This window comes from Pan troglodytes, chromosome X (genome assembly GCF_028858775.2).
Source record: "Pan troglodytes isolate AG18354 chromosome X, NHGRI_mPanTro3-v2.0_pri, whole genome shotgun sequence".
Classification (NCBI taxonomy): Eukaryota; Metazoa; Chordata; class Mammalia; order Primates; family Hominidae; genus Pan; species Pan troglodytes.
In genome coordinates, this window is record NC_072421.2 from 10,114,128 (window position 1) to 10,368,155 (window position 254,028).

At 45.3% G+C, this 254,028-nt stretch overlaps 2 protein-coding genes across 6 annotated transcripts; one reads left to right on the forward strand and one right to left on the reverse strand.

Annotated features, from left to right (window-relative positions):
- The first annotated feature begins 117,892 nt into the window (after nt 1–117,892).
- Nucleotides 117,893–197,324, forward strand: TBL1X (transducin beta like 1 X-linked). 3 transcript variants are annotated; one of them, XM_054676427.2, is made up of 16 exons: nt 117,893–117,982; nt 131,144–131,288; nt 131,812–131,919; nt 161,580–161,725; nt 165,549–165,807; nt 169,176–169,308; nt 169,710–169,851; nt 170,744–170,807; nt 170,917–171,014; nt 174,956–175,016; nt 182,198–182,319; nt 186,453–186,527; nt 186,838–186,965; nt 188,803–188,968; nt 192,081–192,182; nt 197,150–197,324. In XM_054676427.2, exons 2-16 carry the CDS (start codon nt 131,186–131,188, stop codon nt 197,240–197,242), a joined length of 1,800 nt encoding a protein of 599 aa, XP_054532402.1. In that variant the 5' UTR covers nt 117,893–117,982; nt 131,144–131,185; the 3' UTR covers nt 197,243–197,324. The 3 variants fall into 3 exon arrangements, with proteins under 3 accessions (XP_054532402.1, XP_054532404.1, XP_054532405.1); XM_054676429.2 differs by lacking the exon at nt 197,150–197,324 and adding an exon at nt 193,398–196,896; XM_054676430.2 differs by lacking the exon at nt 131,144–131,288 and having other exon boundaries at nt 117,895–117,982.
- Nucleotides 197,325–198,382: 1,058 nt separating this feature from the next.
- Nucleotides 198,383–243,107, reverse strand: GPR143 (G protein-coupled receptor 143). 3 transcript variants are annotated; one of them, XM_016942804.4, is made up of 9 exons: nt 242,716–243,052; nt 237,868–237,977; nt 236,483–236,577; nt 225,726–225,818; nt 223,235–223,344; nt 220,755–220,863; nt 218,531–218,648; nt 216,681–216,915; nt 198,383–198,471 (listed from the first exon to the last, which is right to left on the reverse strand). In XM_016942804.4, the coding sequence occupies exons 1-9, from the start codon at nt 242,963–242,965 to the stop codon at nt 198,467–198,469; spliced, it is 1,125 nt and encodes a 374-aa protein (XP_016798293.1). In that variant the 5' UTR covers nt 242,966–243,052; the 3' UTR covers nt 198,383–198,466. The 3 variants fall into 3 exon arrangements, with proteins under 3 accessions (XP_016798293.1, XP_016798292.1, XP_016798294.1); XM_016942803.3 differs by lacking the exon at nt 198,383–198,471 and adding an exon at nt 202,584–203,012 and having other exon boundaries at nt 242,716–243,107; XM_016942805.3 differs by lacking the exons at nt 198,383–198,471; nt 225,726–225,818 and adding an exon at nt 202,797–203,012 and having other exon boundaries at nt 242,716–243,050.
- Nucleotides 243,108–254,028: the final 10,921 nt, after the last annotated feature.

Sequence of the window (254,028 nt, forward strand, 5' to 3'; positions counted from 1 at the left end):
CTGAAATGTGGCTCATGCAACAGAGGAATTGAATTTTAAATTTTATTCCTTTTAAATATATATTTTTGTCTTTCTTCTTTTCTTTTTTTTTTTTTTTCCCTGAGATGGGGTCTCGCTTTGTCACCCAGGCTGAAGTGCAGGGTCGCGATCACGGCTCACTGCAGCAGCCTTGACCTCTTGGGCTCAAGCGATCCTCCCACTTCAGCCTCCCAAGTAGCTGGGGCCACAGGCATGAGCTACTTTGCCCGGCTAATTTTTTAACTTTTGTAGAGATGGGGGTCTCGCCATGTTGCCCAGGCTGGTCTCAAACTCTTGGTCTCAAGCAATGCTTCCACCTCGGCCTCCCAAAGTGCTAGGATTACAGGTGTTGAGCCACAATGCCCAGCCTAAATATGTATTTCAGTAGCTCCATATGGGGAGATGTCTTGGACAGAGCAGGTTAGCCCGTGAGACTCTCTGGTCCTTGAGTGAGAGAGAAGGATGAGGGCTTGCAGATGATCCCAGTGGGCTGGTTCTGGAAGCGAAACCTGCAGGCCCCATGGCTTGGGGAAGGCTGACCATAGCAGGTGGGAGGAGCTCTCTGAAGGCCAGGGCTGAGCACTGGTGGAGAACAGGGCCTGTGCTCACGTATCCCACACCCCAGAACTTGGTGTGCTGGATTCCAGCCTTGTGTGCTTCTCATTATGACTATGTATATGCCAGGAGGGTTGGGACTGTGTGATTTTTCTTCTTGCTTGGATGCTCGAGAGTTCTTCATTAATTAGTGAAGGAAAGCTGGCTCTAAGGAGAAGCAGTTGAAGTGGAGTTCATTGCCCCCACTTCTCTGCAGCAGGAATGCCTTGTCCCTCCTGCCTCGGTTGAACTCACTTTCTCAGGCTCCCACCTTTGAATGGAGGCTCTTGTCAGGCTCTCCATCCCCAGCGACTCTGTTGACATTTCCCCATGGGAAAGGAAAAGACCATCTGAAAGTTTCCATCTGTGCGCAAGGTTTTCTGAACATGTTGACAACATGGGTTTAATTTTGTGAGGTCAGCAAGAGTTCTTGTGGTTTGGGATTTAGTAAAAACTGTAGGCTTTGTATGGGAAGAAAATCTCTCTCACCTCTGTCTTCTATTCTTCATTCTCTACACAGACTCTCCACTTGTCTTTAGCACTAAAAACACAAACTAAGCATTATGTTTTAAAAAAAACCCAAACCCCAAGTCCAGTAGCTGATTGCCCTGCTTTAGCTTTTCTCCCTCGTTGTCATTCTTCAAAGAAAGACTCCACTCCTTTCAGCTGTCACCCTTTCACCCTGATCACCGCATGCCGTCTGGCCTCTGCCCCACTTGAAAGAAGCACTCTTCCCAGGGCACCCGGGAACTCGGAACTGTGAACCCCCAGAGTCTGCCCAGCCCCTCTGTCCCTGCCTTTTGAGCAACAGCGACTGGTGCCACAACCTGGGGTGCCCCTTTCCCTGGGCAGCATTACCCACACTGGGCCACAGTGGGCCAAGTCACCCACACTGGGCCAGGTCACCCACACTGGACCATATGAGGCCACGCCACTCACACTGGGTCATGTCACCCACCCCAGGCCACACTGGGCCATGTCACCCACACTTGGCAGGGTCCTGTCTTTCTCCAGTCTGGTGTCTCCTTTATCTTGATGCTCAAGACTCTCTCAAAACACCAGTGGTTCAGCACAGTGTGGGGACAGAGACTTCAGCGAGGCGCCCCCAGCCCCACCCTTGACGGGAAATAAGCGCAAACTCCTTGTGCCTGAGACTCAAAGGGTCGTGTGCCTTTATTGGCCCCCTTGCCTTACACCAGTGTTCTTAACCTTTCTGTGTGTGTGCGTGGCTCTCTGTAGTCATCGAGTGAAGCCGCAGAGGTCTCAGAATCACATTCTAAAATAAAAGTAGAATCATAAAGGAAGCGATTAAAAGTGCAATTGTCAAAATATCAAAAACATGATTTGTTGAATAGTGCTTTTTTCTTTTCTTTTTATTGGTAAAATACATGTAATATAAAATTTAGTCATTTTAACCTTTTTTTTTTTTTTTTTTTTTTTTTTAAGACAGAGTCTCCCTCTGTTGCCCAGGCTGGAGTGCAGTGGCACGATCTTCACTCACTGCAACCTCCACCTCCCAGGTTCAAGCAATTCTCCTGCCTCAGCCTCCTGAGTAGCTGGGATTACAGGCACACGCCACCACACCCAGCTAATTTTTGTATTTTTAGTAGAGACAGGGTTTCACCATGTTGGCCAGGCTGGTCTCAAACTCCTGACCTCAGGTGATCCACCCGCCTTGGCCTCCCGAAGTGCTGGGATTACAGGCGTGAGCCAGTGTGCCCGGCCTATTTTAACCATTTTTAAGTGTACAGTTCAGTAACAGCAACTACATTCACACTCTTGCGCAGCCAACCTCCAGAACTCCTTTTGTCTCGTAGTCCTGAAACTCCATACATAACTACCCACTCATTTCCCCATTCCCAGCCCCAGCACCCACCCAACTTTCTGTTTCTGTGTGCTTCACAGCTCTGGGACCTCAGATACGTGGAATCCTACACTATGTGTCTTTTTGTGACTGGCTTATTTCACTCAGCGTACTGTCCTCCAGGTTCGTCCACATGGTAGCATGTGTCAGAATGTCTTTCCTTTTTAAGGCTGAGTGCTGTTCCATTGTATGGATAGGTCACTTTATTCCTGTAACTGTAGATGGATACCTGGGTTGCTTCCACCTTTTGACTGTTGTGAATAATGCTGCTACAAACTTGCCTGCACAAATATTTCCTTAAGATCCTGCTTTCAGTTCTTTGATGTGTGCTTTCTAAACCTTTTTTATTTTTTCCTTTTGTTTTGAGACAGGGTTTCACTCTGTCCCCCAGGCTGGAGTGCAGTGGCACGATCGTGACTCAGTGTAGCCTCGATCTCCTGGGCTCAAGCGATCCTCCTGCCTCAGTCTATCAAGTAGCTTGGACTATAGGCACATGCCACCATGCCCAGCTAATTTTTGTATTTTTGGTGGAGATGAGGTCTCGGTATGTTGCTCAGGTTGGTCTTGAACTCCTGGGCTCCAGCAATCACCTGTCCTTGGAGGGAGTTGGCAATGGAAGTGGGTTGGCTGTTGGAGCCCATTAGAATATTCCAGAGGGATGATGGTTCCTTGGACCAGGGTGTGGTCAAGGAGCTGGAGAGATGGGAGTCAATTACAGACAAGACAGTGGGATTTATTGGGATTCTTGATTTCTCTCAGTGGTGAGAAATTTCGTCTTTCCACACACCTTCCATGGAAACCCGGAACACCATGGGTCCCCCGTAGGCAGTCTTAAGAGGATAGCTGTTTTTGTTCTCCTTCCAAATTCCCATTAGACTTGAGGTCAGAGTCACACTTTACTTGTTTTGAATATTTAAAGTAGTATACCTAATAGCTCAATAGACTGTATGCTTTTATTTTTATTTTTTGAGCCTGCCTTCCTAGGTATTTGGACAAATTTCTCCATAAGAGAAGTGAACACGTAACTCTAACTTGTAATAGCAAATACCGCAGGAACACTGGGAGCCACATATTAAGATGTTATTAGACCTTCCCTGGAGTATCCAAATGGTCTATAATTGCTTAATAAGGAGACGTTTTTGCTGAGATTTACATGATAGAGATTTGCTTTTTAAAAAGAAATTATCCAGATTTGAATGGAAAAATTGCGTAGTCTCCTGAGTGTTGTTTTGCCTTTGACTTTGTACTGTTTAAGAACTGATTATGAGCAGGAGGAAATAACTCACTTCAGCTGTAATATAAATGTGCATTGGTATTTAAGCATATGTGACACATAAAACAATACCAACTTGGCCAGCATTTAAATGTTTATGTAAATTACATTTTTGGACAGGCACTTTCCTCTATTTTGCAGAGAAAATAATTTTTTCCCAAAGAGATTTTGTGTTTAAAAAAAAACCCCTAATACTACTATTAGGAGTGTTAGATGCCTTCGATGTGGTTTTCTTTCCTCTTTTTGCCTGAAAGGCTTGAGTGCTGAAGCATCTAGCGCTATTCTTGTGTCCGGGAACGTTCCTGCCTCATTTTTGTTTCTAGTCCTGTTTCTTTCTGTGTCAGAAATAAGACTAATGCGTGCAGCTGCACCTATAGTTCAAGATGAAGGGGTCTGTGTGAGAGAGAGAACGTCTGTGCATGTGTGTATGTGTGTGAGTGTGTGTGTGAGAGAGAGGAGAGACGGGCGGGGGAGGGGAGAGAGAGAAAAGAGAGAGAGAGAAAAAAAAACACAGCCTCTTTGTAATACCTGGTTGACTCAGTGAAGTCTGGCTCTCTGAGCTTTACTGAATTCCTCCTTACTTATTTTGGGGCCGGAGGTGGAGATGAGTTCAAAAGTAGATAAAATTTGCCTGTCACCTAAATGAGCAGAATAGATTGCGCATAATCTTTTCTAGATGAAGCCTGTGTTTTTGGCATTCTGCTCTCAAGTCCTCTGAGCTGATCTGAGAGTGAACTGGAGTGTTAAGTTGAGAGAGATGTTGATGACTCTGGTGTGGTCTTTTCCTTTCGGAGAAGTGGAGGTGAAATGACTTGCCCGGGGTCCCTGGGAAGCAGAGCTTGTGCCAAGATGTAATTTTTCGGTTCTAAGCCCTGTGGTTTTTCTTCTACAGCAAGGTGGGTACCCTTTTTCTGTAAGGGACCAGAGAGTATGGATTTTAGGATTTTGGGGCCAGTCTTGGCAACTATTCACCTCTGCAACTCAGCCACATTGTGAGAAGGCAGCCCTGCACATTGCATAAACAAACAAATGTGGCTGTATTCCAATAAAACTCCATTTATGGCCACTGACTTTTGAATTTCATAGAATATTCTGTAAGCATGTGTCGGCAGCTTCCCCTGTGCAGGTCCATGCTCAGAGGTAGTCGCGTTGGGGAAAGTTGCTTTCTGCCCTCCTGGAGTTGATAGACTTGTGGGGAGGCAGATACTGGAAAGCAGCCGCAGACACCCAAAGGGGGTAGTCAGTCCCCTGTCATGGGAATTGTGATGGGGAGCGCCCTCCCCTGTGCATTTAGAAAGGCCCCGCCACACAGAACCATTGGGAAGCTGAGGCTTGGAGATTGCGTGGGATTTGAGATGAGCCAGGCATGGGCAGGGAGATCGCACAGGGGAAAGGAGGATCGCCGTGGATCACACAGGACAAAGGAGGTCCTGACCTGTCCACCCCCAAAGCCCTTTGCTTCCCTTGCCCACGTTGGTGTAGGGTGGGCCGAGAGGGGGCGCAGTGTGAGGAGTGACTGTAGCTGCAGCTCAGCAGCGTCTCAGGAGAAGCCAGCTGTCTCTACTCACCACGGGAGTTTATTTCCAGTGTGGGAGAGGGACTCTTGAGAGAGAAGGACAAGATGCCCGTTTGCCCTACAGATTCCTTTGAGGAAAATTACTATAGGGGTCTCGTCTCTGTTGTATTTATTGTAGTACGACCTTTTTTTAAGTGATTCACTATAATCTCTCTAGGCCGTATTTAGGCACTGACCCTTAATGTGCGTTAAAAAAAAAGTTTTGGGATATTTTGGTTTATTTATTTGTGTGTATGTATATAGTTGTTAAATTGGTGTCCTTGGGGTGGGGGTCGATCGGTGGAACCTTATCTTCTCTGCTTTCTTGCTCCACCCCATATTTTGGTTTGTTTTTGTTAGAGGTCAGCAAACCTTTTGTTGTCAATGGCCAGATAATAAATATTTTGTGCTTTTTAAACCCTGTAGTCTCTGGGTGTTATATGGCAAAAGCAGCCATTGACAACATGTGAGTGACTGAGTGTGTTTATTTATGGGCACTGAGGTGCTGGGATCCCATATTCACACTGTTCCGCCACCATCACCGCCATTCATAACTCCCAACCTTTTTCTTTTTCTTGGCGGAGGAGTGGAGCAGGGTCTTGCTCTGTTGCTCAGGCTGGAATGCATCACGGCTCCCTACAGCCTTAACGATCCTCCTATGTCAGCCTCCCGAGTAGCTGGGACCACAGGTGCGCATCACCACGCCAGGCTGATTTTTTAACTTTTCTGTAGAGACGTGGTCTCCTTAGGTTGCCCAGGCTGGCAGCAAACTCCTGGCCTCAAGCATTCCACCCACTCCTGCCTCCCAAAGTGTTGGGATTACAGGTGGGAGCCACCGTGCCCAGCCTCAGAACTTTTTCATTATCCCAACCCGAAACCTGGTCCCCATGAAACAGTAACTCCCCATTCTCCCTTCCCCCGCAGCCCCTGGCACCCACCGTTCTATTTTCTGTGTCTGTGGATTTGACTAGTCTGAGGTGCCTCATGTCAGTGGAGTCATGCTGTGTTTGTCCTTTTGTGTCTGGCTTTTTTCACTTAGCATAATGTCCTTGAGGTTCTCCCATGTTGTAGCCTGTGTCAGGACATTTGCAGCTCAGTTCATTTCCGAGGAATTGTCCTATATGCAGGGGGTCTTAGGAACACAGGTAACTTCACTTCCCATTTGAAGAGCGAGGAGTTCTCCCGAGGCCCTGAACAGGAATAGAGACTGTGAGGCATTGGCGTTTGGAAGGAAGTGTCTCTGAAATAGAAACGACTGTCAGATGAAGAGGGACAGTTCAGTATGGTACCCGGGCCTGCCTTTCCAGACATCCCCAGCCTCTTTGCTTAGTTCCCACTCTGGGCCCCTGGGCAGGTGACCCGCAGCTGCACATGGGTTTCCTGGGAAGCCACAGTGCTGAGGATCTTGGGAGAGAGGCTCAGGATCAGAGCCTGGGGAGTGCAGGAGCTTGGGGGAGTGGGGGGGGTCGGTGGGGGAGGGGGGGGTCGGTGGGGGCGGGGGGTGCTGCTTTGGGGATTGGGAGGAGTGGACTGGGGCGGGGTCACAGAGTCTTTAGCTGAACCCATGGGTGCTCTGGGTCTCGGCTTGTCCTGACTCAAGTCAAGGGGCCCAGGCCTTTGTAAAGGTCCACATTGCCTATTCACTGGGGCCTGGCTTTGGGTGAGGGTGGCAACTGGAGATGGGGGGAAGCCCTGAACGGGAATCTTGGCCACACACTGCTATATCCGCGACACCAAATTCTATCCCACCTGTTGTTGGCTGTTCTGGAAACCAGCACTGAAAAATACGGAGTGGAAAAGTTTTCTGATTTTTTTTTTCCTGCTTTGTTTGGGTTTTTTGGAAAACAATTTCAAAATTAGCATATGGCTTGTTAAAATTAAATCACAAAGGAAGTGCCTATGGTAACGTTTTGATCAGGCTCTAGGTCTGTGTGAACCACGGCCCATATTTGAAAATCCAGCTTTATTGGGACATAGCCATGCCCATTGCTTTCTGTGTCCTCTGTGGCTGCTTTAGTGTGCCACCAGGGCAGACTTGGGTGGGTTGCAGCAGAGATGGCATGGCCCTCAAGGTCCAAGATGTTTACTCTCTTGCCGGTCCTCTGTTATCTCTGGTCTTTGTGGTTGCCACAGTTTTCTTGGATCCAGGAGTTAAAGGCAGTCCTGAGGGGTGATGGCTTCATCTCCGCAGTTGCCTGGAATGCTGAATTTCAGACGTGCTAAAGGAGGGGTTCAGACATTGTGTGGAATGCATTCAGACCCCAGATGTGGGTGCAGGAAGGCAGGCATGGCACAGCCAGGTAGAGACTGGTTTCCAGGCCCAAGCAGCCTTCAGCAGCTGTGCGCCTTGTTTCTGATGTCGTTTGGGAGTAAGAATAATGTAGACATGGGGGGTCATGAGGCTCAGGGTAAAAACTTCAAGGAAACCTCCATGGCATGGTCGGGCGCAGTGACTCATGCCTGTAACCCCAGCACTGTGGAATGCCAAGGTGGAAGGATCGCTTGAGGCCAAGAGTTGGAGACCAGCCTGGGCAACATAAGGAGACCCTGTCTCTACCAAAAAAAAAAAAAAATGACCAGGTATGGTGGCGCACACCTGTGGTCCCAGCTACTCAGAAGGCTGAGGCGGGAGCCTGGGAGGTTGAGGCTGCAGTGAGTTGTGATTGCACCATGGCACTCCAGCCTGGACCACAGAGCAAGACCCTGTCTCAAAGAAAGAAAGAGAGAGATAGAAAGAGAGAAAGAAACCTCCATGGCAGATGCATGGAGGAATGGGTTAATATCTAGAAATACGCTGAGTGGTGGAGTAAAGAAAACCCACAATAGAATACCTGATGAATGTGGGGAAAGCACTTCTGAGCTCCTCTAGTTTTAGAAGACCTAAAAAGACGATTTAAAAAAACGAACAGGAGAGCCCTATTATTGTTGATGTCTTCCAAAACGAACGTGCATTTATAAGCCAGGTGGCATTTTAATGTCACGAGGGGGTCCATTCTCCCATCCGTCTCCTTTGCTTTTGTTAGAGTCAGTAGCTTCTAGGTCTGCTTGATATTGGAGAGGATACTGAATGCAGAAAATTTTGTTTAATTATAATGATTTGATTTTTTCCTTCTGTATTCAAGTTTGCCTGCTTCTAATGAATTGGCAGAAATGAAGAGCTTGCTCAGATTTTGCCAGGACCATTTAAAAGCAATTAAAATCAATTTAGTTATTAAATTTGAAATTATTGTCTGGCTAAATGATAGTTTAAAATTCAATGTATACTGGCACTTACTTTTTAATGAACAGGCCACATCACACATTTTTATGTTCTCAAATTATCTGTGGCTTTAAAGCTGTAAAAAAAGGTGCTCTTTTAAAAAAGCCCTGCATGTTTCCTTTTTCCTCTCTACTTCCGCTAAAATATTTACATGTTTCTTTTAAAATAAGGTGAGAAAATCCCCTTGACTTCTCAATTTTAAGAAACTATACTTATCTTTTCATCACAAATGTTCATTTATCTGTGTTGAAGTCAACCCAAGAAATCTTAAAATACAACGGAAAGAAAATGTTTCTGGATTTTTTCCCTAGAATACATATACTTTTAAATGGCACGTTTTACCCATTGACCTTAATTCCTCCCTCCCTCCATTACATTTTTAGATGTGTTCAATGAAACGTAGTCCTCCCCCTTTAAAAAAATGGACCGAGCATCACGTGTGAGGCTGCAAAGAGGCTCCCTGCCAAAGCATCTTATCTGCCGCTGGTAAAGCCCCGCCCCTCCGTCAGCAGCTAACCCTTGAGCGGGATGTGTGCTTGTGCCGGGTGCATTGCATTAAGAGAATGCAACTGAATAGAGAAGGATCAGGACCTTTTGTGCAGAGGTGGGGAGTGTTAAAAAGGGGGAGGCCTGGGTGGGAGGGTGGAGTTAGTGGGAGATGGGTATGCTTAGTGCTTAAATTCCCTGCATTTCCTAACATGAATTTAAGAAACTCACACAGTAAATGAGTCAGGGAGAGGGAGAGACAGGGAGAGAGGGAGGGGAGAGGGAGAGTTCCTTTCATTCATGACAGGATGAACTTTGCATGCTTCAGAACAATTTACATTTTTCCTTATTTCTAGGTACTTTTTTGAACTAAGAACCTGGAGGGTGTGTGTGTGTGTGTGTGTGTGTGTGTGTTGGTGTGTGTTGGTGGTGGGGTTTTTTTGCCTTATATTTCATAAATATTTCTTGGTTGATTAAATGTCAATAATCGCTCATTTCTGGTTTGTAAAGCTGTTACCTGATCCTTGAATACCACGAATATTTTGTACATTCAAAATAATTGAGAGAAAATAACAACGACAACAAAAAGACACAAATAAAAAGCATCTCCGCTTATTTAAGCAGAGTAGATCTGTGCAGGGCGCTGTGGCTCATGTCTGTAATACCAGCACTTTGGGAGGCCAAGGCGGGAGGATCCCTTGAGTCCAGGAGTTCGAGACCAGCCTGGGCAACATAATGAGAGGCTCTTTTTTTTTTTCTTTTTGAGACACGGTCTCATTCTGTCGCCCAGACTGGAGTACAGTGGCACTATCTCAGCTCACCGCAACCTCCACCTCCTGGGTTCAAGTGATTCTTCTGCCTCAGTCCCCCTAGTAGCTGGGATTATGGGCGCGCACCACTACCACCCGGCTAATTTTTGTATTTTTAGTAGAGGTGGGGTTTCACCATGTTGGCCAGGCTGGTCTCGAATTCCTGACCTTAAATGATCCACACCCTTCTTGGCCTCCCAAAGTGCTGGGATTACAGGTGTGAGCCACCACACTGGGGCGCAAGAGCACGTCTTTTAAAATCAGTGCTGTCTGTGGGGTGGGAGGGGAGGAGAAGTAGATCTGGCCATGCTGAAAGGTTCGTGCAGTGGCCTCCTGAGCTGCGCACATGCTTCTGGAGCTTTGGGTGGACATTTAGTCTGCATGTGGATCTCTGTCCAAGCCTGCACTGGGAGCCCCTGCCCCAGGAAGCGAAGGCTGCATTTCTTTTATGTCAATTAACAGATTTCTGCCCCACCCTGGACATCTGAGCGTTAACTGATTTGTAAGGGAGGGGTGAGGGAGGGTAAAATTACAATTCTATATCTTAACATTGGGGGTGAAGCATTTTTACCCTAGAGGAATTCTATCCAAACACATTAAACACTTTTAATAAGGGACAAAGGGTTGGGACTTAGCGGTTAGGGGGCAAGCCCATGAGCCTCACTCCTTGTGCTCTCTCTCCAGGAATTGGAGAGGGAATCCTTTTGCCACGCCTCCCACGGGCCTGGCACTGGGCCCGCGGGCTTGCCTTAGTCTCCTGGGCTGCCCTAACGCAGCACCACGTGCCGGGCGGCTGTAACAGCAGCCAGTAATTCTCCCACAGTCCTGGAGGTTCTAAGTCCCAGATCGAGGGGTCGGCACGGTTGGTTCCTCCCTAGGCCTCTCTCCTGGGCTTGTAGATACTGTCTTCTCCCTGGGTCCTAACAAGGTCATCCCTCTATGTGTGTCTGTGTCCCCTCATCTCTAGTCCTGTTGGATTAGGGCCCGTCCTAATGACCTCCTTTTACCTTAGTCACCTCTTGAATGGCCCTAACTCCAAATGAACAGTCACATTCTGAGGTCCTGGGGCTTAAGGCTTCAGCATATGAGTTGGGAGTAGGGATGTAACATGCCTAATGTCCAAAACAGGAAAATCCATAGAGGCAGAAAGTGGGTTCCTGCTTGCCAGGGCTGGGGACGGGCAGTGTGGGGTGACTGCTAGCCAGCACAGGGTTTCTTCTGGAAGTGATGAAAGTGTTCTGGAATTAGACAGCGGTTGCAAAATTCTGAATGTATTAAAAACCACTGAAATGTACATTTTGAAAGAGTGAATTTCATGGTATGTGAATTATATCTCAGTAAAGTTGTTATAAACAAAAACTGTGAGGGTAAGAGGTAAAAGGAAGGGAGTTGAAAGCAGCATCAGGTGTGAACAGCCCATAATTCAGCCCATAGACGAGCGCGAACTCCTAGCACAGCTGTCTGTTGAAGATGTGCGTGAATGCTTGCTTTCCGCAACCTTCGGCCTGCTTTTCTCTACTCTCCAATTTCATCATACATTCTCTTCCTTCCTCCCCCTCCCCACTTTTTCAAAACGTTTCTTCTAGTCCTTACTTGTGGCTACACAAAATTCCATAAACATAATGCTGCAGTTCAAAGAAGTGTTCTGATGGTAGGGAGATAACTTAGGAAAATATTTTACCTTTGGGGAAGTTTTGGTTTCCTTCTGAGTGAAAACCCTCCATGAAAGAGAAACTTAAATGCAGTTTTCAAATGCTCCTGAGACATTCCCAGCCTTTTCTTTGTGGAGAAGTGAAGGCAGGACAATTTCCAAGGCAAAGAGGGACCTATCGCAGACAGCAGACCCCAAGTAAAGAAAGGCACAGTGATGGTGGGTATTCGTGCAGTGTTTTGAAAATGTGGAGGTCAGGGATGCTAGCTTACCAGGCCAGCATGATCAAGTTACGAGAAATGGAGACCAGGACACTACCTCTGCTGGGTGTGCTGCTCCGGGCTCCTTCGAAAGGGGAAGCAGCTGGTGGACTTCCTTGGGCTGTGGTTAAATGGGGCTCCCATAGGTGCCATGAAGGCTCTGCAGAGCCAGGGATGCTTGCACCCTGGAGAGACCTTGCTCCAGGAGCTCAGGAGCTGGTAGGGGTGGTGACAGTGAAGCACTGGCTTGCCGTGCCCGGTGCTTGGGCAGTGCTGAGCTCCGAGGGAGGAACCCAGAACCATGCGGGAGCAAGGGAGGGAGGCAGGTGAGGAGAAGGGTTGCCCAGGAGCCTGCAGGTCGGGTCGGTGTTGTATCAAATTGTCTTTTCCTGCTTTGCTGTCTGATCCCACTAAAGACTAGCCAGAGAGATGTGGAGGTGAAAAATGGTGGACAGCCATTTTTCTCCCTTTCACTGTGTCTACAATGTCTGTTTCATATCAACAGCAACATCTGTGCAGGCATCCTAATGAGTATAAATAATGTCTTCAGAAAACTGGGTTTGTGAGGCTCCTGTCATCTGAATTTCTTTCATCATTTAAGTGATGATTTTTTACTCATTGACATACAGTTGTTATTTAGTGGCCACGTATTATTCGTATAGGGTTCTTTATGTGCTTTCTGTGTACATTTGTTTTCGTGCTCATCGTATTTCAGTGTGGCTTATATATAATAAGATGCACCTATTCTTAGCTATTGTGGACTTTTTTTAAAAAAAGGTTTATAGAGATATGATTCACATACCAAACACCCATTTAAGTGCCTAATTCAACAGTTCTTAATACCCTAATTTAAAAAAAAAAAATACAGTGTTGAGTATTTTCCTTTTCTCGTTTTTCGCTAAAGTAGACTCAGGACTGGGGGTATCTGTCAGTCCCTTGGTTTGATTCTTGGCTGCCAGTGTTTACTGGGGACGGATGTTGGTACCTCCCTTAATAGGATATTGTTACAGCATTTTACAAATTCTGGTTAAAAAAAGTCCCACATGAGATCTCCCCTCTTCCCCCCTCTCTGAGTGTAGGCATTGTCAGCTGCAGTTGTCCAGCATCTCCAGGACTCTTTTCATTTGCGGGATGGAAACAATGTACCCTCTGAACAACTCCTCCCTGTTTCTCCTCCCTCCAGCTCCTGGCAACCACTATTCCACTCCCTGCTTCTTTGAATTTCACAACTTGAGGTAGCTTGTGTAAGTGGAATTCTTTTAAAAGCTGGTTCATGTTAAAGTGCTTAGAACAGAGCTTGGTGAGCATCCGGTCAACAGTAAGTACTTTTATTATTCTTTTTATATTACTCTTTTTTTTTAAAGAGGCCAGACACATGGGCTTCTGTCTTTTCACAGCTTGGGATCTATGCAGACCCAGGCTTCCAGAAGCCATCCCACTTGAATTCTTACTCCCTTTTCCCCTAAAAAGAAGCTCTGAAATCCTAATTGTCAAGAAGGCTTTGCCTGCTGTGCATGCCTGAGTAATGTTATTTTTGTCATTATTTGAGAGACGGAGAGGAAGCTTCCAGTCCCCTGTAAGGAAACGAAATCATCGTGCACAGATGTGGTTCTGTTTATAGAGGGAAGGAAATGGAGGTGAAGAGTGTGTGTGGCTTGCAGCCAGGCTTGCGAGTGTGCAGAGAAATAAACGTTTTTGCCTCCAGAGTTTTAACTGGAAATGTGTCTGAATTCTACCTCCTGGGCACACTGGCCTGAGGTCTCCCCTGCATACCTGATCGTGAAAGTCTTCGGGTGTGTTTGTAAACACGCAGCCCCCCTTATGTGAGAGTCAGCACAAACTTCTAAAGATGCGATGATGAATTCTATCAGAGAAGTCTTTCTGGTTTTGTGAAAATAACCTTGCACTCTTTAATTATATCCAAATGATCAAATCTGGCTCTGATGTCTTGTCAAAATTAATGTTAAAGGACAGTGCCCTTTATATTTTACTTGTCTGGGTATAAACATCCTAGTCTTTAAAGTTGAGTCCGTAGGACTACCTCTCTACTTGATTACTCTGAAAAGAGTGTATAGAGTGAGTTTTTTAAATGGAATTAGTGTGCATACGAGGAACAGAGTGACATTTAACAAATCCTTCAATAGATAGTGCTGGTATGAGGATTGGTGAAACTAGAGGTAGGGAAAGCATTTTTGGTTCTGTATCATATTCCCAAGACATTTTCGAATGATTCACCCTTTGCCATCAGAATGGTTTGAAATCGATCAGCCTGAATCCACTAATGTGGGCTGCGGCACATGAATTTTAACACTAGAAGCACACGGTTGTGCTGTGTTTCAAATGAACTCTGGCCATTTGAAGTGAGCAGGCATAGGCAGTCTTCTGTCCTGTGATAACCTCAGTACATATCCTTTCTGTTTTTTAAAGTACCTTACAAGCTGCTGCATTACAGTCGTTATTATTGGGCCATTACAGAAAGCTGTCCAATTTTAAGTGTCTTGGATAAATCTTGTTTGCCCCAGCATCAGAATTGAGCATTTTTTTTTTTTTTTAGATGGAGTCTTGTTCTGTCACCAGGCTGGAGTGCAGTGGCGTGATCTCGGCTCACTGCAACCTCCACCTCCCGGGTTCAAGCGATTCTTCTGCCTCAGCCTCCGGAGTAGCTGGGACTACAGGCGTGCACCACGATGCCCAGCTAATTTTTGTATTTTTTAGTAGAGGTGAGGTTTCACCATGTGGGCCAGCATGGTCTCGATCTCTTGACCTTGTGATCTGCCTGCCTTGGCCTCCGAAAGTGCTGGGATTACAGGAGTGAGCCATTGTGCCTGGCCAAAATTGAGCACTTTTATCATGTAGTATTCATGTCTTACTGGCAATGCCCTGTAAAGTTAAATAAGTTACATTTGTCTTGCACAGGTAATAATTATGAGGTAATTTCCACAGAATCCAAGGGCCTCATTGACTTTGCTATAAAATCAAAACAGCGAATTCTGATAAGACTAGACGCATGTTACTATTAAATTGGGCTGTCTCCTGGCCACTGTTGTGCCTTTAACCTCAGCAGAAGGGGAGCTGGGCTGCAGAGTGAAATTACCCGGAGGTCAAATATTGCTAATTTGACTTTTATCATAGAGACATTTTCTCCTCTCGCACCAAGGCAGTGGCTTTAATTCCTCTTTCAGTGGTGAGACAGGTGCAAAGCGTTTACAAAAGGCTTTCTCTTGTTTTGAATGCGCCAAGAAAGATTTCCAGGCCGTTAAGTTACCAATCCTTCTTTTTAAGTCTTGAAGCAATTACTGTAAGGTCAATCCACTAATTTCCTTTCAGAGTTACCAAAGACCTCTCATGTAATCATTTGGTACTTGTTGCCATGTAGCCAGTATCACTGAGTGCTTTTACTGTGAGCAAAGCACAATGCATCGGGCAGGGAGGGATCCAAAGGGATCTTGATTTTTACCTTTGAGCCATCTGTGGTCTTGAGTGATCTACATGCATTAGCAATTAAAAGGTCCTGATATTCTTGTTTGGGCATATTGAAAAATGTGCTCTTACAGATAGGTTTCCTCTCTCTACTGCCCCCCACCCCCCAATTTTTTTTATTGTGGTAAAATACATAAAACAGAATTTACCATCATAACCATTTCTAAGTACACTGTTCAACAGCATTAAATATTCATAACATTGTGCAATCCTCACCACGATCCATCTGCAGAACTTTTTCATCATACCAAACAGAAAACTGCCCCATTAAACACAAACTCCCTATTCTTCCCTCCCCACAGCCCCAGCAACCACCGTTCTACTTTCTCTCTCTATGATTTTGACACTCTAGGGACCTTTTATATGTGGGATCATATGGTATTTGTCCTTTTGCGTCTGGCTTAGCACAACGTCCTCAAGTTTCATCCATGTCATAGCATGCGTCAGAATTTCCTTCCTTTTTAAGGCTGTATAATATTCCAGTGTATGGATGGACTACACTCTGTTTATCCATTCATCTGTCAGAGGACACATGGGTGGCTTTCACCTTTTGGCTGTTGTGGATAATGCTGCTATGAGCATTGGCATATGTTTACTTCTCATTGATTTAAGTTTACATAGTCATGTGTGGCTAGTGGCTGCTGTATTAGACAGGACAACCCTAGGCCTGATAGCCCTGAGGACCCAGTTTGGGTGGGAAGACAGGGGTGACCTGCAGCGAGTTGTCGGCTGGGGGCCTTGGTGAGAGCCAGATCTGGGTTGTGAGGCCACTCGAGGCAGGGGGAATGGTGTGGCGGGAAGTGAGGCCCAAAATGAGAATTTCAGAGTTGAAAGCTTTGGAAGTAACATGATGCTCTATGACTGTGACCAGACTCAACTGCACCAATGTGCATCTGAGATCAGGTCATTGGCGTTGAAATCGTGAAATGCTCACTGCTTGGGACGTTTGCACTGTGCTTGATGTCTGGAGGTTCCGTTAATGTTAAAATAGCAATTATGGGACTGGAGATTAGGTTTAATGTCTGGGTTTTTTCCACTGTCTTCAAAAGCCCGGGTCTTAGTAGTAACCATGCTGCTCCCCATTTTAGTAATTTCAGCCTGGTTTATGTTGCTCAATAGCAGAAAAGCGGTTCAGATTTCCTTTGGCTATCATGGACCATATGTTTGCCCAGGTATCCTTTCTTATTGGGAACTATCAAATAGTTAACACAGATTTCTCCAAGGGCACCGACTGGGAAATTAGTTTACCAAAGATAAATTTGGTAAAAGGAAAGTTTTTATGTGCGCTATCCTTAAACTAAGACACATCTGTCGAAATATTAGGACGTGCCCAGTCTCCCATCCTCTGCTGAAACTTTAGACTGTACGTCCTTCAGATATCTTCTCTTTGGTGCTTTGTTTGGGAACAGATTAGCCTCATACTTCCTCGCTTGTAAAACTGCTATCCTATCTCTTGCTCAATGCTTTTCTTGTACCGAAGGGTGAGGGGGAGGTTCCAGCTCTGTTTTCTGTATCAGTTTCCTGGGTGATGTTTGTTTGAGGGTGCCTTGTGTCCAGAGCCCCAGAAGGTGTTTCCGTTCACTGATGAGCCTGAAGTCTGCATGCTTCGCCTTTGGTAGGGAAAGGCAGCTGGGGAAAGGTTGCATGGCCCAGTGCCAGGGTGCCAGAGTGCGTGTGCACCTGCTGGGGAGAAGCCCGCTGGGGCCCCTCCTCTCAGCACAAGATAAGGCCTCAGGGCAGTGCAGCAGATGGAGGGCTTAGCTGTCCTTGCCAGCAAAAGCTGCTGGGAACGTGGCGCTCAGATAACAGGACGGTTGAGAAGCGGTGAGTTAGGGTTACTCTGATGGGGAGATACTGAGAGGAGGGGATGACAATCTTGATTTCTGTTCCCTTTGTGAATCTTTTGGTGGCCAAAATGAGGAAAAGGATACATTGTGTTTGAGGACAACAAGGAACATCTAGGCACATTGCATACTTGATTAAATGCACAAAGAGCTTCTTGTGACCTTTATCACAAGAGTGTGGTTCTATGAAGGTCGTAGGTACAATAGAAATTGTGTTGGTCTGAGAGTTACTCAGATTAGGGTGCATTGTGTCACCACCATTTTGCATAGCTGTGGCACCTTGTCAAGTTAACCTTTTCCTGCTTGCTTTTCCTAATCAGAAGAATGAAGTTGACCGTATGTACTCTATAAGGTGGTTGTGTGAGGTCAATGAGATTACATAGGCAAAATCTTGGTGCAGGGGCACTTGGTAAAGGTTAGTTTCTGTTATAAATTTGGGGTATTCTGTGATGATTCCTACTCCCCTCTTCTCCTCATGGCTAAGTTCTACTTATTCTTTGACGTGGCTCTGATATCACTTTCCTCAGGAAGCCCGGTTTCCCACCCAGATGGCTTTGGGCTACTCATCAGTATTCTGTAAAATGCTGAGAATATTGTTTATAGCACTTCTGGGTTGTTTTGTGATAGTCTTTTGAGATATCTGTCTCCTCACCAAACTGTTCTTTGTGTCATGGGCAGGCCCACGTCATCCTCGTCTTTGTAGTCCTGCACCTGGCACAGAGCCTGGCACATAGCTCAGTCAAACAGGTGAAGACTGGGTTATTACATCTTCCCACTCCACCCCCTTCATTATCAAGTCGTGGTCAGGGCATGCCCCACCAAATGCAAACCCTACTAGGCAGTACAGCTGAGACTTGGAACTAGACTAACCCAGTGACTCAGAAATGTGCCACAGGACTTATTTGGCTCTAGATGGGGTCTTAAAAGACATTCATAGTTGCAGGCAGAACAGAATATCCAGAACAGGTGCAGAATAACCTGTGTGTACACAGTAGGTGGTAGTTATAATGCAGGAAGAATTTGGCACAAGAAGTGTTACAGTTTAAAATGAAGTCGTGGGCCCTATCCACACTGGGGACAGAGATAATAGTAACTAATCATCATCACTGTCATCACTAGCCCATTGTCAGAGGTAGCACTGAACACTTATGCATTAGCCAGGATTTGGGTTCTAGAGGGTCTAGTGTACTAGTTGGGTTACCAAGACAAAGATGCAGGCATGGGGCGCAAGTTAACAAAGGTTATACACTAGGTGGCAACTGACTCACAGGAGCCTGGTTATTGCAGCGGTTGTGGCCAGAGCCATGCAAGTGTTCTGATGCCCCTCAACTGTGTTGAAATTTGTTTGAGGCCAACCAAGTCAGCTGGCGAGGGGGAAGGCAAGCCAGAGAGAAATTGTGAACCAGAAAGGCCCCACCTCTGGCAGTGGCTCTTCCATTGGAGATGAAGTCTTCTTGCCCTGTTTTTCTCTTTAAAAAAGTGAGCCATTTCACAAGGGAAGTTAAATTAAAAACTGTGCTTGTTAGCGCGGAGCTGGGACAACCGAGGGAAGTGATGCCAAAGGCAATTGTTGGTCTTTCCTTCAAATATGTGCTGACTTAGGAAGAGCAAAATGTTTTATATTAACAATTAACAAAAGACTAAGTCTTTCATCACAAACAAGTCTAAATTCAGTGGTTAGGTCAGTATTATATTTTCCTATAGTTTTAAATAAGATGCTTATGTATTCACTAGTGCTTTGGATGTTCTTTGGAAAAATCTCCGATTTAGTGACAAGCCCCAGGAAATATTACTGTTAGTTGGTCCAGCATCCTATATTGTTTGTGAAATCCCTCTTTTATTGTCTTTTAAAGGTTGTAAAATGCTTTTTCTGTCAATAATCAGAGAAGGATGCCGCATTCATATTACCCCAGTTTCCAACTCAACCTCTCCTTTCCAATTGAAAACAAAAGTCAGAATTCACTTTTTGTTATGGGGCGTTAAGTAGTGAACAAAGAGATTTCACTCGCCAGGGAAAAGAAGGAGCCTGCAAATCAGACAATATCAAAACATAACCAAACCATATAAAAACACAAAAATGTTGCTTGGCAGAATTTAACTATAATTAATTGTACTAATTTAATATTGTAGACACAAATGATCATAAAGCCATATGGTACAATCCTTTTGTTCATGAATTTCTTATTCATCAAATGTTAGGTATGTGATGTGGGAAAGCCAGTATGTTGGGCTTCATGCTACCAGGGCTAGAGTTGACCAGTTCAGCTTTGTTTCTCCAGTGACCAAAAAAAAAAAAAGGTATCTGCCTTGCACATGAAAACACTGGATGGTTAGATTGGATTTAGCCAACAACAAACTGCAAAAATCGGTTCTGGCTAACTGAAGCTCATAGGGTTTATTAGAGTTGTTGGAGCCCATGGGAACTGATGGAGGGCTAGGAGGCTTGTCGTGCAGGAGCAGCAGGAACCAAGGAAGCTTTGCAGAGATGAGAAACAAAAAACAGGGAACACAGCAACATTTGCTGTGGCAGGAACGACTGCCACTGGTGGCCTGGACACCATCACAGCCGCAGAAGATACTTAAGACACATTTCTGTTCTAGTGTTGGTAGTTCAAGATTCAAAGTATGTGTGAAAGTGAGTGTGTGTGCATAGGCAGAGTAGCTAATTGGTTGAGTTGGGGTCCATGTGCCCACCTCCAGGTTGGACCAGGGGACAAGCCATGCAGCGTTTTGGTCACCCCTCACTTGGCAGTATTCCCACCAGGAATGACCCTCGCTAGGATTTGAGGGGCCTGGAGTCACTACTTACTAATTTTCTTAAAGTTGACAACGATCACAAACTTCGTGGTCTGGGAAAATGTGAATTAATTGCCTGATCCACCTTCATATCTTTTTTCTTTTCTTTCTTTTTTTTTTTTTTAACAAAAATCTGTATATTCATAGATTGTCTCTTCCTCTGCTAGTGGTTTTGCAGTAGCATTTTCAGGTGAGGAAGCAACAACAGAGTTTAGGGTCCAGTTCTGTCATTGCCATTGTTGTAGCGATTTACAAGTTGTTAACTGCTAGTATGAACTTTTGCCTAGTTAAATTTTGGAAACTTGCCTGTAATTGCATTTGATGGATGATAAAAATTGATAAATGACTTGATAAGTGATAAAAATTCTACGGAAGAATTTTCCATGGACTGGCTTCTGGCTTTGATCCTTTCCAACTGTGCTTCTCCTACCCTCAGGCCGCCCCTATCATGCTGTGCTTGTCTGGCCCCACTCACCCTGTCCTGACACTGGATGATTTATTTCCAAATGAATTGCTCCTGGAAGCCATTCCAACACCATTACAACTGGCGGCAACACAGCTGTCTTGGATACTCCTGGACCATATAGATAGATGTAACCACAGCATTCCGGTAGCTCCCACTTCCCCAGCATTTTCTTTTAGAATGGGGGCATCAGAGTTGAAGGAGGTAACTGTGGGTAGTGTGTCTTGTCTTTGGAAATTTTCATCATGACCTGAGCTTGTGAACACTCTGCCTTGGCCCCGCCTCGCACTTTGGAAGAGACTGGAGCAGGAGCGGGCAGCGTTGCCTTCGCAGCATGGTAACTTCTCTCCTCTCAGCGCTGTTTGTAAAGCAGAATGGGAGAGGAAACTCCCCAGAGGGAAACTGGGACCCTGTTAGGTAGGGCTAGCAAGAGGTGGTTAAAACGTAAGCATCCGCTGCACCAGACTGTATTCTCCACGACTGTATATTTTTTGTTGTTCATAAGAGCCCCGAATTGCAATGAGTACGATTTTCCCTGGACGCTGCAGTGTATGGAGAAGCTGTCACTTGTCACATGACAGCTCAGTCATTCGATCCCTGGGTGCTGCAGAGAGGGAAGAATTGGCCTCGCAGGGGGGAGTGAGTGCCAGCCCGTGGCCTGTCCCCTGCCACGTGTCACCATACTGAACGTTTGTGTGTGCTCTGTGTGTTTTCAAAACACCTTCATGTCACCTGCCCTGGACTCCTCCCTGTGAGCAAGGCAGGGTGGGCGTTACCATCCCTCTGGACCAACAAGGACAGAACAGCTTGAGACGCACAGGGTGGCTTCCCCATGGCTGCGGAGGCATAGAAAGTGAGGGCACGGGACGTGAATCCGTGTGCTGGGATTCTGGCCGCCTGTGCCTGCCGATCACCCTCAGTGCCTCCCTGGATTTGATTTTGTGGCTCTTCTGGGTGTGCGTGTGAGTGTGTTGTGGGTAAGTCTGTTGTCTAGGGGAAGGAACGGGAAATCATCCGGCCAGGAATCTCTGTGGGGTGGTCGGCTTGAGTTGGCCATATCCAAGCTCTGCGTGTGTCTCACTTTTCAGAGTAGCAGGAAGGCCGGGTGACTTTGAAATCAGATGGGTATTTTCCTGATTCGAAGAGACTTGGCTTCTTCCCCCGCCCCTCCTTCTCCCTCCTCCCCCCTCCTCCCTCTTGCTGGCTCACAAACTCAATGGGGCATCCCAGCCCACCCATGGGAGGCCAGGAGAAAGAGGAGGCAGAGCTGTCAGAGTGTGGCCCTTCGTCTTGGGGGGTGTGCAAGCGACCGCTCCTGCCCCTTGATGGCTCTCCTGTTTCGGGTATAAGAGATGTTGTCCAAACCATGTGTGGGACTCTCTGTTGACAGTTGTTTTTAAATTGCCTGTTTAATTGAGCTTCTCTAAAGTCTTCTTTGTGCCAAGTATCGGGACAGGTGATAGAAATAGAAAATTAGACACAAATAGAAAATTCCAGTATCAAAAATGACAGCAATGTACCCTTGCCCCTTAACGCAGCCAAGAAACAGGGGTGAAGGGCTACTCTCCACATATGGAGCAGGCCACCACCCTTGAGTGACAGTAGCCGAACACAGAACATTCTCTGCAGATGTCACTGAGGCTTAAACTCATTATGTTTTAAAGGGATAATCTGCTATTCTTAAGAAAACAAAAAACAATCACAAATCTCCCTGCCCTCCCCACCCCTGCCCCCACTTAGATCCTGGTAGGGTCTGGCAGGGGGAGTTTTGCAAGGAGTTGGGGCAAATTACTCCAGCAGATACTTCCACCCCGTATCCCAAGAAATGTGTGTAAATGCTGTTATGAATTAATTTAAAGGTATTCCAAACTCCTACTAATTATTACGTGTTTGCTCAAGTCAAGATCAGGAGAAGTACAGGCATTGCTATCCCATGGGGCCTGTGAAACTCTGGTGAGGTGTCCTAGTGGAAGAGCTTGGGGCCCCATGGTGTCTGGAAAGCGGGCTCCACTGGAGATTCTGGCTGTTTTCAGCTTGATGCACACGGGGTCCCCTGGAGAATGCCAGGCCTGCCTGAGTGTGCAGAGGTGAGGGATCCTCACACTGCCCAGCATGTACGTGTCTGGGAGACTCCAGAGAGACATGCAAAAGTGCTGTTAACTGGACGGCGTGGTACAAATGCAAAGTGAGTGGGTTTTTTTTTTTTCCTTAAACGACAGTGAACATTTATTTCAATATTTATTTTGCTTATTTTAATATTTTATTCAATGTTTATTTATTTTTATGTTTTTGAGACAGAGTTTCACTCTTGTTGCCCAGGCTGAAGTGCAATGGTGCGATCTCTGCTCACTGCAACCTCCGCCTCCCAAGTTCAAGCGATTCTCCTGCCTCTGCCTCCCGAGTAGCTGGGATTATAGGCATGCACCACCACGCCCAGCTAATTTTTTTGTAATTTTTTGTACAGACAGGGTTTCTCCATGTTGGTCAGGCTGGTCTTGAACCCTTGACCTCAGGTGATCCACCTGCCTTGACCTCCCAAAGTGCTGGAATTACAGGCGTGAGCCACTGCACCCGGCCTCAATATTTATTTCAATACAGAAATGGACTTAATTGGGTATTTTGTTGAAGGCAAATAGTAGCAAAGTGGGACTGGTGTGAGGCAGTGGAATAACTTAGTGAAATCCAAGGTTTATGTAGTTATTTTCCCCCCACTTTTTTTTTTTTTTTTGAAATGGAGTCTCACTCTCTTGCCCAGGCTGCAATGCAGTGGCATGATATCAGCTCACTGCAGCCTCTGCCTCCTGGGTTCAAGCAATTCTCCTGCCTCAGCCTCCTGAGTAGCTGGGATTACAGGTACCCGCCACCATGCCCAGCTAATTTTTGTATTTTTAGTAGAGATGGGGTTTCGCCATGCTGGCCAGGCTGGTCCCCCATTTTTATGGTTTGAAAATTTTCAAACCCTGGCTGGGTGTGGTGGCTCATGCCTATAATCCCAGCACTTTGCGGGGCTGAGGCAGAAGGATCATTTGAAGCCAGGAGTTCGAGACCAGCCTGGACAAATAGCAAAATCCCATCTCTGCAAAAAATAAAAAAATGAAAAATTAGCCAGGTGTGGTGGTGCGCATCTGTAGTCCTACTGCTTGAGAGGCTGAGGTGGGAGGATTGCTTGAGCCCAGGAGTTCAAGGCTTGTGAGCCTTGATTGCACCACTGCACTCCATCCTGGGTGACAAAGCAAAACTCCATCTCAAGGAAAAAAAAAAAAAAATTCAAACCCTCAGAAAAGCTTACAGAATAGATTCATGGATCGTTAAACATTTTTATCAAATGTATGTTTTCTCTCATTACTCTAAGGTTGCTCCCTTTCCCCCCTCACTCTTCTCTTCTCCTTCCCTTCACTCCATGGATGTGTAGGACATTCTCCTACAAAACCATAGTACTTACATTCTTGGGGTTGTCACACCTCATAATTAAACATATGATGGTTTTATTAAGTATGCTGTCACATGTAAATTTCTCCAGTTGTTTGATCCAAGTTGTACTCATGGATAGTGTATTGTATTTTACGTCTCTTTAGTCTTCTGTATTCTAGAGGAGTCCCCCAACCTTCTTCTGTGACATAGGAGTTTGGGGATTTGTCTGTTTCCCGATGTGATTAGAGTGATGTTGAACAGTTTTGGCAGGAACGCTGCACAGCTGATGATTATATTTCCCATTGCATCCCCTCAGGAACTCAGAATCTCCTTCTCCATCCTTGGTGAAGGTGTATCCACCAGATGGCTCCCTGTTGAAGCTCCCTTCTCTCTGTTACCAATGAGTAATCTGTGTTATGATACAGTGAGATGGTGTGATTATTCTGTTCCTCACAATGGTTTTCCTTTGGTGGTTTTAGCATCCATTGATTACCATAAATTAATTAGTCCAGCTTTGGCAAACTATGGCTTACCGTGGTGGCTCACGCCTGTAATACCAACACTTTGGGAGGCCGAGGCGGGCGGATCACAAGGTCAGGAGATCGAGACCCATCCTGGCTAACACGGTGAAACCCCATTTCTACTAAAAGTACAAAAAATTAGCTGGGCGTGGTGGCGGGCGCCTGTAGTCCCAGCTACTGGGGAGGCTAAGGCAGGACAGTAGCCTGAACCCGGGAGGTGGAGCTTACAGGGAGCCGAGATTGCGCCACTGCACTCCAGCCTGGGTGACAGAGCAAGACTCCGTCTCAGAAAAAACAAACAAACAAAAAAACCCCCAAAAAACTCCACCAAGTCTATTTACTTATGTGTTGTCTGTTAACAGTTGCTTTTGCACTACAACAGCAGAATTGAGTTGGGACAGAGACCAGATAGCCAAAAATATTTTCTATTTAGCTGAATCCTGATCTAGTACATTTTTGGTCAAAAAATGATGCATTTCTAATTCTTCTATTCATTTTTCATTTATTAGTTGGCATTCTTAAAGAAGAGCTTTCTGTTTTGACCTTTAAAAATCACTATGGATTCATTTATTCTTAATTTTTAAAAGTGTGTTATACGTTGTTGTCATTACATTATTCTTTTAGATACACAATGTTGCCCTAAATTTGCCCAGTGGGAACCCCTTCAGGCTGGGCACTGTGTTCTTCTGTCATGCCCCCTTCAGGATGGGGCCTGGGTTCTTTTGTTATGCTCCTCTAAGGCCCTTTAATCTATGTCGTTTCATTTTTTTGTTGTTGTTTTTGTTTTGAGACAGGGTCTCAACTCTATCACCTAGGCTGGAGTGCAATGGCGCGATCTCGACTCACTGCAACCTCCACCTCCTGGGTTCAAGCCATTCTCCTGCCTCAGCCTCCCAAGTAGCTGGGACTACAGATGTGTGCTACCACGCCCAGCTAATTTTTGTATTTTTGGTAGAGACAGGGTTTCACCATGTTGGCCAGGCTGGTCTGAAACTCTTGACCTCAAGTTATCCACCCGTCTTGGCCTCCCGAAGTGCTGGGATTATGAGCATGAACCACTGCGCCCAGCCTCATATCTGTGTCCTTTCCTTCTGGGACCGGAAGAGGTTTCAGGTTCCCAGTGGAAATTCCCTGCCCCTCACCTTGAATCAGCCTTTGGCCAAAGAGCCTTGGAGAATGATATTTAATATTTAAAAACCAGGAACTGAGAACTGAGTGTGCTCATTACTATGGGGATATCATTGCTCCTGGGCTCCTTGGGTGCAGAGACCCAGGGAAATAGATGTTTCTTTGTATGCTTTCACACTGTCCCTCCCTCTCAAGCCCAACTCCACAGGATGCTTCCTCACCTTCCTCTTGCCATCTAGTATCACGCTTCTGTAGTGAGAATCTGCTGCCTACAGCAACAACATATTGACACATCCGTTCTCTTCTATAAGACACAAAAAAAGGTTTCAGAAATTTTTACGTTGGTGCTGCCACCACCACCGCTACCAAAGCAATGAAATAAAGTTCAAGATTCCTTGAGATTTTCTTGTCGTTAGGACGTATCTCACTGTGGGTGTACAGACAATATACAAAAGTTACTTAATTTTTCTCCGATGTTTATAGTACCAATTTGATAATGTAAGTTAAATTATTCATCTTTATTGAATTTTAAGATATGCATATTTTATCCTCTTTGAGTTAAGTATTTTTCAAATATAGAAAACGTTTACGTGGTCCAAAGTCAAAACTCTGTTAATAGGTTTGCTCAGAGTTCTCAGCTCCCATCCTTATCCCACCACCCCATTTTTACTCACCTCTTCAGTTCATTGCCGTTACTTTTTGCCTTATCTTTTTTGTGTGTTTCTTTTTGCATCTACTTAGTGCTTTTAAGCCCCCCATTTAAAGGCCTAATGCTAAGTCTTACATGTATACCAGCAAAAATGTCACCTTTTTAAGTAGACTTTTGTGACCAAAACCTTATTATCAAAGCGTGAAAGTTGAGACCGTCTAGGGAGTTTTCATCATGGTGGTTAGACAGTGTGTGGAATTGAAATGTACAGCGTTTGTAAGTGCAGGTCCGTTATTGAGAGAACTGATCCAAAACCGTGACGACTGCCAATAAAATGTACTTTACCAAATATCTGCTCAAAATGCCCATGTCTCCTTAATGTCAATACCCAACACATGGGTACATCCAGTTTTAGTCTCAAATGTTTTAAGATTTATTAAGCTTGGTTTGTAGGAGTTTAGTGTTCTTGGAATTAGAAGGATTTCTCTAGTGATGTGGTGAGAAGAGATAAACCTGGGACCTTTTGTGTTTTCTTGATACACACATTTATGTTGTGTGCAACACGGGAATTGTCAGGAACCTGCAATGCAATCTTTCTTGATTTATAATCATGCAAAATGTGGAATAAAAAGTAAAGTGCAAAGTTTAAGTGGTAAGCGTTACAATTCATGTGAACAATATGATGCTTTTTCTCATGCTTACTTGAAGACAGCAGCTGGCCCTTGAGTTCAGTCTCAGTGCAAACAGCCTCCAAAGAAAGTGCATTGCACTAAGGAAGCCCTTTTCATCTCACAAAGGGCAAAGTCTGGATTGCCCCTCCTTTCTCTGTTGTCTTTGCCTGTTGCTCCCTGGACCCCAGCCAGTCTCCCCAGGCCTGGAGCTGGGTCAGCTAGGTCTGTGGCCAGGAGGTGGGGGTCCACGTCCACTGTGCTCCTCAGCGGCAGGTTCTGCAAACTGCAGCTCGTGGGGCAGACTCCACCTCCAGCCTGAGTGAGGCCATCCCGCTAAGAATGGCTTTGACATTTTTAAATGGCCAGGGTGAAAAAACTAAAAGAGGATTTTGTCATGACACATGAAAATGATATAAAATGAAAGTTTCAACTGTCATACATTTTTATTTTTGTCAGTTTCAGAGAAATTTATTTTCTCTTTTTATTAAATGTCACTACATAATATACTTGATTTTGCCTTTCTGCTCACTGAAGCTAAAATATTTACTGTCTGGCCCTTTCCGGAAAGAGTCCGCCGACCCCCTCTCTGTGGAATGAGAGCTTCCAAAAAGATGCAGAAGACCGTGCATCCCAAGCGGTTGTAAAAGCCACTTACTTTCGTAGGTTTAATGACTCAAAAGAAAGGGTGCTTGTTCCCTCCCTTCCTTCCTGGGCAGGCCCCTTTTTGGAATGGAGTTTCGTTATATAGAAAGTTGTTCTCGCTGTGCAGAATTCTGCGATGCCTTCACTTGATGGCTGTTTCTTCGGGGATGGGAGGGCTGGGGGTCAGGATCTGATCTCACACGAACGGTTCAGAGTCTGGACTTAGTAGCTCAGAGCAGTTCACTGATTTGGGATCTCTGGAGGAAAAGGGTACTGAGTCACTGGCGCCTTCTGCTCAGCTCCTGACAGCAGTGTAAAGGATGCTTTCGTGACACCCAGCCTTCAGCCCAGGAGGATGGTGGCAGATCGGACAGCTCTGGAAATGCAGGGCACAATGCGCAGAGGGTTGCACCACAACAGCAGTCACTCGGTGCCCGCCTGGAGCACTGCTCTCATTTCCAGAGTCCCTGTATTTCTGATCTTGGCTGCTTTAAAAAGGAGGTGTGGGCCTGGGATCCCAGAAGTATTCCTCTGTGATTCTGTACCACAGCTTTACCTTAATTGGGGGTGTAGGGGGTGGGGAGAAAGAGGCAGACAGATGAAAGCAGGGAAATCCTTCTTGGAGTCATAGTTAAAAGGATAAAATAAGAGCTTTAGTGTAGCCTCCGTTTCCAGCAATCCATTTTATTCTTTGTCCACAAACTGAATGAAAATAAGCAGTCATTCAAAAATGATATTTACGTAACCTACAAAAATCTCAATCAACCAAGGAAAAGGTGGAATGGGGCTTAATACAATACAGGGCTGTCTCCGGAGTTCCCTCCCTTGATTTCAGGCTTTTGGTGTAAAGCTCCCGAAAGAAAGCAACTTTGATTTTTATTAGACTCTTCAAAATCATCTTGGTAGAATATTGACCTTTTTTGTGTGTGGAAAAATGACTTCTACGAATTCTCTTGTGAGAGTGTACATTTTGGTCATTTTTATGGAATGTAGGAAAAAAATGTGGGGTACCCTTTATTGCATTTTCAAGACCTTCCAAAGAAGATAATTCTGATTGTAACTCATTATAATCTGGGAAAGTAGATTGTTCTGGTTTCAAGGACTGCGTGTGCTTTAAATAATCACAGGCTGCTCTCAGACTTGGGAACTTTTGGTAGAATACAGCAGTGATTCTCAACCAGGGCAGTTGTGTTCCTTGGGGGACATTTGGCAGCGTCTGGAGACATTTTTGGTTGTCATGTTTTGGGGAAATGGGTGGTGTTCCTGGCATCTAATGGGTAGAGGCCCAGGATGCTGCCAAACATCCTACAGTGTGCAGGACAGCCCCCCCCAACCAAGAATGATTTAGCCCCAGATGTTCATAGCGCCAGAGGTGGAGGAACTGCCTCGGGGGATGTGTAGGAGCTTTACTTTATGGGTTTTTAATGGAAAATGTATGTATAGACACATACATATAGATACGTGTACATACACACGTAGATGACTCTGCTCAGCGCACGCATGAAGTATGCAGTGCACCTGTCCCCTGGGATCTGGTTATACGATGGGTGTCCAGCCTGTGCCCAGGGGATCAGTTTCCTTTGTGCTGCTGCAGTACCTTGTCAGCATGGGGAGGGGGAGGTCAGTTATGAGGAGGCCCTTTTGGGGTAGAGTGGAGGAATGGTGCCGCCTGGTCAAGGCCTCGCATGGGGTAGTGTTCTTTGTACAGTTCTAGGTGAGGCGGCGAACACATTCCCATGCATTCTTCATGGTGGTGGTGATGCTGATGTTAAGACCAACGGGCCTCTGTTGTTCTGCTCAAGGTTCCAAGTAGAGTAGGTTTTCTGTTTTCAAAATGTAGTTCACGGTGTCCCAATTTTTAGTGCAGCGTATTTCAACAAAATGTCCTTTTACACATATAAATGGCTTATGTTGCAAGGTCCCCCTCAGCTTCCTGGTGTGGAATCAGTGATGGATAAAGGCAGAGAGGCTCTCAGGCTGACATATACTCCCTATGAAGAGGGGGGAAGAACTGTGTTGGCCCATGGGTGTTTGGGGAAACACTTGTATTCCAAGGTATTTGTGGAGAAGCTATGGGATGTTTTTCCATGTTGGGCTTCAGATATGAAGTTTAAGGAAGGAGAATGGAGTCCTGGTGCACACCTCTCATAAGCACACGCACGCTGGCCACTCTGCTGGCTCCAGAGTCATCCAGAGCATCGAGCATAGTTTCTCCCCCGGAGACCCTCCAATCTGATCCGATAGGGAGGCTGCGAGTCTGGTGACCCCCACTGCAGGGGGCAGAGCTAGTGCAGGTGGTGCTGAGCTGACTGGGAGAAGAAGGGCCTGCAGGACCGGCTGCAAAGCCCTTAGGGGAGGGAGGAAGTGAGGAGTTTGGTTTCCTAAATGGGTGGTCCAAGAGAGGCCGGGTTCATCGCTGTGCAGTGAGGTGGCACTGGAAGGAGGGAGTCCTCAGATGGGCCACCCTTTGGGGCTATAAGTCTCATGGTTTGTTTCTCTTGGCTTCAAGATAACATATCTAGTTTGGGTGTTTGGGGATGATGAGGTTGGGGTGTTTGGGAATTGAGGTGGCCGCGTAGGCATTGAGGAAGATACTGGTGTTTTGTGCGGTCAAAGGGCAATGGTGTGGAACTCAGATCCCAGCTCTGACCCTGTGTGGTCTTGGGGGATCATCCACCATCAGTCTATTTCTCTGTGACTTGGGGATAACAGTACATGTGAGCGTGAAATAAGAGTATAAATTGCATCAATGTCTGTGTGTCAAGGTTGCCTGAGGAGGAGTTGGCTGGGCTTGCACTGACGCTTCATTCTTTGTATCACTCCAACCTAAACCACGACACTTCCAAGGCAGAGTCTAAAGCCTGTCCTCTCACAATCTTCTACAGATGAGTAGGAGGCCATAGACCTTGTGAGTACAGAGTCCTAAAAGAAGGCAGAAATGTGTGAATCTGCCGAAAGTAAAGAAAGGGTGTTACTACTGGTCAAAGTCGTTGCAAGAATGCTGGCTTTTACAACTCCTGTTTCTGCTGCTATCACCTGCTGCCTGTGTCTTGTTTCCTGGGTTCCAGATCATTTTCACATTTCTCAAAATGGTCCTTGGTAGCTGTGGTAGATGGAATAATGGCCCTCAAGGTGTATCTCCATCCTAATGCTGGAACCTGTGAATAGGTAATTCTACATAGCAAAGTGGACTTTGTGGACGTGGTTTAAGGATCTCAAGGCCTGGTGCAGGGGCTCATGCCTGTAATCCCAGCACTTGAGGAGGCTGAGGTGGAAGGGTTATTTGAGCCCAGGAGTTCAAGGCCAGCCTGGGCAACAGAGAGAGACCCTGTCTCTAGAAAAAAACTAAAAATTAGCTGGGCATGGTGGCACGTGCCTGTAGTCCCAGCTACTCAGGATGCTGAGGTGGGAGGATTACTGAAGTCCAGGAGGTTTAGGCTGTAGTGAGCCATGTTGGCGCCACTGCACTCCAGCCTGGGCAACAGAGCAAGACACTGTCCCAAAAAAACAACAAAAACAAAAGGATATGGAGATGAGGTTGGGGAGGTTGTCTGGGTGGGCCCAGAGCAATCACAGAGGTGCTTCTGAGTGGAATAGGGAAGCCAGGGGAACAGAATCCCAGAGGAGATAGGAGGATGGGCGCAGAGGCCCCAGTGATGTGGGCCCATGAGCCAAGGGATGCTGGCGGCCTCTAGAAGCTGGACAAGGCAAGGAATCGAATTCTCCCCTGAAGCCTTTAAAAAAGGACACAGCCCTGTGACCCATTTTAGACATTGCACATCGAGAACCTAAGAGAGTGTGTCTGTGTTGCTTATGGTAGCCGAGCTGGAGATTCTTTGTGACAGCAGCAACAGGAAACGCAGACAGTGGGTGAGCACCAGATGGTAGAGTCAAGTTTAATATGCTGGAGCAAGGAGGGTCAGCTAATCACTGGCAAAAGATCAGGGCCTGGGACTTTTGCTAACTGTTTCTATGGATTGCTCCTTCCTCTTGCAATGAGAAGCGACAGCCTCGTGGTGAAATTTGTTAGCTGTTTATTATTTTCGTTGATCTGATTCTACTAGTGTGATTTATGCTAAGCATAAATGACCAAAGTTGACTGTGGTTTTTTGAAGAACATTGGAAAATAAACGTACAAAATTATGTTTTTATAATAATGGTTCAGTCCAAAATAAAGGATTATATTCATAGAAATTAGCTAAAATTATAGAGGATAAGTTACATACATCTTCTTCTTAAAGATGCTGGTACCAACACTGGAAGAAGCTGTACAAGTGGGCAGGTTGTTTTTTGTTTTTGAGACTAGGTGTCACTGTCACCTCAACCTCCCCAAGCTCAGGCGATCCTCCCACCTCAGCCTCCTGAGTAGCCGCGACTACAGGTGTGCATCTCCACATCTGGCTAATTTTTGTATTTTTTGTAGAGATGGACTTTCACCATGTTGTCCAGACTGGTCTTAAATTCCTGGGTTCAGGTGATCCAGATGCCTTGGCCTCCCAAAGTGCTGGGATTAGGGGCATGAGCTACGGTGCCCGCTCTCAATTTTTAAAAATATATTTTACCATCACTTTCCAAGCTTTTTGTCCTATGTGACAACAGAAAATTGAATTTCTTAATCCACTTACATTGAATTTAAAATCCACTTAGGAAAGTGGGCTTCAGGTATTAGAATTATTAACTCCGAATAAGCAGATACTCTAGCATATTTTATCTTCCAGATTGTGTTGTGATTGTAACAAGACACATTTTATGCATTTTAGTTTTCATCACAAACTGGCTGAAAATCATGTTATGTACAAATATGACTTGATTCAATACAATTTATTGTTTGGGTATAATTTGAATTAGAAAGCCATTTGTATACCTTTTGCTCACTTACATTATGCTATTATGCTTTTGACATCAGAGGAAATACACTTACTTAAAATCCTCGCAGATCCCAGAGCAAATGAAGAGTTTTTGTTCTTTTAAAAATTGGAAGTAGTCTAGTTTTCTGGTTGTACAGTAACAATGTGATATATATTGTCTTTATCATATATACACACATACATAAATCATCTTTCCTTCAAAGATCTCAGATCACTTTTTTAAAAAACAGCTTTACTGAGATATAATTTACATACCATAAAATTCCCCTATTGTAAATGTACAGGTTCAGTGAATTTTAGTAAATTTACAGAGTTGTTCAGACATCGACACAGCACAATTTTAGAACATTGTCATCACTCCAGGAAGCGTCCCTGTAACCATTAGCAGTCATGTCCTCCCCAGCCCCTAGCGGCCACTGATCTATTTTATGTCTCTGGAATTGCATATTCTGGACATTAGATATAAATCCAATCATATAACCTGTGGTCTTTTATGTCTGGCCTCATTCATTTAGTTTTCAAGGTTCATCCATGTCATAGCATGGATTGATCCTTCACTTTTTATCTTATTTTGTGTTTTTTAGAAACAGGGTCTTGCTGTGTTGCCCAGGCTGGAATGTAGTGGTAGGATCATAGCTCGGTGCAGCCTCAAACTTCTGGGCTCAATCAGTCCTCCCACCTCAGCCTCCCAAATAGCTGGGACTACAGGCAGACAACACCACGCCTGGCTAATTTGTTTTTAGTTTTGTAGAGAGAGTGTCTTGTTATGTTGCCTAGGCTGGTCTTTTGAATTCCTGGGCTCAAGCGATCCTCCTGTTTCAGCCTCCCAAAGCCTTGGGATTACAAGTTTAAACCACCACACCTGGCCTGTTTTTTATTGTTAGATAATATTCCATTGTTATAAATATCCCACATTTTTAGATTGATTCATCAGCTTATGGACATTTGGTTGCTTCCATGTTTTTTGCTGTTATAAATAAAGCTGCTGTGAGCCCTCGTGTACAGGTGTTTACATGCACATATGCTTTTATTCCTCTGGGGTAGATTTCTAGGAGTGGAGTTGCTGAGTCATATGGCAATGCTATGTTTAACTTTTCGAGGAACTGCCAAGCTGCTTTCTATAGTGGCTGCAGCATTTCACATTCCCACCCAAATGTATGAGGGTTCCAGTTTCTCTATATCCTCGCCAACACTTGTTATTCTCTCTCAGAGAACTTTCTGAATCTCTCTTATAATGCCTAGGGGGTTCCTTGTTGAAGATGAAATTAGGGACTACCATGAACTGCTTTAGGAAACCTGGGAGAAAGGAGTCAGGCCCCTCTTTCATATCTATGCAGTGTAACCGGCCTCTCAGAAAGATTGGTTGGAGTGGATGGGAGAATAAATAAATGAATGGGTTGGGTGCAGTAGCTTACACTTGGAATCCCAGCACTTTGGGAGGCTATGAGGTGGGAGGATCACTTGATCCCAGGAGTTCGAGATCAGCCTGGGCAACATGGCAAAACCTCATCTCCACAAAAAAATACAAAAATTAGCTGGGCATGGTGGCACACACCTGTGGTCCCAGCTACTTGGGAGGCTGAGGTGGGAGGATTATTTGAGCCCAGGAGTTAGAGGCTGCAGTGAGCTATGATTGTGCCACTGTATTCCAGCCTAGGTGCCAGTGAGACTGTGTCTAAAAAAAAACAAAAAAACAAAACAAAACAAAAAAAACAGCACAAAGTGTTCAGTGCCGTCAGATGTTCTGAATATAGTATGATGAGAATGCAGTGGTGGGGGAGAAGGTGGATTAGTTTCTGTGGCTGCTATTAACAAACTACCACAAACCTAGATGCTTAAAACTACACACATTTGCTATCTTAACAGTTCTGGGCTGGGTATGGTAGCTCATGCCTGTCATCTGAACACTTTGGGAGGCTGAGGTGCAAGAATTGCTTCAGCTCAGGAGTTCGAGACCAGCCTGGGCAACATGGCAAGACCCTGTCTCTCTCTAAAAAAAAAAGCCAGGCATGGTGGTCCACACCTGTAGTCCCAGCTACTTGGAGGCTGAGGTGGGAGGATCACTTGAGTCCAGGAGGTCAAGACTGCAGTGAGCCATGCGAGTGCTCCAGCTTGGATGACAGAACAAAATCTTGTCTCTATAAAAAGAAACTGGAAAAAAAAAAAAAGTAGTTCTAGAGGTCATAAGTTCCAAATGGGTCTTATTCTGCTGAAATCGAGGCATCTACAGGGTGGTGGTATTTTCTGAAGGCTCGAGGGTTAAGTTTCTGGTTTTTTGTTTTGTTTTGTGTTTGTTTTTTGTTTTTGTTTTTGTTTTTTTTTGCTTTCTCAGTTTCTAGAGGCTGCCCATATTCCTTAGCTCATGGCCCCTTCCTCCATCTTTAAAGCCAGCACTGCTTGTTCGAGTCTTTTTCACATTGCATTTCCCCTTTCACATTGAAAGCACTCTTCTGATGAACCACTTCTGTTAAAACCACTCTTATGATCCAAGATAATTTACTTTTTTAAAAGATGAACTGATTAGCAGCCTGAATTCCACCTGTAGCCTTCATTCCTCCCTGCCATGCAACTTAAGTTGTTCATGGTTTCTGGGAATCAGGATGTGGACACCTTGGGTGGGGATGGACCTTAACTGTGGCTGCCACCAATGGCGCCTGGTCAAAGTATCCTATAGGATTTATTCTTGGAAACGGCGTTAGCCCCAAGACCCTACTTTGCTGGCTGTGTAAGAAACACGAGGTCAGTCAGGCAGTAAGAGGAGCATGGACTTGTTTTCTGAAACAGCGACACAATCCATTACATATTTTCGAATGACGAGATGAGATCAGACTTCTGCTTTAGGAAGAGTCACAGGGTTTTGTGGATTTGCAGGGGAGACAGGCAGTCAGAGGGAGTTCTATGTTATCGTCCAGAGGCTAGGGTGCCAAGGAGGGCAGTGGCAGTGGGCTTGAAGAGATGCAATGGGGCTGCTTTGGGGCTGAGGCGACTGGACTGGCATCTGATTGATGGAATACAAGGAGAGGGATGGGAGAGGGAAAGAGATGAGTCCAGGATGACAGTTGGAAAGTCCTGGACTTCGGAGTAAAGGGTAGCGATTGAGGAGTTAAAGGGTAGAATCAGGCTGGGGAGAGCAAATTTACTTTTGAAATAGTGACCTTTGGATGCTGGACAGGGAGATATGAAGCAGGCAGAGGAAATATGGGCATGAAATAGAGCTTCAGCATTTTCTGCAAAGAAGCCACCACATTCGGTGACATGACAAGGGAGTGATGCCAGAGGGAAGAGAGGTACAAGGGCAGAATGCTGGGGAAATGCCTGTGTTTAATGGGCGTGGAGAACCCGCTTAATAAATAATCGGAATATATTGCTGGACTGAAACAAAAGTCCTCATTAGCTCATTAAATGTTTCCTGGAATTCCCAATCAAATCTGTGAAACAATTTTAATGCTAGATGTTTTGTAAGTATTTCTCCGGAAATCTGGAAATTTGTCCACAGACACACCAGACATTGTTTATAAACTGAAGTCAGTTGACTCAAGTATTTTGCAAATGTCTATGGACCCTAGTGTGATTAATAGAAACACAAATTATTTTAAAGGTGTCACTCAATTTACAGTCATTCTGTATTTTTGCCATTTGGTATTTTTTCCTGAAACATTACATAATAAGAATGCAGCATGCTTTCTTTATGTAGGTGATCTGTGAAACTTTTTGACAATTAAAAATTGGTTTTTGGCCAGGCACAGTGGCTCACACCTGTAATCCCAGCACTTCGGGAGGCCGAGGAGGGCAGATCACCCAAGGTCAGGAGTTAGAGACTAGCCTGGCCAAGATGGCGAAACCCTGCCTCTACTAAAAATACAAAATTAGCCGGGTGTAGTGGTGCACGCCTGTAATCCCAGCTACTTGGGAAGGTGAGGCAGGAGAATTGCTTGAACCTGGGAGGTGGAGGCTGCAGTGAGCCGAGATCTTGCCGTTGCACTCCAGCCTGGGCAACAAGAGCGAAACTCCATCTCAAAAAAAAAAGGAAGGAAAAAAAATATATATATATGTATATAAAAATTGGTTTTTGCTGTTTGTTGCGGCATCACTTGCAGTTACAAAGAAGTGAACATAGTGGTTACAGATTGGGTTGTAAGGCTGGACCTGGCCGTATGATGGGTTACTAGGCACCTGTTAAAAATAGTACTGTGGAAGTGGTATATTTATTGGCATGTCCATGTGTTTACAATATATTACAATGTTGTTACTGTAATCCCCAGGAGACCAGCTGGGACTCTGAGAGCTCTAAGATATGTCCTTGGAGTAAACCAAGCTGCAAGGAGGTCTGTTCACTTCTGTATTGTTTATCCACTCATAAATTTGATTTACATAGCTGGACTTTGGTGTTGTACAGTTATCTCATAATGAGGGTTATTTTAAGAAGTGTCTCAAGGAAATGTGTCGTGTGTTTACTGAGGATAGCGTTGTATGTAGTCCACAATTTCCTCTTTCTGGGAGAAATTTTGCACATGTATCAGAAGTCTAGGAGCTGTGTTTCTGATATTTGTATCTTCTTTATTGTTTAGATACTGTGAATCCAGCATCTAACTATAGTTCCTTCTTTGAGGTCTAGGAAACTTGGAATTGGATTGACAATTCCCTTCCAAGTGATTTCAGGTTGTATCCGACTGCAAACTTTGGATACCGCCTTCCTGTCTCAGCTTCGTCTCCTTTGTCCTACCATGATCTTCTCTTGGCCCCAGTTTACCCAGTGAATTACTTTATTTTTGCTATTTTGTATGTGTTTTTGGAAGCCACCCCCAGTTTTTTCTCTTCTTTTCCTGGGTGGGGAGTTAGAAGTGTTGCAGTGGATGATGGTGCTGTGGCTTTTTGGAGGTTGGTTTGCAGTAGCTTTTGAGTTCTGGTGTGTTAGTGGCATCTTATTCTAATCTAGCTGCTTCCTGTTGAAGTACATCAAGACGAAGTATATTTCTAAATTTATTACGATGAATACTCTATCAAAAGCAGCTGGTGCTTAGGCCCTAGGTAGAGCTTTAAGATAAAGTTCTTTAATATCAATTTAGAAAAAGAAAGATTCATAATGATTAATGGAGCTCCTGCATCACTGAATTTTACTGGAATAAAAAAAAATTATTGGGCTTAAAGTTACATTGAATGTAGTGGAAATTATTTTTCTTATCTCCATTACTGTTGGGAACAATTTCCTCTAAACCCCATTGAAAACTGGGCCTTATAGCCTTCAGTATACTTCATAACATTTGTTGGAAAGCAGGAAATGAAAACGAAGTATTTGAAGTAAAAGTTCTTAAATGTGTCCCAAGAAATGAGGATTACTGCAGAAAGAATGGTTAGTTATTTCTCGAATTATAAGAAGGAAATATCTGCAGCCTTTTTTGTCATCAGTGCAGCAGCCCCAGTTTTTCTGTTAATCATAGCTGGTAATAATGCCCTCCGGTTTATAGTTTTGATGAGCCGGGAGCTAGGCTGCGTGTTTTACATATAATATCTCTGTTCCATCAGCTGCATAACCTAGATATCCTTCACCCCATTTTTATGAGACTCATGGGTTCTTGTCTGGGACCATGCACCTAGTAACTGACAAGATTGCAAACTAGTTATGTCACCTGTGGAGTTCCACGACAAAGGCAATTCTAGGCGATGTTTATGTAGTGTTCCTTGCATGCCAGGGGGATTCTGTGCTCTTTCCATGTGTGAATGATAGCATCCACCTGCTAACTTTGTTGGGAGGGTTCAGTTATCCTCTCTGTACAGGTGAGAACAGGAGGTACTGAGGAAATCTGGCTCAAGGATACTACCGCTGGCACGGGGTGGATGGTGATTCGCCCTCAGTCCCTCTGGCCCAGCATCTGTGCTGTTTGCTGCCAGGCCAGCTGCATCCCAGATAGAGTGACAGGATCTGTTCGCGTCACATCCAGAAAAGGCTCTGAGGCCAAGCTCCCTGCGTTGCTTCTTACTTTCACTCTGGAATCAGAGGTGCGTGCCTGGAAGACTTACCTCTGCATGGACAGCTGGTAAGGTGTCACAGAGGGTGAGGTGGGCCATTGTAGCAGAGAGTTGTTAAGAGTTGGTTACGTGGGTTTTCTCGCAGGGTACAAGGCTGGGGAATGGGAAACCAGTTAGGAGACCTTGCTAATAGCGTGGACCAAAGATGGGGAGTAGGTCCAGACAGATTCCGCAGTGTTCATGCAGTGTTCATGAAGCGGGTGTAGACAGATTGTGGGGCCATTCATGAAGCTGATTTGCCGGGGCTTTTTACGGATGGAAAACCCCTTTTCTGTGTTCATCCCACCTCCTGTTGTCGACAGATGACACCTGCACAATCAGGTCCTCCCAACTCCTTCCACCACCCAAAGTGAAATACGCAAGTCCCAGAGAACTGTGTCATTCTTACCGAGGTGGCTGATGTAGGATGTTAGAAACATCTCCCACCCCAAGTTGTGACAACCTGAAACATCCCCAGACATTGCTAACTGCCTCTTGGAGGGGGCACAATCACCCGCTGTTGGGAACACAGGCCTAAAAGCTTGGAGCCAGGGCTGACTGTCTGTGTAGGCTAGAACAGAATTCCCAATGACCCATCACCATGACATCTGACACTGAAACCGCACCCCACCCCGACCCCCCCACAACCACCACCTTTTAAAAATTTCCATTTTTGGAAAAGGCTGGGGCTTAGAAGTCATTATGAAGGCACCCATTTCCAGAAGGGTAAGAATCAGAAAGTTGGCTAATTCGGGTCTCTGCTTTACAGGAGTTCTGCAGCGTCTTTCAGTAGAGTGAAGCTCCAGTATTTGTATGAGTGTTGGGGTTGTTTGGTGGTGTGGGGTAATGCAGGAGGAGAGAATTGGGGAACTGTTAACCACCACCCAAACAGGCTATAGAGAAGAATGCCAGGGGACTTTACTGTGATGGAGACAGGAGCACTGAGGTCAGAAGAGCGACATCTGGGTTCTCTGTAAGTTCTGATTTCTTCTGCTAGGATGAGTATAGAAACATGTTCTCTGGGGTGAAAGTGAAGCCTTGTGAAATTCATACAGGTGAAGCTGCTGATAGCAGCTCTTCCCGATGGCATGAATATGGAGGTGGCGGTTGAAGCAAGTTTGGTTTGTGAATAGAAATATACGTGTTCATATGTATGTGTGCACGTATATGTTTGTGCATGTGTATGCTTTAGGACCCAGTTCTTGGATTAGCTGATTATTTTTTTCCCTCTCTATAGACATTGGTGACCTAGGTTTTCAGATACTTATGTAAGTGAATAGTTGAATTTGTTTGAGCATATTTAATTGCTTTCCTGAAGGGATTTGCTGGCTGTTTTGTTAAATGAAATTGAAGACAGTACTGTTGACCTTTCCAGATGAGGAGGGAGTCAGATGTGTTTTGCAAATGATGGAAACTGAAACGTGAGTACCAGGACCATATGATGTTCAGAAACTTTTATCATAACTACAGTGAATAAATAAAGTGCTTGACAATTAGATTTAAAATTAAGCTTCATCCTCATTGCAAAATGTGGAGACAGTGCTTTGGGACATGAGGAAGAGATTAATTAGGATTCTTTTCTACCTCAAGATGCGCTATGTCATCTCTGAACAAAAAACTGATTGGTATTACGTGAGGATTATCTTCATAAAGTTCAGAGTTGTATCTACGGGGAGAGATTTGAATTGCTGTTAATTGACAATTTGCTGAATTGGAAAGATCATATTACCTTGATACTTTAATGTATCATCTTTAAATGTGATTCTTTTTCTTTCTCTCACTAAAGATTAGTTTCATGCCACTAAATAAAATTTAATCTTTTGCTGTAATTTAAATAATAATAAGTGCTTATAAACATATTATGCAGCTGATAGCTTGTTAAAATTTCCTGTGGGCTTGTTTTTTGTTTAGAAGTACTGATTTTGCCAGTTGTACAAGCATGAAATATTGTTTATCAAGCCTCATAAGACATTAAAGAGGAAATCAAGTTTGTGTGACTTTAATGTCTCTTTTTCTCCTTATTTCAGTGGCTCATACTTTTACCCTGAACTTGTAAAATCTACAAGCTTAATAAGATTCCATATTTTATAGGAACTAATGGATATTCAATGACTTCCCTGAAGAGTAGACTAAGAAAATGTATTTCTCCATGAATCTTTACATAGAAAAATGAAAGATTTTTCCTGAATATTTATTTCTCAATATATACAGCATTAATATGTCTGTTTTTCTTCAAAGCAGAAAAAAAAATCAGTGATTGCCTTTGGGTTTTGATCTTGCTCTGTATTTGTTTTAAGTACACACCTATTACATGCCCACTGTATTCTAGGCACTAAGCTCTAATGAAAAGTGGTTTCCAGTCATTCGAATGGAACAGGAGGCTCATGTGCTTTGAAGTGGGTATACAGAACTTTTGCACTTTGGTTTTATTCTACTTTCTGTCTATGTCCTTGGCATTAGAATGCTTGGACGACAGTTTGTTATATCTGTGGTATTTATGGAATGAGTGAAACATGCAAGGAGAATGCCCTGGCTGCCGTTCTGGCTTCTGCCCTACCCAGAGCATCCAGTATACAGAAGCAGCGTTTCTTACCACAGCGTGCGGAAAGACACGGGGAGTAGTCGGCTTGCCATATAAGGAAGTTGCCTTCAGTGGCCTTGTTCATTTTAGGTGTTTTTTAATACTTGCTTCTCTTATAATACATGTTACTGTTTCGTGAGGAACCTCAGCAGCTCCCCTAAGGGGAAAAAAGGAGGAGTACTTGAAGGAGTACTGTTTGTACTTCAGGGGCAATAAAACCCATGTTTATGCACAAAGGGACCTTTCCACTTGTGTGATAACCATTCTACAAGGCCCTTGAGTTCCTGTGAGGAAGGAAGGATGCCATAAGGAATGAAATCACAGAACCTTATTATGAAAATAGTAATGGTGGGATTTGGAAATTATACTCAATTTTTTCTTCTGAAAACAAATTGAATATCACCTGAGAGTTGGTGCTAAAGGCCCTGATTTTCGTATTTTAAAAAGTTTTTGGCATAGTCTTTGGATTTATGCTGTCCTAATATGGTAGCCACCAGCTGTACATGAGTATTTAAGCTTAACTAAGATTAAGTAAAATGTAAAATTCAGTTTGTCTCTCACACTGGCCACATTTTGAGTGCTCAGTAGCCACATGTGGCCAGTGGATACCTTATTAGACAAGGAAGATGTAGTGCAGAAAGTTTTATTGGACAGAAGAACAATGGTTATTCAGATATTTCCCTATTGGGAATTCCAGGGGAGAAAGGGAAAACTTAAATCTGAAGAAGAAAAATTTTATACCAAGGGACTAGAGGGCAATGCAGAAAAATTAACCACATCAAAACAATTTACTACATCAAAGTTCATTGTCATGACATATTAGAACATTAGGATAAAGGAAGTATCTATGCACTTTCCCGGATTTAAAAAAGAGTCACATGAAGGATCTTGGAATCAGAATGACATTGTATTTCTTAACAGCAACACGTGAAGTTAGAAAACAGACTGAACATAGACTTCTTTGAAAATAATTTTCCCTCAGAATTTTGAAGGTGTTCCTCCACTAATTATTAATTAAGGATAGAATAAAGATGTTTGGGCCGGGCGTGGTGGCTCATGCCTGTAATCCCAGCACTTTGGGAGTCTAAGGCAGGCAGATCACTTGAGGTCAGGAGTTCAAGACCAGCCTGGCCAACACGGTGAAACCTCGTCTCTACTGAAAATACTTTCACATGTCATTTCTAGGAAACTTATGGAGAATATGTCCCACCAAAGTGAGGGAGTAAACCAAGAAAGGGGGAGGTTTGGGATCTTGGAAACAGAAAGAGGCAGAAGGAATTCTCAAACAAAGGTGTTTTCAGGGCAGTGGCTCTTGTAGTACAGACTAGAGCAGGAGACAAGAAATTTTAGGAGGAGGCCAGGCGAGGTGGCTCACTCCTGTAATCCCAGCACTTTGGGGGGGCCCAGGTGGGCAGATCACAAGGTCAAGAGATTGAGACCATCCTGGCCAACATGGTGAAACCTCGTCTCTACTAAAAATAGAAAAATTAGCTGGGCGTGGTGGCGCGTGCCTGTTGTCCCAGCTACTTGGGAGGCTGAGGCAGGAGAATCGCTTGAACCCAGGAGGTGGAGCTTGCAGTGAGCCAAGATCGCACCACTGCACTCCAGCCTGGCGACAGAGCGAGACTCCATCTCAAAAAAAAAAAAAAAAAAAAAAAAGAAATTTTAGGAGAAAGTTTGGTGTTAGTGTATTGGTCGAAGGTGGGAGGGATGTGGGTGGGTGTTGCGGGAGGAAGGGCGTGGAACTGACAAATTATCCAAGAGTTTTGATCATGTAAAAAATGTAATAGATTGTTGGAGAGTGTGGGAAGGATTATCAAAGAGTACAAAGAAAACTGAAATGAAAACAGAGGCAAATAATAATTCTAGGAGAACACAAAAAGTATACTAAAAAAAAATCATAGGCTGGGTGCGGTGGCTCACGCCTGTAATCCCAGCACTTTGGGAGGCCGAGGCGGGCGGGTCATGAGGTCAGGAGATCGAGACCATCCTGGCTAACACGGTGAAACCCCGTCTCTACTAAAAATACAAAAAAAATTAGCCGGGCGTGGTGTTGGGCACCTGTAGTCCCAGCTACTCGGGAGGCTGAAGCAGGAGAATGGCTTGAACCCGGGAGATGGAGCTTGCAGTGAGCCAAGATCGCGCCACTGCACTCCAGCCTGGGTGGCAGAGCGAGACTCCGTCTCAAAAAAAAAAAAAAAAAAAAAAAAAAAATCATAATCATACTACATTGCCCACTCAGCAGTGCCCATTCCATTGTCAAAGTAATATATGTGAAATATTGATTTAGCTGAAAAAAAATGTTATATGAGCTATCGAAAACGTGGAAGGGTCAGTGTAAGATTGGTGGTGGGAATGTAAAAAACCAACAATCCTTACCTATGTGTGTGAAAATCAGTAAGTGATATCTAAACTTGATGTATTGATTAGAGTATCACAAACAGACTATTTAGAAACATGGAAGTCTGGCCAGGCAAGGTGGCTTATGCCTGTAATTGCAACACTTCGGGAGGCCGAAGCAGGAACGTCACTAGAGCCCCGGTGTTTGAGACCAGCCTGGGCAGCATAGCGTGACCCTGTCTCTACCAAAAAATTTAAAACATTAGCCAGGCATGGTGGTGTGCTCCTGTGGTCCCAGCGACTGGAGAGGCTGAGACAGGAGGATCACTTGAGTCCTGGAGGTCAAGGCTGCAGTGAGTCGTGATGGTGCCACTGCACTCCAGCCTGGGTGACAGTGAGACCCTGTCCGAAAAACAAAAAACAAAAACAACAACAAAAAAACAAACTTGGAAGTCATTATGCAGGGAACAGCACCAATAACAGAAACAGCTCCAAGAAAGTGGTTGCTTTGGGAAGTGGAATTGGGGATAGATGGTGCTAAAAGGCATGTAATTAATAAAAGGAGTCTTTTGCCTCACCTGCATTTTAAAAAAAATTTTGTACATGTATTACTTTGTAAAGACTAAAAGTGGTTTGGAAAATGAAAGTATAGGATATACTATCTGTATAATTACAGACATTTTGGCATAGTTAAAAGCAGGGTTTCACAACCTTGGCATTGATTGACGTTTGTGTCAAATAATTCTCTTTGTTAAGAGGACCTGTCCTGTGTGTTGTGGGATGTTCCGCAGCATCTCTGGCCTCCACCCACTGGATGCCAGTGGCATTCCTCCGCCAGTCCTGACAATAACAGTATCTCTAGACATTGCCCAGTGTTTCCTGGGGGTCAAAATTACCTGTGAGAACCACTGGTTTTGAAGGATTTTTAAATATGTCATTGAATAAACCTCAATATATATCCCTGCTGTTTGATATTGGTAATACAGGAAACACCAGCTTCCTTACACAGACCTTGAACCCTGGAGCAAATGAAGCGGTTTGGAATCCTCTGGCACTGGAGCACCCGCGATGCTCATGCTGGTGCATGTATTAGTCAGCGTCTGGCTCTTGGCCCGGTTAATTCAGAGCTCACTAAAAACAGAAAAGGGATCAGGAGGAAACTGCAGCTTCTCTGTCATGCTTAGTGGCTTCTGAAAACATATTTTAGATTTTTCATGTTGCTTTCATGATGGTACAACTTGAATTTCTCTGGAGTTGAAATGTTAATCATTATGGCAAAAATATTGCACCCTTTGGATGCATTCCAGTGCTCAGGTGGCTGCGGACAGATCCTCTGTCTCTCTCCTTCCCTCCACAATTCTTTTGCAAGTTCTTAGTTAAGTTATTGTCAAGTGTTTTTCCCTAGAATTGACACAGGAAGTCAACAGGAAAATGGTATCCCAGATTTTTTGATGTGGATGAAACCTCATAAATAGTTTAAAACCCTCATTTCACAGCTGAGGAAACTCTGGTGCAGAGAGGGTTTTTTACAATTAATTGGGAGCACAATGGGGCCTGGAACTCTGTTCTTCTGTTTTACTCTTTCCTTTTAAAATACAACATGTGTGCCCAGTAATGCTGGAGGAGGATGATAGAACGGGCTGGGGAAGGGCTAGGGCATCTGGCGGGTCATGGGAGTTTGTCAGGATTTTCGCACTGTTAGAAGTTCTCAGCATCCTCTGCCAGGGGCCTGTACCCTTAGTAAGCTTAGAGAAAATGGCACAGAGAGGCAGGAAGTGTAGTTTCCATGATCTTTCCAGGAGGTGCTCCTGTACCTCAGTTCCTGATGGCCCAGAACTGGGTGGGGAGTGTAGGCTGGTGCATTGGCGTGTCTGACAGGGAAGACCCTGGCCTCCTTGTCTTGCAGCTCTTGCTACCAGGGCACTCATGGAGCCAGCGTGCACCACCACTGCAGGCTGTTCTTGAAGAAGTGGCCAGAAGAGTGAAATTGGCCCGTTGTGGAAGGGTGTGGAGCTGCTTCTCTGTGGGTCCCTGCATGACTTCCCTGTTCCTTCCCCTGGGATCAACCTTCCTCACCCCACATGGTTCAGCAGGTGAGGGTTAAGTCTGCCCCAGCTTGGGGGACGCTGGTGTCCCACTCAAACCGGTTGTCCAGTATTTTGGTGCTGCACCGGGAGAGTGCCATCTGCAGTCTGCAGGGCTGTCTTGCCCAGGTGGCCCCTTCTTCCCTCGGATGGATGGGGCATACTGTTCTGACCACCATGTCTCCTTCCAGGCCACATCCTCTTTCGTGAGCACTGTGAGAGCATCACCCCACATTTTTAGAAACCTCAGCGCCCCATGTTGCCCCCATCCCTTGCCTTGGGCACCACTTAAACTACAGCCTCATTCTCTTCCTCCTCGCCTGAGTTCTCCAGCCAACTTAAGTGCCACCTCCTCCATGAAGCCCCTGTAGGTTTCCTCCACTGGGACAAGGACACGCAGAGATGAAAGGCAGAGAAGTCCAGCCCTGGGACTTCCAGGCCGTCAGTTCAATCCTTTGAGCCTCTGTCTCCTCCTCTGTGCAGTGGGGCAGTTCAGTGCTCCCCCTTAGTGCTGTGGCACGCTGCGTTGATTGGCCTGGGCGCTGTTGCGGATGCCCAGCGAGTTCTCTGTCTCCCTCCTGGTTCTTGTCCCACTCCCTGCTCCCTGTTAACAGCCTGGAAGTGGTTGGACAGTTTCCCCTGGGAGTCCTGAGAACCCCAAAGACGCCATGCATCTTCTTGTCCTCTTTTCGTGGCATGTTCTGTGTTGTGTGTGTGTGTCTGTGCAACGTGCCGTGGCATTATGTGTGTCTGTGTTTGTGGCGTGTTGTGTTGCATGTGTCTGTCTGTGTGTACTGTGTGTGTTGTGTGTGGTGTGTGTCTCTGGCGGGCTGTGTATGTTGTGTGTGTCTGTGCACGTGCTGTGCGGCATGCTGTGTATGTTGTATATGTCTCTGGTGGGCTGTGTATGTTGTGTGTGGCTGTGTGTATTTTGTGTGTCTGTGTGGCTATATGCGGTGTGCTGTGCATGTCGTGTCTATCTGCACCGTGGTTTGTGTGTTGTGTCTATCTGCGTGGTGTACTGTGTGTGTTGTGTCTATCTGTGCAGTGTGTCTGTGTGGTGTGCTCTGTAGTGTCTATCTGTGCAGTGTGCTCTGTGTGTGTGTGTGGTGTGCTGTATGTCTGTCTGTGCAAGGTGCTATGTGTATGTCGTGTCTGTGCAGTGTGCTGTGTGTGTGTCTGTGTGATGTGCTGTGTGTGTTGTGTCTATCTGCAGTGTGCTGTGTGTGTGTCTGTGTTGTGTGCTGTGTGTGTTGTCTCTATCTGTGCAGTGTGCTGTGTGTATGTCTGGTGTGCTCTTTGTATGTTGTGTCTATCTGTGCAGTGTGCTGTGTGTGGCTGTGTGGTGTGCTATGTGTGTTGTGTCTGTCTGTGCACCTTGCTGTTTGTGTTGTGTCTCTCTGCACGGTGACCTGTGTGTGTTGTGTCTATCTGTGCAGTGTGCTCTGTGTGTGTCTGTGCGGTGTGCTGTGTGTGTGTCTGTGCAGTGTGCTCTTTGTGTGTGGTGTGCTGTATGTGTGTGTCTATCTGTGCTGTGTGTGTGTCTGGTGTGCTGTGTGTGTGTCTCTGCAGTGTACTGTGTGTGTGTGGAGTGCTGTGTGCATTGTGTCTATCTGCAGTGTGCTGTGTGTGTGGTATGCTATGTGTGTTGTGTCTGTGCAGTGTACTGTGTGTGTGTGATGTGCTGTCTGTGTGGTGTCTGTGCAGTGTGCTGTGTGTGTGTGGTGTGCTGTGTGTGTATCTATCTGTGCAGTATCTGTGCAATGTGTTGTGTGTGTGGTGTGCTGTGTGTGTTGTGTCTGTGCAGTGTGCTGTGTGTGTGTGTCTGTGTGGTGTGCTGTGTGTGCACGTGTGTGGTGTGCTGTGTGTCTGTGTGGTGTACTGTGTGTGTGTCTATTTGTGTACCGTGCTGTGTGTGTGTTACATGTCCTGAGCTCATGCCTTCTGTTTTCACATTTGACTGTGATTACTGTCCTTTTTGAGATCTGAGTAACAGGGACAGGGCTGGGCCCGATGACTTAGGCCTGTAGTCCCAGCACTTGAGGATCATTTGAGCCCAGGAGTTGGAGGCTGCAGTGAGCTGTGATCGCGCCACTGCACTTCAGCCTAGGTGACAGAGTGAGACCCTGTCTCAAGAAACAAGACCAAACAAAACAGGAATGGGTGGCCAGTTCTGCCACTTCCTTTTTATTTGTGAAATCTAAGCACATACATAATCCAGGTAGTTGTCACGAAAAGGGGCTATAACTCAAGAGAAGTGGTGCCCTGGAGCCTAAAGACTTTCCCATTAGGATAAATTAGAACTGGAAATTGTCATAAAGACAATGCAGGGTTTGTGGATTTCAGCTGGATGAGTAAAGACCAGCCTGGGCGTGAAGGATTTTCATAGTCAGTTGCTAAAGGTGGTGCCCCAGGAAGGCTATTTGGCAGGCGTGGGGCGCAGTCCTGGCGTGGGGTGGGATGGGGCTGGAGGTGCTGCTAATCTATCTTATTAAAACCCAGGAAGCTTCACAGGCGCCTTCCAAACCACAGCTCGTTGATTTAAAGATGTGAATTCCACGTGTGTAAGCCAACAGAACAATTGCGTTTTGTGGTCTCTGGCTGATGAAAAGTCCCTGATGAAGTGCTGTTTGATAAAACGATTCCTCTCCATTTTCCTCCCTTCCAATCTGTGGTTCACATTTATTCAACGTTCTTTTCTTTCAAACAGCATTTGTGTGTAGCCAACACACATGTATATGGAGTGCTGCGAAGTCTCTGTGCATTATCTGGAAACCTGCTTTCTCCAGAAAAGCTGACTATCCACTTCCCGTGCTCTCAAGCCCAAGAGACAGGAATGGGACGTAGGGAGCACGTACCCTCTTCTCAACAAGCAGGTTGAAAATCCAGTGAATTTCTTTATGATGGAATTTGAATCACGTGGACATTCATTAGAATATTTGGGCAGGATTAAGCCCTTAAAACTGGCGCTAGATTATGGTTATAAAATGGCCTCAAAGGACCCTGAAACTAATGAAAGAATTCTTCCATTTCTGACATGCTTCACTCCCTCTGGCTCTGGCTCTTATCCCAAATCAAAGAATGTTGGTTTTTTTAGTGTTTCCTTTATAAACAAGGATGGTTTCCAATTTTTTTTTTCTTTTTTTTTTTTGAGATGGAGTCTCGCTCTGTCACCCAGGCTGGAGTGCAGTGGCGCCATCTCGGTTCACTGCAAGCTCTGCCTTCTGGGTTCACACCATTCTCCTGCCTCAGCCTCCCGAGTAGCTGGGACTACAGGCGCCCGCCACCATGCCCAGCTAATTTTTTGTAGTTTTAGTAGAGACGGGGTTTCACCATGTTAGCCAAGATGGTCTCGATCTCCTGACCTCGTGATCTGCCCGCCTCGGCCTCCCAAAGTGCTGGGATTACAGGCGTGAGCCACCGTGCCCGGCCCAAAGTGACTCTTATACTCCATTATAATTATGAATTTGGAAAACAATAAGGATATTATATTAGTCTGCTCAGGCTGCTGTAACCAAAGACCACAGGCTGTGTGGCTTAAACAATAGAAATTTCTTTTCTCACAATTCTGGAGGCTGGAAGTCCAAGATCAAGATGCCAGGAAACTCAGTTTCTGGGGAGGCCTCTCCTCCTGGCTTGCAGATGGCCGCCTTCTTGCTGTGTCCTCACACGGCCTTTCCTCGGAGCGTGTGTGTATGAGTGGGGTGGAGGGGCGAGCAGAGAGCTTGCACACTTTGAAAATATGACCATCTATCATAGGCATCAATTTAGTTTAACTTCATTTCATTTACAGGGTGTTAAAAAGGAAAATCATCTGCATAATTTGAGCTTTTTCATAGTGAGTTCTGAATCTAATTTATTTTGAGTTATTACAGAAGTCTGCGGATATCCCACCTTAAGATAGCCATATGCACAATTAGTCGTTTCTTAAGGGAGCCCCCAATGTGAAAAGAATTCCCTGAGAAAAGACGACCTGAAAGATCTTGGCCTTTACATAAGTGTACACAGAATTATTTTTATTGTGATAAAATATACATAACATAAAACTTACTGTCTTACACAGTTTAACTGTACAGTTTAGTGGCATTAAGTACACTCATGTTACTGTGCAGCCATCATCACCATCCTTCTCTAGAACTTTCCCAGCTTTCCAAGCTGAAACTCTGTCCTCATTAAACATGAGCTTTCCATTCCTTCTCTCCCCACCAACCACCTGGCACCCACTGTTCTAATTTCTGTCTCTGTGAACTTGATGACTCTGGATACCTCCTGTAAGTGGAATCCTACAGGATTTGTCCCTTTTGTAACTGGCTTATTTCACTTGGTAGAATGTCCTCAAGATTCATCTGTATTGTAGCATGCGACATAATTTCCTTCCTTTTTAAAGCTGAATAATATTCCCTTGTGTGTATAGACCACATTTTGTTTATCCATTCATGCATCGATGGACAGTTGGGTTGTTTACAAGGAATTATTTTAAAGCTGAATCCAGGGTGGCTGGCTTGTGACTACTATTTAGATGCAGACAGTGATTCCAGGTGGTGCGTGGTGAAATCATGTCACACCCCCGCGGAAAACTCCACAGCTTTCCTCATGTGCCCTTTCCATCACTTCTCTGCTGCTTTAGGAACTACTTTTCTTCTGAGGTGACCTCTTTCTGTTCCTTTCAGTTTTTAAAGGAAAGAATAGTAGAAGTATTAAAAGCAGCAGCAGAAGTCCACATGTTAACCCTGTGCCAGCCCACATCCCCTTGTGATCTCTGGCAGTGGGGTCTCTTCTGCTAGCTTCTCCCGAGCTTCCTGCCAAAACCCTGTAGCCTGCCTTCACCATGTCCCTGAATTTGCTTTTCTTTTTCCACCCTCTACAACCTTCCTTTCCTGCAGAAGTATAAACTTTCAATCCGTGTGTATAAACTTTGGGGACACTTCGCAATCAGCATGATGAAGTTTTATTTTTATGTGAAAACTCTTGATGATTCTGAAATTGTGGTGTCTGTAACTTAAACATCATCTACAAAATCATTGCTCTATCTTTGGATGTGAGTTTGTTCTAGCATGTTATCACAGTACCGAATTCCAAAGAAACTGCTGTTTACTTACCAAGGGTAGGCTTTCAACCCAGATGAGTTTATGACTTTATTTACATGGAATAGTCAAAATGGACTTCTGACATTTGCTGCAAAGTAGGACAACATAATTGATATTGATGGATCTACTCATTTATTCAGCAGATAACAAAGGCCTTCCGATTGCAGGTGTTGTGGAGAGAGCAGGATATTCATTTGCTAGGGTTGCCATAACAAAGTTTGATTTGATTTTTGGTTGGGGATGGAAACTGTGTAGGAGGCAAGCGTGGAGCTTGATGTGAGCTCCTTGAAATAATGAAAAACCAGTTACAAAATCTGTATTACCTGTAGCAGTACACATTCTCCCAAAGCATTCTGTTGGCATTTTAAAGTCCTTTAAAACACACAGCTGCTTTCTGTTACTTCAAACTAAGTAAGGCATTATCTTCACTTTTCCTTTTGTTAACCTAAAGGAAAACCTTCATTTGTAAAGCAAATCATCACAGCAGGAGGATTTTCTGGTTTATGCACTAGGGTGCATTTAATCTTTATTTTACACTGCTGATTAACTTTAAGTATGATTCAAATTTTAACTTATAGTTTCTTTTTAAATTAATTACATTATTGGGTGCTTTCATGTTTTTGCTAAAAACCTTCCTATTAGAAGCACTACAATTGACAGTGATGGACTGACCTTTAATATTTTTTTGCTATGTGACCAGTGTTTGGTTTATAAAAATTTTTCTCTAAAACACCAACTTTTGGTTGCAAATACCACCTTTTCACTTGGGTTCTTTTCATAGTGTTTATTTACGTGGGATATTGTCACTTTGCACCCTGTAGCTATTTGTCTTTGTCAGCAAATGTAGGTAAAATATTAATCTTGTATGAAATTCAGATAAGCAGGGAACAGATGGATTTATGGTGCTTGAAACCTCTGAACTCTGCAGCTGTGGCAAGTTGTTGAACTGTAAATAAATTCTGGACGGTGGCTAGCAGGGGCTGGCGTGACCTCATTTGCCCCACAATACCTCACCGTGCCAGGGATGCATTTCCTGCCCTGTGCCACCTGTGGTTTGGTCCTAGTGCTTTGGGGCCGCAGAGTGGAGCTGGGCTCCCTTTGAGGAAGTCATCAGTGCTGAGAGCCCTCCTCACGGGTGAGAGTCCAGTGGGATGTGTCTGAGCAGCCTACGCTGGGCATGGGCTGGGGCACGCTGTGTCCCAAGCATGCTTTAGGGGTCCCAGTGGCAAAAGCACATTTGTGGTTGTTTAATCTCTGGAGGTGGAGGATAGCCCCAGCTCCTGGGTCAGTCAGCTGGCAGAACAGGGTAGGCCAGGGGAGACAGCACTCCACCCTGCTGGGCATCTTATTAAATGCAGCCCAGTATATTCAATGCTGGCATCACTACTTCATGGGAAAGGATGCAGCGCTTACAGCAGGTAGTGGGGTAGAGTGGCTGTGTGGGGATTTTCAAAATGGAGGCTAAAGTGATGCACTTTGGACTCGCTGGAAAGTGCCTGGACCTCTGGTGAGTTCAGCCTGGGAGGTCAGAGCACCACAAAATTTGCTTGCTGTGGCTGGGTGCAGTGGCTCACATCTGTAGTCCTAGCAGGAGCTCAGTAGTCCAAGCTCAGGAGTCCGAAACCAGCCTGGGCAACATCCTGTCTCCACCAAAACAAAACCAAAAACAGAACCAAACTGGCTTGGTGTGGTAGTGTGTGCCTCTAGTCCCAGCTACTCAGGAGGCTGAGGCAGGAGGATTGCTTGAGCCTAAGAGTTCGAGGCTACAAGTGAGCCATGATCATACCACTGCACTTCAGCCTGGGTGACAGAGTGAGACCCTATCTCAAATGGAAAAAAAAAAAAAAAAAAAAAGTACTTGTTGCCTGGCCACAGGAAGGTCTGTGTGTTGGTTTGTTTACCTTCCCGAACCTTTGCTGGGGAGACTTTTTATGCCCCCATATGCCCCAGATTCACTAACAAGAAGGAAGTGTTCTGTTCTGTGTAGGATGTGCAGAAACAGCCTTGAAAATGTTACCAATCACCGACCTTCTGAAACGAACTTCTGTGGATACTGGGAAAGCACTGGGACACCATTCCCCTCACTCCTGCCTCTGCTTCCCCAGGGTGGAACTGGCCTGTGCTTGATGGTGCCAGCTGTCGTAAAGAAGTCATTGAGCATCCCTGCATTTGCACTGTGTACCCAGCACCATGGAGGGATAGCCACTTTAGCCAAAGCAGTTTTTCAGCTTTACTGAGATGTAATTTACATACCTTCAGACTCCCTCCGAGGGTGTTTTTTTGTGTATTCGCAGAGTTGTGCAATCATCACCTCTATCTGAGTTTAGAACATGTTCAGTACCCCATGCCCACTGTATTAGTCTGTTTTCATGCTGCTATAAGGAACTACCTGAGACTGGGTAATTTATAAAGAAAAGAGGTTGAATTGACTCCCAGTTCTGCATGGCTGGGGAGGCCTCAGGAAACTTGCAGTCATGGCAGAAGGCGAAGAGGAGGCAAGACACATCTTACCACACCAAGGCAGGAGAGAGAGTGAGAGGGGAAGCGCCATACTTCTTAAACCATTAGATCTCGTGAGAACTCACTCGCCATCACAAGAACAGCATGGGGGAAACCCGCCCCCATGACCCAATCACCTCCACCAGGTCCCTCCCCTGACGTGTGGGGATTACAGTTCGACATGAGATTTGGGTGGGGATTCAGAGCCAAACCATATCACCCATCAGCAGTCACTTCCCATTCTTCCCTCCCTGTCCCAACCGGTGCAACCAGCAATTTACTTTCTGCCCCTATGCATTTCCCTATTCTGACATTTCAGGTAAATACTCACAACATAGGGACTTTTGTGTTCTCATTTCACTGAGCATTGTGTTTTCAGGGTTCACTCATGTTGTCCCCTGTGTCGGTGCTTCGTTCCTTTTCATAGCCAGATTATACTATCTGTTCATCAGTTGGCGGGCATTTGGGCTGCCTCCACTGTTTGGCGATTGTGAATAGTGTTGTTGTGAACATTTAAGCACACGTTTTTGTGTGGATGTATGCAAAGTCATTTTTTTTGAAAGCCACTTACTACACGATTGGCTAACTTCCATCAGAGAAATGTTGTTTGGTGGAGTTAAAAACAGATTATCTGTGTACTATATTAAGTTGGGTGAGGAATGATGAAGTGTAAATTATACTTACATAAATATTATAATGCTGTGCAGAAACTCTTAAGCTATCATTCTTTTAGAAAATGAATTTTATGAGCTTGGGACCTTTTTGTTAACCAATCTGAGAAAAGTCTGTTGTCAGTGTGGACATATTTTACCTTTAAATGGAGGAGGGGAGAGAATCTTTCAAAAACATTAATATCAGTGAGATTAATACTAATCTGTCAAGATGACCCAGTGAACAGTTGGCTATCAAAGTATTATAAGAAGGTTTTTAAAAGGAAAATGTCTATTTTGTAAAGATCTTGAGTAAATTATGCTTTTAAGTATGTTTTGATATTCCCCCCCCCACGAAGTGTAGCATGCCTGAGCGCTGTCATGTTTAGGAGGTGATGGGTTGGGGTTAGAGGGTGATTGACTGTTAGCCAAGTGGGTTGGGATGAACAAGTGCACTTGAGTACGTGCTGCACGGTGTAGGCATCAGGCCACGTCAGTGTGTCTTCGCATTTGGGCAGATGCCAGGCCTATTGCAGGCAGCATAACGTTGAGGAACAGGTTTATGGATGAACCTGGGTAACTCTGGGAGCACAAACCCAGACCACACCCATCGGGAGAGATTGACCTGAGTGATGCGCTAACGCATATCATTGAGATGGGGCCAGATATCTTGCTTAGATGAATAATTGGAGTTCATGTCAACCATCTGTCCTTTCCCGTAATTTAAAGCCAACTTCTATATTTTCCAGGTTCATACTTTTTTTTTTCATTAATTGCATGTAAAGTTGGGGTGAACACCTTCTTTCTTGACTTCCTGTTTAAAAAAATTACAGTTCTTAAAATTATAAGCTTATTCGGGATGGAGTGGTCAGTTTGTAGAAAAACTAGCTCTTTAGATCTTTTAAAAGCACTACATTTAAAAAAAAAAAAAATGTCGGACGTGGTGGGTCACACCTGTAATCCCAGCACTTTGGGAGTCCAAGGTGGGAGGATCGCTTCAGCCCAGGAGTTTGAGACCAGCCTGGGCAACATGGTGAGGCCCCATTTCTACATAAAATTTTAAAAATTAGCCGGGAGTGGTGGAGTGCACCTGTAGTCTTAGCTACTTGGGAGGCTGAGGTGGGAGGGTTGCTTGAGCCTGGGAGTTCAAGGTTGCAGTAAGCCGTAATTGCACCATTGCACTCCATCCTGGATGACAGAGTGAGACTCTGCCTCAAAAAACAAACAAACAAAAACAAACCCAGAGAAACTCAAAAACCAAAAAAGAGGTATCCTTATTTTCCCAGGCCTCAATGATGAAATGTGCCCAGTGTTCATTTGAATCTGCCCATCAATTAGTCTTTTCCTGATGTCTCAGAGAAGCATGCATGATGTACAGAATGTCTTGGGTGACCTAGAGCGGCACCCCCAATAGGACTTCCCTGTGAACATGGCCCCACATTCGGCTCTTGGGCACTTGAAAGATGTGGCCATTGTGACTGAGAAACTGAATTGTGAATGTTATTTAATTTTCACGTGTTTAAGATGTGGCCAGAGCAGACAGATGAACAGTCTGGCTTGATGGATAACTGCAGGGAGTTTCACGATGCTGGTAGGAGGCGCAGTGAGCTTCTGGAAGAGCCGGCCCCACCTGGGCCTGATTTTGGTGGCTGCTCAACACCGCTGGTACTGAATTCCTTTAGAATAGCGCTTCTCAAAGCGGGTGACTTTGTATCCTCCCCACCCTCCAGGGGCCATCTCACAATGTCTGGAGACATTTTTGGTGGTGACAGTGGGTGCTTCTGGCATCTGGTGAGTAGAGGCCAGGGACACTGCTCAACATCCCACAGTGCACAGGACGACCTCATAACAAGGAATCATCTAGCCCCATATGCGCCACGATGGAGGAGCCCTGCTTTCTATTCCCAAGACCAGCAGTCCTAAGATACGATGTGGACAGCACAGACCCAGTTTTCTAAGTGAAGAGATAAGGCTTGAGCAGGCAGCAGCCTGGTAATGCCAAGGCCAGGACAGTTAGCCAAGTGTCTGAGTCCATGGAGCTTCTCGGGCAGTGTTCTCTTTTCTCTTCTGCTATTCCAGTTTGTATTAAGTGTAAGAATATGAAGTTGATGTTTGTCGTGAGTCAAGACGGTGACACAGAAGCAGTCTTTCGTGCTTTGGTCTAATAGCTTTATTGTTAAAGGAGAGAAACAGAAAACTCCTCTTTGCCTCTGCAGTTTTCTCTGAAATTGAATTTAGGGAAAGCTGACCCTAGACCATGCGTGCCCTTTCCACCAGCATCGCTGTGGGTTCCACTCATGGGAGATCGATAAGGAAGTGGGGATGAACACGCTGCACGGAAGTGTTCTCATCACTTTTGCGCTTGCTCATTTAACCCATGATTGTTAGAAAGCATTTAGAAAGTTGGTCTTTGCAAACCAGCCCTGTTAAGTGCTGAGATGAAATTCTTAACTTTTTTTTTCCTTCTTAGAGATAAGGCCTCACTCTGTCTCCCACGCTGGAGTGCAGTGGCGCAATCAAAGCTGACTGCAGCCTCCACCTCCTGGACTCAAGCAGTCCCCCCACCTCAGCCTCCCAAATTCTTAAAAATGCTAACAGTAACCCTCACACACAAAAAGTGCTGCTGTTAGAGATGGCACTGGTATTGAGAAGCACGTGCTGTCAGTGTTGCAATTGGTAATGCACACCACACTTGGGCATAGAAATTGGAAATCCAACTGCGCCAAGCTGGAGCCTGCAGAAAGGAGCACGAGGAGACGGGACAGCAATAGAGCTCTGTCGACAGCGCTAAGTAGAACCAGACGCTGCAATAAGACAAGCGTCCCCCTGTGCTCAGTACAAATGGGTCGCCTGTGGCAGATGCAGGGGTGGCTTTGGCAGAGAGACGGCTCCTGGCATCGTGGAATTGAATTGGCTGTTTCTTTTAAAGATACTGCAAATTGCGGCAGCATTTATCATCCTAAGGAAGCCCGCACAGCTTGCCAAACAGATAATATTGATGATGATAACAACAATGATAAAAGGAAACCATGATGCCTCTATTCAATGAAAATCATTTTTATCTTATTTGCAAAAGTCAGAGGTAGGACAGATGTGTCAGCATCTTAATAAGACAGTTATTCAAGGAGTTAAATTGAAATTATTCACATACCCAAAATAAGCTATTTGGCAAACCTGGAGACCCAGGGGCCTTTGGATCTATCTTAGTGTAAAATTTCTTGAAGCAGAGACCTAGTAGGTACTCTGTTGCTTATGGTTCCAGGCAATGTATTGTTTTTTCTTCCCCCTAAGTATCTGTGAATGTGTGAAGTACCCTGTGTGCCAAAGATGGAAAGTAAAACCACAGAAGCGGGGTGGGGGGAGATGGCAGCTAAATTCCTTTTCAGCAGAGTTGAAGCATCTTGTTGTAAGAGTCTAGCTCCACAACAATGGGATGCAGGAAACTGTAACAGCTGAAATACCCAACAGATGTATTCACCATCAGTGCATTGGGAAACCCTCTCAAAAGTGTCATCACAAATGATGATCTTAACTTTTGTATGACAGGATCTTTAGGTCACTCAACAGTAGGTGCACGGTTTCTATGATTTCAATTTTTACCACTTCTGGGGACTTGTCTTCCCATTTCTTGTATCAGTGCCTTACTGATGGAGTTGGAAATTGGAACCAAAATAATTAGATTGGCTCTCCAGATCTCTTACATGAGCCAAGAAAGGATTCAAAAGCATGCCCTGTTTCCTTCTTGACAGGCTGGGAGGGGAAGTGACCGGGAAGTGACTTGCTAAGATGTGGTTGTCATTTTCCTTTACACCACAGAGCCTCTGCGTTTGGGAACTGCAGGTTCATCCGAGTCAATGTCCGAGAAGTGCCTTGTGTCTACTGTAGTGAAGATCCTTTGTTTCCATCGGGTCCTGTGGGAAGCAGCACTGCTTATTGGGTGGTTTGAGGGTGAATGCTATTTTACAACTTGTGTCCCCCTTGACACACTACCTTTTCATTTTAGCATGGAGCACAGAGCCATTTCTCCCCTGTGCTGGATTTTGAATGTTCTTTCAACCACCGTGATAGAATGTCCAAGAAAGGAACAAAGGAAGAGGCAACTAAGGGAATCTTTCAGTGGGTTCATAAGCCATGCTGCTCCTGGCTTTGACAGGAGTTAAAATCATGGGTATCCCTAAACCACTATCATTATTGGAGTTGCTGTTACTGTCGACGTAAAGAGTCAAACTCTGTAAAATATTTGAAGAGATTTATTCTGAGCCAACTCTGAGTGGCCATGGCCTGTGACACAGCCCTCAGGAGATCCTGAGAACATGTGCCCAAGGTGGTGGGGGCGCAACTTGGTTTTATACATTTTAGGGAGAACACAGCTTGGTTTTATATGTGAACCCCCAAAATCTGAGACGGGTCTCAATCAATTTAGGAAGTTTATTTTGCCAAAGTTAAGGATGTGCACCTGTGACACAACCTCAGGAGGTCCTGACGATGTGCCCAAGGTGGTCCAAGCACAGCTTGGTTTTATACATTTTAGGGAGACATGAAACATCAATCAATATATGTAGGATGAACATTGGTTTGGTCTGGAAAGGCGGGACAACTCAAAGTGGGGAGGGGGCTCCCAGGTCATAGGTAGACAAGGGACAAATAGTTGTATTCTTACGAGTTTCTGATTAGCCTCTCCAAAAGAGGCCATCAGATATGCATCTATATCAGTGAGCAGAGGCCTGTCGTTGAATAGAAGGGGAGGCAGGTTTGCTCTGAGCAGTTCCCAGCTGGATTTTCCCTTTAACTTAGTGATTTGGGAGCCCCAAGATTTATTTTCCTTTCACATACATATTTGAGGGAGACATGAGGCATTGATCAGACACATTTAAGGCAGACATTGGTTCAGTCCAGAAAGGTGGGACAACTTGAAGCAAGGGTGCAGGGGGAAGGGGGGGTGCTTTCAGGTTATAGGTAGATTTAACATTTTTTTGATAGGCCACTGGTTCAAAGAGTCATTACCAATAGAAAGGAATGTCTGGGCTACCTTAAGAGGTTGTGGTGACCAGTGTTTTATCCTGCAGATGTAGCCTCCAGGTAGCAGGCTTCAGAGGGAACAGATTGTAAATGTTTCTTATCAGACTTGAGGTCTGTGATGATGTTCATGCTGGAGGGGCTTAATGAGGCATGCTTGACCCCCACTTCCTGGCAGTCATGGCCTGGTCCGTCTTTCAGGATAAATTTAGTTGGCCCTGGCCCAGAGGAGGAAGTCCATTCAGGTGCTTGGGGGGCTTTCGAATGTTATTGTTGGTTTACATTATGATTGTCATTGTTATTAGAAAACTAAGGGCTGTAGAGAAATGGTTGCAGCATCCATCATGTGTCCCTAGGAATTGCACATAGCTAAGTGAGAACCTCACAGAACCCTTTCACGTGCAGCCCGATGCTGTCACTGTTCATAAACAATTGTATTTTACCTTCCTGAAAGGCCATCTGAGTTCATTAAACTTGCATGCTTCCATATCTATACATTCTTTTCTCATGGCCTCTTTGTGGATGGTTTGTTTTACCATTTGTTGTCCATCAGCTTGAATGGTAGGGGGAAGAGTTCACACTGTGCCCCCTATGTAGCAGAATAGCCCACAGTTCAGGCATGGCTCTCCAGCAAGGAGCTTTCTAGGGCTCTGATGCTCACCAGGGGGGGGATTGGGCACCCCTCCGCAACTGCCAGGGGACATTGACAATGTCTGGAGACATTTTGGGTTGTCTCAGTAGGTGTGTGGGGGATGCTGTTGGCTAGTGGGTGGAGCCCAGGGATGCTGCTAACATCCCACCATGCACAGTACAGCCCCAACAGCCAAGAGTGATGGCTCACAAATGCCAACATAAGAAACCCATTCTAGGGTACCTTTCATTTGCTTAGTGCTGCGAGAAGGTTTATCTGCCAAAGATCATCATCTTGGAGAGGGCCAAGATCCTGTATCCTGTACTGGACAGATATGCAGGCATTCAAATTCTGAAACGCCGTTGGAAACATGAGGCTCGGATCACAGAAGCCTCCTGTACATAGAGCAAATGAGAGCTGGAGGCCTGCTGCCCAGCCCGGCTGAGTCCTGTTTCTTATTTCGGTTTTCCTTTAGATTCCACCGAAGTTTCTCTGAAGAATGCTGACTCAGGCTGCCCCTTTTATTCCATTTCTTTGCAGGGCAGTTTAGGTGAAGCTGGAACACAGTGTTCCCTGAGGAAGCATTAGGACAATTAGGCCCTGCCTTTGCTAAATGAATGTATCAAGAACCTTCAACGTCTTTACAAGAAGCAGGATAACCATTTTGCAGAGTACTGTGCTTAGTAGCAGAGCATGGCTTCTGTTACACAGTTTCAGTGTTGCAAAGGTCCCCAGCCAGTACAGTCCCACCCTTAATTACTGCTTCAGAGCTGCAAGTTAACGTTTAAAGTGTTTTCACAGTAGCTTGAAGTGTGATCTCCCATATTACGGTCATATCCTTGGACTTAGCCCATGTTACATAAATTAGATCTTTATAAGCAGCACACTTCTTTGCAAGCAATTTGCTTCCCTTTGGGAATCTGATTCCATAGAAAACAGTAGTATTTTAAACATGTTGATTCTAGTACTTACAGTTCTATTCACGTGCTCCTGGTATAGTACATCTAATAAGAAAGAATCCCTTATTTTTACTTTTATCCAAATGCATGTATGTTCTTTCAGCATGAGATATAATTTGTCTGATCAAGTATATAGGGAGATGAGATTAAGAATTAAGACTTGTTTCAAGATATGAGATTAAGAATTAAGATTTATTTCAAGAAACTCAATTGCATGGTTGCTCGCATAAGCCACTGTGCAGTGGCAGCTTTAATGAATGGGGTTCCAATGTTTTCCTTACTGTTTTCAAGAAGGTAGTGAATAAAATTAGATGTTAAAGCGAATTGCATTGTGTGAAGATTGGGACAGATGCCACATATATAGTTCAGATGCTTGCCTGCCAGTCCCTGAGATATACTCTTAGCTTGTTAATATGGAAATTGTCAAGCATATTCAGAAGTATACAGAATATCTTGGTATATTCCTGTGTATTCTTCACTCATCTCCAGCCACTGTTAGCGTGTCACGAGCTTGTCTCATCGTCCCCTCACTGTTTTCTCTTTAGAGTAATTTAAAGCAGATCTCAGACATCATGTGATTTTTACCTATAAACATTTCAAGTTGTATCCCTAATATAGAAAGATTTTTTTATGATACTATTATTCTGTAATTGTTTCCTGTTTGCCGTAACGAAAGACCACAGACTAGGTGGCTTAAAATAGCAGAGATGTATTGTGTCATTGTTGAGGAGGTCAGCAGGGTGGTCAGGCGGCAGCAGGGTGGCTTCCTTTTGGAGGCTCCAAGGGAGAGCCCCTTCTGTGTCTGTCCTCCAGGTTCTGGTGCCTGCAGATGCCCCTTGGCCTGTGGCTGCATAACGCCAATCTCTGTCTGTTAGGAGGACACTGTGTTTAGAGCCCATGCAATAACCCAGAATGCCTCATCTCAGGATTCTTAATTTAATCACATCTGCAGTGACCCTTTTTTTCCAAATGAGGTCACATTCAGTCTTTTACTATATAAGGTCATATTCACAGATTCCAGGGATCAGGTTGTGTACTTAATCCTGTTTCTTTCGTGCTCATGGGAATGTATGAGTTAGGGGAATACAGATTATCTTTGTGTTGTGGGGTTTTCTTAAGATTATAATGATTTATTGAAAAAGAAGGTCAATGGCTTATAAAGGAAAATGTCATTGATAAATATAAAAAGAAATGCAAGTTTTTTAGGCCAAGCAGAATGCTTATAGGAACCAGTGTCTTAGATTAAAATTATATGTGAACCTCAAGTGTTATCATCTATAAAGTGAAGGTAGCCGTGAATTACCTCTTAGATTGTTGTGAAGATAAAAATGAATACAGCATTAACACAGTATATAAATGCTAAGCATTTAGTAATTATAGTTTGCCTCTTTTTTTCTGGAGGCTCAAAGTTGGTTGTAAATGTCAAACCAAGAAATAATACTAGATACTAGCAACACATAATGCAAAGGAATGATTCCTGTGATACATGAAGAACTCCTATAAAGTACTAAGGAGGATGACCAGCAGCAGGCCATGAGAAAAATGAAAAAAGACATGAACAGTTTTCTTAAAGGGAAATAATGAATAGCTCTAAAATGTATGGAATGAAGCTCAGTCTCCCTCATGACATGGGGAATGCAGATGAAAAGTGTAAGGTACCATTTCACCTTTCCCATTAGCAGAGGTCAGAGGTGCGACTGTGTTCCGCTGGCAGGAGCTCAAATAAAAGCGGGTGTTGTTGCTGGCAGGCATTGCAAGAGGTCCAGCCTCTTTGGGGAGCAGATTGGCAAAAGATATCTGACCTAGAATTGTCACTTCTTGGGATTTAGCTCATGGACATAGTGTAAATATATGCAAAGAAGTACTCACATGATATTCACCAAAGGCATTGTAAAAGCAGAAGGATGAAAGCAACCACCCACAGTGAACTTGTTAGATTATAATAAAGGCATAGAATCTATCAAACAATAGGAAAAAAAGCATAATTCTGTATATGGAATGAACTCCACATGACGCTCTTGCACGTAAAAAGCAAGACAGATACCTGATTGTGAGTAGAGTTTAATACAAGTTCTATGTCAAAGTGGGAGGAGCTATATGGGCTGGTCTAGGTTGAATATTTCTGGAAGGAAATACCAAAAATCGGACTTTCCTGTTGGGGAGAGGTGGATTTTAGAGATAGGGTAGTAGCAGCTTCTCAAAAACCAAGAGAAAGCTTCGCATTTACAATGGGATTATTGGAAGCAATAGGAAACACCCATTTTTGTAAAATCTGTGAGAATGTGTATACTTGGTAAAAGTATAGATATTCAGCCATTAAAAGGAATGAAGTATTCATATATGCTACATTGTGAGAATTGAGGATATGCTACATTGAAAGAAACCAGCCACAAAAGACTGTATAAGGTTCCATTTGTGGAAAATACTCAGAAAACCTTGGGGGAGGAGGGGACAGGAAGTGACTGTTTAGTGGGTATTAGATCTCCTTTGGAGGAGAGGAAAATGTTTTGGAATTAGATACAGAGGTGGCGGTGATTGTATAACATTGTGAATGCCCCCAAATGCCACTAAATTGTACACTTGAAAATGGTTAATTTTATGTCGTGAATGTTACTTCAATTTTTAAGAAAATCCAACTGCAAGGAGAGAAGACTCTCTAGGGAATGGCTTGTCAAAGCATCCATGTCAAAGGGACCATTTAAAAATTTCCAGTCTGAGGTGGGTGCCTTTGTGAAAAGCAATTAAAATGTATAACTAGAAGAGCAATCATGTCTCAGACACCAACGCAAGCACAACTTGCCCTAAGTTTTCTAAGCACTTCTTACCTCATTCATTCATCACCAGAGACAGACAGTTCCCAGGCCAGAATCCGCACCTGGATGCAACTTTTAATACATGGATCTAGAGTTGTGTTCTTCCAGCTCTAGAAGAGCTCCATGCCACCCACCCCCCCCCCCGCCACAGCTTGTCAGAAATGCAGATCACAGGCCGTCTCTAGGTCTGCTGAATGAGAATTTGCATTTTAATAAGCTGCCTAGGCAGCTCAGAAGCACATTAAAGTTTGAGAGGGTAATTTGGGGACAGTAAAGTGCAGTCGGAGGAGGATGGTTTTGTGGCCCTTTGGACTGGTCACTTAATGACTGTGACCCTGGGCAAGGGACTGGGTTCGTTCCCTAGGCTCCTGTAACAGAGTGCCACAGACTGGTGGCTTACCGTATAGAAACAAATGCTCTGCAGCTCCAGAGGCCACAGGTCTGAAACTGTGGTGTTGTGGGGTTGGCACCTGTCCCAGGCCTCTCTTCTTGGCTTGTAGAAGGCTGTCTTCATGTTCACATGACCTTCTGCCTATGTGCAGTTCTGTGTCCAAATTCCCCACCTTAATGACATCATTTTCACTAATTACATGTACGGCGACCTTATGTCCAAGTCAGGTCACATTCTGAGGTACTGGGCGCTAGGACTTTAACATGTGAATTTTAGGGGAACACAGTTGAACCCGTAGCAGTACTTAACCTTTCTAATCTTCAATTTCGTCATCTTAAAAATGAGTAAACTACACATTAATGTGGGTACCATCAAAAAAACAAAAAAACCAACCCAAAAAATAGTAAGTGTTGGCAGGGATGTGGAGAAATTGGAACTCTTATGCACTATTGTAAGGATCATAAACAGGTAAACACTATAGACTATATAGTTCAGCAGTTTCTTAAAACTAGAATTATCAGATGATCCAGCAAATCCACTTTTGGGTATACATCCAAAAGAATTGAAATCAGAATCTCAAAGAGACACTTACACACTCAGGTTTAGAGCAGCGTTATTTATATTAACCAAGAGGTGGAAACAGCCCACATGTCCCTCAGCAGATGACTGGATAAACAAAATGTGGCCTGTCCACACAATGGAATAGTATTCGGCCTTGAAAAGGAAGGAAATCCTGTCACATGCCGCAATTTTGTATGAAACTTGCGGACATTATGTTAAGTGAAATAAGCCAGTCACAGAAGAGAAATACTGTATAATCCCACTTTCATGAGGTATCTAAAGTACACAAATTCGTAGAGACAGAAAGTAGAATGGCAGTTGCCAGGGGCTGGGGGAGGTGAAATGGGGAATTGTTGAATGGGCATAGAGTTTGAGTTTTGCAAGATAAAGAGAGTTCTGGAGATTGGTTGCACAGCATTGTGAATTTAACACTGTTGAACTGTGTACTTAAAAATGGTTAAGAGGCTGGATGTTTTGGGTCACACCTGTAGTTCCAGGGCTATGGGAGGCTCAGGTGGGAGGATGGCTTGAGGCCAGGAATTCAAGACCAGCCTGGGCAACATAGTGAGACCCCATCTTTTACAAAAAATTAAAATTAGCCAGGCATGGTACTGCATGCCTTTAGTCTCAGCTACTTGAGAGGCTAAGGCAGGAGGATCGTTTGAGCCCAGGAGGTCAAGGCTGCAGTGAGCTATGATCACACAGTTGCACTCCAGCCTGGGTGACAGAGCAAGATTCTATCTCAAAAAAATAAATAAATAAAAGATGGAGAGGAGCGTTACTTTTTTGTGTGCAGGAACGATTGCTGACTGCAGAGCCTGGCTGGCTAAAATTAGATTTGCCTTGTCAGTATAATAATTGTAGGTATTTTTGGAGGGAAGGATGCCTGGAGCCCGGCTGGGTTATTTCCGCCCTTGGAGTGAGCCAGGGCAGCTTAGAGGACTACCCGCGTGCAGCCCTGGAAGGTACCGAAGGAGCCCTGGAGGCACCGAGCGCTGGAGGCCTCATCCCTGAGCAGGTTGCCCTCTTTCTGGTCGGATGGCAGGGCAGAAACCCATCTGTGTCGGGAGTGAGAGCTGTCTGCTGTCCGCGGCTTGTGCTTGGAGCTTTTCCTGCAGTCCAGCGAGAGCAGAGGAGGCCAGTGACTTCCATGAAAACACCCCCAGTGGTGGGGAGGGAGGCGGCATCCCTTGGAGGTAGGGATGGGGCCCCTGCTGTGACCCATTAGAGGCAAAGAAGGGCTTGGAAGTTTCATTTTGTCTTACATGAGTGTGTGTGCCGAGTTCACATTATTTGCACATTTGTGTTTGTTTTTATATAATGATAAGGACATCAGTTTCCATTGATAAACTATAAGGAAGATGTGCCATGTTTACCAGGGCCAGAGTGAAGAGACTGAGGTGCTTGCTTTGGGAGAAAAATTTGAGGGGGTGACAAACACCACAGACATCAAGATAAATTATCTATGTGTATTTTAATAGCTTTATTGAGATACTGTGCACAGCCATACAATTCACGCATTTACAGTGCACAATTCAGAGGTTTTTACTATATCCACAGAGGCGTGCACCCGTCACCACAGCCCAGTTTAGAACATTTTCATCACCTGGGGAAGAAATACCCACCCAGTGGCAGTCACTTCCCACCCCACCCCCACCCCTGCCACCGTGCATTCCGCTTTCTGTAGATGAATGCGTTTGTCTACTCTAGGAACCTCATACAAGCAGAGTCATACAGTGTCTGTCCTTTTGTGTCTGACTTCTTTCACTCTGCGTGTGTTCCTGGTTCATTCATGTGGTAGCACGTGCCAGACATTCCTTTCTGTTACACAGTACTGTATGTATTGTATATGTACACAGCCGGCTGTTCATATCCACGAGTTCTGCTTCTATGGATTCAACCAACCGTGGATTGAAAGTATTTGGGAAAAATAATAATGCAACAATAAAAAAATACAAGTTTAAAAACAAATAGAGCATAACAGATATTTACATGACATTGACATTGTATTGGGTATGATACATAATCCAGAGGTGATTTAAAGTGTAAGGGAGGATGAGCGGTTATATGCAGATGCTACTCCCTTTTATCTAAGGGACTGGAGGATACTCGGATTTTGGTATCTGCAGGGGTCCTGGACCCATCCCCTGTGGATGCTCAGGGGCGGCTGCACCACATTTGATCTATGTGTTCATCTGTCAGTAGATGTTTGGGTTGTTTCCATTCATTTTTTGGCTAAGTGAATAATATTTTAATGCGATATTTAAAAAATTAAAATGAATGCAAAAAATTCCATGAGGAACAAAATATTAATTTTAAGTAAAGACCACAGGATCAGTATTTCTGAAGTTTCCTTTTGCCTCAGGATCCAGTATGGCTCCATACATTACTGATCCTGTCTCTCTCTCTAACATTTTGATATTTTGTCATGTACTTTTTGCATTCATTTTGATTTTTTTTTTTCTTTTTGAGACAGAGTCTCTGTTGCCCAGACTGGAGTGCAGTGATGCAATCTCGGCTCACTGCAACCACCGCTTTCCAGGTTCAAGCATTCTCCTGCCTCAGTCTCCTGAGTAGCTGGGATTACAGGCACACACCACCACGCCCGGCTAATTTTTGTATTTTTAGTAGAGACTGGGTTTTACCATGTTGGCCAGGCTGGTCCCAAACTCCTGACTTCAGGTGATCCACCTGCCTCGACCTCCCAAAGTGCTGGGATTACAGGTGTGAGCCACTGCGCCCGGCCTCATTTTGATTTTTAAAGATAATGTATTACACTATTGTTTCTTTTGATGGTTGAATTTTCTGGCATCCCCTTCAATTTTGCACCAGAGGTAAGTGATCCTAATCCCTGCCCTGACATTTTACACTGTGCTGTGAATACCCCAGGGCATGAGGAATAAAATTTGAAAGTATATTTCCGTGAGCTAACTTGGCTGCACAGAATACCCATGGGTTATCCTTACCAGTGGTGCCATATTTATGCCTTTCAGCAGTGTTGTGATTAAACTCAGGTCCAGTAAAATTATCATTATACTATATTAGTTTCGTAGAACTTCTGTAACAAATTTCCACAAACTGAATGGCTTGGCTTAAAACACCAGAAGTATATCCTCTCACGGTTCTGGAGTCCAGAAGTCCAAAGTCAAGATGGGGGCAGGGTTGTTTGCGTCTGGAGCCTCTACAGGAGGATCCTTCCTGCCTCCTCCAGCTCTTGGTGGCGCCAGGCTCCAGTTCCCTTGTAGATGCTACAAGGGAACTCTTGTTTATAGTCGGGATAGAAATTACACAAAACCCGGTCTTGATTGGGGATACCTTTTGGAGTACTGGCAAGTTGCCGCATGGACTGAGCCTTCCGATCGGAGTTGGCTGTCTTGCTGGTGATCTGCCTGGATGCCGGTGCACACACTAATCCCTGAACACACTAAGCATTGCGCTTGCTGTTGTTTAACTTTTCATCCATGATTGAATTCAGGAGTTCTTTTTTTAAAATGGCCATTTTTAAAGATTTCTAATTGGGAGTTTTTCTTCTGAAAAGAATACCCGTAAAGCAAACTATTTAAATTATACACTGAGAGACGTATGTTCATTCTTGTATCCATAACAGTTAAGAATCATTACCTATTACTAGCATAGGCACAAAGTGTCTCCTCTAAGACATTTGTTAATTACAAAAGGGACAAAAGTAGTGACATGTGGGGAAGAAACCCAGCAGATACCACCTAGGTGGTCAAGGTCATCATCATCATCACTATGAAGGCATATCGACACCCTGTGATAATCTGAGAAGGACTCAGCATCACTCCTGTGGCGTTCCTGCCAAAAATGCATAAGAGTCTAATCACGAGAAAAATTAGACAAACCCAAACTGAGAGGCATTCTGCAAAACACCTCTCCTGCTCCTCCAAAGCATTAAGAGTGACAAGGGAAGAACGAGGAACCATCACAGGTCAAAGGGGATGTGCTGACTATAGGAATGTGGGCTCCTGGGAGAGAGAAAGGGCGGAAGGAGAAACCGGTGAAATTGGGTAAGTCTGTAGTTCACTTACTTGTGCTGTGCCGGGTCTTAACTTTTTTATATTTTGCTAATTGCTATGTTTGTGTAAGATGTCAACATAAGTGGAAGCTGGGTGGCAGTTATATGCAACTCTGTGCTATTTCTGCAGCTTATTGTAAGTCTAAAAATTATTTCAAGATTAAAAGTTTTTTTTTAAAAAAAAGTCACTCAGATGAAAACACGAATAAGTAAAGGAGCCATTTATATGATTAACTTTTTGGTTGGTGTCGCCATAAGTTTTTTCAGTTCGGATTCTTAGTAAAGGATGTGGATCAAAACAAATCTTCATACTAAAATATCAGCAGAGACGTTATTTCATTTGAACAAAATATCATGAAGTCAGGATTCGTTTTGCATTTGAATCTTGAACATTTAAGTTTTTAAGGAAATTTATGGTGTTCCTGTCCTTGAAAGGAAGCCCACATATGTTCAAAATGCAGTATCTTTTAAATGCATTTGAATTTTTTAAAGTTTTGGTGTTTGTTGTTTTTGGTTGTTTATTGCTTTGATTTTTCATGAGCAGTGCTGTTCAGGGGTACTGTTATTGTCAGTTTTAAATCACTGCTGCGGCATACTTCATTTGATCTTGAGACTTGCCATGAGTCTTACTGTGGGGGTGGGGAGGAAGGGGAAAGAAACCATTGAGTATGAGTTGGCATGTCGCACAGAACAGCGGGCGGACACTTCAGGGGGCTGTGCCTTTCTCAGAGACTCGAGGGCTATGCCCAAATCGTTATGCAGTGTGTATGTGTGGGGGGGATAGTGGGGGGGACGGGTATGGGGAAAGGAGTAATCTACCAGGGACGACCCAGGACAGATCCCAGAGCCAGGAATGAGGGTTGGATCTTGGGCAAGGCCATCTCTGCCATGACTGCTTGTGGGAACTCCTGCTTACTCCCCGTGACCTTGAGCTAAACTTCCAAGTTTGAAGCCTCAATTTTATGCTCTGTCAAAGAAACTAGTTTTTTACCCTCCACCAGAGGATGGAGTATCATTCTCCACGTGAAGCACTCAGCACAGTGCCTGTCCCCTCTGCAGACATGATGCCAATCTGTGATGATGTTCTCTTCTGTCAGCATTTTACAAAGCAGATGAGATCGTTCACTTGCACAGCCTGCTGTTGACCTTTCTTCTCTCAGACGCCTTGCTGTAGATCCCAATCGACTGCTTTTCCTTGGCCAGCCGATTCATGCAGTCTCTTTTGCTTACTTAATACTGTTGATATATTTAAATTATTGTTTAATAAATACTTGTTATTCTGGAGTATATTTGTTCATCCAAGGATGGTTTACTACTGCTTGCTTTGTGCAGGTTATAACAGGTAAGGGGGTGGAGGTGTGTGCAGAGCATCAGCTGGTCATCAGCCATCTTGCGGGAGTGCCCAGAGTGGGGAAGAGCAAAGCCTACCCCTTCTACGGAGTGTGAGGGAGGCAGGCTTGGGTGGAGGCAGGACTGCACCAGCCTTCCAGAGCTCAGAGAGGTGACACCTGAGCCAAGTGACACACACATGATAAAGAGGAGGTTTCTGGAGTCCAGAGGAGGAAGGCATCCTTGGCTAAGAGGACAGAATGAACTCATAGGGTACCTCCAGGAATTATTCCCCTGGGCAGTAGGGGCAGAGAAAGGTACCCAGGGGGGCAGGGGATAAGGACTGGCATGGAGCATGGGCTCGATATCAGCCTGCTGATTTTAATGAAAGCCGTTTGGTCACCTGAAGAACAGCTTTGATTTTACTTCTGTAATCTAAACTCTTTTGAGTTGGAATATAAAACTCAATGTTCCATGTGACAAAGGGGTTTTTAAATTGGTCATTCCCTTAAACATCTTTACATTTTCGTATCTGTTGATGTCATTTTTTTCCCCATTGCTGACTCCTGTTCCTGTCTTCTATTTCTGCTCTTGACTTAATAATTCTTGGCTTCTTGACGTTTATCATTGCCGACTGCTCTGAATCCTCATCTTCCCTTCATTTATTTCCATTTGTCCACTCTGTTTACTGCCTGAGATGTTGACCTTTTTTCCAAGCATGCACTAAGCGGCATTTTAAAGAAGCAGCATCATGTCATAGCTCCTGGTAGTGGGGCTGGGCCTATTCATCTTGGGGCTTCTTTATCTACCTTGGTTGTAGGTAGTTAAGAAAATCTTAACCCTTGGGTCATTATTTCCATAGTGGGTCAAAGAGATGACCACGTTACTAAAACTTTCATGTCTAGTTGCATATTCTATTTTTTTTGTTGTGGTAAGATATACATTACATAATACATTTGTAAGTGTACAATTCAGTGGTATGAAAACATTCACAATGTTGTGTAGCCATCACCCTCTTAGACCTAAACATTTTTCCATTATCCTTCTCCAAAACTCTCTGCTCGTTATACAGTAACTGGCCCTTCCACACTCCCCTCCCCACACTCAGTCCCTGGTGACTTCTCTTTTTTCTCTTTATTTGCCTATTCTAGGTACCCCATAGAAGAGGAATCATATAACATTTATCCTTCTGCGTCTGGCTTATTTCCCTAAGCATAATGTTTTCAAAGTCCATCGTGTTATAGCATATATCAAAATGTCATCGTGTTTTTGTGGCCGAATACTAATCCGTTGTAGGGTCATTCACACGCGCACACGTAGAGTAGCTGTGAGTACAGTGCCCAGATTGGTACAGAAAGGCCACAGTGCCCATGGGTCTGTCCATTTTACATGCTGTACCATGTGCTTCATGGGAAATATATTTCTTCTGTGAGTTTTCTTGTACATGGCTTGTTTCCAGACTTCTAAAGGGGTGGTTGTGGGGATGTGGTGCTGTGTGTCAGGTATACTCTGCTTATAAAATAGCGGGTGTGATGGAAGGATGGAGAAAGGGAGTTGAGTAATAATGTTCACCTGGGGTCGGGCGCGGTGGCTCAGGCCTGTAATCCCAGCACTTTGGGAGGCCGAGGCAGGTGGATCACCTGAGGTCAGGAGTTCAAGACCAGCCTGGCCAATGTGTTGAAACTCCGTCTCTACTAAAAATACAAAAATTAGCCAGGTGTGACGGTGGGCGCCTATAATCCCAGCTACTCAGGAGGCTGAGGCAGGAGAATCGCTTGAACCCGGGAGGCAGAGGTTGCAGTGAGCTGATATCGCACCACTGCACTCCAGCCTGTGCAACAAGAGCGAGACTCCATCTTAAAAATAATAATAATAATAATAAGGTTCACCTGATTGAAATAGCCTCTGTATTGAAGAACACCAGCAGGTGAAGTTCGCTTAGCAGATCTGAGCTTCCTGTTACCCTAAACACTGCCAACCTTGACCTACCTCTGAAAGCCAGTGGGGTGAGGTCTAGGGCCAGGTGGGAACCTTGGGAAAGGCATGCCCTACTGTTTGACCAAGGGGATGAGGAGGCTGGGTACTCCAGTGATGGAGACCCTTTCCCCACCTTTTCTCTCACCTCTCCTCCACCCAGTGCCCTTTCACCTTTCCTTTCCAACCCCACACCCATCCTTCCGCCCCACTTCCCCATTTATTTCTCTCTGCTCTTTCATTTCCGTGCCCAGCCGCCTCCCAAGCCCTGCCCTCAAGCTTCCCCTCCCTTTTCTTTCATGCCCATAGCCTACCTGGATCTCCTCTCCCTCGTCGGGCCCACCTCCCTCCGCCCTTGGGATCCTGGTCACCCCCTCCACTGCAAGGGGGAGAAGGGCTGCACTGTGTGGAGGGTTCTCCCTACCTTGGCTGTGTTCTGGGGATTTCCCACCAGCCCTTGCGCTGCACTGGTGATGCCCGATGTAGCTGAAACTCTGCCCCGCTCGGGGTTACTGGCCTGGGATCAGCATAGGAGATGGGTTTAAAACAGGATGCAGGGAGGCTGCTGGCAGACAGTTATTTGAGGAAATGCATTTCTTAGGATATAGCTTTCAAGAAGGTGCTGTTATTGTGCGTCACACATAGAGTGGCTGTAATGCGCCAGGGCAAATGAAAATTATGTTTATAAAATAGGGCACCTTGTCAAGATTAACTTGTGTGAAATTCCCAAGAATGTACCTCAAACAGTTTTTTATGTCAGTGCATGATATTGTAGTAACTCTCCCAGTTCTAGATATCTTTATTTTAAAAGGAATGCTTGTGTGCAGACACATTTTTAGGTGGAGGTTAGTATGTTTTAGTTCTCAGGATTTCTAGGAGAATAAATAGCCATAACTTGATAGGATTGGTATGAATAGTACTTGGTCTTGGGAAGTTTTCTCCATGAAAATGTTTCATGTTGACGTTTTGCTCCCTCCCGTCTTGGTTTTACACTCATTCTTCACAGAACTGTCATTTATAGGAACTTATCCCCTGGCCATCTCTATAGGTGTCTTTCTTGCCCAGATAAGGTGAGAATCATTTTGGAAACCAACTTCTTGAGAATCCACAAGAAATGGGTTTTAGCCACAAGGGATCATTGCATTGCATTCTATAAGATGAGAGCTTCTACAAGAAAAAATTCTGGAGCCAGATATTTTAGGGAAGACAGGGGGCTGATAAGTGAATTGTTATTTTAAATGGTTTTCATTTCCCCTCATCCTGATTTAGAAGAGGAGAGAAAACTCTCCTTAGAATCAGTGGGTAGTCCTGACTTGAATGGGTTTATTTTCTTTTTCTCTCTTGAATTGTCGGTGTATACCCGTGTCTTTCTTGGTTTATCCTTCATCCCCATTCCTCCAGATACCCCTATTTGCATTTAATCTGTTTGGTCACATAACCTCTCAAGTAGCGATCTTGGAGGTTTCAAAACTTAACATTTCATTTTCCCCGCTGGGTCAACTACCAGTCTGGAAGCACCAGGGTTTCCAAGGTTTGGTTACAGTGAAGGCACAGGGGACATCTTCCTGTCTCCTCTGCAGAGCCAGCGCCACTGTGCAGTGGGGTGTGGACCCCGGCTCCTCCCCAGGCTCCCAGGCCTGCAGCTGGCACAGGGATCCCCAGAACCTGTGAGGGGGTCCTTCCCTCCGCCTCCCTGAGGGACTTGGTGATTCTTAGCCCTCTCTAACAGAGGGAGAAGACGCTGTCAAAAATGTGGTTTGCCCAAACCCACATAGAGCTGGGAAAGGGGCCAGGGACTCAAATAGCAGAGATTTCCTGGCCATCCATCAGTCAGGTTACATCAGTGCACTCCATGTGGATTCCACTGGGTGCCGGCCTGGTGGCTGACCCTGCCTTTAGAGGGAACTCATTATTGTGTATTTGAAGTGTAAATACCTCTTTTCCCAGATGTTAATCTTGTTTCAGATATTCGATGGAGAGGGTTCACATAATAAATAATTCCCTCCTGAGTCGGCTTGCGTGGCTCCTGAGAGCAGCTGGTCAGGGCCCTTCTTGTCGGTATCTCACTGGCTTTTAGCAAAATGGAGACGAAGATGAAAGGGAAACCTTAATTATAGCTTGAATCCTTAGGGTGGACTAAGCACTCAAAGCCTTCCATGCAAAGCAGTGTGGCTTATAAATTGGAGGTATTTTTCTTATTATTAGGACAAACCAGCACCCGAATTGGTTTGTCACCAGTAAAAGAATTTAAAACAGTGCCCGATTTGCACAGCTGAGATTTTGGCAACAGTATCTTACACATCTGAATGGGTGGAGTAAGATGGAGCATCATTCTGTGATATGGTTAAAATAATATACCATGAAATGATGCAGTAAGTGTTGGAGATATCTTCCAGAAGTCTTAGGTCATTTGTTTTCATGTTTAAATTGTTTCCGCAAAGGCATTCTCTTCAACATAAGGAGAGCTAAAAATCAAATACACAGAAATTTTGTAAGTGTGTTGTTTTTCTCTTTTCCTGTTTAGACTTTATAACATTACACTATTTACCTGGGCTAAACAAAATAAATTATTTTGTACATAAAACCACAAGGAGATGGTTTAGCCTACTTATGGGACCAAACTGTTGTCCAGTGTGGGAGAATATTGCAGAGATGTGTGGCTTCATCAATGAAGATTAGATGTAAAGTCTTTTTAAAATATATGAGAATGTTGAACTAAAGATGGTTCAGATGGGACTTTTCTCGAGTTGCTTGAGTCTAGAAGGCAAAATAAATGTTTGTAATTGTTACATAGGCCAGCCTTCCAAAATCCCAGCTATCCATAGAAAACAAGGGGTCAGCAAAATTGGCCATCTGCTTAGACTGGTAGGTTGTATGGGTCTGAACTAGAGGCAGTCTTTCCCCAGGGGACATTTGGCAATATCTAGAGACATTTTTGGTGTCACCTTGGGGGTGGGGTAGTACTGGCATCTGGTGGGTGGAGACCAGGGATGCCGCTCAACATCCTACAATGCAGCGGTCACTGATAGCCCACCCTGCCCCACCACAGCCAAGAATGATGCACCCAGTAGAAGCACCATCCCTCTTCCACTGGTGACATCCGAACATGTCTACAGACACTGCCTAATGCCTCTTGGGGGGCATAATCACCCCTAGTTGAAAACCACTGCCCTAAACTGAGACTCTGAAATCAACCACTTAATCTCCTTTCCTCTGAGCTCAGGGAAGGGACATGACTCCTGCGAGCTGCCTTGGCTTTTTGTAGGGGCACCGATAGAAGCCATCCCCTGACACGGTGCCCTGGGTTCTGTGGTGGTCTCTGAGAACCCACGAGTAAGGATCCCAGGGAAGCCTTTCTAGGTCGTGCTGCTTTAATATTATTTTAGATGCCGATTTAAAGTCATAAAGGAAGAAGAGCTAGGACTGTGCTGGAGGACCCTAAAGCCCATGGCCCATGGTTTCCTATAATGCTAACCATGCCCGGAGTATCTAGTTATAAATAATTGTGCTGAGGCCATGAATATTTGACTTTGGTTCTCAAATATTCCTAAGAAAAAAGTCATGAAAGCCCCTGGTGGTAAAAGGAAGAGAGCTGAGACCTAAGTGGATAGGAGACTCAGGAAAAAGCAAGTTAGAAATAAAGTTCAACACCCACAGGAGAGGAGAAAATGGGTCCAAAAGACTTGGGCTTTAGGCACATCTTACCTAAGGACAAAAAAGTAGAGAAAAGATTGAGCCATGCGGAGAACGGGCAGGGTGTTGAAGTACCTGATGCTCTCCTTAAACCCAGCATGCTGTTCACTGCTTTATTTTAGAGAGTGGGTGTAGTGGTCTGTTTCAGAAGACTCAAGTCTACACCGCCTCTGCCACTGAAGTTCCTTTTGACTCTGCAGAAGTCTTTACCTTTCATCTCCTTTCTGAAATGCTGTGAGCATTTTTCCTCCCAGAGACATTAATTGGGAACAGCAGTGAATGCCCAGTTCCTTGCAGTCCTTTGGCCCACACGCATTTCCAGCTGCCCACTGGCCAGACTGGATTCTAAATGCCAAAAGCTACAGGCGCTGACAGAGTGCTTTTGAAAAGAAAGAAATGCATGAAATGCCCCGAATTTATGGGAAATATTTATACCCAGCAGTCCTTGAGCCATGCGTGTCCTTTAGGAACGGTGCTACCAGACAGCCGTCGGCATGGCCTTGCTCCTGGTGGTGCAGGCTCTGATGTTCCACTGATGTGAGCCCAAGAGAGGAATGACCAGTCAGCCTGTAACCCCAGCTCCAGTGTTGTTAATGAGTGTCACCGATCAGGTTTCAGACGTTAGTCAGTGTCCCGGCTCCAGTGTTGTTAATGATGGCCACGGATTGGGCTTCATGCGTTAGTCAATGTCTCTGTTATGAGCTGAATTGTGTCCCTGCAAAGGGGATGTATTTAAGTCCCAACCCTTGCATCTCAGAATATGAGCTTATTTGGAGGTGGGATCTTAACCGAGTGTGACTGGCATCCTTAGAAAAAGAGGAAATTTGGACACACTCGTACAGGGAAAAGGCCATGTGAACAGCCACCTCCAAGCCAAGGAGACAGGCTCAGAACAGATTCTCCCTCACAGCCCTCAGAAGAAACCAACCCTACTGACGCCTTGATGTCTCTGAATTCTGCACTCCAGAACCGTGAGAGAGTCAGTTTCTGTGAAGCCAATCAGCTTGTGGTACTTTGTTATGTTGGGCCTATGAAATTCATCTACTGTTACTAGCCTTTCCCAAATATTTCAGTCCATGAAATGCACCCAGCATGGCAACTCCTCAACTTACAGAAATGGAAAAGAGAAAGAATACTGTGCTTCAGCTAGTTTTCTCATTACCCAGAAATGAAAAGGCCTGACCTCTGAAACCTTGAGGAATCTCTTTTTAAGATGCCAGAGCCTGTACTTCTGCCTGATCCATGCAGAGTTTGCTCGCTACCCCGGGCATCACTTCTCACTGCCCAGGTGGCACTGGATGATGTCCAAGACTGGCCAGATCTGGATGGATTCCATAAATAGCTCGTGCTGTTTCTGGTCAGTGAAGAAAGAGGAAGGCAAAGCCACGTGCATAAGTTTGTTGTGGATGCCATAACAAAGCGCTGCTGGAGTGGCTAAAACGACAGACATTTATTGTATCCCAGTTCTGGAGGCCAGAAGTCCAAAATCAAGATGTCAGCAGGGCTCTTCCTCCTGAGGGCTTGAGGCAGGATCTGTCCTGTGCCCATCTTCCAGCTTCTGGTGGCTGCTGGCAGTCTTTGGTGTCCCTTGGCTTGTAGCTACATCACCCAGATCTCTGCCTTCATTTGCACATGGCCTTTTCCCTGTGTCCAAATTTCCATCCCCCTACCTTTTTTTTGTTTTGTTTTGTTTTTTGTTTTTTTTTTTGAGACGGAGTCTCCCTCTGTCGCCCAGGCTGGAGTGCAGTGGCGCGATCTCGGCTCACTGCAACCCCCGCCTCCTGGGTTCAAGCGATTCTTCTGCCTCAGCCTCCCGAGTAGCTGGGATTACAAGCATGAGCCGCCACACCCGGCTAATTTTTGTATTTTTAGTAGAGACGGGGTTTCACCATGTTGGCCAGGCTGGTCTCGAACTCCTGACCTCAGGTGATCTGCCCACCTCAGACTCCCAAAGTGTTAGGATTACAAGCATGAGCCACTGCAACTGGCCAAATTTCCCCTTTTTATAAGGACTCCAGTCACATTGGCTTAGAGCTCTCTCCTAATGAGTTTACATCTGCAAAGACCCTATTTCCCAATAAGAAGTTACTCCCAGGTACTAGGTGTTAGGGCTTCAACATACGCCTTGGGATGGGCAGTCTTGAATCCATAACACCGTCAATTAAAAGGTTCTGCTTTCATTGCCGCCAGGTTGGGAAAAGTTGCCAGGGTGGGCTTGGTGGAGGAGGGTCTCTCAGCAGGGCAGGGTCATTGCAGGGAAAAGGAGAGAGAAACAGAGACACACAAAAGCAGATAGATTGCCTTGGCAGAGGTGGCCAGCCTAGAGTCTTTGAGTTTTGTAGAGAGATCAATTGATTACTTCTAGAAATGTCCTCTTCAGAGTCTCTAGTTTTCTCTCCCATTTCCTTATACAAGGCTCTGGCCATATTACTACTTCTGGCACAGTTGATTCAGTGACTTTTGCATATAGGTTTCCCCAAAGCTAAAGCTAGAAACGAACAAACAAAAAAAGATTATTCATGAATATGCCACAAACTTTGCCCATAGATAAGACTTTGTGATTACAAGCAAAATCTGATTGGAAAATAAAATACATTGTATGTTAGAATACCAGGAAACTTCTTTTTGGGGAGCGTTTTTATGAAATGAAGCCATGCTAACCTCCCTGGGACTGCTGATCAGAATGTGCTCCACCCCAAAGCCTAGGAGAGGGCAGGACAGCCAGTGACTCTCTCCTGTCGGTAGACACACTAAACCTGAATCCGGGATGGGAAATCAATGTTTGACACAGCTGTATCTCTTTCAGTTGGATCAGTAACACTCGCTCACTCACTAGGACTTCATTTGCTTTTAGCTGCCTGCAATGAAAACCTGGCAAGACGTCTTAGTCTGATCCGGCTGCTGTAACAAAATACCGTAGACTGAGTGGCTTATAAAAAATAGAAATGTATTGCTCATAGCTCTGGAGACTGGGAAGTCCAGGATCAAGGCACTGGCAGTTTTGGTGTCTGGTGAGGGCTGCTTTCTCACAGACAGCATCTTTTTGCTGTGTTCTCACATGGTGGAAGGGGTGAGAGCGCTCTCTGGGGTCCCTTTGATAAGGCACTAATCCCATTCATGAGGCCCCACCCTCATGACCGCATCACCTCCCAGAGGCTTTACCTCCCAACACCATCATATTGGAGGTTAGGTTTCAACAGAGGAATTTGGCGGGGGGGGGGGGGGTACACAAATGTCCGGACCATAGAATAGGACATTACAGCTTGAAAAAGCACTAGAGAGAATGACGTTGTTCCTTTGTAACACAGAAAAGCATTCACCTCTCAATTTAGATGAGCCTTTTTGACCCCAGTTGGTTCTGAAAATCCTTGTTGACAAACAAAATTGGAGAGGACCATAGCCTGCCTGCTTTTCCCGAGGCCCGGGGAAAGCTTTTTCATATGATGTTATTATAATGTTAGGTGTAACAATAAATGAAAGTTTTGTATGGTCTGATTGGGTAGGACAGGCCTGAACACAGCCAAACCCATCTGCACAGCGTGTTCAATTCAGTCAGTGTACAAACCCTGTGTCATGGGAGCAGAGAGAAGGGTCTGCTTCCATTCCGGAGGATGACAGAGGCTTAAGGACGGTGCTGGCGTTTCAGCTGAGCCTTTAAGAAGTGGAATTTTATCCAGAGGTGATCTTCTAGGAATAGAGAGAACAAACAGGTCAGGGCATGCAGACTTGATTACAGGTGCTCTGGGGACCACTGGAATTTTTGTTGAACAGAGGATGATGAAATAAATCAGTGTTTTAGTGTGTTACCTTTGGGCAGTGGCGAGATCCGAGTCTCCATAGTGAACAAATCAGTGCACAGACCAGGGCAGAAGTGCAGGGGAACATTCAGGGCCTGGAGGGTGGTACCCAGGCCAACACTGCCCCCTTTTTCCAGCTCCCATCTCTGTCCACATAGTTGGGCCAATGTAGACATCTGGGTCATATAGGGAGGGATTCCAGTGGCCCCATGTGGTTTCCATGGAGATCTTCAGGAAGGGGTTTTGGGGTGAGAGTTGGTATCTCGTGGCAAGGACACACTCCCTGGGCTAGGTACGTATGGGTGGTTTTCTTGTCCTACAGATTGCAAAGATACAGGGGTAGCTGTTCAGCTCTGGGCAGCTTCTGTAGAGACAGGATGTGTATTTGCTTGCCTGCTCCTGGAAGCCAGTCACTGAGGCAGACCTCTTTACTCGTCCAGAAGCATGACTTGGGGATGATTATAGTTCAAGGACATAAGGCCTAGTGGTGTCTTTCATCAGCGCCCCCCATTTTACATTTCTGGGATCCCCCTTTCTCTTTTACTCTGATCTGGCCTCCCTTCCCACCCCTCTGGCCACTCAGGTGAGGAGATGCCAGATCCCAGGTGGGCAGGAAGGAATCCCACTGAATGAGATCCTTGGAATTGCAGCGTAGCCTGGAGCTGTATGTTCATTTTAGATAGAAATATTGACACTATTGACACTATTTGGCCGGGTGCAGTGGCTCACACCTGTAGTCCCAGCACTTTGGGAGGCAAATCACTTTGAGGACAGGAGTTCAAGACCAGCCTGGCCAACATGGCGAAACCCTGTATCTACTAAAAATACAAAAAAATTAGCTGGGCATGGTGGCACACATCTGTAATCCCAGCTACTCGGGAGGCTGAGGCACAAGAATCCTTTGAACTCGGGAGGCGGAGGTTGCAGTGAGCCGAGATTGCACCACTGCACTCCAGCCTGGGCAACAGGTCGAGACTGTGTCTCGAGAAAACAAAAAGAAAGAAATATTGACACTATCTGTCCGCAAAAGGTCAATGGCATAATTACAATATGATTTTGTTTCCATTTTTCTTTTTCTTCTTATTTCATGCAAATGCTGTCTTTTTGAGAGAAGTGGTTATAAGCACAGCAATATTCTATGCTATGTACAGCTCTCATATATAGAACTCTCTAGAATGGCTCAAGTTACCATTAAGCCTCAGGTGATATCAAGGTTATAAAATGTAAAATGAATGATCATGATCATTAAGTAGAAATCCTGGCTGTGTCTTCCAAGTTCTTTTTCTTTCTTTCTTCCTTTTTTTTTTTTTTTTTTTTTTTGGAGATAGGTACTATCTATCTGCATTTCAGCTTAGCTTGCCGCCAGTGTTCTGGTTTCTTGACCCTTGACCATGCTGAGTAATTTTCAGCCACACCTTGTATCCCTTAGAAGCCCTTCTTGATTCTGAGGTACGGGGCTCAGAAAGCTTTGTCGTGGGAGGTTGTAAATTAGGAAACATGAAAATCAGATCAACAACAGTGGCTGGTCCTGGCTGCAGGGCTCATCTGCCTGGAGTAGCTTGAAGTTGAATGTTAATATATACTTTTAAATTGCAGTTGTTTAATTAGGTAAAGTGCACAGGTGACTTTCTCACACTAAATGGATGATGAGTATTGGGAAGAGTTGACTAAAATTTCTCTCTCTTTTGCCCATATCCAACTCTCATTGAATTTTAACTCTTATGAGATATGTGCTATTTAATAAATAATGAGTCTGAGTTTTCTCCCTTTTGGAAATGTCAGGAAAGTCTCAATGATTTTAAGTATCTTTTATTTTATAATAGCAATAGAATCTAGAATTTCTAAAATCAAACTGAGTTCTTGATTAAATGTTGAAATGCTTGTCTTCATCCACCTGGGAGCAGTCGTTGTGAACGAGAAGCCCCAGTGCATAAATCATTGAATGATACATTGGAGAAGTCTCAGAGTAAAGGAAGATTTGTTTACTTTTCAGACATCCTGGAAGGTGAGCATCAAAGCAGGTGAATGGCTGGCTCTTGGATTCAAGCTTCCCTGATCCTTTCCAGAAGTGTATCCTTCTCCTTTAAGAGAAGCCATGGCAGAATTTTTAATTAATTCTTCAGGAGGACTCATTACTGGGAGTGGAGAAAGAGCTCATTATAGTAATGGTTTCACATCCATTCTGTGGTTTGGTGACACAGGTCCCTCGGGTCCAGGCTAAGCCATTGTTCCGGGATCTCTTTTATTGATCTGAAACCCACCCACCACCTTTGTTTTTAGAATAATTAGCTAGTGATGTCACACACAATAACGATTGTACTGTTTTAAAAGATCTGTAAATGCATGTATGGCCGTGTGTGTATTTAGCAGTTGCATACACAGATGTACTTATTTATAGGTATACATTTGTGGACAAGAGTTGGTTATCACTAAAATATCAAGTCCATGATTTTGCATCTTGTACACTCTCACAGAACACCGAGGGACACGGTGGAGGCACGCTGGACCCGGGCTGAGCTTGGTAACCATCTGGAGGGGACTGCAGAGGTTGACACCCAGGGCTAGAGCTCAGTAGAGGGGCCGTTTCCTACCTGCAGTTTCCTTGGAAGAGAAGGGTTGAAGCTTACCATGTTGGTGGTGGTTTGTTTCCTGGGGCTGCTGTAGCAACGTGCCACCAACTGGCTGGCTTAAAACACGTATGGTCTCCCAGTTCTGGAGGCCAGAAGTGCAGAATCAAGGCGTCCGCAGGGCCCAGCTACCTCTGAGGCCTCCAGGGGAGGATGCTTCCTGCATCCCCTTGCTGCTTTTGGTGTTGCTGGCGGTCCTTGGCTTGTGGGCACAGCACTTTCCTCTCTGCCTCGGTGACTACATGGCCTCCCTGGGTGTCTCTGTCTTCTTGCAAGGACACCAGTCATGTTAGATTATGGCTCCACCCTGCTGCGATTTGACCTCATTTTACTTTAACTAACTATCTGCAATGACCCTTTTTCCAAATGAGGTTCTGAGGTGCTGCACGTTAGGACTTTAGCATGTGATTTCTGCGGACTCAGGTCACCCCATAACAGTAGTCATGCCCCACCCCATCCCACTCCACCCTTCTCCCAATTCCCCCTGGTATACTCCAGGGTGGCTCTGTGGCCACACATGACCCAGGCCCACTGGCCATTAGACACTTTGGCAGGGTGGCCAAAGAAATTCTTTGTGCTGAATAAAATTAATGTGTAAATGCGGCGGTGCTCCAAGGGCAGTGTTGCGTGAAACGGCAATAGAACCATGGCTCCTGATAAACAGAAGCCTGTTAAGCAGCAAGGTCAAAAGCCAGATGCAGAAGTCAGAATTAGCCGGGTAGACTTTTTATTTCACTTTCCCCCCCCCCCCTTTTTTTGCCAGTGGACTGCCAACTGTCCTCTTAACAGAAGGGCAGTTTTTGAGTAAATGAAGCAGGACTTGATCTGGGTTGTCATAAATTGTCTCTCCCTCAAGAGGTAACTTCTCGTGTTTGCCAGTTCAGAGGTGTAGGGAGACATCTCTGATGTGTAGATGTCCTAGTTTGGGGTGCAGGGTGGCTTTGGGTCTGAGAGCCTGCTCTTGGCCACTGGGTGCGCTTGGGCTTCTCCACGTGACAAGACGGGAATGCTGTGAAGGAGGCCGCTGTTCCGCTTGGGATGTTGGCCGAGCGCCGCTGGCCTGTGTCCCTGGAATCCTCTCTGATTCAACCATTGAACATTAACTCTGTGAGGTCACAGCCACCAGCGGGGCTTCTGAGCCCGGCCCTGTTCTGGCCATAGAGGGTCAGGAGGAGAAGACGTTTCACCCTTGGATTTTCTGTGTTTGGAATCCAAGGCCTTTCCCGTGGAGTCCTGTGAGGTTTTCTCGGGAAGAAATGATCCTCTGGGAGAGGCTTGGGCGCGAAGTGAAACATCTTTCAAGACACTGTGGCTCTTTTCAGGGAAATGCTAAGCCAAGCAAACATCCACTCAGAAATGTTCTGTATTTGGAAGCCTCAGAGTGTTAGGGGAAGCCTTGACCCTGGAATGTCATCTCCTGGTGGTGGCGGCTTCACGTGGTAAACAGGAGGTAACCTGGGTGTCATGTCACCCAGGTAACATGACACAGGGCCACACAGGATCATCTTCCAGTGGCAGTGGTGAAGATAGGGGATATGATTTCACGTCCTCATTAGAGCCCACACATGAGATCCAGCTTTATAATTGGAATCCCAGATAATGAGCATGTGAACGTCCGTCAGTTCCGCCTATTCTGGGTATGATGTCACACTCATAAACAAGCTAAGCACACAAACTGGAATTTCACTTTGGAGGAAAAAAATTTCAATTCTGTTACATGAGATACTACAAGTAGTTTAAAGCCACAGAGGGTCTCTTTCGATCAGGTAAATCTATTCTTCTGTGCTCATGCAATATGATAGAAGAGCTTCTTGCATCTTTATGTCAAGAATTTGCTAAAATAAATCAGACAAGTTTAGGATTTACCTCATAGTAAATCAAGAACTTTAAGCAGGGGCTTTTCTTCTAATTAAAAATGTCATGTATACCATTTAGACATGGAAATGCTTAGGTAAGTGGAGCAAATTATTCTCTGGGGATTTAGAAAAAAGAAAATCAGTCTGGTTTCTATGGCTGCATGAATCTGGAAGGTAAATTATTAACCCAGTAGACTAAGATTTTACTAAAAACAGACTAATTTGTTGTGGCAAGACAGATCCAGTCTGTGTGCTAGGGCTTTTGTTTGCATGCTTGCTTGAAGGAAGACAAGTCAAATTAAACAATAATTATTGGCTTGCAGGGGGAGCAGATGTATTGGATTAGTTTCTGTGCCACATTTCTCTCATTTCCACCAATGCACTCCAGTTTCAGCCCTTGTATCAGTTATCTGTTGATTGCTGTGTAACAAATGACCCCAAAACTCAGCAGGTGAAAACTACAAACGTTAATGATCTCACACAGGTTCTGAGTGTCATGAATCCAGGTGCAGCATAACCAGGTGGTTCTGGCTCAGGGTCTCTCGTGAGGTTGCAGCCTGCGCTGCAGCCTTTGAGACCTCGTGTGGGGCTGGGGGGTCAATTCCAAGCTCCCTTAGGGTGTGGCTGCAGCAGAAGTGATGCACCATGTGCAACAATTCTCTTGGTCCTGTGGATCAACCTGGTGAATGTGGGACAGGCCGGTACTGGAGTGTGAATGCCAGGGCTCACAGGGACCGACCATCTGAGAAGCTGCCTGTCACGTCTCTCTTTGTCTTTTACACCCATAAATGGGCACCTTGGTCAGAGAATAACTCCTTTTGAGTCCATAATCGTCTATCAGAAAATTCTGGGAAAATTACTTGTTGATTTAGCCACGTTCATGGCCTATCTTTGGAGCCATCAGAGCCCACAAATGGAGACTCTCAACAGCTTAGCAGTCAGTTCATTAGAAAGTAGTATTACTGCAGCCTGGGCGACACAGTGAGACTCTTTCTGTACAAAAACATTAAAAAATTAGCCAGGTGTGGTGGCGCATGGCTGTAGTTGCTGGAACTCGGGAGGCTGAGGTGGGAGGATCACTTGAGCCCAGGAGGTAGAGGCTGCAGTGAGCCATGATGGCATCACTGCACTCCAGCCTAGGTGACAGAGCAAGACCGTGTCCCAAAAATAAATAATAAAAAAAGAAAGAATGAATCACATACCAATTTTTTTGCTCTTAATTGCGTTTTTGAACAGAAAAAGTTTTCCCTGCAATCAAATGCAAACAGTTCCTGAGCCCCTAATGGACGAGCGTCCTCAGCTCCCACCTGCACTATAAATTTGCGTTAATCTTCCAGTTAACTTCAGAACTGCTGCTGTCTCTCTGTGTTCCTTCTGCCTCAAGACATATAGGAAATGTTGGCCTTTCCCTTTCAAAAGAACAAAACAATTGAATAACCTACTACAGTCTTCTGTGCAAAGTTAGCTTCAAAAATTATCAAGAATGTTTTCTCCAAACATTCACAAAGTTTACAGAGTTTTCCCTTTTACTCAGGATTTCAGCCCCTTTGTTGCTCTTGGCTCTCACAGCACCAAGATCGTCTGTCCACTCGTTCATTGGGCAGATGTTTATTGAATACCTGTGTGTGCCAGGCCCTGGGCCCTGAAGTCAGGGCCATAAAGACAGAGCACAGTCCTAAGGGCAAACGATTTTCTCAACAGGGATTTGAGGCCCGTGAGGTTTGAACAAATGAGCCTCGTGAGTGCCAGTTCTGGACACTCGGCCTGACTTATCGGACATTTCGCAGATTCCTAAGATTTTAGAATTGGGAGAGAATCTTTGAGATTTGCTTGTAGCCCTTACATTTTCTAGACAAGGCAGAAAGAAGTCCAGTGGGATGAGGCAGTGCTGGTGCTGGCACCGCCTCACCCTGGCACTTGCATCGCCTGGAAACAAGGCAGAGCCCACTGGGGCCCCCGGGGTCCAAAGCCTCCAGGTACATGTCTGAGTTCTAGCATTGGAGTTGCCGCTCTCACCCTTGCCAGTTGCTTTGGCATGAAGCTTGGTGGTACCAGTGTGTTTCTGTCTTCACAGCTTGTGGCCCTGGCCCTGAGACCTGAGGCTTGGATGGCACTCCCACTTCTTGCTTTAATTCTTCCCTGGAGAGTTCTCACCTTCCCTGCTTTCCAAGTCCAGCTGAGATGGGCAACCAAAATTTCCCAAGGGAGAAAATAGCTGAAAATAGAAGTAGAATATGAAAGAGGATGGCTTTTCTTTTTTCTTTTTTTTTCTTTGTTCCTTTTATTTTTTTAAGTTTATTTATTTATTTATTTATTTGAGATGAAGTCTTCACTCTGTCACCCAGGCTGGAGTGCAGTGGTGTGATCATAGCTCACTACAGCCTCAACCTCCTGGGCTTAAGCAATCCTCCCACCTCAGCCCCCCACAGGTGCATATCACCATGCCTGGAATTTTTTTTTTTTTTTTTTTTTTTTTTCAATTTTTGTAGAGACAGGGTGTCACTGTGTTTCCCAAGCTGTTCTCAAACTAACTGATCCTCCCGCCTTGGGCTCCCAAAGTGCTAGGATTACAGGCATGAGCCATGTGCCTGGCCGAGAATGTTTTTCAATTTGGGCTTGTTCAATGTTTTTCACATGATTAGACTGGGGTGGTAGGTGTTGAGGAACAAGACCCCAGAGGTGAAGCGCCCTTCTCACCACATCATATCAAGGGTAGGTACTGTCAACCTGACTCACCACTGTTGCTGTTGACCTTGACCACTTGGTTTAGGTCATGGGTGTTGGGTTGCAATTAATGTTTTTCCCTTTCCATGTAGTATTCTTTCAAAATCCCCACTCGGGTGGAGGAGGGGTGTTAAGCATCTCTTCCTGGAGGTTATTTCGGTTTTATGTTAAAATATATCAGTGCAGATCCATTCACCCATCTCTTGATAGAGGGAGTAGGATTTTTCTTGGGACAGGGATCCTTTATTCCTAGTTTGGAGTCAGCTTCCCCCATTCCGGATGGTGCAGCCTCTACAACGTTTGTCTCTTTGAAGCGCAGTGGGAATTGAAAGAGATTTATGAAACCATCTCGGTATAGAATCTATCTAGGATTTTATTTTCTTTTCCCAAATCCATTGAGGCAATCTGTCTTGGTTAAGTCTCTAAAAAAGCAGTCAAAGTGGTTTTTGTCGAAAAAATAATTTGGGGGTACTCCTAGTTCACCATTTTATATAATATTCAGTTACTTTTCCTAAATGCAATAACAAGGCCAACTGACATAAGCGAGTTTGAAGCAGTCAGCAGTTTGGGTGTTTCAGACCCAGGTAGGCAGCTGAGGTGGGAGATCCCAGGGGAAGCTCAGGGAGCAGCTGCCCGCCTTGGTCAGTTCAGCCAGGTTAAGTGGAGGCCTTGGGAAGAGAGTTTCTCCTCTGAGTATTTTTAGAAGCAGCAAATATCAGCCATAAATATTTAATGTTGTGTTTCTAAACTTTAGCGTCATAAAAATACAAAAAGGTGACTGGGCGGGGGTTGGTCAGTATATACCTAGGGGAGAAAAGAACTTCCTCAACACATCACACTGCATAAGGAAAACCGTCTTAAACGTTCTTAGAAGAGAAGTCAGTAGGTAAACAGCTATCGTGTAATCTGATGAATACCCACCGGAGGAAGTATTAGTAATTATTCTTTGCTTGCCAGGGTTTTCATAATTCTTTTCCAATTATAAAAATTAATATGCTGTAAGCAGTTTTTAAAAATAAAAGTAAGCATGAAAAGAAAAACATCTATAAACCCACCCCTAGAAGTTTTGCCCCAGCATTTTGGTGGTGTGTTTGCTTCCAGGTGTGTGTGTGTGTGTGTGTGTGTGTGTTGCCCCAGCATTTTGGTGTGTTTTCTTCCAGGTAGGGGTGTGTGTGTGTGTGTGTGTGTGTGTGTGTGTGTCCTGCTGTATTCTGAGCTTTGTAGTATGCCCCTTCCACTTGACCTTCCCCAGGAAGCATTTGATCATCCAGCAACATCGATTGAAAATGTTTGTATGCATCTCTTTCATCAAGTACATGTTCCATCATTTATATCACATGTGTTGCTGGAGATTTCGATTGCTTCCATTTTCCTTTAGGATAAATTGCTGGAAATAGAACTGGAGGGCTCTTGAGACCGATTACCATATTGCTTTCCTGAGAGGTTGTGCGGGTTGCGTGGCAGTGAGGAGGGATGGGGGTAAGTGGAGGGGCTGGGGCACAGGCCTCTCCAACACTTCATGTGAACATGGTCAGCTGAGCCAGGAATGCGTGACATCTTTATTTTTCCCCTTGCATTTCTTTAATTCCTAACGAGGTGGAATATTTGATCACATTTGTCAGCTATTTGCATTTCTTTTTCCATGTATTAGACCTAAGCCTCTTTTGAAAGGTGTTACCTCAGGTTCTTTCCAATATTGCACTTTCTGAGTTTCTCTTGAATCCCAGTTATTTTAAGGGTTGCAGTGTTGGAGTTTCAGCTGAAGGGGCCATTTCTGATGTTTGCTGGTCCATTAGCCTCCTGGCCTGAGCCAAACCATGCATCTTCATGTTAGAGCTGCATATGAAACAAGAGCTAAGTCCAGAAAGCAAGAAGAAGCTAGCAGATTGATTTTCCGAGGTGGGGCCTACCAGGGCACTTCTGTTGTTGACTGTGCCACTCTCTCCTGAAGGGCCCTGGTTGTGTACCACAGTTGGGACTGCTGACGTGTTGGGGTGTTAAAAGAGCATGCGGAGGCTTCTCCTCTCCTGTTTCCTGGTGTGCTGATCAAAAGACTTTTTATAGAATGACAGTTGTAGGAAAAGCACAGATTCTTATGTTAGCCAATAACGGATTATTTTTTAATGTTATTATAAATTGGCAAGCTTACTAATTTGTTTCTACTTGTCATTAGCCAAAGTTCAGTGTTTCCCAAGGATATATGTGAATGTGTGTCTGTGTGTGACATCTGTTGTATTTTTCACATGAATTAATTGAGTATCTATTATGTGGCAAGCTGTGTGCTGTCTTTGAAGCACTGAGCTGTCTTATGATACACACAGGATGAGGAGAGGATCATTTTCTATATTTCTGTGAAGTCCTTTTTCAAATTCCCATTCTTTTGCTGCTTCTGCATCTCCTTTGACTGCTTTAGGGCATCCCAGGTAGAAAGCTTACCTAATGTCAACTCCAGTTCTTTCTTTTGTAGTCTTCGTTTTAAGCATGATTTCTGTTTTTTTTTCCCCCTTTAAAGAAAGCTTCTCAAACTTTGAAATGAAAACAAATGAAAGGAGAGGGAAAAGATTCAGAAATTATTGATAGATTGCTAAAAACAAATGCTATGATAATTTTGGGTCGGAGCATCTGTCGTTTTACAGCACAACAGATTTAGCTTCTTAATGATGTTTGTATGTTTTTCCTCAAAAGTGTATTGACTAGGTAGGAGTTGAGCCAAGCCTTGAATGAATCATTTCCTGCCAAATTCAATAGACTGAGCAAATCCTCGGAGAAATGGCCATATTTCTGTAACACTGGGTTCCTTTCAGGGCTCAAGATTCCATTTTCTCTCAATACTTTGCTCCTACAGACTAGGAGTCCTCTTCATGCTACAGTATGCAGTGTGTATGGAAAACTGTGAATGGAGAAGCAGCCGTTCATGCTGCCAAGTTTCTTTCAGAAGGTGGCTCCAGGTGGATGACTTTCAGTCTGAACTCAGTGTCACCAGGCATGTGTGTGCCCACACACTGCCAGTTTAAGCTGTGGACAAACAGAACGGATATTCTCCCACCAAAATAAACATACAAGCAAAACACTCTGTCTTCATTCAGCATCATTTGCATCCTATAAAATAATGGTTTCTCCTTAATGCCCACCTTTCTTATGGGTGGTTCTTAATTAGTTCCAAACAGAACTTAACGTGGCCATGATATTCCACTTGCTAAAACAAGGGCAGTCGAGTGTTCGATTTGCCATCATTGATTAGACGCATGCAGTCACCCAGTGCTGTTTGCCCAAGCATCTGTAGGCGTGGATTCCCCAGTGCTGATTCCCCAATGCTTGTAAGGGGCAGGACTTAATTAAATCTTAAAGTGACAGCTGAAAATGTAAGGGTCAGGAAGTCATGTCTAAAAGGGGATTTAGTATAACAATAATAACAGCAGTGACTAAGACTAATCCTGGCTCAGGCATTTTGTTTGGGGTCACCTGGTCTTAATTAGCAGCACTCTGGGATTTGAGTGGCGCTGTGCTGTTGCTCACAAAGCCCATCAGTGGCACCATTGCCTGTGTCTTTCGGGGCAGTCTGTTAGGGAGGGTGGCACAGGTGTTGGCACGGCCATCCCCATTTTATATGTGAGGGAACCTCAGCCAGGCAGGATCCTTGCCTGGATGCTCTGTGGGGAGCCCTGTGAGTTTGTAATCCTCCGTGCAGCCTGCCAGGTCAGCGGCCCCAAAATGGAGAGATACAGAGGGCACCAAATTGTAAGGCAGAGCGTTGGCTAGTGACACAAGCTGCCTTTCGATCGCCTGGGCGTTCTGAAGCCCGCAAACATTCGCCTGGACCTTGGTCAGGTGTCTCACAGAACCTACAGTAATTCACTGTTAAGAATAACTTCAAACACAGAAAATCGCTTTTTGTTTCCTAGAGAAGGCTAGTCTTCAGCGAGAACAACTTGTGATTTTTAATCTGTTTCACACTGGTCGGGGAGGGGGGAAGAAAAGATGTTATGGGCATATAATTAAAAATTTGTCGGCAGATACAATTACAGGAAGAATCATGTGGCCTAAAAAACTGAAAGCCTCCATATGCCTCTTCATCTTGCCAGCTACAGTCCACAAATTGTAGAGCCTGCGGGCACTGTGGAAGCCAGCTAGATTTGCTCTATCCAGTAGCAGCAGATTGAGAGCCATACATGGAATTTATACTTTTCTAGCAGCCACAGGAAAAGAGTACAAAGAAGCAGGTAAAATTTATATTACAACATCTTTTTTACTGTGTATTAAATTATTATTGTAATACCTATTTTAATATATAATAATGCCATAATATATTTTATTTAACCCAACGTATCCAAAATAGCATCATTTCTACAAGCGATTCCTATTTTAAAAATTATCCGCAAGATATTTTATGTTCTTTCTTTTTTGTACAAAGTCTGCAAAATCCAGTGTGTTCTTTGGTCAGTGATGTCTGAGATCCCAAGTTCCAATGTCTGTCTGAAATTATGAAAATCAAGTCATGGGAGATGGATACCCTATTCCCTACGATCCACTTATTTCACATTGCATGCCTGTATCAAAACATCTCATGTACTCCATAAATATATACACTTACTATGTAACCGCAAAAATTTTAAGAATATGCAAAAAATTTTAAAAACTGAATTAAAGAGCATTGTAGATAATTGTATTTTTCAAAAAATAAGTAAAATATCTGGTATATAACAGTTAAAAAAAAACTGTATTATCAACTCTCTGACCTTAGAACTACCTTTTTATATTTTCAAAGATTAACTCTCCTTAAAAAAATAAATGTACAAATTATTACGAAAAAAAAAGAAAATCAAGTCATAATGTGAAAAATAATTTTTAAGCTGAAAGTTACACTGTTTCTAGGAGTTTTAAACTAGGATAGTTTGTGGTTATTAATCTGTTTGGAAGTAGTCCAGAAAAAAATGCTATGGGTCAATAACTTGAAAATGTGCATGTGGACTACTTAAAGAGGAATCGTGTGGCCTAAAAAGTCCCTGTTATCCCTCCACCCTGCAGACTCCAATAGGAGAATTTCCGCTGCTGCAGACTCTCCTTGGTGGCCAAGCTGCCCAGCACTCTCCCGTCCCACCAATGGTGTGACTCCTATCACTGAGAAACAGACCTTACCATTTCATTTCCTTTTAATTAATTTAAATTTAAAAATCAACACTTCCTTGGTTACTGGAATGTTGGGAACCATGTGGGTGTGTGCATCTATATTTTCCAGGGTCTATTTTATTACCTATAATACCAGTCATGTATTTCCAGTGAAAATTTAACTTGTGAATTGAGATATAGTACAAGTGTAAAATACACACACTGTGATGATTTGGGAAATTTAGTAGGAAAAAGGAATGTAAAAGATCTCAGTAATTTTTTAAATAGAATACAAGTTGAAATGATACTATTTTGGATACACTGAGTAAATTAAAATCTATCATGAAAATTAATTTAAGGCTGGGTACGGTGGCTCACACCTGTAATCCCAGCACTTTGGCAGGCCTTGGCAGGCGGATCACCTGAGGTCAGCAGTTCAAGACCAGCCTGGCCAACGTGGTGAAACCCTGTCTCTACTAAAAATACAAAAATTAGCCGGGCATGGTGGGGCATGCTTGTAGTCCCAGCTACTTGGGAGGCTGAGGCAGGAGAATAGCTTGAAACTGGGAGGCGGAGGTTGCAGTGAGCTGAGATCGCGCCACTGCACTCCAGCCTGGGCGACAGAGTGAGACTCCTTCTCAAAAAAAAAAAAAGAAAAAAGAAAAAAAAAAGAAAACTAATTTAAAATTATACGTAAGGCTTGCCTTAGATTTCTGTTGGGTTGTGCAGATCTAGACCACAGTTGTCATGTAACAAAGGAAGGAGAGTTTGAAATTACAGGCTCACAGTTAATGATAAAATTCCAACCTAAACCCAAGACCAGACATTCCAAACACTCAAGTGAGTCAATCTGATGATTTGTAAGGCTTAATGTTGAACTGTCTTCAAATGTGATGACCTCATCTTAACTCTTTCCAAGCTCCCACTTTGAGTATATCAAGAGGCTGAGTGTGGTGGCTCACATCTGTAATCTCAGCACTTTGGGAGGCTGAGTCAGGAGGATTGCTTGAGGCCAGGCATTTGAGACCAGCCTGGGCAACACAGCAAGACCCCATCTCTACAAAAAAAATTAGCCAGATGTGTTGATGCACACCTGTAGTCCTGGCTACTCATGATGCTTGGGTTGGAGGATCATTGAGTCCAGGAATTTGAGGCTGCAGCGAGCCAGGATCATGCCACTGCACTCTAGCCTGGGAGACAGAGCAAGACCTTGTCTCAAGAAAACAAAACAAAAAATGAATTGGCCAAGAGAAGTCAAGGCTCATCTGGCTTGGAAGGGAGCCAGGTTCTCAGTCTATACTGCTTTTCTCATCCTGGCAGCATCCCCATGAGATAAAAATGATTATTCCCATTGTACACTTAAGGTAAAAGGTCTCAAACAGATGAAATAATTGCACCATGACTATAGAAACTAGTAAGAGTCACACCTGAAATTAAGCCCAGGGCTGTCTCCTTTGACACTGGCCAAAAAGCAGAAACCTCTTTTGATGAAGGGGCTTACTTCAAGCTTTGTTTATGTGATGAAAACACCCCAGGGCTCCAGAAACTTAACATTTGGTTCCACATCCAGAAAAGTAAATTTACAAAATGGTACTGCAAGTGATAATTCTCGTTGACCTGGGATTGCTAGGGTATAAGCATTCTGGGAATACCTGGGTTTCTGATCAGGAAGTCATTCGCAGCTATAATGGTGATCCTCAGTCACCTGGACTCTGGGATTGCTAGGGTACAAGCACTCTGGGAGTTACCTGGGTTCCGGACCAGGACATCACTCGCAGCTATAGATGGAATGCTTTACCCCTTTTCTCCTGTGTTATATGACATCGGTTAGCACCTTTTAACCTTTTTAGAAGATAGGTTGGAAGTTGAGTTAGATAAATCAACAGATAGCTGATGGCCTAGAATATAACTTTCTGTAGCTTTCAAAGTGAGGATGAGGGGCATCTTGTTCCCTAAACTGCTGCCTCATGATGGGGAACCTCAGCATTGTCTTACCTTGTGTCTGAGTACCCATGTAAAATTCAGTATTTTGTTCTTAAAAGATAAAGGGGAAGAAGGAATAACAATAGACAAAGAGATTGCACCCTAGTCCCCATCCTCATTCTGGTGAAAAGTTGGCATTACTAAGACAATCACACACTCGATGGAGAATTGTAGGCTGTGGACAACAGAGCCATAGATGGTGTACTAATAGCTGCTACAAAGGACGCCTCTGTCCTACCTTTCATGCCCAGCTTTGAGTATATCCTGTCTCTTGCTCATTACTGATGCTGAGTTTTAGCCCTGTAACCAGAGTCCTCTTTCTTTTTCCACAGATGGGACTATGAACAGTGTTTTAATGATTAGAGGGAGTAGTGAAGATTTTCACTGTGAACATTTTCACCCCCTTTCCCATCCTTGGCCAGAGATTATCTCAGATGGTCTTGGCAGGTATCTTTTTACAGGAGTGCATGTTGTTTATCTTGGGAGCTTTTTGCACAGGGAAGGCCTTTGTCTTCCAGCTCTGTGAATCCTTCTTCACTGCGTAGCACCTTGCAGAACACTGGCACATATTAGGCTCTTGGTGAACACTTAGAATCCTCCGTCATTTGCATTCACGTCATGTTTCCATAACACATTGAATGAACCAGCAAGTATTTATTGAACATTTGCTATGTGAAACACAGGGAAGACAGCCATGAACAGACCAGACACAAATCTTACATGCTACTGGATAAAAATGTACCCCACGGATGACACTTTGGGTATTATGATGCCAACAATGAGAACATATTAAATCACTTTGGTATTTGCATTAGATTGTGTCCTGTAAGTTTCAGATTGGTGTATTTGCCAAAGAACAATTGTGTGTACCCCCCACCCACCAGAAAAGAATACAGTAAAAGTGCTAAACTATTGAATATTTTTAAATGGTATTATATTTGAAACGTGTGTTTGTAATTTTGAGCCATGTAATTAGAAATCTAGGGTTTATTTAAATTCTTGTTTGTTTTAGAGAAATATGTAAAGCCACATTTCCCTTTATATAAAGTACTTGGTTGAAAAAACAATTTTTTTCTAAAGAAAAAAAACACTCTTTAGTGTACCTTTGCCAATTAAAAGACAGTACAGAGAAATTGATTCCTCCTGGAGTTTGTGTAGAAGTTAGAAAACATAATGCTTTTCCCTAGGCATGAACTCACTTAAAACTGCTGAGAAGCTTATACTCACGCAGGTTGAATGGAGTGAATAGTGGTTTAGAGAATTGAGCTGATTAATAAGAAGTCCCTGATTTTCTTTTAATAACATGTTCTGACCCAATAAGGAAAATTTGCACTATGTTTTCCTACAGCAATGGTGCTGTTAAAACTTATGCAAATGGGACAACTTTATTATTACTAAGCCTTTTACAGTATGTTGCTTTCCAGGGAGCTTTGTAAATCATTATAATTGTGTTTCCCCAGTGTATGGGTTCTGAATGCTCCTGTTGTCCTGTGAGGTGAATTTCCATTTGGTGAAGATGATACTGTTAAATGGAGGTTTCTACCCCATAGAAATTAAGAAGAGATAAATGCAGACAGACCCAGCCCTTGGAAATTCTGCTTTGTGATGAATTATTTCCTTATACTTATGGTGAACTTTTTTACCCGTGATGTGCACAGGGGCCCAGAATCATATATGACAAGTCCTTCCATGTGGACTACATCCATATGACACCATGTTCACTAGTTGGAGCCTTGGAAATCCAGTGGGAATGGTGAGATAGTGTGAACAGCTCCAAGGCACCGTGTTTTTAATGTAACCCATTTGTTTCTGGCTGAATAGGCTAGTTGTTGATGTGGTGGGCATTATGAGATAGTGTTAATGGTTGGGCCACGGCATTTCAAAGAGATGCCTTATAAGTCCTGAGCCCATTGTGCGTCTCTGATCATTTTGGTCTTCATTTGCTCCCCTTGCCCACCATCCTTCCACAGAGCATTCTCTGGAAGCGCTCAGGGAGCAGAACAGGGCAGGCCCACGTAGAAAATGCTCTCTTGAGAGTAGAAAGTCAGGTTTGCTGAGATCTCTGACTCAGACCACCCGTACCCATGCTTTTTGTTGTGATGGAGAAGGTGCTCTCATATATACACATTTGTGTAGTAATTACTGCATATTGATAGCAATGTTACTGCACCTGTTAATTAATTAATATAACCAAATGGCATAGCTACAGTGTTTTATTCTAGTTCAATTTAGGAGAGTATATTTGTTCTCAATGGGAATTGATCTGGGGAGACCCAGAGAGTGGGGACATGAGGGTTATTTGTGGAGGGGATGACACAGTTGCTTCAGAAAACAGAAACATTAATGCATTAGACTGCTGACCTGTGGGGTCACACTTCCTTCAGTGATGCCCATAAGAGTCTTGGAGTGCCGGAAAGTATAAGCAACGCTGAGTTCCTGCCAGTATCACAAAGGTGTGTTTTGGATAAGAGAGGAGCCAGAAAGATTACACTTGTGTAGAAAGTGAAAACTGAGCTTGAGGGAACAGACACATTCTCATGGCAATAAGGTGGGTAGAATGGGCCGCTTAGCCTCTGCACTGTGGTCAGCTGGAGCTGGAAGATGGTTGTGGTGGGGCTGTCTTGTGCACTGTGGGAGGTTTAGCAGCATCCCAGGGCCCAGGAGATACCAGTAGCACCGCCTCCCCCAGTTGTGGCAACTGAAAATGTCTCCAGATATTGCCAGATGTCCCAGGATGCCATAGGGGGAGCATGCAGTATCATTGCCTGTTGAGAACCTCTGGAATAAATAGGTAAATGCATACAAATATAAGGATCTTAGTCTTGCATTGGGAGGCGGCGTCTGACATGTAAAGACACCACTAGAGCACACTGAAGTAGGTTCTTTCAGAGCATTGCATGCATGATACCCTGGAGCCCAAGGAGAAAATGATCAGGCCATGCCTCCTGGAATCAAGAAGGCTTGACTTCACCACCTGGAGGAGATAAGTTTTAAACTGATCCTTGAAGGTAGAGGTAGGTGAGGAACTAGATGAAAGGATCAGTATTAGGTGGGCTTTTAAAATATTTTCTGGCTGGGCGCGGTGGCTCACGCCTGTAATCCCAGCACTTTGGGAGGCCGAGACGGGCGGATCACATGAGGTCAGGAGTTCAAGACCAGCCTGGCCAACATGGCAAAACCCCGTCTCTACTAAAAATGCAAAAAAAATTGGCCGGGCATGGTGGCGCGCCCCTGTAATCCCAGCTACTTGGGAGGCTGAGGCAGAAGAATCGCTTGAACCTGGGAGGCAGAGGTTGCAGTGAGCCAAGATCGTGCCACTGCACTCCAGCCTGGATGACAGAGTGAGACTGTCTCAAAAAATAATAATAAATAAATAAAATAGAATTTTTCTGAGTATTTTGTATGCTGTTGAAAAATTTATCACTTCATAGATGTATCTCACTTTGTCTATATCTAAGAAAAAAACTATGTGCATAAATGAATTTTTATTAGCTAGTTAATCTAGTCAGTGGAATGGAGTATTATTTCCAGAGTTCCACTTCATATTCCTTGGTAATATTGAGACGCTGGTTGTAGTGAAAATACTCTTAATTAAGGCATGTTGTAGGTTCAGAGTTTAGATGGCTGAATTTCATGAAGGGTCTTCAAAGCATTGGGGGTGTTTGGTGTACGGTAGTGATTTTCTTGTGTTCATTTGACATTTTAAAGTGATAGACGTTTAACCTTGGGCTTTCTCAGGACTCTAGAATATGAATGATCACTGTTAACTGTTTAGAAACTCATGATGTAAGCCCATATGACTTATGGATTTATGCACATTCTAAACAGATAAGCATCATACAAATATAACTTGAGTTTTCTATGAAAGGACAGTGAGACACCCCCCCCCCAAGTCTGGCCTGAACATTGGTGGACTGGGAATCACAAAAACTGATACATACATGTCTTACTTTGTGTTTGTTTGTTTTAAGTGAAAGCATGTGAATATGCAGTCATCTGCCAATACTTTGTGGGCCAGCCCAGGCCTCTGCTCTGAGGATGGCCCACAGCCTGGAGTGCCCCAGTGATCCCAGCACTGTCCACACCCGCGGTGCATCCCTCCTGGCTTCTAGTTTCCAGTTAACTTAAGCAAAGCTGCACAGACATCTCACTGTACATCTCTCTAGATTTATACCTCCCCTCTCTACCTTCCCGGTCTTGCTGCCCACACCTGTCCTCAAGTAAAAACTGATTCACACTTACCCTGTCTCTCATACATTCAATGTTATTTTCATTTTGAAAAAAGGCTGTGACCCTGTGTGTACTCGTACTTCATCCGTCTGTGTAATATTTAAAGTTTGTAGTTACAATAGTGAGGACACTGAGTGAAATGGGGCTGGGAGCAGACTTGGATCGGCTTTGGGAGATGGTGTAGGCAGCGATGGGGACAGGTGGAGGTGCGGACCGGAGTGCCGCCTTCTAGCTGCGAGCTTACATCCTCATGCTTGGGTGTCTGTCCTTCAGTTTCTTCTCCAGTGCCACGTCACCCACCTGAGCTGCCTCAGGTTTGCTCCCTGCTGCTGTGCACACGTAAATCAGTGTCTGGCGGGAAACAGGCAGACGCCTTTACAAGAACTAGTTGCCATTTATCTTTTTATTGTTAGACCTCCCAGTAATGTGTGAAGTCTAGTAATTGCCTGTGTGTCAGACTAACTCAGTTGTAAGCTCTACATTATGGTGCTATTAATCTCTTCAATGTAGGCAAAATGGGGACAATGGCTCCCACAGCAAGCCCATCTGTTCTACCCATGTAAGTTGGGAGGGATGTGGTACCGTGTGGCTTCTACTTCTCCATCCACTTTATGGTTGATGTTCATGCTTATTGTAAAAGCCCTGCAAGACCTAGAGATGCTGTGAGTCCTCACGAAGGAAAATGCAGTGTTCCATGGGGTTGTACTGTCCACTACAGGCTCTTGACTTCTGAACTTTCTGAAGTTTGTATATTTATCCGGGAACTCATACTTACCAAGCTGTTTTTTAAGTTTCTTTCCTGAGTCAGGCACCCTCCAAGCTAAGTGCAGTGGCTGCAGATGCCCCTGCCCTGATGGAGCTTGCCTGTTACTTGGGAGACTTGTAGCAAACAGAGGAACAAAGAAACAAAATAATCTGATGACAGTAACACATCCTGTGACAGAGACGAGCAAGGTGACATGGGTTGGAGGGGATTGCACATTAGAGGTAAGAAGGCTCCTGTAAGGAAGAGATGGATGAACCGAAGTGTGTAAGATGCAGCCGGAAGAGCCAGGAGAAGAGAGTTTCAGGTGGAGAGGCCAGCACATGCGAAGGCCAGGCACCCAGGAGACTGAGGGAAAACACAGGCCAGGCCAGCATGGTGGAGCGAGTGACCAACAGAGCAGAGGTGTGCACGGTGAACAAAGCCTACAGTGCTTTGCCGGCCATAGTACTAAGAGGATGAGTGTGGACCTGAAACCCCCCAGCAGCTTCCTACCACACTAACCAGTGGCTGGCTGCTGGCTGAGGGACGGACTGTGATGACTCCCACTGGGTCCCAGGCAGGGAGATAACCTCACCTTCCACTAGCATAGCTCAGCGGAGCCAAGAAGGGGAGAGGACAGATTCAGGACACTCCAGTGCAGAATGTCAGCGGACGTGCATGTGTCCTGCCAGGGGAGTGAAGGTGTGGCATGTGAGCACGGAGTGGGAGGGAGGTGTGACTTATGGAGACTACAGGCTAGAAGAGAGACGAGATGCCATGGTTGGGTGGGTGGAGGTCTCTGCTGTGGGCGTGTCGCGTTTGAGATGCTGCTTGGACCTCCAAGTGGCCAAGTCATGCAGTCCCTGCAGGGATAGGTGAGGAGCTATAGGAGACATCTGGGATGTAGACCTGGAGACTAGATTCGTTCACTGGAGAGACAGATGGCGGTGTAGTCAGCGAGGGGCACTCAAAGGTCGGGAAGATGCCTTTCAGAAACTCAGGGTGCCCAAAGCATTTCCAAAATCATTTAACACCTCCTTGCATTTTCACAGGGACTTGGAAGCTCTTAGGAGATAAGAATATAGGGAACCAGCCATCTGGAGACTTCTGCAGAGAATATACATTAATATCACTGTCTTATTCTCACTGACTCCCCACCTTTTTAAAATAAGGGAGATGGCCTAGACTAGGAATTTTGCTTAACTTCTATCCTCCTCTCCTTTTTTTCTGACTCTGCAGTTTTCATCTGAGGTAGAGAGAAATGATGCACTCAGCTAAATTAGACCTGAATATCTGTTGTTTTTCTTAGACTTGTGAAGTTTTTACTAACAACCACAAGCACAGTCCTGAACATCGTATAACAGCATCATTTGTTAATTTTTTGAATGAATTTTGTGATTAACCTTGATTTAACAAGAACACCCAGCCCATTTCCCAACGACACAAATTAATACAAATTTAATGAACCGAAGTGTGCCCTTCTGCTGCCACGTAGCTCAGTTCTCCAGGGATGGAAGCTGGCCTGAGAATTTCTAAGTTTGACGAACATTCAGATGTTCCAGAAACTATCAAGATTCTGAGACTGTTTCTAGGAAAGGCCACAACTCTACTGGAAAGTATATCAGAATGACATTTTTGAATCTGAAAAGAAAAAAGTCCTGTACATTTTTAATTTTAGTTAAGAGTTTGAATCTGGCTTAATATATTATTAACTTGCTAGTTTGAAAACAAACTGGTCGATGCTCATTTTCACTCTCATAACCGTTTCGATATTTCTGATTTTTTTTTTCTTTAACCAACAGAGGGGTCTTTGGAAGACATATGTGCTTTTAAGTTTCAATTTTCATTGCAATTTTGTTTGTGGTAAAATGCACATAACATTACATTTACCATTTTAAGCATACAGTTCAGTGGCATTAAGTACAGTCACCATCTACCTCCAGAACTTTTTCATCTTCCTGCACTGATTCTCCATCCCCCTTCTCCACACCCCCGGAAAACCACCATCCCACTTTCTAGCTCTTGTTTTGACTACTCTGGTGACTTCACATAGTGGAATCATACATTAATTGTCCTTTCATATCGGGCATATTTCACTTAGTGTAGCGTCTTCAGGGTTCACACACCTGTGTCAGAATTTCATTCTTTTTTTTGTTTTTGAAACTAAGTCTCACTCTGTCACCCAGGCTGGAGTGCAGTGGTACAATTTCAGCTCAGTGCAACCTCTGCCTCTCAGGTTCAAGCAATTCTCCTGCCTCACTCAGCCTCCTGAGTAGCTAGGATTACAGGTGCGCGCCACCACACCCTGCTAATTTTTTTGTGTTTTTTGTTTGCTTGTTTGTTTGTTTCTTTGTTTGTTTTTTGTATTTTTAGTAGAGATGGGGTTTCGCCATGTTGGCCAGGCTGGTCTTGAACTCCTGGTCTCAAGTGATCTGCTCACCTTGGCCTCCCAAAGTGCTGGGATTACAGGCGTGTGCCACTGTGCCTGAACAGAATTTCATTCCATTTAAAGGCCAAATATGTCATTGTTTGTATAAACAGCATGTTGTTTATCCACTCATCCATTCATAGACATTTGGGTTGCTATTCCAAAATAGCTTTTGGCTATTGTGAATAATGCTGCTGTGAACATTGAGGAACAAGTGTCTGTTTGAGTCTCTGCTTCCAGTTCCTAGAAGTGGACTTGCTGGATCACGTGGTAATTCTGTTTACTCTTTTGAGGGCCTGCCATGCTGTTTTTCTGAAGGTTTAAGTTTTTGTGAGATGTGATAAAGGTAGGGTCCGACCGTGACTCCCATGATTTGATGCAAAGGTTAACCCACTATATCCTGCAGGCCAAATTTAGCCCTTGCTAATTTTGTACAGGCAACATGCTAAGGATATTTTTAATATTTTTAGATGGCTAAAAAAATTGAAGGATAATATGTCATTATCCATGAAAATTCAATGAAATTCAGATTTTACTTTACATAGTTGAAGTTTCATTGGAACACGGTTATACCCATTGTCTGTTGTCTATGGAGCAGACTTTGTATGGCCCATGGAGTGGGATTTGCTATGGCCCTTCGAGAACAAATTTGCAGGCCTGGCATGGTGGCTCATGCCTGTAATCCCAGCACTTTGGGAGGGTGAAGTGGGAGGATCATTTGAGCCCAGGAGTTCGAGACCAGCCTAGGCAACATGGAGAAATCCTGTCTCTACAAAAAGTACAAAAATTAGCGGGGCATAGTGGTGCATGCTTGTAGTCCCAGCTACTTGGGAGGTTGAGGTGGCAGGATCACTTGAGCTTGGGAGATGGAGGCTGCAGTGAGCCGTGATTGCACCACTGCACTCCAGCCTAGGCAACAGAGTGAGACCCTGTCTCAAACAAACAAACAAAACACATTTGCAAACCTGGTTAAAATGATAAGGAGTCCGACAAAGCTTACTTACGTCTGTTGACTGCTCTGCCCAACTCCGTGGGCTTTTCCAAGGGTCTGAGTAGGTGCATCAAGTTGTCCACCTAATTACTCACACCATCCTACACATTATTTGTCACTTTTTTGCATGTAAGCACCAATCCCAGTTGCTTAAGCCTGCAGGGGGCATTTCCTTCAGTAGGAGATGCAGAGTGTAAAAACTCCAACCCATTTGCATCTTGCTTATTTCAGGTACATTTCCTTTCCTGTTTATAATTCCAAAGTGTGGCTTCCTATCATGCCTTTTAAGGAACTATCTATTCCCATTGACTAGGAGATAAATCTCTGTATAGTGGAGGAACCACACTGAGGAAGACTTCTCAAAATTGTTCTTTTTATCATACACTTTTTTGGAATGAAGTTTATAGCCAACTAAGAGGCAGTCTTCTATTTTTAATCTGTGATATTTCTGTAAAGTCATGTAAATGTCATAACTGCAGTGTTTTCAAGTTGTTGTTGTTTTTGCAAAGAGCTGTTCTCTGCAGTGAGGGCTGAGTGTGACTTGTTAAAAATGAAATTCACATAGCATCCGTTTCCTCCGTTAGCTTCTTTCACTTAAAGGACATCTTCAACATATCATTTAAGGGCAACACTTGGTTCATGGTGTTTAATTTGTTGTCAGGAATGTCAGCCTCAGAACTTCTTAATATACACACCCAACTCTACTTTAGGTGCCTATATAATTTACATTTAACCTATTATTTTATTTTATTTTATTTTATTCATGAGGGTGATCTTAGGACCTGAGATAAATTTGAACAGGATCAATACAAATCAGGCTATGTTTAAACCAGGAAGCAGAATTAAATTCTATTTTTCTTGTATTTGGGTTTTGTAGGAAATGGGGCATCGTGTTTTCTCTTTTGAAATTGTGTTTGAAGTCCTATTTGCATGAAGAAGCAGCCTGTTTTCTATTAGACTGGTAAAGTGGGAATAGTAGAAAAGAGAAAGGCGGGATTTGGGAAATGTGACATGAAGATGTTGTTAAATAAGGTATGCGTATAACTAAATGTGGCAAGAACAATGCTACTTAGATACGGAAGCTGCTAAAGTATTTTAATGTTCTCTTTACAAAAAAAAATTTAAGAATTTTAACATCTGCTAGAGCTCAATCTAGTCTGAATTTTTTTCTCATGTGACCTTTTTCATTTTTCCTTTCTCAAACACACTTGCTCATTTAAAAAATTCAGTTGGAGAACCAAGTAATATGTTTCCATTTAAGAAAGCCACAGATAAATATTATGTTCCATTTGAAACTACAGCTTCACTCACTTGATACTTGTATGACTATTTTAAGTTCCTTTTAAAAAAATGGCTCAAATTTATCCTTTTGGGAGGGACTGGTGAAAACGTCTGCAGGTTCATCTTGGTTTTTAAATTTTTATGTGTTTAATTGTGGTAAAAACACATAAAAGTTTCATCTTGCTTTCATGTTTGCTTTTGAGGTCTGAGAATATTAATAGAACAAAAGGAACACAACAGCATTCCAATGACCAGTGAGTGTAGCTGTTCCCACTGTGTGGTTATATTGTTTTTTTACAAGCCTACATATATGGCTTTACCTATATTTTAATATGTGAATTCATACAGTGTAACTATAAAGCATTGTGCTCACTTAGTGGCACAGAGAGGTTAAGTTATTGACTGGGGGACATGCAGCCCTCAGCACGAAATTCTGGGATTTAGCCGAGAACAGCCTCACTCTAGGATCGTGCTGCTTCTCAGAGTTTGCTAGCTTGCATTGTTAGAGTGTAATTTCTGGAAAACAAGGCCATACTGGAATCCGGAGGAGAGAAAGATGGCTTACACTGGGTATGAGTACAGTGTAGTTGAGATGTGCAAACAAGATGTAGGTAAGATAAAAGAAAATGCAAACTAGGCCGAGTGCGGTGGCTCACGCCTGTAATCCCAGCACTTTGGGAGACTGAGGCAGGTGGATCACGAGGTCAGGAGTTCAAGACCAGCCTGGCCAAGATGGTGAAACCCCGTCTCTGCTAAAAATACAAAAAATTAGCTGGGCACGGTGGCAGGCGCCTGTAATCCCAGCTACTCGGGAGGCTGAGGCAGGAGAATCTCTTGAACCCGGGGGGGCGGAGGTTACAGTGAGCTGAGATCATGCCACTGCACTCCAGCCTGGGCGGTTACCCTTTTTTGGTTGTTTTTATTTTTTATTTTAAGATAGGTCATGTGGTGTAACGGGAAGCTGATGGGACTTAGGGTCAGACGACCTGGGATCATTCCTGGATTCCAATCTCCCTGGCAATGTAGTAAAAGGTCTCCTCGTCTTTGAGATGTCGGGACGGTGATGCAGTGAGGGGCAGGGTGTTAGGGAAGACTAAACTCATGTAACACGAAGCATGACACGTGTCGCGTGTGTCTCTTTGTACCACAATATCCTTGGACATACATATTCCTGATCTGGTAAGATGAGATTCCATATGTTTTTTGAGACCTCAGCATCCCATGCCCAGACACTAAAGTCAAAGGGGACCATCAGAGTCCCCTAGTAGTTTGGAAATTCTGATCACCAGTCAGCAAAGATATTTGACTGTTGGAAATTTTTTAAATGGTGAGCTCTCTTTTTCTGTTTCAAGGTTCGGTCATCCTTTCTAATAGTAGACACAGAAGTCTTTTTGACAAAGGTAATGCTAGGCCCTGCACTGGCTGACACTCCATGCGGTGTACTGTCCTTCCATAGCCTGTGCCGTTAGTTTACAGAGGTCAGTAGTACCTGCCCGCCCCACAGGGTTTGTGTCCAAGTGCTTCATCGTGGTAGAAGTGGGTTTTAATGAAACGATAGATTTCTTGGTCTTGCTTCAAGTGAAATCCCTGAAGTGTTTGCTTTCCCGATGATTTCATGCTGTAAACTGCCTATTTGTGGCCATGGCCCATGAGCATAAAGCAGCATCATTGCTATTCAGGCACATAAAAGCCAGATAGAAGAAAACCTCACTATTTAGCCATCGTGTCAGAGAGAGCCAAACTGCATGTCTTTCTGGGCCCTGGTTTTTAGGGGATCGAATGTCACCCAGACCTTGAGTCTTAGTTATCAGTGTCGCATAGCAAGAAAGGGCACTGAGGAATCAGAATTCTTACAAGGGTGGCAACGTTTATTTTATGAATTGAAAAATATTCCTATTCAGCAGCTGTAGTCACACAAAATTAGGCCTGATGTAAGGTTCCACACTTTTAAAAAGCATTGTATATATTTAACTAGGATTCTGTAGTCATTTATATTAGGAATATTGTTGCTAGTTGTTTTGCAAGTTTCCAGTAGCTGTAATGCAACTAGGGAAGCATTTACATATTGAAGGCAGGAGCCACCAATAATGTACGGATTTTAACAGTAATTAGGGTATCTGGGAATTGCACAGGTTTCATTCCCGAAAAGTTAACTGAATTGCACAGATCAAAAGTGAAATTCATTCACTCATCTAAACATGCACTCTGTTGCTTTCTTGGTGAGAGGAATGACCGACCTACTTGGTGTTCATGGAGCTTGGTCTCCTCATCTGTAAATAATATATTAAGTGTTGATCTAAGAATCTATGAATCTGAATTTTACATAATGAGAGAGATGTACATGTGAGTGAAAAGCAAAACCATGTGATAACTCATTTTTGTTCCAGCTACAATATTGTGGACTCTGTGGACTAACTATAGCCAAGACTTATCTGAGTCAGGAAAAAAGTATCATAGAAAATCCAAAAATTAATTGAAGGCAGTTGTTTGTAGGTACAGCCCAAGTGACTGCATAAATTTCACACCAACTAAAAGTGTTAAAGAGTAACAAGATGAAGGGGTTAGAATGATTTGTGATGGATACATTGTGCATTGGAAATTGTTTGTAAGACTCCCCCAATAATTGTGTTTCAGTTGCCCAATTCCTGTTTATTCTCATTGTGCAGAAGTAAGTTACTACTCCCTTCAATATAAATTAGTGTAAATTGTGAATTGCTTTCGTCTAAAACAATGAGAGCACCCAACATGAAGCCAGGACTTGGGGTTCAAATCCTACCACTTGTTACCTGTGAAGCCAGCCTAGATTGTTCACTTACACTCTTCAGAAAGCAGCCTCTTTATCTACAAAATGAGAATAAACAGGGCTGATGTGATGGTTCAGTTATATAATGGACATATTAAATAGACTCTTTCTTTCTGAATGGGAAAGTGAGGAGTTACTGTATTTAGAAGATGCATAACCAGCCTTGCTGTTCAAGAATGTTAGGAATGAAAACAGTTGATATGTGGTTCTCATGACTCAATTAAAAGATGCTATGTTTGTGTAAAAATTAAGAATACACTTCTGCTGAACTTGTGGAAGAAGCTTAGAGCAGAGGCTGCCTGTGCATTAAGACTGAGAGGACTTGGAAAGAGAAGATTTTTAATGTTTTCCTTTTACATTAGGGTTTCCTAACTGTGGCACTGTTGACATGTAGGGCTGGAGAACTATCTGTGGGAGGTCCTTCCTGTGCACCGTAGGAGGTTCAGCAGCATCCCTGGGTGTCCCCCGCTGGATGCCAGCAGCACCCTCTCCGTATGGTGACCACCATAAGTGTCTCCAGACATTGTCCAATGTCCCCTGGGGGGCAAAATCACGCCTGCTTGAGAACCACTGAAAATTTCCCCAATATAAACATGCATTACTTCTGTAATTTTAATAGCAACTTAAAAAAAAAGATGTCATTTCCAAACTGACAAGGCTAGTCTGTCCAGCTTCACATATTGAAGACTCAGAAGAGTTGGACTTTTTTTTTCTTTTTCTTTTTCTTTTTTTTTTTTTTTGAGACGGAGTCTTGCTCTGTTGCCCAGGCTGGAGTGCAATGGCGTGATCTCAGCTCACTAGCAACCTCTGCCTCCTGGATTCAAATAATTATCCTGCCTCAGCCTCCCAAGTAGCTGGGATTACAGGTGTGTGCCACCACGCCCAGCTAATTTTTGTATTTTTAGTAGAGACGGGGTTTCTCCGTGTTGGCCAGGCTGGTCTCAAACTCCTGACCTCAGGTGATCCTCCCACCTTGGCCTCCCAAAGTGCTGGGATTACAGGCATGAGGCACTGCGCCTGGCAGACTTGGATGTTTTTACGAGGCGTTTTGGGCTTGTGTTCTGTAAGCATCAGCTTAACAGAAAGTGATGTTGCATGACTGCCCCAAAGACTCCTGGTGGCAGCTGTGAAAGCATCCAGGGACCAAAACCTGTGCTGAGGTTGCCCTCAGGCACCTGTGGGCCTGTCAGTGGGGCCATTCTAAGTAACCAAGACAAACCTGCTCTACTTGTGGAATACGGATCTTCTTCTGCATGTTAGTTGTCTGGGGTCACCTTGATGATATTAGTAGGTTATCTATTCTACTTTAGTAGTGTGTTAGGAGTGCACAGCTTAATCAATCTAATATGATACTGCTCTAAGGTAGGGCTCAGCAAACTACTGCACACAGGCCAACTGGCTTGCAGCCTGCTTTTGTAGGTAGTTTTATTGGAACACATACACATCTGTTTGCATAAACACACCCAATTGTTTACCGATTGCCAGTGGCTTCCAGGTACACGTGACTACGATGGCTGCAAAGTCCAAGATCCTTGCTATTTGGCCCTTTAGAGAAAATGTGTGCCTACCACTGCTCCATGGTTCTGGAACTTTCTCCCCTTCTGTTGCCATATCTAGGTATATCTCCCATCTGTTAATCTCAATTTCAGAAAGGGGGAGGATAGTAAACAGCATAGCCAAACAAGACAAATTATGATAGAGAGCACTGTGAATATTTCAACTTTATTCAGTGCTTTTAGTGAGTATCCGTGTGTTTCTCTGCATATCAGATGCATGTAACGTGTACCAGAGTGTATTTATTAAAATGCCTGGCTCATGTACTTGTTCATGAAAGAAGCAAAACACCATCGTTTTCCTTGATTTAAAAAAACGGTAGCAGCATTTGTGCTGGAGAACTTTGATAGAACGTGGCAGTTGCGTGTAGGATATTGGACCAGACAGGCTGTTGGGGCCAGAGTTTTAAGAGGGTCTCTCTAGAAACAGACCATACTAGGATTACATGGGAAGTGAGTGTGGAATACTTCGGGATCACTGATCGCCGGTTGTATGGGAGTGAGGAGCAGGACGGGGCTCAGTGGGGAGCTTTCTGGAATGCCAGTCCCGCTCTTTCCTGCATGTCTACTATCCCCGTCCAAGCACTTCCTTGGCTCTAATATGTCCTCATGAGCAGGGCCCATGACTTCCCGGTGTTATCTTCTGGATAATTTAATACAGGGTTCAGGATATTCGTAAGTCCCATAAAGGTGTTTTAAGTGAACAGCTGAATGGCAACCTCAGTTTGATGATGCTCTGTCTCCTGGAGGGGCCTAATGTCTGGCTGTCTCCAGTCTCCTTCTAACAGACCAGCATCATCGTGTCGTGTTAAGTTCGCTTATTAATTCTCTACCAAAGGCATCTGCATTTAGTGTCCAGGAATCACTCGATGTTTCGTTTCTTCTTTTATGTTTTCTTTGCCTCTGAAATATCTTCCACAGATTCCCTAAGGAGGTGAGGAATGGAGGAAGTTGTGAAGGAGGAGAACTGTAAGCTGAATAGAATACAGTCATCCCTCGGTATCTGTGGGGTATTGGTTCCAGGACCCCTGTATATACCAAAATCCAGGGAGGCGCAAGTCTCTGATATAAAATAGTGTCCTATTTGCATATAAACTATGCACATCTTCCTGTAAACTTTAAATCGTAGATTACTTGGAATACCTAATACAATGTAAATACTATGTAAATAATTGTTATATTGTTTTTAAAATTGTTTTTATTGTATTGTTTTTATTTTTAAAAAATATATTTTTTCTTTCTTTTTTTGACACAGGGTCTTGTTAAGCTCACTGCAGCCCCTTCCTCCCGGGCTCAGGTGATCCTCCCACCTCAGCCTCCCAAGTAGCTGGGACTACAGGCGTGAACTACCACACCCAGCTAATTTTTGTATTTTTTGTAGAGACTGGGTTTCACCATGTTGTCCAGACTGGTCTCGAACTCCTGGCCTCAATCAGTCCTCTCGCCTTGGCCTCCCAAAGTGCCGGGATTAGAGGCGTGAGCCACCACACCTGGCCTTAAAAATATTTTCAATCCGTAGATGCAGAACTTGTGGATACAGAGGGCTGGCTGTTCATATTTTCAAAGACTATATATCAACAACATATAATCAATATATAACATATATGAGATATATGGATAATATATATATATATACACATATATTCAGTAACAGGATATACATGTATTCAAAATAGTAGGTTTGTTATAGACAGCATAGAGAAGACTCTGGCTTTTTAAATCCAGTTTCACAATCTCGGCCTCTTATTTATTTTGCTTTGATTTTTATTTTATTTTTGAACTTTTAGGTTCAGGGGTACATGTGCAGGTTTGTTACACAGGTAAACTCGTGTCATGGGGGGTTTGTTGTACAGATTATTTTGTCACCCCCAGTATTCAGCCTGGTACCCAATAGTTACCGTCTCTGTTCCTCTCCTTCCTCGCACTCTTCACCTGGCAGTAGCCCACAGTGTCTGCTGTTCGTGTCTCAGCCTTTTCGCTGGAGTGGTTATACCGTTTACCACTTGCTCTTTGTTTTCTCTTTGTACCACTTACTCTGTGTTTCCTTTTTCCTCGGTTCCTGTGTGCTTTTGCATAAATTGGGGCTTTTTTGTGACTATACTTCACAGTAAGCTTATTAGCAATAACTCATTGCTTTATTTTTTAGGGTGTTGCTCTAGTGTTGACAATTTTCATGTTTAACCTTATCACAATCTATGTTTGAAAGATATTTTACTTCACATATAAGAGCCTTACAACAATGTGCTTTCATTCTCCTTCCATTCTTAGTGCTTTGTGCTACATTTGCCGTATGTTTTACTTTTATACATGTTACAAACACCATAATACGTAGTTATTAATTTGGTACTAAGAAGTCAATTACATGGAAAAGAATTCTTTTAAAGAGAAGAAAATATTTTTATGTTTATATTTACTATTTCTGCCACTTATCATTTCTTTGTGGGAATCCACATTTTCCATCCGAAGTTTTTCTTCCCCTTCATGGACTCCCTTCAATCTGTCTTGTAATGCAGGTCTACAAGAAGTGAATTCTCTCTGCTTTTGTTTGTTTGGTAAAGTCTTTATTTTGCCATCATTCTTTGAAAGATATTTCATCTGAGTGTAGAATTTTGCATTGATACATCCTCTCAGTTCTTTAAAGATTTCATTGTCTTCTGCCTTGCATAGCTTTTGACAAGAAATTTGCAGTTTTTACTATCATTTTTCCCCTGGATATAACTTTTGGGTTGTTTTCTGGCTGCTTTTAAGAGTTTGTCACTGATTTTCAAGAAATTGATTGTGTCTTGTTGGGGTTTTCTATGCTGTTTATCCTGCTTGGAGTTTGTTTAGGGTTTTGAATCTGTTTTACTTTCCTTAACCAAGAGTTTTACAACTTTATCTGATCTTGGAATCCTTAAAATGCGTTTTTGGTTTTTGTGGTTTTTTTTGAGACAGTCTGGCTCTGTCACCCAGGCTGGAGTGCAGTGGCCGCGATCTTAGCTTACCGCAACCTCCGCCTCCCGAGTTCAAGCGATTCTCGTGCCTCAGCCTCCTGAGTAGCTGGGACTGCAGGCGCATGCCACAACACCCAGCTAACTTTTTTGTATTTTTAGTAGAGATGGGATTTCGCTATGTTCGCCAGGCTGGTCTCGGACTCCTGGCCTCAAGTAATCTACCCACCTCGGCCTCCCAAAGTGCTGGGATTACAGGTGTGAGCCACTGCGCCCAGCCAAAATGTGTTTTAAGTAACATATTTTATCATCTCAGTACTAGTGTTTTATTAATGAACACTAAAACCAGTTAGAGAAACACTGATGAAAACCAGTGTTTATTATTTTTACATATTTTTATAACTCCATATTGGCTCCTTAGACCTTTTAGAGTTGGGTTACGAGAAAGCAATTGGGCATTTGCCTGGTATTATGTAGAGGGTATGCAAACACGGTTAGCTTGTGGAAAAGATATCAGTAACAATTGCCTGTGTAACCGCCAGCTTTATGGGAGTGCTCCAGTAGTAACATTTTTGCTTGTTTCAGCTATAAAAGCTATTACCACAATCTATCTCTCTCATTTTGTACAGTAATGATCCATGAACATACTAAAGGGAAATTGATGGCATACCCAGGGTTACCATTTACAGATGGCAGTACTGAAATGTTAATTTCAAAAACATTCAAACTGTAGTTTTCTTCTGTAGACATGGGACAAGCAATTTTTATCATTTAATCATGCAGACTTGGTTTTAAAAGAAAACTCTTTTAAGATGTTCTTTGCTTTTAATTTATAGCCTTCTAGTTTGCTTATAACATATATGCTTATTTTTAAAGAACATTAAAGGTTAGGCCTAAGGAATTTGTGTGCAAAATTGGTCATTGATTATTAAGAAAATAATATAGAACTTTTTTTATGTCATAAATACAACTTTAAAAGGAAGGGGACTCTTCAGAGTTGCCTCTGAGGAGCACATATGAAAAAGAAGGGCAGAGGTTTACTACAGTGGTAAAAAAATAAAAATAATCCACCTAGATCAAGACTATTCCAAAAGTGAATTTAAAAAGAAAAAAAGATGAGATGGTAAGATATGAGGAAATAATGAATGCATTGTGACTTTCCACCTCCCCATACCCATTTTCATAGTTTGGTGAGTAGAAAGAGAAATGAGGATGCTGGCCCAATTTTGATTCCCAGTGGATGAGGCTCACACAGAACTGCCCTGCTTCTTGACACTATTATGATATTAAAAGTAACTTGTATTTTTATAAGTTATTACCATCTTGGCACACTTGCATTCATTTTAGTCAAGTACTGTCACCTTTAGATTTCAAGCTTGCAGAGTCTTAAAAAAAATACACGTTGGAGAACACATAGTCTTTTAACAGTAAAATCTCAGCTTATTAGAATGTTTAGTGACTGAGGTATTCAGAGTCAGTCAGAAAAGTATCTTTAGGATTTCAGCATGTGGAGATGTCTTTCATAGAGAAACCGGGGAGAGTCAGGCAAACCCTAGCATGTTGAGCATGGCGTATCCTCATCTGCACGGGCACTTAGACACCTGGACAAGTCCATTAGCAGTAAGGCAGGATAGAGGGGTTCACAGGATACGTGCTGCCCAGGATACGTACGTGCAGCCCAGAGCTGGGAGGAAATCACGAAGACCGACTAGACATTTATTGTACAGATGCACGACTGGCTGGTATGGCCTGGGATATGGCAGTGAAGATACACCGTGAGGTTGTGGGAGGTGGGATTCACAGTAAATCCTAAATTCTTCATCTTTGCACTCACGACGCACAATAGCTGATCAAAGCTTTTAGCAAACTGCAACAAATGAAAAGGCGGCAGAACCTCATGGTGACAAGTGCAAACCCTGGAGTCGGACTGCAAGCATTCACACCCCAGCTCCACCAGTCCCCAGCCCTGGGACCTAGACATGGAGCTGCATGTCAGTGCGTCCGTTCCCTCTGTGTGAGAACGGGATAGTAACAGCGCTCCCTCACACGCTCCTGTACACATGGAAACCACCACTGCCGTCGGACACAGTGTATGCTGTAGAAGCACTTATGGTACTAAGCACATTAAATATTTAAAATTATTAATTAGATTATTTAATCCAAGCTCAAAGCTCTCAGAACAGAGCCAGGCATGTAACAGGTACAATATACATGTTAGCTATTATTATTATTTAATAGAGATGGGGTCTTGCTATGTTGCCCAGACTGGTCCTGAACTCCTGGCCTCAAGTGATCTTCCCACCTCGGCCTCCCAAAGTGCTGCAATTACAGGCGTGAGCCACTGCGCCCAGCCTATTATTTTTTAATAACTTTATGTAACCCGGTGTTGCCAATTGTTTTGAAGTATGGAGCCGTTTTTCAGATGACACATACTAAACATCTACTAAACAGCCTGAGAAACGGCACTCTGAAGAGCACGCCTTGGCAAACACTCCCCTACTTACTCTCTAAAACTCCAGTCGATTGGCTTCCAAGTTCACTTGGTTCTCATTTTTCCAGGCAACAGCTCTGCAAATTATTACCCCCATTTGATGAGGTGCTGGCTGAGAAGGCCCCTTGCCCAGGTATGTTTCCGACCTGCCTGTGACAAAGTGTTAGATTCTGAAAGCCGGGAGTGCTGGCCTCGGTTAGCTGAGTGATACCAGCGTGGGGTCTTTCGAGGCTGCAGGCAGGATGTCCGCCCACCTAAAGGCAGGATGGGGGCTGGAGGGGCTGTGTCCCGGCGCCTCCTTCCTGTGGCTGCTGAGTTGGTATGGCTGTAGGCAGGGGGCCTCAGTGTTGTACTGTGCTGGCCTCGCCACGAGCACCCGAAGGAATTTTATCATACAAATTTGATTCTGTTTTATCAAGAGATGCCAGTAGCACCTCCACTTCCAGTTGGGACACCCCAAAATATCTCCAGACATTGCCTAATATCCCCTGGGAGATGGCGGGGGGTGTGGGGAGGGGGCGGCAGCGGGCACTGTCTCCCCTGCTCCAGAACACTGTATTGAAATACAGAAACGTGATGCCAATCCCATGCTTTTATTTGGGATTAAATGTGTAATCCATATGCTTCTGAGTGGGAAAAAAAAAAACTTGGCTCCAAGCAGAAAATGGTGCATCCTTTGTTGTCATTGGGCAAATGCTTGGTAGGGATTTGATCTGTGTAGAGGAATGCTCAGTCTGCAGTGGCAGCCAGGTAGTGAGCATGTGCGGCCCTGCACACAGCATGAGCTTGTCAGACAGACAGTGCTTGCCAAGCAGGGCTCTGGCATGCGGTTGTTGTTGGCTATGGCTCTTCCATGGGCAGGCTCCCGGCTCCTCCTTGTGCATCCATCCCCTTTGTTGGCCACCCTGCCTGCTGGCCTTAGGCCTTCTGCTCCTTTCCCCAGGTCCTGGCTCTCTCCAGCTTGGCCTCCCTCTGCCCATCTTGTGCACCTTTCATTCCTGGGGAGGAGGAGACTCAGGTAAAGAAGGATAAAGGCAGAACGATGCCAGGCAATTCCACTGCTAGCCATTGCCCCAAGGACATGAATGTTCATAGCAGCATGGTTGACCCAAGCCAGGTTCCTGTCAGCTGCTGCCTGGAAAAACGCAACGTGGTCCAGCTACGCAGTAGCATAGTATTCAGCCATAAAAGGAGTGAAGCCCTGGAACGTGCTACAACATGGATGCTCTGGGAAAACATGCTCAGTGAAAGAAGCCAGATGCAAGAGGTCACATATTGTATGATCTCATTTAGTGCCCCAAATAGGGAAATTCATAGAGCCAGAAAGCATTCTGTGGTCACCAGGCCTCGGGGAGGAGGGAATGGGAGTGACTGCTTAGTGGGCACCAGAACTCCTTTCCAAGTGATTGAAAATGGTTTGGAACTTGACATAGGTGGTGGTTGCATAACATCTGAACGTACCACTAAATTGTACACTTTAATTTGGCCAGGCTCAGTGGCTCACACCTGTAATCCCAGCACTTTGGAAGGCTGAGGCAGGAGCATCACTTGAAGCCAGGAGTTCAAGACCAGCCTGGGCAACATATCAAGACCTCCATCTCTATATTTTAAAAAAATAAGAATTTTTTTAAAAGAAAAATAATAAAATGGTTAATTTTATGTTGTTACTTTTATTCCAACTGAAAACAAAGCAAAACAACAACAACAACAACCATGTATGGTCCAGGGGAATGTCTATGTTGGGCCTGAGGTGTGCTGTTCTGGTTTTTCTTAGGTGAATGGGTTCTGAAGGCTGCACCAAAAGAGGAGTCTTTAAAGTTGCTATTTCTTTCCTGATAGGAAAAGAATATAATTTCTCAAAATGACTGCTTTCGAGGAATGCCCCTTTCTGAATTTGAAAACATAGTATTAAAAAGAAGAGTCTCTCAGTGCTTTAGATTATTATTTCTTGTATTCGATGTAAAAATCCCTTACAGTGGTTTTACAAGTCTGCAGAGGAATTCACAAAGCACGATTGAAAAGTGATGTACAGGATTTATAGTTGAATGGGAACAAACCAGCTGATCTGCATATAGGATGAAATTTAGCTGAGGGTGCTATTGAGTTTGGACAACATTTGGCTGGACCTTTGTAACTCTTCAGCTCTATGAAACAATAGTTGTGTGAAGAATTAAAAGGTGGAAAATGAACTGTAGGTGGCTGGCTCACATATGCCTAGGTCTATTTCCAGACACAGCGAACAGTGAAATGACAGTGTCGGTGAGGCACCAGTTCAAGGAAATATACAAAGACTGCCTACTCATAAATACAGACACAATGGAGTGATAACTGGTGCTTGCACTTGGAGATCTAGAATTCTAAAACATCGGAAAACAATAGCAGACCATTCTGTGTCCTTTTCTTTAAAACTATCTCTTGAAATTTTCGTGCTTCCCCCAAGAACATCCTCAAAGATGCCAGTAAAAATAACTCCACAGGAATCTTTCTGAATTCCAATATCCATGTGAAAAGGCTGCATTTTCTTCTGATTTTTCACAATAGAATTAAGGCAGACATCATGAAGAAATGAATGTGTAGAGGACTTCCGAAATCTATATTAACGTGTGTGATCAGCAACTGTAATGTTTTGATTGATTGTATATGGTACATCTTTGATTCATTAAGCTAACTTTAATCAAGTATGTGTTATGTGTCAAGCCTGGACTGTAGAAATGAACTTGAAGAAGAAAGGACTCTTCCTCCTGTTCGGGTAGAAAAGGTATAATGCGTGTTATGGATGGTGTGACCGAAGGAAACACCGGATACCATGAGGAAAATTGAGATCATCACCCAGGGATTCTGTATTCTACTTAGGGAATAGGCTAAACATCAAAATACAGCAATTTGAGACAAAGGCAGGCGGTAGTCCCAGAAGGGTAGGTGTCAAATCCCCAAGAGCATCGGCGGATCTAGGTTCCTGTTGTGTTACTATCCTGCCTTCCTAAGGGTCAGACAGGCTCTCAAGCAACCCCCATGACCACAAGTTGTGCACATCCTTTCCCAGCTCCTCTCACCTACCATTGGCAAGAACTCAGTAGTGGAACACCTGGGGTCTCTTAATGAGGTGTGCTTGTGTGACTAAAAGAAAAAGAGAAATTTTGGGGGAGGAGCAGGCTGGTGGATTTGCAGTTCCTAAATTATCTTGTATTTTATTTGATTACAGTGTTTGAATTCAGTGTTTTGAAGAAATGTATGTAGCACTGCAAGCTCTATTCTAACCTACTTTCTTTGGAGAAGCAGGTACATGCTGTGTTGTGTCAGCTTAGAGAGCCCCTTCAAAACCTCTCCATGTTCAATGTGGAGGGACTGTCACTATACATGCATGGCACACCACACCAAGAACAGAGGACTACCAGAAAATTAGAATCCCTTTTATATTTGTCACGTATCAGCATTTATTTAGTTGTAAAAATAAAGAGCATATGGCATTTGTTAAAATCGTTTGTATTTCACACAAATATTTGGCAATATGTGAACTTTCTTGCCAGGGCTGTTTATTGTGGTCCTATTTGCGTACTAATAATGGGGAAATCAGTAATGACCAGGTGTTGGAAGGTCTGATTTCTCATTTAAATGTATTGTTTCTAGCAATAAACTAATTATTTTTGACATGTTTCATAACCAGAAGAATGTTATTAACCAAAGTCATAATTCCTATTTTTGTGTTGATCACACACAGATGATAAGTTAATTATACTTATTGAATTTAACAACATATATAAGAGATAATCTCAAATTTCAAGACTCTCATTTGTGGGTTACCATCTGTTTTGGACCAAAGAATAGGAATTTGATTGCAAGCTTTCTTCTGAACAGCTTGTAATAAGAGCTGTTTGTATATTAATTACTTATTGAATTATTGTGGGTTTTAATGTTTTAATTTACAAGCAATTTGGAACTTATTGTGGTGACAGCTGCTCATAGTTTGATACTTTATGGTATTTAGCAATTTCATCATAAGGCTATTTTTTCCCCTGGTAATTTATAACCCAATCCTGAAAACAGTAATTTGGTCTCTCCAGCTCACTATAAGGAGTATTGTCCTGTTTCATCTCCACTGCAGATTTTTTTCATAGTTAAAAGTATATTTTATAAGCAAAATCAAGATTCCTTTGTGCCTGCTTCCCTGGTGCCCTTTCATTTCTATCAGAGTTACAGATGAATTTAGTTTCACTCTCATTATTTTACTTCAGTGGTAGATTTTTTACAAATTGCCCTGGTTATTACTTTCATCTTGAATATCCTTATGGTTTTTGTTTTCAATGTACTGTAATGCAATTCAGGGGCCTGTGAACCTGCTTGTAGATTTTTTTTAATCTCCTTCCTTTAAACAACATAACTATAAACATGACTCAGTGGGAATAATTTGCTTGAATTTCCTTAAAACACTTGAGTTTCTATATAAACTCCTTAATAAGAAACACCTTCACTCATAGCTTCACTTGTGGACTTCAATTATATTAAACCTGGTACCTTTTTATTATCACTGAAGACTATTAAATAAGAATTTAGAGAAAATGGTGGACATTTAATTTCCTTAGTTCTTGAATTTGTAGATGATAGAGGATAATTTATACTCTCTAGGAGGCAGGAATCATTCACAACCAAAGAAATTTTATAAGGTAAATATCATTAGGTAAATGGTTTACTGATTAGTATTTATAGTGACTGAGAAATAAAAACAATTTTTGATATAAAGGATTATCATTTTATGAGCCATAAACCTGGCTTCCTCATAAATCAGTGCAAATGGAACCCTTGTGAAACAGAAATGTCTGAAGAGTAAATGAAAAGTTGAGACGTTAGTGGGTGCCTTTGGTTTTCTTGATTTTAGGGGAGCCGGAGGAGAAAGGATTCTGACCCGTTTGTGTGTTTTTATGAGCACAGTACATGAGGATGCATATATGCACACAAATGTGCCTGGTAGAGTTATTGGAAAGCTAGCCCAAGCGATGGGGAATGTTTAGCTAAAGTGTGTTGTCTTCTCCCGAGGGTGTGCACAGGTTCATGTATCAGCTGAATAAGGCCCTGTTCCAAAAACTGATATTTCAAGGGAACCTTAATTTATCTTTAAATTTAATGTAATTTAAAATTAATTTAAATCTTTAAATTATCTTTAAATAATAGCACTAGCCATAGCTGAGCTAACATTAATTTTATCTATTTTGAGACTCTTTTATTTCAGAACTTCTACATGCATAATGCCTGACTGGCCACTTTTAATTTCTCCTTTTTTTCACTTTGCAAACAAAACCTTACAATCTGTGCTATGGACTAAGACAGAAATTAAGAACCAATAAAATGTGTTAAGTTTTAATTAGGAAGAAGAAAAAACCTAAAGGAACGGGATGGTTGAGAGGTAAACACACCCCAATGATTTTTAAGTCTTTTGTTTCAAACCTTTCCCTTTCTCCCTAGGCTGGTCCCTGCAGACGGCTTCCCATTTTTATGACCGGATGCTGGGAAGCCTGCTGGTCCACAGGTCCATACATGAAGTCACCATAAGGTAAGCAGCCCAGCATGCCATTGGATCCTTGCCCTTGTACCTGAAATCCGTTTGAGGAGCAGAACTGCATTTTCCCAAAATGGAACCCCTTCTGTTTTAAATGATGTTGTCAGGGGAAGTGCCCGGTCTTTCTCCTTACTGAAGGTTGAAGGTAGTAGACAGACAATCATTAAATCATTGCGAGCTGCATAGTCAATTCCAAATGAGAAATTTGCCTTTTTGCTGACTTCTGAGAATTTTGGGTTGTGTTTTTGTTTTGTTTTGTTTTTGTTTGTTTTGAGACAGAGTCTTTGCTCTGTCACCCAGGCTGGAGTGCAGTGGTGCGATCTCGGCTCACTGCAACCCACGCCTCCCGGGTTCAAGCGATTCTCCTGCCTCAGCCTCTCAAGTAGCTGGGATTACAGGCACCTGCCACCACACCTGGCTAATTTTTAAAATAGTTTCAGTAGAGACAGGGTTTCACCATGTTGTCCAGGCTGGTCTGGAACTGAGCTCAAGTGATCCGCCCACCTCGGCTTCCCAAAGTGCTGGGATTACAAGTGTGAGCCATTGCATCTGGCCTGCCTTCTGAGAATTTTGGATCCTGAAGGAGCTATAACAAATTTTTCTGGGTCTTACCAGGCGAGGATGACACCTTCTAAAATCAATTACAATTATGCAGACAAGTTCATTATAATTGGGTGCATGAGTATAGATTTTATTTGGCTCCTATATCTTAATTCTATGCTTTATCAGTTTCTTAATATGATTTGTGTCTGTCTCCAAATTGATTTGCTAGTTAACTTTGAAACTTATTAGAAAATCATGGAGATTACTATGTGTAAATCTGGTGAGATGCTAAGGTTTCCTGACTAGCACACCAAACAATTGTATGTGCACAGGTGTCAAGAGTTGAGAAGCCCGTAGCCCAAACTAAAACTGAGACCCATGCCCCAAAAGTTCTGTAAAAGTTATCTTATTACCTTTCGGTACGTGTGATTTTAATTTCATTTTACTTAATTGTTATTTAATTTTCTGTTTCTTTCTCTAATGCCTTTTTAGTTAAAAAAACAAACAAACAAACAAACAAACCTGTAGAACTTGGGCAGTTTTAAAGTGTAAAGATAGAATTTTGAGGAAGCTTTTTGATTTACTATTTTAAGAGAACCAACTAGAACTAAAATGATAGACTTAAATTTAATTAAAATAAGCAGCTTACTGTTTGAGGTACTTTTGTTTAAAGCCAGACATATGCATATGTAGATTGTTTTAACAAGTTAAACACGTATAAGTATTTTAATGAAAGGTGTAGTCTGTTTATAAAAACAAAATTTGTAATGTATTAGTGAATTTGAATTTTCTGACTGGCTTTTTCACTCAGTATAATGTTTTCAAGGTTCATGTGCATTGTGGCATGTGTCATTTCTTTTTATGTCAGAATATTCCATTGTGTGGCTAGACCATGGATAGAACATATTTGATTCATGCATCAGTTGATGGAAATTGGAGTTGTATTTCCCTTTTGGTTGTTATTAAAAATGATGTCATGAACACACATATACAGGTTTTTTTGTGTGGACATATGTTTCATTTCTCTGTGGCATTTACTTAGGAGTGGGTCATATGGTACCTCTGTTGAACATTTTGAGGAACTGAATTTTTCCAAAGTGGCTGTTACACCAGTCAATATTTTTCGAAATGCCATTGAACCATATTTTAAATGTCAGAGGGAAGCAGGGAGGGGATCTTTCTCTCATCAATGTTTTGAGTGGGTATTAGTTCAGTACTTTGGGAACATAAGCTTCCATTTCATTGAATCCAGCACACATTGAATTTCTCCTCTGCGTGAGGTATCTGTGTTTGGCTTTATACCTCAGTCATTTATACATGACTGAGTGTTTTTGTAGCCTTTGATAACTTGTGTGGTTTATACATGCAGATAGTCATTTGGCATTATCCTCAAAAATGGTACTCTATTGCTGTAGATCATTAGTAAGGTTGGGAATAACCTACATAACATACTCTTTCTGCCTATGCTGCGTGCCGCATCTCAGAAAGTGAGGGCTTCTAACAGTTTCCTTGAGGTGTGTGTGGTTTCAACACATGTCCTCCTTTCAAAGGCATCCATCGCAGACCCTGGTGATAGTGTTTTTTGTATCTCAGTCTTAAAGGGGTTGGTATGGTTATGAGGAATGTTCACATTCAGGGGCGTTCACTGTTGAAGTTCTCAGGCAGGAAGATTCCAAGCCGAGAAGGGACTAGGCAGTCGTTCTCGGATGTAGAGGTGGGAAAATCTGTGGTAGAGCAGGAAGGACTGAAAGCAGGCTCAGCAAGCATGTTCTGTGATGGGCCCGATAGTTAGGGGCTTAGGCTTCGCGGGCCAGGCGGTCTGTGCTGCAGCTGCTGTGCTCTGCCATTGCAGTGTGAAAGCAGTGTAGGCCCTACAGAAATGTATGAACATGGCTGAGTGCCAAGAAAACCCTATTTATAGACACTGATACGGGGTTGCAGTTTGCTGACCCTAACCTAGAGGAACACAACTGTTTTCTTTCCACCTTTTCTAATTGTGGCCTTTTGAGTTGGAGGCCACCTGGAGGTGAGGCTCCGAGAGGCCCACCCAAGGGCCATGATGTGATGAAGACAGAATCTAAATTGTGATTACGTAGCGAAGGCACTGCAGATATTTGGGGGTCAGGACTTTTACGTAAGGAATTTGAGGGCCTTTCTGCCACATAAGAGGGAGTGGCTCTGGGCCTGTGTAACTACCCTAACTTGGGTTCTCACCCTGGGGGAGTCTCCACCCCCAAGATAACCTGGGAATGTGTGGAGACATGTCTGGTTGTCACCACTGGGGGAGTGGGTGCTACTGGCATCTAGTGGGTAGAGGCCCGGGATGCTGTCAAATGTCCCGCAGTTCACAGGACATCCTCCCCAACCCCTAAATGTCAAACGTGAGGAGATTGAGGAGTCCTGCTCACCGCTGCTTCTGTCAGCCCTTTATTTTGTACTTGTTGTCAGTCATATGCCTGTGGAATTATAGGCTATGGGGCATTAAATTACAAAATTTAGTACCTGTGTTTGCTGACATAAATATGAGGATGGTTGGACTCTGATGTAATATTTGGGTTCATGATGCTTTTAGTTTTTTCCTTTTTTAAAAACGTCTTTGTCATTCATTTAAATATAAGCCTCCAAAATTGATATAGGCCAGGCACGGTGGCTCACACTTTGTACTCCCTGCACTTTAGAAGGCCAAAGCAGGAGGATCACTTGAGGCCGAAAGTTTGAGACCATCCTGGGCAACATAGTGACACCCCCATCTTTACAAAAAAAGGAAAAACATAATAATTAGCCAGAGGTGGTAACACATACCTGTAGTCCCAACTGCTCAAGAGGTTGAGGCAGGAGAATCACTTGAGCCTGGGAGGTTGAGCCTTCAGCGAGCTATGATTGCACCACTGCACTCCAGCCTTGGCAACACAGCGAGACCCTGTCACTAAAACAAAACAAAATGCTGATATAACAGTAAGATTTATATGAGATCCAGGCCACATTGGGGGATGGGGCACCGCCTGCCTTTCGAACTGTAGGGTACGCTTCAGAGTTTATTTTTCACAACTTCACAGGCCACATCATACGTGTAGGTGAACCCACTGCTGACTCCATCTACTGCCAGAAAGAGACTCATCATGGTCAAATTAAATTCTTCATATGTCAGTGAAAAATCAGTGTCTGAGAGATATCATGACCAGAGTGCATGTATTCCTGAAATTTGTTTGAAGGCCCGGTGCACATTGTGTAGAAACTGTGTTCAATCTATCTTAAAGATAATTAAAATCCATAAATTAATTTCTGGCTGGAAAATAGGTCATAATGGATCTGGATATCAGAAGTGCTAGGTTAAAGACCACGGTCATCAGGAAAATAGGATGAGCTCCTGCTCCGTGGAAGCAGTAGCGTCAGTGCCTTCCAAGGCAGTCTGCTCTGAAATCTTGGGCACGTGCATCTGTGTTGAACTGTGGCCAGAGGAGGAGAGGATGAAAGGGAGGCAGTGCTCTTTTTCTTACATGCATCGTCCAGCTCATGTGATATGGATTTCCCTGGTAGTGGCTTGCTCTTGCTAGGTGGAGCATTTTCAAGAGGGCTTCCTTCCTGTCACCATAGCATCTGCCGTTGACGTGCATGTGGGCTTTGGATGAAAGCCCCAGCCAGCCACTAATTAACCCAGAAGGGTGGCGGGGCACAGAAAGGACCTTTTCTGAATGCCTCATCATGGGGATTTTTTCTTTTCTTTTCTTTTCTTTCTTTTTTTTTTTTTAGATGGAGGCTCGCTCTGTCGTCCTGGCTGCAGTGCAGTGGCACAATCTTGGGTCACTGCAACCTCCGTTTCCCAGGTTCAAGTGATTCTCCTGCTTCAGCCTCCTGAGTAGCTGGGATTACAGGCGTGCGCCACAACACCCAGTTAATTTTTTTGTATTTTCAGTAGACATGGGGTTTTGCTATGTTGGCCAGTCTGGTCTCAAACTCCTGGCCTCAAGTAATCTGCCCGCCTCAGCCTCCCAAAGTGCTGGGATTAACAGGCGTGAGCCACCATGTCCCGCCAGGGATGATTTTATTCTGTGAAAAGCGGCATTCCTTTTCTAACACAAAACCTCTCCTCTGCTCTGCCCTCCCAACCCTGTAGCCTCATTTCCTATATAGTTGTTTTCATACTGATGATCTCTGAAGACATTGCCAGGTCGTTTTTGTTTGTTTTGAGACAAGGTCTTGCTCTGTTACCCAGGCTGGAGTACAGTGGCGCGATCTCCGCTCACTGCAGCCTCCACCTCCCAGGGTCAAGCGATTGTCGTGCCTCAGACTCCCAAATAGCTGGGAATACAGGGGCATGCCTCCACACCTAGCTAATTTTTGTATTTTTTGTAGAGATGAGTTTCACTGTGTTGCCCAGTCTGGTCTCAAACTCCTGGACTCAAGTGAGCCACCACGCCCAGCCGACATTCCCAGGTTTTCCTTACGTTTTAATAAATATAAGAAGTCCATGTTCAGAGTAGAAACTACACAACGTGTAGAAAGATACACATGCAATTGGGAGCCGTGCTTTTCCCACACAGCCCCCTGTCATGGACATTGCCCCTGCCTGAAATGCTGTTTTCCTGGCCGCATCTTACGCCACTAGTTTATTCCATATTTAAATGGAGGCGTCACTGCTCGGCATTGGAACTCTAGTAACGAAGAAATAATTCTTTGATTATATTTACCATTTCAGACCATTGACTCCAAGTAAATAAATATAACCGTAAAACTAATGGGAAATTTTTCTTTGCGGGGAATATTTTCTTACTGAAAGTATTGTATATCTGATTGTGGGTAAATGGAGAGAAGTGTATGAAAGAAAGCAAGCAACATAAAATATTTTTATGCATTTCTCCCCAAACTTTTCCTCTGTATGTGTTTTCCTACAGGCTTGGGTCAAACTGTAACCTTGTTGGCCCTCTTTTCTGTTTTGTTGTCGCCCCCTGCCACCCAATTTGGGACATATCATAAATATCTTTCCATTAACCTAGCTTTGAAATTTTTAACTTGCACTGGAAGACCACAGCGTTTAATGTCAAACAACGTAACTTTAAATCCTAGCTTCGCTGGGATTTAAGTTGGTTATCTTCCCTAAGCCTTTATTTGTTAAACCTATAAAATGGTAATAAGAGTAATGGTCATATTTATCTCTTGGAGTTATGACTGGTGAGATCGATCGTATCGTGCACATAGCACTCACACCTGATAGCTAGCATACAATCCATGCCGTGTATTGGTTTCTAAAATCATCTTCATGGCGGCCTGATAGTTCCCATATGTGTTCACTGCAATTTATTTCATCGTTCTGTCACTGGACAATGAGATTGTTTCAAGAACCACACATTGCCTTCTTTACAATTACATAGGATGAAAAGATGTGCAAAGTGGTAAAACAAGCCTGTGTCAGCCCCCAAATAAGCTGCTCCCCAGGCAGATGTTAGAAAAGGTGTATTGGGATTTATATGTAAACTTTATACATACATTTAAAATTCTGTCTTAAGCTGGTTACTGATTGTGAAATGAAAATAAACTCAGTTTACATCTGAGCAGAGAAAAGAGCCGCTGCCTCCAAATGGGCAGAGTTTGCTCGTTTCCATGAAGCAACTTGGAGAAAGAGGTGCCCTTTAGAGGCTGAGGTCAGTCCAAGCAGATCTTCCAGTGACCCTGGCTCGGTCCAGTCTGCATGGAGACAAGCCCCAAAGACCTGAGCCTTGTCCAGGCCATCCCTCCAAGCAATGGATTCTTCCAGCACAGACGCCAACAGCCTAACTAATAGCAGCCTAACTAATGACACTCACTTTCTCAGGTGCCTTCAGAAACCAAGGGCTGCTTTAGAAGATCTTTAAGATGTTTACATAACAGGGCAAATGGCTGAAAGATAAAGCTTCCCCTCCAGTGATGTCAGAGGAGCTCTGTGCGCTGCCCTTCCTACAATACACGCCCCCTTCATCAGCTCGTGCTTCCTTCGCTGTTTCAGAACACGGCTGGCCTCTTGGCAAGAAACGAACTTGCCCTTTCTGTCCTTAACTACCAGCACCAGCTCTCCAGCAGGCCCCATGTGATTCTACTTTTTAAGATAATTAAAACAGCAATTAAGATTTTGTTGTTTGGGGCCAGTGTTCTCCCACAGAATGATGGCATATTGAGTGCTCTAACTACATACTCAATGAAATGAAACTCTTAAACAGCCATTTCTCCTGGGACCGAATGCTGAACTGTTTTGTGAAGGGAACTGCGAATTAATAGGACTTCTGGCCACCTTGAAACCAAGGCTTAAAAAAAAATACTATAAATAATCTCCCCTTCAGCTTCTTGACGGCTGTAAACCCCAAATTATCACTTATATTGAATTACTTATCTTTAGCAGAGAAACTTCAAAAATGCCATCAGCCCATGCTCGTTTGTTCTTCTTTGCCTTCTTTAAGCAGCACAGTGAGAGAATGTTGTGGCTTTAACCCAAAGTGGAAGGTGGTTATTTCGTTTTTGCGCAATCACAACTCCAAACACCTCAAATCAACCTAATTGAAGGTGTCTTTAATCAAAGCTGGGTCAGGCAAGAAAATAAACACAGTTGCTCTAATTAAGACTCCCCTCTCATCCCCCTCCTGTTTGGGGCCAAGGAGGAGCTGTGAGTGCTGCCAAAACTCTCCTTTATTTTAGAACTGGAGAAATTGGAAAACATCCACAGGAGTTCTCAGAACTCGAAGGCTGGAAGCGGATGCTGTTCGGGAAACCGGTTAGGTGTTAGAATGCGGCTTGTGTCTCCAGCTGTACATACTAGAAAAGAATGCCCAAACACAGGCCTCTGGTGGTAGTTCTTTTTGGTTGGGCTTTATGTGTGCCACCTTGCCTGCTTGACATTGCTGATGAGCCAGGACGAGGAGTCGAGCCCTGAGTGGTCATGGGCGAGGCAGGTGTGTGTTGCCCTGATCCTCTCCTACTGACCTTTCAGGTCTCTCTTGGGGAAGAGCTCTATGGGGAGCTCAAATACCAGCTCCCACATACTGGATATTTTCTGTGCATCGGGCTCTGCATAAAAGCATTGACTCCTCACACTCTCCCCTTTACATAGGGGCTATTTGATACTCAGTTTAGAGATAAGGAAACAGCCATATAACTGACCCTCCAATCCCAGGGCTAGATAGTGGTGCAGCTGCCCCTAGAAGTCAGGGTCTCTGGCGCTTGGCCAAAGGCTCCCTGAATCCCACATCTTTACCTGTTCTCTGTGGCTCTCAGGACGTGAGCTACCTTATCTCTAGCCAATAAGCCTATACGGATGGGGACTCTCACCCTGATTTACCCTAACTTTATTGTAATAAAGTCATAACTGTCATAAGAAGTAATAGTTGCAATAAAAAGTAGTAATTGTAATAAAGCATGAACATTCCAAACTCCATGTTATTTGTCCACAAAAATAGTTCTTGGCACAGAAGACAAAGGCGGACTTTTTCCCACAGAATACATAGCTGTCGATGGCACTTTGCTTTGAACCTTGGTGTAGAGGGCAGTCCTCATGCCCTGGGCTGAGGGGTGCATGTGACACATCATTAAAAGTCAAAAATCATTTTCATAGGGCAGGTCCTCGCCACATGTACACCCAGAGCTCCTGTGCTTCTCTCCTCTTTCTCTGACTTCTTCCAAAATCGTGGGTCTTGTCTCCATCAGTCAAGAATTTAACTTTTCTTCCAAAACATCCCCCTCCTCTTCCGTGAAGGAAGGTGCTTGTGGACTGGCCTTAGGAAATGTCGCCCAGACAGGAACGGCACACCAGTGTGCCATCACTCAAGCCAAAAATGAGGTTTGCAGTGACCTTCTCTGTGCTTGAGAGTTCTGCTACACTACGAATACCACTATAATAACAGCACATTTATTTGTGGGAAATTAAACAGCAAAGCCCTGGGTGGGAGATCCATAATTTACCATCTTCCTGTGAAATTTAGTTCTGGTCTTAGAAAAAAGAGGAGGAGGAGGAATTTTTATTCCCAGCCTTGTGTGTGGTGAGGTTTGTCTGGAACAGTGGTTCTTGCAGAGGAATACTGGCCAGGAGACTCACTTGAGTCAAAAAACTGAAGAAGATCCATGAAAACAACCACCACCTTCAAGTGAGCCACTTAGAGATAAGCGCAGCTAAACGCCGGGACACCCAGCTGATGGATGGTTTCTCTTGATTTTGGTGTGATGAAGCCCACAGAGCTGAAGGGCATTAAATACAGCTGTTAGGGTTAGGAGTCCATTCAGAGAATATTCTCATGCTTGTATCTAATAATCTAAGAATATATTTGTAGATTCTACAATTTTTGGAATTAGGTTTTAAAAGAAAAATAATCATTTAAAAGCTAGCAAAGTAAGTGTTTGTTGGGGGAGAAAAGTTTGATCCAAATATTAAATCAGTCTTAAAAAATTAAAATATGTACTTGAGATGGAGCAGTCAGTCTTACCAAACATTACATCCTGGCTCGATTGCAGGCCATGGATAGTTTTTGTTTTGTTTTCTCTTCTGCTTAGAAATCAAAACCCTTTAGAAAGTTAACAATGTATTGGGGAAAGCATTCCAATCCTTGGACCCTAACTTATACATTTAAAAACAATGAATCTGTGATCAGAAAGCAGAAAGCCAGAGCTGAAGCAGAAGTTTTTCTAGTTGGAAGAAAGAAAGATGCATAATGCAAATTAGAGGAACGGATAATTAAAAATGGCCCGTACTCCCCATCTCCTCAGGATCTTATATTCTCATTCTCCATAGTTCTATATAAACACATGCAGAGACACCTGTATTTATCACAGATGCTCCTGGGGTGGGGAATATTAACCAGGCTGTGTATACAGGTGTTTCGTCTCCACGAATCAGAGTATCTGCTCTTTATTTTGAGGCAAGATCTCACTCTGTCACCCAAGATCTCACTCCACTCACTGGAGTGCAGTGGCATAATCATGGCTCACTGCAGCCTCAGCCTCCTGGGCTCAAGCAAACCTCTTGCCTTAGCCTCCTGAGTAGCTAAGACCACAGGCATGTGCTACCATACTTTGCTAATTTTTAAAATTTTTTTGTAGAGAGGGCATCTCCCTATGTTGCCAAGGCTGGCCTCTAACTCCTAAGCTGAAGCAATCCTCCCATCTCAGCCTCTTAGAGTGCTGGGATTACAGGCATGAGCCATTGCGCCCAGCTGGTACATTTTCAGTGGTCAGGTCACCAAGCAGCGTCTGAGCCTGCACCAGTTGCCTTACTTTTTAAATGGAGTTCATTTCAAACACAAAATGCTTATTTTTCCTCTAAAGAGCAGTGGTTCTCGGCCAGCTGCAGTTTTGCAATGTGGGACATTTGGCAATGTGTGCAGGCATTTTTGGTTGTCACCACTGCAAGGAGGTTGGGGGAGTCCAAGGATGCTGCAGAACATCGTGCTGTGCCTGGAACAGGCTTGCTTTTTTTTTTTCCCCCAGAGTAAAAGAGGAAAGGAGCTAGGCATGGCAAACAAGAAGGGCAGCTGGGAAGCTGGGGTGTTTGCCAGGTCCTGCCAGACATAGTTTCCTCTCTGTGCCTCAGTTTCCTCATCTGTAACATGCAGAGATGAGATGAGATGCCCTCCAAGATTGGTCCTTTCCAGCTGCCCTCACTGGGAGGGGGCACCGTGCCCTGCCTCCCAGGCTGACTCGTCCTTTGTAATTCTCTTCCTTTCCACGGGACTCCAGATTCATGCCGGTCCCACTAGCCCTGTTGCCCTGTTCCTACGCCTGTCCAGAAATCCTTGGGACTAAGTGAGGCTGAAGCTATAGCGCTCTGCTCTTCCTACCTTTTTAAGAGGTCTTACATTGTAAAACTTCAATTTTTCAAACACTCACTGGCTCACAGAAGAAAATAAAATAAAAAGCTGCAGTTGTGAAAATGTAATTGCTCAACTTCAGCTCATGCTCCAAATCAGTGATTTTCTCTTTTAGCCAAACTTCTTTATAATTATTTCCTTTATTTTTATAATAGATTCTTCAAAATTAATTTCAAAATTCCTTATTTACCGTCTTTCACAAATGTATGTATAGCCTAGAGAATTTTGGTAATAATTTTGTGATACATTTATATTGGGATTTGTAGCTGCCAGCCTTTTTTTTTTTTTTTTTTTTGAGAAAGGGTCTCACTTCCGTTGCCCAGGCTGGAGTGCAGTGGTGATCGCGGCTCACTGCAGCCTCGACTTCCCAGGCTCAGATGATTCTCCCACCTCAGTCTCCTGAGTAGCTGGGACTACAGGCGTGCACCACCACACTCAGCTAGTTTTTTCGTTTGTTTGTTTTGTTTTGTTTTTGTAGAGACAGAGTTTTGCTGTGTTGCCCAGGCAGATCTCAAACTCCTGGGCTCAAGCGATCCGCCTGCCTCGGCCTCCCAAATTGCTGGGATGATAGGTGTGCGCCACTGTGCCCGGCCCAAGCCATTTTTTCAGTCCATTCTTTTTTGCTCCTCCTAGTAACCCTTCGTAGCAACCAGCCTTCCATTGTTCAGCCACCAGAAGTTAATGATAGAAAACCAGAGGTTTCTAGCTGTGCAAGATGTAGAGAGAAACCTAAACTCTATACATTTGCTATTGGCACTGTGTTGCCATAGTCACTGCAGCACTCAGCATCACCAAAAGCCTGCCCAGTGCTGCAACATTCTTTAGATAGATTTTTGTTGTTTTAGTTTGTCTCCTTAAATAATATTTAATTTTTCATTAGGTCATGCTATGATTTCATAGCTTATTTTGTCTCTAATATTTTCTTCTGCATGCTGTCTTTTGAGAGACCTCTCCAGAGTTCAAGCACAAATCCTAGGACAGACTTGTATTTTGACTGTCAAATTTTCATTGCAGTATGTGCAAAAGTACAGAAATGTCATCAAATTAAGCAAAGAAGATAAGAATTTTTGAATGGCAGTGTTCTGGCAACTATAAAATAAAGTCTATTAAGAGTGCAAAGTGAGAGGTGGAATGACGCCAGGGCAGCTGCATTCATTATCTCTTGCTGGATAACAGACGACCACACGTTTAGCAGCTTGAAACAACACACATTCATTCTCTCACCGTGGCTGCGGGTCACGGGTCCAGGCACAGCACAGCTGGGGCCAGTGCTCAGCGTCCCACAAGGCTTGGTCCGGGTGTCAGCCAGGCTGCGCTCTCCTTTAAGCTCAGGGGTTTTCTTCCAAGCACAGGTTGTTGGTAGAATTCAGTTCCTGTGGCTGCAGGACTGAGACCCTCAGCTCCCTGCAGGCTGCCTGCCATTGCCTGGACAGATCATGCAATGTGGTGTTAATAATCACAGGAGAGAAATGTGGTCAACCTTGCCATGTAATGTAACCTAACCTAGGGAGTGGTGCCCCATCTCCTTGACGCATTCTGGAAGCAAGTGACAGATCTTGCCCATACTCGAGGGTCGGGAGTATACCAGGGCAGGACTTTGTGGGGGTAAGGTATGTCCCTGGCAGTAACCATTACTTTGAATCCTCCTATTAAATGTAAAATATCTTCCAACTTGAACATATACTTTGTACTTTTCTCCCCCTAAACAAACAAAAACTCAATCCTCATTCAACAATGAAAGTTTTGCTGCCTGTAAAGATACTTGCAAATGTGTGATATAGACACCGAAGACAGTTCCCAAACAGCCTAAAGATGTTTAGTGCTGGCCGGGCTTGGCGGCTCACGCCTGAAATCCCACCACTTTGGAAGTCTGAGGCAGGTGGATCGCTTGAGTTCAGAAGCTGAACACCAGCCTGGGTGAAACCTTGTCTCTACAAAAAGAACCAAAAAATTAGCTGGGCGTGCTGATGCTCACCTTTGGTCACAGCTACCCGGGAGGCTGAGGTGAGAGGATTGCTTGAGCCCGGGAGGTGGAGGTTGCAGTAAGCCCAGATCATGCCACTGCTCTCCAGCCTGGGCAACACTGCAAGACTCTGTCTCAAAAAAAAAAAAAAAAAAAAAAAAAAAATAGGCCAGGTGTGGTGGCTCATGCCCGTAATCCCAGCACTTTGGGAGGCTGAGGCGGGTGGGTCACGAGGTCAGGAGATCGAGACCATCCTGGCCAACATGGTGAAACCCCCATCTCTACAAAAAATACAAAAATTAGCCGGGCGTGTTGGTGGGCGCCTGTAGTCCCAGCTACTCGGGAGGCCGAGGCAGGAGAATCCCTTGAACCCAGGAGGCGGAGGATGCAGTGAGCTGAGATCGCACCACTGCACTCCAGCCTGGCAACAGAGCGAGACTCCGTCTCAAAAGAAAAAAGATGTTTAGTGTTGGTGACATCATTGACGTTAGTTGCAGCCTTTCTGGGGCTGCCCAGCTGTTTGGAGTGAGCAGCTCTTACTGATGTATGAATTCTGGTTTGTTCATGGACAACAGAGTTCTTTCCTTGCTTGTTCCCTTTGGGCTGGTTTGCTCTTGTGTCTAACCGGGTGGTGTCTAAGAAAACCAGACTCTGTCTTGGCTGTCTCACACAGAAGCCCCTGAACGTTTTCCTGCCCATCCTCCCTCCCCAGATTTCTGCCTGCCTTCTGGGCACCAGAAGTCTTAGCCAGACGGATGCAGTGGATTCTGTGGTGAAACACAAATGACAGAGGTGCTCCCTGCCTTCTGTGTTCTGGTTTTCCACCAGGAGCCCTGGCCTCCTTGCAGAAACATCGAGGTGACATGTAGCATGACCGAGCTCGCTGGCGCCTCTTCATCGTGCTGCCACCGCCCTGCAGGAAGAGGGGCCATGCAGTCAGTCTTGCACCACTTTCAACGTTTGCGAGGGAGAGGTACTGCGGTTCCTCATGTGGCCAGGACCGTGTGGTCACTCTTTGGGGGTGTTGACATGGCCGCGGGTGTACTCGGTCACCTCTCCATGTGTCCAGAAAAGTGCTCAGTGTTGAATCCAGCCACGTCTGCCTGAGTGCACTTTGGGATTCCATTCCTGCCGCTTATGGGGCGCGCTGCGGATCCCTGCATGCACAGAGCTTTATTGAACGCAAAGTCAGTTGTTTGTTGTCGTGCTCTGTTGCCCCTGCTTCTGGCTTCATTCATGTGGTTTTTGCTCAATTCTTCCCTGGCCTTAGGAAATAGGCCAACTCTTGTTTTTTTGGAAAACATTTCACCTGGGCATATTTTTCTATCTATAATTATGGAATTTTTATGTAATCACATAATTATAAAATATAACACAATCAGATATTAATTACCTTCATGTGTATAATAGCATGGATATTATTTTCTTTAATCATCTCAAAAAAAAAAGAGAAGAATACAAGCAGTGTTTCAAAACTCTCTTCTCTTTTTGAACAGAGGGTGGTTCCCACTTCATCAACACCTCATCGCCGCGAGGTGAGGCTAAGATGAGCATAACCAGTGACGAGGTGAACTTTCTGGTGTATCGGTATCTCCAGGAGTCAGGTAAGAGGCTTGGTTTTCTGTCGGTAGGAAATTCATCTATAGCATCTTACAAGCAGAAGGATCAACGCTTAATTCAAAACCAGGCTGTAGAAGAAGAAGAAGAGCTAAGAAGGTTCTTAGTGCTGATGGGGAGAAGAGAAGGTTCTGGAGCTGTGCCATCCCCGGGTGGAAAGAGGGAATGTGTTCTTTCTTCCCTTGACACTTCTGTGCAGATGAATCAGGCAGGAATCAAGAGCGGTTGTGGTGAATGTGGAAAGGACGGAAGCAGTGCGGGCCTCTTGGCCTCCACCTCGGCGAGGGCATGCATGAGCTGGTGTGTGTGTTTGAACCTCTTCGATTTTGCTCCAGAGATTTATTCAGCTCCCCAGCCTCCCCTACTCCCTGCCCCCTAAATGGGCTGCTAGGCAATTTTCTAAAACTTAGGAATCGTCGTAGCATCTTCCAACATTTTTGATTACCACTGAGACATTACTTTATGGTTAGTAAGTAAACAGCCAATCACATGTGTTCGTTGTTGACAAGACAGACTTTGAGCTGAGCAGCTGCCCTCCTCCGCCAGCAGGGAAGTAGTGGGAAGAAGCCACGGAGCCCAGGGCTTGGGTTCTAACTTAGAAGATATGTAATTTAAGACCTACAAAATGATATTGGTGAAAAACATCCTGGTACCCACCTACCTGTTCAACTTAAACAAACCTCTCAGGTGCATTGGAAACCCCGCCCATGTTTGCCTCCCCGCCTTCCTCGATGATAATGACCCTGGTGGACTTGCTGTTTGTTATCTCCACGTGTTTATTACACACAGCCGTTTTCCTAAGCAACATACAGTGCAGGTGGATTCGTTTCCTAGGGCTGCTAAAATGACGTACTGCAAACTGGGGTGGCTTAAAAAGAAATATGTTGTCTCCTAGTTCCTGAGGACAGAAATCCAAGATGAAGGTGTAGGCGGGTTGGTTCCTTCTGAGGGGAAGTCTCTCCTGTGCCCCTGCCTGGCTCCTGGGGCCTTGCTGCAGTCTTTGAACTCCTTGGCTCGTAGGCACATCACCCTCATCTCTGTGTTCAGATTTGTCCACATTTCCCCGCGGTAAAGACAGATTGGATTCGGAATTTATCCTCCTCCAAGACAATCTCATTTTAACTATTGTTTTTGAATACAGCAATAATTACATCTGCAGTGACCCTGTTTCTAAATAGTGTCACATTCTGAGGTGCGCTGTTGGTGAACACTGCAACCTGTGAATTTGTGGAGGAGGGGGCACACTTCAACTCATAACAGTCGGTTTGGGATTTTAAGTTGGGTTTTAAGCTTCGTGCCCTTGATATCAGATTGTATATATTCTGGAACTTGATTATTTGAAAAGGAAACCCCAGTTCCTAGGCCTCCTCCTCCCAGAGATGCATGTATTCGATTTGAGGGAAAACCAGTCTACGATCCTCTAGGCTTGGGCTCTCTCACAGCTGGCCTGGTAGGGTAGAATGTAGGCATTGGAGCCACACAGAATGGCTCGAGCTCTGATCCTCGAACAAGTCTGAGTGAGGCCTGTTCATTTGAGCCTGGGTTTCCTTGCCCAGGCAAATGTGCTCAAATACGTCAGGCACGTAGCACATTGTAAGTGCGTGCCTTCCCCATCCAAGCCTGGGTCTCTGTCCCTTGCGCTCCCAGCTAGTGTTATTCATGGAAAGTACACATTCTTTCTGCATATATATTAGATGCCTGTGATTGGCTGTTGCCAGAACATAGTATAAGAAATTGGTATACAAAACAAAATATGTACTGCCTCACTCTGGAAATCAGGGAAATGATAACCACTCTGCTGATACCTCAACCTCGGCTCTTAGAGGAGCACAGGTGATCTCCTGCCTCAGAGCCCATAGCTTTCCAGAGGTGCCTGCAAATGGAAATCCATGTACCAAACCCTGCTTCCCTGTCGACTTGTGGCATGGAATTTGAGATTCTTTCCATTTAGCAACACCTCTGCACAAGGACACGATGAAGGCCAAAGAGACTCACAGCTCTTGTGTAAACAAGTCCCAGGCTGGAACTGTCGGGTGTGAAGGACCACGTGCTCCGTAACCTGGAGACAGAGCCATGCTGCTGGCTGGTCCCCAGGGGGCCACGGAGCATGAGCTTTGCTGGCTTCTTGAAATAAACACAGAAACCCCCATCCCTCCCCAGAAAGGTCGGCTTCCTTATTCAGTGTTTGTTTATGAAGCTTCTGTAACCAGGCAGCTGAGAGGGAGAGTTGGAGCACAACAATGCATAGACCTTGGCAAATGTCAACTTTGTGTAACATCTGTGAGCTCCATTCCTGATTCATCAGTGTCACTGAAGTATAATAACACTTCTTAGGCAGAGTTGATATTGAAGAGAGAGACTATTACACTTTCTTCAGCTCACTGTGTGTATTGTGGAACTTTTTAGAGCACCCTACAAGGTTGTATTCAAAGGAAGAAGGGAGCAAAGAAATACTTAATGTTGAAATGTTCATTCTGGGGTTATTTTCTATGTTTGTCTCAAGTCCTAAAGTTTTGGTTAGGTCAATAGTCATTGAGCCCCCATCAAGAAAGCACACCTTCTCAGCCTATCGCTGTCTCCCTTCTACCTTAAATAAAAAGGAAAACATTTCCCTGATCATGCTTCCTCCTCAAGCACCTGTACTCTTACTCCTGCACCCCACCAAACTCATTAAAAACAGGTTCTGCATCTCAGAAGATGATTCATTCCTCAGCTCCCTCCACTCTGGCTTTCTCCACTAGAAGTTGTCAGTAAATTCTGGGTTCCCAGATCCACTGATCTTACTGCAACTGGCATTCCTCCTTCCCTGGTCATCCCTCCTTACCTGTGTGTGGCAGGAAGTGGGTGGGGGTGGGCAATGAGGCAGGGAGTAGGTGTTTCCCTGCAGTGCGGCAGGACAGCTGCTTCCCTGGAAGGTCTGCTGGAACACTCAACCCCACCTTCCAGGTACAATGACGGACAAGTTTTCCAGAGTCACCAAGCATGTGGCCTGAGCCCTGCTTCTCTGCCCTGGACCCAGCAGACCAGGTTGCCGCTCCTGTCCATCCATTCATCTCCTTCACCAGTGCCTCTCTTCCTCCCCTCTGCCAGTATCCATGGTGTCAGTTAGGATGTATTAGGCTGCAAGGAGGAATCTTCAGTGGAGCACTGATGGCCTCAGACAGCAGGGAAGCAGGGTGTTGAAGAAGGATCCAAGACACATCTCTTCAAAACTCGGAAAAGAACCTCAAAAACAGATGTGTTTTGTTCCTCTGCCCACAACAGGCAGAAGTCAGGTCATCTGGCTTTTAGCAAACCACATATATTTCCCTACCTGTGTCGATTAGTGGATTTTCATTGTTGCCCTTGTTACTTGTCCAAAGCAAGGGCTTTGCCCATCAGAAGCACTCAATAGCTGTTACCCACAGGCGACATCTCATAGCAGCAGACTCATGGCAGTCTGAAAGAGGAAACTGGTTAAAGCAAGAAGGTTAAGTAGTAGGGAACTTTTGCATTACCAAGCTCTAGTGCCAAAATGGATTTGTTGGTTTTTGCATGAGTTCAGCAGTCTGGCTTTGACGAGTGATATGGTTTGGCCATATCTCATCTTGAATTGTAGCTCCTCGTAATTCCCACATGTCATGGGGAGGAACCCAGTGGGAAGTAAATGAATCATGGGAGCAGGTTTTCCTGTGCTGTTCTCGTGAAAAGTGAATAGGTCTCACGAGACCTGATGGTTGTATAAAGGGGAGTTCCCTTGCACACCTTCTCTTTCCTGCAGCCATGTAAGATGTGACTTTGTTCCTCATTCACCTTCTGCCATGATTGTGAGGCCTCCCCAGCCATGTGGAACTGTGAGTCCATTAAACCTCTTTCCTTTGTAAATTACCCAGTCTCAGGTATGTCTGTATTAGCAGCATGATAATGGACTAATACAGTGTGTGAGTCCATTGGCCTCTGTCTTACGGGATCCATTGCCTGGTCACTTGTGCTATCTGGGCAGTTTTTAAGAATCACATGGTGGCCATGTGCCTTTCCCATGAGCTCGTGTTACCATCCCAGGAGGAGAGAAGCAAGGGAGCGAGCCCCTAGAAATGCGCACAGCCTGCACTTGCTGTAGTGAGCAGCTCCCCCAAATGCTGAGGGAGTCGTGAGTTGTGTGCCCCCACATATTTCTGAATACAGCCAGGGAAGTGGAAGTCCATTTTCCACTTAGTATGGAAAGAGAGAAAATTTGGCAAGTGAGTCCCTGTAAACATATTATTTCCTCTGGGACTTCATCCCAAAATCCAAACTATAAAGAAAACATGTTCTCCCAGACCCACATTTTTGGCATAAATTAAATAATTCACAGGAACTTGCAAAACGGTATGAGGAATACAGGGGTACAGAACCACAGATTCAAACTGAATTTAACTGAGAAAGAGCTGCCTGCAAGATAATCGGGTGATACATTCAGGGGAAAGGGAGGTACTATGAAAAATTTTGTTTTTTGAGACTCACTCATGCTGAGGGTCTCACTCTGTTGCCCAGGCTGGAGTGCAGTGGCACGATCACGGCTCACTGCAGCCTCTACCTCCCAAGCTCAATTGATCCTCCCACCTCAGCCGCCCAAGCAGCTGGGACTATAGGCTTGTGCCACAAGAAATTATGCCCAGCTAATTTCTTATTTTCTGTTTTATTTTATTTGTAGAGACAGGGTCTCACTGTGTTGCCCAATCTGGTCTCAAACTCCTGGGTTCAAGAGATCCTCCCCCCCGGCCTCATAAAGTGCTGGCATTATAGGCATGAGCCACTGCATTACCTGGCCAAAAATATTTTTTAAAGAAGTAGAAGATACTGTCTGAAGAGGAAACAAGGAAGGAATGTGCGGAGCTGGCTTGAGCGTAGTCAACACACAGAACAGTTCTGTCACCCTCAAAATTGCCTTGTGTCCCTTTGTACTCAGCTCCTCTTCTACCCCCACCCTGCCCCTGGCAACCACCACTGCTCTGTCCCTAGAGTTTTGCCCTTGCAAGAATGGCATAGAGATGGCATCACATATTGTGTAGTCCTGAGGGTGTGACGTCTTTCACTCAACCTTATGCATTTGAGATTCATGCATGCTATTGTGTGCACCAGCCATTCATTCTTGAATAGCTAAGTGGTGTTCCATTTTGAATGCTGTTTCTGCATCCTCTTGTGGAGGGACATTTGCGTTCTTTCCAGGTTTTGGTGATTCCAACATAAAGCTACAAAAAAGATTTTCATACAGGTCATTTGTATGAACGTAGGTTTTCATTTCTCTTGGGTAAATATCTTGGAGTGGGGTTGCTGGGTCGTGTGACAAGTGTAGGTTTCACTTTACCAGAACCCAGTGCATTCTTTTCCATCTAAGGCAGAGGCAGGACACATCGTAAACATGACTGGTTTTATAGACATGAGTTGAGTCACAGAACTCCTTTGCCTGTCGCACAAGGCATATTGGAAAGTATGTAAAGGGACGTTAGCTCTGTCGTATATATCTGCAGGACGCTCATGAAGTGTGATTCTTCCTTTGAGGATTTGCAGCTAGCCTTCTGGACTAATTTCATGAACCTGTCAGGGTCACAGTTTCCATGGGCCGACATGAATGTAGCCCAGGTCGGCTGAATGACAGAGCGTCCTTGTTTGCATACCTTCCCCTCCTTAAGCAGTGCCGTTGGTCTAACCTTCTGCTTAAAAATAGAAAACTCTATACAGCCTCATCAGCCCTCTGGTGGATAAGCCCAGGCATCTGGGCAAGGCAAAGGCCAGGCTTCCAGATAGCAGGATTCCGCAGGCTGGGCCCTGTGGCGGCCACGAAAGCTCTCTGTGCATTTGCCCACATACCCATGGTATCAAAGTCATCGAAAACCCAGCGAAGTATTTCCCTACCTGGAGCTTTGTGACTGACGTCCACACACCACCAGGAACAGGCAGACAAGTTAATAAAAACCATGTGATGATGGTGGTGGTGACAGTACTGAAGAAAAAGAAACACAAGTAGAAATGGAATTTCACTAACGTTGTGTCCGGCACAGGGATGTTACCAAGTTCCGTGTCCATGACGGCAGTAATTTTAAACACTGTAGCTACTAAAAGGAGCTTGTCACCATAATAAATGGTAAAAATTCACTTCTCACACACGCTGAATTCCCAGAGTGAGGAACTTCTGGCTTAGCTGTAAAGATTTAAAGACCCTAGAGGATGGTTGAAATCTCCTATTCAGTGGAACTTATGTTCTGATTTGCCCTGATTCGTAACTGAGAGGCCAACTTATTATACATTTTTCTTGCCTCCATTAACGTCACCAAACATGGGTTATTCAGAGTGAGAGTATCACTAGTTATCAAAAGTGAGCGTCTACACTCTGGGCACTCTTGTTTTCCTAAAGAGCCCATTTCTGCACACATGACTAGCTGGGTAGAAGTAGGCATGCTTCTTTTATTTACATAACGTATATATGGCTCTGTGTTATATGTCATCCTTGCTCATAAGGAGGATAGTTGCTATGGTCCCAATGTTTCTGTTCCCCCAAATTCCTATGTTGAAATCCTAATCCCCAAGGGGATGGTATTTGGGGGTGGGGCCTTTAGGAGGTGATGAAGTCATGAGGAGAGCTCCTTTGCCCCTTCTACCATGTGGGAACACGGTGAGAAGGCACCATCTATGAATCGGGAAGCGGGTTCTCACCAGACACCCAATCTGCCACATGTTGATCGTGGACTCCCAGCCTCCAGAACTGTGAAACACACAAGTTTATAAGCCACCTACTCTATGTATTTTGGTAGAGCAGCCCGAACAGAGTAAGATAATAGTGAAGTAGTACATCCACATGCCCAGACTTTCAGGGTTGTGAATATAACTTAGTGACATTTGTCATTCATTTCGTGAAGCTTCCATGCCAAGAAAATCATTAATAAGAAAGATTTCTATCCAGTGTGGAGGCCCACGCCTATAATCCCAGCACTTTGGGAGGTTGAGGTGGGTGGATTGCTTTGAGCCCAGGAGTTCAAGACCAACCTGGGCAATAAATACAAAAAGTAACCGGGTGTGGTGGTTCATGCCTGTAGTCCCAACTACTCAGGAGGCTGAGGGGGGAGGATTGCCTGAGCCTGGGAGGTCAAGGCTGTGGTGAACCATAATTGTGCTGTTGCACTCCAGAGTGGGTGACAGAGTGAGACCCTGTCTGAAAAAAAAAGAAAGAGTCTTGCTGGGTGACACACTTCACCTGCAGTGCTTCTCTCTGGTGGCGATGCCATTCAGGTGAGTTAGCCTCAGAGGAGTGCATGGAAGAGTGAGTGAGACCTCAGCGGCCTCCTCTTTCCACAACAAACCCAAGCACAGAGATAAAAGGCTGTGCTGAGCGCCCACCAACACGCAGCGAGGTTATACTGTCCAAAAAGAGTACCTGGCAGATGACCCAGCAAGTTCACAGCGGGTAAGCTGGCGTGGGTCTTGGTTAGAGTGAGGTGGAGCGGAGGGGAAGGTTCCCTGTTCTTCAACACTTTCTACAGAAACATAAGACTGAGGGTGAAGTGATCCCCTCTGAAAAAGCACCAGGTGTCTTGTGGGGGCCTGATGCTGAGGGATGGGTTGTAGCTCATGCCCTGTAGAAGAGAACACTGTTCAAAGCCAACCAGTCTGGATTCAAGAGGGGTCCTGGGAGCTTCAGTCTGTCCGTGAAAGAAGCACTTCCCTGAGGCTTCCCTGTGTTCCAATGCCCTTCATATCCTAGGCCTCTGAGCAGGGTGCTGTCAGTCGAGTGGGATTCATCATCCTCAAGTTTTTGCCGGAGTGGAGGCCAGGCTGTGTGCTGGGCTGATCTCCTGTTGCATCTGTGAGCTGCTGTTGTGAGGACAGTGGCTTGAGAGAGCTGAACAGAAAGACATGCCCCCTCCTTCCAAGACTGACCTCACACTTTAGGGGAGCAGTACAGTGTCCTTTAGAAAACCTCAGCGGAAGCAACCCAGATGTCCATTGACAGAGGAAATTCCATCAACAGAACGTGTCCATCCATACAGTGGAATATCATGACTCAGCTTTGAAAAGGAAGGAAATTCTGACACAGGCTCCAGCACGGATGACACTTGAAGACATTATGCCAAGTGAAATTAGCCAGCCACAAAAGGCAAATACTGTAGGATTCCACTTAGAAGGGATACCTCGAGGAGTCTAATCCAAAAAGACAGGCAGTGGAAGGGTGGTTGCTGGGGGATGGGGAGAAGCAGGGGACGTGGAGTTGCTATTTAATGGGTACAGTTTCCATTTTGCAAAATGAATAAAGTTCTGGGGATGGTTGATGGTGATGGTTGCACAGTAGTGTGAATGCACCTAATGCCACTGAACTGTGCACTTAAAAATGGTTAAGATGGAGGCCAAGGTGGGAGGATCACTGGAGGCCAGGAGTTTAAGACAAGCTTGGACAACATAGCAAGACCCTGTCTCAATAACAAAAAAAAAATTTCAAAAATTAGCCAGGCATGGGCTCACACCTGCAGTCCCAGCTACTCAGAAGGCTGAGGTGGGGGGATCACTTGAGCCTGGGAGGTGAAGGCTGCAGTGAGTTATGATCACACCATTGCATTCCAGCCTGGACAAAAGAGTGAGACCCTATCTCTTAAAAATTTTTTTTAAAAATGGTTAGCATGATATATTTTATGTTATATATATTTTACCACGATTTTAGGGGGAGGTCATGGTATTATAGGTGAGAAGTTCCATGTGTAGATTGTTTTTCAGAGTTTAGAAAATTAGTCTCAAAGGGAAGAGAGAACCACCTGTATTCACAGTAATATTAATATTACTAATATTACATGATAAGGGCTTTTTCATAGTCCCATATAAGTGTTTGGGGCAAATCCCTGGCACAGCTAGTATCATTTGTAAGCTACATTGGTGTCTGACAAAATCCGGTTATTTAAAAAATTAAACAGAAAATAGTGGCTTATTTATAATAGCAATATTCTGGACATATGGCCAGTGTCCATCAGTGGGTGTAGTTGAAGCAAGCTGTGGCATGCCTGTGCTGTGGAGCACCACTCAGCTGTGAAAAGGAAGGAGTTGTGGGTAGGCACAGCAAGCTGGAGGAACCCCCAGAGAAATGTGCCGAGTAGAACAGGCCACGTCAGAAGATTGCAGACTGGGCCAGGTGCGGTGGCTTATGCCTGTAATCCCGGCACTTTAGGAAGCCTAGGTGGGCAGATCACTTGAGATCAGGAGTTTGAGACCAGCCTGGCCAATATGGTGAAACCCCATCTCTACTAAAAATACAAAAAAATTAGCCAGGCATGGTGGCACATGCCAGTAGTCCCAGCTACTCTGGAGGCTGAGGCAGGAGAAACGCTGGAACCCAGGAGGTGGAGGTTGCTGTGAGCCAAAATTGCACAACTGCACTCCAGCCTGGGTGACAGAGCGAGATTCTGTCTCAAAAAAAAAAAAAAAAGGAAGAAGATTGCAGACTATATGATTCCATTTATAGGACCTGCTTAAAGTGCTGAAAATACACAGGTGGACACCAGATCAGTGGCTGCTACAGATCTGGAGTAGGGATGGGAGCACATGCGTACAAAGGATGGTTATAGGAGAGTTCTTTTGTGTTGAATGAAGAGTTTGGTACCTTGACCAGAGACACAGTTCCACAGATCTACACGTAGGATCAAACTGCGTAGATTATACGTACACAACCAGTGAATGCAGTGCAGAAAGGATGACGATAGTTTGTGTTCCAGTGAGCATTTCCGTCCTGCCTCCTACTTAGTGGTGTTGATCCTCTTTGACAGTAGTGTAAGATGCCTAGATGGGAGGAGACAGGATGAAAGGTGCACAGCACTTCACTAGTTTTGCAGTTTCCCCTGAGTCCATAGTAATTGCAGAATTATTTAATTGTAAAAAAGACTATACCAAAAATGTAATTCAGTGTTTCTATTGTCTGCAAAGCTTTGTGTGTGTGATAGACGGTGGTCCATAATGCAAAGGCAGCCAAGACATTTTTATTATATTTCGCAGGTCATTAGCCATATTGCAGGCCTAGGGCTGGGTGGGGGTACTCTCTTGTGTAATGGATTCGAGTGGCAGCCCTATTAACTGAGAAATGGATGGCCACACAGACACTGTGGGGCCATTGGAAACAGAAGAATCAGCTGGAAGCAAACAGCAGTTGTCATACGGACATTGCTTGAATGTTTGCAGACTGGGGACTGTCGTTTCTGGGTGGGCTGCATTTTTACTGGGGGAAAAGGTCGGTGCATGGCTTCTTCCCTGCTCATTTACCAGTGAGTCTTAGAATGCTTTTACAATATCTACTTAGAACCTTCAGTGTGGAGGATTCTGTTAGATTTATGTGTTCAGCCTGAGAGAAGTGGGCAGATTTGAGGGTCTTAACTTCTGAAGATGTTGTGAATGGCCACAACATATAATGCATTAACTCAACATTTTCAGCCCATTCATTGAGATCAGGGTTTCTTGGCCTTGGCACTATTGACAATGGCAGCTGGATTGTTCTTCATCTTGGGGGGACTGTCCTGAATACTATAGGATGTTCAGCAGCATCCCTAACATTTGCCCACTCTCTATTACAATGGAGAGAGAGTGGGCAGACATTTGTCAAATGTCCCCTGGTGGGTAAAATCAACGTCAGTTAAGAAGCACTGATTCATATCCTTTAGTTGTAGGATTTTTTTTTCCTTCCAACTGGTTTTTCTTGGGAAATGGAGTTTTAATGGCATTCTGATTTCTTTGCCCTTCATCTTGTGTTCTCCTTGGGCTTCATTTTGATTCCCTTACCTGCAGAACTCAAATAGACGTTCACGGCAAGCAAAATGCAGTCCTTGTTATTATTAAAATTTTGCAGGTATTTTTTCCCTTGAGGAAGGAGAAAGTCTGCCAAAAGCATTCTCTGGCAGATAATAAAATAATTGAGAGTAGCAGACTTTCCATTTGATTTTTCTTTTTTGGCTTGGCTCCTGGTGAGTAAGTTAGTAAGTTAGTTAACCCGGAAAAGGGTGTTACTGAAACTGCCTTTGCAAATATTGTAGCAGAAGAAATTATGACAGTGAGAGAAATCTGACATGGCTGACTCCATCTTGTCTCTAGCTTCACAGGCTGGCTGTCTTTGCTCATTCCTGGTTAAAATCAACTTAATTAAAAACTGATATCCAAGCTATATATATATATATATATGTAAAAGGCCTTGGTGCTTTTTCACTTCTTGGATCTTGTTTAAGAAAAATGTTTCTTTGTTTTTCTTCTTAGTCAGCTGAATTATTTCCCCAGTCTGTTTTCTTGCCACTCTTGATGCCCACATGAGAGGACCTAAAGTAATTTCTGACAGCCCGGGACTCCTTGGGAAAAACACAGGAGGTGCCACATACCCTGTTTTGAGAAAAACCTACGTTTTCCTCATGGAACCCCAGGAATTGAAGGAGGCTAGATCCCTCTCAAAATCTAAGGCTCTGTTCCGTGTTACCTGATGTATTTTGACTTTGGGAGGTATCAGAAATTACTTTGCAGGAAGAAGAGCTTTTAGCCTGTGTGTGTAATAACTAGGGAGGAAATATACTTTAAGGGATGGCTAATGGAGTTATGGAAGGATACTCAGCTCTTTGCACTTTTGGATTAGAGAAGCATGCTGTCAGCCACCTAGAAGGTATGGAAATATTTCTACCCCACACTGAGAGATGAGACTCCCTTGGGGGATGGGCTGATTGGCTTTGGATTGCCTTGCAGTGGAATGCAGGGTAAAAGCATTGCACTCTCTTCTCCCATTGCATTCCCCTCTTTTTGGGGATCCAAGATGTCATATAAAAATAGGACCCTTAATTTGGGGGATCTGTTTTTGCCTTCCAGCTATGCCTGCTTATTAGGCCCTAGAAACTACATGCTTTCCTGGCTCTGTTTCTATAAGGGCTCCACCCTGAAGCCAGTAATCCAATTAAGAAACTTAAAAATTGAAAGATAAAAAAATCTTATAACTACCGGATCCCCTTCTGTCTGTGTATTTATATGTGTTGTGTGTGTGATGTTTATATAAAACATGTTAATGTTCCTATTAGTTGACTTTTAAAGAAAAAAAGTGCTAAAAAAAATTGTCAGAAAAATAGAAACATTAATGCGTTTAGGTCACGTGACTCTAATCTTTGAAAAATAAAGGCAATTTAAAATATTATTGGTAAAGTAAAATGTCTTCAACATTTATACATTTGGTCTAAATTAGGCAGGTCAGATACTGTTTGCTAGATGCTTTAAGCCCATAAACTGCTTCTGTGATTTTTAATAATTGTTTGACTTGTCTGTTTTACAGCCATTGGATTCTAGATAAGGCCTGGGGACACGTGGAATTAGCCAGGTGCCCTAGCTAGGCTGGGAAGAGTCAGACATTGTCTGCAGCTCTGTCTTTGTCCTGGGCTCTATAATCCAATACATGGTTAAAATTGCTTACCTATCAGATATTACACAACAAATTAAAGCTACTGAGAATTAACATTGTAATATACTGGAGAAACAATTTTACTTATAAGGTATACAAGGAAAATAGAATGTATTTTTGGTAAAATGTTATAAGAAGGTATGGAAATACGGTTTTTGTTAAAGGGAAGGTAATGTTGTCTAGTTCAGGGGGTTTTAAGGATCGTCTTAACCTAAAAGAGTGATAAGACAAAACTGCAAGTTTAAACAAGCGGGAGGATCACGAGGTCAGGAGATGGAGACCATCCTGGCTAACATGGTGAAACCTCGCCTCTACTAAAAATACAAAAATTAGCTGGGCGTGGTGGCGGGCGCCTGTAGTTCCAGCTACTTGGGAGGCTGAGGCAGGAGAATGGTGTGAACCCGGGAGGAGGAGCTTGCAGTGAGCTGAGATCGGCCACTGCACTCCAGCCTGGGTGACGGAGCGAGACTCCGTTCCCCCCCACCCCCCAAAAAAACAAGCTATAAAGGGTTTGTGAAGGATTGATCTTGTAAAAGAAGTTCTGTGTGTATGAGGAAGTTGGCTAAGATTTGAAGGAGATTATTTCAGTTTTTGGTAAATTAAACATTAAAATAAAAGCACACTGATACAGGGCTCAACTCTGGGCCCATGTGTCTGAATAATGGTTTTCTTAGGAAATTAATCAGCTGTTTAACAGAAAATTATAAAGGGTTTTAAAAGGTTTTTGAAAATTTTACCTGATGGTCAAACGAATTAAGATTATATAGATTTGTTTATAAGGTTTTATTAAGAATTGGGTTTAACATTAATAGTACACAAATGCAAAGGTGAAATTTTGCTTTTTCTTTTAAACAAGATTTTCGTGTAATATTAAGGGATACAAAAGGTTTTTGTTTGCCCCTTTGAGTAAATGGCAGGGAAAAGGAAGAGGGGAAAGGAAAGAGATTCAGTTGGCTTCATGCCGTCTTCATTGGGTCCTGTTGTTTGGAAAGCTGAGGCTCCTATCAAAGTAAAGATTTTTTCCTTCGTAAAATTTTTGAGTTATCATTTTGGCTAAATGAATGACTTAGGTATGGTGACCTGGGATTCTGTTTTGTAATATCTAATGTTTTAAACCTTTGATATTTGACAAACTTGCCAAGATCAAATTCTAGGTTATGTTTTAAAAAAAAATTAGGACACCTAAAGTCCAAAAGAGATATATTTGGCTTATTTTATATTAAAACCATGCAGGAAGCATTGTCAAATATAAAATGGTGTTTAACTTTCTTTGGGTTATATTCATATAAATATGTTATTAGTATGTGTTACAAACTTGTGTAAGATTCCTATAATTCTGATGTTTCAGTGTATGTTATCATTAATAATTATAATTGTTATGTTAAATTGTTGTGTGTCACAGAGATGACCAGAATTCCTTGTTGATTGCATCTTTATGGCTCTCCTGAGACTTGTGTCATCCATAGACAACTATTGTCTTGTGTTGCTCCTTTTCAGAAGGCAGTTGTTATATTCAGCTATAGGACTCTGACAGGTACTCTTGAATGCGGGTCTCTGATAAGTTTAGAAATTGTGCCATTGGAATAGGAAAAAAAAAAAAAAACTTTTGGGACTCTCGTGGAGAGCTGATGTGTTAAACATTGCTAATCCCTTTGTTATTCAGAATCAAGAAAATGTTTTCTTTTGAGCTATTTACCACTTTTAGCAATTGAATAAGATAAACTTGTGCAAAATTTACTGTGAGCAAAATTTGGAGCATGTTACTTTTTCTCTACCTGATTTCTGCAGAATTTATAGAAACTATTTGAGTATTCTCAACTTATGGCAGTATAGTTATTTGCATAAGTGCAGTAAGAATCTGTTCTCTTTTGTAACAGAACAGAATTAGAAACACTGGTTATTTTACCAAGGCTTTGACTGGAATGGCATGCATTCAAATATAAACAGACTGCTTTAAGGAAGCAAAGTTGACTTACAGAGCCAACAAAAGCCCCTCAGGAAAACGCCTCATACCTTGTGCGGTTTCTGTACAGGGTTCCTGACCTGTGGTAAGTAAAGAATGTCATTTTCTGGCAGGCCTAGGGAGCCCCAAGTTATCTTGAGACCTTGGGTGGAGGAAAGGGCCTATTATGGCAAATAATTCTTCTTGCTGCACTTTATACAAATAATCAGTCCAAGCATAATAAGACTAAGACTTATTTTGCAAGTAAATTTGTCTTACTATGATGTGTCTTTAATAAAAATGGGGACTAGAGGGAGAAAAATTATGTTTCAAAAAACTATAAACTTCTTGAGTTTTCATTATTTTCTGTTAACCCTGAATTCTTTGTGGGCTACAAGTCCCCAAACTAATGCTTTCAAATTTTTCTTTCACTTTTCTAACTTGGACTCAGTAAAATGCTACTACCTTGTTCCTGAGGCCCTGCAAGCTGAAGCTTATTCCTCGTAATATAGGCGACAAAAACGTTTCAGATTTTCACTGCCTGCCTCATCTATAACGAAAGAGGCCTAACCCACCTGCATTGCCACCTCCTGATATGGGAAACCGCTGTTTAATTAAACATCTAGTCTCAGGACTAGGAAACTGACCTAAAAAGAATATGGGATGAGATATGTAAAATGTGTTCTTTCCTGTCCATCCCAATCTGTCTGTCTAACAACCACTGACCCAAATCTCTCTGCTAGCCGCCCCATGTCTGATTGGTTCTCAGAGATGTTCACCTGGGTACCTCAGAGCTTAAGGTCCAGTCTACAAAGGCTTCGGAAGCTAGGACTTCCACTCTTTATCCTAGGACCTTATAGCTCACTGTTCACTTCAATGCTGTGCCAAAACTACAGATGACCATCCTAATGCCTTTGTCATGCAAGCCCTGAAACCCCAACCAGGCACATGTGAGTACATGCAGACAGCTGCAAAGGGGTTCCACTCCTTTTACCTTGGGGTCTGCAGCTACACCCACTATGCCCACTGTCAGCAGGAAGAAGTTAGAGCAGTCGTCTCTTCTTTTTCCATCTTCATAGCCCACACCTTAAGAATAAGGTGTTATAAAACCCAAAGGGAGGGATTGAAACCACCTTTGCAAAAATTATAACTGAGAACATGTTGACAGTGAGAGAAAACTGACCTGGCTGACTGTCTTGCTTCTAGCTCACAGGTTGACTGTCTTTGCTCATTCCTGGCCAAGCTAACCTGGGGGAAAATTTTAGTTTATAGTTTCAATGATAATAGTCCTTCCCCCAAACTAAATGTTGTTGTAAAACTAATGAAAGGCCACCAAATTAGGATGAGAGGGGCTTGAATTCTAAATAATTTACCATTATGCCATTACGCCATAATAATTTGCCATTATGCCGGCAGTCAAGATTTGCATCTTCCCCAATTACTCTTGAAGATAACATCACTGTTGTAGAACCTAAGATTGGCCTTTGAGATGTCTTTTCAGGTGTTCGCATTTCTGACAACCAGATTGCCCCACTTGGACCTGCGAACAACCGGTCCTGTGGCCCCCCCTACTGAGGAATGACTCAGCATAAGAGGACAGCTACAATTCCCTATGATTTCATCTCCAACCCAACCAGTCAGGATGCTCCCTACCCCACCCCCCTGCTCACCAAACTATCTTTAAAAACCCTAATCTCTAAGCCTTCGGAGAGACTGATTTGAGTACTAATAAAACTCCAGTCTCCCATACAGCCGGCTCTGCATGAATTAAACTCTTTATTACAATTCCCCTGTCTTGATAAATCAGCTCTGTCTAGGCAGCAGGCAAGGGGAATCCATTGGGTGGTTACATTACCCTTAATATTTGTGAATAATTGCATCTACAAAAATGATTAAGTGGCTTTGCCCACTGTAATCCTAGCAGCTGACAAATTACTCTGTAGACTCCACTGTGTTTCCTAGGGCCGTGGAATGCCTTCTTATGCAAGACACGTTTCCATGGATTCAGGAAATCATTTTAATGGTTCAGCTATCTTAATTTAAACAAAAGTTCAGGGCTTATTGTTCAGCTGAGTCTCTAAAAATATTTTTTGACTGCAGCGGCTCTTTTACATTGCTAATGTGTATCCATGTTTAAAAAAAGAATCTTTATGAAACAGTGAAGGCCAGCGTTTCTTTGAGGTGTTGGCAGTCTTTGCTTTAGGAATAATAAAGGAAAACATTAGTTTCATCAAATAATAAAATAAGGAAGACCTGAATAAAATGTCCACATTAGTAGAGAATGAAAGTACCCTGAAACTCTGCAAAACAGTAATGTCTCATGCTTTGATGTGATCTCATTAAGTGAGAGCAGCACATTTTGCTATTGTGTTGGGACCCCCAAGACCACCCTCAGGCCCAGTGGTTTGCTGGAAGGGCTCACAGGACTCAGTACCTGCCACACTTACGGTTTATTACAGTGAAATAATACAGATGAAAATCAGCAAGGGGAAAAGGCATAAGGCACGAAGTCCAGGTGAAACTAGGCACAACCTTGCAGGTGGCCACCCCCAGTGGAGTTACAGAGAAGCTGTTAATTCTCCCAGAAGAATATATGATTGGCCATGTGCGGGAGAGTGGCCAGCCAGGGAAGCTCACCTGAACCTTGGCGCTCAGGGTTTTTATTTGGGGGCCATTCCCGTGGGCATGCGCCCCATGCCGAGGGGTTCAGAAGGAAAATAGGAGAATACAAGACTATCCACACCACTTCAGGCCCAGGCCACATGGAAATCTGGGTGAGGTTCTGTATCTGTCGTTGATGCATTTATGCATATGTTAGATGTCAATGATAAAAACTAATTTCTAAGAATGTGTAAGTAGCTGGAGAACGTGATACCCAGGCCTTTCATATAGAAAAGAATAGCACATCACCCTGGCCAGCTGTGTGGCATGAACAATTGATCCTCCTCCACCAAGTATGTCCATTCTCCCTTTGCTAAATACAGTGGTGTAGGTTTGCAGAACCTCTGCTCACATGGGAGGTTATGAAGGGGCTAATTGTTCAATTACCAACCCTCTCATAACCGTGCTAGTTGCAAACAAACTGTTTGAAAAGACTGTTTTGCTAAACTGTTCTCTTGGTGTGATTATAACCATTTACAGTAGCAAAATGCAGGAATCCAGAAGTTCTTACATTCCAGATGTTCATAACCATTCCACTCTCCTGGTTCCAGTGCAATTTCAGTTGTACGATCTTTTCTAAGTTTATTGTTCTAAATTAAGACTTGCCATTCTTATGCTCATTAATTTGTTACAGGGAGAAAAAGCAATTAGAATGAAAATCAGTTGAGTATTTATAAATTACAGTTGTTTAAGTATACATCTTGTTCAGTGTAGTCAAAAATTCTCCATTGGTATTGACACCCACAAAAATGGTCAGATTCTGTTGAAGATGCACATAAGCCTTAAATTTCACTTCCTACTTTAAAAATTGGTGACGATGTGAAAATGTCTAAGAGAGTCCACATTTCCTGTTTTAGATAAGATGAGATAGCCACTCACCAAGGTGCCTGTCTTCCGAGTTTATTCACCGTTATATTCAAGACTTGCCTGCTCTGAAATTCTAATGTGACCTTAAAAGTGTCCAGCATTGATATGTTTTATGCCAAATTCTATTCCCTTTCTTGCTTTCCAGACCGAATAGCAAGCGAGTTGTCTGGACTGTCAGACACAACACTGTCCCTCTTCCCCGAAGTCCCTGTACATCCCTTTGCTGGTGCCTCCTTCTCCATTCACTTCTCAACTACTACTCTCCTCAAGATGATGTTCTTTTTACCCTCCCACATCTGTGCCTGTAGTAATATGCCACTCTCTTCCTCCTGAAGTCTGAGTCCCATCCCCAGTCTCTCTGCTGATCCCCCAAGTCTGAGTGTCCACTCCCAATCTCTCCAGTGACTCCTCCCCTCCAAGTCACGGTGTGTATCCCCAACTTCTCCATTGCCATCCATACTGATATTTTGAATGACACTTCACGAGCACTCTTTAATGTAAACCCACACTTGGTACCATCACCATTTCCCTACCACAGTCTGTCCACTTCAAAGACAAGCTTCCTCTATCCTATGATTATGTCACTCTTTGCCTTAGTCCATTCGAGCTGCTATGACAAAATACCATAAACAACAGAGATTTTTTTCTCACATTTCTGCAGGCTGGGAGTCCAACATCAAGGTGTGGGAGATTCAGTGTCTGGTGGGGACCCGCTTCCTGGTTCATAGACGGCGCCTTCTCCCTGTGTCCTCACGTGGTGGAAGAGGCAAGGGAGCTCTCTGGGGTCTCTTGTATAAGGACACTCATCCCATTCATGAGGGCTCCACCCTCATCACCTCCCAAAGGCCCCACCTCCTAATGCCATCCCCTTGGGGGTTAGATTTCAATATATGAATTTAGAAGGGCGGAGAGAAGCATTCAGAATTAGCACTGTTTAGTAGAAAAACATCAGGATTGTGTTCAAACATTTTTTTCCATGTTATCTTTCCTACTGCCTCCTTGTCTTCAGTTCCCTCCCCACCACCTGGCACTGAGATATCCTACCCTTGTCAGTGTTACCTCTATCCCCCCATCACTGTTTTGTTGTAGTAACAATATCTCACATTTGTCAAGCACTTGCTGTGTGCCAGGCATGATTCTAAATATTGACAGATGAAACTGTTTATTCCTACCAATCCCTAGGAAGTAGAAACAGCTCCATCCTCATTTACAGATGAGAAACCCAAGGTACTGAGAAGGTCCTGGCCTACCCAAGTCACTTCAAGGAGGTCATACAGCTGGGATTCAGAACATCATCCATCTGGCTTTGGAATCTTTCTCATTTTTTCATTTATTCAACATTCATTGAAAATAATGTAATAAAAATTATATATGTGTATCTATATCTACATATAGATACATATGTATATATGTATATATAGCTATCATGTGCTACGTGATGCTTTCAAATACAGTTGGCCCTCCATATCCTCAGGTTCCCCATCCACAAATTCACCCGACTGTGACTCAAAAATAAATTGGGGGCTAGGTGCGGTGGCTCACGCCTGTAGTAATCCCAGCACTTTGGGAGGCCGAGGTGGGTGGATCACCTGAGGTCAGGAGTTTGAGACCAGCCTGTCCAACATAGTGAAACCCCATCTCTACTAAAACTACAAAATTAGCTGGGCATAGTGGCGCATGCCTGTAATCCCAGTTACTTGGGAGGCTGAGGCAGGAGAATCACTTGAACCCGGGAGGCAGAGGTTGCAGTGAGCTGAGATCGTGCCATTGCACTCCAGCCTGGGCAATGAGCGAAATTCTTTCTCAAAAATAATAATAATAATAATAAATTGGAAAAATAACGCATTGGAAAAAACAAAAATAACAATACAACAATTAAGATAATACATATATTTTTAATTTTTAAAAATGGCAGTTTTATTAGAGGAAGTATGAAAATATGAATTAAGGTTGCAATGAGCAGCACAGCAGAGAAGGGGCTGCCTGCCCTCCTCCCCCCACCCCATATATATTTCGTGTGTGGGACAGGGTCTCACTGCATTGCCCAGGCTGGAATGCAGTGGCATGATCTTGCCTCACTGCAGCCTCGGCCTCCTGGGCTCAAGCAGTCCTCCCACCTCAGTCTCCCCAAGTAGCTGGGACCACAGGAATGTGCTACCACACCCAGCTAATTTTTCGTAGTTTTTATAGTGGCAGTGTTTCACCATGTTGCCCAGACTAGTCTCGAACTCCTGGGCTCAAGCGATTCACCCACCTTCGCCTCCAAAAAAGTGCTGGGATTACAAGCGTGAGTCACTGCGCCTGACCTATTTATTGTTTTTTAAAGACAGAGTCTCTCTCTGTTGCCCAGGCTGGAGTGCAGTGGCACAATCATGGCTCAGCCTCCTGGGCACAAATGATCCTCCCGCCTCAGCCCCGCCTCCCCAGTAGCTGTGAGTGCAGGCACGGGCCACCACACTCAACTAATTATTTTTATTTTTTGTAAAGATGGGGTCTCATTTTGTTGCCCAGTCTGGTGTTGAACCCCTGGCTTCAAATGATCCTTCCACCTCAACCTTGCAAAGTGCTGGGATTACAGGCATAAGCCACCACACCCAGTGCCAATCTTAGTTCTTTGCTCGTTATCTGAATTTTCACCATATTTGCATACACCTGGAGTATTTTCTTAAATTGAAACAGTTGCTTTTTATTAGATATACCAATACCTGTTAGTTTACGAGTTTCATTTAGTTCTATTGTTCGCATAACATACATTTAAATAGCTATTAAATTTCAAACATTTGCCCTCATGCTACTTAAAATTATTTTGAGTACCATCAGAAATGTGGAGGCCACAAGAGAGTACTTGAATGCAGCAGTTGTCACCTTTTCTCCAGCAGCTTGAGAAAGGGCATAGAGTGCTATCTGAGCTGGATTTGAACCAGAAGTTTTTAGGCAAAGTAAGAAGAGCACTTCAAGAAAAATAAAGAGCAAACCCCAGCATTTTTGAGGAGAATGCGCCATCTTGGTGATGCGGACCTAGGACACATGATGGCAGGAAGGAGGAAAAGATGCTGGCAAGTAGGGTTAGTGGCACATTAACACCAGCTGAGACACGGGAACCTGTCCAGTTAGAAGCCGTTGATTCATTGTTGAAAGATAAAACTGAACGTAGTGTGAGTAAAGGATGACCTGCCTGCTTGGTGAAAAGTTAGTAACCACAGAGGTGGCTGTCAAAACCAACCAGCAACCAGGGAAAATGCTTGTAGTGTGCTAGGTAAAAGAGAACAGGGATACAATATTCTGTGACCATGATGATTATACATAGAAATTAAGACGCACAGGCCAGGCGCGGTAGCTCACGCCCAGCAAGTAATCCCAGCACTTTGGGAGGCCGAGGCAGGTGGATCACCTGAGGTCAGGAGTTCGAGACCAGCCTGGCTAACATGAAATGAAACCCCATTTCTACTAAAAATACAAAAATTACCTGGGCGTGGTGGCATGCGCCTGTAATCCCAGCTATTCGAGAGGCTGAGGCAGGAGAATCGCTTGAACCTGCGAGGCGGAGGTTGCAGTGAGCCGAGATCATGCCATTGCACTCCAGCCTGGGTGACAAGAATGCAACTCTGTCTCAAAAAAAAAAAAAAGAAGAAGAAGAAAGTAATTAAGATACATAGAGAAAAGGGACTAGAAGAAATCCCCCAATGTGAGAACAGGAGTTGTGTTGATTGTTTAACAATGTGAGTTAATTTCTCCATCTTCCAAATTGCTTTCTCTTATATTCCCAAAGTCATATCTTGACTTTTGTTTGAGTGTGATTTGCAATGGTGCTATCCGTCGTAAATCTCTGGTTTAGCATTCATGCTGTCTTCCAATTTCCAAATATTGAATCCAGAATTCATGAGTGTTCCAAGGTGCTGGAGACCACACTGTAGGGCTGGAGGACATGAGCGTCTCTGAACCTAGCTCTTCCTAGTAGCTGACTTGCAGCAGGAGCTGAGGCTTCTCCTGGCATCACCTCCACTACAATTCTCTGTGAGCATTTCCAGGAAGCAGCACCCCCTACCCTAGCCGAGGCCCGTCCAAGGTTGTCTCATTGTCCTAGCCCACCATTGCCCTGGGAGGAAGTAGCCACATGAGTTTATGGCCTGAGTAATGCTTTTCCCTCCTGGATGCTCCCCACATCTAGAGGATATGAAAATAGTCTTGGCAAGGGTGCCTGGTCTGCGCTTGTCAGCGGCCTGAGCTGTATTCAGCCACCACCCTTGGGGTCCAGGCCAGATGTTATGGCAAAACCCTATTTTAACGAGATCCTTCTGGTATTTCTTTTGGACGCCGTCCGAGGCAGCTTCATTTTACGCTAAATTCCATGTTATGGTGGGTCATCTGAAACAGGTCTGCAGCACATAAAAATGTTCTCACTGCACTCTGTTTTCTGTAGCAAAATGTTGTTGGAGGTTAGGATGGGAGTTGAGGACTGGGCCTTGAGGATTTTTTTCATATAAACACATTAAAATGGAAAGCTGATATGAACACGTTCAGTGATATAGACTGCAAAGGCAAAAAGAATTCTCCCCAGCATATTTTTTTTTCTTTTTACCATGGATATAATTGGAGTTTACATATGATAAGAACTGCTTCTTGGGCAGAAAATGTAATCCTCTGGTGAGACTAATCCATCATTGTTGAAGTGAAGGGAACTGGTAGTGAATTCGCCCCACAGATGAAGATAGGATTTCTAATTCCCTCGCCTTTTCTGTTTACTGTTCCTAACTCCGTGAGAGTGTGCGTGTGTGTCTGTGTTTTCTTCACCATTTGATTTTTCATCCCGGCTCCCACTTCCTCATCCTTGGCCTCTCTCGCATCTTTATTTCTATCACACCCTCCCCACCTCCACCACCTTGTCCCAGCACTGAGAGGAAAGTGGGCAGCTTTCCAGGCAGCTGCAGTCCTGCTGGAGAAACCTTTATGATCCAGGAAATATTGACTGAGGAGAAGCTGTGCTGACTCCGCTATGAATAAGGAGGTTGGAAAACTGTCAGCATTTGCAGAAACAAAAGGAAGTGCTACATATACGTTTTGGTTTCATAATGACTGTATTGTAAAACCCCTTCTCTTTAGCCTACTAGATTGGACAAGTGTGTTAACCAGTGGCTGTTTGGTATCCATTGATCATAGAGCTAGACCAACAACCATAGTTGTTTACCTCTCATAAGGTGGCTTTTGCAGGCGTGCCAAAATCATATTATAAAACTCCCAGCCACAAACTCTGACATGTATTTTCACTTCCTATCCAATAAGGGATATCCCCACCCCTTTACTCCCCGACTACTGTAGTCATAAAGGTACACTCCTAGTTCCTCCCTCTCTCTTTCTCAGCTTCTCGGTCCCTGTGTGTGATAAGGTTTCTTGTTGCCCTGTGTGGCATGGTGTGGCACGCCCCAGCATACTCCCTTCCTTGGGAACTGAGTAATAAATTCTTTAAATGGCATTAGCCTCTTTGTGTTGTCACTCAGTCACCTCCATAAATTAAAACCCTTCAGGTTTTGTTGGCACCATAAGGTAATTTATTTTCTCTACATAGGATTTCAGAATTGAAAGGGACCTTGTAGATCAGTGAATTCCACCTGTCCATGGGTCAGAAAAGGGAGCTGGGGAAACTGTTAGGGGGCAGATCCAGGCCTTGGAGCACCTGGTTAAATGTGTTCTCTCCATAAGCCTAAGAAATGGTACCAAATTCTTATGTCATTGCATCCAATATGGTCCTTCCTTCTTTCTTCTCTTCTGTTTCTTTCCTTTGCTCTCAAGACTGGTGTATCACTTTGTCTCCCAGGCTGAAGTAAAGTGTGTTTGTTATATTGCATTGGTTTTTTATTCGTATTATTATCATCATATTGTTTTTTGTTGTTTTTTTCTGGATATTTTTGATCTGTGGTTGGTTGAATTGGTGGACGCAGAACTATCGGATATGGAGAGTCAACTGTATATAAAATCAGGTCAGCACACTTTTCCTGTAGAGGAGCAGATAGTAAATATCCTCAGCTTTATGAGCCATGTGGTGTCTGTTGCACCTACTCAACTCTCCCATTGTAGTGTGAAAATAGCCATAGACAACACATCACCTCATGGGTGTGGTTGTATCTCAATAAAACTTTATTTACACACACTGGCAGTGAGCCAGACTTGGTCTGTGGGCCTCAGTTTGCAAGCCCATGATCTAGACAATGCACAGATAGCAGATGGTGTCCGTCAGCTTTGGATAGCTGTAAGTATTACAAGTATGTAAGTCTGTTAAATACTTAATAAAAATTCCAGTTTTAATGTTACAAATTGATACCCTTGGTATTTGTTTTAGCTGAAGATGCAAAACCAACCCCACAGCTGCCTGAGTATTAAATTCTACTTTTCTGTGCCAAATAAGCAGTATTTCTAAAGGCCAGTGATTGATAACTTAGCAGATTTTGCTGATGAATCAGGCCAACATTAGCTGGGCATAGTAGTTCACTGTATACCTCAAATGGTTTGTGAAGTCATTTGTGAGGGGTGTGGTTTAGCAGTGTCATAATTGCAAGAAACGCGATACATGTACTTGGTTTGTTTTAAATGTTTATGTTGCCTAGTTAGATGAGACAAATTCTTATACAGACTGTTTCCTCTCTTGTGAGACTATTACACGTTTTATTCCAAATGGACAGGACTTTACATGGAAGATCCTACCATCCTTTATAAAATGTCATCCTTTGTGTAAGCCTTTCAGTTTATCATGATTATACTCTTTTTTTTCTCCCTGGGAATAATTTTACCTCATCTGGTTATGCTCTGTTACTGTGTGTTATGTTATCTAAGGTCTATGACCAATTGCATGCAGAGGGTGGCTTGCTTTTCAATAGCAACAACCAAGAACCAAGCAGAAATGTAAGGAGAGTAGAGCTGGGGGTAGTGGCCTTTCAGGGTGTCAATTCCCCAACCATGGTGGGGTTGATGGGACAATATTGGAAACATTTTTGGTTGTTACAATGGGAGTGTGCTACTGGCATCTAGTGGGTAGAGGCCGGGGGTGCTGCTCAACATCGTACAATGCATGGGACTGTGTCCCCCACAGCAAGGAATGAGCCAGCCTAAAAGTCAGCCATGCTGTGGTTGAGAAGCCCTGCTGTCAAGAGATTCATCGGGAATACGCCTCCTAAGTAGGTGGCAAGCCTAGCGTCTTCAGGAATGTCTCTAGGCTAGCCTACTGGTGACACCAAGGACACTAACCCATCACCCTCACACGATCTTTCATCGAGGTACCACCAAGCTCTTTGTTCTCCTGCCCTTTAACTACTTCTGCACCTGCCGCAGGGGCAGTCCTTGGTGCTTCGTTTATCATTGGCATTCTGGTCTTTGTTCCTACGGATGTCTTGTTGGGCAGAAGAGATGTGTTCAGAGATGCGGGAAAGCTGAGGAGGCACAAGGCACCGAAGTCTCACCACTCTGGCAGACTGCAAATGAATGCGCCCATTAGCCCTGGAGTCCAAGTGGGAGGGGTGAGATGCTGGCAGGTGTGGAGGCAGGCATTACCTTCCGCAGCACCCTGGCACCTGGTTCTGGCAACTGTGGCCTAAGAGGAAGTGGTCAAGCAGCCTCTAGTACATAGTCCTTGGGCATTGTCTTAGTTAGTATGGGCTGTAACCAATACCTTAGACTGGGTAATTTATATACAACCAAAGTGTATTGCTCACAGTCCTGGAGGCTGGGAAGTCCAAGATCAAGACGCCAGCAGATTTGGTGTCTGGTGAGGTCCTGTTTCACATGGATGGCTCCTTCTGTGTCTTCACATGGTGGAAGGTGCAGGGGAGCTTGCTTGAGCCTCTTTTATAGGGACACTGATCCCATTCACGAGAGTGGAGCCCTCATGATTTAATTGCTTCCTGAAGGCCCCACCTCTTAATACCGTCACTTTGGGGATTTGTCTCCCACATACAAATCTGGGGGGGACACAAACATTCAGAACGTAGCAGGCATCTTCCTGTCCCAGAATGAATATCAGAACTAGCAAATATCCTAGCAGCCATTTCATCTGACATCCTTATTGTTCCAACAAGGAAAGCTGGGACAGCAACCTTTCCACTCACTGTGGTCTTCTCTCCATCAAATGTGTCGGGGGTCTGGCTGCTGTCCCATCTATGTGTCTCATCAGCACCTCAAGGTACTTTTTATCCCTATACCACAGAGGAGGAAATGCAGGCCCAGCCAAATGAAGCGACATGGGCCAGGCACCCAGTGGCAGAACGAGGACAGAACCCAGCCATCCTGCCTGCTGCTGACATTTTCTCCATCCAGCCCTCCTGCTTGCCTTCATGAGACCACATGGCCAGAAATCAGTAAGAAAATCTTGCAAGCAAATGGACTGAAAAACCATTGCTCTAGAGGCCATGTAGAGATCCATTCAAAGAAATGCAGCTAGTGAAAATTTCAGCAAATAGGAGGACTTCTGTTCACCATGGCGTGGAATGCACATCTCCCAGGTCTTTATGAAGGTGCCTAATTTCCAGTCACGACCTACCCTCTCCAAAAGAGGACCCAAGCTGATGAAAGACCTTCGAGGTACCCCTGTAGAACTTTATCCTGCGCATTTGTCATTGTGCATCTGCACAGGATATTCCTTTCGGCAGATGACTTTCAGCTCTTTGCAGAAGTCTCAGACGCCACATCCTTACTCCATCTTTACTGGTTCATCTCTTTGTTCCAAGAAGACTTAATTGAATCTGGATACTGTTGTCCACACGATCTAGAAATGAAATCTATGTTGGAGAGCATAATCATGTAGAGAGATAAAGTTATGCAGCCAAAACATGTACTCAACATTAAAAACCCAGATGAGAGAGAAATCAAGGGCACACTCCCTCCATGGGTTAGACTGAGCTTTGCACACCGTTCTTTGTGAGTTGCCTGAGCTGCACCCACGCTGGCTGCTGTTCAGAGCTGCAAGTGGTCTAGCTGAGCAGCAAGGTGGAAATGGAGTCTGTGTCCATGCAGGGAATTCAAGAATTTTGGTTCCTGTGCTTGCGGGTGGGTCTTGGAGTGTAAAGTAAAAAGAGGAATCTCGGAGTCACATAGTCTACGGTTCACAGTTTAGTTCAGCGTCATATCACATGATCCTTGGGCGGGTTACCTGATGTCTCCAATGTTTGTCCTTATGTGTGAAACAAAAACAGTACCAACTCCAAACAGCTGCTACAAAGACTGAGGTAGTGGACAGAGTGCCCAGGTTTGGTTGAAGATGGTAATGTGGTCAGAATCGGCTCTGTTTCACAGAGCATGTGACTGCAGGTACCAGTTCTGTGGCCCAGTGCTGCTTGCGGGAATGAATGAGTCAGAGTGGATGAATGAAATGTCCCAGGAGCACGAGACTTTCCTTCCACAATTGCTCCATCAGCCATGAGGTTTGCTTGTCAGGTGCCGTCATCAGCACATAAATGCTGCATTCTGGTGCATTCAGTAGATGTTTCTAGATACTGTTTCATGGTGGCTAAGAGTGGTTTCTGGCGCCCAGGCTTAGATCTCAGCACCACCCCTACAAACTGAGCAACAGGAGGCTGTCAGTTACCCTCAAAAGATCTCAGAGACTGATTCATCAAGGGGAAAGCGGCAGTGACAGAATGATGCTGAGAAGCTTGAAGCCATTTAGTAGGAGCCACGTGAGTGGCCCCCATCAGCCGTGAGAGTCATGATGTCTATGAGAGAGGAATCACTGTGGCCCAGAGTAGATAAGGAAGATTCCATGTAGTGGATCGTCAAGCCAAGAATGCAGTGAGGTCCTGCTTTATCCATTGACTGGGGTTTTTCTCTTCCACACTTTGCCAAAGACCTCAATGATAAAAGCTTGCAGGTAAAACTCTGTATAGCATTGGCAGAGAATAGAGTCGTTGGTGAACCCAAGGGTGGGTTGCTTCATTTTGGTAGGAGTGGGTAGGGGAAAAGGAAGGTGGATAGAGAGAAAACAAGTTAGAAGGAAAAGGTAAGGTTGTTGTAAACAGCCTTGGCTTATATCCTCCAAAAACACAGGGGCGGAGGAACCCTTGGGGATAGGGGAACCTGGAAAGGGGTCCTTTGGAACCTAATGTAGGCAGTTATAGTTCTGTAAAGAAATATGCAAGGCTCTGTGCAATTGATTGTAAAATTAATAGCAGCTACCCTATTCCTCTGTTAGATAAATCTCAACTACACATTTGATATGTTCTTTACAACCTGGCGGTGGGGACAGAACAGAGGGTGGATTGAGGAGGAGGGAGAGTAGACAGAGAAAAGTGAAGTGTAAGAAAGCAGCAAGGAGAGCACAGCGCAGAGCTCGTCTCCTGGAGGAACATTCCCATCTGGTGAGCGTTTTGTTTATTGCAAGGTCAGTTTGCATTTGGATAAGGCGAGGCAGAAGGGCACTGATATGGAAGCAGAGGGAAGCCGGCTGCCACTGCCCCCCATTGGCTGAATGAAAGACGGCGGAAGAGGAGCACCTGTCCAGCAAGGCTGACAGTCCTGCCTCCTGGGATAAGCAGATTCTCAGCCTGCAGAGTGGTCTAACCAGGGAGGTAGAGTGGCTGCTTTCCGAACTCCCTGCTTCCTGCTCATTTGCCTCATGCATGGAAGTTGTAAACAGTGTGAGAGTTGAAAGCCACACCATGGGAATGCCTTGGTGTCCACCCCACCTGTAGCCAGGGACCGAGCACTGGGGGGTCCATGTTCCTCACACGAGATCCCCCCATGATGTCCACCTCCCAAGGATTTCAAGCTCCTGTGCACCCCCAGGCCGCCTCTGCACCAAGCAAAGTGACCCAGCCCTGCCAGGCGGGGTTGCCTGTTTTAGGAAACTCCCTGCAGCAGCCTAGGCTTGCTGGCAGTGGGATGCCACCTCCCTCTCTCTCCTTGATGAAGGGCTGTCGCAGCTTCCTCATCACCCCCAGACCTCCACATAGATGCCCTGCACCATTGCCTTCTTTCCTTGAAGCAGGCGCCATCCACAAGAGCGCAAGGCATGGCTTTCTGTGTATTCGGTCCTGACCCCCTTCCCAACAGCTTCATTCAAGAGCCTTCATCCAAAGCTGATCTGAAAACACCTTTAAATTGCCAAGCATCATTGATAGCAGCTTCCTAGAGCGGCAGTGAAAGAGATGCACTGGGGGAGGAGAGGAAAAGAGCCAGCATCAATTAGCAAAGAGAAAATTCCCAGTGTTTTGAGAAAATGACTCAGTGCCACACCAGTCAGTCCAGAACGGCCTCTTCTCCGTCTTCAGTTGTTGAGTTGTGATACACTTGCCCCACGTGCCAGGAGGACTCAGGGTCAGCGTTTGCTGTTCCCTCATCTTGGGCTGAAGAAAGGTGCCCTGTGTGCTTTCAGGGGGTGACACAGAGAGGCTTCAGCGTGAGCTTCTGCACAGTCTTACGAACCACGGAGTTTTGCGGGGGAGCCTGGAGCCAAATTTGAGTAACAGAAATGTCCAACCGGGGCATGCAGGGCAAACTACTGTCTGTTCTGCTTTGTCCTTAATAACACTGAAACGGTTCTACCATTAAAGTCCCTTGTTTCATCACATACCAATCCTGGTCTTCCTGGGTCTGAAGTCCCTCCCTCTCTCCCTGCCCTTTCCCACCTTACTGAACCCAAATCAGAAGCATCCCTGGGCATTCTGCAGCCGTGTCTGTCCCTGCAAATTAAGTGTGTTTGAAGTCTGCGGGCCACCTTCAGATCTCAATGGCTGCACCTCCCTCCTTCAATTCGGGTCTCACTCAACCTCAGCTTTCCCCTCTTGCCACAGGTTTTTCCCACTCGGCTTTCACATTTGGGATTGAGAGCCACATCAGCCAGTCCAACATCAATGGGACGCTAGTGCCACCGGCCGCCCTCATCTCCATTCTCCAGAAAGGCCTGCAGTATGTAGAGGCCGAGATCAGTATCAACGAGGTACGTAGCTGCTGGGCCGGGTCCCCAAACAGCAGAGCCCTGGGAAGCTGCAAGAGCTTGGAACACATTGGAAGCTAACATGCATTTCCCTCAGGCATTTGGGATTAATTCCGCGGCAGGGTGCAGTGGCTCATGCCTGTAATCCCAGGACTTTGGGAGGCCGAGGCAGGAAGTCTACTTGACCCCAGGAGTTTGAGACCAGCCTGGACAACATGGTGTAACAGCATTTCTACAAAAAACAATTTTTTAATTAGCCCAGTGTGGTGGTACGCACCTGTAGCCCCAGCTCTCGGGAGGCTGAGGTGAGAGGATCAGATCACTTAAGCCTGAGAGGTTGAGGCTGCAGTAAGCTATAATTGCACCAGTACACTCCAGCCTGGGCAATGCAGTGAGACTCCATCTCTAAAATTAAAAAAAAAAAAAAAGAAGAAGAAGAAAGTAAGTTGGGTTCTTTTCCACTTTGTGTTGATACCGGTTGTGTGGACACACAGCAGCAAGCTTCCAGTGCCCCTCCCACATGGCTCTGTGTTTTTGACTTAAATGTAGAATCACTGGCTGTTAGTTGATGTAAACACTTACACCGCCACATCTGAAAAAGATGCGGCAGATCTTCAGCTGCTCTGGGCTTCGGAGTGGACGTTTGCCTTGCACTTATGCAGACTTGCTGTCTCTTCTTGATTTCTGGAGCAGGTTGGTTAGAGAGGGGCCCCACACATGGTCAGGTGGAATCTGTATTTCAGCAGAACCCGGCAGAGGGCATCACCAGAGGCTGCGTCAGGGCAGAGAGGTGATGGCTCTGGTGTTAACGAGGATCTCAAGGGATGCTTTCATTACCGGGCTCGTTGTAGAGCAGATGGGGGTAGGAGGATGGAAAAATAAATGCACATTAAAACTGTGCACTTGGCTTGGAACCCCTCCCACTTTTCACATTGGTCCACAGTGAGCAGTTGTGCCAATTTTATACCAATTTTGGTTTTAAACCACACATCTCACCCTCTCTTGTCCCCTCCTATTCTGGTCTCATGATTCTGCAGTGAAGATCCCCTTGACTTCTGGGGAATAATGGGATCCACAACCTTTCTTGCCGCCTTCACCTGAGTCCCTATTTTATTTTTAGAGACTGAGTCTCACACTGTTGCCCAGGCTAGGGTGCAGTGGCACAATCATGGCTTACTGCAGCCTCGACCTCCTGGGCTCAAGTGATCCTCCTGCCTCAGCCTCCCAAAGCACTGGGACCACAGACAGTCCCTGTTACTGATTTCTCAGTCCCCTGCAGCTTCCTCCCTCTGCTTCTCTTTCTCCTACTCTGACCCAGGCACGTGATTCTACTGAACTTTTCCATACTGTACCGTCATCCATCCCACCTGGCGGTCACATTCTTCCAGGATTCCCTCTGTCCTGTCTTTCTGGGAACTGGTCTTGCCCTTACAAACCTTTCTCCTTCACAGCATGTTACACTGCTTTAAAAAACTCTTTTAGAAAATCACAAAGCAATATATCCTGTTCTCTTTTTCTTTTCTTTTCTTTTTTTTTTTTTTTTTTTTTTTTAAGACAGGGTCTCTCTCTGTCACCCAGGTGGGAGTACAGTGGTACAATCATAGCTCACTACAGCCTCAACCTCCTGGCTCAAAAGATCCTCCTGCCTCAGCCTCCTGAGCAGCTGGAACTTATAGGTACACACCACCACGTCCAGATAATTTTTTTATTTTTTGTAGAGATGAGGTCTCGCTGGTCTTGAACTCCTGGGCTCAAGCGATCCTCCCGCGATCCTCCCGCCTTGGCCTCCGAAAGTGCTGGGAGTACAGGCGTGAGCCACTGTACCCAGTCCCTGTTTTCTTTCTTGCACTTCTGCCTACCATTTTTCGCAAAGCTGTGGCTTTCGAAACTCCGGTGTTTTTTCCTCTCTTGTGCTCCTTTTTCCCTGGCAAACCCCTTCACACTGTGTGCCCGGGATCTTCCACTGACTCCTTCTGGCCCTGTCTAGTTTCCTCACTGCAAAACACACACGTGTGTATCTAAGAGGACATGTCTCCAAGGTCCAGCCAGCCCTCAGATCTCAAGGCGCCTGTGACTCTGTTTTTCTCTGCTCATTGCCTTCTACCTCTCATCTGTTGAGAAGCCTTCATAGTTGCCTTCCCTCGGCACTCCAGATTCCAGCACTCTAGGGGCTAATGAAAGACTGTCCCATTTGTCACAATGGTTTCTAATCATTAAAAAGTGAGACGCCAGGGGCGGTAGCACACATCTGTAATCGCAGCACTTTGGGAAGCCAAGGCAGGAGGGTTGCCTGAGGCCAGAAGTTCTAGACCAGCCTGGCCAATATAATGAGACCTTATCTCTACATAAAATAAAAAAAATTAGCCAGGTGCAGTGGCACATGCTCGTAACCCCAGCTACTCGGAGGCTAAGGCAGGAAGATCAGTTTGGTCCAGGAGTTTGAGGCTGCAGTGAGCCATGACTGTGCCCCTGCACTCCAGCCTGGATGACAGAGCGAGACCCCGTCTCTAAGGAAAAAAGAGAGACAGTGTGCCCGCGGAGTTTAAATGAGGACATGTTGTTACTACCTTGGACAGTTACCGCGTTTTGTCATGGGCTTGTTCATTTGGGTGTGAACATATGAAGGAGGAAGGGGGTGTGGGAGCGTCTTGACCCATCGGTCACCATTGTCCACTCCATGGCCAGAATCAAGGGCCAAGAGTACCTGAGGAGGTGATGCAGCTAGTTCTTTACATAGGTTGTATTGTTTTCTTTATTTTGAATATTGTCTTGTAATCAGAAATCATCTGGAGTGATGTTTCATTTAGTTATTCTTCAGCTGAAACCTGAGCCTTTCAGTTCTTCCTCATTTCTGAAGTAATTCAGGTTCAGAGCATGTAAACATGTGTTTGCACATCCAGATACAACCCCAAGGCTTATTGAGGTTCACCTGATTCGAATATTTGGCGTGTTTCACAAGGAAAGAACCTCCTGCTGTATTTTTAAACGTGTGTGGAAAGTTTCCCATGGTAAACGGAAATCAGAGAATCAAAGAATGGTCAAAAAAACATGAATCAAAACAAAATGATGTCAATTGTGTCATGGCTATAGTTAGTCTAACCCTGAACCCAAGGAGTCATTTCAAGTAGCAGCAAGTGCCTATTTTATTAAATCCCCTGGACAGATGGACTTGGAATCCAGGCCTAAATGCTGTGTGCATCTCATTTGGGCTCTGCTTCTGAAGCGTTACCCTCCCGTATAATGGATGGTCATTTGCAGAGATTTTGCACAGTCGCGATAGCACGTGGGCAGGTCTTCTCCACCGCGGCACTCAGTATTTGGGGCTGCATGTTTCTCTGTGGTGGGGCCATCCTGGGCACTGTTGGATGTTGAGCAGCATCCCTGGGCTCCACCCACCAGATGCCAGGAGCACCTCTCCTCCCTTAGTTGTAACAGCCAAAAAAGTCTCCAGACGTTGCCTAATGCCCCCCAAGGAGTCACAGTCACCCCCCGCCCCCGCCACGTTGAGAATCGTGCCATCAGGGATAGCACTTTCTGTCAAGAATAAATGGCCTTTTTGTCCTCAATGCCCCAATTGGGTTTGACACTCAGAAGAACCATCACACTTAGTTCTTACCAACAGTTTGTCGTGTCCCCTTCCCTGCCCACCATGGGATCCCTTCACCCCAGGCTCCAGGTCCATGCCGCTTCCCCCGTGGCCCCCTGGTTGCTGGGAGCCAGCTGTTTACGCCCCACTTCCCTGCGCTTCTCCTGCCCAGAGAGCAGAGGCCATTCCAGAGCCCTCACCCCCGTGAGCTGACAGCTGTACCTTGGCTTGCTTCCCCAGGATGGCACAGTGTTCGACGGCCGCCCCATAGAGTCCCTGTCACTGATAGACGCCGTGATGCCCGACGTGGTGCAGACGCGGCAGCAGGCATTCCGAGAGAAGCTCGCTCAGCAGCAAGCCAGTGCGGCGGCGGCGGCGGCTGCGGCCACGGCAGCAGCGACAGCAGCCACCGCGACCTCAGCCGGCGTTTCCCACCAAAATCCATCGAAGAACAGAGAGGCCACGGTGAATGGGGAAGAGAACAGAGCACATTCAGTCAGTGAGTGCAGGGGCTCTGGGAGTTCGGTGGGCCTCTCTGGGTTCATTGTTTTCTTCTTGGGCAAATCCGAATGCCTTCTTAAAAACCTGCCTGCTATAAATGTCTTAGAAGCTGCTCTCTAGTGTTTGCTTACGATCTGGCCGGAAGAACTTCCCGTTCCATTTTTTCCATCACAACCCTTGGACCTGAGCTTCTTTACCCTCATCTTCAACTTTAGGAAATCGTGCTGCGCCTGCTAATCTGAGAACTCTCATGTAACACATGATTATTGCCCGTGATAAACAAAAGTGTTTCATTCATGGACACCTTTGGTCTCAGCCTCCAGCCTTCCATGTTGAGGGTTTTTGGCCAAATTATGGTATAATTATTGAGCTTGCAGTTCCTGCCAAGGGCACTGGGCCCCAGAGACTGGGCATAGGCTTATTTGGTCTTTGCAAAACCCCAGGACATCAGTCCCTGTTAGGTGATTGCCTGTGAGTATGTGGCCAGTCAGAGAGCCCAAAATTCTACCCAGAGAACCTGCTCCACTTAGACATACTGCTCTATACACCCGTAGGGACGCCACTTCAGGGTGCAAGTTCAGAGCGAGCATATGTGCCGTGCATGGCGCACCGTGTGCGCACGTGCACTCGCATGCACAGGTATGCATGTGTGCATATGTATGTTGTACATGTGTATATCTGCATGTGTATGTGCCTGTGTCTGTGTGCAAGTGTGTATGCATGCGTGTGCGTGTATGTGTGCGCGTGTGTGCATGTGTGCGTGCACGTGTATATGCGTGTGCGTGTGTGCACGTGTGTTCCTGTGCGTGTGTGTGCACGAGTTTGTGTGCGTGTGTGTGCGTGCGCACGCACACCTGTGCATGGTGTAGTGTATGTGCGTGTGTGTGTGCGTGCATGTGTGTGCACGCGCACACACCTGTGCATGGTGTAGTGTATGTGTGTGTGTTTTTCCTTATTTGAAAGTTGTTGCCCTCGGAGCAGCCATGCAGCCCAGCAGTCCTTGAAGATCGAGCTGACTATGACGTTGCTGTCTTACCTGGTACGTCTTGGCTCCACAACTTCCTGGTGTGTAGAGAGCCAGCCGGCTGCCTCTGATGAGGCTGCAGCCCGAGCCAAGCCCTGTGACAAGTTACCATCCACAGGCACCAGCTAAAAAATTCTTGGAGAAGCAGATCCAGCATTTAATGGAAGGTTCACAGATTGTTAATAACGTTTCTATTGCAATAGGGTGACAGAAAGGCCACCTGCCTCAGGTAAAAGGAAAAGACCTCTCACCAGCCTTCTATTGATAAGGTCCACAATTGTGGGGCAGGAAAAGAAGAGTCTGGCCCTCCTCCTCTGTGCATGTGGCCAGTTCACCCTGGTTGAACTTCTGGAACAGCCACCCCAACCCCCTTCTCAAACCCTGCATCTTGTGCCTGACCCACAGCCCAATCTATGGAGACAGGAGCATTGGAAGGCCGCATTTTGATAAGAATGAAAATACTGGCTGTCACTCCTGCCTGGAGTTACCAGGCCCCCTGCCACTGCGTGGCTGGCTAAGATGCCAGTTTCCCTCTTGCCATCACCAGGGACAGTGGGTCTGCCACATGCAGAAAGATGTTTTTCCTCTCTTCCAGCCAGATGACACTTTCAGAGCATGGAAGAAACACCAACATTGAAGAGTCCCATTGTTGTTTGAATCTTTTGTATCAGGCTTCTCGAGCTAAGCAGGACCACCAGGCGTTTTCTTATTTTTTACATAAACAGCACTCCTACTCAGTGACACGTAACCTAAGATCACATTGCTTCTGTTTCCTGGGTTTTCCACCAGAGCACCTTTACGAAAGACATATGACAAAGCATGCTCAATTCCTCACCGTATTGTGAAACTGTTAACCATGGCTAATTGTTTGATGATCAGGCTACATTGCTCCTTTCTCAGGAGCATAAACCAGGGTCTAGCAAACTTTCTTTACAGGGACAGACAGTAAATGTCCCAGGCTTTGAGGGTCATGCAGTCTCTGTCACAGCTGCTGAAGTCTGTCAGAGTGCAAAAACAGCTGTGAGAGTCAGCTCAGGCTGCCGTAACAAAAGGCCACACACCAGGCTGTTTAAGAATTTGCTCTCACAGTTCTGGAGGCTGGAGGACCAAGATCAAGGTGTGGGCAGGGCTGGTTCCTTTGCGAGGCCTCTCTCCTTGGCTTGTAGAGACTGTCTTCTCTCCATGTCTTCACGTGCTCGTTCCTCTGGTTGTGTCTGTGTCCTGATCTCCTCTTTTCATAAGGACACCAGTCCCACTGGGTTAGGGCCCACCCTTGTGACCTCCTTTTACCCTGCTCACCTTTTCAAAAGCCCTATCTCCAAATACAGCCACATTCTGAGGCCCCTGGAAATTGGGGCTTCAAGATATGAATTTTAGGGGGACATAGTTTAGCCCATAACAGTAGCCATAGACAATTTGAAAACATGGGCAGTGGCTGTGTGCCAGTCACACTTTATTTATGCAGAAGCAGCCAGGGACTAGGTTTGGATCATGGGCTGTAGTTAGCTGGCCCCAGTTACAAAAAATAACTGTCACCCAGGCTGGGGTACAGTGGCACAATCATAGCTCACTACAGCCTCAATCTCTTGGGCTCAAGTGATCCTCCCACCTCAGCCTCCTGAGTAGCTGGGACTACAGGTGTGCACCACCAGGGCTGGCTAACTTCTTGTTGTTGTTGTTGTTGTTTTTATAGAGATGGGGTCTTGCTATGTTGCCCAGGCTGCTGTTGAACTCCTGGTCTCAAGCAGTCCTCCCTCCTCAGCCTCCTGAGGCACTGGGATTTTAGGTGTGAGCCACTGCACTTAGCAAACTGTTTTTATTCCTCAATGAAATTTAGAGACTGTCAAAATGTAAAGAAACCTAAAATATTTACTAAATTGCACTAAAGCCACGATTTCGTTAGAATCATCAGAGGTAGGCCGGGCGTGGTGGCTCACGCCTGTAATTCCAGCATTTTGGGAGGCTGGGGCAGGTGGATCACTTGAGGCCAGGAGTTTGAGACCGACCCTGGCAACATGGTGAAACCCCGCCTCTACTAAAAATACAAAAATTAGCCTGGTGTGGTGGCACATGCCTGTAATCCCAGCTGCTTGAGAGGCTGAGGCATGAGAATTGCTTGAACCTGGGAGACGGAGGTTGCAGTGAGCCGAGATCGTGCCACTGCACTCCAGCCTGGGCGACAGAGCAAGATTCTGTCTCAAAAAAAAAAAAAAAAAAAGAAAAGGAATCATCAGAGGTAGTATTTAGTACATAAAAAAAATGTTTCTGGAAACAAAAGAGCCCTTTAAGTGTGTTTCTCTTGTATTGGTAAGCCACTTGTCTCTTTGTGTTTGCTGTGACAGATAATCACGCGAAGCCAATGGAAATAGATGGAGAGGTTGAGATTCCATCCAGCAAAGCCACAGTCCTTCGGGGCCATGAGTCTGAGGTGTTCATTTGTGCCTGGAATCCTGTCAGTGATTTGCTAGCCTCCGGGTAAGGATGTCAGGATGGGGGGCGCTCCAGAGTTGGGGAGATGGGAGATGCAAGCTGCTCGCCCTTCTCTGGAGTTCTGCCTAAAGGAACACACACTCCCCTTCTTACCCCGGTGTGTGGGCAGACCAAGGAATGGGTGGCTCTATGAGCCACTTCTCTACATGTCTCATATTGTGGAGAAGCCATAGTTCCAAGTCATTTTCTCCATGTGGTGGTGAGGAACACAGCAGCACTTAAATTACCAAATGCAAAGATGGCAAAGAGGGAAACAGGGATCCAGAGGGATGAAAAAGACAGAAGAGCATGTGCTGAAGATGCCCTCTGGCCAGAGAGCAAGCTGTGGAGAGCTTCTTATCCCATTTGAACCAAACACCAGAGGCTCCTGTGTTTTTATTCTTCAGATCCGGAGACTCAACTGCAAGGATATGGAACCTGAATGAGAATAGCAACGGGGGCTCCACCCAGCTCGTGTTGAGGCACTGTATACGAGAAGGGGGCCATGACGTCCCGAGTAACAAAGACGTCACCTCACTGGACTGGAATGTAAGCATCTTCCACCCCCTGGGCACTTTGAAATTGGTAAAATCGGCCAGCCACCAGGCAGGGGCTGCAGCAATGGAGCCCATGCAGACATAGGAGGCAGGTGGTCCTGTGTGCTCAGCCCCCACTCTGATGGGCTGCCAGAGAGGTGTTCTTGGCTTCTTTTTTTATTTTGAGACGGAGTCTTGCTCTGTTGCCCAGGCTGGAATGCAGTGGTGTGATCTCAGCTCACTGCAACTTCTGCCTCCTGGGTTCAAGCGATTCTCTTTCCTCATCTTCCCGAATAGCTGGGATTACAGGCTCATGCCACCACACCTGGCTAATTTTTGTATTTTTAGTAGAGATGGGGTTTCACCATGTCGGCCAGGCTGCTCTCCCACTCCTGACGCAATGTGATCCGCCTGCCTCAGCCTCCCAAAGTGCTGGGATTATAGGCGTGAGCCTCTGCCCCCGGCCAGTCTTGGCTTCTAAGAGCTATTAACAAGGCTGCATTTGGCAGGCAGTGAGCTGTGTATTCAGTAGCCGTATCTTTGCACGTGAGCATGCCTTAGCAAAATGAGCCTGTGGCCTCATGGTGGGAAGGTAGGCTGGGAGCCCCAAGGTAGTTCTTCTGGAGAGATACGTCGTGCAGCCCAGGAAAGGTGATTCTCCACCTTGGGATTTCAGCACCAGGTGTTCTGTGCATTGACACATGGGATGCACACAGTTTGACTGCTTTTTATTTTCTGCAAGGTCTTACAATAGCTTTCAGCATGGTATTTTCAATTCTGTCATTAAAGAACGCAGTGGCAAATGGTTCCAGCGTACCTGGATCCTGGGAGAGGCTCTCCGAGCTGCTTTGGTGCTGCCGCTCCTAAGTTGTTTTTGTGGGTTTTTGTCTCTTTCTGGCCCTCAGACCAATGGAACACTCTTGGCTACAGGTTCATATGACGGTTTTGCAAGAATATGGACGGAAGACGGTGAGTTCTGTGTCCCTCGTGCTGGGGTCGGGTAAGAGGAGCTGCCGAACTTAACCCTTGAGTGAACAGACCATGACATTGAGGTCAACATGTTTGTTTTTACTAACAGGTAACCTGGCCAGCACCTTAGGCCAACATAAAGGCCCCATCTTTGCCTTGAAATGGAACCGAAAGGGGAATTACATTTTGAGTGCTGGTGTAGACAAAGTGAGTATTAGCTGAAAACACATCCCTTTGATCTATAGGTGGTTATATATTTTTAATCTCAAAATAACATCGTGGTTTCTTGGAACTCGTAGGCTTTGTGCTTCCCCTTAAGAAATGAAAATGATGTGTTTAGGCTTTGTTTTTGTGGTTTTGATCTTTCTGTTCATTTGTAACACATCATCTCTTAATATATTCTGCTGTTCTGCAGACCCTTGTGCAAAGCTTCCCTTTATTTGAGGTACATGGTTCAGTGGTAGAGAGAGGAAAATCTCCACATTGCATTTGTCAGTTGCTGGAAGGAGCCATGTGGTATGGGGCGTGCCCTGCCTGAACTTGCACCCACTGAGGGGTGAGTGGCACAGGCTGTGTGTGTTCTTCAGGCTTCGGCTTTCCTCATTTGATAAACTGTTGCTTCCCACCGTAGACCGCAGATTTCTCTGAGTAGGAGTCAAGCAACCTGGCTACAAGGGCACGCTCTTCCGATGGCCCACAGAGCCAGGTTAGAATTGACTTGCTCCGCACCTGGGCAGGGCTGCAGGGAGACACGGTAGTGTTAACTCCAGGTGCATGTAAAAGCCATCAATGGGGTGGGAACCCAAGGGCAAAGAGTAAGGGGATGCAGACTCCATCCCGGGCCCGAGTCTGATCCAGCCAGCAACCTCGGCCTCTGTGCATTTCACTTTCCTCACTTGTCCAGCGACAAGGCTGGCTGGAGTCATGACCCGAGACAGCCTTCATGGAACAGTTGTGCATTCCCGAGACTCAGCAGGAATTCTAAGTCATGGCTTTGGAAAAGAAGCATTATCTAGAATTGAGAAAAGAAAAAAAAAAGACGTGTTTTCACATGAATTTGTGTTTCTACAACAACTGGAAACCATGCCTGAATACTGGAGGGTGCTCGGGCCTCCACAAAGCTTTGCATTTTGTGGTGATTTCAGGATAACTTGAAAACTTACTAGGTCTTGAAGTTCGAGACCAGCCTCGCCAACACAGTGAAACCCAGTCTCTACTAAAAATGCAAAACTTAGCTGGGCATGGTGTCGGGTGCCTGTAATCCCAGCTACTTAGAGACTGAGGCGCGAGAATCTCTTGAACCAGGGAGGCAGAGGAGGTTGCAGTGAGCCGAGATTGCGTCTCTGCACTCCAGCCTGGATCTGGAAGAAGAGTGAGACTCTGTCTCAAAACAAAACAAGACAAAACAATACAAAACAAAACCTGAGTCAGAGCTCTCTGTTCTTCCTAGTTCTGAAAGTTATAAAATGATAGAGTTGGCCGGGCGTGGTGGCTCACGCCTGTAATCCCAGCACTTTGGGAGGCCACGGCAGGCAGATCACCTGAGGTCGGGAGTTCGAGACCAGCCTGACCAACATGGAGAAACCCTGTCTCTACTAAAAATACAAAATTAGCCGGGCGTGGTGGGGGATGCCTGTAATCCCAGCTACTCAGGAGGCTGAGGCAGGGGAATCATTTGAACCCGGGGTGAGCCAAGATCGCGCCACTGCACTCCAGCCTGGGCAACAAGAGCAAAACTTCATCTCAAATAAATAAATAAATAAATAAATAAAATGATAGACTTGACCTCTGAACATCATCCCACTTTGGGAGAAATTGCTTAAATGAAATAATTGAATTTGGCAAACTGTGGCCCACATAGGCCAAGTCTGGCTCCTCACCTGTTTCTTAAATTTAAATAAAGTTGTATTGGCACACAGCCACACCCCTTTGTTGAGACTTCTCCATGGTTGCTTTCATGCTACAATGGCAGAGATGAGCAGTTGCAAGAGACCCCAGATGGCCCTCAAAGCCTAAAATTCTACTACCTGGCCCTTCACAGAAAAAGTTTGCGGACTCTTGCACTAGGGTATAACTAGGTCAACAAATCATTCATTCATAATTGCTCTCCCTCTCTTTTAAGCCAAGAAACCTTTCAGACTTAGTAGCCTGGTTTATGATATTTTAAAAGCTGAGTTGCTGTGGTTGACACATAAACGTTCTCATGTAGCTACTATCAGATCTTTGCCAAGATGTTCTAATTCAAGTAACATGCATACGCAGCACTTTGCTGTGCATTCAGTAGGCTCTCAGTAATTGCTGCTTGAGTTATTAAAATCACTCATGAAAATGACAGCACTTTTCTTTATCAAGCGCTTCACTACTGCATGTGTTAACCCATCCGGTACTGCCAAGATAGGAGGCAGGCACAAGTATGATCACTCCCATTCTATAGAGGATGAACTGGAGGCCTGGAGAGGGTTATTAATTTGCCTAGGGACACACAGCTGGTGCAGAGTACAGAGGGATGGGAACTCAGACCCTGGTCACCAGTAACTACTGCCCTTTAACTTCCGTAGAATTCTAAATAGCTGTTTGTTTCCTGGCCTCCTTCCTACCTGGAGACTGTTAACATTTGTGATTGTTTTTCTCACTGATAATCAGTCTTAACTCCACCAGGTGATGGACTATGTGATCAGTGAAAATGCATATGTGGAATTATGTTAGTCTCTTGGGCTGGGTACGATCCACCATCATTACTTAGTCAACCACAGCAGGAGTGAAAATAACATCCTTGTACATAACACTCAGGGAGAAAATGTAACTTAGGGGATGCTGGTGTTGACCAACACAGAGTGACTAAAATATATGTCACATTCTTCAAATGTTTGCATAACTGTTTTCTTTTGTCCAATGTACATTTAACATAAACATCGACTAAGAGACCAGTCGCTGATGTAATATGTGAAATGGTATCAGAACTGTGAAAGAGTTTATATATTCTCTGCAGTGTTAGATTTGTTTTTGCATGGCTAAATTAAGAAGAGTTATACCCCAACAAAGAAATGTTAATTGGTCTAGAACTGACTCAAAACCCAGGAGTACCAAGTTTCAAAGACATTCACTGCTTGCTTTCCTCTGAAAATGTCTACAGTCAACACAAAATAGAACTCTTTCTTCTTAAAGCAAAATCTTGACTGAGCGTCAGTAACAGAGAGGTGTAAAGTTTCCAATTAAGTTGAAAATTCCAGTTGATGAAGACGTAACTCCAATGCTATTCATTGAGCTGGTTCTCTATCTTCCTAGCGTCAGTAAATTCATAAAAATTCGTGATTTCCTTTGCTTTCCAAGGGAGAACTCAACCTTTCTACTTACTATTAGACCAGTACATTGGTGCCTGGCCCCAGTGCAAGCCAATGGCTCTGCCATGTCTAGTGCCCCCATTTCATGGAGGGATGGGCAGAGGCATTTTCAGAAATGCTCGTCTCTGCAGCCCTTCACTTGGAACAAATGCCACAAAGATCTCTGGAGATGCTTTGTTCCAGGTTTTTCAGCAGTTTTCTGCATTTGGGGATGAGGAGGAATTCCTACCAATTTTGGTAGTTCTTGCAAGTATTGGTTAGGGATGCTCTGTCCTTAAACCCGTTTATGCCTAGTTTCCATTATCGGAACGCTGAGCATGTGGGAGTTATTTATATCCTACTGCTCAGGGTCATCGCCAAGGTCTGATTGCAGAAATTCAGAAAGTTGCAACCTCAGGCAGAAATGAGTTAAGGGAGATGCCAGCACATGTGGCTGATAGGTTCATCAAACGTGGCCATCCAGATTGCTGAGTTTAAAACATGCTGTACTTTAATGATGTGGTATGGGAGAAAAAGAAGGCAAATATCCCAGTAAGGTTTTGATACTGATTACATGTTGAAATGGTAATATTTGGGGGCATGTTGGAGTTAAATATAATAGATTGCTAATGAATTTTACCAGTTTCTTTCTTCTTAATGTGGATCCCAGAAAATTGAAACTAGCCCATAAGGCTCACTCTCTATCTCTATTGGACAGTGCCGATTTATAAGGAGAAGGGCTGACTGTCTTTTCTTGTATGATAAATGTTTCCAGAGAAAACTTTGCGAGAATAGTTACTAACTTTTTCCTTTCTTTGCGGAACACAGACAACAATAATTTGGGATGCCCACACAGGAGAAGCCAAACAGCAGTTTCCTTTTCATTCAGGTGAGTTTTTTGTTGTTGTTGTTGTTGTTTGTTTTTTTGTAATTCAAAAATAATAATTCAGGTCGAGCCCAGTGGCTTACGCCTGTAATCCCAGCACTTTGGGAAGCCGAAGCAGGTGGATTGCATGAGGTCAGGAGTTCAAGACCAGCCTGGGCAACAAAGCAAGACCCCGTTTCTACAAAAAATATAAAACATTAGTCGGGTGTTGTGGTACACACCTCTAGTTTTAGCTACCCAGGAGGCTGAGGCAGGAGGATTGCTTGAGCCAGGAAATCAAGGTTGCAGTGAGCTGTGATTGCACCACTGTATTCCAGCCTAGGTGACAGAATGAGATCCTGAGATACCCCTTAAAGTAACTGAATGCACAGAGTATGGAGCCCAGGAGGCCTCATTGGTCAGAAGGAGACCCATTTTGTGGCAAGCATTGATTGCTCTTAAGGTTTGCAAGATAGAGATGACCTCGGCACCCACCTGCTCAGAGCTCTGAAACACAGCAGTGAGCCAGCCACAGAAGCAGTGCGGGCTCCTTTCTCTTGCTGTTCTAAAGGGATGCTGTTTGGGGGGCTCCCTGAAACCACTCCCAGGATTGGTGGTTTGCTGCGAGGACCCCCAGGACTCAACATACTCACAGCTATGATTTCTAACAGCACAAGAATTTAGTGCAACATTAGCAAAGGGAAACGGTGCACACGGCCAAATCCAGAGCTTCGAAGGCTCCTCTCCCAGTGGACTCTCACAGGCCATGCTGAGTTCTTCCAGGAATAAGTTGTAACTATGCCTGTGAAGTGTTTTATACCAGGGAAGCTCCATAGAGTCTCAGTGCCCAGAGTTTTTATTGGGGGTTGGCCGTGTAAGCACCCAGTGCCTAGTACAAGCCAAAACTGCAGACCCCCAGAAGGAAAGCAGGGGCACAGCATAAACACACTGTTTGCACAAACAAGTGTTAGCAGAGTGAGCCGCTTGCGTCTGTTAGGGGAGGGTGGGAACTCTCCGGAAATCTAAAATCTCAGTCGCTAGCCAAGGGCCGGCCTTGCAAGCAAGCCTCTGTAGGGAGATCAGCCTCGGGCCTGTGGTGTTAGCACCTTCCTACACAGATGTGTGGCCGCTGCTCTGGAGCCAACTACATCCCTTTGTGCACTGGAGCCAGGCCAGGCCACATGCGTTAGCCCAGGGCTCTGGAGTCTGTAGAGATTCCGATTTTCCAGATTCCCACCTGATTCTTCGTGGGTCGTTTTGGGTTTTTTTGTTTGTTTGTTTGGAGACAGAGTTTTACTCTGTCACCCAGGTTGGAGTGCAGTGGTGCGATCTCAGCTCATTGCAGCCTCTGCCTCCCATGCTCAAGCAATTCTCCTGCCTCAGCCTCCCGAGTAGCTGGGATTACAGGCATGCACCACCAAGCCCAGCTAATTTTTGTATTTTTAGTAGAAACGGGGTTTCGCCATGTTGGCCAGGCTGGTCTCAAACTCCTGACTTCAAGTGATCTGCCCACCTCGGTCTTCCAAAATGATTCTTCATTTTCTTTCCCAACTCCCTCCTCTGTGTAACTCAGTCCTGATGTTAGACATGGCCTCTTAAAACAAAGACAGATGGCCACCCGCAGAGCTAATAGACTATTGGAAGTCTTTAGACTGGCTTAAAGTGGACAGAAGTGGGTAGGTGCCACTTCCCTTAAGGGCAAATGTCTGATTCGTCTTGAAGTAATCCCTAAATATGTGGGACGAAAGTTAACTATTCTATCAGCTGTCCCTGGGGCATTGTCCAGGAGGAGATCTGAGTGTCTTTCTTGTCATGCAGCTTGGGGTGCTTAAATGATGTTCTGAATGGGAGGGCTAACCGCAACAACCATCCAAGGCAGAACAGCCATCGGCACCTGGGGAGGGCTCCAGGCAGGGGACATGGGCCCTGCAGGAAACAAGACCATGAACCGAAGGTCCTGTCGAGGCACGATTGTGTTAGATGCATAGGCACCCACGTCTGTTATATTCCATGCAGTACTTCAGCAGGGACTCCTCATACAGGCAGCTCAGAGAGTGAGGGAGACTCAGGGAGGACGCTGTTTCTGCTCTGCTGCCCTGGAGAGGGAGAGCCACTCCTGCACAGCTTGGGACCCACACCAAACACACCTCTCAGGGTTGCCGGTGAAATTTGTTACTGGTGTTGCTTTAATTGACACTGTTGATGAAGGTGCTGAGCATATGAGAGACAAAAGGCTCCCAATGCAGGTAGCACGTGTACTAGGTCCTCCAGAAAGTGTTCTTCACCCCAAAGGGAAACCCCGTACCCATTCCATCTTTCCCTGGCAACTCCACCTACAGCCTGTGATCTGTGTGTCATCTCCATGCCAGACACTTGCTACTCTGTGCTCTAGACTGCAAATCAAAGCAGGTGGCTAGTGAGAATAGCCTTCCTAATGGAGTTCCGTCACGTTTGGCTTAAGTGCCAAAACCCACCTTTGTAGGCAGGAAGGATGCTATGACAGGTTCACAGCCCTAGACACGCAGACCCCGGGGGGTGAGCTTTCTGCATTAGACATCCCTGCCTTCTGTTTTTCAGAGAAAAATATGCCCGAGGTAAACATCAATAAGGTTCCTCTAACACTTGTATCTTAAGAATTCATCTGTAAAGTATTTCAGCAGAAAATAATCTTTCCCAAAGTATCCCCAGGCCCTATGGAAGGGTTTCCTACCCAGCTGACCCAGGAAGACCACAAACCACATTGTTCTGAATTGCGTGAGCTTCTTACCTGTAATCTGGCTGGCCATGAGGTAGACCCAATTCCCGTCGGCAGGTCAGACGTATCTAGGCGTTACTTGCTCTCTTTTTGGTGTCAATCAGTGTGTTAAAGAACGTTCAAAATGAAGAGAAAGAAGCTCGCTCTTCCAGGTGAAACGCAGCTGGGAAGAGCTGTGAGGAGCCCCTTTCTGTGGCTGTGGCAGGTTTGGTGTTTAATGGGGCGATAGGAGACATTGCCTTGCCCCACTAGCTTTTCCCCAGTAACACCTCGTGGGGGCGCCCTTGGTCACCGTCGGCAGGAAGCCTTAGCTCAGAGCCTCGTGGTGGAGTGAAACTCGGCCGCAGAAAGGAATGAACTATTGATGCACGACAGCCAGGAGAGATCTCAAGGGCATTTTGCCGAGTGACAAAAGCCAGTCTCAGAAGGTTGCATGCTCTGTGCTTTCGTTGATGTAACGTTCTCATGATGCTAAAATGCTAGAAACCTGGGACCCGTCAGCGCTGTGGGAGTTGAGGGAGCATGTGAGGAGGTTGTGTGCCGATACAGTAGCTGAGGGAGATCTTAGTGGCGACGGAACACTTCTGGGTCTCGGTTGCAGCGATACACATCTACCCATGTGATAAAATGACAGCACTCTACAGGCAAATTGCACCAGTGTCAGCTTGCCAGCGTCGATACAACGCTACGGCTACGCAAAATGTAACCCTCAGGAGAACCTGGGTGAAGGAGACACAGGACCTCTCTGTGTTACCTTTGCAGCTTCATGTAAATCTCTAAGTATTTCAAAAGGAAACTGACTGGCTGGGCCCAGAAGAATGAGGGCTATTGAACCAAACTGGCCTATGCATGGGAGGGAGGGCACAGAGGCCCCCAGCGTAGCTCAGCCCTCTTACCGGCCATTCACCCACATGGTTCCAAGCATTGTGGCTGCAGGAGCTGACTCAGAGTGGGGCTAACCACCTGAGCACGGGGGAGCCTCTCTTTAGATCAGGAATGTCCAGTCTTTTGGTTTCCCTGGGCCACATTGAAAGAAGAATTGTCTTGGGCCACACATAAAATACGCTAACACTAACAATAGCTTGATGAGCTAAAAAAAAAAAAAGAAGAAGAAGAAAAAGAAAACAACTCTTAATGTTTTAAGAGAGTTTACAGATTTGTGTTGGGCCACATTCAAAGCCATCCTGGACCGCGGGTTGAACCAGCTTGCTTTAGATGGAGGAGTCATCAGACGCTGGTCGCCATCTCTTGGACCGCTCACCAGATTGTCACATTTCCAGGTATATTAATCACATGCCCAAATGCAGAGGCTGGACCAGAAGTTTGCTGTTTAGCTCAGGCGATGTTGTAAACGAGAACGAAGAAAATGCGTCAAGAACTGTGGGGCTGTCATGAAACACGCTGCTGGGGATGGAACAGAAGAGATGATCTCAGATGTGGAAAAGACCATTGCTGACACCCGCGTCCTCCCACCCACACCTTCCGCCTGCAGGGGGAGCTGGATGGGGAAGCGAATGGGGTCCCTGTGCTTATGGAGGATAAACACATGGAGGCTTGCACCTCTTATTTGAAGACCAAGGAAGAATAGGGGCAATTGATGGTTAGTGTTCAGAGAAAGCTGGATTCTTCTCAGTTCAGTGCTCACTGCCTTTAAGAAACACACATGGCTGGGTGCGTTGGCTCATTCCTGTAATCCCAGCACTTTGGGAGGCCAAGGCGGGAGAATCACTTGAGCCCAGGAGTTTGAGACCAGCCAGGGCAACACACCAAAACCCCATCTCTGCCAAAAACATCTTTGAAAAAATGAGCCGGGCTTGGTGACGTGCACCTGTCATCCCAGCTACTAGGGAGGCTGAGGTGGGAGAATCACCTGAGCCCAGGAGATTGAGGGTACAATGAGCCAAGATTGTGCCACTGCACTCCAGCTTGGGTGACAGAGTGAGATCCTGTCTCAAAAAAAAAAAAAAAAAAAAACTGGGCATGGTGGCACACATGTATAGTCCCAGCTACTCGAGAGACTGAGGCAGGAGGATTGCTTGAGCCCAGGAGTTCGAGGCTGCAGCGAGCTATGATTGTGCCACTGCACTCCAGCCTGGGCAACAGCAAGACTTCATCTCCAAGGAAAAAAAAAAAAAACTCACATAAGATGAGTTTCTATATTGGTCGATTGGTAAGGACATGGTGGCCAGAGCCTGGCAGAAGCTAACCCTCTCTTTCCCCTAGAAACAATGCTTCATTATTGGCTAATTCAGTGTTTACAGCTACCTTGGAGAACATAACTTGGCAAATAACAGAATGGACCATAGTATCTAGGAAAACCAATGAGAGTTCTTGGCTGGGCACACTTGTAGAATTGCCCTAACCCTGCTGCCTCCTCTCCTGGGGGCATCATGGAGCCCACTCAGTAGCTAAAAGTAATTTCCAGGGGCTTGCATGGGAAGCGCAGGGTTACGAGAGGTGGTCAGATGCGGACGACTAGCTCTCGAAGTCCCAAGCTCTCTGCCCCGTAAGGCATTACCCCCTTAAATTAGCATGAACCCTGGGAAGGGAGGCACCGTCCCTCCATTTCACATGTAATGGAGCACAGTACTTTTCACATCCCTAAATCATTCCCTTTGATAGTCAGGGTTCCGGACACGGGGCTGGTTGTGGAGGTCCTCTCCACACAAGAAGCCTCATGATGATCCTTAATAAGAGGGTGGGGTTGCTCAGAACCTTCAGGGGAAGGGAAGAGATCACCAGAGAAGGGAAGGGAAGAGATCACCAGAGAAGGGAAGGGAAGAGATCACCAGAGAAGCCGCCTCTTCCCCTGTGCCCTTCTATCTCGGCATCGCATGGCCTTTTCTGCTGCTCATCAGTTCTCTGGCATGAGGTGGGAAGAAGCCCAGGGAACATGATCTGCTGGTGTGGCCCCCGCAGTGGAAAGAGACCAGAGACCTGAGCACAGCGCCCTTCCTGGCCCCTAGGAAGGCGGGTGACCCCTGCAGTCCGTGGACGCCTGAGAGGAGGTGGAACAGATGCTCGCTCCCAGCCGCAGACCCACTCTCTGCTAGAGGACAGGAGTGAGCAGTTGAAGCCATGCTTCCCCAGAAGCAGAAGAGGATGAGAGTGCACGGGGGCCCCCACCGTGGGAACTTCCACACCTCCAGCGCACTCCCTGTCCCGGGCACTGCTGATCCCCTGAGATGCCTCGGCTCTCTCCCCCTTGTCTGGGGCTGCTTGCAACATCCACATCTGTAGCTGAGACTCCAGGAAGCCGTCAACCTGCAGCTGCACATCAGTAAAGAGGCAGAACGAGGAATGAGGTCCATTTGCTAGGACTTCAGTGCCCTTGCTGTCACCTGTGCTTCCAGTGCCTCTCAGGGCATGGTCCAGCCCTGTGGAGGCAGACGCTCTGAGGACAGAACCAGGGCCTGGCTTTTAGCGAGTGCCTTGGCCATTTTGGTACATTGGGAAGTTGTTGGATTCTCAGCTGCCATCCTAGAAAATAAATCAGAAGGTAGAGAATGAGACCCATAGCTGTAACTAAACTACAAGGGGAGGTCAGCTCCCCGTTGTTCTGTCTTTGTGACCCTGAACCACCTGGACCTGAGAAAGGCCCAAAGTCAGGGAGGGTGTTGGTCACAGGCCCTGAAGCGTGCGTTCCGTTTCATCCCAAAGGGGTTTTTATTGACCCTAATTATCCCCTAGTCAAGGGGATGCCTTAATGTGTTACGGGAGAGTTTTTTTCATATTGAGGTATCTTGAACATAGGACATGAAATCTTTCCTCTCCTTTTTTCTCCTCTTTGTCCAAAATTAAATCAAATGAGCTCACTGCAGAGATGCCGCTGGAAGCAGCAAGGTACAGAGCAGGCAGGGCGGCCCTCTCACCTGCCCTTCTTAACTGTGCCATGGGAGCGGGAGATTCTGCAGGCTGCGGGGTGCAAGAAGTGTCACAGAGCCTCTCTTCCAGGACATCTTGTCATCCCTGCCAACGTGGCAGGAGAAGGTCTTTAAGGTCTTAGAAAGAGACTGTGTTCACGCTTGAGACGTTTTTATCATGTTACTAAATGGGGCTTCTTGGCTGGGTGCAATGGCTCACGCCTATAACCCTAACACTTTGGGAGGCCAAGGCGGGTAGATAGTTTGAAGTCAGGAGTTCAAGGCCATCCTGGGCAATATAGCAAGAACTCGTCTCTACAAAAAAAAAAAATTAAAATTAGCTAGGCGTGATGGTGTGCGCTATTCAGAAGGCTGACGTGGGTGGATCCCTTGAGCCCAGGAATTCTAGGCTGCATTGAGCCATGATCGCACCACTACACTCCAGCCTGGGTGACAGAGCAGGCCCTGTCTCTAGAATAAATAAATAAGTAAACTAAAGAGGCTTCTTGACTGTGCTGTTCATTGTTGTAAATCCATGGAGCTGTGCAACAGTGAGTAACTCCAGATGTCCTCCCTCCCTGCTGCAGCCCCTGCCCTTGATGTGGACTGGCAGAACAACACGACCTTTGCCTCCTGTAGCACAGACATGTGTATCCATGTGTGCAGGCTCGGCTGTGACCGCCCAGTCAAAACCTTCCAGGGACACACAGTAAGTGAGAGCTCTTGTCACTGGTCTCGAGTTCGTGAGAATGTGATGTGGGAGCCGATTCTTGTGTGCCTAGAATTAAAAGCTACTGCAGCAGCAGACCAGCTCTAATGTGCCCCTTGGCTATTTGAGCTGTCATGGTTACCCCATGGTAACCATGGTGGTTGGATTGACTCAGTTTGGGGTTGGCAGTGAGAACAGTTCACTCAGAAATGACCTAGATGGTGGATTTGGCAACAAAGCCTTTAAGGTAGCTATGAGAAACATGTAGAGGACATCAAGGAAAGGATGCTCACAATAAATGAATAGACAGGGCACATCTGCAGTGAATAGAAAAAAAAATCATTAAAAAACAAATGGAGACTAAGTGTGGTGGCTTATGCCTATAATCCCAGCACTTTGGGAGTCTGAGGCCAGAGGATTGCTTGAGGCCAGGAGTTTGAGGCCAGCCTGGGCAACATAGCAAGACTCTGTCTCTACAAAAAATTTTAAAAAGTAGCTGCGTATGGTGATGCACACCTGTAGTCACATCCCAGGAGCTGAAGGCTGCAGTGAGTTACAATAGCACCACTGCACTCCAGCCTAGGCAACAGAGCAAGACCCTGTCTCTTTAAAAAAAAAAAGAAAAGAAAAGAAAAGAAATTGAGAACTGAAAAATATAATGTCTGAAATGAAAGTCTTAATAGGTGGGTGTATTAGGCAGTTCTCAATTCTCTCATTGCTCTAAAGAAATACCTGAGACTGGGTAATTGATAAGACAGGAGGTTTAACTGGCTCACAGTTCCTTATGCTATACAGGAACCATGGCAGCATCTGCTTCTGGGGAGGCTTCAGGAGGCTTCCAACCATGGCAGGAGGTGAAGCAGGAGCAGGCACCTCACATGGCCAGAGCAGGGGCAAGAGGTGGGAGGAGTGGGGGGGGTGTCACATACTTTTAAAGGACAAAAACTCACGAAGACAGCAAGCCACGAGGGATCTGCCCCCATGATCCGGACACCTCCCACGAGGCCCCATCTCTGCATCAGGGATGACAGTTCGACCTGAGATTTGGGTGGGGACACCAATCCTAAACCACATCAGTGGATTTACCAGCAGATGGGAGATTGCGGAAGTAAGGTTAGAGAGCATAGAAATTGGCCAATTTGAAGGACAGATAAAAGATCGAAAAAATGCATAAAGGCTTAATGGCTTATGGAACAATATCAGAGACCCTAAACATATGCGTGATGGGGAGAGAAGAAAGAATGGAACAGAAAAATCATTGGAGGCAGTAACAGCCAAGTTTTCCTAAATTTGGTGGAAAACATCAACATTTAATCCAAGAAGCTCAGCAAATTTCAAGCAGAACAAATATAAACAGAACCACACAAACAGAACAGACCATATCCACCTAGGCATATGGTCATCAAACACCAGAATCAGTGACAGAGAAAATCCTAAAGGCAAGCAGAGGCTGACAAATCCATTATATACCAGGGAACAACAATGTGAACAACAGCTGACTTAGCAAATTCCTTAGTTTGGCCTCTGAGGCGCTTCCCAGTCTTTCACCAAATCTCCCTCAGATTAGCCAATTTCTATGGTCTCTAACCTTCTGCAATCTCCAGTCTGCTGGTAAACCCATTTACTAGCCTCGACCTCCTGGGCTAGTGTCCAAAAATTCCCTGTGCCTCTGTCCTCCTAAAGACACGTGCAGCCAAGCACCTTGCCCCGCGCTGAGCCCTGCCTGGAATGCTCCCTGCCTTAGACCCCCACAGCAGCTCTCGGTCCAAAACAGAATCCTCCCCAGTCTCCAGGCCCGTTCACGTATCCTCTGCACGCCCTGCGGAGGATTCACGGCACCCCCGAGCTCCTACTGCCCACATGAATGCCACAGCCCTGGCAGTAGCTGCTGGCCTGCGTGTCTGCCTCTCCCAGAAAACGCAGAGTGCATCAATGCTGGGACCATGGCATCTTGCCTTTCTCTCACCAGCACCCAGGATATCTCCGTGGTGGGGCAGGGTGGGGGTCCCTTGTTAAAGCAGGAGAGGATGGTCACAGTCCCTGGAGATTTGCCATTGTGCCACTAACTTAACTGATGTAAATTCCCTTGTCCTGATTCCCCTAATGCCCACCTCTCCCCACCCCTGGCCCAGGGGTCCCTGTCCCAAAGGAAGGCGCTTTTAGAGCACAGGCACCTATCGTCCTGTTAACATCTGTTTGGCTCCAAACTGACTCTCTTCTCCCGGTCTAAACTTATTTCTCCTCTAACCCTGGACTATCCACAAGTTTTTAATAGAGCTGTACACACTATCTGCAGTTCCCAGGTGTCCTGCCCGGGACCTTGCCACCAGCACAGGCCTTGGCCCTTTAAGTGGGTCTTAATGTGGCTGATGGCCCTGAACAAAGCTCCAGCTCAGTGGGGTTGAGTGGAGACCCATGAGCCGGCTCTGGAGGCGGCCCAGGAACCGGGGCTTGCATTGCAGAGCTAGGGATCCGCTCCCAGGAAGTTATTTGTTCCTTTGCATGGGCTTGGCTAGGGACAGCCAATGGTGACCAGCTCTACATTCCTGGGCCCATGAGTTTTCCTCTGAACAGCTGCAGTCAGAGCCACCCTTGCTGGCCTTGCATACACATTCACACTCATAGACACCTATGTGTGTGCACACTCACACCCCTCAGGCCCTCTCCAGTCGGCCCCCTCCACCCTCCCGGGCTCTCGCAGCAGCCTGCTCCTGGGCCGCGAAACTTCTTCCTCCTCCCTTTCCTGGGCCACGTGTGCCTCATGGAACACAGATGTGGCCTTGTCACTGTCCAGTTCACACCCTTCAAAACTCCATGTTCTTAGAAAGCAACCTGACCATACAATTAATCCAAACCGGAGCCCTTAGGAGTATGAAATTTAGAAAATTCATTGAGTGTGTAATTAGTTAATTGTTAGGCCGGGACAGCAGGTGTCACATGGTGGGACTGGACTGGACATATGGGGCCCTATAGTCACCCCTGAGGGAGCCCCAAGCTGGTACGCCATGTCCCCTCATTTCTCCTGGGTAGGCTGTTCCCCAGCTGAACCTTTGCCACAGGTGGTTCTTTTACACATGCCTGTCGCGGTAGTGTCCCCGTCTCCCTTGGCCCCTGGGTACATTCATTCACCTTTATCCTCCAGGGTTTAGCCTCGTGGTCCCCAGGTGTCCTGAGCCTGTGCTTTTCGCTACCTGGCTGTGCCGATCACGAGCCCCCAGCCAGGATTTTGCCTGTGCCATGTGGGTTTGTGCCACTCAGCATTTGCCTCTCACTTGTGTTGCACATGTGTGCCTGCCTGTGTGTGCATTTGGGTCGCCCATCTTCCACCTGGATCAGCCCTTACCCTGCTTGAACTCCGTAATAGGTGAGGGTTCACTTCTCATGTTTACCCTTCCCTCCGCCTCCACTCACCTGCAGGAGAGAAATCCCTTCTAATGGGTGTGGACACGGGAGGAACTGTTACATTAAAAGTGCATAAGAGGCCTGGCATGGTGGCTCACGCCTGTAATCCCAGCACTTTGGGAGGTCGAGGTGGGAGGATCGCTTGAGCCCAAGAGTTCAAGACCAGCTTCGGCAAAAATCCCAAAAAAAAAAAAAAAAAAAAAAAAGGGGGCATGGTGGTGCCTGCCTGTAGTCCCAGCTACTTGGGAGGGTGAGGCAAGAGGATTGCTTGAGTTCAAGAGGTTCATGCTGCAAGGACCTGTGATCCTGCCACTGCACTCCAGCCCGGGAGACAGAGTGAGACCCTGTCTGAAAAAGAAAAGTGCATAGGAAAGTGATTTTCAAAGGCCAATTTAAAAAGTAACTAGTTTTACTGGTTTTATTTGCTGCGTTTTATGGTATGTGATTTCTTCACTTGCCTTCCTTCCTAGCAGGGAAGGTTTTTTTCTTAATGAAGTATGGATGAGAGTGGCTGGTGTTGTGTGGTATAGGGCTGTGGTTTTATATAAATGAAAAAGGCAAAGTGAGAAAAAGAGGAAACTAGATGGCTGGTTGGGCTGTGCCCTTTGATGTCAGGCTGAAGCCGAAGACCTTCTGCAGCGACGGTGGCGCGCTGCTGCCCCCTGCTGGAAGGTGACCTCATCTACTCACAGGCCCTGATGTCTTTTTCAGACTCTTCTGCTCTCTTTCAGAACGAGGTCAACGCCATCAAATGGGATCCGTCTGGAATGTTGCTGGCATCCTGCTCGGATGACATGACATTGAAGGTAGAGTCGGCATGGCAAGGGGTGGGCTGTTTAATCCTAGACAACCCTGGGCACTTGATGCCAGTCTCACGGTCACTCTTACATGAGGATTATTTATTACTGACCACCCTCCCTTCCTCTGTCATCCGGTGAGCTACGATTTCTCAGTCATAGTCCCACTGAGAATCGCAACCTCCCTGCAGCCTTTCTCACCACTGTGCACCCTCCACCCTGCCCTGGGCCCCGTGTGCACCCCCAGGAGGAATGATTCCACATCGTTCCCGGATGCAGGAATGGCTTTTGCTCATGTTGTGTCTGGTGTGTTCTGTAGATCTGGAGCATGAAACAGGAGGTGTGCATCCATGATCTTCAGGCTCACAATAAAGAGATCTACACCATCAAGTGGAGCCCCACTGGGCCCGCCACCAGCAACCCAAACTGCAACATCATGTTGGCAAGGTAAGGGCAGGCAACACAGCTGGCACAGCTCGGTGTTACACAAAGACAACAGGAAATTCTGCTAAAGCGCGTCCATGCACGTGTGTTGAAGCCCTTCAGAGGAAGCAAAGCGGTAGCTCACTTTGAAGGGGCCAGGATAGAATTACCGAGTAACACCTGCCTTTGAGGTAAGGATGGTTTTGAGTCAGGCACAGTGGCTTACGCCTATAATCTCAGCACTCTGGGAGGCCAAGGCAGGACGATGGCTTGAGCCCAAGAGTTCAACATCAGCCTGGGCAACATGGTGAAACCCCATCTCTACAAAAACTTAGCCAGGCGTGGTGACATGTGCCTGTAGTCCCAGCTACTCAGGAGGCTGAGGCAGGAGGATGGCTTGAGCCCAGGAGATTGAGGCTGCAGTGCGCGGTGGTCACACCACTGCACTCCAGCCTGGGTGACAGAGCAAGACCATGTCTCAAAAAAAAAAAAAAAAACAGAAGAAGAAAAAAACCACCCAACATGACTGCAGAGCCACAGTTGAGGGACAGCAAGCCAGGCAGCACCAACTCCTGTTGACGGTGCTCGAATTAAGGTCATCTCTTAGAGAGGACAGGATGGAATTCCTGCATCCACTGAGAGACGGAACCAAAAAAAACAACACATAGGCCGTAATTCTCATATTTCAAGTAATTGTCATAAAATCCACTTAAAGTACTGTGATATAGTGTGATATAGTACTACACACTCGAGTCGTTTTGTGATGACTCAGAAGGTGCTTTTGCGTCGCGTGGTACTATTAGGAGCATAAATTATCTTTTTAGTCAGCAAGTATAAAAGGGGCATCCCAGTACCTAATGGGTCCCTGTTGAAAGAAAGCAAGCCAGACAATAGCTTTGTGATAGATATTACTGTTTTAAGTTTGAAAATAACTAAAATTTGCAGCTTTCAATAATGTGATTACGTATGTGGATGTGATTGTATTTTAATTCTTGTTTGATTAAAATTTATTTTCTATTTAGAGACAGGGTCTCCCTATGTTACCCAGGCTGGTCTTGAACTCCTGGCTTCAAGTGATCCTCCCACCTTGGCCTCCCAAAGTACTAGGATTACAGGCATGATCTACTGTACCTGGCCTAAAAAGTTTTTTAAATGTTTATTCACTTAATTTGCTATTTTTCCAAATATGGCTGTCTGTATTAATTTAGTTGGTAATAATAGATGTCATGTTTTAAATTGTAGGGGCATTTTAGGAAACTTGATAAATATTCTACAAAAATATTTACCATTTACGTCTATAGGAAACATAGAAACAGGGCTGGGCGCAGTGGCTTACACCTGTAATCCCAACAGTTTGGTAGGGTGAGGCAGGAGGATCTCTTGAACCCAGAGGTTCAAGACCAGCCTGGGCATCATAGTGAAACCCCGTCTCTACAAAAAATAAAAAAATAAAAATTAGCCGGGTGTGGACCTATGGTTGCAGCTTCTCTGCTGAGGCTGAGGCGGGAGGATCACTTGAGCCCAGGAGTTCGAGGCTGCAGTGAGTCATGATCACGCCACTGCACTCCAGCCTGGGCAACACAGTAAGATCCCATCTCAAAAAAAAAAAAAAAAGGTGCAGAAACAATATCAAATTGTTTCCCTAATAAGACCATTAAAGCTTTTTTTCTGTTTAATGACTATGGCTTTGTTTTTAATACTTGTAAGTAGTTACAGTTTAGAAGACAAAAAGCTTTTTAGTTATTATCTTTTGAAACATAAAAGCTGGGAAAAACAACTCCTGGAGATCTGATACACATTATGGAGAACTGTTTGAAACCACCGTGTGTATGTGATTTTGCTTTCTCTCCCACCTTGCTAGTGCTTCGTTTGATTCTACGGTGCGACTGTGGGACATAGAACGAGGCGTCTGCACCCACACGCTCACGAAGCATCAGGAGCCTGTCTATAGCGTAGCTTTCAGCCCTGATGGGAAGTACTTGGCCAGTGGATCCTTCGACAAGTGCGTCCATATCTGGAATACTCAGGTAAGCTCCCGACCCCTACACCGAATCCTTTTAGTAAGGGATGCCCGAATAGCCACGACTCCAGTGCCCTTGGCTCAGAGCAGTGCCCCGGAGGGAGTTGAGCAAGCCCAGGCTCCCCAGGCAGACCCAGTGGATGCTGTCCACGTGCACCCCACGTGGGCTGTCAGCTCTTCCCCCACCAGACACCTCCGGCAGCTCCCCTCCCTGAGGAAGGGCGTCGTGTCTACCATAATCATGGCTCTTGGCCATTTGATTCCAAACCCTCACCTTGGCACACGTTCTTCCTTGAAGGAGCCACTGTCTTCTGTTCACTTTTCTGAGTCCATGGCACGAAACCTTCCACCTGCCTCTTCCTCTTCTTAGCAGTTATCACCGAAGTGCTGCTCTCTAGATACTGAGGTTAGAAGGTGGGAGTGGGGGACCTGCTAACGGGGTCAAGGCCACACCAGCTCCTGCAGCTCCCCTACGGAGCAGACCAGGGAGTGGGAAGGAATGTGCTCTTGCTGTTGTCATGCCACTTCAATTTTTCTTTTCTGTTTTGTTTTGTTGTTGGTGGTTTTTTTTGTTTTTGTTTTTGAGACAGAGTCTCACTCTGTCACCCAGGCTGGAGTGCAGTGGCGCGATCTTGGCTCACTGCAACCTCTGCCTCCCAGATTCAAGCAATTCTCCTGCCTCAGCCTCCTGAATAGCTGGAATTACAGGCACCCGCCATCATGCCCAGCTTATTTTTGTATTTTTAGTGGAGACAGGGTTTCACATGTTGGCCAGGATGGTCTTGAACTCCTGACCTCAGGTGATCTGCCCACCTTTGCCTCCCAAAGTGCTGGGATTACAGGTGTGAGCCACCGTGCCTAGCCTCAATTTTTCAAATCAAAGTAGGTTCTGTTTGAGGACATAAGGTATGTCAATATTGGGTTGTCCTTTTAGCAGGGATTGAAAGGACATAGGATTTAAATAAAGGTGGCTGCTGTGGGTATCTTGGGCCACACCTGAGGATAGAAGAATTCCAGCTGTAAAGTGTAGAAATGGATGGGAAGTAGCACTGCATAGCATAAAGGATTGTATAGGGCCATCAGCACGTGATTCTAGTCTAAGGGAAGAGAGAGGTGATGATATGCTAGGAGCTGTTGAAAATAAGGAAGGGGTCCCTTTCACCTCAGGAGGGAGGAATCACACAGCCTTCCCCTGCCCCCTTTCATCTGCACTGCCTTCTTGGTTCCTTTTGGCTTGGTTGACATTCAGGTGGATTTACACCCTCAAGTTCATTCCCCCCGTGGACTCATGGGTGATGAGCCCTGTTCACTGGCAAGGGGTCCACTGAGATCATGGGCTTCCCAGGGACCTCATGTGAACCACATCCTCTCAGGGAAGGAAGGGAAATGGTGGACCCTGCGTAGAGCCAACCCGATGCCAAGCCCAGCCCCACAGCCCTAGATAGCTCTCCCGGAAGCACGCATCTCAGCACTAGTGTCCAAGAGTCTCCGTTCCTGAAATCCTCGCTAGAAATAGTAATGGGTGGATTTGTAAAAAGAACACATCAATTATCAAAACAATGACATGATCAGTTAGGTACAGCCTGTTGTCAGGAACTCACTGAACTGTTGCAACCCTTTTTTATAAATCAAAGAAATCCTTAGGACTTTTCTTTTTTTTTGGATCGGAGTTTCACTCTTGTCACCCAGGCTGGAGTACAGTGATGCCATCTCGGCCCACTGCGACCTCTGCCTCCCGGGTTTGAGCGATTCTCCTGCCTCAGCCTCCCGAGTAGCTGGGATTACAGGTGCGCACCACCACAGCCGGCTAACTTTTGTATTTTTACTACAAACGGGGTCTCACCATGTTGGCCAGGCTGGTGTTGAACTCCTGACCCCAGGTGATCCACCCACCTCGGCCTCCCAAAGTGCTGGGATTACAGGCATGAGCCACCGCACCCGGCCAAGAAATCCTTAGGAATTTTCTTAAGAGAAATCTTAAAGCCCACTTTAATCTTTCTCCAAGTATAAAAATACTTATCTGTAATACTGCCGACACACACCTTTCTCAGTTCATGGAACACCACCCTTTAAGGGGCCCAATTGAGCAGAGGATTTGGGACAGCCCTCCTGGTCTCGGTGTTCAGATTTCTCCTGCCTGTCACCATAGTGAATCATGAGTGAAGGCTTATTCGACTCTTTCTCTCTTTTTTATTTTTTAAAATTAATTTTTGTAGAGACAAAGTCTCACTGTGTTGCCCAGGCTAGTCTTGAACTCTTGGGCTCAATCCGTCCTCCCGCCTCGGCCTCCCAAAGTGCTGGGATTACAGGGTGAGCCACCTCGCCTGGCCTTATTCAACTCTTTCAAAGGCCTCAACTTCCCCTACCTCTTAGATTTGTCAAGTTAATGCTGTTTTAAACCGGAAACCAATGGTCTGTGGTGTTTTCCATTACATGTATATTATGCATTTCTTCTTTCAAATGTCCAAAAATACGTACATTTTAATGTCATGGCATATTATTACATTTAATCATGAAATACAGTCAATTTAATTGCTACTGGGGTGGGTGTATTCATTATGTTGTATTCATTCAGGTCCTCCAAAAAACAGACACCAAAACAGGATTAGATGGGCGAGAGATTTATTGGGGGAAAGAGCTGTGATGGAAACGGGGGAAGGTAGGGGGAAGGGAGAATTCAGACCATAAGGCCAGTCTGACCCTGGGAAGGAGACGGGAAGGGTAGGAAGAGTCAGGGATGGCCCTTACAGGTCTGTAGAAAGTTTTGGTCGTGCTGATGGAGAGTCCATGAGCCACTTACCCACCAGATGAGTCTGAGTCTCAGCAGGTGACTGCCATGGTCTCCCGCCTCCATCAGTCCTCAGCTGGGTGCAGCCTCAGAATCCACGCAAATGTGGTGGCAGATTCCGCAGGCATAAGTAATCAGGTTCACTCCTCGTGGTGGGAAGTCGTAGAGGCACATCTCCATGGCCCCCAGAGTCCTTACTGAAAACCCTTAAATTTCACCATGCTTGAAAATGTTCATGACGAAACGTCAGGGCCGGAGGAGCGCACATTCCACACCTGCATCTGTCGCAGGCACCCCTTGCGTTGTAAGTGACAGCTGCTTTGCTTTGCAGAGTGGAAATCTCGTCCACAGCTACCGAGGCACTGGCGGCATCTTCGAGGTGTGCTGGAATGCCCGAGGAGACAAAGTGGGCGCCAGCGCGTCCGACGGCTCTGTAAGCAACACCTCTGGTTTGCTGGGGAGTGGGGTGTTGGGGGCAGCTGATGCCTAAGTGAGCTTCCAGGGCGTGTGCAGCATTCGTGTCCTGAAGGGCCTAGCCCAGTGCCAAAGGAAGCTTCTGGGCTGGATCCCATCTGAGTTGGTACCACATCTGGGAATGGCCTTCTCCTTGTCCCTTCCAGAGTGTCCTTCTAGTCAACATTTTCTCAGTCAAATTGGTGGTTCTCAACCAGGGTGATTCTGCACCTCTAAGGACATTAGACAATATCTGGAGCCATTTTAGGTTGTCACTACAGTCATGTGTCGCTTAATGACAGGAACGTTTTGGGAAATGTGTCATTAGGCACTTTTATCTTTGTCTGAACATCATAGAGTGACTGACACAAACCTAGATGATAATACCTGTCCCACACCTAGGCTGTGTGGTACAGCCTATTGCTCCCAGGCTACAAACCTGGACAGCGGGTGACCATACTGATTCCTGCAGGCAACCAGAACACAATGGTAAGCATTTGTGCATCCGGATCTATCTAAACATAGAAAAGGTTCAGCAGAAATATGGTTATAATCTTACAGGACCACTGCGGTCTGTGCGGTGCGTTGTTGCTGGAAACGTCATTATGTGACGCGTGACTGTGCTTAGATGGGGATGCTGCTAAACCTCCTACTGTGCACAGGGTGGCCACAATTGTCACCCATGCTGCGGCTGAGAAGCCCGGGCCTCTGGTGGCCATCCTGCAGGTCTCCTGGGCCCTCTTCTCTTCCCATGGGGCATCTGGATTTCTTATTTTCCCCTGGACTTGAGGTTGCCCTGACCTGTGGGGCAAGCGGCGTTCTGGCTGACCGGCCAAGTGGCAGAGTAGTCCCCAAATGTTGTCAGAGGCTGTGTACTTGGGCTCGTATTGTCATCTGCCCCACGATTGCAGGTGTCCCTTCTGGGACCTCTGCCACTCTGTTAATTCCTATCATTACCCTTAACCTGGCCTTTCTGCTCTGTGCTGTTTGCTTCAGTTTGCTCGGTCCGATGTCCAGATGCCAGTCTGTTATGAGAGCTTCTCTGACCCTTCATGACGATGTTCCAATAAACTTTACTGACAAACATCGGTGGAGGGCTAGATTGGGCGTGGGGGCCGTAGCTTGCCGACTTCTCACTCTAAAGGCATCTTTGTATTGTCTCTCAAGATGACAGGTGCTTTATCTTTCCTTCCAGGTGTGTGTTTTGGATCTGCGGAAGTAACCACAAAATATTATCGAAAAAAGAAAAGAATTCTAATGACCAGCCGTGAATGTGTAGGGTTGCAGCTCTGTTCTCCAAAACTGTAGGAACTTGACTTGCGTTAGAGTGTACTCTGAAACCAACTCGTCTCTGGCCGCAGCAGTCTATATGTTTTCGTAATCTTCATCAAGAAGTTTTTAAAAGGCAAGCAAAAACAGAAGCAAATCATATCAAACGGGGATAGAATGGTTTCCACTGAGGACATTCAGCCTGGGAAGGAGGAAGTCACCAGCTCGAGGCGTGTGGATTGGTTTCCACCCGGAACAGGCTCTGTGATGGCTGAATGGAAAGAAACGTAAAAAGCTGTGCCAAAAAAAAAGCAAAATGCTGTGATAAACCAAACAGGGAAGGGGGAAAAACCCTCCTCCTTGGGATTTTTTTTTTTGTTTTCCCTAACAATTTGGACACTACAATTGCTCTCACAAAGGAGGTTCAAAGACCAGTTTGTACCGATGAAACGCGCAACTTTGTAATCCCAACACTTTCTATTTTCTAGAATCTTCTTCGTTCATTGGGTGGTTTTTCTATCGGCTGGAATTCTATCTTCTGGGGGCCTTCCGTCTGAGATGGAAGCTGTCTTGGGCTTGTTGTCTCTTCCTTCTGTTGCTCCCTGCCCCTCCCCCTGCCTTTCCACTCTGTCTGGTGAGCTCTGCTTTTTCAGTGCACCATCAAGAGATGCAGCCCCGTGGACATGAAGACACAATCTCCCACGGACAGCTTTCCCCCTCCCGCCCTCTCCTCCCCTTGCGCTCGCGCTCGCTTTCTCACTGGCGTGCTCTCTTTCTCTCTCTCTCTCCCTCTGTACCTTTCTCATAGTTGCTTCAGATCTTAGGTCTCAAGGGCACTTTGGCGCGTAGTAAGTGCTTTATGTAAGAAGGCAGGGCAGGGGGGCTTTTTACAGGAGAAAAAAAAATGACTTATAAGAGAAAGAGCCTGGAGTATTTTTGGAAAAAAAAAATATTTTTATGTTAAAACAATTTTAAAATCTTAAAATGGCCATCAGACGTAGAGAGCTTTGTGTGATTCATGTTTTTAAAAGAACCGAAGAAGCCACAGGCAGGGCCTGAGGGAGCCCCTGGCTTTCCCCTCAGCCTCAGGAAAGGTGGTCAGGAAAACTCTGGCTGGACAAGGGTCAGTCTTCGGGGTCAGCAGCGAGATTGCTCTGCAGCCAGTGAGGGAGGTCCCAGCCATGCCAGCTGGAAGAAGAACCTCGCATCTTTTGGTGTGTACGCACCTTGCCAGCCAGCAGGAAAGCAGCGAAGAGCCGCGCGCCCTCTGGCCTCGAGGAAGCATTGGCAGAACCATAAGGTACTGCAGAAGCCGTCGAAACCGACTGCTCGGCTGGATTAGGCGTGTTGGCTACATCTTTCCCACAACCGTATAACGACCGATGGTCATTTCTCCAAGAGCAGGCTTGGCGAGTCCTTGCAGAGCTGACATAGAGGCGCCCGCATGTCACTTAGTCTAACGCTGACAGAAATGAATGCAGAAGGAAGATTTTCAGTCCTGAACGTGAATTACAGAGGTAGAACGTCGCTAATAATTTCTGCCATCTTTATAATTTCTTTGTCTCACAGAAGACTAGGAGAAAGATCTTTTTTAAATAATCTTTTTGCTGTTTTTAAAAAATTAAACAAGGCTTTGTGTTCCTAGAAGAGCTTCATTTCAGTGAATCTGGTGACCTCCATCTGCTTGCTGTCATAACCCGACACGGACTTATTTTTGTCATTAGCAAGGGGGAAAAGGCCAAAGGACAAGGGCCTCTTCTCCCATTGGTTTTCCTGTGGGCAGAAGGGCTGAGGAAGATGGCCCAGCCCGTGGGGGCTGCTGTGTCACCAGCAGTGGGTAGGGTGCAATCTGGTGTGTGTTCCAGCAGTGAGACGGTGTTACTGTGAAGGTGGCATTCATCTGCGGAGCCAAAACCCAGCCATCGGGGAAGGGTCAGGGCTTCTGTGGAACTTGGAATGTGCCAGGACCACCTGCAAAAGCCAGGGTGCGTTGATCATTCTCAGATCATTGATTGGCCTCCACTTGGGTATATGAATTATTCATGTCCCAGAAGACCAAAAAGTGCTCTGGTTCTGAGATGAGTATCTTATTCGGGTTCTGTTTCCGAAACACTTAGCAAAGAAGGTCACAGTGATGTGGAGTCGCCGCACCCATCTTTGAAGATAGCCAGTGTCCCTGGATGAGGTGATGATTTCCCATCCCAAGGACTCTGTGAAGTTTAGACTACAGTTTGTTGGGGTCCAAAAGACACCATCTCTACCCCACCCAAATAAAAATGCACTCATCTCTGTAGAACATCTGCTGTCAAAGGCCAGCCTGTCGTTAGGACATGGCTTATGCTTGACAAACCAGTAACAACTGTGGGATGGCGATGGTGGGATGTGTCGCAAGCAATTCACTAGACAATCTTCACGTGAATGTCGGTAGCCAGGGTCTCTCCCGAGGGATGGCTTTAGTCTTGATGAATGTGAACCATGTCGGAATTGTTAGGTAGAAACCTGGGCTGGGAGGCCTCGGACCCCAGGCTCCATCCCTGGCTTCCCCAGCCTGCGGCCGCAAGCAAAACCAAGCGCGAGATGCAGCTAGCACCCTTCATATCCATCCCCGTTCTCAGCGGGACAACACCATGGACAGCCGTTTTCGGAGCCTCCAGCATTTGCACACCACTACTCACCCTCTCTGCTGCTGGAATGTTGGTAGAGTCATCCCTGTAATCAAGAAATGGCCTGTGGAATGTTATTGTTCAACGTTGTTTACAGCTCTTAAAACATGGTGAGGAATGCCTAAGTCTTAGTGACCAAACGTGACCTTGAAAGCAGACATAGCATGACAGACCTTCCTAGAGTGTTTGGTCGGGTTCACAGTGACCGAGAGTCAGGTCCAGCACACACCTGGGAAAGGGATGCTGCCCCAAGGGGGACCAAAAGGGCCGGACGTTACAGGGTGAAACCCTCTGACCCCTCGCGACACCGTAGGACTTGACTTTTGTTTAGTCTTTCTAAGAAATAGATCATGGAGCCAAGTGAAGTGCACTTTGTCAAATGTAAGGGTCTGCTTTGTTCTTGTTGCTTTTCTCTTTTTTAACCTTTTGTTCCGCCATTTAAAAAAAAAAAAAAAAAGCTTATGTTTCTTGTCAAATGCAGAAATGTTCCTTCCGCCACTCACTGAAGTTTTGCATTCTGGCTTGTGCAGTTTTTATTGTCTGTGTCAGACGTACAGCCAGACGTGTTCTCTATTGGTATTTTTCCGATTCTGTTCAGATGACAGCGACCGCCTTTTCATTCCCCCCGCCACCTGTACTCACCCTCACGCTCTTTGAAGAAAAAAAAATCACCTTGTGTGTTGTAGCTCATTTGTTTCAAGAGAGAATCAACAGATCATATTCAGTGTCTTGAATAAATTGCTCTATTTTGATATTAGAGAACTTGGTGGGTGTGCTTTCTTCCTCTCGCTCTGGAACTCTTGGGCCCACGTTGACTGAATGACTGAAGACAGAGCTCTGTATTTTCTCCAGAAGGAAGTACCTTGAGCCTCTGTTTAGGATTGCTGTGTGAGATAGGGAGCTGGGAGCAGAACGCAGTGACATGGCAGTCACAGCAGCCGCCTGCTGTTCTGAAAGGTGGTTCTGTCCAGGGATCATGTTTTTTAGTGTGTTTCCTTTTCCTTCTTTATTTCAGGCTGGCTGTTGGAGAAAGACAAAGCAAATGAATGTTCTCTCATCAGCGGATTGGTTGACCGGGAGTTTGAGTTCCCGAATTACCCCTGAGTAATTTGCAGAACCTAACAGGATGGGGTGACTTTGGACATGGACGTCTGCATGGTGCAAACCAACATGTGGCAAACATTTATTGATATTGGCTCTGTGCATGTCTTCATTTATGCTGCTTTAATTAATTAGGTGGCTGTTAAATAATGTAATTAGTGAATGGATATTGCTATCGGCATTCTATGAAGGAGGCTGTAGATTCCGAGAGGCGAAGAGATGGCCTTACTCTTAGTCTAAGGTTTCACTTTGCAGATGAGTCCCAGACAAAGTCACGGTGTCATTTCCCTCTAATCCTGCTTGTTCGCACTAGGACAAAGCAGATGGCTAGGGGCGTAGAGGCTTCTGTGGTGATTCCCTGGGAAAGATCCAAGTGTGCCTGTGACCTTCACTGATGATCCGGACTTTTGCAGGAACCAAATCCCAAATTCAAGTCTTGAATTGGCAACTGAAGACTGAATATTATATGAGCAGTTGTCACCTTTAGAGAAAAACTTATCCTATCTTCCGGTGTTTTCTGGGGTTCACCTTCTCATTTTCATTTTTCTCTTTAGCCCCTGCCAAGTGGAGCAAGTGTGTTGCCAGGTGGTGGATTTGGGGCACCCTGAGGGGTACTGCAGAACCCTGGGACAGCTCGGGAAGAACCGCATGGAAACAGTGGGCAGACAACAAAGCATGCGGCAGTTCCCAGGATAAATGCACGCGTGGCGGGTGGCTTTGGTGGCTCCCCTAAGAATGCCGTTGACGTATGACTGGCTCTAAGTGGGTTTCTTTGTGATATAGAGGAAAGTTGATTGGGACCACAATTGCCAGAATTTATATAACTTAAATCTTCAGATGGATGGAACCCTTCCCCGCAGTGCGTCTCAAAAGGTTCCCCCAGTCCATTGAAGCTCCTCCTTTATTTTAGGAATCTAAGTTTCAACTCACTAAACAGAGATCTCGCTTTTTTTTTAAATTGCCCCATCTTGGTGCTGTTCCAAAAGGATATCAGAGAACATTCTTCATGTTCACAGAAAGCTCTCTGCACGAGTTCTCTCTGGAAGCTGGCTGTTGATGATGGCTGTCTGGTGGAAACCTGGAAGTCCCTTGTGAAGTACAGGAAAAGGGTAGGAGGGGGAGGAGAACAGATTTATGCCCTTAAAAAAGATGACTGAGCCAGTTTTTGTCCAGTCTGGGTCCTTTGTCTCTGAAGTGTCTCATCCACAGCACGGTAAGTAAGGCAAGAAGTTCAATCTGGAGAATAGAGAAGGAACAGTGGGTTCGGGGAGGGAGGATGTTGTCTGTAGGACCACCCTTCAGCTAGAATGTGAAGCAAATGCTCTGGAGAATGGACGCTTTGGTTAGGAACAGTTACCCTTATGCAAAAGGTACTTATCGTGAGACACTGTGGGAAACAAACAGCTGGGTGTATGCGTTCTTCCGTAAAAACATACCTGCACATGATGATATCTTACTGTGAAATGGGGAAAATTAGGCTACTAAAACGTTTTTTACCCTGAGCAACATGGTGAGACCCCCATCTCTACATAAAAATTAGCTGGGCATGGTGGCGAGTGCCTGTGATCTCAGCTACTTGGGAGGCTGAAGATCACTTGAGCCCAGAAAATCGAGGCTGCAACGAACCATGATGGCACCACTGCACTCCAGCCTGGGTGACACAGCAAGACCCTGTCTGTCTCCCTCTTTTTTTTTTTTTTTTTTTTTTTTTGAGACAGGGTCTTGCTCTTGTCACCGAGGGTGGACTGCAGTGGTGCTATCCTGGTTCACTGTAGCCTCTGCCTCCCAGGCTCAAGCAATTCTCGTGTCTCAGCCTCCCAAGTAGCTGGGATATAGGTGTGCGCCACCATGCCCAGCTAATTTTTGTATGTTTAGTAGAGATGGTTTTTTGCCAGGTTGGCCAGGCTGGTCTTGAACTCCTGGCCTCAAGTGATCCACCCACCTCAGCCTTTCAAAGTACTAAGATTAAAGGTGTGAGCCACCGTGCCCTGCTGACCCTGTCTCTTAAAAAAAATTGATGGTGGGATTGATAAACTGGCCAGTAAATTAAAATCAAGTGAAAGCTATCTGATGGGAACAGTCTCCCCTTTCCACCCAAACTCTGCTCCCAGCTACACCTCTGTTGTTGCCTCCTTGTCACAGGCCAAGCCAAACTCCTGGCTGTAGATCCTAGTTCCTTCTCACTTCTTCAAGAACTTTCCTTCCATCATCATCATCGCTTTCTCTCCACTGGATCATTCCTGTAGCACCCCAAGGTACTTGAGCACCTGCCATCTTTAAACGGTAACAGAACATGCACATCCCCTGTAGTAACCAGCCTTACAGGGAAGTCACTCAGAACCAAGGCTGGCCATCATCTCAGTTCATCATTTGTTTGCTCAGTTGTCTCCTCATTCCCTAGATTGCCTTAATACACATCCTGATGATAATGTTTCTGTCCCCAGTACCTAGGCCTGGCCCAGTGCCTCACCCTCTCACTCAGCTCAGCTCACCAGGGTAAAGACATATGCATGAGTATCAGCTGGTGATGCCTGGTGCCCCATCTGGGAGTCCTTACCTTGGCTGGATACTCAGATCTCAGGGTTCTTGTTTGAAAGCTTCAGAACCTGACTCTAGCTAATGTAAGCCCAAAGGAATGAATGAGCCAGATATTGGGCAGCTTTAAGAAACTGGAGAACTGGGCTCAGAGGCCAAACAGACAGGAACCGCCAAGAGCAGGCTGCAGGACTAGGCTCATGAAGATGACAGAGATGGAACTGGGTGCTGCCCACACCCCAATACTGGATGCTGCCCACACCCTGATACTGGATGCTGGACTGGCCCTGGAGGCACACCCAATGCTACCTGCCAAAGTGGGCCTGCCTGCTGCCAAGGCTTCAGAAGTGTTTCTCTGCAGTCCATTCCCTGAGGCACAAGCTTCTAACATGTAAGACATGCCTGATTGGCTCTGTCAGGTCACGTGCCTTGCTCTAGCTGCAAGGGAGGCTGGAAAAGCCAGCAGCTGGCCTCTTTGGTTTTTGAATGGGGTGGTGGGACTGCCTCATCAGGTAAGAGGGGATCCTCAAACAGAGGAAGGGCTTCTGATCCTGAGGGAGAGGGCAGACAGAATGGCACTACTGAGCTGAAGGATGCAGATTCCCCTAGAAAATCTAAAACTTCACATCTGCTTGATACCTTTGATCAACGTCAGTGTGGCCTAGCCCAGGCTCGTCCTGGGAAAGTGAAGCAATGGTTATCCAGAGAGCTGGGACAGCCCTGGGCAGACACTACCTCATGGTGTGTTCACAATCCATCTACAGCCTTGTTGACTTCAGACGTGCAAATGCAGAACCTTGCTGGACTCTTGTAGAAGAAAAGGAGTCCTAATCTTGATATGAAGCGAGGTGTCACATGGCAGAGCTGTCTGCAGTGTCCTGAGAAGATAGTGTGTCTTGCTTTTCTATATACATGCTGGTGGATTGTAATCCCCCTGCATGCTGCAACATTTTGGGGAGGGGAAAAAAAAAGCTTCAAAAAGTTCATGGACATACATATTATGGAAAAACTACACATGGATTTCAAAAATGTCTTGCCTCAAAATAAACTCATACTAATTTGTTAGAACCTCTCTTAACAGGATCTAGTTTGAGGCACTAAGAATGATAAGATACCAACCTGAAAAGAGCCTCTATCAGAGCAACATAAATTGTTGAAACAAGAACAAGCATCAAATTTATGGTGAAGTTTGAGTGGACAAATGGTGAAATCATTGATGCTTGATGAATAGTTTATGGGCACAGTGCCCTAAAGACATCAGTTTACAAATGGTGGATAACTCATTTTAAGAATGGATGAGATGATGTTGAAGATGAAGCCCACCATGGCAAACCATCCACATCAAGTTGTGATGAAAAAATTTATCTTGTTCATGCCCTAATTGAAGAGGACCAGCAATTAACAGTACAGACAGACAATAGCCAACACCGTAGACATCTCAACTGGTTAAGCTTATGCAATTCTGACTGAAACATTAAAATTGAGCAAATTTTGCACTCTATGGGTGCCAAAACTGTTGCACCCAGGTCAGCTGCAGACAAGAGCTGAGCTTTTGATGGAAATTTTAACCAAATGGGATCAAGATCCTGAAGCATTTCTTTGAAGAACTGTAACAGGAGATGAAGCATGGATTTCCCATTACCATCCTGAAGACAAAGCACAATCAAAGCAATGACTACCAGGAGGCAAAAGTAGTCCAGTCAAAGCAAAGCAGACTGGCCAAGACCAGAGGTCAGAGCAACAGTTTTTCAGGATGCTCAAGGCATTTTGCTTGTTGACTTTCTGGAGGGCCAAAGAACAGTAACATCTTATTATGAGAATGTTTTGAGAAAATTAGCCAAAGCTTTAGCAGAAAAATGTCCTGGAAAGCTTTGCCAGGGAGTCCACCACAGCAATGCTTCCGCTCATTCCTCTCATCAAATGGGCAATTCTGCAAGAGTTTCGGTGGGAAATCATTAGACATCCACCTTACAGTCCTGATTTGCCTCCTTCTGACTTTTCTTTCCTAATCCTTAAAGGGCACCCATTTTTCTTCAGTTAATAGTGTAAAAAAGACTGCACTGACATGGTTAAATTCCCAGGACCCTCGGTTCTTTAGGGATGGACTACATGGCTGGTGTCATCACTTACTTACAAAGTATCTTGACCTTGATGGAGCCTATGTTGAGAAATAGCGTTTGTTTTTTATCTTTTCATTTCATTTTTCAATGAACTTTTTGAAGTTCCCTCATATATCTTAACTGATGGAAATATGGGCATTAGTCAGGTTCCAAGTATTCCTTAGACTATGTCATTACTCAACACAGCATGAAGCTCAATTCCTGAGCAAAGTCATGCTGTCTTCTCTGCCCCCTAGTGTGTGTTAGGAGGCCAGGCTGTGCTGCTGCTCCACGGGGCCCTGGTTCCCTATTCATCCTGCTGCATCTCTACCTTGGTGCTGTTTGGCATCATCAATAAGCTTAGTCAAGAGCATTTCCTCTAGAAATCACATCTTTACTGCACCTTTTCTATGTTAAGGTATGTTTAGATACAAAACTACCACTGTGGTACAGTTGTCTACAGTATTTGGTACAGTCACATGATGTTCAGGTTTGTAGCATAGGAGCCATAGGCTTTACCGTATAGCATAAGTGTGCTGTAGCCTGTACCATCTAGGTTTGTGTAACTGTGCTCTATGGTATTCACACAACAGTGATACCACCTAACGATATATTTATTTCTCAGAACTCATCCCCATCATTAAGCAATGCATAACTGTACATATATTTTCTTTTGCTAGAAGTGTTAAGACAGAATCCAAGTCAGGCTGAGAGCTCAGTCATAACTATTTTATTTAACTACTTCCCCAAGGATGTGGACCTTACACTTACTTTACAGCCAGCCTCAGAAAACTTCCTAGTGGCAACTAAGGCTAGAGAAGCTGTAGAGTGGTCTGGAGGGGGCTCTTCCATTCTCACACGCGTGTGCATGAATCGTTTCTCCTATCCTAAAGGCTCTTCGGGAAGAAGCTCTAACTGGTGATGAGAGCAAGGTTTGGGGGCCGCTACACTTTGGCAGTGCAGTGTTGGGAAGGTGAGAACACAGTTCTAAAGAACAAGAATTGTTGAGTCTGAGGAATATGGGGTCTGGACCCCCAGCACATCCCCTTCATAGGTCTCCATGGGTTGGGAGAGCAGGGTCACCCTCATTTTTGTTGCAGGATTCACTTGCAGTGTGAATTTCAATTGTGCTGGCATCAGAACCTGGAGAGGAAAAGACAAAAGACTGACTGTGTCTGTCTGTGTCCTAGCAGGTTTGTCATCAGCTTCAGAAAATGCTCAGTATTCAGTGCATGGAGTTTTTCATGGACCCACTTTGGTCAAAGTCCTAGCATTCATCTCCTCTGCCAAAAAAAAAAAAAAAAAAAAAAAGGTGGGAGGGGTGGAAATCTACATCAACTTTCCATCTACATTTTATTAAATCGTTACAACGGATGACACATCGTTACAACGGATGACACAAGCCCTACAGAATCATCTAGGCCAGTTGATTGATAGGTGACTGCGGCACAGATGCTGCAGGTGACAAAACTGTTGGTTTAGGAAGATTTCAGAGCCCCAGGACACATGCTGTCTGATACAGGAGCAGAACACACTCTTGTGACCACTGGTGCAGCTTCTACTGAGGATGGTAACTAACACAACAGGTACCCTATGGTTGCCTGGCTACCTACACTCAATTCTAGGAAGTGCCCAAAGGGAGGGAGACCACCACTCTGTAAAACTACGCCATCTCCCAGTTGTCTTTTCATGGACGATGCCATATGGTTTTAGCAAGTAGCTCCTCCCTGTCAGCATCTAACTCTACTCATGGAAAACTCATCTCTCAATGCCCAACTAAATACACAGTAGTACATGCCTGGTAACTCTGTCAAATTGGGCTCATTTTTTCTGATTGTGACCCTAGATATGATGATAAAGTGATGAATGATATTTTTGTAAATACCAGAATATATTTGTCCAAATATGCTCAGCATTCCCTTCATGAGAAATCGCTGGAGACATTTTTCTCAGGCCTGGATTTCACGGCAGTTTGCTTCTGTGCCCAATGTTTTCTTTTAAATCGTGAAGAATCTTGTAACTGGTCACATTTTTCTCTTTACTCCCCATTTAGAAAGCCCAAAGCCAAACTACTAATCCATTTTAACTATGTGGGGCTAATTCTACCTGGCTTTCTTTTGATTTCATTATTTCCTTTGGTCCTGTTTTCTTTATTTATTAATCAATCTTCCCCTTTCTCCTGTCCTTCCAGAATGTGACAAGATTTACAAAAAGCAGACACAATACAAAGAGGGAGAAAAACGTAGGCAGCAATCAGCAGTATGAAAGTTAACATCACTCCCATCGAAAGAGTAATCCTGGATGTCAGTCATCATTCTGATAGTAACAGGAGGCAGCCAAATGCCTAGGCAGATAGGAGTGGGTCCCTGGTTTGGGGTTTCAACCCCACCTTCAGCCTGAAGGCTGAAAGACTGGACTGCTGGTAACGGATGAAATCCACAACCCAAAGGGAGAACCTCTGTTCCTGCCCTTTCTCAATTGATTCTTTCTGAATAATGCCTTTTAACCAATCGAACATTGCCTTTTCCAGTACTACCTAAGGCCTGCTCCTCCCCGATTCTGAGCCCATAAAAGCCCCAGACTCAGCCATATTAGGGAAACTTTCCCACCTTCTGGACCACCCCTGTGTCCCCCTTCTGCTGAAAGCAGTTTCATCACTCAAAACTCCCTGCCTTGCTCACTCTTCTATAGTCAGTGCATCCTCATTCTTCTTGGGCATGGGACAAGAACTTGAGAACTGGTGTGCAAGCCAGACTTGGCCCATGCAAGCCGGGTGGACAGGCCATCTCCTGCAACAGGTAGCATGGCCGAGCGAGGCCTGGGCGGGGCATCACCAGCCAGAGGTCCCCAGCTTGCAAAGTGACCAAGAATAAAATCCTGCATCAATTCCAGCAACACATCTTCCTTCAGAATCTGTGAGACCCTTTGGAACCAATGTCAGAATTATTCTTCCAATCCCCAAATATCCTAGAGTACTTGCTCCAGCCGCAACACAGGTTATGGGCTTTCACATGGGGAATACACAGGTGGAAGACACAACAGAGGGTGGCCTTCCTAACAACAGATGGGGCAAGTGACTGCACTCCAAAAAGCCTCCAAAGCCCTCCACCCATGGGCCTTGCTGACAATTGCAGCTTACTCTGTGTTCCTCTCAGCTCCCTCACACCCTTAAGCACACTGCCTCTCTCCCTCTCACTCCAGGCTTGGTCCTGCCACAGGGCATTGGTGCCTCTCTTTTTCTGCCTGTAAAGCTCTTCTGATTTTCTCATGGCTCCTACAGTTCATTAAGGTCTCAATTCTAATATTACGTCATGCTCAGGAAGACTCTCAGGACACCCTCTCTAAAACCATGCTCCTACCTCCTCCCTGATTTTTCTTCATGGCACGTCCCACTACCTGGCTGGAATATGATGTCATTATTTGTGTTTTTCTTTCTGTCTCTGCCACTAGAGTGGAGAGTCTTAGTGGACAGGGAATGTGTCTTGGTCACCATAGTGTACCTAATGCCCCAGACAACACCTGGCATGTAGAGGGTGCCCAATAAACATGGGGAATGGGTCAGTACGGTCATGTAGGTGCCTTGACAGCAACGGGATGCAGCACTAGTACCTTGGAGCACTCATTAAGACATGAGTATAAAGAAAAGGGCAGGAACAAGCACAATTTTAAAAGAGATACATGCAGAGTTTGAGAGGACATGTTAAGGAACAAAAAAAAAATTAGGGTTATATAGAAAAGAGGAAGTGAGAAACTGTGACATCAGGAGAGATGTGCTTGGAAAGGATTAGGGAAGCCTGAGCTACAGCAAGAGATGACAATATTACCAAGAAGGCAAGTGTGGGCTGGGCACGATGGCTCCAGCTGTAACCCTAGCACTTTGGGAGACCGAGTCAGGAGGAGTGCTTGAGTGTGAGACCAGCCTGGGCAACATAGACCCTATCTCTTAAAAAAAAAAAAAAAAAAAAAAAAGCATGATTGCATGTGCCTGTGGTTCCAGCTACTTGGGAGGCTGAGGTGGAAGGATCTCTTAAGCCCAGGAGTTTGAAGCTGCAGTGAGCCATGATCATGCCACTGCACTCCACCCTGGGCAACAGAGTGAGATCCCACCTCAAAAAAAAAGGCAAGTGCAATATTGTGGTGTTCCCCCAACACATACACATGCACCTGCCCACACACACACAAGCACTGTGGGCTGTGGGAGGACACGACACTCAGATCTTCCTCCCAGGTTTGGATTAAGATGAGTCCTGGATAATCTTGGTCTGAGTAACTCAGATCAAGTGTGATGAGCTGCTTGAAGGGCAGGTAAAGGGATTCAAGGATGTGGGGAGGATGGATCTGGCCGTAGATCACCCAGCCAGATCCTGAGGAGAGTCTGGGTAGCCGACAAGGATGGTGGAGAGGGTGGTTTTGTTAGTGTGGTGAATCTGCTTTTTCTGGAGCCCAGACACCAGCTGGGAAAACTTCTAAAGGAGCCTTCCAGATCCGGAGCAACATTCTTGCTGGAAGGGGGCTGGTGGCACTTCAAAAAGACTTGATTCTAACAGGGTCACACACTGTTTATGAGGACATCTGGATTCATGGGAACTCCTTTGTGATTTCTGTGGTTCTTTTCAAATAGACTCTGGGCTGGGGTGTCACATGGTGGCTTGTGATCAAGGTCTGGACTGAGGACACTCCCCCGTGACCTCACACTCTGGGACATGTTCTGGGTCCTGTGGCTTTGAAGAATTTCTAGTGCTTTCATCCTCTCCCTAGGGCTCCATGGAAGAGAATATTTATGCATGACAACTTTCTTGAAGTAAATTCTGCTGGGAGGGAGCTGCCCAAGTTCAGCCTGCCTGTGCTCAGCTCAATGAGTGCTTTCCAGCAGCCTTGAATTTCCCAGGGTTTCTCTGCTGGTCTTAAAGGTCTCTGTGAGCAGGGAACGTGCTGGCTGAGCAAGTCTCTGAGAAGATAATTCAACCAGGTTGTTGGAAGATGTTGACTAATTCCCAATTGTTGCAAAATCTGTGAAGATTTAACGTCCCTGCAGGAAATGCACGTCCCAGTGACCTCATGGTACCCAAGGGCCAACCCCCTTCCTCATGGCCCTCTTTAATGAGCCTTGCAAGTCCAGGTAGGTTGTTTGGATTCTCTCAGCCCCATGCAGATCTGAGATTTGGACATACAGCCATGCACCACATAATAACCTTTTGGTCAACAACATTCCACATATATGACAGTGGTCCCATAAGATTATAATACTGCATTTTTACTGTCCCTTTTTTATATTTAGCCATGTTTATATATACAAGTATTACTGTGCTACAGTTGCCTACAGTATTCAGTGCAGTAACATGCTTTACAGGTCTGTAGCTTAGGAGCAAGAGGCTGTACCATCTAGCCCAGGTGTGTAGCTGGGTATACCCTCTAGGTTTGTTTAAACTCTATGGTGTTTACACAGCAATGAAATTGCCTAACATGCATTTCTCAGAATGTATCCTCATCGTTAAGTGTTGCATGACTGTATATTGGATGTCCCTTGTGCCCTCAACTGCCTTTCTCAGATCCCCTGAAATCTTTGAAGTCCTAGAACTGAAACCCCAACCAGTGGGCACTGAGCATGAACCATAGAAAACATGACACCTGGCCCAACTCCACTTCAAGGTGTTAAATTTGATCTCGCCAGCTCAACAAAGTCCAAGGCCCTAGGGTATTTTCTCTTCCACACCCTCATAGCAACTACAGTAGATGAAGACACCACGTGTTACTTTTAGGGAGAGGGGAAGGTAACAGCAGACCACTGAGGGGAAAGCTGATCTCCCAGAGCCCAAGCTGAGACTTCACCTGAGCTGGGTGGGTTTTGCAGAGGAGTGGAATAATGTCCAATTCTTGGGCAGTGTCTCAGGGTGCTACTTGGAGAACAGGCTGCTGAAAAAATTCTGTGTATGCATGGTGCTAGGTAAGGGGCCTTGCCATTGGGAGGTGGCTGGTCTAACAGCTTACTAGAAATTTTGCAAATTATGGAGGGGAAGGGAAGTCCAGGCTAACATGATGGCTTTTCAGAGGCAGTGAAAAGAAGCAGCCTTGAAAGGCAGCCACTGAGTGCCCCGAAGGCTCTTGTTTGAAGCATGACTCCTCCTGTTCCAGAAAAGGGTCTGTCCCTCACAGGTACTCCTGCCTTCCCTACCTTCCTCCATATGCCCACATTTATCTCTACAGCTTACTTGTGGAAACAAGCCCCAACTGGTCCAAAGCACCCCACTCTCTCCCACTCACTTGTTGCTGTCAGTATTTGAATGAATCAACAGGGTTTCACTGAAACTATGAGAGGGTAACAGGCACGGGAAGGGGAAGGGCTGGGGCTTTGGGTGTTTGCTGTCTTGAAAGAAGTGCTCTGAGAGAATACTTATTTATATTTCAAAAGCTGGATTTTAATAACCTACTAAAACAGAGGCCTGTTGGGATATGGAATTTAAAAAATAAAAAAGCTTGAGGTCAGGAATTCAAGACTAGCCTAGCCAAAATGGGGAAACCACATCTCTATGAAAAATACAAAAAAAGTAGCTGGAACTTAGGGAGCCTGAGGCAGGAGAATCGCTTGAGCCCAGGAGGCAGAGGTTGCAGTGAGCTGAAATCATGCTACTGCACTCCAGCCTGGGCAACAGAGCAAGACTCTGTCTCAAAAAAAAAAAAAAAAAAAAAAAAGGGAAGGAGAATCTTAGAAGAGAAACAGTGGAGATGTACAAGAATGATGGAGAAATATGGAAGATAGTGGAAAAGTGTGGAAGGGAACAGAATTTGGAGGGAGAGCCAAGAATTATGGGAAAGGACAGACTCATGGGGAAAAAATGGTGGAAAACTGGGACTTACAAGAGAAAAAGAATTATGAGAAAGATAGGGTATTGTGGGAGAGAACAGAAAAATGTAGAAAAAAATAAGAATTTTAGTGAGAATGAGGCACTGTGGGACAGAAAGGGAATTTGGGGAGAGCCAGGGAAGTGTGAGGAATAAAAAACATCATGGGAGAAAATGGAATTGTAGGAGGGAACAGAGACTTGTGAGAGAGAACAGAGAACAGAGAATTGTGAGAGAGAATAGGGAATTGTGGGCAATATAAGGAATTGTGGGGGGGGGGGGAAGGAATTGTGGAAGGCAAGACACTGTGGAAAAAGAGAACTGTGCCAGGCACAAAGGATTAATGGGAAAGACTAGAGAGTTATGGGAAAGTGATGAAATTGTGAGAAAGGTCAGGAATTGTGGAGGAGAATGTTGAATTTGGGGAGAGAAATTATGGCAGAAAATGAAAAATTGAAAAAGAACTGCATGTTAGACAATTTAATAGAGAGTAGAATTATAGAAAAAGAGATTTGTGAAAGATAAGAATAAAAAATTGTAGGAGAAATAGAGAATTTGTGGCAAAGACAAAGATTATTGGATAAATGGGGACTTATGAGAGAAACAGGGAACTGTGGGAGAGACCAGAGAACCATGGGAAAGACAGAGATTGTGAGATGAACAGGGAATTGTGGGAGGAAACAGAGGATTGTAGGAATGACCAAAATTGTGGGAGAAATAAGGAATTCTGGGAGAGCAGGGAATTGTGTGAAGGACAGGAATTGTGGAGAACAGAGTTGTGGGAGAAACAAAGAAGTATGGGAAAACAAGGCATTGTGGGAAAGACAGACCTGTAAGAAACATACAGGACTATGGGTGGGAACAGAGAATTGTGGGAAAGAGCTGCAATTGTGGGAAAAGCAGGAAATGGCGGGAGAGAATACTGTATCTTGGGAGAAAAGGAATTATGGTGCAGAATTAGTTGTAGGAGAAATGGAATTACAGGGCAGAGAGAATATGGTATAGAGAGAATACAATTATAAAATAAAGATTTCTGAAATAGAAGAATGGAGAATTGGCTGGGCACGGTGACTCACACCTATAATCCCAGCACTTTGGGAAGCCGAAGTGGGCAGATCACTTGAGGTCAGGAGTTTGAAACTAGCCTGGCCAACATGGTGAAACGCCATCTCTACTAAAAATACAAAAATTACCCAGGCATGGTGGTGTGCACCTGTAGTCCCAGCTACTCCGGAGGCTGAGGCACAAGAATCACTTGAGCCCGAGAGGTGGAGGTTGCAGTGAGCCGAGATCGTGCCGCTGCACTCAGCCTGGGTGACAGAGTGAATGAAACTCCATCTCAAAAAAAAAAAAAAAAAAAAAGAATGGCAAATTCTGAGAGAAAGAAGAGACGAGTGGGAAAGAAGAAATTGTTAGAGAAATATGGTACAGTGGGAGAAACAGGAAATTCCTGGAGAAAGACAAGGATTGTGGGAGACAAAAGGAATTATGGGAGACTCAAGATATCATGGGAGACACAAGGCATTATGGAAAGTTCTGAAGCTTTATCGTGGGAGAAAAAAGGAATCGTGGGAAAGATGGGGATTGTGGGAGAAAGAAATTGTGGGAGAAAGAAACAGGAAATTGCTGGAGAAAGACAAGGATTGTGGCAGACGAAAGGAATTGTGGGAGACGCAAGGTATTATGGGAAATGCAAGGCATTATAGAAAATTGTGAAGCCGTATTGTGGGAGAAAAAAGGAATCATGGGAAAGATGGAGGTTGTGGGAGACTGAAGGTACTATGGGAGAAACACAGAATTGTGGGAAAGACAAGGCTTGTGGGAGATTCCAGGTATTATGGGAGATGCAAGGCATTTATGGAAAACCATGAAGCCATATTGTGGGAGAAAATAGTAATTGTGGGAAAGATGGGGATTGTGGGAGACTCAAGGTACTGTGTAACAGAATTGTGGGAAAGACAAGGCTTGTGCGAGATTCCAGGTATTATGGAAGATTCACGGCATTATGAAAAATTGTAAAAAGGGATTGTGGGAGAAACAAGGAATTGTGGGAAAGATTGGGATTGTGGGGGACTCAAGGTAGTGTGAGAAAGAGAACTGTGGAAAAAAACAAAGGATTATTGGGAAGAATGGAGAATTATGGGAAAGAAGAGGAATTGAGGGACAGGCAGGGAATTGTGGTAGAGAATGGAGACTTGTGGGAGAGAACAAATTAGAGTGGAGAATGGAGAACTGTAGGAGAGACAGATTGTGGTAGAAAATAGATTATAGAAGAGGCCTGATGCAGTGGCTCACGCCTGTAATCCCAACACTTTGGGAGGCCGAGGCGGGCAGATCACAAAGTCAGGAGTTCCAGACCAGCCTGGCCAACCTGGTGAAACCCCGTCTCTACTAAAAATACAAAAATTAGCTGGGCATAGTGGTGGGTGCCTGTAATCCCAGCTACTCAGGAGGCTGAGGTAGGAGAATCATTTGAACCCAGGAGGCAGAGGTTATGGTGAGCTTAGATCACGCCATTGCACTCCAGTCTGGGCAACAAGAGCGAACCTCCGTCTCAAAAAAAAAAAAAAAAAAAAAAAAAGAAGAAGAAGAAGAATAAAATAGATTATAGAAGAAAACAGATTTTCAAGAAAAAATAGAATGGAGAATTGTGGGAGAAAACAATTGTTAGGAGAATGTTATTGTGAGAGAAACAGGGAATTATGAGAGAAAAAAGAATTGTGGGAGAGACAGGGGACTGTGGGGAAGAATGCCAAATTATGGGAGAGCCATGGAACTCTGGGAGAAATACAGAATCGGGGAAAATACAGGGTATTGTGGGAGATACACGGAATTGTGGGAGAGACAGAGAATTATGGGAGAAACAGAATTGTGGAGAGTAGAGAGGATTGATGGTCAAACCAAGAATGGCGGGGTGGGTGTCATATGGAATTGGGGGAGATAAAAGGCATTGTGGGAGAGACAGCTATGCTCCTTTCTGGCCATGTTTCTGGGCTCTGAATGGGCCTCACCCCACCTGTGTGGGAACACAGCCCCTGTGTTCTATCCTAACCACGACCCCTCCACTCCCAACAAGCCCTAAGCCTCAGCCTCACCGGCCTGGGCTTCTCCCCGGGATGATCCTTAAATCTTGCAAGTTTGTGTACTAGCACACTCGTCTTCCAGGAAAGATCTATACTCCTGCTCCCATCAGAAATGCCCTGCTCTTAGTAGCCACATCCCTCCTGCCAGACTCTGCCCCTTCCCTCTCACCAGGCCCTACCCCAAAACACAGCCCCGGCCAGGCTCTATAAGCTCCACCCAGGCCCCACCCCTCCTGCCAGGCCATGCCCCCCTGGCTCGCTCCCTGGAGGGAAACCGGGAGGTACCAAGGGGCTGGGTCTCCTGAGAGCCAGCGCAGGCCCGGGAGTTGGGTGCCTGCACATCTAGGGAGTCAAAAGCGGTTCAGGTGCACAATCCTCCCCTAGTAATGACTCTCTTCAGGATTCTCCCAGATCCCGACACCTCGACTTGATGAGCAGAGAGTGTTCAGCAAGGAGGCACAATGGTGACGGGGCGTGGAACCGAGCTCCATCCAGCGGCTCTCCACCTCCCTAAGCGGAGACACAGATCCCCTCAATGGAAACTGCTGCCACAATCACAAAACGCGATGCATTACGTGTTTTCTTCCACGCCCATGCACTGGGCTGGTCCTACAAGCAAATTGCAGTGTCTCTCCACTTAAAAACCTTAACTGGCCTTTCGCTGGCCACCGGATAAAGCCCAAACGCCCTAGCAGAATCTTTATAAACCCTTCACCACTTCTCCAGCTTCCCCCAACGCCTCCATACCACGCTGAGCCACAGCCGTCCCCAAACAAGACGCAGACTTTCTATGCTAATTCTCAACACCGCGTCTTCCTCATCTAGATTTTCTGTCTCCTCTTTCCCTATGCTGTTCTATCATCTAAGACCCAGCCCGCACATCACCTTCTCCAGGAACTCTCACCAGTGTTCCAAAACCAACTTAATCCTGCATTGCCTGTGTTCCTTTAACCCTTCACAGGTTTAAAAAAAAAAAAAAAGTATTGTCCTTACTTACTTGGGAGTTTCACAAATTATACTTCTCAGGAACACTCACCCGTCCCGGCTAAAATGGTGTTGAATATTTGCCTAAGACAAAATTCAGTTAACTTGTGCGAAGTACCTAGTAAGTTCCAGACACCATATCAGATACTTAATAAAGCTCCATGCCAGCCTATTGGTCTTGTAGTGAAACCCGAAGCAGTAGGGTCTGAAGGGTATGATGAACAAGTTGAGCTTTATATCCACGGTCTACATAGGGAGAAGCCCATGGCTAAGTTTTTTCTGTATCTGCCATCGTAGTGATCAGGTGCAGCCAATAGGAAAGCGGCCCTGGTAAGGGGTTTTCCTTGACTTTATGCACAGAAGTAGTATCCGATGCACACTTAACTTACCCAAATTCACCTCTACTTAGTGAGGGGCTGGGGAGGTATGGCAGGGAGAGTAGGTAAGGATTTACATAGTCCCAGGGATCCTGCTGCCTGCAAGCTGGTAAAGCTCTGGTAGGAAAATCTGAATGACACCTGCGTTTCCCCCGCCACTGACAGAAGGGAAGCACATTCTGGGGTGACAGGCAAGTGGCCCCAGAGACATACCGACCAGGAAAGATTTAGAAAGGATCCTAAAATTGTCCCCAAACAATACAATGGTGATAAGAGCCAAAAGTCAGATGTGGAAATATTAAAAAATGTGAGGTGTCCTAGGCAGCAAATTAATTTCTGAATAAAAGCTTTTTAATTCTTTTTAGATTAATGTATGCAAATTCCTGCATAGGGTTACCATACAAAATGGTGATGACTGCATGTTATGGGCAATTTTAAGATATTCAAAGGGTGACTAGATGTAAACTTATGACCCTAACCACCACCTCAGTAGCACCACCACTTTATACTTTTTTTTAAAGAGATGGGGTCTCACTATGTTGCCCAGTCTGGACTCCAACTCCTGGCCTCAAACGATCCTCCTTCCTCAGCCTCCTGAGTAGCTGGGGATACAGGTTCATACTACCAGACCAGGCCACTTTATACTTTTGCAGATGTTTGTTGTTAATTCTGAAAACTCACTCTATGCTTCAAGCTCTATCCTCAAAAACCCTGACAGATGTTACCTAATAATATGTCACTTGGAGTTCTAAATCGGCAGCTGCCATTTTTACAGGAATTCTTCCCACAATAAAAAAATACCGATTGTATTTCTCGTTTTTCTCAAAAGGCTTTCCTTTTGTTCTTTCCTTTTCCTCCAGTGTTTTCTCCAATTGGTATTTCCATTGATTGTTCTATTGTTAGAATAGAATGATTTTTAAAAATATTTTAATTTTCTCCAATAGACTGTGAGATCCTTGAGGGCCAGGTTTACACATCTCCAGTATCTCCACCCCACTCAGCTCCTAGTACACAGCCTGGTAGAGTTTGGGGCAGTGATAAGTAGTTATTAACAGAATAAGAGTGGGCCAGGTGCAGTGGCTCAGGCCTATAATCCTAGCACTTTGGGAGGCCAAGGTGGGAGGATCATTTACAAGAGTTTAAGACCAATCTGGGCAACATAGGGAGACCCCAGCTCTACAAAATAAAATTTAAAAACACACACACAAAACCAAAGAAAATTAGCAGGGTGTGTTGGCACCTGCTTGTTGTCCTAGCTACTCAGGAGGCTGAGGTGGAAAGATAGCTTGAGCCCAGGAGATCAAGGCTGCAGTGAGCCATGTTCATTCCACTGCACTTCAGCCTGGACAACAGAGTGAGACCCTGCCTCAAAAATAAATAAATAAAACAAAGAATAGGTGTATCCATACAACAAAATATTATCAATCCATAAAAAGAATGAAGTTCTGACACCTGCTACAACATGGGCGAATCTAGAAAACACTATCCGAAGTAAAAGAAACCAGACACAACAGGACGAATATTACACAATGCCCTTTCTATGTAAGGTCTGGAACAGCAAAGCCATAGAGACAGAAAGGAGATTCATGGTTGCCAGGGGCTGGGGAGAAGAGAAGGGAAATGACTCCCTGGGGGCACAGGGTTTCTTTCTGCAACGATGAACATGTTCTGACTTAGATAGTGGTGACGTGTGCACAACCACTGAAATGTGCCATTTAAAGGGGTGACCTTTATGGTATGTTAATTATATGTCAAATTTTTTAAAAAGCCAAGGGGCCAGGTGCAGTGGCTCAAGCCTATTATCCCAGCACTTTGGGAGGCTGATGCAGGAGGACCACTTGAGACTAGCCTGGGCAACATAATGGGACCTCGTGTCTCCAAAAACTACAAAATAAAATAAACTAGGCATGGTGGTGTGCACCTGTAGTCCCAGCTACTCAGGAGGCTCAGGTGGGAGGATTGCTTGAGCCCAGGAGGTGGAGGCCGCAGTGAGACGTGTTCCTTCCGCTACACTCTAGCCTGGATGACAGAGGGAGACCCTGTCTCAAAAAACAAAAACAGGGAGCCCTCACAGAGAGCAGCCTCCAGGGATGGCTGCCCTGCTTATTTTTCTATTGGATTTGTATTTGCTTTTTCTAAAACCTCTATGTGAAAACATCCAACCTTTGAGCAGAAGATCTATGCAACAGCTTGCCGGAGGGAGTGGAAGTAAGGAAATGCTGATGGATTTTGTTTGGTGGTGGTGATTGGGGTGGGGTGCAGGGGACTTTTACTGTTATGTCTAGTGTTTTATTTGACTGTCAAATATCTGCTCAGCCACTTTAAAACACCAGGATAGGAATGCAAAGCCAAATAATTCAAGATAACATTTTTTGCTTCATTCCCTAGATGGTATCAGTAACTCTACAGACTAACAGCAGTTCCAGCTGGTGGGTCCCTCATGCTTCGTGAACTATTTGTACCAGACGGAAAGTCTGTAAATAAATCTTCTCTCTGTGTCTTTTAGCTTCAGCCAGAACCATCTCTTTCTCTTCATGGCTCCCAATTTCAACCAGACAGTACGGTATCATGGAATCAATTCATCAGTTCATCACCATATTTTTTGGTCTTCAAAGTAAACCAAGCTTGTCACCTGAAAGTGAACCTTCCTTCAATGTATTTGTTTTTGTTTTTGTTTTGTTTTTTAGACAGGGCTTCACTCTTGTTGCCCCAGCTGGAGTGCAATGGCACGATCTCAGCTCACTGCAACCTCCTCCTCCCAGGTTCAACTGATTCTCCTGCCTCAGCCTCCCAAGTAGCTGTGATTACAGGTGTGCACCACCATGCCGGCTAATTTTGTATTTTTAGTAGAGACGGGTTTTCACCATGTTGGTCAGGCTGGTCTCGAATTCCTGACCTCAGGTGATCCGCCCACCTTGGCCTCCCAAACCTGCTGGGATTACAGGCATGAGCCTCCACACCCAGCTATTTTTGTATTTTTAGTAGAGATGGAGTTTCACCATGTTGGTCAAGCTCGTCTCTAACTCCTGACCTCAAGTGATCCACCTGCCTTGGTCTCCCTTCAATGTATTTGAATAGTAGGAATGGAAAAGAAAACGGAACTCCTTAAGCCATTTCCAAACATCTTTCTGCATATTATTTTTCTTACTCCAAATTTCAACATTATTTTGGTACACCCCATCACGGGATTGTGTGGTGTTTGTCTTTGGTTTTGTGTTTGTGTGCATTTAGCTCAGACAACATCTGGAAAAAAATCACATTTTTAGATCCAAGCCTAATTATTCTGAGACACTGGTTGTGAACTGGGGGCCACTGTGGCCCCCCAGGAGACATTTGTCAATGTCTAGAAAGAGTTTTGGTTGTCACAATTGGGGAGGTGCAACTGGAAGCTAGTGAGTCCACATGAGGGGTGCTGCTAAACACCCCACCATGCACAGGACAGCCCCTGGGACAAAGAATCCTCTAAGGCTTTCCAAGGGGAGCCCTGGGACCCCGAAGTCTACCTGCTGTGGCAGACAGGGCATTACCTTCAGACAGCATGCTCAGGGCTTCGTCAGAAGTCTGCCCACCCACTTGAGACACCTTCCCGGAAGCAGGGTTTTCATGGGGCACCAGTGGGGATGGGTGAGCCCCCTCAGCAGCCGAGGTGGTCAGTGATTCCCACTGGATCTCCTTCCTGGGAGACTGAAAACCCAGGCTGCATCCTGTCCAGCCGTAGAAGGCCAAAGACAAGAGAAATCCCTGGGCTGGATTCAGGATTCCCTGGAGAGAGGACAGAAAGACACATGGCAGTCAGTGCAGCGTAGCAGGAGTCAGAGCCCTGGGCTGTCACAGAGTGACACACTCCCCCCAGGATGCCCACAGGGCTGGACTCGCTTGGAAGGGACCATGGGTTGGCTGGTGGCTGGTTGACTGGTTGGTGGGTTGGTTTGGGGCAAGATGAAGATTGGCCACAGTAGGTGCTGTACCTTCAAGGGTGCCTGAAAGCAGAGGGGAGTGGGGAGAGGAGGGGACGGGGAGGATCTGGAGTAGAGAAGGGAAGAAAGGGGACAGAGGACGAGAGAGAGGAGGGAAGACAGGAGAAGGAGAAAGTGGGAGGAGAGGGTGGGAGAGGAGAAGAGGGCAGCAGTGGGAGAAGGGGAGAGGGAGCGCTGTAGCACAGGGACTGAACAGCCAGCTCCTCCTGCAGCCTGGGGGCCTCTGTTCTCCCCAGTTTGCCACCCTGTGCTGCCAAGGGAGCACTTGATGTAATAAAGGTTCCTGAGGCTCAGACGGAGTCTGGGAAACATCCCTCCACTCATGTGTGCTAAAGACACATAAAGTTCACCAGAGGAACCCAGCCAAGCTCCAAACCACGTGCAGGGATGGAAGGACCGGTGCTGGCTCCATTTGAAAGTCTTTGTAAATGAGACTTTCCCCATTTCAAAAGCAATATAAATATGGATTCTGTATAGTACAATATGCACCTCCCTGCCAACAACACGTGTGCATTTCTTCTTATAAAGGTGAGAGAATGGCAGCACTGGGGCAACTTGCCCATGGGGCTTCTACCCCATCATTCTCTTCATGTATGTCCATCCAATACATGAATTTTTTTTCTGTTTCATTTCTTTTGTTTTTTCATTGTTTCCCCGTTGAAAAAAGATAAACATGTTTTTTTGTAGTTGTAATTGGTATAATTGTATATATTTGATTTCCCAGTTAATACCAGAGATTTCATAATCATCATTTTTAACATCTGAGTAATAGTCCATCAAGATGAAAGACCATAATTTACTTAAACATTTCTTTCTTTCTTTTTTTTTTTTTTTGGAACTCCAGGTTGCCTATAATGCTTTACAATTATGAAGGATAATGCTACCAGGAATATCTTCATCTGTGTGGCTTTTTCATGGTCTGAAGCATTCCTTCAAGATCCATGCTCTGATATTGTGAGACTGCCAGGAGCTTTGATACACTGCACCAAACTGTTTGACCAGAGTTGAAGCATTTAATAAGGATCCCGACAACAAACAAAACAGCCAGCTAGCACACTAAGGCCAGGAGCCTATTTTGCTCATCCTGTATTTAAATATAATATATTGTACTTCTGACTGCTTCTTTTTCTTCTGATTTTTTTTCAAACAGAAAGTGTTAAATATAGATAATTAAAAAAAGAGATGGGGTCTCCCTACATTGCCCAGGGTGGAGGCATACACCTGTAGTCCCAGTTACTCAGGAGGCCAAGACAGAGGATTGCTTGAGCCCAGGAGTTTAAGGCTGCAGTGAGCTATGATCATGCCACTGCTTTTCAGCCTGGGTGACAGAGTGAGACCTTGTCTCTGAAACAAATTAATTAAATAATTAACTAATTAAAATAAAATATAGATTGACCTACCATAATAAACCATGTGGTCTTGGCTGCAGTTCTGACAGGTTTCAAAGAACCTCCATTGATATCTGTTTGCATCTCAAGATAGAATAAAAGGCTTTCATTGATGATATTCGACAACCAACTGTTAGAAAGAAAATGGCAGCAGGTAAAGAGAACATGCAATGAAACTCGTTTTTAAATGCTGGAGAGTCAGAGAAGAATTTCTACCAAGACCTAAAAGTACCAACTCCCGGTATAGACATGGCCACTTCTGCAGTAAGAAACTAAGAGGGCCAGGTGCAATGGCTCCCTCCTGTAATCCCAGCACTTTGGGAGGCTGAGGCAGGAGGATTGCTTGAGCCCAGGAGTCTGAGACCAGCCTGGGCAACACAATGAAATTTGTCTCTACTAAAAATAAAAAATAAAAAAATTAACCAGGTGTGGTGGTGTGCACCTGTAGTCCCAGCTAATTGGGAGGCTGGAGTGGGAGGATGGCTTGAGCCCAGGAAATCGAGCCTGCAGTGAGCTATGAATGTGCCACTGCACTCCAGCCTGGGGGACAAAGTGAGACCATGTCTCAGAAAGAAAAAGAAAAGAAATGAGACTAAGAGGAACCAGCACACTAAGAATTTAATTTAAAAAACATAATTCGTTTTCTCAGTCTAAAGCACAGATCAGCAAATCCTTCCAATGGTACCACTCAACACCACATCAGGGTGTAAGGTTCTAGCACTGTATCAAATAACCCAGAATTCATTTTTTGTTTGAAGAGCAACGTACAGTTTTCATGGAGATCAAAACAATTTTTTCTTGACATTTTATAATAGTATTTTTCAATGTTATTTTAGGTGGCTCAGTGAAATATGAAATGTTGAACTGAGTGTATTTTTAGTAGGAGATGATTTATATATCTCCAAAAAAGGTGTCCAAACAAAGCTCATATCAGGTGAATTATTATTACTATTATGTTTTAGAGACAAGGTCTTGCTCTGTCACACAGGCTGGAGAGCAGTGGCATGATCATAGCTCACTGTAGCCTCGAACTCCTAGGCTCAAGTGATCCTCCTGCCTCAGCCTCCCGAGTAGCTGGGACTATAGGCATGTGCCACCATTCCTGGCTAATTGTTGTTGTTGTATCGCCCAGGATGGTTTTGAACTCCTGACCTCAAGGAATACTCCTGCCTCCAACTACCAAAGTGTGAGCTACCACGACCCGCGCAGGTGAATTTTTAACATCATAAGTACTTGCCCTGCCTGCAAGGTACTGATTCACCACAGTGCAGCATGTTCTGATTCCAGTTTTATTTTTTGCATTGGTTACAGGTCTGTTTTCAAAGTATCCACCTGAAAGGTTTGGACAGGATACCAGTGGTGGGGAAAAATGAGGAGAGACAAACTGCTCAGGCCGTTCTCCAACCTTCTTGACCAAAGACGTGCCCTTGCCCCTCTGTCAGGCACAGGAATTCTGGTGTCAGGAGTGAGGCAAATGGGTGAGTTTATAAAGCATGACCAGCTGAGTGTGGTGGCTCACGCCTGTAATCCCAGTACTTTGGGAGGCCGAGACGGGTGGATCACTTGAGGTCAGGAGTTTGAGACCAGCCTGGCCAACATGGTGAAACCTCAACTCTACTAAAAATACAAAAATGAGCTGAGTGTGGTGGCACACACCTGTAATCCCAGCTACTCGGGAGGCTGAGGCAGAAGAATCACTTGAACCTGAGAGGCGGAGGTTGCAGCGAGCTGAGATCGTGCCATTGCACTCCAGCCTGGGTGACAGAGTAAGACTACTTGGGAGGCTGAGGTGAGAAGATCACTTGAGCCCTAAAGATCAAGGTTGCAGTGAGCTGTGATTGAGCCACTGCACTCCAGCACTCCAGCCTGGGTGACAGAGAAAGACCCTGTCTCAAAAAAAAAAAAAAAAAAAAAAGCATACACAACCCCTTTGTTTTGGTTAACCCCAGCAATGCACATGGTTGGGACATTTCAAAACTAAACTTGGGTGTTCGTTTTCTAAGGGCTTTATATGTAATTTGAGTAGATTTGAATGTTTTTCCAGAAATTCATGAATTTTGGACTTGCTCCCCTGTCCTCTGTGCCTTTCCTCAAAGGGCACCTAGCACAGTCTCAAAGATTTCCTTCCCAAAGGCTCTTCCCTTTGGAACTTCTGGTCACGCATGCAACATGGCAAGTTGTTTCCATAGCCCTTCCCACTGGCAATAAAAATACACATATATAGAAGAAAGGTTACCAAATAATTAAAACCAGCATGATTTTGAAAAATCGGATCTTGATCACGGCTCCCATCCTCCTCTCGTTCTCCGTGTAAATGCCTTGTCTTCCTTTAAGTAAAGAGGCCACTGTGAAGAACAGAAGGAACTATGTATGGTGTTCATTATTCATGTTTACGGAGTGACAGAGAAGGCAATGGAAGCAGGTGTGAGCCCACAAGCAAGGCCAGAGGGGCAGGAAGCAAAGCAAGTCACTGACATTCATTCCTCACAACTTCCAGGTTGGAGTCCTCATAGACCCTAAGGAATATACGTATTTTTAAACTTCTGCTTTGAAATAATTTTAGATTTACATAAAAGTTGCAAAAAAAAAAAGATAGCACAGAGAGTCCCTGTATACCCCTACCCTTTACCCAGATTCCCCTCAATATAAGCATCTTATGCAACCATGGGGATGTTCTTCACAACTATGAAATTAACACAGGTACATTACTATGTTAACTCCCAATTTTGGCTGGGTGCAGTGGCTCACACCTGTAATTTCAGCACTTGGGAGGCCAAGGTGGGTGGATCATTTGAGGTCAGGAGTTCAAGACCAGCCTGGCCAACATGGTGAAACTCTGTCTTTACTAAAAATACAAAAATTATCCAGGCATGGTGGTGCACGTCTGTAATCCCAGCTATCCAGGAGGCTGGTGCACGAGAATCCCTTGGACTCAGGAGGCAGAGATTGCAGTGAGGCAAGATCACTGCACTCCAGCCTGGGTGACAGAGCAAGACTCCGTCTCAAAATAACTAAATAAATAAATTCCCAATTTTATTTGAATGTTCCTAGTTCAGAAACTATATTTTTAAAAGCTCATTTTCTCTGTTATAAAAATAGAGGTGCAGTGGCTCACAACTGTAATCTTAGCACTTTGGGAGGCTGAGGCAGGTGGATCACCTGAGGTCAGGAGTTCGAGGCCAGCCTGGCCAACATGGTGAAACCCCATCTCTACTAAAAATGCAAAAATTAGCTGGCTGTGGTGGCAGATGCCTATAATCCCAGCTACTCGGGAGGCTGAGGCAGGAGAATCGCTTGAACCTGGGAGGCGGAGGTTTCAGTGAGCCGAGATCACGTCAATTCACTCCAGCCTGGGCAAAAGAGCGAAACCCCATCTCAAAAAAATAAAAATAGTGCACGCTTGTTAAAATATTGAAAAAAATTTAATTTCTTCTTATAGACAAGTTAGAAAATATTTAAAAGTTTAGAGAAGTATGAATGACCCATGGTCCATCCACCCAGAGGTAACCACTGTTAACATCTTAGTGTATTTCTTTTCAGTCTTTTTTCTATAAGTCATTTCCATCAGCTCAAATCACTATTTTTGATGAGATTTTGTTTTAAAATGCTATATTTAACACACTATATTTAAATGTAGATATGCGCCAGGCGTGGTGGCTCACGCCTGTAATCCCGGCACTTTGGGAGGCCAAGGTGGGTGGATCACCCGAGGTCAGGAGTTTAAGACCAGCCTGGCCAACATAGTGAAACCCCGTCTCTACTAAAAATACAAAAAAAATTAGCCGGGCGTGGTGGCGCTTGCCTGTAGTCCCAGCTACTCAGGAGGCTGAGGCAGGAGAATCACTTGAACATGGGCAGCAGAGGTTGCAGTGAGCCGAGATCTCGCCACTGCACTCCAGCCTGGGGTGACAGAGTGAGACTCCGTCTCAATGAAAACAAAAAGTGTAGATATGAAGAGAATGGTCTGAAGAATCACAATAATTTCCTATTACCAATGATAGAGTACTCTCAACAATGTTTTTAAAAAGTTCAACAATCAACAGGTGATCTTCAAAGGACCTCTCAGTTAAGGCAAATTTCCTTATTCCCATTCTCCCCTTGAGAGATCTCTGGCAGCCTGAGGAGGTGGGAGGCTCACTCCAGGACACACTTCCTTGAGGGGAAAGTAGGGGCTGGACTGCAGGTCTCCAGTCCCAGCCTAGAAGTCTTTCCCAGACATGTTGTCAACGACTTCATTACTCTTATCCTTTTCTAACCATTGACCTTGACTCATTTCCTGTGCTCCACTTCCTGTTTCCTGCCCATCTGAGAAAAAACATCAGCCAAGTGCATTACGGGGCTGGAGCCGCCTCAGTACAGACTCAGTCCCTTCCCCCTCCCTTCTCTTCTCCTTCTGTTCCTCTCACACCTCCACAGTCGTCCAAGGGCACTCCTGCAGCCGACCCAGGAGAAGCCCAGTACAGAAGTGAAAAGTCAACTAGTCCTGGCACTGAGCTAACAAACGATGGCACAGAACTTGTGCGGGCAGAGGCCTGCACATTTTCATTTATTGAACCTGCTTACTTTCTGCAGCTGTGTTCTGCTGATGTCTCTGGAGGATGACAAATGAGGTCAACTGTCCTGGAGAATTCCAGGACAACATGTGTCACTGTCTGAGCCCGAGGCAGGGGGCCGCTCCCAGTGGCCGTGTACCCAGAGAGCTTCCCTAGTATTTACCTGCAGTCACTGTCTTTTGGAACAGGATGGGGTTCGCCACGAGAACCAGCAGCAGGGGCAGGTACATGGTGACATAGTGGGGGATGGCGTGGTCCAGGCCCCGCTCACACCTGAGAGAGGAAAACCAAAGTCATTCTTCTCAAAAGCAAAGTTTTGGCTAAAAGACATCTACTTATCTGGAAGTCAAGATAAGAGGATGAGAACAAAAAGGGAAATGCATAAATCTGCTGCTGACTGCCCAAAGGAAATGTGAGTCATTTCTCATGTCTGGAACAAGCCATAAATTGCAGGAGAGTAAGGGAGATCAACCATGTTTCTGTCTCAGAAATGGGAGGACCCCTAAGGCATTCCACTGGAGGAAGCTTTTAAAGGTTCCTGCTGGGAAAAGATCGGAAAGAAAAACACCCTGGGATGGGGGATTCCCTGCACTGGCTCTCAAGGAAAAAACACAATTCAAGTAGAGACAAAGGCACTCCATTAAATAGTGAGGTTTTGAGTACTTACTACATGGTTTTGGGCAATAACATGAATAAAATCTTGTCCCTGGGCTTGAACAACTCAAAATATGCCAGCTGCATATTTCAGAGGAAATGTGTTCTCATGGTTATGGATAACAATAGTTTCAGAGGTTCTTGTCAGAGAAAAGGACAAAGATTTCTACTGAGGGGTCATAGGAGTCACTGGTCACCACAGAATGTGCTGGAGGGCCTCACAAACATATGTTACCAAGGTAACAACTCTCAGCTGCGAAATGCTTAATGTAGGAGAGAAGCAAAATGGCACAGAGGAAGAGGAAACTGAAGGCAAAGGGGAGGGAGGTGGAAAAGGGGCTAACCAAACAGCCTCATGGCCACGGAAGGGGGAATGACAAAAAATAAATTAAACACCCTTAATATTGACGGAGTTGTCAAACCAGAGGGGAAAGTGGCAGAAAATGTAAAAAAAAAAAAAAAAATTCAGGTGGGAAAAATGCAATACCCGTCTCCTCTTGCCATAGGAAGAATTACTATACCACCTCTCAACGCTGCCACTTTCTTTTAACAGGCGGTTTTATCTTTAGCTGTAGAGGCTAAAATTCAATCTGGAAAGGCTTGAAAGGAGAAAGAGAAACAAGAGGAGAAAGAGAAGTGACTCCGATGCAAAGACAGAAAGGAAATGACAAATAAGAGAGTGAGACTGTGAGCATGAAGAACACCGAGCGCCCTGGGTCAGGCGTTGTGAAAATGAAGAGATGATTAAGGATAAGATGCTTAAAAGGTACAGCTCCTAAAGATCCTGGGAGCACCTCAAGGCTCCCTGTGCGCCCTGCAGCAATGGCACCCTCAGGCTCAGATGCAACTTTGCCAGGAGTCTCCGGGGTCCCACAGGCGAGGGAGAGTCACAGAAACTCCCTTTCCAACTAAGTGCATTCCGTTATAACAGCTGCTGACACTGCATCTGTCCTTTTAAAGTTCCCCAGAAAAGCAGAATGTATGGATGGATCTATACAGAGCTCCCTGCTTGTATTCATGGTTGACAAGGCAACACCAATTTGGAGACATCCTCACTGAGTAGCCGCAAGAAGCGAGAAAAGAGGGAGATAAATTATCTACACCATTTTTTTTCTGTCGATTTTTTTTCTGTAAAGGAACAGATAGTAAATATTTTCAGCTTCATGGGCCACACTGTGGTCTCTGAGGCAACTACTCAACTCTGATGTTGTCATGCAAAAGCAGTCAGACAGTACATAAAGGAATGAGTGTGACTATATTCCAATAAAACTTTATTTACAAAAACGGAAGAACGCCGGATTTGTCCTGAGGGCTACACTGTGTTGATCCCTGGTATAAAAATCACAGACAAAGACACTGTCCACTTCTGTTTTCCAGTTTTCCATTGGAAGTTAGAGTATATATCCTTGGAAAGACCTTGGCTTTGCAACGGAGGGTTGCATGGACAGGAATGTAAACTTGAGGAAATGCCTGAGACAGTTCCTGCGGCCACATCTCCCTCTGTGTGGAGGATAGAAGAGAAGTGAGAAAGCGTAGGAAGCAAAGCTAGAGAATAAGCTCTGCCCAGGGATCCTTATGGCCTCTTCCACATTATCCTACACTCATTCCTAGAATGTTAAGCTCACCTGCTCATCCAGAGGAAGCTTGAAGACCAAATACTTAAAAGTGGGCATGAGAAAACTGTACCAATACAGGGGCTGGGAATACACCTTACGTGGAGGGAAATATGCGGAAAGCTTTGCCTACATGCTTGTGTGCATGGGCGCCTATGCACACAAACGAGAAAGGCAGAGCCAGGGAGAATGATTCCAGGGTCATTCTCCAAGCTATTGTAGTCAGCCCTCTGGGGCTGGGCCGTGAGCATGGCCTCATGTGGCCCTGAGACAACGGCCTAACCTCCAAGGCACCCACTCTGTGGGTCGGGGCTCATGTATTCCCTGCAAGACAACACATTATGAGCCAAGGATGGGGCTGCCTGGGGCGCTGGAGTCCCAACTTACCTGGACACGGAAGGGTAGTAGAGCATGGCGGCTCCCTCCACACAGAGCAGGGTGGCCAGGCCCCACGCCATGATGTGATACAGCAGGATGGTGCTAGGGGACAAGCACAACAGCAGCCACAGCTCAGTGGGGCACAGAGGCCTGCCTGGAACTGCCAGGCCAGCTCCTGCGCTCTGGAAAGGTCAGGAAAATGTACACAGAGGAAAGCCCCTCGGCAAAGAGTTTCCTCGTGCTGCTGAGGTTGATTGGTTGTTTTCCATTGAGGTGAAATTCACATCACATAAAATTAACTATTTTAAAGTGAACAACAAAGTGGCATTTAGTACATTCACAATGCTCTGCAGCCATCACCAGCGTCTCCTTCCAAAATGTTTTCATCATTCCAAAAGGAGACCCCATATCCATTAATTGGTGATATGGTTAGGCTTTGTGTCTCCACCTGAATCTCATCTTGAATTGTAATCTCCAAAATCCCAAGGGATAGAACAAGTTGAACTAATCACTGTTGGATGGAAATCAATTGGTTAGGTGGTTGGAGGATGGAAATGACCAGGTGGAGGTAATTGAATCATGGGGGCGGTTTCCCCCATGCTGTTCTCGTGATAGTGAGTGAGGTCTCACGAGAGCTGATGGTTTTATAAGGGGATTTCCCTCCCCCCCCGCCCCCTCCAGCCCCCAATCGCTTGGCTGCCTTGTGAAGAAGGTGTCCTGCTTCCCCTTGGCCTTCTGCCATGATTGTAAGTTTCCTGAGACCTCCCCAGCCACGCTGAACTGTGAGTCAATTAAACCTCTTTCCTTTATAAATTAGTCTCAGGCAGTTCTTCATAGCAGTGTGAGAAGAGACTAATATAAATGGTCACTCCCCTTTGCCCATCCCCCAGCCCCTAGCAACCACTAATCTAGTTTCTGTCTCTGTGGATTTGCATGTTCTGGATATTTCATGTAAATGGAAATATATGCTATGTGGCCTTCTGCACCTGGCTTCCTTCACTCAGCATAATGCTTTCCAGGTTCACTGACGTTGTAGCATGGATCAGTTTCTTCATTCCCTTGTTTCTTTTAATATTCTGTTGAGGCAGTATCTTGCTATGTTGCCCAAGCTGGTCTTGAACTCGTGATCTCAAGCAATCCTCCCACCTTGGCCTCCCAAATTGCTGGGATTATAGGCATGAGCCACTGTGCCCTTTCTTTCCTCTTTTTGTAGGGGTTAGGAGTCAGGGTCTTGCACTGTCATTCAGACTGCAGTGCAGTGGTGCAATCTCGGCTCACTGCAACTGTCTCCTGAGCTCAAGCAATCCTCCCACCTCAGCCTCCTGAGTAGCTGGGACCACAGGCACACGCCATCATGCCCAGCTATTTCTTTGTATTTTTTGTGGAGATGAGGTTATGCCATGTTGCCAGGCTGCTCTTGAACTCCTCAGTTCAAGTGATCCCCCTGCCTCGGCCTCCCAAAGTGCTGGGATTACAGGCATGAGCCATAGCGGCAGCCCTTTCTTCCCTTTTTCTGACTGAATACCATTCCATTGTATACATGGGCCAAGATTCACCCATCAATGGACATTTAGGTTGTTTCCACTGTTTGTCTACTGTGAGTAGGGCTGCTATGAACATGTGTTATGTACCAGTATTTGTTTGAGTTCCTGTTTTGTTTTGAGATAGAGTCTCACTCTGTGGCCCAGGCTGGAGTCCAGTGATGCAATCATAGTTCACTGCAGCCTCCAATTCCTAGGCGTAAGCAACCCTCCCACCTAAGCCTCCCAAGTAGCTGGGACCACAGGCATGCACCACCATGCCCAGCTAATTTTTTTTTTTTTTTGTAGAGATGGGTCTTACTATGTTGCCCAGGCTGGTTTCAAACTCCTGGCCTCAGTGATCCCCTCACCTTGGCCTCCCAAAGTGCTGGGATTACAGGCATGAGCCACTGCACCTGGCTGGGTTCCTGTTTTCAGTTCTTTGGGGTGTATACGTGGGAGTGGAGTTGCTGGGTCAGATGGCATTTTTTTTTTTCAAGATGGAGACTTGCTCTGTCACCCAGGCTGGAGTGCAGTGGTGCAATCTCGGCTCACTGCAACCTCCGCCTCCCGGGTTCAAGCAATTCTCCTGCCTCAGCCTCCCGAGTAGTTGGGATTACAGGCGCCCACCACCAACCTGGCTAATTTTTGTATTTTTAGTAGAGGCAGCATTTCACCATGTTGGCCAGGCTAGTCTTAAACTCCTGACCTCAAGTCATCCACCTGCCTTGGCCTCCCAAAGTACTGGGATTGCAGGCATGAGCCGCCGTGCCCGGCCATACATTTCTGCTGTTTATAAGCTGCCGCCAGTCTGTGATGTTTGTTATAGCAGCCTGGACGGACTAAGACTGCACCTCACGGGCACAGCACTCGCCAGGTGCTCCTCCCAGCCTCCCCACTTACTCCTCTTACAGCCTCATCCCAGGAGGATGCTCTGAGGCTCAACAGGTTTGAACCGAATGCAAACACCTGGCACATTAACTAGCTGCATCACCTCGGCCAGACCCACTTCTCAGAGCCGTGAGTTGCTCCTCTCAGCTGGGTGAACACGGAAACCCTCTGCAGCCTTCCTGTGCCACTACGCTAAGGGGCCAGGTGGACGTCAGGCCTGGCTGCTTTCTGCTACTTACGCTGCCCTCCAGGGCAGGCTGGCCGTCCCCGCCCACCTCCACTTTCCCACAAGGCTGGGCTTGCCCTGGATGCCCAGCTGTCTTCACTTTGAGGACAATCAGGCAGCCCCAGCAATGGGATTTACCAGCATCCTGTGCTCAGGGAGGTGGAGACATGTACTGGACCATCAGCGCTGTTACTCTGGGATTTCCCTTCCGGTGCACATTCTCTACAGAAGAGGGGCCAGTGATAGGAAACACTTCCCACACCCTTAACCTACAAGATGGCTGTCAGCACGTGCAAAGGTAATATCGAGTTGAAAGGAATGAAGTACTAATGCATGCTACTCCATGGGTGAACCTCAGCAACAATGCTGAGTGAAAAGCCAGACATAAAGGGTGCACATATTGTGTGATTGTGCAGACATGGGGGGTGGCTGCTAATGGGTACAGGGTTTCTTTTTGGGATGGTAGAAATGTTCTGGAACTAGTAATAGTGAGGCTAACTGATGTATAACCTTGCAATGGCACTAAAAGCCACTGAACTGCACATCTTTAAGGGCAAATATTACAGTATTTAAGTTACGTCTCAACTAAAAGAATCACAGAGTTGTATCAGCGCAGTATGTCTCACTCGGTGTACATTGGCTGAATGTTTATTGAGCAAAGATCATGCCTGTTCTAGGCACAAAAAACAGAATCCCTGCCTGCATGGGAGTGACCATCCTGAGAGGATGACATAGAAGAATCAGTGTAATGTTCCAGCCTGTGCCCCTGCTGGGGGCCAGCCCCAGAGGCCATAGCTGGATGGAGAAGATTTTACATGAAGTCAGGCTCGTAGCTGTGATTAATCTAAAAGATGAGACTATGTTTGTGGTGGTGGTTGTTTTAAGAGATGGGGTTTCCCTCTGTCACCCATACTGGCATGCAATGGCACAATGATAGCTCACAGTAACTTCAAACTCCTGAGCTCAAGCCTGCCTCAGCCTCCCAAGTAGCTAGGACTACAAGCACTCACCACCACACCCAGCTAACTTTTTTATTTTTATTTTTAGTAGAGATGGAGTCTTGCTATGTTGCCCAGGCTTGTCTCAAACTCCTGGGCTCAAGCAATCCTCCCATCTCAGCCTCCCAAAGTGCTAGGATGACAGGCATGAGCCAACATGCCTGGCAGAGACTATGTTGATAAGTTAAAGTGGATAAACACTTGTGATAGCCCAAATACATTTCCCTAAAGATGTCCCTGTCCTAATTTCTGGAACCTGTGAATATGTTCCCTTATATGGCAAAAGAGACTTTGCAGGTGTGATGAAGTTAAGGATGTTTGAGATAAGGAAGTCATCCTGGGTTATCTGGGTTGGGCCAATGTAACTGCCAGAATCCAGAAAAGCAGAGACTATCAGCTGCAGAGAACCAGAGAGGAGGGAATTTGAGAAGGACGTAACCCACCATTGCTGGCTTTGAAGATGGAGGAAAAGGCCACAAGTCAAAGAATGTGAGCTGTAGCCTGGCCTGGAGGTGCACACCTGTAGCCCCAGCTACTCAGGAGGCTGAGGCGGGAGGATTGCTTGAGCCCAGGAGTTGAAGGCTGCAGTGAGCTGTGATCATGCCACTGCCCTCCAGCCTAGATGACAGAGTGAGACGCAGCTATTAAAAATAAGAAAGAAAGAAAAAAAAAAAGGAATACAGGCTCCTTCTAGAAGCTGGGAGCTGGGCGTGGCTGGAGTGGAGAGGGTGAGAGATGACAGAGGGAGCGCCGTGTGTTGGGGACTGGGTCACAGAAGCCTCTGTGGGCCACAGGACCATGTCAGTTTAAGTGTAAGTCTGATAATCTACTGGAGGGCTCTTTTCATCTATTCAAAAAAAAATTTGCAATAAGATAAACCTTAAAACTTGAAAAAAGCTGGGCGCAGTGGCTCATGCCTGTAATCCCAGCACTTTAGGAGGCCAAGGCAGGTGGATCAGGACCAGCCAGGCCAACATGGTGAAACCCCATCTCTACTAAAAATACAAAAATTAGCTGGGTGTGGTGGCAGGTGCCTGTAGTCCCAGCTACTCAGGAGACTGAGGCAGGAGAATTCCTCGAACCTGGGAGGTGGAGGTTGCAGTGAGCTGAGATCACACCACTGCACTCCAGCCTGGGCGACAGAGCAAGACTCCGTCTCAAAAAAATAAATAAATAAATAAATAAATAGAAATAAAAATAATTGAAAAAAACAGAATCTGAAAAAAAAAAACCCAGTTATAAAAGATGAGGGGATAGCTTAGAGAAGAAATCAGCCAATGGCTGTGACTGCAAAGTTTTTTATGGAGATGTCAGAAAGGGAGGAGGAGCTGTGCTTGGGCTTGTCTGGTTTGCTTTTTCCTACCTGATCCTCTGGCATGGAAGCGAATCCAGGTGCATCTGCAGCAAACCTGAACCTGAGGTTTCCCAACAGAAGGACACGAACGTGGGGTTCCTTCTCAGCTGTGTGGGCCCTCACAGCCCCCCAGCGAGAGAGGCCTTATGCCTCCTGAATACCCGGCTCACCCGATAAGCAAGGAGCTCCTATCCCCAAGCCCTTCCAGAGTCACCTCCACACCTAATAGCCAAGTCGGAATGCTCAGTCCCACCTGGGAAGGCTGTCTCTGCAGAACCAGCAGCTACTACATGCTTCCCGAGAGGAGAGCGGGGGACTTGCCTTTCGCCTCCCCATTCCCTGCACAGCTGGCATTCTTGCACAGTCTCTAGCTTTCATCTTTGTACTTCCATACACCCCACCCCGTTTCCCCCAGGAGTTGAGGCCGCAGCCTTCCAGATGCCGCAGGAAGACTGAAGATGGAAGCTCTGCAGAGCTGACTGGTGCCATCCAGTCTTGGGTTTGCCTCTCCTGTCTGATGGGACGAGGTGGGGTAGGGGGCTGGAGCTCCATGGGATGCATGGCTGTCACTCAAAACCCTACCAGATTCCTGGCAAATATCACAACCCCCACCCCATCGGGACTTCAACTTGGAAGATCAGCTGTGTAGACAAAGGGATCTGAGTGAGAAAGGACACGCTTCTACAATGAGACAAGAGGAAAGAAACAAGCCCAAAGAGCTTCGGGAGGAAAAGAAACACTTCCAGCATGTTTTGCCTCCCACACTGTGACTGGTTCCTGGCGTGGCCCTTCCCTGGCCTGGCTGGGCTGGGAGCGGGTGAGGGTTGGGGATATGTCTCAGCAATGTGGGCCAGGAACCAGAAGCTTTGTATGAGACTCAGATAACTAACGGAGAGGCTTTCTGCAAAGGGCTGGGTGTTTGAGAGTGCAGAATCTCTGCATTCCAGACCCTGACTTCGGGCTGGGCCTCTGAAACCCACACCGGGGCAGAAGTCTGAACCCCAATCCATAGCAGATCAGGAGAAGCCTGCGCCCCCCACGGGCTGAAGACCCTTGGTCCCAACATCCTGCCTTCTGATCACTGAGCTCCAAATGAACTCCCAAATACTATCCTTGGGGTAAGGAGGGCTTCATGATTGCCTGTCCCAGCTTCTCAGGGCTCTGTCTGTCCTCTGGGTCCAGACAGTTCTCAGATTGCCCTGTGGGACCCCATCCCTCTTCCCCCACATCCCCACTGTGGGTGGAGGTGAAGTAATATATCCTTCTATGGCAGCAGAGGGCATTACTTTTCTCCCAGCTTCCTTCCAGCACTCTGAGACGCTTCTTCTACCCATAACTGGCATCTATAAGACCTACCGTTGTGTCAGACCTCCAACCTCTCCAACACTGAGGGATGCTCAGAGACATGCCAATCATGAGAGCTGCAGGGCCACGGCTGTATCACACTGCTGATTACCTACTCAAAGCCATATTTCCTTTTTCCCTCAGTAACATAACCTGGATGTCATGAGGGCAGCTGCATGCTCGGCTCACAGAGTCTATTTCCTACCTCCTTTAGCAGCTAAGTGTGGCATGAAACTAAGTTCTGGCCAGGCATGGTGGCTCAAGCCTGTAATCCCAACACTTTGGGATGCCGAGATGGGTGGATCACCTGAGGTCAGGAGTTAGAGACCAGCCTGACCAACATGGCAAAACCCCATCTCTACTAAAAATATAAAAATTAGCTGGTCATGGTGGCAGGCACCTGTAATCCCAGCTACTTGGAAAACTGAGGCAGGAGAATCACTTGAACCCAGGCAGTGCAGGTTGCAGTGAGCCAAGATCGTGCCATTGCACTCTGGCCTGGGCAAAAAGAGTGAAACTCTATCTTTTTCACCCTAAGAGTGAAACTCCATCTCAAAAAAAAGAAAAGAAAAAAGAAACTAAGAGTGAAACTCCATCTAAAAAAAAAAAAACTAACTTCTGACCAATAATATGTAACTGGCATTGTATGAAACTCCCAAGACACTACTTAAAGCTGGCTCAGGGGAACACAGGCCTCTATTGCATTGCATTGCTCTCTTCCCACTTCCTGATGCCCAGAATGTAGGTGTGATGACTGGAGCACCAGCAGCTATATTGGGCCATGACACTTTGAAGATGGAAGTCACACAATAGGATAGTGACGCAGGAAAACAAAGGAACCTGGGTCCCTGATGTCCATCACAAGTGTCCTGGATTGCCTACCTCTGGACATCTTTAGCATGAAAGAGAAATCTCTACCTTGTTTAAGTCATTATTATTATATATATTTTATGTAGCCAAAATGAATCTTCACCGATATACCTAATTGGCTGGCTCTGACCTTGACTATCTTCCCTGGAGAATTTTCACAACCAGGCATATCTCAGTTTGGTTCAGATGTGTAAGAGTTTGGGAGCTAAGGTAAAAAGATGGAAGGAACAAGCATAAAAATGAAGTAAGCACTAAACTTCAGGCCAGAGAGACCAAAGTTGATGATGTGATCTACATAAGGAATGTCAATGATTTTAGAGCAGGGATCTACTGGGATTACCCAATATATTCTATAGCCTACATATGATCTCTATTTACTGATATTGGCTTTAAAAGTAAATTTATTCAATAAATGGTGCTGGGACAACTGGATATCCACATGCAAAATAATGAAGATGGACCCATTAGTCACCTGTGCACAAAAATTCTAAGTGGACCTAAATTTAAGCATTCAAACCATAAGAAAACATAGGTCTAAATCTTTGTGACCTTGGGTTAGGCAATGATTTCTTAGATATGACAACAAAAGAATAAGAAATCAAGGAAAGAAATAGAAAAATTGGACTTCATCAGAATGAAAAACTTCTGTGCTTTGAAAGATATCATCAAGTAGGTGTAAAGACAAACCACAGAATGGGAGAAACTATTTGTGAATCACGTATGTAATATGCTACTTGTATCTAGAATATATAAAGAACTCCTACAACTCAATAATAAAAAACCAAATAGCCCAATGAAATAATGTGCAAAAGAGGTGAATAGACATTTCTCTAAGAAGATATATACATGACCAATCAGCACATGAAAAGATGCTTAGCATCATTACTCATCAGTGATATCAAAACCATGAGGAGCTACCAATTCACACATGCTAGGATGGCTAAAATTAAAACAGATAATAACAAGTATTGACAAGGATGTGGATAAACTGCAACCCTCACATTACTGCTAGAATGTAAAATGGTACACTCACCTTGGAAAGCAGTTTAACAGTTTCTTACCAGGTTATACCTAGAGTTACCACATGGCTCAGCAATTACACACCTAGATATATACTCAGGAATATGTGATGAAAACTTATGTCCACACAAACACTTGCATACAAATGTCAGTTGCAGCATTATTCCTAGTAGCCAAACAATGGAAGTAGTCAAAACAATGGAAGCACACAAAATGTCCATCAAATGATAAATGGATAAACAAAATGTAGTATAGCCTTACACTGGAATATTATTTAGCAATGAAAAGGGGTTGTTTTAGTCCATGTAGGCTGCTATAACAAAATATCACACACTAGGTGGCTTATAAACAATTATTGCTCACAGCTCTGGAGGCTGGGAGTCCAAGATCAAGGTATAGCAGATGTGATGTCTGGTGAGGCCCTGCTTCCTGGTTCATAGATAGCACCTTCTTGCTGTGTCCCCACATGGTAGAAGGGGTGAGGGAACTCTCTGGGGCCCCTTTTACAAGGGCACTGATCCCACTTATGACCTAATAACTTCCCAAAGGCCCCGCCTCCTAATACCATCACCTTAGGGGTTAGAATTTCAATACAGGAATTTTTGGAGGGAGAGAAACATTCAGACCATAACAGGAATGAAGCACAGACATGTGACAACACGGATAAACCGTGAAAATGTTACAGTGAGTTAAAAACCCAAACACGAAAGGTCACGTACTGTATGATTCCATTGCTATGAAATGTCCAGAATATGCAGCTCCACAGAGAAAGTAGATAAGTGTTGCTGGGGGCTGTGGGGAGGGGGCAGTGAGGAGTGACTGATAACCACCACAGAGATGTAGAGGGGATGATTAAAATGGTGTAACATCGATGACGGTGATGGTTATGCAATTCTGTGAATACACAAAAAACCACTGGATTTTAGGCTTTAAACAGGTGACCTTTATAAAGCTGGGGTTTTTGTTGTTGTTGTTTGTTTCTATTGTTTTTTGAGATAGGGTCTCTCTCTGTCGCCCAGGCTGGAGTACAGTGACACGATCATGGCTCACTGTGCTTTGACCTCCTGGGCTGAAGCCATCCTCCCACCTCAGCCTCCCGAGTAGCTGGGACCACCGTTGCACCCCACCATGCCTGGCTATCTTTTTTTTATTTTTTGTAGAGATGGGTCTCACTGTATTGCCCAGGCTGGTCTCAAAACTCCTGGGCTCAAGCAGTCCTCCTGCTTCAGCATCTCAAAGTTCTGGGATTACAGGTGTAAGCCACTGTGCCTGGCCTACAAAGCTGTATTTAAACAAAAGCCAGAACAAAAAACAGGCAAGGAGGGGCTCCCTTCAAAGGGGACCTGAATCAAGTGGACCATGAACTTGGTGGGGGCAAATGCTTCCTGGATTTGGAGCCCTGCCATGCCACATCCAGCTTCTCTGTGTCAGTTCAGCTTTCTATGTGGATGTTTCCTCAACACATGCGCATCCCACCTACTGTAACAGCTGATAGGTATCAAGAGCTGGCAACGTTTCAGGACTGTTCTTAACCATATACACGGGTTATCACATTTACTCTTTACAGTGACCTTGTGTGGTGGGTACCATTTCACAGCTGAGAAAACAGAAGTCCAGAGAAGTTAAACAACTCGCCAACAGTTACACAGCTCACGAGTGACTGGGCATCAGTTCAAACACACCAGTGCTCCAGATACTAGCCACTGAGTAACTCCCTGCCAAGCAGCCACCTCCAGCCCCGGCACTCTCAGGTTCCAGATTTAGCATGAAGTGTAAATATATACATCCTTTGAACCTTTAAATATAATAAAAAATTGTTTATGCAGTGGCTTATGCCTGTAATCCCAGCACTTTGGGAGGCCGAGGCAGGAGGATCACTTGAAGCCTGGAGTTTGAGACCAGCCTGGGCTGCATAGCAAGACCCCATCTCTACAAAAATAATAAAATTAGCCAGGTTTGGTGGCACATGTCTGTAGTCCCAGCTACAGACTGAGGAGGCCGAGGTGGAAGAATCGCTTGAGCCTGGGAGGTTGAGGCTGCAGTGAACCATACTCTCACCACTGCACTCCAGCCTGGGTGTCAAAGCGAGACCCTGCCTCTAAAAAGTAAAAAATAAACAATAAAATTGTTTATGTACATGCCCATTCTGTTTTAGTATTTGTCCAGTTCCAAATATTTCATTTATTGAATTACTTGCTTTCAAGGTTTTTAAAATCCTCAAGATTTTGTTTTATTATTTTGGAGATGGACTCTCACTAAGTTTCACAGGCTGGTCTCAAACTCCTGGCCTCATGCAATCCTCCTACCTCCCAAGTAGCTGGGATTACAGGCACAAGCCACTGTGCCTGGCTAATATTTTAAATGTGCCTTTGGCCTCTTATAAAAATGAGCTGCTGTGGATGTTTCTAGGCAGAGGGGCCAGCTGACAGATTCTAAATGACGGTGTCTGCAACACTGCAAAATACTTTTAAACGCTCAGTGCCATCTCTTATCTTCCCTCTAAAATAGAACTAGGGCAGAAATCCCATTTCCTCGGTGAATACCTCAGTCCTGCCGATCTCCGGATCACCAGATAAGCATCCACTGCATAGCAAAACAGCCACCAGAAGCAGGCACTGTACAACAGCTGGATCCACATCTGCAATCGGGAAGAGCCTGCATCAAAATGTCTGGAAACAGGTACAAGAAGCCCAGCCCATCCTTGAGACGGCAGGGTAGACACTGGCTTCCTCTGATGTCAGGAAGCCGCACGTGACAGCTCTCGGGACACAAGTGGGCACAGTTCCTGGGACCAAGGAGGGTGTGGCCTGGGATAGGTGTAGGCATTCGGATTTGACTAAGGAACTATGCCTTCTGCTCCACTTGTATGCAGGGAGGATGAAGTTCCAAGATATGTCATTTAAACTGAGGTGCAGGCTCAAGGGGGCTTTGAACTAGATAGAAGCTCTTGTTCTGAGGAAGAATGAGTACGGGGAGGAGGGACTCAGGCAGTCCTTCCAAAGAGAAGATGGAGTAAGGGGACTCCAGTGTTAGAAACGACACAAGGTCAAGATGTCTCGCCACTGCGGGCTGAGACAGAGCCTCCATAGATGCAGTTAGGAAGCCACTGAGGACAGGGAAGCAAGGAAACTGGCAATTCTGCTCCAGCACAGGGCAATCAACACAGCGTCAGGGAATGTGCTTCAAATCACTCACCTGAGCACCACCGTGACGGATGGAGCATAACATATATGTGTATGTGTGTCTGTGTATATATGATATCTATTTACTTTTTCAATAATTTGTTTATATATAATTATGTGGTTTTATTTTTTTTCTTTGAAGATGGAGTTTCACTCTGTCACCCAGGCTGGAGTGCAGTGGCGCGATCTTGGCTCACTGCAACCTCCGCCTCCCAGGTTCAAGCAATTCTCCTGTCTTAGCCACCTGAGTAGCTAGGACCATGGGCACACACTACCACGCCGAGCTAATTTTTGTATTTTTAGTAGAGACGGGGTTTCACCCTGTTGACCAGGGTGGTCTGGAACTCCTGGCCTCAAGTGATCCACCTGCCTTGGCCTCCCAAAGTGCTGGGATTACAGGTGTGGGCTGCCGTGCCCGGCTTGTATGTTTTATTTAATATATTTATGTATATATTTAAAGAAAATGCATCCAATGGATTGATAACTTTTTCTGTGCCAGCTGGTTTTGCTTGTGGCCCCATGTAAGCGGAGGATGCATTTGTGAAGAGGTGGGAGAAACAACACTTGAGTGTCTGGGCAGCATCCCCTGGAGGGTTTTGTTAAAACAGAGAGGGCTGGGTTCCTGATCAGCAGGATGGGGCAGGACGTGAGAACCTGCATTTCTAACAGACTCCCAGGGTTTGCTGCTGCTGCGATTTGAGGAGCATAAGTAGGGAGGAGAGGGCATGCAGAGGGGGTGGACTCACCGCACTCCCCACGCAGAAAGCAGCAGGCCAAATTTCCGTGTGGTTCATATCCGAGACGCTGTCAACAAAATTTGGGAATCCTAACCACACGGTGGACCGGATCACCATACCTAAGAGAGAATTGGATAATACTTTGTATCTGATCCTAATCAAATATAAAGCTGACTTCTTGCTTTGGAAAAATGATAGATACATAATAGATAGAGATAGGAAGAGAGGAAGGAAGAAGGAAGGAAGGAAAGGAAGGAGGGAGAGAGGGAGGGAAAAAGACAAGGAGGGAAAAGGAAGAAAGGAAGAAAAAAACATACATATTTGTGTGTGCAGAGAGAGAAAAAGAAGATTGCAACTCATAAAATAACTTTTTTTTATTTTTATTTTTTATTTATCTTTTTTTTTGAGACGGAGTCTGGCTCTGTCACCCAGGCTGGAGTACAGTGGTAAAAACCCTGCTCACTGCAAATTCTGCCTCCCAGGTTTAAGTAATTCTCCTGCCTCAGCCTCCCGAGTGGCTGGGATTACAGGCACCCACAACCACGCCCAGCTAATTTTTGTATTTTTAGTAGAGACGGGGTATCACCATGTTGGCCAGGCTGGTCTCAAACTCCGGACCTCAAGTGATCTGTCCACCTTGGTCTCCCAAAGTGGGATGACAGGCGTGAGCCACCGCGCCTGGCCTGAAACTCAGAAAATAACTTATGGTAGCAAAACAAACGCAGGCACTTTAACGTAAACCATAGTTGGCCACAGTCTCATCCCTATTTTGTTTGTCTGTTGGTTTACTTGCAATATGTGACTAGCAATCTGTATTTCTCGGCTGCATTTTCAGTGGCCATATTAGTTATTCCTCACATAAAAAAGAATTTTTCAAAAAGCACAATTTAGAAGTTTGAATATATAGTTCCTTCATTCTTTTTTAAACACAACATTTAAAATTTTCACAAATTAATTCTCAATCATTTGCCTTTAACATTTATTCTTTGTGAGTTTCTCTTGCTATTAGACCCAAATGTCTAATATCCTCAAAACAGTATGCACACTCATGGTACATATTATGGTTCTTTGTTAGGTAATGCAATATCCGTTGTTTAAAAGTACACTAGGGTCTGGGCGCAGTGCTCACGCCTGTAATCCCAGCACTTTGGGAGGCCAAGGCCGGCGGATCACTTGAGCCCAGGAGATGACACCAGCCTGGCAAAACCCCATCTCTACAAAAATACAATAATTAGCTGGAGGTGGTGGCACGCGCCTGTGGTCCCAGCTACTCAGGAGGCTGAGGTGGGAGAATCGCTTGAGCCCGGAAGGCGGAGGTTGCAGTGAGTCGAGATCGCACCACTGTACTCCAGCCTGGGCGACAGAGTGAGACCCTGTGTCAAAAAGAAAAGAAAAGAAAAGAGCCTGGCATGGTGGCTCACGCCTGTAATCCCAGCACTTTGGGAGGCTGAGGTGGGTGGATCACCTGAGGTCAGGAGTTTAAGACCAGCCTAGCCAACATGGTGAAACCACATCTCTACTAAAAATACAAAAATTAGCCAGGCATGGTGGTGGGCACCTATAATCCCAGCTGCTCAGGAGGCTGAGGCACAAGAATCGCTTGAACCTGGGAGGTGGAGGTTGCAGTGAGCCAAGACTGTACCACTGCACTCCAGCCTGGGCGACAGAGTGAGACTCCATCTGAGAAAAAAAAAAAAGTATGCTAGGTAATATAAAGGGGAGAACTGTAAACAACACCAAGCTACATACTATGTAGTAGTGCTCACTGGTAAACATGCCATACACCACTAAACACACACTGTGCAATACACTACTAAAATCACACCATATAATATGCAACACACACCATGCGATACACCACTAAACAAATGCTACGTAATATACTACTAAACACATACCATGTAATATACCACTAAACACACACTATGTAATACACTACTAAACGACAACTGTGAACACTAAAAAGCTCAAGACATCTTCTCATTATCAAGCCACTGCCAACAAAAACAATGCCTTTCTTCTGTACGGTGCCTTAGAATTTTCAGCATTTATCACTCCTTTGAGCTTAATAAAAGCCCTATCCCATGGGCATTCAAATTTCTTATTTTTCAGTAAGGGGTCCCGATCACCCAGCCTTTTCCTGACTTCTGCTTATTTGCTCACAACCTCATCCACTTCCCTTCTAAAGGCTAAAGGATATGCAAGTATTATTCACTAACCCTCAAAAGATGTTTGGGTACACCTTACTTTTTTAGAGACAGGGTCTTGGCTCTGTCACCCAGGCTGGATCGTAGCTCACTCCAGCCTGGAATTCCTGGGCTCAAATGGTCCTCCTGCCTCAGCCTGGTGAGTAGCTGGGACCACATGTGCATCCCACCATGACGGGCCTTTTTTTGTTGTTTTTTTTTGGGGGGGGGTAGAGCCTGGGTCTCGTTATGTTGCCCAGGCTAGTCTTGAACTCCTGGGTTCAAGCAATCCGTCCACCACAGCCTCCTGAGTAGTTAGGATTACAGGCGTGAGCCACCGCACCTTTAGGAGGCCGAAGTAGGAGGATCGCTTGAGCCTAGAAGTTTGACCAGCCTGGGCAAGATGGTGAGACTCCAGTTCTGAAAAAATAATGCAAAAATTAGCCAGTGTGGTGATGCATGCCTGTAGTTCCAGCTGCTCAGGAGGCTGAGGTAGGAGGATCCCTTGAGCCTAGAAGTTCGAGGCTGCAGTGAGCTATGATCATGCCAGCACACTCCAACCTGGGCAACAGAGTGAGACCCTGTCTCAAAAATAAAGTGATAATGATATTGGGGTTGCAAATGTTTAGAATTATTATGTTTTAGGGCTCTCTCTGAGATCTGAATGGGCAGGATGATGGAGCCTGAGATTGGCTTCACATTAATCCAGTGAGGAGGGTGAAGAGGGGAGCAGATGAGCCGGGTACCCGTACCTCACGAATCCCACGTACAGGGATTCACTGTAAGTGTTTCTATTATAGACTGCATTTACGCATGGTGGAAATGTTCCAAAAAGCTAAACAGAATGGCCAAATCTAGCTGAGAGGTCTGTATAAAGTGTCACATAATAGTTTAAAGCAGATGTTGGCAAACTCATTCTTAATATTTTTGGCTTTGGGAGCCATACTTTCTCAGTCCAATATTCACCCTGCCCTTGTAGGGTAAAGGCAGCCATGAATAATTCACAAATGCACATGAACAACATAGCTGCGTTCCCATCAAACTTTATTTGTAGACATTAACATTTAAATTTCAGTAATAGTCACATGCCAGGAAATATTTTTTAATTTTGATTTTTAAAAACATTTTAGGGCTGGGTGAGGTGGCTCACGCCTGTAATCCTAACACTTTACGATGCCAAGGGTGGTGATCTTTTAATTAAGCCCAGGAGTTGGAGACCAGCCTGGGCAACATAGTGAGACCCCATATATATTTACCCTAGCATGGTGGCGTGTGGCTGTAGTCCCAGCTACTCGGGTAGCTGAGGTGGGAGGATCGCTTGAACCCAGGAGGTCGAGGCTGCAGTGAGCTGTGATTGTGACACTGCACTCAACCTGGGCAAGAGGGTGAGACCCTGTCTCAAAAAAAAAAAAATCATTAATTTTTTAAAAAGTAGGATGTAAAACCATTCTTAGCTCGTGGGCCCTAGAAAACGGGCAGGATTTGGTCTGAGGGCTGCAGTTTGCGCACCTGTGGTGTAAAAACCATACCCAAAAAGCCTGGATAGGGAAGGGATTTCAGCTTACAAAATACTCGAGAGAATATATAGTGCACAATAGAAAAGAATTTACACACACGCGCGCGCACACACACACACACACACACAGCGAGACAGAGAGAAGTTAATTGTTAGTCTCTCCCTGGTGCAGTTGGGCAAAAATGAGGAAATCTTTTCTGGTCTGGGTTTTGCTTAACTGCGCCATCTGAAGTTTCCATATAACAAACACAATAAACGGATTTTTTAAAACCCAACGTCCCTTGGATGGGAATTTTACCGACCATCTGTTTGCAAAACTACCTAGTCGGCCGGGCGCGGTGGCTTACGCCTGTAATCCCAGCACTTTGGGAGGCCGAGGCGGGTGGATTACCTGAGGTCAGGAGTTCGAGAGCAGCCTGGCCAACATGGTGAAACTCCATCTCTACTAAAAATACAAAAATTAGTCGGGCATGGTGGCGCGCGCCTCCCCCAGCTACTCGGGCGGCTGAGGCAAGAGAATCCCTTGAACCCGGGAGGTGGAGGTTGCAGTGAGCCGAGATTGCGCCACTGCACTTCAGTCTGGGCGACAGAGCAAGACTCCGTCTCAAAAAAAAAAAAAAAAAAAAAAATGACCTAGTTGTCCCATCCGGTCCCTAGGGAACAGCCTCCGCTTTCTCTTTTCTCTGTGGTTCAAGCGTTAAGACGCCCAGCCCAACCCGCTAGCTGTGCGCCATCACCCGGGCACCGATCAAGTTCCAACCCGAGTGGATCAAGTTCCAACCTGCGGGCCATGCGCCCTCACCCGGGCATCGATCCGGTCTCAACCTGCGGGCCACGCACTCTCACCCGGGGATTGAGCAGGTCCCAACCCCAGGGCCTCACGCCCTCACCCCAGCACTGAGCAGGTCCCAACCCGCGGGCCTCAAGCCCTCAGCCGGGGACCGAGCAGGTCCCACCAGCCGGCTACGCGCCCTCAGCCCTGCACCGGGCAGGTTCCAACCCGCGGGCCTCTCGTCCTCACTCCATCACGGAACAGGTCCAAATCCACAGGCCGTGCGCCCTTATCCGGGCACCAGTCGGGTCTCAACCTGCGGGCCACGCGCCCTCACCCAGGCACTGATCAGATTCCAACCCGCGGGCCGCGCGCGCCCTTACCCAGGCAGCCGAGAAGGTCGCAGGCAGCGGCAGCGCGCAGGATGTGGACCGAGGCCGGCGGGGACGTCGCGGAGGACCCGGGGCCCGCGGGCCGGCAGCCGGGCAGCAGCTGCAGAAGGCCCAGCGCCAAGCGGAGCCCACCGCTGCCCAGGCAGAGCGCGTGGAAGGCCCGCGGCTGGAAGCTCAGCACGAGCTGCGTGGCCGCGTCCCGCGTGGGGCAGCAGAAGGTCCCTAGGCGCGGGGAGGCCATGGGCTGTGTTCACAGACGCGGCTCGGGTGTGCCAGGACCCCGCCGGCCTGCCTGGGTCATGTGCTGGGCGGGCTGGGGGCGGCATCATGTGCCCTGGGCCTCTCCCCCACCCCAACCCCCAGCGCCTGCAGTAGAGCCAGGCTCGGTGGGGGCCGAGCGCACTGGGCTAACGCCACGAGGCCTCACGAGGTGATGCTTGGGCGGGCGGAGGAGGAGGACAGAGAGAGGGAGGGCTGAGAGGAGAGGAAGAGGGAGGAGGAGGAGGGAAGTGGAAGGAGAAGCAGAAAGGTTGGGAAGGTTACCTTTCTCCCCATTCACCAAGCCTTCCTGGTGGTTTCTCTTTCACCTAGAGCGCCAAACCTGCCATCTTTACTGGTCTTCTAGAGAAACAGGCCTCGTGGACTAGATCTTTCCTATTTGGGACTCTGACATCCTGATTTTGATGCCTTTAAGGCGCCAGAACATGTTCATAAACTGTGACTGATCCCTATAACTGCTTTTTTCCTAAGTAGAGATGGTTGTCCAATTAGTGCTTTTTTTTATGGCCTCTCTCATTCATGGAAATAATCCCACAGAGGCAGGATTTTCGTTTACAATTAATGAATGAAACAAACAGATCAATGTTAAAGAAAGAGCAGTAGCTCACACCTGTAATCCCAGCACCTTGGGAGGCCGAGGCAGGCAGATCGCTTGAGCTCAAGAGTTGGAGACCAGCGTGGGCAACATGGCGAAACCCCACCTCTACTAAAAATACAAACATTAGCCCGGTGTGGTGGCCCAGGCCTGTGATCCAAGCTACTCGGCAGGCTGAGGTGGGAGGATCGCTTGAGCCCAGGAGATGGAGTTTGCAGTGAGCCAAGATAGTGCAACTGCACTCCAGCCTGAGCGATAGAGCCAGACCTTGTATCAAAAAACGAAACAAAACAAAAATTAGCTGGATGTGGTGGGGCGTGCTTGTAGCCCTAGCTTCTGGGGAGGCTGAGGTGGGAGGATCACTTGAGCCCGGGAAGTGGAGGTTGCAGTGAGCAGAGATTACACCACTGCACTCCAGCCTGAGCAATGGAGTGAGACCCTATCACACACACACACACACACACACACACACACACACACACACACACAGAATTAAGTTTAAAATTTTAAAACATTAAAAAAATAAAGGGAAAAGTACTCAGCATAAGTACACACAGACACATTTTGCACCTTAACTTTCAGTTCTATTTATTTGGATTTTTCTTAACTGCGTTAATTTTTCTATGTTTTCTCATAGATTGAAAATCTTGCTTTATTCTATACATGTAAGTTTCCAAGTAATATCAGTGTTAATGATTACAGTAAGCATACTAAGATTTTTTTTTAAGTTCTTCAAGGTTGAAAATAGAAGTGCTCCTTCTAGATTATGGCCTTTATTTTAAAAAAAGAAAGAAAAGAAAAGAAAAATCCAGCTCCATCATATTTATCATCTTCAACAAACCTCATTGGCTCTTTGTGACCACACAAGAGACACCCTTCCTCCTCTCTCCTGGTAAAATGGGCCCCTCTCTGGGTTTTTTTCAAGCAACCAAAGTGCAGGTGTCCCCATTGTGTTCACGGACTCTCCTCACTTGTTCTCCCCACCAGCTTTGCGGTTTTAAGGAAGGCATGATCTGTGCCATCTTCCTCTAGGGATAGCAGGACTGGCCTTCCCTTGGGACCCCACAGAAGGCAGGCGGGAGGCTCCACTGCCAGACAGGAAGCGGAGCCTTATTTAACAACAATGAGGTGCAAACTCCACCACTTCAAAAGAGTCCAGATCTGGCACGTCTATAAACGCAGCCTGTTCACTCCACAGCTGCCTTCCTAGAAGTCAGAACAGACTGACATCTTCAGAAAGCTTAACAGCTCTGCTGGATTACACACTCCATTGTAAAAACAGTCGGAAGCACCATAGAACTACTCCCCAAGCATTAATGTTTAAAAGCTTGAATTCTAATATCTAATTTGGACAGTGGCTCTCTTTCCTTCTGCCTTGGTAAGCAGAGTTGCTTCTGGAGGTTAGTGTAATGGAAAGTGCTTTAAAAGATAAAAATGAAGAGTGTCTGTACATTTGCCTGAAGGTTGAGGGCCAGTGGGCCAGGCAAAGGGGTCCCTGCATTTGAATCACTGTTTCATGCCCCAGAAAACACACTCCGCCTCTCTGCTTCCTACGTGATAACCTGGGAGTACTCTCCAGGGGGCTCTGGCTGACTCTGGTGCCCACTACTCAAGCTCAGTAGTCAGAATCTCATCAGTGAGAAAATGGATATGAATGCAGATTCCTAGGCCCATGGCACAGATGACAATGGTAAAGATGAGCCTCAGAGTAAAGGTGCAGAAGCATGAGTGTAAGACTAAATTTAAAACCCTGTCATCAAAGTGAGAGGGAACTAGAAATTGGTATGAGAGGCTGGGCCCAGTGGCTCACACCTGTAATCTCAGCACTTAAGGAGGCTGAGGCAGGAGGATTACTTGAGCCTAAGAGTTTGAGACCATCCTGGGCAACATAGTGAGAGCCCATCTCTACCGTCTTCCTCTAGGAGCAGCATCTTTTGAAGTGGTGGAGTTTGCAGCTCATTGTTGTTAAATAAGGCTCTGCTTCCTGTCTGGCAGTGGAGCCTCCTGCCTGCCTTCTGTGGGGTCCCAAGGGAAGGCCAGTCCTGCTGTCCCTAGAGGAAGACGACACATCTCAAATTAGCAGAGCGTGCTGCTGCGCACCTGTAGTTGCAGCTACTGGGGAGGATGAGGTGGGAAGATCACTTGAGCCCAGGAGTTTGAGGTTGCAGTGAGCTGTGATTGCACCACCAAACTCCAGCTTGGGTGAACTGAGATGACAAACTTTTTTTTTTCTTTGAGACAGAGTCTTGCTCCATTGCCCAGGCTGGAGTGCAGTGGCGTGATCTCAGCTCACTGCAATCTCTGCCTCCTGGGTTCAAGTGATTCTCATGCCTCAGCCTCCTGAGCAGCTGGGACCACAGGCACATGCCATCACACTCAGCTAATTTTTTGTCTTTTTAGTAGAGATGGGTTTCGTCATGTTGGCCAGGCTGGTCTTGAACTCCTGGCCTCAAGTGATCCACCCGCTTTGGCCTCTCAAAGTGCTGGGATTACAGGCATGAGCCATCATGCCTGGCCTGACAAAACTTTTCATGAAACAGTACAACTACAAATCTGAGAAAAGTGAAGCAAATACACACGCACACACTTGGGAGGCAGAAACATCTGGAAGTTTCGTAGATATGGGAGATACAGGGATGGCGGTGCTGAATATGAACTTTGAGGTATGTGTGCAGAAACAATCGGTCTTTGAGTACATGAAGGTACATCTGTTTTTGCATGAACCCTTCCTCCGTTTTTCCCTCCTTCCCAGTTTAGCACCTGAATTCGCTCTCCATTTTCACAGTTTGGGCTGCCTGGGGCATCTGTTCCCTGGAAATGCTCCATCATCTTGGCTTTCTCTCATTCCACAATCCACCATTTACCCACCATTCCCACTTGATCAGATGCACTTGATCAACTGCTGGAAGACGGTTCCTGGGTTTCTCTCCCAGGCAGTTTATTTTTCATGGTGAGTCCCCTGACATCGAGATGTCTCAACCAAAAGAATGGGGTTTATGGTGAGACTCAGATATCCCTTAGAATCCAGTAGAGGAGGTGGCTAGGGGCAGATGGATGGCAGAAACAGCCTAAGTAAGGAGACTGCCATTCACAATAATTTGAATTTAAATAATAAATAAGATTTGTTTATTTATTTATTGACATGGAGTCTCACTATATCGTCCAGGCTGGAGTGCAGTGGTGCGATCTCAGCTCACTGCAACCTCTGCCTCCCGGGTTCAAGTGATTCTCCTGCCTCAGGCTCCCAAGTAGCTGGGATTACAGGCGCCTGCCACCACACCTGGCTATTTTTTGTATTTAGAGTACAGACGGTGTTTTGCCAAGTTGTCCAGGCTGGTCTCGAACTCCTGACCTCAGGTGATCTGCCCGCCTCAGCCTCCCAAAGTGCGGGGATTGCAGGCGTGAGTCACTGCGCCCAGCCTAATAAATAAGATTTAAATAATAAAATAATTTATGGAGTGTAGGCAGGCACTATGCTTTGAATATTACATTCATTATCTCATTTAATATTCAGAATGAGCCTTCCAAGTGGGTTTTACTGATACTTAAATTGATATAGACAAAACATGGCCAGGTGCAGTGGCTTATGTCTGTAATCCCAGTACTTTGGGAGGCCAAGGTGGGAGCATTGTTTGAGCCCAGGAGTTCAAGACCAGCCTGGGGCAACATAGGGAGACCCTGTCCCCCACCTCCCCCAGTCAAAAAAAAAAAAAAAAAAAGCCGGGCTCAGTGGCTCACACCTGTAATCCTAGCACTTTGGGAGGCTGAGGCGGGCAGATCACCTGAGGTCAGGAGTTCACTACACTCCAGCCTGGGCGACAGAGCAAGAACAGGAGAAAGAAAGAAAGAAAAAGAGAGAAAGAGAGAGAGAGAGAGAGAGAGAGAGAGAGAGAGAGAGAGAGAGAGAGAGGAAGACCAGCCAATACATAAGTCCATGGGTATGGCTGTGTGCCAATAAAACTTTATTTACAAAACAGGCAAAGGGCCATAGGCTGCAGTTCCTGTAAGTCTACCACCTGAGGCTCTGGCTTATCTAGCAGCTGCTCGAAAGGCTGGGCAAGAACCCAGAAATGGAGGAGGATTAACACTTAGTGGGGCAGACAAACTTATTCCAATGAGAGAGGAAGCAGGAAGTCACTGGCAGATGTATTGCTCACCCTTCCTTCCTAGGGAGGTTTCTGAGGAGTGGTTTCTTATGTTCCTGTGTAACCAGCTGGGTTTCTTGGGAATCTTGTGGCCAGTTCATGAATGGCACTGCTCTTAATTTGCTTTCTTCCTTCCTTGCCTCACCCTGCTTTTGTGCTCACTCCTAGAGTCCTTATAGGCACACAATGTGCCTTAAACTCTGTGCTCAGATAGCTGCTCTTCCTGAGAAAGGATTTCAGCTGCTCCAGCCACAGCCCTCTTTTGGGTCCACCAGATGACCAACAGCATCTTTGCCTTTCATTTAAGTGCAATTCAACAGGAGTTTATGAGTAACATACGCAAGTTGATTGAGCAATGGTATAGATTCTGTGTCCAATAAATAAGGTAGTGTCACCAGACCTTAATGAAGAACACAGGCCAGGTGCGGTGGCTCATGCCTGTGATCCCAGCACTTTGGGAGGCCAAGGTGGGCAGATTGCCTGAGGTCAGGAGTTCAGGACCAGCTTGGCCAACATGAAGAAACCCCTTCTCTACTGAAAATACAAAAACTAGCCGGGCGTGGTGGTGCAGTCCTCCCGCCTCAGCCTCCTGAGTAGCTGGGACCACAGGCATACACCATCATGTCTGGCTAATTAAAAAAAAATGTTGTAGAAATGAGGTCTTGCTATGTTGCCCAGGCTGGTCTCGAATTCCTGGTCTCAAGCCATCCTTTCACCTTGGCCTCCCAGAGTGCCGAGATTACAGGCCTGAGTCACCTCACCCAGACCAAATTGTACATTTTTTTAAATAGGGAGACATGTGAAGTGGCATCAGGCCTGAGAATGGTACTAGTTCAACTTTACTGTGCATTCGCGTGCAGATCTTGTGGAAAGGCAGATCCTGATTCAGGGTTGCTGGGGCTGGGGCCCAAGACTCCGCATTTCTTACATTCTCCAAGGAGACATGGCTGCTGCTGACCTATGGCTCCTACTTTGAGTGCCAAGACCCTAGAGCTTGTATCTTATCCTGAAAAGCAAAGAAAACTCCCAGGCCATATTTGAATTTATGGAGGACTTGGTTCAAAATAGATGCAGTAAAATTGATTAGCATCCAACTAAGCCATGGAGCATTCTCTTTTTTTTTTTTTTTTTTTGTTTTGTTTTGTTTTTTTGGATGGAGTCTTGCTCTGTTGCCCAGGCTGTGGCAATAGAGTGGTGTGATCTTGGCTCACTGCAACCTCCGCCTCCCAGGTTCAAGCGATTCTCCTGCCTCAGCTCTTGAGTAACTGGGATTACAGATGCGTGCCACCACCCCTGGCTAACTTTGGTATTTTTAGTAGAGATAGGGTTTCACCATGTTAGCCAGGCTGGTCTTGAACTCCTGATCTCAGGTGATCCACACACCTTGGCCTCCCAAAGTGCTGGGATTACAGGCATGAGCCACCGCGCCCGGCTGGAGCATTCTCAACACAGTGGATGAGTCAAGGAGGGAATCATTAGTCGGAGAATGGTGAGCAATGTCCTTCCTCTTGGATTCTGATGTGTTTGGGACTAACCTGGGACAGAAGTCAGGACGCAGGGAGGAAAAGAAAGGGAAGAGGAAGACAACAGATAAGGACTGAGAGAGGCAAATACGCGATTTGTGTTGAAAAATAGGATGTCCTGACAATTTTCTCCTATTGAAACTTAAGGGAGCATTTCCATCCTGGTCTGTTAAAATAGGAAGCCAGTATTGTGATAAACTCCCAGGAGAAGCTCTTGCCCAAGTGAGTAGCACACTGCCCTCCCATGGACCTATCCATGGCTAACCTCCTAACTCATCACACTCCATTTTAAATGCTTTCTCCGTAAAAGTCAACTAGTCAGTTGTTAACTGTGAGAACAAGGTGAAAATGGAAGGTAAAACAGGGTTTGCTTCACAGTGATTCAATTTTCAATTCACAATTAAATTTGGCAGAACACGTCTATTTCAAAAAGAACAATTGACCTGAACACGTCTATTTCAAAAAGAACAATTGACCTGGGCGCAGTGGCTTATGCCTTTGGGAGGCTGAGGTGGGAGGATTGCTTGAGCTCAGGAGTCCAAGACCAGCCTTGGACAACATAGTGAGACCTCATCTCTACTAAAATTCAAAAAAATTAGCCAGGTGTGGTGGCATGCACCTGTGGTCCCAGCTGCTGTTGGGGGCTGAGGCGGGAGGATTGCTTGAGCCTCCAGGGTTGAGGCTGCAGTGAGCCGTGATAGTGTCACTGCACTCCAGCCTGGGTAACAGAGCAAGATCCTGTCTCAAAAAAAAAAAAAAAAAAGATATTGATAACAGTCTGATGGAGTAAATATGCCAAAAGTAACAATTTTCATATAGCTCAGAGTTGAAACTGGCATTTGTGATGGAATAAACAGCAAGTAGAAAGAAAAGGAAACAAGACAGATATGAAAAGCTGATTGTGGTATGAGTGGTTGATGCTATTATTTTAAATGTTTAATGACTACCACAACAGAGCCACAAATAAATGGACAAGTACAGACTATTAAAGATAGTTCAATGTTTATTTAAATTAACATCAAGTACGGTGTTTTACATGTAAATTCACATCGCGTGCTTTTTCTGATGTGCAAGAAAGCATGCATACTTCTACACGCCTTCATGGTGAGAATCGTTCTCACATTTGCCTGCCTAAAGACATCTGTCTGCCTAAAGACATTTGTCTACATTTCTTTATAAGAATGTCAGAGTTTCAGTTCAGTTCACCTTATCCTATTTGGTGATATTTGGACTTTTCAGCTCAAAAGGAGAAAAAGTTTTTAATGAAAATTTCCAACATCCACAAAAGGAATGTAATGATTTTGAGACCTGATGCTTAGCTATGTACTTGAGTTCAGTTGACAAACGCTCGAGGCCCATTAAAAGCAAACACTTTTACATAAATCTGCTCTCTTTGGAGTGGCTTTGAAAGTACACACACACACACACACACACACACACATAAACACACACGCACACACATATATTTTTTGTCATATCTACAAACAAAATTGACTCTTCATTGAATTTTAGAAAAATTGCCCTGGAGCGGTGCTTCACACCTATAATCTCAGCACTTTGGGAGGTCGAGGCGGGTGGGTCACTTGAGCTCCGGAGTTCAAGACCAGCCTGGGCAACATGGCAAAACCCTGTCTCTACCAAAAATACAGAAGCATGGTGGTGCACGCCTGTGGTCCCAACTACTTGGGAGGCTAAGGTGGGAGGATCTCTGTAGCCAGGGAAGTTGAAGCTGCAGTGAGCCGAGGTCGCACCACTTCACTCCAGCCTGGGGCGACAGAGTGAGACCCAGTCTCATAATAATAATAAAGAATTTTAGAAAAATTACACTTCATTGACAGCCAAATTGAACTTAGAAAAAAAGTTTTATTTGTGCTTTTAAGATCATGAATGATGAAAATGATTTGTTCAATCAAAAGTCAGCAAACCCAGCCAGATGCAATGGTTCACACCTCTAATCTCAGTGACTTGGGAGGCTGAGGTGGGATGATCACTTGAGGCCAGGAGTTCAAGACCAGCCTGGGCAACATGGCGAGACCCCTTCCCACACCTCCCATCCTCATCTCTTAAAGAAAAAAAAAGTCAGTAAAACCATTCCAATTTGAAATGATGTCCCAAATGTATAGATGTTCTTGAATATCCTATCTCCTACCAAAGTCAAAAGACAGAAATCCCATTAGGATGCCAGCTTCTGTGTTTCCTGGCAGGATTCAGTCCCTTGTGGGCTGTCTCCAAGGCCGTGTAGTTCCTTGTCACATGGGCCTCCCCACAGGGCAACTCACAACAAGGCTGGTTGGTTCCTCACAGTCAGCAAGAAAGAGTCCACCACAGCCACTCTCAGGGCCGCCTGGTGGGGCGAGGGGGCTGCAGTGTTCCTGTCCCGCTTCTGCCAGTCAGCCAGTCCAGGCTGCCCCTGGGGGTGGGCACTTCAACACCCAGGGTTGGCGGGCCCTTCAGCCTCCCTGAGTGAGTTCCTGCCACCTGAGCACGTCTTCCTACAAAGAGGGGCAAGGACCAGCAACTGAGACTGAAGGAAATCTTTAATGGATGGAAGGAGGACTCCATCCTGGGGTGACTCTAGGTAGCATCTGCTGCCCTCTCCATCCAGAATTCAATGTGCTTGGTTTGACCTTGTGGAATGGCCAAAAATGCTTAGGGTTGATTACAAAACTTTGAGAAAGTAAAACTTGTTGCAGTGGCTTAGTGTTTGGACTTGAACCCCTTCTTCTCCTTCCGGGGGAATTTGGCAGCTCTGCAAATATTCCACATAAGGATTTTTTTTAATTGTTTGTTTTTTAGTTTGTTTTTTTTTTGAGACAAGGTTTCGCTCTGTTGCCCAAGCTGGAGTGCAGTGGTGTGATCAGGGCTCACTGCAGCCTTGACCTCCCGGGCTCAAGCGATCCTCCCACCTTAGCCTCCTGAGTAGCAGAGACGACAGGCATGTGCCACCATGCCCAGCTAACTTTTAAAAAATGTAAAGACAGGGTCTTACTATGTTGCCCAGGCTAGTCTGGAACTCCTGGCCTCAAGCAATCCTCCCACTTTGGCCTCCCAAAGTGCTGGGATTATAGGTGTGAAAGGAATGGGTTTTGAACACAGACTTAGAACCCAGACAGCCTGATCTGTGGTGGTTGTTCGGTATTGACCTGGCTGAATGAAACATGAGAGTCTTGGACTGTGTCCATCCTCTGGAAAACATGAGAAATTCATGAATGGAGAAATGGTGCCTAAGGGTAGAACTTCAGCTGTGCAACAGGCAGATAATGATTCTGTGAGCCAGGTGGTCTCAGCATGGGAAGAGAGGTGAACAACAGGAGCCACGGAGAGAGGTGGGTTGTGTACTGAGAAGAGGAAAGTTCAGTGATATTATATGATTGCCTTCCATGGGCTGGGAACATCAGATATGCATCGTCTTTCGTAACTCTCACCTCCACCCCTGTGGCTCCTCTGTTTTATCCCTTCTTAATGCATGAGGCACCAGCAGAGGGGAAGGAACTCGTCTAAGATCACACATCTGGTGGAGCTGAGAATCAAACCCAGGCAGATGATGCCATGAGTACTGCCACAAGAGGGGGACTGGGGATGCCCCTTGCAGTCACCAAGAGTGTCTGCAAACTAGTCAGACAAGAAAATGCATCTTCTCACCCCACCCTCTTGAAGCTGCACTTTTCTTGAAGTCCACTTTTCAGAAGGCTGAGGCAGTTGCAGGTGGCCGAATTTGATGCTAAGTGCAACTGTGGTTTCAAGGAAGTGTGTGTGCGGCAGGGTGGGCTGGGGTGATGAGGACAGACATGCCTATACACATATTACATATTTAGCACATTATACTAACACATTAAAATGAGATGACTCTGGGATGACTATCTGCCTTGGAGTCCGCCTTCATACAAGACTGTGAAATCTCATGTATCTAACAAAAAGGACTCAATTCCTCCTTAACCATAGACTTTGGCTAATTTTGCAATGACTGCTTCCCAGGCACTCAAGTAGCCTTGGGTAGAGAATAGGAAACCCACATTAACCTCAGGGGCATGGCTGCGGTTAAAGCTGACCTGCAGGCAGACAGCACGGCTTCCCTCAACACTGCACTGCGCCCTGCGGAGACATTGTCTGTGATGCTCACTAGAACGCACGTCAGGATCAGGAGCATGCAAAGGCACTAACATACCCAGTGTGGTCAGTTACTCCTCAGAGCACAGCCTGATGGTTTAAGTGCAGTGGCCCTTTACCCCTAAGTCCTCGGGGTGATTGCTTTGTCCTGGTTTGAACATCTAGTGACCTAGAGTAAACGTAACGTGTGTATAACCTGAGGTTCTTAAATTTGTGACATTTCTTCTTTTCAAAGACAGAGTCTCGCTCTGTTGCCCAGGCTGGAGTGCAGTGGCACCACCACAGCTCACTGCAGCTCCTGGGTTCAAGGCATCCTCCTGCCCCAGCCTCCCCAGTAGCTGCAACTACAGGCACATGAAACCATGCCTAGCTTTTTTTTTTTTTTTTTTTGGTAGAGATGGGGACTGGCCATGTTGCCAAGGCTGGTCTTGAACTCCTGGCCTCGAGTGATCCTCCTGCCTTGGCCTACCAAAATGCTGGGATTACAGGTGTGAGTCACTGTGCCTGGCCCAAACTTGTGACATTACTTAATTTTATTTTATTTTTGAGACAGGGTCTCACTCTATTACCCAGGCTGGAGTGCAGTGGAGTAGTTATGGCTCACTGCAGCCTCCAACTCTCAGGCTCAAGCGATCCTCCCACTTCAGCCTCCCCA

Coding starts and splice junctions, on each gene's coding strand:
- TBL1X (XM_054676427.2), top strand. CDS start 131,186: ATGACCGAGCTCGCTGGCGCCTCTTCATCGTGCTGCCACCGCCCTGCA. Junction 182,320..186,452: donor AAACCTTCCAGGGACACACA/GTAAGTGAGAGC, acceptor GCTCTCTTTCAG/AACGAGGTCAACGCCATCAA. Junction 192,183..197,149: donor CCAGCGCGTCCGACGGCTCT/GTAAGCAACACC, acceptor TCTTTATTTCAG/GCTGGCTGTTGGAGAAAGAC.
- GPR143 (XM_016942803.3), bottom strand. CDS start 242,965: ATGGCCTCCCCGCGCCTAGGGACCTTCTGCTGCCCCACGCGGGACGCG. Junction 237,978..242,715: donor CGACCTTCTCGGCTGCCTGG/GTAAGGGCGCGC, acceptor ATTCTCTCTTAG/GTATGGTGATCCGGTCCACC. Junction 236,578..237,867: donor CTTTCTGCGTGGGGAGTGCG/GTGAGTCCACCC, acceptor TCCCGATTGCAG/ATGTGGATCCAGCTGTTGTA.